At 44.1% G+C, this 251162-nt stretch overlaps 2 protein-coding genes and 1 long non-coding RNA gene across 9 annotated transcripts; 1 reads left to right on the forward strand and 2 right to left on the reverse strand.

Moving 5' to 3' along the window:
- The first annotated feature begins 15188 nt into the window (after positions 1-15188).
- On the forward strand, positions 15189-163843 carry STOX2 (storkhead box 2). Of its 5 annotated transcripts, XM_075091210.1 has the most exons (6): positions 89726-89860; positions 137248-137381; positions 143870-144022; positions 151214-153479; positions 158032-159502; positions 159561-163843. In XM_075091210.1, the coding sequence occupies exons 2-5, from the start codon at positions 137357-137359 to the stop codon at positions 158225-158227; spliced, it is 2640 nt and encodes an 879-aa protein (XP_074947311.1). In that variant the 5' UTR covers positions 89726-89860; positions 137248-137356; the 3' UTR covers positions 158228-159502; positions 159561-163843. The 5 variants fall into 5 exon arrangements, with proteins under 5 accessions (XP_074947309.1, XP_074947310.1, XP_074947311.1 ...); XM_075091208.1 differs by lacking the exons at positions 89726-89860; positions 137248-137381 and adding an exon at positions 15189-15629; XM_075091209.1 differs by lacking the exon at positions 137248-137381 and having other exon boundaries at positions 88840-89860.
- LOC142056451 (uncharacterized) lies at positions 67407-89022 on the reverse strand. Of its 3 annotated transcripts, XR_012660347.1 has the most exons (7): positions 88103-89022; positions 82094-82231; positions 76271-76435; positions 75879-76000; positions 74643-74797; positions 72704-74070; positions 67407-72615 (listed from the first exon to the last, which is right to left on the reverse strand). It is a non-coding gene; the product is annotated as an uncharacterized LOC142056451 (long non-coding RNA). The 3 variants fall into 3 exon arrangements; XR_012660345.1 differs by lacking the exon at positions 75879-76000 and having other exon boundaries at positions 67407-74070; XR_012660346.1 differs by lacking the exons at positions 75879-76000; positions 76271-76435 and having other exon boundaries at positions 67407-74070.
- Positions 163844-177519: 13676 nt separating the features above from the next.
- ENPP6 (ectonucleotide pyrophosphatase/phosphodiesterase 6) lies at positions 177520-213737 on the reverse strand. The gene is made up of 8 exons (XM_075091213.1): positions 213233-213737; positions 201656-201835; positions 193099-193210; positions 188538-188679; positions 187414-187593; positions 184930-185067; positions 181462-181585; positions 177520-180708 (listed from the first exon to the last, which is right to left on the reverse strand). Exons 1-8 carry the CDS (start codon positions 213486-213488, stop codon positions 180485-180487), a joined length of 1356 nt encoding a protein of 451 aa, XP_074947314.1. The 5' UTR covers positions 213489-213737; the 3' UTR covers positions 177520-180484.
- Positions 213738-251162: the final 37425 nt, after the last annotated feature.

Below are 251162 nucleotides of genomic sequence, written 5' to 3' on the forward strand. Positions count from 1 at the left end.
CTTCTACCTTTGTCTATGCATATTTGGTTACACATCTGAGGGGCCTTAATCCTCAGGTTAGAAGTTCACCAACCGTCCTCGCCTTTTACTGCAGAATGCTTCATATTCTTCGCTTTGTTGTCTCATTGCCAGTGAGACTTTACGAAATGCAAGACCATTTCACATTGCAGGGTGTTACATTACGTAGACTTAGGCGTGATAAAATAAATGAAGAAGAATAAACTAGATTCATTTTAATTGTCCTTTGTCTTTGCAAGCCTTACAGAAACAGTTTTAATTTGGGGGGCGGTGAAGAATGTTGCACGTACTAATGAGAATTAATCAGATTTTAGGAAAGCAAAACTCTACATTTCTTGGTGTTGTAATTTTCATTTCCAAAGAGATGGCAAGCGTTGGATAACTAAACCCAGACATTTATGTGTTTAAATAGATTTTAAAAAAAAAGAACAAGCAAATATTTATTCAAGACAGTATAAATTCCCTTACCTGAACAGAATGTAAATATTTTATTCTAGTTTTTTCAATAAAATTATGTCAAATTTCCTTGCCAGATCTTTAGATAATTTGCTGGGAAACACGATATTGTGCAAAGGCAATCAAGTTTGTATAGCCATGCTTATAGGATGTGTTGTAGCAATGCAAAACTATGTTAACTATGCGCACTAGTTACCATAGTCTGAACTTGCCAGTGGGATGGGGAGATCTTGGAGTCAAAAATTTCTCCCTGGAAAGTAAATGAAAACATGTAGCAGGTTTGGTGTAGGGTGGTTTTTTTTTTGTGGTGGGGTTTTCCCCGCCCACACCCCTGCATTTAGGAATCGCTAAAAAGTACCTGATTCCATTGGGATATTCAAGCTGACCTTCAGGCTGAGATTTCAATTATTGTTTCTAAACTGTTTAACTGTTCATCCTCCAACGGTATTTCTACTTTACAGCATGCACATATTTTCTCCCTGTAAACCACATTGTATGCAGATGTTTAGCTTTTCTGTCTTATGTGCACTCTTCAGCAATTACTGTGGGTTTTTTAATATTTTATAGTAGTTAAAGGAAAAGCTAGAACTTTTAAAAAGATTTGGTTTTCCATACTTGCGTAATTTTTTTTGCCAACCAATATTTAGTTCCTAAACTATTTTAATAAGTAATTATATGTAATATATTCAATCCAGGTGGTTCTCATTATGTAGCTTTTAAATATACATGCATATATATGTACACATGCCTATGTATGCCAGTGAAATAAATGAATTCCAGTAAAACAGCAATGAATACCCAAATGAGGATAAACCCCCTTGTATTTCAGTTCCCTGCCCTGCTCAGAAGATACTCCATTAGCTGCAGAATGGGATGAACTTAGCCTGATCTCCCTTCACCATTTGAGTTCATTATGCCATCTTAGAAATCTTGCCACCCACTTTTGCAAGCAGCAGGAGTAGGGTGGCTGCCTTGCAGCCTCAGCAGGGGGGGATTCAAAGTGTCTGCTTCAGTCCTAAAATGTAAGCAAAACCATGGAGCTGCTTCACAGCAGCCAGAACCAGTCCCTCCCAGAGTCACCAGCAATAAGGCTGGCATAGGCATATACATACATACATACATATATATATATATATATATACACACACATCCTCTGGTTTGTTACTGATGTCAGGCAATCCCACCCTAACATCTCCGGGAAGCTTGGTAGCTGGACATACGTGCTGGAATAATGGACTCCTCTTGGCTGTAAGTGCTGTGCTCCCTCAAGATAGTTCAGAAGTGACAAAGCAAACAGCTGTAATAAATATCAAAGTACATATGGTAATTATGGAGGGAGGGAAATTAGCAAGGCACTTGAAAATATTGGAATGCTTACTACTTGGTTTTCTGTATGATGTTTTTTCTGTGGGCCAGCATTAGGAAGTAAAAAGCAAAATAAATACACTTTAGTCCAGTTTTCAACTACCAGCCTCTTTATAAGAATGAAAATTCTTATTTTTTTCTATCTGCTACAAAACAGCCTGTTTATAAGACATTTACCCAGCTAGGAGGTTGCAGAGAGGTCAGGCAAATGTTGTCTTTTAATAAAGTGTCTCTCTCAAGGTCACTGCTCCACTGAAGACTTCCATGTAGGTAACATAGCAATTGCCTACGTTAATTTATGACCTTGAAGATACTCATCACTCAGAGTGGATTTGGATTTGGACTTGAGAATTTTTTAGTTCAAATACTCTTATAGCCCATGAACGAAGGGGATACTGATAAGAATGATTAATGAATTCGGTGAAGGAGCTTTTAGGTGGTGGGAGAGGAATGCTGTTATCCCCCTCAGCCAGGTACTACTGAGTACACGGAGCAATTTAACAGAAATGTGTTTTTGTTTCCTAGGTTAGTTGCATGTCTCTAAGAGGCCGTACTCTTTGCAAGAGTGACCTGATGCTCCCTGACTGACTGGAAAGGAGCTGTGCCCATATGAACCTGGGGGAATCTGGCTCTTTGTGCCAGGGTTGTACTGCGGGACGAAACGTGCACTGCTGAGCAGAGCACCTTGGGCTTACCTGGGATTTTGTTGCTGGGGCAAAACCAGCATCATGTACAAGCACTATCAGTTATGAGCTATCTATGATGGGGAGAGGGCACAGCATTTTCTATAGGGAAATAGAGATGTACAGCTATGCTTAAGCTACATGTTTGTAACTATCATGCAAATCATTGTGGCAAATTTTGGCTTGTGATTGCTGTCCTATTTCTAGTTAAGTTAATTAGATGTTTTATTAATTTCTACCTATGAGGAGATGAACAAATGTTGGCTGTTTGAACCCTGCTGTATGGCTTTACTGCAAGTAAACTGCCTTCTGAGGCTGTAAAGCCAACGGCCATCTCCTGCAAACCAGGATCTGGATCTCCTGGAGCTTTCTTCCCCTATAACCACAGACTGGAAGAAAGCAAGCTGCTAGGCACTCCCCAGGCATGCATTCCCCAGGCAGCTGCAGCCCGTGCTGCAGTTCCTTAAGTACAGTGATTTTTTTCATGGTAAACTCCCTAAAAATAAGGGATGGGCTTTTCCACTTGGACTCCACTAAGCCTCAGAGAAATTATTTTCTAGGAAGCTCTCAGTTCTCTTTGGGTTAATGACTCTTGGTAAATACTTGGTTAAAGCTTCCTTTTCTTGCTTGTAGACTGTCCCAATAGCACCAGTGCACTTGATCTGTGCTCTGGATTTGTATTTGAAGCTACGCCAATCTGCGGCCCACATTGCTAAGACGTGCTTCAAACACCCTGTCCACCTTGTGCTGTTGCTCAGGCGTTGCACTGACCCCCACGTGTTCTGCTGATAACTTGCAAAATAACAAAATTACGTTTTAGTGACCACATGGTATTTCAAAATCAACTGGGTATTTTCCTTGCCCTTGTCTTGGAAAGCCAGCTAGCACCAAGAACAGGAACTGGTCATATGGTGAACAACAGACAGACCCTGCACAGTGAGCTACGCTCTGTGTCCTGGAGCCACAGTTTGCATTGCTGCTGGAAGCAGTGGGTGTGCTGCAGGGATCCCTCTCTTGTAAAGTCTCCTGAGGGTATATGCACACCAGTGATTGATTTTGCAATATATCTTGTATAGCTATTTCCAGAAAGAAACCCCCTCTAACTTACATAAATTGTGAACTGTGATTTTGCTGCTTTTCCATCATGTTCAGTCTCCAGTGTGCTCTGAGCTGTTCGCTCACATGGTCCCCTGCGGCAGGGCTTTCTCAGACCCCTGGAAGAGATTAACCCCAGCTCCTCCTCAATCTGAGCCATGATAGAGTATGAATGTGAGCAGCCTACTTTGGGGCCCGAGAAAGGCTCCTTCAGGGCTGTGCACCCCACCCCCCAGCAGTAGGGATGACCCAGCCATCCCCTCTCTAGTCTGGCCTGTCTGCCATCTCCTTCCTCTCCTTTTCCTCCTCTGGCCCCAGGGAAGGGGGAGATGTTGGACTGGAGGCCCAGCTCTAAGGGCCACCTAAACCAACGCTGGTGGGGCAGCAGGTCTGCCAGGTGCCTCATTACCCCCACATTATCAGCCCAGGTTCTTGCACCCCCAGTTTTCAGGGAGTGCCAGATGCATCCACCCGTTTGTGCTCTACTGTCAGCTGTGCTTTCAGGTTTCCCCCTAAGGGTACCCATGACTGCGGGTGTGGGGCAAAATATAGGACTTGCTGCCAGAGCCCCACAGGTGCCCACAGGCTCCACGGACATTGCAACAAGTGTCAAAAGATCAAGAGTTCAAAAACAGAAGCTGTTGAGGCTCAGATTAGCAGCAATCAGCCCAACTGTTCCCGTTCCTCTCCATCCAGCAGTACCTGCTGAAGCAGGATTGCCACAGCCACCGGCCAGTCAAAGCGGGCTTATATCCAGCTCTGATCTCCCTGGGGGTCTTCCCAGCTGCATGGCCTCAAGTGCTGCAAACGAGGAGGCAGCATGTGCTAAAAGGGAAGTAAGGAAAGCCTGAGGTTTCCTCCTTCCTCCTCCCTTCCAATAAACTCACACCTCCCTCAAGTGTTGGTCTGAACCACCCAAAGCCATACGCCCTTTGAAAACAACAGTAGATTGGACTCAGAAAGGGCCACAAGGTTAAGTATGGGCTGACCATGGTCAATTGCTGCAGCATCTCTCCGTGTGCTCATTCAGCTCCAGGAAGCTGCAAGTTACAGAACCTAACAGCCAGCTTTTGTATTCCTGCATTTCCTACAGCAAAAAGGAAAAACCTAACTAGGTTTTTTTTCTCTAAATCTACCACGTACTCTGACAAAGCTCTCCCCATAACACCCATGGTAAAAAATATTAATTCCCACCTCTTCCTTGCAAAGAAATTACCTGATTATTCTCTGCTATTATTACGCAACTCTCTTCTGCACAAATATGAAGCAGCAATGTCTCAATTTTTTAATAACCAGAAAACCTAATTTCCATTAAAACCAATATAACATTTATTTACAAGAGTCATTTTTGCTACCCTAGCAGGAAATTATGTTTTCTCCTGGGTTTGATATTTGCCAATGAAGTGGGCTCAGATTTAGCTGCTGAAATTTGCACCAGCCCAAGAAATAACCCAGGAGAGCTCAGACTATTCCCTGGTATGTCTTACAGCCCCACAACCAAGCCCTTGAGCTCTTGGTGAACTTTCCATCTGAGGCCACCCTCCGCATCCGGTGGGGCTGGAATTCCCCCAGGAGCCACCGTGGGGTCACAGCCCGAGGCCATCCCCTGCTCTCCTCCACCGCAGCTGAGTTCTGCTGCATGCTGGGGACAGTGGCAAAACACAGGGTGGCATTGCATGGAGATCCCTAGGGAAACCATGAAAATGAGTGAGGGGGAGGATGGGCAACGCTGGATGGGGAGGAAAGGAGAAAAGAGGAGCAGAGTGCAGAGATAGCCACTGCTCACCATGCCTGACATGTTTAAAACAATAATCTGATAATGGCTACTAGAGGAACAAAAGCTAAACTTTCCAGTTTAGCCTGGTGTTGGGTCTGTGGATAATCTTCAAAGAGGAGCTACAAAATTTAAAAGGAATTAAGCTCTGGGAAATGTTAAATCTGGCACACCTGGTTTACAAAGGATTTGATTTTTTTTTTTTCTGGATGCTGCTGTGTTTTCTTTTTTCTGTTGGAGTGCCAAAGGCGATTCTCTCTGTCAAATGTAGGCTCTTGACCTCCTAGTCAGGATGACAAGAGAGTTATCCCAGGGTGTGTCCACACCTTTCAGGCAATATTAGGCACAAAATAGAGCTGTCTGTCTTCTTTAGCTAAAATGGTTTCACAAATACTTCATAAATGCTTGTCTTCACAGAGCAAAGAATCGCCTGTATTATCTCGGCGCATCCAATATTGAGATTGATGACAACTGGGGTCATTGGTTAAACTGTCTAATCCTGACAAGCTGGGGCAAAGAAAGGAGGTAGGAGAGCAGTAGGGTGGCTGCTGAAAATACCTGCGAGAGAGATCAGTCCCCAGAGCAGGCAGGGCTAGTGAGGAAACTGGCAGCTTTTTGCCATGACTCACACACCAAATCCAGCCGTTCAGAGACACTGCCTCATGGACTTGGCTGTACTTGAGGGTTGCCGGTTGTGACACCGGGCAGATTTATCTAGGCTTCCATAAAATAAAGGCAGAGCTTGCATCTGCAATTACGGCTATTATAAAAAAGTCTAATGTAATGGAACCGTGTTCAGGAGATGGGAGCCAAGCTGCCGTTTATGCAAAAGGCTGAGCTATAATGGAGGGCTATTAAACCAGGAATACAATCTCTTACATCCACCCCACCACCCCTTTCACTAGCTCCGTGTTGCCAAAGGGGACCTGAAAGTGAGCATCTAGCCCATCAACCTTTGTATTTTTCTCTCTGCTCTGAGTGAAAGAAAAATGATGGAGGAGTGGAGAAGCTAGCCGGTGGCTGGCAGACACCATAATCTTAATGTGTACCAGTTCTTGGCACTTGCCTGGCAGGTACAAAACCAGTGCTGGAAGAGCTGCAGCCGGTCCTGCTGGAGAAGGTGACTGTTACCTCCCTCCCCACGCACATGAGCATCCTCTGGGCTATTCCACTGCTTCTCACCGCTTAGAAGAGCAATAGGGGATGATTCGCACCACACCATGACTGGTATCAGACTGCTTTTAAAATTGATAATTGCTTATTGTAAGCAGCTGTAAGGTGCCTGTTACTTTCATATTTATAAACCAAGCATGGCCTTGACTGAACTAGCTGATTGCGGGCAAGAAACTTAAGGCCTGAAGTGAAGTGAAAAGAAAGGAGGGTATCAAACAGAGTAAACTGGATAAGAAATTTTTGTGAAAAGGAAGAAGAGGAAGGAAAAAAAAGGGAATTTCCTTTTCAGGGCTATGTTGTTCTTTTTCAGAGGCATTTGTGTCAAGCAAAGAAATGTCAGAAATTAGTATCCTGATCAAGAAAAGGCACAGATGTGTTAAATGCATGCTGGTGGGATGTCAGTGGCTGGAGAAGCAGCAAGTGGGGAGCAGGGAATTAAAAAGCATAGCATCCCACATCTTTTGTTACACCCATCCTTCCCCTAAGCGCAAAGGTGGTGGTAGTGGCTAATTCCCCTTCCCACGGGCATTTTTCCTTGCCTGAGTGCAAAAATCCTTTTCCTGTAAAGTTCTGGGTGCTGGAAAGAGATGCCCTGGGTTTAAAGAAGCCCAGAGGAAGGCTGTAAGTGTGGCTCACATCTTCTGAACTGAGTCGTGGTCAGGGGATCAGCACATATAAAGTGGAAAGATGGCACCAGCTGGTTACAGCGAGCGAGTCCGCTGGCCAGCCTATGTTTTCTGGCAGGAAAAGCAAGAATATCTTGGCACGGGTGGAGCCTCCTTGTATCTTGATTTATTGTATCTCTCTGCTGCATAACAGTATGGGTGCCTGCCTGCCTGAAAGGCAATGAAAAACCTCAAAGGGCTTTTACCCAAAACCGGCAACACCGGTAGCTTTCTCTTTTCCCAGTCAGAAAAGAGGTGTTATCATCTAAAAATTGGCATGTCAAATGACCGTCGAGCCTCCCCATCCTGTGATCTGGGAAAGCCTCCCCAGATCTGTGCCACCAAGGAAGCCTCTGCATCAACTAGTCCTCCGGAACCCCATGCTTCCAGCGCCCCATGCCAGCTCCCCCCATGCCTGGGGGCACCAGTCAAGGTCCCTCACCCCCACCTGCAGGGATGGACTATACGGTTCCTGTCAATGCAGCATTTTATAGCTCCATTTTTGGTTAGAGACAAGTTAGTCCTACCCTTTTTAAGCCCACATCAGAGCTGTTCAGCTGAGACTGACACCCACTCGTCGCCCACAGCTCAGCTGCCAGGGCAGAGTCAAGGCTGCTCACAAACCCTGTGCCCAGCTCTGGTTCCCACACCCTGTGTGCTGATCACCCTGCCTGCAGAGTGGCTTGTCGACAGAATCTCTTTTTTCAAATTATTTTTTTATTTTTTAATTCCCCCCCTCTCCTCCCCAAAGGTGGGTATTGCAGGCCCTGCTTAAATTCTTCTCCTGGAAAGTGAAAGAGTTCACTTAATTGTTCGTTTAGAAGTGGTCAGCTATGCCTACCTCACCTTCTTGCTTAGGCACAGAATATACTTCCCGAATGAAAGCGGAGGGGCAGGGGCCAACATGCTCTCCTTTTGGTCCCCTGTCTAATGGGGTCCCTACAGGACAATTAAGCCAGTACAGGTTGAAGCTCTCAACTATGCATGTCACATGAACAAGGATTTCCCTTTACATTGCTTTGCCTGCGTATGCCATTTACATTCGCCTACTCTTAGGGGCATACGTATTTCACTGTAATTTCGTTCTCCTGAGTGCAACTTTGCACTGCCTGCAGCATTTCTTCACAGAACTTGCCTTGCACTACGTGAGAAGGGGCAGTAGGAGGAAAACACATCTATTCAAAGTAGAGAAATTTCAGATTAAAATGCCAAGGCTGGTGGAGACCTTCTGATCTCCTTGGGCAGACTCTGGAGTCATTAACTTGGCGATGTGAGAACCGCCTGGGATCAGCCACACTCCTTTGCTTGCCAGGGTCAGGAGTCAGCAGAGCCCCCACACTTCAAGCCACGAGCTGTAAAAGGAAATATGAAAAAGGGCAGAGAAATAGATTTTATTGCTTTTTCTTCCAGAGTGCTCATGAAAATTAATGGCCATTTCACCCACAATTTCTTTCCATTACTGGTAGGGGACTCATAAATACAAACCACATTTCTTTGGGTGTACCAGTGTATCAGCTGCCTGAATGCGTTTTCTGCGGTTCTTGCAAGGCAGTGAGACAAGCGGATATTTTAGGCAAACTGGTGTGCCATTTCCATAATTGATACTGCATGTTACCTCCACGTATTGGGTCCTTTATGGCTTCAGTAAAGCAAAACTGCAGAGTTTGAAACAAAATCCCATTTCTGTCAATTATATCATCTAAGCCCCTGCTTCAGTGTCTGGCTGTAATCTGGCCAAAAGCAACCATCAATATCATAGCAGATAAGAGACAGTTATAGGTTGGAAGGCACATAAAAATTTCTCTACACTAGATGTATTTCAAGAATTAACATATAAACATACCCTTCTCTTCCCTCCTTATTAATTTACAGTCAAGGCTTTCCCACACAGGGAATCTATTTTGGCCCCATTTACCTGCCCCACTGTGATGAGCTGTTTACCAGCTTTTTGGCTTCAAAACATATCTAAGTCTTATTTCCCTCTTTGCAGCTTCATAAATATATAAAATTAAAAGGCTTTCCAATCCAGTGGGGCTGGTGTTATTTACCTGCCTAAATGTAGACACCTGGGTTCAAATGCAAGAGACCTGACCCTGTATTATATGTGTCCTATGAGTAAAGTGGGAACTTGCTCTCCGTGTCTCCTAGGAAGTGATTTTTCTCCTGGTCAATGTAAGTTCCCCAGTACGTGTAGGCTATTGTTAAGCAGACAATAGATAATTGTCTACCTACCAGCTCACCTATCCAAGCGGTAGTCACTTCATTGCAAAGATTTAATACGGTTGCCAAAGATTTTCCTGAAGAGGAAGATGGGCACGCCTGCCATAACCAGGGATGTCCTCTCCTCCCTTGGGTCGCATCCTGCCCCCGGGATCCTTCTTGATGCCAGCAAGTCTGAGTCAGGTAAAAGCACAGAGCTTAAAAACGATGCAGTCAGCTGTTTCCTATGCTGCTTATTAATTGCGGGTTGGTTTGGACCTAGCTCATCACTCCTCACGCGGGAAACTCCCATTGACTCCACTGGGAACTCTGCCTGAGCAAGGACTTCTGAGCAGGGCTTCTTGATGGAGGATGGCAGGACAGGACCGAGTACAGAAATACTTGGCTCCTACCAGAGCAGAGGTTGTCAAACAGCCATTCCTGGGATGGTTTTTAATAACAGGTCTCAAAGGACTTTACAAACATGAGAAGTATTTTTATCCCTGTATTACAAAAACTGGTTACCAAAGGGTAACGCTAAATGAGGTGCTGTTTTGGGAATTCTTGGTGGCAAATCAGTGTCTTCATGTGATGCAAACTAGGCAAACACAGAGCTATATTTACCTACAAAACTGCCACACTTCTGGGAAGAGTTTTAAGGAACCACTACTAGCACACCCCTTCCACCATCTTGCTTTTCTTACGTGCAAGTTGCCTCCCCTGTTCATGATCTCCGTTGTTTTAGAGCATTCACTGTTCTGAGATTGCCCCTGATTTTTCTCAGGGTATGACAAAAAGAGCATCTGGCCGGTGTGTTACAGACATAGCTGTTCCTGGCCCTTCTCTTACCTGCACATCTGCAGCGGCAAAGCCAGAAGCCACTGCCTGTTTACATCAACTCCATGTCCAAGCAAGCCTGGCCAGGCTCATGTAGCTCTCTGTGGGGGTAGGAGGAGAGGGCAACTCTTCTCAAAATTTATTATCAAGGTCTGTAAGCTCTGGTCTCGTTAGGGCTGCAGTAAGTGCTCTATTTGATGATGGCAGTCTGTGATGGTTTAACCCCAGCCAGCAACTACACACCACATATCTGCTTGCTCGCTCCCCCCACCCCAGTGGAATGGGGAGAGAATCAGAACAGTAAAAGTCAGAAAACTTGTGGGTTGAGATAAGAACAGTTTAATAATTGAAATAAGATAAACAGAGATAGTAATAATAATATATGAAGATGCATGGTACAATTGCTTACCAGCCGCCGACTGATGCCCAGTTTGTCCCTAAGCTGCAATCACTGCCCCCCCGGCCATCTCCCCCCAGTTTATATAAATTTATATACTGAGCATGACATTATATGGTATGGGATATCCCTTTGGTCAGTTGGGGTCAGCTGTCCCAGCTGTGCCCCCTCCTGGCTTCTTGTGCACCCGGCAGAGCATGAGAAGCTGGAAAGTCCTTGACTAGTGTAAGCACTGCTTAGCAACCACTGAAACATCAGGGTGTCATCAACATTATTCTCATGCTAAATCCAAAACACAGCACTATACCAACCTCGAGGAGGAAAATTAACTCTATCCCAGCTGAAGCCAGGACACAGTCGCACGGAGCTCTGTGTTACTGGGCTGCCAGTGTGAGACTCCAGCTTCAGTCAGCCTTCCACACAGGAATAGATGCAGGTATGTTCAAAAAACCCCTGACAGAAATGTCTTAAAAATCCACCCTGTAGCTGGCAGTTTCTTGCCAAACACTTCAGGCACCCAAACCCCCACATAATGGTAAGAGCAGCTTCTTCCTGGGAATGAGGTGACTTGGCTGGGAAGTGTGCAGACTCCCACCAGGTAACAAAACTGGACGGACAATAAGGAGGGAAGGTATTGTTTCTTCTTGTATAAAACTACTAGAGAGATTTAAAAAATTGTTTTCTGATAAAAAATGCTCTTTCAGAAACCCTCACAAAATAAATCCTGAATAAAGTGCTTGCCTGAAGACTGCATCTGAAGCAGATCACTTGCTGACATACTGTAGGCTGTGAAATTGTATAACTTGTCTTGATACGTACAAATCGAGGACGGACAACCACCGCGAAATATATGTATTTCACCTCAGCCTGCCTTTTCCATTCTGTGGCCCTAGATGAATTCTGGGGGAATACTCTTTTCCCAGAGACTTCTTAATAACGAGGTGTGTACAGCAGAAAGAGGTACCGCACCTGAGCTCCGGATCAGGTGGTACAGTTGGAGAACAGAGCTCCATCAGGTTTGTTTGGCTTTCTGCTCCTACCTAGAATAAATAAGGCAATTTGCTGCAGACCTCCTGCTACTGCTGATGAATTTCAAAGAGATGTGTCTAAATCTTCAGGGGTTTTGCCCCACTAGCAGGGTAAACTTCTGCCTTTCCAAACACTTCAGAGGCACATAGGAGTTCCACTTCACTCGCTCTCATTATGTGGCCATAAGATTGTAGGCTGGCTGCGCGTTTGTATTTCTACAGGGAAATAGCAGATCAGCTTTGGTCTGGCTATAGGTCTTGATTGTTTGGAAGAAGTCCCTTGAAGTGAGGGTGAAAAAAATAGAAGGTGATGCTGTTCAACCCCAAACTGGCAAGCAGCAACGCATAAATATATCAAAAGAAATAAACACACCCAAAATCCTGAGGTAAAAAAAAAATGTTTGAATCAGTAATGAAATGGCAAAAAAATGGGAGTAATAATGAACAGTATTCAGTACATACTTGTCATCCACAGCCTTTCCCAAGGCCCTTGAAACAAGAGGTGTCACTTAACTGGGGCCTTGAGGTCCAGCCCAGGCAATCCTGGCGCTGGTTTTTACGGGGACGGCACCTAGAGCCCAGCGAGTGGCGCATTCTGATTTGTGCCAGAAGCACTGTGCTCCGTCCGATGTGTTTTGGACAAATTACAGTGTACTCTCTTTTGTTACCTTGCCATTACACTTGTGTGTGACATTACATGTGTGCAAGCTGTGGAGAGGGGTAGCGTGCCGATGGAGGGAGGGAGAGCCAGCCTGCCAGTGCAGGGGAGAGGCGTGAAGCAGCGCAAGGGAAGAGGTGATGAAAGCAGGGTGGGAGAGGATTAGCAGGCTGAGGACTAGCCTTTACAGGAGAACAAGCCAGGGACAGGGAAGATGTTGACAGCCTGCAAGTGTTACTGCAAATCCCTTGCAAGGGGAGGAAAACAACTGTGTAGCATGTTTCGTCACACCAACTGCTTCAGAAATTAGTACTGAAAGGAAAAGGAGCTCAGTTAATCTTATCAATGCTTATAAGTATCTGAAGGGTGGGTGTCAAGAGAATGGGACTGGACTCTTTTCAGTGATGCCCAACAACAGGACAAGGGGCAACAGGCACAAGTTGGAACACACAAAGTTCCACATAAACATGAGAAAAACTTCTTTCCTGTGAGGGTGCCAGAGCAGTGGCACAGGCTGCCCAGGGAGGTTGTGCAGTCTGCTTCCCTGGTAACATTCAAAACCTGCCTGGACATGGTCCTGTGCCCCCTGCTCTAGGTGTGCCTGCTCAAGCAGGGGGGGTTGGACAAGATGATCTCCAGAGGCACCTTCCAACCCCTACTATTCTGTGACTCTGTGCAATGGAGAGAGCAGTGCCAATGCTGTGACTGAAGGCTGCCAGGCATGCTGCGCTGAACTCGCACTTTTTCCAGAGGCAGCAGAAGGGTCACAGATTTGGCTAGCACATGGGATCTGGGGGCTGTAGGCAAAATGTGGGCCCCCACATCTAAGCACGTATCTGGTGCAGAAACCTAAAAACAGTCAAATGGCTTAATTTGGCTCCTTTGTTCTTGCAGGTAGGAATAAAAACTGAAAGCCCATCCAAGCCCTTAAGTTACCTGGTGACTCTGATCAGCGGTTGAGATGTCAATATGATGTGCAAAGGCAACACAAAGGTGAGCCCTGCCCAGGAGAACTGAAATGCAGGTGTGATGGGCAAGATAAAAGGCTGATATAATGCAGAGAGGAGGAATGCACAAGGTAAGAATAACACGAGTATGACAAGATCATGACAGTAGTTTCAACACACTAAGACTAGCTCTTTTAACAGGCAATCAATGGCTCAGATGAACTTTGGGAAGCAGTCTGGAGGACAATGAGGATGCCGGGGCGGGTCCTCTTACAAAGCTTGGGGCTGAATGACAATGTGAAAGTGCTCCTTTGAAATATTGATAGCAGCACCATCAAAACTATTGCTGGCTGAGGCGAGGGGCATCTTGAGATCTTGCTGTGCTGGATATTTGGGAAGGGGTTACTGACTTGAGAACCAGTGTTATTAGGCTCTGCTCCTGGCTCAAAATGACTCACTGTGATTCTGGACAATTTATTTTACCTCTAATTTCCCCTTTGGTAGAGTTGGTTTTGTACAGCTTGCCTCCTCGTAAAGCTCTTTGTGATATTGGTAAATGTGACCTTCTTTGGTACAGTGCCTAGGTAGCACTAGATGAAACCCAAAAAGCAGGGAATGGAAATATCAGAGGAGCCTGTCTGTTATACAGTGCCCAGGAAAAGGAAATGGGTGAAACTAGGCGGAATGCCGCAGGATTTGAATGAAGTTAGAACTGAACGGGTGATAGTTTAAGGGGGCCAAAAGTGCCGAGGGGTGTTGCTGTGAGTGAATTCAGGAGCATCAGGTAAGACACCGTAGCTTGTGCACAACGTGGAGTGTGGTGGCTGTAGCTTCCTCAGCTGCAGCTCTTAAACCACTGCCCGGCAGAGTGGCTGCTGCTTCTTCTCTGCTCTCACTCCCCCCTCCTCTGCCTCCACTCTCACCCCTCTTCTCTACAGCACAGTTCTCTTCCTTGTGTCCGTTGCCTTTCTGCTGCACTCCCACACTTTGCTGCCCATTTCCGCAGTGCCGTGGTGCCCCACTCCCCGGGGCAAGGCCAGGGTGCCGCTGGGTGCCACTGCACAGTCCACACAGCACCGAGGCACCCAGCAGCTACAGCCGATTCAGGAACTCAAGCCCTATTTTTCAGAATTGAGACTCAGCTTTGCAGTGGGTTTGAGCGTTTCTATGGAAGATGGGAGTGAGGCTCCTAAATCTGCCTTCTCATGAGTGGAACTCAGCTCAGCAGCCACTGCCACTTTGACACACACACCCCAGGCCAGGCTCTGCCGGGAAGGCCCCCCCCATTCCACTCGCACCTTGCCCGTTTTTGCTGAGCCCTCCCTTGAGCCTCATGGGCAGCTGGTGACCTGGAGCACAGAGGAGGCAAAATATTAAACTGCTGGAAAACAGCCGCAGGAGTTAGGAGTGAACCTTGCACTTGCTCCATCACTAGCAGGTTTCAGTACCCCTAAAAGCGACACCGGATTACTACAGGTGAAGAAGGTGGTTATGGACGTTTGGACGTGGCGGGGTCAGTGCTGCTCGCCAGGTATTTTACCTACAGATGTGTAACCACTGGAAGAAGCAGGAATAAAACGACTGTGAGACTTGCTGGGATCAGCTGGAAGGCGCCGGCGGATGCCCCCGTGCCGGGAAGCCTACACCTCCACGGGCTCCTCTCGTTTCGGGTGATGGTGCCCCCGTGATGGGGCCGGGAGGCGAGTGGCGGGGCGCGGGGGTCGCGGCGGGTGGTCGCGGGCTTCCCGGCCGGGCGGCGGCGGCCGCTGCGCGCTGCGGGGCCGGCAGCCGCGGGATCACTTCCCCGCCTCGCCCGCGGTGCCGGACCGCGCCGCGCCGTGCCGTGGGTGTGCCGGGGGCGGAGCGGCCCGGGCCCCGCCGTGCCGTGGCGGGGGCGGAGCGCGGGCAGCCGGCCGCGGGAGGCAGCGCGGCCGCGGGAAGGCATGCCCGTGGCCGTGACCATGCCCGGCGGCCGGCGGTGAGGGGCCATGCCGCGAAGGGCGGAGCGGTGCCTGCAGATCGCCCCGCACTCCCTGGCCATCGTGCTGGGCGCCGCGCCCGGGGGGCGGCCGGGGGGCGGCGGTGCGGGGCCGGTGGCGGAGCTGGGCCGCCACCGCATCGGCTACGAGATCTTCGCGGACTTCAAGCGGGAGAACATGCAGCACTTCTGGGACCGGCGGGCCACGGCGGCGGTGGCCGAGACCTTCTTCCTGGGCTGGATCGACGAGCAGGTGCTGCTGGTGCAGGGCAAGGAGGAGCACCTGGAGGTGCTGCGGCAGGGCTGGGCGCGCCGCTCCCTCAAGCCCCCCAGCGGCTTCCACATCAAGTGCCTGGGTAGGTGCGGGGTCGGGGGTGTCCCGGTCCCGGGCGGGGGGCGGCGGCGGAGGCGGCCGCGGGGAGCTGCTCCCGGAGCGCCCGCCGCCGGTGCCCGGCGGGGTCAGAGGCTGGGGCGGACGGGACCCTCCTCTCCCCGCCGCGGGATTTGAGCCCCCAAAAGTGGGTGAGCCGGGGCGGGACCGGCGGCGGCAGCGTTGCAAGGATGCGCTGCAAGACATGGGGGTTCGCCAGAAGACCTAGGGGCGGCAGCTGCAGGGTCGGGTTGGAAAGGTGCATTTCCATCCCCCCGCTCCCCCCAGTTTTCTCCGGCGGGCGAGTTTGAACCCGTCAGTTGTAAATTTTGGGATGTACCCCTTGCAGGGTGAAATGCCGGCTCTCCTTCTGCGGGCCAGCTCCCGCGGCTGGCTCCGCGGGCGCCCTCCTCTCCCGCCTTTCTCTACAGGGGGATCCCGCACCTTCCGGGGATCCGACATCTTTCCACAGCTCAGGAACAACTGCTAACGTTTACAAAGAGTGCCAGCTTTTAATTAGAGTTACAACCAGTTCATTAAAAATAATAATTTCTAGCAATAGAAACCTAAAAAGTTCACTAAAAAGAATAATGATTTTAGCACTTCTACCCTTGCTAAACCAGTATTTCACTTTACAGTTGGATGTACTTGGTAGCTTGAACTGGCGTCACAGTATTGCTGTGAAGGTGTCTTCCATTGCAAGAAGTAGTAGCAGGAGATGAGGAATGCATAGTTATTTGCAGTGCGAGGCAGGTGGCTTTTGTAGCAGTAAATGGCAAGTCTGTCATGCCGTGGTGGGCTGAAGATTCAAGTTACGGTGTGATTCCCCCAAGGGAACCCCACCTGTGTGCAGTGTGGCCTAGGAAGGAGAACATCTTGTCCTGAATTCTCTCCAGGAAACAAAAAAATCATAGCACGGAGAGCAAAAATGTTTGCAGGACTTGCTTTGACACACAAAAAAAGCGCCCTCTAAGAAATAAAGCTGTGGCTATTTGGTGTATATACTGGAGAGCTGCGAAGAACAACAGAACTGAAGTTTTCCTTGGGGTTTAAGGTAACTTACAACCTTCACAGCTTGAAACATGCAGCTTCTCGTACGGAGAGAAGGCAAATTGTGAGGATTTGTTTTATTGCTGGGAAGGTCTCGCTGCTTCCCACGGCCACTGCAGAGGTGGTGGTGAGGCGAACTGTCTTTTCCTTATGTACAGCCTCTAGTATCTGTGTCTTAGGCAGTGGGCACCTGGAACAGGTCACAGAGTTAGAGATGCTCTCCCTGCACTGGGAGTTTCAGATCCTTAAAATAGGATGCTCCCATGCATTTCTTTTAAAAAATTTGCTGAGTAAGGTTCCCACAAAGAATGGAGCGTGAATATTCGGTGTTCCTCAGTTTCCTTTTTTAATCTCAGTTTTGAATGTTTTTAGCTGTCGGTGTCCTTCTGGAATAGGCACTGCAGAGTCTGATCCCTTCCCTTTATCGGCAGAGTTCTCTCTCGCACAGTTTTCAGGCATTTCTCTGTCCCTCGCTAGTTCCCTAACAGACTGATCTGAATATTATCATTTCTTCCATGCTGAGAGGGGAGCTCAGGACAAGCTGCCTGTTTAAAAATGAGCTGATGGACCTTTTTTCCTCATTATAGTGAAATTTCCTCTGAACCTCTGATGAGAAAACAGTGTTGGAGAGCAGGTGGTAAATCCTATTCTGGTGATAGAGAAGTTTTCTGATTTCCACCAATATTTAGAAGAGGGTAAAAAGTTGGGTAGTGGACTTGCATTGTGGCAGAGGTTTGGATGGAGTTGCTGTTTGTGGCCAGCAAACACGGGGAAAAAACCTGCACATGCTGCTTTCCACCCAAAGCTGTTAAATCCTTATGCCTTTACTTTTGCAGGAAGGTGCAGCGATAAGTGTAGAGATATGGGCAGTGCTTAGTACTAGCTGCTCCATTAGCTCCTGTGGGCTTTTTGGCTGCACTTAGACCGAGGATGCAGAGCTTTTGAATAGGCACCATCACCTGATGGAGTGCTAGGATCAGTGTTTGAGTTTTGGGGTGTCCCTGGACCCTACCCATGGGGCGACATTCCTCAGCCCACTGTGCAGGAGGGCTGTGGGAGGGTGTGCTCTGACCTTGACGTTATTAAAGTTGGACAAGGAATGTAAACAGGTCTTTGTGGCATGTTTTAAAATATGGAAACGCAACTTTTGCTAGAAGTTCGCGTTAATAAGTAAGCTCACTGCTGTGTAAATAATATGCATTCCTTGGGGGGGGTTATCTTCGCTGCAAATTTACAGAAGACTGGAGCCAAAAGTTTTCATCTGACTTAAGTAGCAAATGCCTCTCAGTATTTGATTAAAGGCTATGAAAGAAGAGCAGGGACCTGCTGGAGTCGTGCCTGTTTTGCAGTGTCCTTAGCTGCGCTGAATGAGATGGGAGCAGCTGAGTGATATTTGTTTTTTTCACTGCCTTTTTTCCACACCCAGACTGATAATTCAGGTCTTGTATCAAAGTAGATTCAACTTGTGCTTGCTGTAAAGTTAGGTAGTTAAAGAATTGTCAAAGTAACGGGCCAGGCCCGTGGGCATGAGCATCTGCTTAAAAGTGTGTAATTGTATTTTCAACATAATTAGATGCCTAATGTGTAAATGGCTGTGACTTATTTAGGAGCTCTCTCACATGTTGTTCTCCACTTTGTAGCATTAAAGCAGCAAACAGTACACCTACAGACAAAAAGAAAAAGTCCCCATGCTTTTAGCTTTTAAAAAAACCTGTGGTGGGTATCGAGGGCTGAGAGGAAAACCTGCCTCTGTGGGGGGTGCGGAACCGTAATATTTTACTACTGTTAATAAATAACTGATGGGGTCAAGGGGAAAAAGTGGCACAGCATTTTTGATGAAGGTGAAGCTGCTGTTTGCTGCTGCTCTGGCCCAGCCGGTAGCCCCCATGCTGTGGTGGAAATAGGGGGTGGCTGTGGCTGGGTGTAGCAGTGAGTGGGTGCATGGTGCTTACCCGGGGGGGTCTTTCTCTGCACCCCAGAGCCATGGGGGTACCTGGGAAATGTGGTGGCAGGCCGTGGCGTCAGTTCATGCTTGTTCTCTTGCCTGTCTGGCTGCATGCAGAAAAGTGGGGGTGGTTTTCTGCCCCACCTGCCCCTGGAGCCTGGCTGGGATGCGGTAGCTGGAGGACGAGCTGCCTGCCCCAACGTGGTCTGGGGAGAATGTCCTGACCTCCCACTGCTGCCTGGCAGGGTGCAAGGGAGAGAAATGCCTCCTCTTCTCAGCTGCATGACCTCCATGCACAGGTACCGGCGAGCCTTGGACAACGCTTCCATTCACATGCATTGTTAAGTGCTAACATGACCCAGAAATTATGACTGCAGCCTGACTTTCAAACCTCTGCTGCTGTTGCTGACGTTTCTTGTTCGTTGCAGTCCAGAGCCTTGACTGGTCTGAGTAATGGATTGTGATGGCCATGGAGATTATAACTGAAGGAAAAAGTAGCTGGTGAGGAGGAGGGAATACTAGACCTCTAATATGCACAGTGAGTTTTCTGCTGCTGGGATTGTAAAATGTAAGCCAGGAGGAGACTCCTCGCTGAATAGTCTTTCCATGTTTAAGTCACCCTGGCTCCATAATGAAACCTTCATGAAAGTGTAATCTGTAGTTAACAGGGACTGGACAGTCCTAGTATGCTTGGTGCAGGTGTAAAGTGATTAAAATCCATGTGAGATTCCAGTGTCCAAAGATTCAACTCTTGAGTTATAAAATTAGACCCTACCATGAAATAGGGCAGGAATATGAAGCATATCAGAGAGTGACTTTCGCATCTCATCTTAGGGTTTGAGGATGCAGGGAATGAAGAGTTTCATGTGTGACTTTAAGAAAACTGCCAGAGAATTAAGTTTTAAACTAAATGATTACACCCTAAAAGCTTGCTCAGCTTTTCTTTTTGCAGTGATCAGAGTATTAGGAAATTGGTGTGTGTATCTAGGTTTTTAAGTTGGCTGAAGGGGAAGCTTTGGGAAACATAAGCTGACTTTGAATAAACAAAACCCCCAAACCTAAATTTGCCGATTTAGAGGGTCAAGGAAACCTCATGCAAACCTACAGGTCCTGTGATAAAATTCATTGTCTTTGGTAAGAGTGATTTGAATCTTTCTTGCGACTTTGCAAAGCTTTTGCAACTTAAGTCTTTAATGAGCGTTATTATTTTAATAAGATTTCTGTCTTTGACACGCCTTCCATTTGCACCCACTATTTGTCATCCTGGAAACTGAATTTTTTTTCCCCCTTCCTTTCAGCCCTTCTATGCACGACGCTGCTGGTGTAGCAGGAGGCTCCACCTCATTTTTGTGTCTTCGTCGCCTTTTGTGTCCCCAGCTGAGACTTCCTTCTGTATCTCTTGCACTTGATTTCTGTGTCTCGGACAATGGGCATCTTTGAGAGGTTTTCATACGCTTTGTGGAAGGGCCATGCCCTTTTGCAACGATTGCTTGAAAAGAAGTGACCAAACTTTATAATAACCCTTCGGTCATGCCCAGAGCAATTTCTCCAATTAGAAGCTGATGTTTCAAATGGGGTTTTCAAGAAATGTATGTGCAATAATTAAACTAACTAGCAGGAGTTATAATTCAGCGAAGTCGGCAAAGCCAGGCTGTTGTCCATTGTTCCTGCTCGGCCAGCCGTAGGGAGGGGAAACTTTTTTTGCTGTGCTGGGAGCTGGAGCTAAGTGCTCCCTTTCTTTTGTCTCCCTGCCGTGTTCTCTCTTGCCACCAAAAATTAAATTAACACCCCAGCAGTTTAGGTTCAGTAATTTTCACAGTGAGTTTTCCAGTCATTAGTGGGTGATTATGGTGCAGTGTAAACTGTTGGACATTAAATGCTATTCGCCTATAGCCAGTCATAAAATATAAATTGTCTTTTTTCTTCCAAATTATCTCCTTTATATCATGAAAATTTCTTTTTGGTGAGGGAGCATTAGGTTTCATAGTAACAAAATCTCTGAGGAGGAGCTTGCCACACACTCATCTACACCTTTTGTATGCCTCATGGTATTACCATGGGAACTTCAGGGGATTTAAACTAGAAATATTTTTTTCCCCTTCTCTCTCATCCCAACTTTAGAGACAGTTAGAGATCCTCTAACCACTGTTTGCATCGTGGAGGTGGTTATTGCAGCCTAAAAAAATAAAAGAAGGTAAACTTGGGTAAACTTAAGCTGATTGCCTGGCTGAGGTACTTGTGAATTTGCTTCCAACTTTGACCAAAGACCTTTACTGCACAGAAGTGTTGGGTTGGGCCTTTAATGTGCTTTGTAAAAGCAGCTTTTAAAGACTGGGGAGAGAGAGGCAAGAGCTAAGTGAGCATGAACTGCATATAATATGCCTGATTTCTCTGTATGTGGTTTGCACTCACATTTTGGTAGTGAAGTCTTGGAGTCAGAAATGTTTTTTGCTCTTTAAAGAAAGCTGTGGATAGTTTGCAAGGCTAATGCAGGTTATCTAAAATGTCTTGTGAAAATAAAAGCACACGGGAAGGAAAGATATGACCTACTTAATCTCATTTCTTTTTATTTTTTTTGTTCCACGCAGCTTATCATGAAGAAGCAGAGTCCAACACACAGACGCGTAGTGTTCATTGTGCAGCTCAAGTGAAGATTTATAAAGTTAATGGCCAGCTAGTACTGTCTCCCCACATCCTTCCTGCCAACAATGACTGCCATTGTATAGTAAAAGAGTCCTTCCCGGTGGCAAATGTGTCATCCAGTCTTTCGAGTTAAGTGTAGGTTCCATGTAAAGAAGCGATGCTGTAAGGGAACTGTGGTTTGCCGAGCGCAGCCCTTGACCGCAGGGCTCTGCAGAAGCAGAAGTGGCAACCAGGCTGCCACCCTCTCCGTCACTTTGTCTGCACATGAGTGTCCGGTCTTTAATTAAACAGTCCTTGTTTCCGTCCTCAAAGGGCCCTTGTCTTTGCCAGGGAGCGGCATGGCGGGTGCCCAGTGAATGAAGCCCTTGTCAGGTGCGATCCCCAGCACTTAAATGGGCTCTTGGGCTGCCAGCATCACATGCCAGCAGGCCACTTGCTAAATCACCTTTCCATCTGTCCTGCTCTTCTTTTGTTCATAGTCATTTTTGGTTTCAGAAAGGCTGAAGTGGATGGGGTGTCTGGGGGCCATGGCAAGGGGTGGCCATGGGGCCACCAGCCACAGGCGCCCTATGCTACCCACTCCTCTGCAGTTTTGCAGCACGAAAACTCAGTAATGCGTTCCCAACATTGTCCTGTCTTTGTAATTTGCTAGTTAGAGGCAAGTTGTTTAATATTTTATTTATCAAATTGTAATGATTTTAGTAGACGAAGTTCAGACTTTCTGCGCATGTTGCCACAGCTTAAAGTTTAGCTTGGAATGGTTTCTCTTGATTCCTGGAGAAATGTGCATTTAGTGCAGAGATGTTATAGGAAGGGTCAGCCACGTATGAAAACACTGCTGTCCTTGGGTTTGAGGGGCAGGTTTTTGATTTGGCTCTTTTGTAAAGGGAATGGTAATGAAGTTGGCGCTCTCTCCCAGCTCTTCTGGTGCTGCTGCCTCAGGCCATTCATCTGAATGGTGAACTGCCCTCCTTTCTGCTGGCCGGGAGGATGACAGCTTGTCCCCCAGACAGGGCGTGCTGAAGCTTTACCACATTCTCATCTGCATTCGAGACATCCATTTAGAGAGAGTAGCAGGAAAGATGCAACCCAGAGGGATCAGGTGTCCTCCAAGATTCTTGGCATCCAAAGCTGCCTTCTGAGCAACATCACTCCTTCCCTTGGCTTCAGCAAACGCGTGATGGCCAGGTTCCTCTTTTCTTGGTAGTCAAGTAAAGGCCAAAGTGTTCACAGAAAATAAAAGCTACAGCCAGGTGATGTTTTCCCCTGCAGAAGCTGTGGCTGTGAAACATGTGGATGGGAGGAACTTCTTAATAATAATTTTTTGCAGTATCAGAAATTTAATGGGGTTCTGAAAATACAAGGTCTCTCCAAACTTCTTTGTTTTAAATACAAAAGCATAAATGTTTTGATTATTTTCTAATGATGGTGACTGCTGGGAATGTTATTGCAGTCTCCAGTTTCCAATATCGAACTGCTCCCTGGGTGGGCCAAATCTGAAAAGGGTTTTAAGGATATTATGTTCTTCTTGGAATAAAATCCCTTCACCTAATATGTAAACATGCTTTCTTCTGTTCGGTGTGCTTGATCCCTCAGTTTATGACCTGGGATTTCACCTGAGACCCGTGACGGGAAATATCTGAATGTTAAGAATGTGCAAACATGTATATTTTGATGAAACAAAGTGCTTTCCCATTGACATTTGAGCAGGTCTTCATGGCCCCCTTTTTAATCGGGCTCCTGTTCTGAGCCACAATAGCAATAAAGCATGCATTCAAAGGTTGATAACTACCCAGGGAGTCTGAAGCGTGGTTCTTCCAGTCACTTTTTTTTGTCTGTAGCAGAAAAGCAATGGTGTGGTATTGCCATCCGCACTTATTAAGCCTATTTTTGGTTTTCTTATAAAAGAAAGTTACTATACTGTGCACTTAAATATGCACAGTATAATGACTTCTCTAGCGTGTTTTCTGGAGCTGGATATACTTCTAACCTATGCAATATGAGACTTTGTTGTTCTTCATCCATGGGGGGATGGGATGGGATGGGACACCAAAGCAGCAGAAGTCTGAGTAAAATACAGCAGCCTTTTAGCTTAACCTTGAATCCCACTATCAGATGGTTAATGAAGTGATATGCAGGTGTATCAAAGATTGCTTTTTTAGAACGGCAAACCAATTCACTTAAACTCTAGGAAACTACTCCAAACTGGTTCTTTACAAAATCTATACACAGAGACAGTGAAAAATGTTTCTACCTGAAGAGCATGGTTTGAGTACATTCATGGAGTTTTAGTTTTAAAGCAGTTTTTTTCAGCTGTTAGTGCTTCAGCAGGTACATATGCTAGCTCATGCTTGCCTTCAGAGGAGCGAGGATGCCGAAGGGCCTATTGCTGGCCTCAATATGGGGAATCCCACCGAAAGAGTGGAGGGGGGCTCTTGGAAGGTGACAAGTCACAGTGGCTTTCCCAATAACGTGGCCTAAAATGCAGTGGCCAGCAGGACTAGGCTGGCCGTGGGGGAGGCTGATTCCTCCTGGTGCAGCAGAAGGGGAAGAAAGGTGTGTTTTGGGAGAGGAAGATCTGGAACTGGGCTGTGGCTGAGCAGTGGCTCCATCCCTGTGTTGGTAGCGGGGCAGTGTATTGCTGTGTCCATCCACACCAGTAACTGCAGCTCCAGTAACTCCTGTTATCCACTGCCTTGAAGTTGTGTGCGCAGTAATGTATGCTCTCTCCGGGTGTTCAGAGGCTCTCAAGAAGGAGAGAGATTGCAAGGCTACTGTTTAACACTGGAGCTGTAAAACTTGCAATGTATTATTAACATTAGAAGAAGCTAGGTGCTGCCAGCATGTTTGAGATTTAGCAGCAGAGTCTTAGGTATTATTGTGGGGCTATAAAATGCGTATTTATTTTTTAAAAATGCGTGCTTTTTTTTGTCCTTTAAAAAAAGCATATACCAAATCTAGTGAAACTTCTAGCTTAAGAAGAGAGACACACTAATATTCACTCTTTCAGACTGTAGTTGTATTTTCCACTTGGTTAATAATATCCATGGATATCTTTCTGTATGCAAACAATATGGAAGAAATAGATAGGTTTTTGGATGCATCAGCCTTTCTCCAGGTCATTGTGAGGAAGACTTCATAGCCTAATACATGTATCACGTCTGCTTACCTTGTCTTACCAGTGTCCTTGGGTCCATGAGCTTGTAGAGCCCTGCAGCTGTGCCAATAGCAATGCATATAGTTCATTACCGATGTCCCTTCCCAAAGAGATCAACCTGACATAAGTGGGATTTATCACTGCCTGTTAATTTATTGTGTTCAAATTCTACAGAGGTAACTGAAGTCCTGTAAGCTTCATGTAATGCTGCACTGAACTTCTATATGTTTGGTGGGGTTTTTTTGTTTTGGGGATGGGGTGTAGTTGTTTGAGGTTGTGTTGTGTGTGTGTCCCCACCTTTTCTTTTAGGGAGGGTGTGTTAATCAAAGGATTCTCAGTGTTACTTGGCTGCCAATAGTGCTTAGCCTGCCCTTCAATCTTCTAGCCACTCCTCAGCCTGTGTGAGAGTGGACTCTGTCCTTGCCTCCTGCTCTGGCAGACTGGCATTAAATGTTTGCTCTCCTGCTAGTGCGTATTGCAGGGTTAGTGCCCAGACAAGTTCCCTTTTCATTGAGAGATGAAATAACAATAGCTGGCATTAGGAGCAAGCTGAGTGTTTTCTTTGGGTTTCCCTGAAGGGCCTCCTTTGTCTCCAGCGTCTCCGCTCAGGGAGACCCGTACGCCTTGCTTAATCCGAGGGTGCTGTCGAGGTGCTCTAGCTTCTGAAGCCAGAAGTAGGTCAGCACCCATGCAGAAGATTTCTACCCGCTCAGCTTGCCTGCTAGCAGGAATGTCTTGGTGAGGCTTTGCAAATGGGGCCTGTCAAGTGGGATGGTCCAGGCTAACGTGGGCAATCTTGAGAGCCTAAAGAGACGGTGAAATGCCAACAGCACCAGGAAGGAGAGTAGCAGAAGGAGGTCCTGGTGGACCGTCTCATACTTGGTGTTTATATGGCTGTTTAAGTCAAAGGAGGAGCCGATTGTGGGTGGTCAGATGAGCCTGAATGGTGTGTTTCAGGTGCTTGGTGTTGCGTTTTTTGTGGCCCTGGTCCTGCTGTGAGAAGTCGGCAACTCGCCTGGGCTGTAGCGATGTCCTAATTAGCTACATGTTCATAAGGTGGTTTAACTAGTTGAAAAACAGTATTTTAAACTCTATTTTAAAGCAAAGACAGTATCTAACATACTAGACACTATTAGGAGGTCAGGTTATTAAAAAATAAATAAAAGGATGTGAATTTTCAGCCTCCCTAGTTTGAGAAAAGAATTTATTTAAAGGGGCACATTCACCCACTGTTTCTGAAGCGGGGCTGAAAAAAAGCTTTGAGGACACTGAGCTTTCCTGCCATCATTGGTAATTTGTCACAATTATTCTTTTGTTTAAAAAGACATACTTTTTTGGTATTACTGACTGAAAAATCCTATGCAATTAAAAAGGAAAACATTAGTTTTGTGAGAAGCTGCGGAGAAGAATAGTCATGAAGGGGTAAACAGTGGGTAAACAGGGAGCAGGAAAATAGTAACTTTAAGTCTCTGCAATCTTAGATGCTCTAGAAACAAGTATATTTTTCAAACAAGCGTCTTCAGACCAGATGTCACCCTTGTAGAGAAGCCTCCTTTAAGAATATGAACATCTGGAAGGAGTGGGAGACCAAAAGAGAGGGGAGGCTGGCCAGGTTTTTAGTGATATGAACAGATAATCTTGGATGTAGTGTTTCATGTGGTAGGGAAGCAATTCTGATAGCTGTCAGGTCTGCTCCGTTTTTATCAAAACTGGATACTTTAATAGTACTTAAAGCGTTTTCTTAGGAGTTCTAGCTACATGGTGTCATCGTCATCTATCAGATGAATAGGAGGTGCCTGCAAGGTAGGGAAGGAAGAGTGTAGGACTTGTAGGGCTGTGAAGCTTTGCAGCATTTCTCAGAGAAATTTTGAGTTCCTTCATATAGATATGCGTGTGAGGGTGTATATAATGTTTTAAGTGCTGTGACAACAGCAGTTGCCCATCACCTTGAGTGGTCTTGGTTCAACAAGATGCAGATGCCCACATGTGCACATAGAAAATTAGGTCTGACTTTGGTGGGAGGGCTCACGTTTTTAAATATAGGCATGTTGTATGTTCTTGTATTTGCCTGACTGTTGTTAAGATGTTCACCTGAGGAGTTAATCTATGTGGTTAATCCCAGAGTGGGTCATCTGCATCTAAGGTGGGAGCCCTTTGGTAATTAAGCTTGCAAAATCAGGACTAGTATTCTTCACATTTTTATTTTTAATGTGTACAATACTCTGAAAAATAAACAGCAGAAGAGTTCTTCCAGGGTCTGTAGGGGCCTTTGGGAGAAGTATAAAGAGGAAGTTGTAATTAATACTTCTATGAAGAGGAGCTCTTAATACTTTGTCAATAAAGAGGAAGTCACAAAAAATAGGCAACTTGACTTACAATCATTCTGGTTTCTTTCCTTGGGCAGGAGTTAGTGGCTATCACCTTGTCATTTTTCATTTATGGCAGTAACTTCTAGCCATGAGTTTATAGAATTCTTATTAATTCAAGTACTTTGCTTTTGTTTCCAAGATATTTTCTGATTGTTAGTTTGTCTTTGTTAGAGGTCTACAGCTAGAACTCCTCAGTGAAGCCAATGCCAAATAGCTGTTGGAAGGTCTGTAGGGACTTGCTTCTTGGCTACCTTTCAAGCACAGCGTGGCTGTGAGATGTTTTAGTGTCAGAATCACTACATCTGTCATTGTTCTGCTTTTCTCTGTCGATAGCTAGTCTCATTCGGTGACATATTTGATCTTAAAGAGGGAAAGCAGATTTATCTGTATGCCAGCACATTAGTCTTTTTAATTTTTCTGCTTGGATAATTGTTGGTCTTCAGGTTTCAGTGGTTACTTAAATTAATCCCAGCGCTGTCTTTCCAATGTCTTCAATGTTTGTATTGAGACAGAGGACAAAACATATCCTGTCTGTTGGGAGCCACTAGACACTAATCATCTTGTGAGATGGAAGAAAAGTGAGCTACAGACTTCAGAGTTGATTTTGGTGGTGAGTGATGGTGTTAAAAAAGGAAATGAATTTGGCAGAATTTTTTTCCCACTAGCTAGGAAAATGTTGAACAACTGGGACCTGCTATTTCAATTTTTTCTTGTTTCCATGCTGGTGAACACTTTGCTCAGTGGCTTGTGCATCCATTTCCAATTCCTGAGGATTTTCCATTGCTTTGAATCATTTACATTGACTCCTGTCCCAGTGAGTAGCGACCTGCCAGTGTAATGGTCCTCAGCTCTCTTCAGTTTGCAGATTGCTGACTTCCCAGTGGAAATACAGCAAATAAAAATGTTGATTTTCACTTTACTTTTCTGTAGACCTTTGGAAGGGAGTTCACAGATCATTTGGGGTTCTGCAGACCCCAAGTTGAAAACCACTGACCTCGCCAAGCCCAGCGTTTAACACCCGAGTGTGCAGGTACCTGTGCAGCCAAAGATTGTGCTGCCTTACCAGTGTGCTGCAGACTTCATAAAACCTTCTCCTTCTCATAGTTCTCAATTCCTGATCCATGGCAGCTACCCTGAACCTCAGTGCTCACTCTGCACCTTTTCCCCTTCTCCCTGCTTCGAGGACACCTGTGGTGGTAATGTCTGGAGCAGCCCACCTAGCCATGTACAGCGATGGCTGGCACTTTGAGGGCTGCTGGGAAGCTTGGTCCAAATGTTGCTCCTTGTCTTGTGTTTGTCAGCACAAGTGCTTGGGGGCAGGGAATTTGGTGGCCCTGTCAGACTGATGCTGCTCTGGGCACTGCTGCAATGACCTGGGGCTGAAGTCTGTAGGTACTCTCACAGTGCAAACCCCTAGATAATTATACTCACTCACAAGGATACTTGTGAATGAGAGGTAATCTGTAAATAGGCAACCGGGCAAAGAATTATTGCTTAAAACCTGTCTGGATTTGCTTTACCTGTTTTCTCACCGCTTGGGCTGTAGTAATTACTTGTTGTGGCACTCCTCAGCCTGCTTCATGAATGAGTTCCATGCATAAGTCTTTTGAAAGCTTTAGTAGAGCTATGGTGAGTTTGCAGTCACAGATACTTAGATATGTATTTGGCTTGAATCTGGAGCCATAAATAATGTAATACTTCATAAATAGCTATCCTTACTTTATTTGTGCTGGTTGTTCGCGCAGAAAATGAGCACAGGGCCCATTGGGTCAGTAGACATAAGAAGAGGTATGTCATACTGTCCCAGCCTGTGGTCTTGCACTCTTGGTATGTCATGAAAACACCAGCAGTGATTGCATAGGGTGTTGCAGAAGGGAACTGGAACCTGTGATGGTTTATATGGTGTTTCTTTCACTAAACTGCAAGATAATGATTGTTGCATGCTGTTACCTATAGATTTTAGTATTGTATATGACTTCTTGCAGGCTTGTTTGTTACTGATTATGGTAAGAAAAGATGAGAGTTGCACCTCAAGGCAATGCTGCATCTTCTACTAAAGCACATTTGTCATACTGTCCAGTTCTCTTCTTTCTGTGGCAACGTGTAGAAGTACATGTGGAGAAGTGACCTACTCTCATCCTGGAAAAGCGAGAGTGGAAAGGGAAGTTGGATTTTGTGGGGTTTTCTTTTTGCTTCCTGAAGCCAAGGTCTTGTCGCTTTTGCAAGATGACCAAGCTTTGTTTCATTGTTAGGAATCCTGTTTTTTTTCCTGCATGCGTTGCAGCTGAACATAAATGTATCTGAGCTAGTTTTGAGCTATCCAGCTCAGGTATGGTTTGCATTCTTCAACTCCAGCAATAATTATGGCTTTCAGCAGTGGCTAACTCTCCTTGCTGCTCAAGCAGCCTGTGATGAGCTGCTGCAGTAGTGACTTAAGTCCCTAGATTAAAGCTATCTCAGGCTTATCAAGACCACACTGCAGCGTTGGGATACTGTAACCTTCCTTTACAAACTGAGCTGTTGCAGTGAATTCCTCAGGGCTTTTTGCTTTCTGCCTTTTGAATTTGTTTTTCTGTGAGCTTAGCAAGTGTGGCTTTTACCTTTACCCGTAACTGACCTTTTCTCAATGCTATCTCTCTGCTTAAAATCTTGCACCAGCATGCAAGCTCTTGTCTTCCTCTCCACCTGTGGCTTTTTGCCAGGATCACACCAGCCTGACGAAGTGTCAATAATTGCCTGTCCCCTCCCAGCCTACCTGCCACCCCACAGCTTGCAGCACTGTTCTCCTGTTGGCTCTGCTCTAGCTGCTTCTAGAGTCTCCACCTTCCTCGGAGACATCTTGTCTCTCCTGATGGCCCCCGAAATGGCTGCATTTGGTGCTAGCTGGGGCAGAGCCTTCAAAAGTTGACTCTTGGAACTGATGGTGCTATTTTATTTTGAAGTCAGACCATGCATTTTGTAAAGGGCGTGTTTTTGACCCCTGAAAACATGAGATGGTTAAGGTAAGGCGTGGTGCTGAACAGTGTGGGAACCACACTGAAACCATTGAGAAACCATCTGCTGGGACCTAATAGAGTAGATATGGAAAGTGCTTGAGTCAATCTTTACCAGTGTTGTCTGTAACTTGCCATTTTTATCTCTGCTTCCCCTTTGGTAAGGAAGGTGCAGGTCCATTTCAGATGTTTGACTACAGGAGTGTAGGCCCTCCTTATCATTTTTAGCAGAAACTGAACTTCTCTCTGTATCTGCACTGCCACAGTGGTTTAAGCTGGTGTGGGTCAGTACCATGAAGGTCTCTCAGTCTTTGCTCTCCCTTTTGCTCCAGCACAGGAGCCCACAGTGAGCCAGATCAAAGGCAAAAAACATAACCTGGGTTGATGGGGAAAGAAGAGAGGTTGGGATAAATTGCTGTGGACCTGCAGCCTTATCTTCTCCGCATTATAGTCTGCAAACAGGTATTTGTGGGATGATAAGGTAATTTGGGTGGGAAGGGGCCTTCAGAGGTCTCTTGTCCAACCTCCTGCTTGCAGGCCTGACGTTGGGCCAGGTTGCTCCCATCATCTAACCCATAATGTCCCGTTGAAGACAGGAGCAGCTAACAGCAGATCTGGTGGATCTCATGGAGGATTTCCACATTTCCTGTGTGTTTTGCTGTGGACACGTCCTTTTGTAACTGTGTCTCCTGCATAACAGGTTCCCCTGGTTGTCCTGCTTCCAGTTGCTCTGGGTAATGGGAGACCTGGGAGCACACATCGGCTGGCTGGCTGGCTCTTCCACCCACGCTGTTTGGACACTGTCTTTTTTTGACGCAGATGGGATACCTTCTTGAACACACAGCTGTGAAGAAGGTTAGGCAGCTGATGCCTTTGGCTGCAATGTGCTCTTTCTTTAAAAGACAAAACAAAACAAAAAAAGCACGAAAAATCCCCACAAAATGTTGGCTTGCATCAGCTGTATTTGTCTATTTTGACAGATGCTTAAGGGGATCGACAGAGCCATAGTTGTCAGCAGCTTTTTATAGGAGGATCTCTTCTTACTGTCCCACCTGTTCTTGGGAAAGACTTATTTTTTGCCAGCCAGTTCTCTCATGGTTAAATTTTTTTTGCCAGAAACCCAGCAGTCACTGCTGTAAGTAATTGTGGTAGACCTTTTGAAATGGCCAGTAAGCCTGACCTTTCCTTAATATTAAATGCTGGGAAATTACATTGTACTGACTTGGTGAATGGAAGTTACAACAAACAAATTAACCGAGTGCTCTTTCTTTTTCTCATAACCTCATTTTTCCACTGCATTTACGATTTTTCTTTCTGCAGTTGACCTGCTGCTTGAGCAACCACAGTCTTTTTCCTCAGCTCATTAAATCATGCTTTCAGTCTGGCTTTAGATTCACAAACTACTCTTGTTAGTTAGCATTTCCTTCTTATCTCCTTCCTTTCATTCTTATCTCAGCCTTTTGGCAGAAAGCACTTAACAGAGGCTGTGGGCCTTGAAGCTGTGCCTTGAATGAGGGGAGAAGGAGACATTGGCCATTCATGCTTTAATTTTAGTGTTTCTGCACCCTGATTGATAATGTTGAGGCTATGAAAATGCTTCAATGACTCGGAGAGAATTAATCATCTGAATAAATGATTAGAGAAAAAAAAAGAACCCTGGTTATGTACTTTAGCATAGACTGTAATGTCACTAAAACCACAAAAACCATACAAAGTTTGCAAGCTTTCTGGCCCATCTACTACAATTCCTGATACAACAGATCTGTTAATCTGCACTTGATGCAGGGCTAGACTGGTTGTGTTCAGTGCGGCTGGTCAACAGATTTGGGGGTCTGCACCGCAGTGGATCTGGGACTAGCTAAAGGAAGAAGCCATCTAGATGGATAACCCTTGTGCATTTAGGAGCTGCTACCAAAATCCTGGTGGGTTGCTGGAGGAGGCAAGTTTGGTAACTATAGAGCTTCCCATCCCATCTTATGCAAAAGATCCAACTTTTATTTGTATCAGTGGGAGTTTTCCAGTGACAGTAGGAGTTAGATTGTGTTTCTAGTGAAATGAGAAATAGAGACGCCTCAAGCTAAGGGGAACACAGGAGAGAAAGAATGTATGGAAGCAGAGACTTCATGATTTGTCTTATTCTTTCTTCTAATATCCAGTTCCTCTCTTCTTGCCCAAGAAAATGTTTTGCTGTTGAATTATTAACAGATCAGGTTCTGAGGCTCCAGCCAGGAAATACTTTCTCTGTCTCCCGAAATGAGAGTGCTCCTTTAGAAACAATTTACAGCTCTCCTCACAGCTGTGAAGATAACACCAATTGTGGCAGTTGGGTAAAACTGTTCTGTAAGTGCTGGAGGCAAACTCACCTTGGACTCAGTAAAGAGGGGAGGTCATGCTTCTTAATGCTGTTCTAGGCTAACTATGAAGGCTGCTGGTAAAGTTGAATATTCATAGTATTTAATTGCTAGCAGGAGTAAATATATTCTTGCATTATCTTCTGGACAAACTATAGCTTTTTTGTAGTGCTGTAACTGGCTTATTTCAGGTGAATTGTCAAAGGTATGGTGGGAAAAAATCAAGTGATTCTCTGCTCATATGTTCCAGTTATTCTGCTTTACATTTAAATAGTTTGTGTGTGTAAGCAAAATTTTACTGCCAGTTAAGCGAGATGATATACTCTTCCTGATGGTATAACTCATACGAAATATACTGCCCAAAGCATTGCTAGAAATAAGATATAGTGGCATTTGCAAGCCCAGGCAATTATATACAAGATTTTCTTTATATAGAATTCAGAGCTGCCTGTCTGACTAATACATTGGTAAGGGCACACCTGAGTTTATTAGATAGGAGTATATTCTTTGATCAAATCACTAAAGCTTTTTTTTATTTTTTTCCTTTCTGACTAGCTAGCAGTGTCTAGGTGAGCTGTCTCATACTGTTAGCTCTTGAATCCTTGAAAGTAAAAGCATTGTCCTGTTTCTTTGGAAGTTTCTGAAATTTATTACTGTAAACAGGGAGGGGAAAAATATAGATGATGTGCTAAAAGGATTATTGTTGATGCTGTTTTTATTTCCTTCTCTCATTTCATCTGCCACTCATGTAAATGAAATTGCTTTTCCTTCCCTGTCCCATGTTTGTGTTGGGTGTTAGCCTGTGTTTATGGTGGTAGCCTTGGGCATCCCATGCTGGCACTGGTGACTGGGAGTTCATGCTGATGACTGGACAATACTGAGAATGCAGATGCACAACAAACACAATTAAAATGTCTTTGTTCCTTTTAAGAGCATGTTGTTAGGTGTGTTTCAATGCAAGGGTGTGAATTGTCTTCCGAACTACAGTTGGGTTGGGGTTTGTTTTTTGAAGGTCTCTGCTTTTCCATTGGAGGAGTTCTGCGTATTTACTCTGGCTGAGATGACAACAGGGCTAAAGGTTTTTGCTCGGCCTTCTTTAGGCAGCATCCCAAGTACTCAGGCACTTCAGTCTAAAGGATAGAAAAACATTTGGGAAACATGCTGAAGTTGATAACAGAAAGGTAAATAGCAAATTGCAGAAAATAAAGCAGGAACTTAGGTTTCCTCTTTGATCTTTTTGAAACTTGGTGTTTTACCAGTTTGTTTCAAACTTAATGTATGATTTTTTTTTTCCTTCTGTATACTTATGGTTTGAGAAATAGAAAAGAAAACTGAAGGTGATAGGATACCAATGTAAGCACTGTGGTGCATAAATATGTTGAATACCATGTGAAGTTTGTTTCCCCAAGTTGGAAACCCCACCCAAAAAAACCCAAACCCAAAGCATGAAAAAAGCCAGAGAACTAGAAAAGATGCAAGGAAAGGTAACAAGAGTGCTCCAAAGCATGGAACAGCTATATTTCAGAAGCTGATTTAATTAGGAATCCTATGGAGAAAATGAGTAGAGCAATGATGTTTTTCTGCCTTTTCTGATGTCAGGATTTGGGAGCATGAAACTGAATTATTAGGAGGTAAGCTTGAAACAAACAAGAGAGTTACTTTTTCAGAAAACATAAAACAAGAAAGTAATCTTTTAAACTTTTAGCATCTTCTGTATCTTATAAGATACAGAAAGATTTCTTTCTAAAAAACAAAACAAAAAACCACCAGCAAGAAAACCCCAACAAAATAACCTTTCCCCCCAAAACCTGAAAGTTTTTCTGTTCAAAAGTAAATAGATACATTCATAGAAGAAAAATCCAGTGTAGACAGGAACTCCTTTTTATGCTGCAAGACCTTGCCTGGCTCACCGTGACTAACATGGAGCCAGTTTCTGTAGTCACAAGTGGCTCTCAAAAGAATTCACAGGAGTCATCATGCATGGAGACGCTCCCTTTTGTGCTCCATGTAGTGCTGGTGGTCACCGAGTCCCAAGGGCCAGGGGAAGTACCTTTGCTGTGGTCTCAGAGCCATGAGGATTGGCCACCTGCGGTTTGACTTGGCCGAGGAGGTGGGCAGTAGGCACTGGAGGCAGGGAGCCCTTCTTGCTGAAAGCCAGAACACGAGATGCATTGAGCCGAAGATCCCAGCCTGGAAATGCTGCATTTGAATTCCCCGTGGTGGGTTGAAGGGGGTCAGCGCACTGGTATGCCTGTCTATTGTATGATCTTCCTTCTACTTTTACAGACACATCATTTTCTTCATCTGACAATTTGTTTCAAGGACCAGAGAAGTGAGTCTGTGGTATGTGCCCCGGTTGCTGAAAGAAAAACCTGGGGACCTCCCAAGAGCTTATATAGAATTGCAAGGACCTATGTGAAGCCAGGGCTTCTTGGTATTAGGGGCTCATTATAAAAGGAGATATTTACTACAGTATTAATTTTAAAATGGACTGTTTTATGTAAAAATGCTGAGCTTGGAACTGGGTACAGCACATTAGTGGCTTTTGGGTCCCGATTTCTGCAAATACTTGAAGAAGAGATTAGATGTTTTTTCACAGGAGTAGTTATAATGACTTTGGTGTGATTACTCATGCAAATATTTTCCATAGCGTGACCATAAAGTACAAACATTTGGAATAACATGTAATCTAGGGAGGTGGGGAGATTTCTTTTGTCACCTCTTTTGAATAGCACCAGCAGAACAAAGGTAACATTGTCCATTAATACCTCCAATAAAAGAAAAAAAGAATTTAATGCTACCTGTGCAATGTGAAACTATTTGACAAGTAACAATATACCTGCTGAACTCTTGTGAAACATAGGGTCTCACACAGGGTCTTGTTTAGGATTTTTGCACATTTCTGATTGTTGCTTAGGGGTTATTTTGTGGTTGTTTTTTTAAATGTTCCTGGTGGAATAACTCAGCACGGCAAATAATGTAGCTTTAAGACAGTTGTAGTGGGCTTTCTTTCTGTTGGTATCACCCCTTAAGGTTGGGTCAACTAATAAGAACTGATTTCCCAATTTTGGTTTGTATTGGGCTATCCATAACAGGTAGTAGGAAGGACAGCAGTAGCTGGCCCCTCTGTAAGTAATGAAGGGAACACCAAGAAGCAAGATGCTCACCTGAAAGAGGCCTTTCTTACACCATCTTATGTGGCAGCTTGAGAAGTTGTTACTTGGAAATCTTTCTCTGCACACATCTTCTCAAGGGATAGTTTCACAGGATGCAGCAAGCTGAATGAAGAGCTCGTCAGTGTGCTCCCGTGATTTATCTTGTCTTGACACAAGCTATTATGGGGTGTCCCCAAGAACTGCTTTGCTTTGCTAGCCCTAAAGAAAACAGCCAAGCCATGCATGTCCCTAACATGGCAAACATGCCAGGAGTGGTGGCGGTGGAGATGGAGGAAGGGGTTGCTCCCATAGATTGGGGCATAAGGCCCAGCCCACATGGGGTTTTGGCAGTTTATCAGGGAAGCTGAGTGTGGTAGGTGCTGTGCCCTTGGCCAGTGTGCTTGTGTGCAAGACAGGCTGATGACAGTGTTAGGAACAAAGCACGCCGATGTTGGTGTGGCAGGCTGAGGAGAAGGAAGAAATTTTTGAATAATTAGTCCTTTGCAATAGCTTTTCCTTGCTGTGGTGGCTTCAGTGTCATTGAGTATTATTCTTGAAATCCTACCCTTGTTTCTTTTCTTGCACCTGCCAGTGTGGCTCAGCCAGGCCACTTTCTACAGTGGCAATGCACCTTGTGAAATGTCGTGTCCTAGGAGAAGGCTTTTATATCAAAGGGGATGCTTTGGGATAACTGCTCCTTTATGCTTCAGTCTGCTGAACTATGCTCAAAACCATAGTTTTGTCAGAGCATTTATTGCACTGATGCAAAAGCAAAGTAGGGTTTTATATTAAGGAGGTTTTATGCCGTAACTGCATGCAAAGGAATCAGGCCTTTGAGGTTAAGAAAATGAAAACTTTCAGAAGCAAATCATAATGGCAGAGCTTAGTTCTTTGTGTGATTCAGCCAGCCAGAGAGGTGGCAGAAAGACAGCATCTCTGTATGGGATGTGTCCAGTGTCAAGTCAGTGCTACGGAGAACAGAGGGAAGAGGGAATGGAAAGAAAGGAATCAGACAGAAATAGTAAAAATGAAGAGAACAGTTGGTATATACATTCATTTGGAGACAAAAGCCAATGTAAGTCATCCTCTGGGTACATGGATCTGTGTATATTGTGCTGTGGCTGCGACTGTATGCCCCGGTGTGGCTGAGGTTTCAATGCTTTGGCCTTCGTGTGAGCAATATGTTGAAAAGACCCTCTGCCTTGAAGATTTAGAAATAATTTGTAAGTTTAATGTAATTTTGAATATAGAGTATTTCATGGTCGAAACTTGAACAGAGTAGGCAAGGATTGGCTTCCTGAGGAGCTGGGTTTTATCACTGGATTTTGGGTTCCCAGTATATCAGTGGGCTCCTTTCCCTCCAAACTATTCTTCCACGTTAAAAAGCTCAGATAAGGTAAGGTGTATTAGCATGGAATCCAGCGGCTTTCCTTGCCGTCGCGTAGGGTTGCTCTGCCACGTACTTGCGCATCTCTCAGAGGATTTATCCCTGTGTGGTTCTGTTGGCGGTATTGGTACTCGGCCTCTGCTTCTGAAACACTGGCAGAACTTTGTACAATAGGGCTGTTATGTTTGCTTTGGGTGAGCTTTTTTATTACAGGGCAGCAGTCTAGCAAAGTGCATCTTCAGTTGCACCAATGTATATAAACAGACTGCTTTCCCCCTCCGTCTTGTTTCTGTCTTTGTCCAGCTTAGTTGCCTTGTGGGAGTGAAGATATGTGCATCTTGCTGGCTGACTGGTAAAACCTAACTCATTTTGCTCTAAGCCATTTCTTGAGTTCACCTTACAAAAGGTAAACCCCTTTGACGCAGTGTAGAGCAGAGGTTCAGCTATTATGGTCATAATTACCTTGGTGAAGAATGCAGGGTGGTTAAGTGCTGCTGTCAAGCTGGGGTGGGTTTTAGACCTATCTGACAAGTAAAGAAGGCTAAAAAAGCACCATCTTTTGCTCCCATGACCTTGTTTAAAGGTGATACAGGACCTTCGTCCTCCTGCTTTTTCTCTTCTGTGAAATACACAACTTTTGGTTAAGAGCTGAGATCCCCACCTCTTCCCCCCTGCAGTCATGTGAGTAGTTTCAGCTCGATGAGGAATGCTTGATGTAATCTTCTGCAATTAGGCACGTAGGTGTGTTGTCATTATTAGCCTGCTAGTGGCTGTTTAGCTATTTTACCTCAGTTATTATTAAAAGCGTGTTACCTGGAAGGGAGTGAGAGGAGGTGAGTCAGGAAGCTGGAGTTGGATCCAAGGCGGGATGTGTTTGGGCCTGCAGATGGGAAGTGTCTGGCAAAGATGGTGCCTGTAAGTGTCTTCTAGCTATCAGACTACCTTTATACTGAAAAAGGAGATTTCTGGTCCCTGAACATCCAATTTACACTGTTACTTGAAGAGGTTTTTTTGCCACTTGGGTGCAGATTTCTGCACAGCTCTCCTCAAATCGCCCCTGTCAACATATGGGGTGTTTCTGTTTAACTGAGATAAAGCATTTTCCTCCTGTAAAACGATGTTATTTTCCCATACAGAAAGGTGAGAAGGTGCAAAGGGAGTTTAAATGTGACCTGCAAACTGCGTCTGTTTGGTTCTAAGAATTTTGTTTTAGGATCCCACACAATCCAAAGCTCTCCCTGTGAACTGTGACCTTGTGAGCTCTTCAGGCCTCAGGGAAATGAACTGTGTCTTCATTTCAACCTCTTTCATCTAAGGAATTAAAACAAAGTTGAAGTCTTTGTGCGTGCCCGTCTATTATTATGGCTTTCCCTTGGAGTGAATTTGAGAGGGACATTGATGGAGAGCTCTTGAAAATGACTGGTGCTGTCTGGCTCCTTGTTTATACATCCCTGGAAGATCTATGGATAGAGGACACTAAGCAAGAGCGAAATCGCATTAAGAGGTTGGGAAATCCCTTCTGTCTAAATTAGTACATTTGAAATAATGGAAATTTTTTTGTAGGGGTAAAATGTAACTGGTAGTGTCATCAAAGGAGTGGTAAATGTTGTAGCACCCTGAAGTGACGAGGAAGCTAAACCAAAGCCTTCCTTGCCAAAGGCATGTAGGACAATGATGCCCTTTGCTTGGCTGAAAAACACCCGACCTTGTGATTACTTGTGATGGGCCAGATGTGGCCTTCGACCAGAAATTAGTAACAATTTAGAGAAGAACCAAAGTTTGCCTCTGAATGGGGCAATAATGGTGTAAATAAGATTTTTGAAGTGTTTCCATAAATTGTTTTACCAAGTGCTAGGTGAATTCTTTTATTGAAATGAAATCGTGTACTGAGTTGTTTCTGGTAGAAAATGAACCCCCATTTCTTTAGTGAGGGGGAAGGGAGCTGGGACAGTAGCAACAAACCCAGAAAGATGCCAAACATCTGCAGGTTTATGGTGAGGAAGGAAACTGGCTGTATCTGTTGTCGAGGAAGGGGTGCTGCTTCTCATAACCCAGAGGAAAGGGTGTGAAACATGTTAATAATTGTAGGAAATAATTGTCGTTTTTGTTCTGGCTGGGACTGTGCCCTACATGGTGTATGGAAATAAACACAGATCTCTCTGAATCTCGTCACTGTGCTGGTTCAGCCTCGTGGTACAACGAGAAAGGAAATAATGAAGTAAAAGAGATCTTGGCAGACTTTGGTTTTCCTCTGCAAAGAGATGGGAAGGCAAGCAGAGTTTAAATGTACCCTGCAAAATGTGTATGTTTAGTTTGAAGTATTTCAGGGTCAGGCAGAAGGCAAAACACCTATATAACTCCTTGACTTCTTGTGCCTGTGGGCTACCTCTGTTTGGGGTTCTGGTATTAACACTGTTCAAAAGTTTGGGATTTTTTGTCTGCCTTCCCTGTATTCTTTTTTCTGGGCATTAGGAAACTTTTCTCCTTGAACTCTGATTTACCCCCATACCTTTTCTGTCTCAAGACCCTTTCTTGGTTAGGTCAGTACCTTTCACCATCTATGTTTGGCAGTGTTGCTTTCAACTCTCCTCTTTTAATGTCACCTGACCTTCTTTGACCTTTCTGGCTGTCCTGCTGGCACCTCCTTGGTTCAGTTCTTGTTGCCCCATTTCTGGGCTGTCCTGCACCATCATGTTGGCTTTGTTATTAGTCAGGCCCCTTGCCTGCTGTGCAGCAGCCTGCTCCAGAGTCTCAGCTACTGTTTCCATGCCGCTTGCCTTTTCTCCCATGTTCATCTCTTTCTGTTTAGCCTTTCATTGCCCTTCTTGTGACATTCCTCTCTCTGAAGCTTACTGGTGGTATGAACCATCACCTCCTTTCCCTCCCTCCCAAACACCCTTTCTTAATCCGTCCATGATTTTTGCCAGTTCTATCCCATTTGGGCACATAATGAGTAGTGCTTCATTCTCTGCCTTTTGCTCATCCCATGAGTCCGGACTACGTGCACAATCTTTGGCTATGAACTTTCGAGGAAATCTAATTCAGTCTTTACGAGCTCAGACCTTTGCAGGCTGTAATTACCTCTTGCCGTCATCGCTGAGACCTCCTTCCTGCTGGCTTACCTGACGCAGGCACGCACGCACACACGTGTACATATACAGCATCCCTATTCCCCCAGGTCTCTTTAGCCTGTGCAACCATCGGATCACCTGTGCTGGACCTTTGCTGTTGCTGCCTCTTGGCATGCCTTCTTCAGCTGCTCTGGGCTCTGCCTAATTTCCCTTCTGTCTGCTGAGCCAGGTATTGTCCCCCTGGTATTGTTACCCTTCCGTGTCAAGCTGGCGAGGAAGGACTCGCTCGTGCGTGTCTGCAGGGTCTTTCTGGGTTGGCCGGGCCTCACTTTTGCCATACTGAAATACCCTTGGTGGTTGCCTTCTCTGAATGCCTTCATAATCTTTGCATGGAGATCTCTTTTATTCAGTATCTCTCACCCCTTGTCAACACTCAGCCTTGCAATAACTGCTCTGGTTTTGTTGTTCCCTTAGTTCTCCTGTGGTCTAAGGCAGGCAGGCACTGTTCTGGGTAAGGGTGCTTTCACATTTCAGTCTGTCCTGGGAAGTGCACAGCATACTACTTGGTACTGAAATATTTATTAACAGATCTGGTGAACTCATCCCTAGTGTGACATTGCCTGTCAGTGAGGTTAGATTCTTATACTGGCCTTTGTAAGAAAATAAAAAAAAAGCCACTTTGGAAATTAATTGTAGGGGTGTCTGTGAATTTATGGAGGGCATAAAAAGAAAGTAGGCTTTCTTGGAGAAACAGCCTTTTGCCAATGTACCTGAGTTTTCCCCCTAATAAACGCACAGTGCACAGGCTGACCTGATGAGCTTTCGGTTTTGTTCTGTCTTGAATGGCTTCGCTTGCTGCTGTTTCTTGGGTTGAATGCTTGAACCATTAAAATACAGAGGAGGAGAAGCCCCTGGATGAGTAGCGTTGCTGCATTCCCTTGGACGTGGTTGTCTGATTCCAGGGTCATTGGAGCAATCGTGGTATCACCCTCTGATTCTCCCTTCTTCTCCTTTGAGGCCCTCTGGCAGGTCTGCAAGGGCAGAGTTTGCAATCCAGCATGAGTTGATCCTAGATTTGAGAGCATAAACACAAGGAAGTGTTATTTTAAACATAAAGATCTCTGCATATCCAAGCCATCAGCACAGGGCACCCAGGTGAAGCCTTCTGTCTCCTGTCCTTGGTCACCCAGTTCATTTCCCCCATTCACAAGAGCTTGGTGTACGTGAGGTCATATACTTCAAGCAGTGGAGCCACAGAACAAAGCCGTTTTCAAAGGAAATAAAGGTAGTTTATAGCTGGTTTTCATATGGGTTTTTTTTTTCTTCTATTTGGTTAGCTGTATAATATTTAATAATAAAAGACTTGCTAGTTCTTGTATCACAGACACTGAATAATTAAATCTCAGAATCTCTGAGTTTGCTGAAGAGTAACTGTGTGTGTAGTATCTTCCCGACACGTGCTGGCGATGTAGTCAGTAACCAAGGTGCTCTTAGCAAAAGCTTTGTTAAAGCATACTTTAACATACCATCTTACCAGGAATGGAAAGAGCCGGTAGTCACATTAAAAAAAAAAAAAAAAAAAAGAAAAAAAAAAAATCTGGGAAGCTGAGAGGTTTGGGACGATGGGATCAGGTACATGTAGAAACTGTGCTTATCTACTGGGTGTACCCTCAGATACATTTTCAGCATAGATCCTCATAATATAGTGTCAGCAGAAACACAGGCAAATATTAAAGGATTACTCTGATTAATATGAGGATGCGAATTTTGGGTTTTGTTTGTTGCATTAGAACTGAAGGAGTCATTTGGGTGCTTAGCTTGGACTCGTGCCCACATCTAACCATATGGTACAGCAGTTGATGGAATGCAGATAATAACTTCATTTTCTTTGCTATTTAGGTTCAAACTTGTGCTAACAGGTCCCCTCCCAAGCTTTGTTTCAACTCACTGTGTGAACCTAGTAGGGAAACTCATCTCTCCATGCCTCAGTTTCCCCATACTGCAAATGGCAAGAATAACACACTTCTTTTAATGTGCTTGGAGCATACAGATGAAAAGCACCAAATATGAGCTTGCTGTTTAATTTTTGGGCCTATTGCTTGTACTCAGTTTGTCTGACCATGCCATGGGAACACCCATGATTGGGAAACCTGGGCTTTCCACTTCTGTCTGGGCAGCACCCAGGCAGTGGTGCTAGCCTGCCCAGCTGGGCTGTGACCTACATCGCTGGCAAATATACCTGGCATTTGCCAGCCGGCCACCTCAAAGGGTGAGGGTGGTGAGAAGGGAGTGAAACCTTATGGGGGAGAAAGCATGCTTCTAACCTGAATAAAGCAACATTTTCCTCTTCTGACCAGGGAGCCTGATTACATTGGTGTTGCTGCCCAGATAATTTGAAGCTGTATTAATATTTCAAAAGAGCAGAGGTGAGCCAAACCAGCTAATCCATGTAAACTGTTGTCATAGGTATGTGGTGAAATCCACGTCTGTCAGCCCTGAGAAGTGGCTTTGTGGGGCTGGGCCAAGGCATATTGGAGTCCCCATTTCCCCAAGTGGTACAGGAGCAATGGGAACAGTAATTTCTCTTTTCCTGACGAATGACTGATGAATGACCCTTCAGATTTGGGGTCCTAAGACACGCTGTGTGAATGCGGCTAGTGTGTCTTTACTGCTTTTTACAGGATTAAACTTAACATGGGAGGAATCTGCTTTGGAAGGGACTTTGAAATTTTTGGAGGCAGGCTAAACTGACTCCTGGAGGGCTGATAGTAATGTGCGCGCTCTCCGGATGTGTCAAGATCTTCTGAGGATAGGTACAAATATTGTATATATATTAGGTATTACATATATATTTTAAATCTTTCAATTTAAAAGTAAATGTTTAAACTGTGCAACTAAACCAGTAATTAGAAAAAATGTAATATGGAGCCACTGTATAAAGGATTGTATTGTGCTGTAGCGTTACACCAACTGTACCCCTATAGGCAAAGGCTTATGCCTTGGATTTAAGGAGTATATGGCATGTCCTGGTGTCATTGCAGAAACTGCATGTAGGAGGAGACAGTTTCAAGATGCAAGGCCTGTTGTTATTAGTGATTCCTCAGTCTCCTGACTCTGAGGCTGCTTGGCCTGAAAGCGGCAGGCAATCAATGAGGTAATTTTGAGCAGTTTGGAGCCGATCTTCAAAGTCACATAATTTTTATGTCTTCAAGGAGAAATATGATCACGGAGCTGCACCTTACTCCATGAAAAGTGTGGGGAGCTGATACTTGTCCAAAAGGTTTGCATAGATATAAACATGAGAGCACAGTTAGGTGAAATGAATATTAAGTATAAATAGCTCAGAGTGCCCCTAGCTTTTAAAAGCCCTAAGGTGCTTTGCCATCCAGCAGCTAATGAAATCTCCACTCTCTCTTTCATGTTATTGTCCTGTTGCCTGGCATCTTTAATTTGATTTCATTGTGTTTATCCAGTTTATGCCAAGAGTGGTATCTTCCAGTAACAAAGTCATGCTCTTCAGATAAAATGGAGAGCCCTGATTTCTCTTTTAGGTAGGTGAAATATAAATTAATTGATGTGGTCTGAAAAAAATCTCAGTATCAGGGTATTCCTGATGTCTGTGAGCTAGTTTCAGTCTAGCCATTTTCTTGCGTAGTGTGACCCACCTGACATATTATTTGCTTCCCCCCAACACACACACTTTTCTCCTTTTCCAGTTTCATTGCTGTTTTGCTTTCCTGTTGTGTGGAGATGATGCTGATGATATTTTCTTTTCTGCATGTGCCCTTATGGCTTTTGTGTGAAATGGAAGTTATTAAACGTAAACCATAGTTCAAGAGGACTTAAAAATTTAAGTACATGTAATGAAATTGTTTTAGTTGTAAAAGAACAAGGGGAAAGTGACCCTGTACTTGGTTTTGATGTGATAAGCAATTGCTTGTTTATCTGAATGGCCTAAATAACTTTGATCTAGATTCTTCTAATGCCTATGGTCTGCAGATACCTAGGTTTGGAGAATGATTTTTGCGCCAAGTAATGCGTGATTATAACAAAGCTTTTGCAGGAATGGTGTTAGAAATTCCTGTAATAACTTTTCAAGCACCTAGCCTACACACAGTGCTTTTATTTTTTTTTCAGTTATGCTTAAAACCCAAACCCAGAACTTGTTTTTAAATGATAGTTAAATATTTTCTTGGTGTGCAAGCTGTCTTACTAATTCAGAGTGAAGTCCCTGTAGCATAAAATCACAGTGCAGAAAGCCAGAAATATGCAGGATCCAGGCCATTAGTTGTACATTGTGAGGGAGGGAAACCTTGTAGCATCCCATACTTAAAAACTGCCATACAGCAAGCTCTCAATTTAATGCCTGATGTCCTCATTTGTGTTGTGTGGGACACAGTGTATATTTCAAGAAAGTGGACAAACTTGCTCCCATCTATTATTTTGATGTTGAAAAGAAAATATCCCATCTGGTTCCTCTGCTTATGTTTCTCCCAATGAAGCAAGGCGTCATAGTCTGGTAGGGTAAGTGAGAAATGGAACTGAAAGCATTGGTCGCTGCATCCCCAGCTGGTAGGCAGCTCCATGCCTTGCTGTCGTCTAGATCAGATTTTTCCTGGCAGATGCTTACTGCTGGTGTTGGCAGTGATGACAGCGAGCGTGTAAGCGAGCCTTACTGATTCCTGCTGTCATTAGTCATGTCACTTAGGTCATTACTGCTGGCCTCAGGAGCCCTCCTTTCTTGGCCCTGCCAGCCACCTCCACCTCATGGGAGATGTATGTTGGGAGGTGCTGAGCTGTAAAATTATAGGGTAGAGGCAGTCTACGCATGTACTTTTTAAAAAATTTCTTTCATTTTTATTTTCTTTCCCTGCTTAATACCTTTTCCAATATTTTCCAAAGGTCATGAGCTGCAGAGTTCTTGCTGTCAGGTTTGCACTTGTTCTGCTTTTGAAATCAGAGCTAATTTTGCCTTCTTCCGTACTTCCTGAATGAATGAAGGTCTTGGAGGTTTGGTGCTTCAGATCACTGAATAACTTACTGCTACTTGTGACATATTATCCTGACTTTTGGGCATGATTCTGCAGGCTTGTTTCAATGTCTGTTCTGTTTCTGAGGGATGTTCGTTTAGGAGGCAGCTTTGGTCCTTCGCCGGTAGGAAACATCTCGTGTGGCTCTTGGCGATGCTGTCACAGGCTCGATGTGGCTGGCTCAGTATTCCTCTGCAGGGAGAGCAAGCAAGGAGGTGAGAATTTGCCTTTTAGCACCTGTAATGGTTTGGAGCTGTTTGAACGCATCCCAAGCTCACCATCTTTTCAGGTCCTGAGATCCTGGTAATGCTGCCGTGGTTGCATGCTGGGAGTCCCACGGCTGCATGGCAAACACTGTAGTCTCTGTGCATCGCATGTAACAATGTTTGCAACTCCTATGTGGTCGGATGGGCACAATGTCTTTACAACTCTGACCAAGCCCTGTGATAGCTCCTGGTTGCAAGAACACCTCTTAACTTGTGGAAGGAAACTCAAATGCCACCGTGAAATGTTCTTGGAGAACATCTGCAGTCTCCTAAGCCTGGTTGTGCCTGGCCTTCTCTGAAAATGTGGCCAGAAAAAGCGTTGGATTGTGAAGGATGTTAGAAAGAGGGTTTCACCTGAACCCAGGAGCTTCCTTGTTTGGGGCTGCCTGGGGCAGCCACTTGGGTTGACCATCAAATGGATGGGCCACCTCTGGGCAGGCTTGGCAAGCTGGTGTTGCCAAATGCCATTTGGCTGATCTGTATGTGAGCCCTCCTTGTTCCCGGCCACAGGAAGGCCGTCCATTGCAGACTGCTTGTGCTGAGGACAGGTTTTGTTGGTACACAGAAAACCAAACCGGGAGTGTGATGGGGTAAAAGCATTCCTGGTGGGAATGGAGCTGGAGTACAGATTTTGCACCAAATTGTATGGGTAGTGCTATCACTGTGACCCTTAAACACTGTTGTTTCCCTGCCACTGCTGGATGTCCTTACCTACCAGGAAACAGGTGGAAAAAGTGTCCCAGAAAATGGACCAGCTTTTTGGGATAGGCAGTTTGGGTTTTGGCAGCTGGGGTGAGCAGGAGTGTTTCCATTCAGCATCTGTTTCTCTGTGCAAAATGGCAGGAAATCTGGTCTTTCAATCCCTTTGACACTTGTCTGTGCATTAACTGAAATGTCCCAAATATTTCACGGCCAAGATAATATCAATAACAAAATAATGTTTCATTTCAATGTTGCAGAAATCTGAAGCAACATCTTTTGACTATTGCTCCCATCCAAAGCGACCATTGCCAAACCAGCACTATGTGTAGCCCTGCATCATGTGAAGTGGTAGCTAGAGGAAGCATTAGCCCCTCTCCTCTACCTGTTAGTCTTTGCCTCCTGCCCCCCTGTTTGGGTTTGGACACCCTTCGCCTTTCCCCATAACAATTCTTCCCAGTTCCATTCATCACAGGAGTGATGCAAGGGAGCCGAAGGGTTGTTAGTGGCAATACTGTCCAACTCCATCTCCCCTGAATTTGTGCCTGCTTAAACGTGTTTTGTGTAACTGGCAGATGTGTGTTCCTGTGGAGTCGGGAATAAAAGGAGCATCAGGAAATTCTTTTGTTATGAAGACTGGTGGAACTTCTCAGGCTCTGCTGTCTACTGCAATCATCCTGATCTACAAGAGCACTAATGTTTTTGCTTAAGGGTCCTTGATCAAGATGAAGGCTAGGACTGTGCAGCTATAAGCCCCATGTCATTTTAGGTATGGAAGAACAAAGCAGGCCCCTGGAGGGCAGGAAGAAGGCTAGTCACAGGCTGCCTTACTTCCATCACTAGAAATATCTTATTGTGTATTTTTTCTTCTACCACCCTGGAAGAATCCCTAGCTGCAAGCCTGTGCATGTGTGAGCTGAGCAGAGTGGTGGGTGTCATGCCACCTAGCTTTGTCCCATCACAAAAGTAGCACCAGCTTCCCCCTACCTTCGTGATCTCCTGCATGAAAGTCCTGGGCCCAGCTAACCCCTCTGCATCCCTGTTGGTTCGGTTTTCCTTTGCAAATCGCTGTGAAATCCTGCTGCAATACAGTACGGATGGCCGTGGAGCTTTTTCTTCCTCAGGACCAACCTGGACAGAATTTTGCCCAAGTGCTGAAAACGTGCAAATGCAACTTTTCTTTTCCTTTAAAAAAAAAAAAAAGGCAACTTTAATTACATAACGGTTATGAAACATTCAAGTTTTCAAAATGCACAGTGTATCACACAGGTGTACTCCCAATTTCAACCCTTTTTTTGAGGCAAGGAGGTCAGAGCTCTCCTGCAGTTATCAGCAGGGCTGTACCTTTCAACTGCTTTGAAAGTGAGCAAATGGTTCTCTGTCTATAGTGCCTTGCTAAATGTTACACTAAAACAGTTTGCATACATTCAACTGCTATTGTGAACTGAAGAGACACCCCCCCCCCCGCACCCTTTTTTTTTTAAAAACCAGTTTGAACTGCCCTGGAGTGGAGATGAAAACTTCTGAAATGGCAACGTGAAAGAAATACTCCACAAGTGAGCCATCTAGGGTTTCTTCCCACCCCCCACCCCCCACCCCCCAACTGACTCATCTGTAAAAACAGCTGGAATGAAAAGTATCCAGCTTCATGCTTGGAGAAAAGAAATCTTTGGGTATTTGGCCGAGTAATTGCAGCAGCTGAGATTCGGAGCTGGCTGCAGGGCTCCATTGCTGTTCCCCTATACCTACTAGTCAGCCTGGATTGACGTCAGTATTTAGCGCTGAAAGAAGAGGCTGATGGCAGAGGCTGCAGGTGCCTTCTAAGCCTTCATCCTCCTCCTCATCCATTGCTGGGTGCTGTGGCTGAGCCTGGCCACAGAGGCGCCCAGCGGCGTGGTGATCTGCATGGCTCACAAGTGAGCGGCCACTCCTCTCCAAAGAATGTACTCAGGAACACTGGTCCTATTAATTTATTTTATTTGGCATTATTAGAAAAAAGCCCAACCCCAAACCCTCCGTTGTCAGGATTTTCTTTAAATAGCCAGTTCTGGAAACAGGAAATTCCTTTACCTCTGGAAACAGGAAACAGATCTGACTATTACATATTTGTTTTGAATCTTTCTTTCAATTATCCACTGTTGCCCCTCACCTCTGACTTTCTTTCTGGTGCTCAGCAAAATTCTTTACTTTTGATAAGCCAGTGTCTGTGGGTATTGTGCAAGACTCAAAGGTATGCTCCCATGGAGTAATTCAATGTATTTTGTTACAAAGCTGGCAAGGCTGATGTTTTCTGTATCCACCATGTTCATTATACGTATGAACACAAGAAATTCTGTTCACTGAGGTTTGATACAGAGGTATGGTCTGATGACTCAATAAAATAATAAAAAAAAGAAGGGAGATGATGAGAATTGGCATCACAGAACTAAATGAAGGATAATTTGGGTTTTTTTTGTGGGGGTTGTTTTTTGTTGCTTTTTTTTTGGTGGTTTTTTTTTTTTTAGGCTCATAGTCAGAGCCTACTGACAAGAAAGGGCATACCAGTGGAACTAGAGTACTTTTAGAAATTCAAGGCCAGAAGGGACTTCAATATATCTTCTAAACCATCTCCTTGCCCCCAAGAAGGATAGATGTTTATCTTCAAAACCTCTGATGAAGGTGATTTCACAACCCATCAGCAAATCCTGTGCCAGGCCTTTACTCCCCATGTAGTTAGAAAGATTTTTCATAATACCCTCAAAACTTACTAGGCGTAGAATAGGGTTTTGTTTTCCTTCATGTGGTAGAACAACTGATGACGTCCTTTTCATACAATTATCTGGTCTCAGGGCTGTGTATTCTCAGGATGTATTCGCCACCTCTGTAACCTTCTTTTAATCTTCAAAGCTTTTACTTATAGATCATGTTTCCAAATGTCTTTTCGTTCTTGTTCCTTGCTTCTTGGACTCTATCCCAAATGTGCCTGCCTTTTTCTGAAAGGGTTATTTCCCAGGCTGGGCAGAGTCTCCATCTGAAGCCTCATGGCTGCTGAGCAGAGAGAAATAGCTGCCTCTCAAGCTGTGCCTGTGATATCCTTGTAAGTCTGTGCTTCGGTGGTCTTTGCTGATGCTGTGTGTCATTTGCAGTCCTCTGTAAGTATAACTTTGGTATTTTGGTGGTGCTGCTGCCTCTCCATTTATTCCACTTTTGTTTCTGTGGAGTTCTCCTTTCTCAGCAGTGTCCTGGGAACGTGCTGGCTCTTAAATAATCACAAGTGGGGCCACTGTGCCAAGTTTTGGTTTGGAGTAACTGTTTTTTCTGCTTCCAGACCTTGATGTAGCTCCAGAAAAATAAAGGTGTTTACAGATGCATTATGAATTAGCACCCTGCTTGCCAGCCCTTTGTAGCTGGGTCCTGGCTCTGGTGGAGTGCTGTGATGCTTCTCACGCTGTGAACGTGCTCGAGCTGGTGGCAGTCTCTCTGTTGATCCTGGGGTTTGTCGCCAGACCCTTTCCCTGCCACGGTGCAGCGGGTGGTTCGCAAAGCCTTTTGGTAACCTCTTGCACACAGGGCGGGACTCATCTTTGCTCTCCTCAGCCCTGCTGCTGCCCTTAACGCTGAATTGGTTACCTCTTGCTCGTTCCCTCCAAGGCTGGCAGGGCATCAGTGCCTTGCGTCCTCCTTCCCAAAGCACCCCAAGATGCGTGGAGCTGCAGCGGTGGCAGTATTAGCATGGCAAATCAGGATTTGCCATCCAACCTGTGTGATGCTGAGCTGCAGAGACCCCTGAGCCAGAGCCGGAGGGAGGAGGGCTCCCTGCTGCTCCCCAGCACTGCAGCTCAGCCCCGCAGTCCCAGGACACAGTGTCAGCATACATCTCATGTGCTCCCTGTTTGTAACCTTGCTTTATGCTTAGCTGACTTCTCCCACAAGGGTCTCAGGAACAGAGAGAGATAGGTAGTGGTTAACCCCAGTTTAACAGTGACCTGCTGCCAATAGGCACGGCTATTAATTGCTGTACAGCACCCTGGGTAGCCAAGCAGAAAGTAGCTACTGCCTTTGAAACCTGGGGCAGCCTATCTTGTTCATTAAGCAACCCCCCAAATAAATCAACTATTTTAATTCACTTCTGGTTAGTACAGAATCTATAGTGTCTCGTTCATCCTTTGAAGAGCACGCCAGTGCTGGGCACATTGTGCTGCGCTGCTCAGCCCTGCAGCTTCCACCTGATCCCTGGCATTGGTCTGGCCCGATCACAACTGCTTTGATGTTAACTTTATTAGCTCTCAGCGAAGGGGAGCTGCTCTCGGCAAAGGATCCTAAAACAGTTGCCACATTAGCAAGGAAATAAACGAGAAATAACTCTTTGTTTTAATTCCAGCGTAACGTGTCGGAGCAGTTCGAGTATGCTTTGGCGTGCTGAGTGCTAATGGAGATTTTTTCTATGTTGGTTAGTTTGAAAAATAGTAATCGATCACTGAAAGAAGAAAGATGTGTGTCTTCCAGATCAGTAGCTTTGTAGCTCACAGAGAGTCTTTGCAGCCCACTGACCATTCTGATACCTCCTTGTTCTGAATTAGTGTGATGCTTTTCCTTTTGAGACATAACCAATGGGAAAAAAACAAGTGATTAGACACTAATTGAAGATAAGCTTCCAAATGATGGCCCCAGATATGTAAGGAAAAAGAACAAGGAAGAACTTCTTTTTTTTCTTTTTTGTGTCCAGAATAGTAGTGGTATTAATTTTCATCAGGTTTCTTTGGAGCCTGTCATGGCATGCGATTGAGTTTACCTGAGGTCGATGGGAGCCTTGCTGGTGATTTCTTCATGTCTCAGTGCAGCTCTGTCATGGTGACAGCTCACCTTTCCAGCTTGCTTGGGGAGCGACTTAGAAATCCTGATTCTGATGCAGAGGAGTGGAATAGCCAGCTAACCAGTCTGGCTGGGTGGTTTTGGTGTCGTCTTCCTGGATTGCAGAAAGTCAGCTGAATCTGTTAGTTTTTGGTCTCCCTGAGCCAGGGTGCTGTGTTTGTGCCTACATTTGGGTGGCAGCGCTTGACAGTGTCCATTCCCAGGATGGGCTGAAGTGATTTTGCACAGAGGCTGAATTTCCTACTTGCACAGCAATGACTTGCCAAGGCACCTGAACGTGTACATGAGCTGGGCTTCGGTGCAGTACTTGCTCTGGCAGGCACTTCTTAGCAGCTCTGCCAAAGGATGTGGCTCGTGGCACTTGCAGAGGAGGAGGGCTGCTGCCAGGGTAACCTCCTAGGCTGACCAGATATGCCTCCTGTGCTTCCTTCACCTGGGAGTTTTATTCAGGCCTTGTAATACTTAATTATTGCCATTCCCCATCAGCATATAGGAAGGTGCTAATCATTCTTCTAGTTTTCCCCAAGTGCTAGGCACTGAGCATGGTCTCTTGGACCGCAGTGTGTATTTTTGCAACATGACATCTGTCTTGCTCTAAATAATTTACCTGCATCAAATGATCATTATGCTCCTGTTTGGTATGTGAATCAGAGGACTCTTTTGGTATAAAGCATGCTAGTGTTTCAGAGCATGACTCATATTGAAGGCATTAGGTTTTCAAGGAGTTAAGTATATTCATGTGTATGTCACAGTGAGGCATGTGAAAAATGGGAAGTAGGTTCCCTCTGCTGCCTTGAAGGAGGTTTGCCCCTTTTTTAAACCATACATGATCCCTACTGTCTGCCTTTCCTTTAAACAACTGCATAGCTGGTAAGTTTGTTGTTGTTTTGTTAGAGAGCTATCCAATACAAAATATGAGTAGCGCATCATGTATCAGTCAAATTACTGGGTTATCTGATGGTCAGGGGCCTGGAGCATGTGCTCTGGAAGAGACTGAGGGACAGGGGCTTGTTCAGCACGGAGAGGAGATGGCTTTGGGGGGGACCTTACAGCAGCCCGCCCCTACTTACGGGGAAGTTAATGAAAAAATGGAGCCAGGCTCCAAGGGACAATGGTTGCAAACTGAAATGGGATTATCTGACAAAAATGTTACAAAAACCCAAAATCTCCATGAGGATAATTAAGCATTGACAAATTGCCCAGAGGAGGTCTACGAGCTGGGAAGAAAAATAAGATAAAAGTAGTCGTCTGCGCTGTCTGGAGCCTGCTCACCCCAAGCCCGCTGGCCCCCCAGTGGTCAGGGCTATCCATGTTGGGGGGTGGCAAGCCCATGGCAAGCAGGCCGTGGAAGAAAGCTGGTGTCCAGTGGTCCTGGGGCCGGTGTCGGCAGCTTGGGAGGCAGCCACGGGGTGATCTGCATCCTCGCCAGCACTGACTGGTTTTGCAGTTGCATTTTCACCAACGCCAGGGGCTGGTTCTGGACAGCAAAGTCTGTGGAGCGCGTGGGGACCTTGTGAATACATTCTCTGTATGGGTGAATATGGATGACGTACGTTGTTCAAAAAGCCAGCAGCAATGGCTCTTATGTCCTTGGCGTTTCGTTGCGGCGTGCTGATGCAGGGAAGGTGACGGCTGGGGGTGATACTGCTTAAAAAGCAGGAATGCAGTGGAGCTGGAGCTGCTGCCATTGGGGTGGGTGGGTTGCAGGGCGCTGGTGGGGAGCCCCTCACTGCGGCAGCGGGGCTGGGTGGTGGTGGGTGCCGCTAGAGGACCCCCCAGGCATGGGGATGGTGGGGGCCGGCATGGCTGTGGGTTCATTGGCATCCCTCCCCATGCTGCAGTCAGATCTGGTGGTTTGTTTTTTTTTTTTTAAGGTGAAAATCGTTTTGGCGGAAGGGGAGAGGGAGGCAGTGTGTCATGGCTCTCTGTTTTAGTGGGATCTTTGACAGCGGTCCCCCAGACAAACCCCACGCAGGTTGAGCTGAGCTGAAGCAGAGGTAATGGGTGCGTGTCCCACCCCAGCAGGGGATGGGAGCAGATCCCTCTCCAAATCTGACCTGTGGCTCAGCCTCAACAGATCCCATGTTTTGCACTGCTCTCTGTCAACACCAGTCTTTCTGCTTACACACAACACAAGATTGCACAAAGTCTAAGTTGAAAGTATTACCTCTGCCTTTTTAGCTCTAGATTATTTGATTCTGCCTCTGCTTGTCACATTCTCCAGGAAATCTGTGTCCCTTTGTGTCACTGGTACATATTCCTTTATTCCCTATTTTCTTCTTTTTTTTGCCCCATCTCTCATACCTGTCTTCTCAGTCATGAGGATTTTAAGGCGGAAATTGCTGGTGGTCTGCAAACCAGCTGCGTAGATTTATCATGCAGATTGTGTTTGGCCATTACAAAGTATATTTGACAGTGCTAAGCTAAGTGGCTAATTCCTTGGTGATTTATAGTCCACTTAGAGCGCAAACATAGCTATTCATTTACCTCATCAAAACAAAGAAGTTCAGTGTTAATGAGGCTAGTTCATCACAACTCAGCTGCCCTGACATGGTTTGAGATGCAGGGGTGGCAGCTGAGCTCTGGGGAGGGCGCAGAGTGGTGCCTGGATGCTCTGTGTGTTCAGGGAAGATGTGGCTGGGCGCTTGTCCTCTCCTTGCAGCCTGCCCCAGCAGGATGTGCAATAATTTCAAATGAAAGAGAAGGGAAATACTTTTTTTCCCCTAATGTGACTACCCTTGGATATATTTTTGTGGTTGTTGGGCATTACCCTGTTACGTGTGGTGTATATAGTATATATAATAGCAAGCATTATGCATTTTAAAACTGTCCAAAGCTGTTTTTCGAATGTAAGGTAAGTCAACAGTATTGAAGTACTCTTTCACATTCAGAAGCTTTATTGAATTTTTGGTGAACACTGTTTTGAAAATTATACCGAGATAATCACTTAAAAACAGTCATATGTGATCAACTGATAAAAAGTACACTTTATAATGTTCTTCCCTTTTTTTACCTCTCCAAAATTGTATATTTTTAATGTTTAGAGACACACCAAATCGTATTTTTCAATATACATACATAATTTTTATAATCACAAGTACGACAGCACTGGGAATGTAGTTTTGAGCTGAAACTTGAGCTCCCAATTTTTCAGGCTCACAGTGAGGCTTTCTATTTGCATTTTTAAGCTTATAAAAACTAGGAAGTTAGAAGTTCTGGCAAATGCGCTTCAGCATGTTGCAATAGCACTCAGGCTGCAGTGCCTGTCTGCACAGCTCACCACCATCTGCCTGTCTCTTCCCCTCTGCTTTTCTTCTTCTTTATATTGTTTAGGTTTGAATGACTGTGTCTAAACACCAGGCTGGCTTCCTATACACAGTATCTTCTGCTGTCTTAAAGTAAAAGTTTACAGAGTGGAGAAACCAGCAGGAAGAATGGTTGCGATGAGAAGAATGGTGAAAGGGAAGCAAAGCCTTCTTGATCCATGACTTTTAAGGGATGAAAGAAAGCTATATTTCTACTAGGTCTGGTTTCTGAGGTTTTTGACACACCCTTTTCCATCTTCTTATGATGGTGAGAGATCTAGGAGAAAAATTGGACTCTCATCCATCAGTTGTAGCCTGGTTGCTTCTTCTCCCATCCTAACTGCTTGGTCTTCAGCAGCTGGGTTGCTCTTCCAGTCTTTTTTGTTCTTTTTCCTTTTTTAGGAGCCAACTTCTGTTTCTACTGTATCTCTTCCTTCAAAGCCGCTCCTTCAGCTTTTCACAGAGCTGTCTGTCCTCATTCTCCATCTTGTCCTGCTCTCCAGCTCTCTCGGACATGCAGTGCCCTGTGACTGGTTCCTACTTGTGTCCCGCAGCTGTGCACCTTGTTCCTGGGAGGGGGAATGATCCCCGGCATCCAGCGAGCCACCTGAAGGAGTCAAACCGGCACACAGCCTCCTACCGACCAGCAGGTGAGCGTGCAGTGTCAAGCCAAGACAGCAGGAATGAAGGGCAGGAGGTGTGATGAGGCGCAGCCTGGTCAGGGAAAAGGACTGATATTGGCCAGGTTCCTGCAGTGGTGCTGCCTCCTTGCCTTCTCCTGTGGTCCCACCCCAGGCTGTGGCACTGATGTCTGTCTGACTCCTCAGAGGCTTGTGTTAGCTTCAGTGTAGTGGGCTTAGACATAAATGTCCTTGTTCTGCAAAGTGTGTGTGGTGGGAAAGACATTTTGGGAAGTTTCTCATTGATTGGCAGCAAGTCAGAGCAGACTTGTGCTGGGACTCAGCTCTGATCACCCAGTGATGTTTACTTTCTAAAGCACTAGGGTAATAAACACAGCAAAATGTGCAAGAGAGAGAAAGACAAAGAAAATCTTCCCTCCTTTGCTATGTCTGTGTCTAGCTGTGCCTTCCTTTGGTCCTGGGAATGTTCCTCTTTGACTGAAGAGGGTATAAATGATGAGATTTCACTTCTGAGCAGCTCATGGAATAGCCCAGCGTGAGCCATTCTGAGAAGATGCTTTCCCCTTCTTAAATGGATCATTAACGTTTGGAGCTAAATACCGCAGCAGGGAAATGAGGGAAACAAATGGGGAAATAGTTTCCCGAAAGGAGGAAAAAAGATCTGTTATTCGTATTCACTCATCTGTTCAGGATATTATTAGATCTGTGTGGGAACAGTGTAACAAAAGGAGGAAGCTTGAGAAAAGCAAGCCAGGTGACAGTGGTATGCATGGGGACAGTCCTGAGGTAGCTGAAGCCATGTCATCCTTGGGCAAAGGCATGGTAATTCTTCCCGAAGGAGGTTTCTTCCCCATTTCCCATCTCTGTCCCCTGCCCCCTGTACAGGGGACTGGAGGGAGGGCAGGTCTTTGAAAAGAAACTAATCAGCTTTGATTGCTGCTGTGCAAGTGTCAGTCATGATGTTGCTGTTACTCTGGTGCAAGGAGCTCAAGGCAGACATTGTGACACAGCTAATCTGAGGTTGCTCTCCTGGAGATCCCCAGGTGCTCACCTGCTGCAATGTGCTCTTCCAGGACAGCGGGATTGAGTGAGTGGAGCCGGGGCAGCTCTTGTCAAAGTGATGGGGGAAAATGCAGCTCACTGGGAGCTGGACAAATGCCCAAAACAAGGAGTCTGTGTTGCCTGCGGGGAGGAGAACAAGCTCCTGTGGTGTCTGCTTTGAGACTTGAGGCAGCTTCAGAGATAGCAAAGCATTCGAGCTTGCCACCTCTCTCTGTCCCCTACTGGCAGATCACTTTTGACCCCCGTCAGATTTAATTACTTTGGATGGGTAATTAACAGACATTCTTATTCAGTAATTAGGGGTGTGTGTGATTATATTCCCGAGGGGGGAAAAAAGTTGTGACTGAAAAGTCCAGCTGGCAGCACTGCCTTCATCTGCCTGCAGCGCCCAGCAGTACAAGGTCCTAATAGCCCTGTAGGTCTTCACTCCCCGTGTCAGCAGCCCTGGGAGGCAGTGCCATAGACCACTGGGAGGTGGTTTTGGTTTTTGTTGGTTTTTTTCCTGGTCACCTGAAATGAAAGAGTGATATAATAGATCTTAAAGGATGATATGCAAGAAGGGCAGTTTATTTGTGGAAATTGTGGAAATACTGCCACAACTCTACCTGGCTGGCAAGGCTAGGGGAGGTGGGAAGGGTTGTGCTGAACTTCCGTGACAAGAAAACATGGGCAGTTTGATGGCCATCTCTCTAAGCTTTCACGAAATACTAGTTCTTGGATTATAGCAGCTGCATGAGGACTTAAATGCCATGTCTATTATGCTGTAGCTAAAATGAGACAAAGTATATTAATGGATAGCAAGGTTTTGCACCCACTTAATCAAGTTATCCTTCCTTGCCATATTTCACTCCTGTAGATGCTTCTAATAGGTGCTGATGGAAATACCGTGGCAGAAGAAAATAACATTTGCATTGCCTGTTCCATTAATTTCTCTGATAAAACGAGGCTACCGGGATGGCCCATCTGACTCCTGTGATATTATTTTAAAGAACAAAATTGAGTACTGTTGTTATGATTAGTGTATTAAAAGTATTAGGTTTGTTGTCTTAGCTGTGCTGTGTTTTCTCAAGCTCTCTCTCATACTGATTGCTAATGACAGGCTTTGGCAGGAGCTAGCCTAGGCAGTCTTTCCTGTGATGGGAACCAGATGGATGGTTTTGCTCTGCCTGCCCCTTCCATTGAACATGAGGAATGGGAGGGGGAGCCCTTTATGGGGGGACATTGGTAGAAAAATAAATGAGTGACAGAGGACCCGGTCTCCTCTATCCCCCATTCCTCTTCCCTTGAAGCTCACGGTTTTGCAACTTTGAGCCTCACCCTTGGCTTTGACTTCTTGGCTTTCAAGGGATTGTGCTGCATGCTATATTTTCATTACTGGTACAATTGATGGAAAATCACATTTTATTATGTGAAAAACGCAATGTTCTTGACTGTCAAATCTCCATTCAGCTGGAAAAAATCTGTGTGAGGCGCTCTTTTATATTTCATGTATTTTGTGCATTGGTTGGAATGAAAAAATAATGAAAGGCTGTATTTTGTCAACTTTTGCATCTGTCTGACTGGCAGTACTGACTGATTTGTTTTTTAAATGTATTTATTTCTTGCACTAAGCACTATTGTTCTCCACCCTTTCACGATAAATGCAAATAATATGTGGAATGTTGGGAAAAGATAGATGCAAATTATTCGGTCCCTCCAGGTAAGTCTGTGAAGGAACTGGAAATGTGACTGCAGTGTGGCAAAGTTCTCTTTAAATGACCTGCAGCAATGATAACATGCTACTGTCTGTGTTTCAGGTTTCTGTGGACACAACTATTTTATTTTTTTAAACTTATTTTTTCTTCTCTTTTTCCCTTTCCTCTCCTGCTGTGAAACTTTAAATGGAATCTGGGGAATTTGGACATCCGAGGTACATCACTCTGTTTATAAATCCCTCTGCCCCTTCTGGGACCACTGCTGCTCAGGCGTGATGTGCCCAAACTGCCAAGGCTATTGGGCTGGGCGCTGGGAAGAAGCTAATTAACCTTGGTGTCAGCGAGAACGGACACATACCTCTCCTGAGATCCAGACTGGTATGCCTTTTAGTATGAATCAAGCTTTTCATTAGGGGAGAAATGTGTCTTCCCTCCTTGCACAGCCATGCGCCAGCTGCGTTGGTACGTGGGCATGAGTCAGGTGGAAGGAAGCCAGACTGACTTGGTGTTGTGAGATTCTGCAACTCCTAGGATGTTTTTGCAGCAGGACTAGTTTTTGTTCCTACCTTGCCATCACCCCTAACCATGCTTCTGCCCAGAAGAAGACATCAAGCCACTCTGCGCTGCTGTGCGGTGGGCTGTGGCCCTGGACATCTCAGCTGTGCTGTCGAGTACTGCATGAGCCTTTAGCCTGCAGAGGACTGTCAGGTGCAGCTGATAGACCCATCCTGGTAGCCGCTGGGGTGTACTCTGTGGTTCAGGCATACCTGTGATTCAGGATCTCCCCCAAACTGAAAACAGAGTTTTCTTTTATTACAACAACTTTTTTTTTTTAATGTCAGAATTGTCTTCATACCCAGATCACCGTAATTGCAATTTCAAGTGAAGAGCCTATGAAAAGAGGTGACAGGGTGCTCCTTCTCAGCATTGTTTCATTATTGCCACTTGCAAAAGTTCACTCCCGATTTCAGTTAAGATTTTAATGTGACACAAATTTTCAGTTATTCTGAATACTTAAAAAGTGATGTCTCTATTCTTGCTAGATTCAAACAGATTTTCTTTCAATGCAAAAAAGTAAACTGAGTGGTAAAAGCTTACAGAGGAATCTAGAAGATCCTTCTTTACAGCTGAGACATTGTTTATCTCTGTGCTTCCTGAGTCCCAACCCTGTATGTGTTAGGAGCTCTCCAGTGGGTGCCATAAGGAGAGCCTTGGTCCGGACACCTTCCTGGCTGGATGAGGGTACCTTGCTGTGCCCTTGTAGTGAATTGGCCCTGAAATCCTTGAGCGGCTGCTGGGCTTGTGAGGACTTGCTGGCCTGGATAGTAAGTGGTCAGCTGTGTGTTGGTTTGAAGTGGTGAAACACTAGATGACCTGGGAGGAGGAGGTGGCCAGAAATGGATGAGAAGGTCAAACAGAAGAGGATCCCAGGAGAAGTCAGGTGGGAAGGGACCTCTGGTCCAGCTTCCTGCTCAGGCCAGAACTAGCTGTGAGATCAGACCATATTGCTCAGGGCTTGATCCAGTCAGGTCTTTGAAAACCTCCAGGGGCATGGGCATGGACAGCACAGCCCTGCCAAGACAGTCTTGATAATTTGCAGTTCATTACCACCTGGCACTTAGAGCAGTCAGAGGTAAACTTGCGCCATGGCTCCCTCACTCTGTAGGTGTTCCTGTGACTCTCTTTGTTCAGGAGATAGTGTAAGCGATGACTCCACAAGTCTGGGACACTTCTTTCTACGTGGTGTTCCCTGCCATGAAGAGGTGGGGGGGATGAGGACCTGCTTTGTCCTCTTCTGAGGCTAGGTGTGGGGCAAGCAAGGCCGTCCTGCCAATCAGGAGGGTGAGAACCAGTCCAATCCCTTCTGTCTCTGGTTTTCACTGAATTTTTTTGCCATCAAAGTGATGGAGTAGGGACTCTGGTGCTCCCAGGTTCTCCTCCTTTCTTCCTGGTAAGCTATACCTCTGACCTAGCTGAAATAGTCTGCCCTGGCTTGGTGACGTGATAGCTGTCACCACAATTAATAGCAGGGCTGAGACCTTGGCAGAAGTTATTCTTACCGTTTGCCTTTGGACACAGGGTTGGGGCATGGGGATGTTGTAAGTCCAGTGGAGAGCTACCAAGATGATCAGGGGACTGGAGCATCTCCCTTATGAGAAAAGGCTGAAAGACCTGGGTTTGTTCAGCCTGGAGAAGACTGAGGGGAGGTCTCATCGATACTTATAAATAAAGGGTGGGTGTCAGGACAATGGGACTAGATGCTTTTCAGTGGTGCCCAACGACAGGACAAGGGGTAACGGTCACAAGTTGGAACACACAAAGTTCTACATAAACATGAGAAAAACTTCTTTCCTGTGAGGGTGACCGAGCGGTGGAACAGGCTGCCCAGGGAGGTTGTGGAGTCTCCTTCCCTGGAGACATTCAAGACCCACCTGGACACATTCCTGTGCCCCCTGCTCTAGGTGTGCCTGATCAAGCAGGGGTGTTGGATGAGATGACCTCCAGAGGCACTTTCCAACCCCTACTATTCTGTGATTCTGTAACACCTCACTGAAGTGCCCGAAATCCCCAGCATAAGCTTTCAGAGAGGTGGGCACCTCCCGAAGCCTCTGTTGGGGATGGAAAGCCAAGCCTCACCGGGGAGGACGCAGCCCAGGATCTGCCTATTGGACTCCCTGTGCATTTGCATTTTCTAATCTGCTGCCTAAAGCATTATCTTGCTTGCTCAGACAAGTCATTTACCACATCAGGAGCGTGTGGGAAAATAACCTAGTCAGTATAACCAGAAGAAAATAGATGATTGTGTGTTGGCCATTTGGAGCTGAACTAGCTTGGTCGATACTTTTTTTTTCTTTCAGCAACACCCTGAAAAAAATGCAGTGTGAATGGGTGTGAAATATAAAGAGAGTTTGCTTCCTTCTCGGGTAGGCATACATGCAAAAAAAGGCAAAAGTAAATACATAGACAGCTACTCCTAAATGGTTTGGTAGGGCTTTAGAGGATCCAAAGTCTCAGTGTATTTGACTGGTAGGACATCGGATCTTCTTCCCTCAAATTAGCTTTGAAGACGAGGGAGGTCTCTGACATGGAAGAGAGGAGAAGCCGCGGTGGTCACCTGGTGTGTTTCACTTGTGCAGCTCAGTCACCCAGAGTCTACTTCTCCTTTTGATTCTCCATTTGTGTTTGAAGAGAGGACCCCAGATGTAATGTAAGTACGGAGGGGCAAACCATGTCCTGTGGTAGAGGCAGCAATAGGAGGCTGCAGTGGGTCAGATCTGAAAAGGGGCTGATGTTTGTTACCGGGGTGGGGAAAGAAGAGAAAATGTGTTGAGACTAAGGCAATTCTGAAAAATGCCCAGTTATTTTGCTTCTGCGAGATGTAAAATGGATTTCACAGCTACCGTTTGCTGTTGCTATTTAGGAGATGGCAGCGGAACAGAACAGGATCGTGTCTTCTGCTACAATAGAAATGCCGGTGTAAATAATTTATTTGCTAATTGGTAGACATTACTGTAATGACAGAGATCTTTAACAACACGTTATTTGTGTCCTATCAAACCCTGTATTCTAGAGGTGGCTCTTTCCCTCTGTTGGGTGTTAATGCAGTTGTGTGGATTAATCACACTGTAATGCCGTCGAACAGCTCTGTCCCTGCTTGACTCAGGGAGCAGAGGCTTTTTGGCTTGATACATGCATGAGAAAAATCACATCCACGTATTACAAAGTATATTTTGGAAATAAAGGTTGAAGTTTAATTAAAAAAAACCAAACAAAACACTTCTCCCCCCCCCCCCCCAGTAAATGAGGCCATGCAGCCTGATTGCCTGGCCCATCTGTTGCCGTTCATAAGTATGTTTTTTTTTTAAAGGGCAGTACTAAATGGTATTATGTAGTTATCTGCTTTTGTATGCCTCTTGGCTTGTCAAGCACTGTCATTATATCGACCGCTGTTCTTAAAACAGGATTTTGGTTAAAATAGTATATACCTGCCATCTGGTTGAAAAATGAAGCTTCCTACACAACTAAGTGGAGTTGTACTGTGGTATTAGGAATAGCTCATGTTCTCTTGAAAATAGCAGCTTATGGCAGATTGCAGAAATCAGCCAGTTATCAGTTGTCATTAAGCTATTTGATAGCTGATAGCTGACACACGTGGAAAACATGCTATTTATAAGTATGCAATTATGATATAGAACTATTCCTCTTTTTTTTCTTTTCTTTTTTTTCGTTCGCTTCGTTTAATGTGTTGGTTTGGCTAGACTGGAAAGCAAAGTCCCCCTTAACATCCACAGAATAGGTGTGTTACAAACTGAAGGTGTGTCAGACAGCATGTAACATTTCTGCCATCAAAAAGTAGTCTGAGAGGGGTGTAGAAATAAATTTGGTATTCCTGTACTATAGAACTATAGGTGTCTAAAGAGAAATGTCAGCTACAAAGAGCCCAGGAAACAGAAGTATGTGGAACCACTCCGTAGAAGATTGCACAACTAGAAATTGTAATGGAAAGTATGCATTTTACTTTAATTTGCATTTGCATTTCTGCTAGGAGAGAAGAACTTGAGTCTTAGGATCAGCTAAAGCAGAAACACTAAAGGTGTAATTATTTGCTAAACCTGGCCAAGGCACTGAAGGCTATTGGAGCTGTAGGCTAGTCACTAACATGAAGGCTTAATATTAACCACTAAGCAAGGATTCATGTACAGTGCAGGGCAGAGGATGCTTATGGAGAAGGCAGTGAGGTGTGGTGATGCTATGAATTGTTCCCTTGTAATACATTTTGAGGTAAATGATGATTACAGAAAAAAAGGCAGAAACAGTCTGCTGAAAAAGAAGTTTAAGTATTAGTTCTATGAGTGGAAACGTGAACAAAAAGAGCAGTCAAAATAGGATGGAGTACTGTAAAGGCTATTCATTTTACTCAGAGATGGTAGGAAGAGGTATTATTTTCATGTGGGCCGGGGTTTAGACCATGATTAATGTTGCTGCAGTGACATTGAAATCTTACGAGCACATCCTGCAAGATTTTTGTCAAAAATGCTATAAATAATGGCTGATTATTCTCACACGATTTCAGTTATATTAAACCAGAAGTGTTTTGAGAACTAGGAGGAGTTTGTTATGCCCAGTGGCAATTCCCACAATCTTTTCTGCTGTATGAGAAAGAGATGATTTTCCAGATGACTGGAAAATTAAGGTCTCTGCTATTTTGGCTTCAGTGTGATCTTGATCAGGTTTTAATCTGTTGGGTTTGGATCTGAATCCTTTTGTCTTTTCAAATGATGGCTGAGATTCTGGCTGTGAAAGGTCTCTAGTCATTCTGCTTTTAAAAGTTACTTTACCCACAACCATCCATCCATGATGAAAATGCATTCAGCTTCATAATTATAACTTTTAGGGTGTTACAGTCATCAGACATATGTTCTAACAGAAAAATGGGTAGCAAAGGTGTAGGTCAGAGGCTGTGGTTTGTTTTTTGTTCTCTAGCTTTTCCTCACCACAGGATTATTTGGAAATTTTGTTATGGAGACTAATCACGTCTGCCTTGCTTCAGGCTTTTGGAGACCTTCTTAGGCCATCAAACCAGATTTGGCAATCCTCAGCATTTTGGCAACATTGGAACTACCTTGACCATAAAAAGACTTGAAGCTGGTGCAGAGAGCACTCCCTGCAGAGGAAGGTTTGCGGGAACGAGTAGCGCCCAGAAGGTTTGCAGAAATTTTGGCTCTCAAGCACTGCTTTCCAGCTGTGCGCACACACGCCAGCTCCCTGTGGTATTCCCAGTGAAAAGCTGCGGCCTGCAGGTGCTGTGGAGAAGCCTTCTGCTGGCACACAGGGAAGGCTGGCAGAGGAGGGGGGACAGAGACCCTTGCAGAGTGAAAAATAGAGATGTTTGACAATTCAGGGAAGTTTGGCAGAAAATATCTCCTGTTCTCCACTTCCCAGACGGTGTACAGTTATTTGCAATTCCGAGCTGCTTATTCTCTAATTTAGTAGCTAACGACTCATCTGCCCCGGTATGCTCCTCCTCCCCTCCCAGCCACCGGCTCTCCCTGCCTGCTTACTTGCTCACCAGCTGACAGGAGCAAATTTGCTGCCTCGTTGGGTCCCCTTTGGCTCGACCTTCACAGGCCATTTCAGCTTCCCCACTCTGGCAAAAGGTTAGTGAAAGCCCATTATATGCCTCTCTTTTTTCTGTTCATAACTTTTTCATGTGTTCGTGTTTATCTGCACTAATACAGGTCCAGCAGACAGCTAATTTAAAAAAAAAAAAGTCAAGTGATCTAAGTTTGTCTTGTGTGGGGGTTCGTAGAGAAAATTGGGAGGGAGAACAAGCATTCATAGGTCAAAAGTAGCTGTGTAGGCAATTTTATTGAAGGACAGAACACAGTATGGTGTTTTACTTCTCACATTTAAGAAGAAAAAAAAGTGTTAAAAACACTGATTATAGTTGAAGAAAGCATTTTTAAGCGTACCAAAAAACCTGTAAGGACCATCAGAAGTGGTGCTTGGTAATTAGGCATCAGTGTGAGAAGCAGGCAGCATCCTAGAAGACAAAGACGTTTCTCAAAGGAACTCCATGGTTTTGTAACCACTTAACAAAGTTTTGCTTTCTCGATACTGGAGGCAGATGCCAATAATACTAGATGTGGCGGTGTGTTACTCCTAGCACCTGCATAAGGAGGGTAAAAAATGTAGCGAAAAGCAGGGTTTTTTTCAGATGGGTTCTGAGGGTATTGCCTGTCCAAATTAATTCATTGTGTCAGGTGTAAATGTGAGAACTTACTCTTGGCAGTCTTGAACCGCTAAACTTTTCCCAGTATAAACTTGTCTTTGAAATGAGCTTTCTGGGACATCGTCCTCGTGCTGTTCTCAGGTTAATTGTTCCAGGACGATTTTTCATTTGGAAGCTTAAGTCATTTTCTCACCTTCTCAAATTCTGACCTCTTTGTGTCAGTGGGGAATCTGGTAACACCCATATTTAGGCCACCAAATGCACTGTGTTATGAATGGTTGGTGGTTTGGGGTTTTTTTTTGTGTGTGTGGGTTTTTTTGTTTTTTAGGGGAAGCAGGGCGTGGGGGAGAGGAACCCTGAAACTGGTTTTGTTTGCAGCAGCGTGTAACTTGCCTTTGGCTTAGGGGAGCATCTTTTCTTTGACTCGGGAAGTTCTGCTCTTACTGAGAGAGAGAGCTAGAAAGTGAAAATTTTCTTACATCCCTTGAGAAAGCTTTAGGTGTGCCATAAAATATGTACTCTGTCTGACCACACAGCCTTCAAAGCAGCAACAACCAGAATGGCTCTGGGATTGCCTATGAAATTGCGAGATGAAGGAGAGCTGCTCAGCACCCAGCATATACCCTGAGTACCTTGCTGAAGGGCACCAGGTGATAAAAGAGTAATCTTCCAGCTGGGAGTCACCCAGGAACACCCTCCAGGCCCTGTGTTTAGAGCTGGGGATGCAGTGCTCTCTTGTTCCTGCTTCCTCCCAGAGTAACCACAGCCTTTCTCTATCATCTGATGTTGCTCAAGAGGAGAACGTGTGTGCTGAAGTTCAGGATCAGGTTCAACAGGCAGGGTCCAGTGTAAACCTGTCTACTATGAAGATTTTTTTGATATAGTTTAAGTTTTTGATGAGTGTCATGTAGTAGTTGCTGGTGCCAACAAGTATCCTGCATAGATATTACTGAGTATATTGTACAGAAAATAAGTGCTTTGGCTTAAGATGGAAAAAAAGAAGAAAGAATAACTTTTAAAGTCTGCATACTTGGCACAAAGTACTGTTGGTGGCAGCAGCGGTAGAGGCAACATGAGATTAGCTATGTGCAAAACTAATGGCTGTGAAGTACTCATTGTGCCCTGCTGAAGAGGATGGTTCTAGCTTTTGGAGTTTCCATGGGCTTGGGAGGCAACGGGCCCACATCTTTGCGATCCTGTACTGTTCTGTGTGAAAGAGAGGTATTTCTGCTGTAGATAATACAAATAATTAACATAGAGCTTTAAAAGAGCTATGTCCTTTGGACTATTTAATCATGAAAATACAACCTAAATTTTTCGTTGACTGCAGGAAAGAGGCAGGCATTTGCACATACAGGTGGTGCATTGCATTACTTTCTCAGGTAGCAAGCAGAAGCCCACGCAGTGCTGTACTCGGGCTGATTTGGGTTGCCCTTGGATCAAGGTCTTGTCTAGATGAAAGGCTCAGACTGAGTTAGGTGAGGTGCTGCAACTGCATACGTATTCTTTGCTCATGACAAATGCAAGGTTATTTGACTTATTTTTACATCTCATATGAAAGCCCTGAGGCTAATAGCGCAGAGATAATATTCAGCTGATGGCTGGTAGCTTCATTATGAATTGGCTATTGAGAAAAAAGCAGCAGTGTCAGTATATATGCTTCTGGGTTGGTTTCATCGTGCTGACTGCTCCCAGCTGAAGTCCCACTTAGTGTGGAAATGCAGGTTAGCTCGTTCTAAACAGGAACAGGCTGAATTCAACCAGCCAACACAGATCTAAAGCAGACCTGCCAAATGCTTGAGGGTTGCTTGATGTGTGATGCTTCTCTGTTCTGCTTTAAATGGGTATTTGGCATCACTGTGCCTTATTGCTGCAGCCCAGCAGAGATGCCGCGTGTTCAGCGGGGCTGCAGGATGAGCTGGCTGGGGCAGCTCGTGTGCATGGAGCAGAGCCCCAAGCAGCTTGTCTCGCTTTGGATTGCCGGGGGGGCTCGTACAAGGAGGACAGAATCGCAGGGGCTTTCCCCCTCCTCCGCCATAGTTCCTACCTCGCTGCTCTTACTTCAGAAAGACCGTACTGGAGCCCATGGATTTCTAGCGAAAAACATATGGAAAACTTAGGACTGGGCTATCTGGCACATTGCCAGCTTAGCTTACGGGCAGAAATGAAAGAAATGGGAAGGACGGCTCCCTCGCTTTTCTCTGGGGGAGGGAAGCCAGCTGCAGCAAGCCAGCTGGCTGTACTTCCCTTTCCTTGCCACTTTATGTAAAGGAAAAGCCTGAAACTTGGCCAGTTACATAGATTCATGGGGCAGAACCAAGCATAGTGATGATATTAGCTGTCTGCCTTATAGTCTGTCTGTGTAAGACTGAAAAAAGGACGTACATTTGAATTCTTTCCTCTTCTCCAGAATATCTCCTTTCATTCCAGGCTAGAGCAGAGATTATCAGTTTGGGAAAACTTCTTTTTTAGAAAGAACTTTTCTACCATAACATCTTCGTGCCAGTTTTTTTGATCGAGAACAGTGCAGAGACCTTGAATGTTTCATGTCTCATGTAAAATAAAATACCTTAATTTTCATGTCTGTGCATGCATGTGGCATGCCTGTTTCATGCAACATGTATGCATGCAAATAACATTTTTTAAATGACCTAACTTCCTTGAACAGGTTTTAATCTTAATCAACTTTGTTGAATTTGATTTTGAGTAGAATGCTAATAAACTAGTTAAAATGCACAAACTTTGCTTCTTGAATATATTCCTGGTTTATGAAATGGATCAAAATTCATATTCTGCTGCAGAAGAATTTCTGTTAATCTTCTTAAAGGCAGCAGATAAGATTTCAGAATCAGATTAAATATTTGTATTCCACATTAAGAGACCCCCTTGGTTCTGTCTGACAATCAATAAATCCTCCTCTGGCTCGCAGTTCCTCCAGTCTGTGTTTACGTCTTTCATGTTGTGTGTGAAGGACCTTTTATAGACTGTTAATGCACATTTATTTGGAAGTTGAAAAAGACATCAGAGTTTTGACCTTCCCTTCTGTTTGTTTTGTTTCTTTTAGCTGAGAGCAGGGAGAGATGGGCACTTCCAGCTCATTTGAGTTTAGAAGGAGTGACAAGGGCAGTGTGTAGACCATGTCCCGCTGAGCTGGTTAGCTGTCATGAGTGTCTCGTGATTAAATCTCATGCTGAAGGTGCTGTACGCTCCCCCCACCCAGCCGCCCAGTGTCTCAGCTCACTCTCAGCAAGAATTTCCCACTGTGTGGATGTGGGAGGTGGGCTGACAGCTTGCTCGCAGGCAGAATGCAGGATATTAGATGGGAAGAGAGAGTGTAAAAAACATCTGTTCTAAGCTGGTATGGAAGGTGTTTGCATAATTTATTAGTATGTTTAGAAAACAAGAGTAATTAAGGAAATAAATATTTGTCATATATACAACATACCGTGTTGTTTAATATAAAATGATGTCATTGTTCAGTGGTGCTTCGCCTATTACCTCTGTATGCAGCAGAGGGCACTACGTGGTGCTTAGCTTTTACAGTACAGCAGAATTCTGCGTTTTTTGTCTTCGTTACCCAGAGAGCTGCCTTAAGAATACTTCCTGTGTGTCACAGTTACGATCTAGTACTCTTTTTGCGTGCCTTTGTCAGATTCTTTCCATTGTGTCTTCATAAACTCTAGAGAGATGGCCCGTTGGTGTTTAAAAAAAAAATAAAAAAATTTACACTCATTTTCTTAGTTCATCTGCAGTCATCCCTGTCACTATGGCTCCTCATAAGTTTCCAGGCACAACTGTGATGAAGCTGGGGAAGACCTAGACAGATCCCTCATCCTGCAATGATGATGTAGGTGAACTCCTGGAGAAACAGGGTTAGAGTTTGAAGAATTTGCCAACCTAAAGCAACCACTGCAAGATTGGAGACTGAAGTACTTTGATGATTTCTGCAGGCAGGATATTTTGCACAATGCCATAACCACTTTTCAACAGAAAAAATAATCTAAAATAACTTTTCTGGAAACTGTCTGATATAAAAACTGTGTGGGATGGTTCATTATAAGTTTCATAACCCTACACTGAAAAGTAGATTGTATCACTACCATCTCTTGAGTACATTCAGCTTGCCTGGTAAAATAAGGCAAGAGTTCATTATTTTCAAATGCAACACATCAGGGATGAAAACATTCCGCATGGTAAGAGATGAGGTGAACTGTTTCTTCTCTGAAGAAAGAGCATATTGTGGTCAGCTTTTGTCATGCATGCTTGTGCATGCAACCTTGGTTATAAATACTGGTATTCAATAATGCCACTGCTGAATTCTTTCTATATTGAGAGTGATGTTATCCTCAAAAAATTAAACTGTTTGGAATGCTCAGTAACCACTGTCCCATCAAATCAGGCAAAGTCAAAAACGTGTATAAATCTGTGCTAGTGTATAAAGATGACATAATCATAAGGTGCAATGATGTGATGCTTCAGCTTCTAGCCATAATGCCTCATGTGACACACTTTAAAGTTGTTGCTCATCCAGGTACTGCTTGTCATGGCCAAAATAATTTTTTTGGGAAATAAAAGTGAAGTGAGCTGGGTTCAAAAGAAAGAGGAGGTGATTCTTCATGCCAGAGGGAGTGACCTGCAGGACTTCTGGCTGGACGATGCTGTGGGTGCAAGAAGTTCACATAGGCTGATGGAGAGACTGGGCAAGCCTTTGGCAGAGAGAGGTCTCACGGAGACTACTCGATAGAGGAATCACAGCAGGCACAGCAAATCCCTTGAGCTGAAAATGGGGGGAGACACAGAGATTATTAGGGGGAGGTATGAATGCTGCCTTATCCTCCCCTCACTGTGCACTGCTGGCCACTTTAGGAGGCTGAATATTGGGCTAAATATGTATTGGAGATTGCTGGAGCCTTTCTTCTATTTTAATGGTCTTATAATCAAAATAAAAAACAATGAAGCCATTGAAAGTAGTTCTTGTGCAAATGAATCATAAATGTGAAGCAGTTTCAGGTGCCTGACAAACTGCATTCATTGCTTGGCTATCAGAATATAAATCATAGTTATAAACTCACACCCGTGGAAGATTTCTTCTGTATTTATTCAGATGGCTTTCAAGCCTCACTTAAGAATGTGTTTCTCTAAATATTTTCAAATGCTGCCTTTTCATATTTTTGGTGAATAGCTTACTAAAATGGTATGAACTGAATAATTGCAATATTAATATTTCCTCCCCCGACCTCCTCTATTCTGTTGGTTCCACTAATAGATCGCCAATTTACAGAATGTTAGAATAGTAAGTTGAATAGTTGCTTTCTTTAATGTCTTTTCCTGAGAGTCAGGGTATTGGAGCAGGTTACAAATGCTATCTGCTGTTCAGATGACTAAAACATAGAATTCTGGACTAAATGAATGTGAGTTTATTGCAGGAGTCTTGTGGTGACAGTAGTACATCTAGGCTTGTCTTCTAGCAGAAAAGCAGCCAGTCCCGTCAGGGAATTACGGCTGCACGTCCTGCACTTGCTGCATCTCCATGCAGCAGAGTATCATCAGGATCAAAGGTATGGCTTGATGTCTTTGAAGGGAGTCTTTCATTTAGTCGCGGTGTAATCCTCCTAACCCTGCACTGATGGGTTTTACTGAGCAGGCAGAGCCCATCTCACCGGGGCTGCGGCTCATGCAGGGTTGTGCGCAGGAAGATGAGGTGCACCAGCCTGCTGGTGGGATATTCCCCTGCCTGAGCAGCGTTTGCTTGTCTTCCCTGTCTCTACCAGGGACAGCCAGGAGCAGAGCAGGGTGTAGAAATGCCAGGGGGTACCAAGATGCTGTGGATGCCCGGAGCATGCAGGCACTGGCTTCTGGCTGGGGGGGGCATGCTGTATTTTTGCCAGCCTCTGGAGAAACAGCTTTTCCTTAGCTGGGTTTTGCAGTGGCTGGCTGGCCTACCCAGGCTTGGAAGAGTGCTCAGAAGTGCATGCTGCAAGGTTTGATCTACATTGCTTTAATCACCCCAGACAAGCCAGTCCTGTCCACACGCAAATGTTCAGTAAGTGTTGAACTGTGTCATCCTTTTGTGTTTCATTTAACAGTTTAGTATTTTTCTTAGTTTGGCAACTGCTGTGTTTTATGAGAACCAGAAACAGCCCTCTTGCTTGGAGTTGGCCCTTTTGCTTATTTGGATATAGGGTTTCAGATAACCATCAGCATTTCAAATGCTTCTGCTTTCCTCCTCTTCCTAGCTCTGAGCAGAAAAGTGCTGGTGGTGGGACTGGTGGGATGGTCTAGAGGCACGCAGGCAGGCCCACTGGGAACTGGGCTGAGGTGGGGCAGAACTGAGCTTTCAGATGTAAGCTGATTGCGGCATGAGCCTGGGGCTGGTGGGGCTTCCCCTTACAGGTGAAAGGTTTTGGTGTAGTAATGAGCCCTGTGAGCAGTCTCTGTTTTTCTTCCTACCCTAAATCACTGCTACATTAAAAGTATGTCCCTTTTTTTTTTTCCTATGCCATTCTTCCCCACGTCAAACAAAACTGTTTTATCATAAGGTTGAGCAAAAAAACCCCCATTAAATTATTTTTTCAGGGGATGTTTTACAGGTAGTTTAGCATTAAAGATAAATGAAAGATTGGGATCATTTGTATCTGTGTCTCAAAAGCCTCTCTGTCCATCTCTCTATGCTTGTCAATGAAGGGAAAGCTGACATGTAACCCACAGATAATCTGTGCATGATGATCATCTTTTTGGTCTCTTGTTAGGATGCAGGGCTGGCACTAGGAGATGTGAGTGCTGTTCCTAACTCTGCTCCCTGCATGGTGCCGGCCGAGGTCCCTGGGATGCTCTGGAGAGCAAGCGGTGCACTGGAATGTTCCCCTTTTAGGACTCTCAGTTGGAGCCTGCTGGGAACCGATTTTCTCCTTGCTTTTTTCTGGGATGTTGAAGCCCAGTGAGAGCCAACAGGTCACATTTGCAGTTGTGGGACTTCAGACTTTGGTGAAAAATAAATTTAAAAACATCACCCTCTTCACTATGAAAGAAGAGGCAAGTGAAATCACTGGCCAGCTTTTAAAAAGGGAAAATATTAGATTGTGTGCCTCTGTCTTAACTAGCTGTCATAGGTCCCAGAACGCTGGGAAGCTATTTCACTTACTTGTATTCCAAGCTACAGAAATGCTGTAAGTAATAGATTCTATAACTAACAGAACACACTGTTGTGTGGGATTAGTAAACCCCTCTGACTTGACAACCCAAGTACTTGGAAATTAATTTTTTCTTTTTTTCTTTTCATTTTAAAATGTGGATATAAACAGGAAAACGATGGGTAGTGATTTCACATATTTAGAAAGAAGAGGTTTTTTTCCTGGTCTAGATTAAAGTTTTCATTGTATTTGCATTAATGTATGAAATTTAATATTCTTTCTTCATAGTAGAATGAATAAAGATGCCCCAAAAAAAGAAGTTGTTTCCTCTGTAGACTTTATGTTCCTGTACAGATGTCAGTATTGTGCATATTTATGCCCATTAATTTTTACTGAAGTAAGAGTTTCTTCTTTTTTTTTTTTTTTTTAAGAGACAGTGCAAGAAAATACAGGTAGAAAACTAAGAGCAATGTTGTGGGAGATGAAAAGTACATTTTAACTTTGTTTTCTCTTCACTACATATAGAAATGGAAAAATGTAGGTTTGTATTACTGTACTTAGACCACCTCAGACTATTATGCTGCTCTGGGATACTAGGATGTACTGGGCTGGGATAGTTAATTTTCCTCCTAGTAGCTGGTATAGTGCTGTGTTTTGGATTTAGTATGAGAATAATGTTGATAACACACTGATGTTTCAGTTGTTGCTAAGCAGTGCTTACACTAGTCAAGGACTTTCCAGCTTCTCATGCTCTGCGGGTGCACAAGAAGCTGGGAGGGGGCACAGCTGGGACAGCTGACCCCAACTGACCAGAGGGATATTCCATACCACATGATGTCATGCTCAGTATATAAACTGGGGGAGTTGGCTGGGGGGCTGCGACTGCTGCTCAGGGACGGGGCTGGGCATTGGTCAGCAGGTGGTGAGCAATTGCACTGTGCATCACCTGCTTTGTATATTCTATTATCATTATTATTATTTTTCCATTATTAAACTGTCTTTATCTCAACCCACGAGTTTTCTCGCTTTTATTCTTCTGATTCTCTCCCACTTCCCACAGGGGTGGGGGGAATGAGTGAGCGGCTGTGTGGTGCTTAGTTGCTGGCTGGGGTTAAACCACGACATAGATGCCAGAGGGATGGAGTCAAACACTAAAGTTGAGCAGATGGTGTTCATGAGTCTGTCTGTGTAACAATTCCTACACCACGGAGTGGGTGGAGGGATGGGGGTAGACTTCTCTACGATGGCACAAAGGCTCACATACTGCACCAGGTGCAGCACCGGGCTGCCTGGTGCCAGGTGTGGATGGGTCAGATGTGGGCATCCCTGCTTGGAGCCCCACTTTCCTGCATCGTAACTGCTTCCTTCTTTTGGGCTTCAGCCTCCAGACTGCTGCTTGTGGGAACTGCTGTACTCCTGGTCCCACCAAAGTCCTTGGAACTGCAGGAGTAATTGTTGCAAGAGGAGTTGTTTGGAGCCGAGTAGTTTATTCAGAGAAGCTCCCCTGTCCATCCCCATGGCAACATACCTGTGAATGTGAAGAGGATCTGATCCATAACTGGCTGATCCATGCAGCCATCCTGCAGGGATCTTTTCAGTGCATACCAGTCTGTGAGGGCACCAATAAGCACATCCTGCATCACATTTACATCCTGGTAATTCAAAGAATCTACTGAAAAATGACTACCTCTACTTTCAGGACTCTTGCCAGTACGTAAAATTACACTGACTACTTTCCATCCTTTACTCACTTCAGGTGCAGTACAGGAACACAGTGAAACTTTTGCTAGTGGGAAAACAATGTAAAAGCTCTGTCCAGAAAACACAGGCTAGGAGGTTGTTGTCAGTCACCTTTACAATTAATTATAAGACTGGTTGTTAACTGTAGCTGAAAGCAGTAGCATTACTGTAACTGCAGATGGAAAATACTTTCTGGTGATTTTTCAGGGGGTTAGATGGTCACACAGTGACCTTTCTTTCCTGATTTTCAGCAGCTAATTTGTCAGCTGAAATACTTTAATTCTTTTCCCAACACTGTATTTATACATAATTGGATATTATGTGCTTGGAACAGCTGCATTATTTTTCTATGCCTAGAAGATAATGAGAACAATTAAAGAGAAGATAATGAGAACAATCCTAAAGAGGGGGTGAGATGATCTAAGAAGAATGTATTTTCAAGAATGGTTCATGTGACAGGGCTTGCTGACACACAAGCAGTGCTTTTTCCTTCCTAACCATATGACGGTGGTTTCATCATGCATCATGCAGGGTTAGCACAGGGGTTGCATCAACGGCGGGTTAGTGAGCAGACAGAGGTAGCAGTTCCTGGGTAGTGTGAAGGGTATAGCCACTAATTACAGGCTCACTTCCCTGCCCTGGAGGACCTGAGCTACTTCTGTCCTGTCTCCAAGGCAGCGAGCGGGGCAGCTGTAACTCTGTGATCCCCTTTTAACCCTTTCTTGAGCTGTGGTGTTAGACATAGCAGTCACTTAACTCCCTGGCCTTGGGAAGGGTCAACTGTGACTTTTGTCACTGCAGAACACAAGGTACTTTGATGTTGTGCGTAGGTAGCAGTATGTACTGTCTATATCATATATACATAATATAGCTGCCACTAACATAAGGAAAGTTCCTTTTTTGCAAATATGTGAGTAAATAAACAAGTTCAGCCCACATAAGTCATCAGACCGAGAGTGATAACTCACTGGCCATCTGCTTCTCTCTGCGACATTGTTTTCCTTGCCTGCTTTTCAGATATGAAAATGTATCACAGAGAGCTTCAGCTTGCCATCTTCAGATAATTCAGTTGCCGCAGTCATCCTTGGGAATGGTGCATGATTGTTTTGTTTCAAGAGCACTTGGACAATGCCCTCAGAGAGATATATGGTGTTTCTGAAGAGGAAAACCATGATACTCAAGAAAAACTTGACTTCCAAAGAAAGTCAAGCAAACCAGGAACTCACAGATGAATTATGAACATGATTTCTCCAGTTTGTCAGAATAACTTTTTTGTTATTGGAGTTATTTATTTTTAATCTAAAACCAGTATTTACCCTTTTGGGTAAATGCGGAACCCTAGCTTGTGCAGGAATAGGTTCAAACACGGCTAAAAATAATTAAGTTTCTTTAGGAGTATTCAGTACCTGATAACTTGCCGCCATCACTTGGGAGATGTTCCTGTAGTATCTGTATCTGTAGTAATTTGTATTCATGTTTCTGGATACATCTCCATATACTGAATAACTGACTCTAAAGCAACACATCCTGTTTTGGAAATTACTTGTGCAGTTCTTTCCATTAGAGGTGTGTAGGGTAACCTTCTTTTTTCTTTGATGGGGCAAAGATAGTCCAAATCTTTTCTGAATTTGTTCTTGGTTTTGACCACTGAATTTTCTCACAGTTGGTAAGCTCAGGTCTCCTTTCTTAAACATTATTTTATGAGTTAGAAAGTTTGAATTTCTTACCTAATTGTGCCAGGGGTGATGGAATATTGTTATTAGAAGATGGATATTGGTGAAATTTGTGTTTCTAGCCATGTCTTCTCTTGGTCCATTTGTTCTGAAATTGCTGGTCTTTGCATTGATTTTCAAGGCATAGCTATCAGGGATAATGCAGTTTTCTGAAGTGGTACAGAGAAATAGGAATCTGTTCAGACACCCTCCGAATCAAGATATTAGCACTTTCAAAGTATCCTGCTCAACATCTCAACTTGCTAAAAGAGGAATATGTTATTGTAGTCGTGTGCTCCAAGATCAGTGTTATTGTTTGGTTTGGATTTTTTTCTTTAAATAGGGAAAAAGTAAAATGTGTTGGAAACTTCTCTAACTGGTTATGCCAAAACAAGAAATAGAACTAAATATTTAAATTAGTTGTTGATCACATACACTTACGAAAAAAAGTCATACTTTTATAATGTTAGTGGTATATGTGTCATTAAAATTGACAAGAAGACTTACTCATCAGAAATATGTGATTTTTAAAAAATACATTAATATTGAATCATCAATGTTCTTTTGCAACTAATGGGTGGTTGGTCACTTTAGTCAAGGACAAAGAGTACTAGTAGTTTTGTTTCATACTGAATTATTTTTTTTTCCTCTTGGACAAACCAGACTGACTGACTGTAGTTGATATTGCAAGCAGTGTGAGTCAAGGCAAGCCTGAACTGTGTCTGTGAATCATTGCTTCTGACTCCTACGAAATTCTGTGGACCTGATCTCCTCTAACAATAAACCACCTACCTACCAGAGTTCCTCTAGGGACACTTTTTTAACTGCACGCTTCGCTGAAGGCTGAAGGTGCAGGTTATAACTACCTCGAGTTTGTTCTCGCTTGTTTTATAGGGATAAGGAGTCCAACAGACAGGCAGATGTATCTTGCATTGATTCCTGCCATGAAGAGTAAGGACTGAATATAAGGAGCATTGTTGCCTGCCAGGGCTACGCCCAGCAGTGCCCGTTCTCCAGCGTACTTCAGCGTCTTTGTACCACTTCACTGGCCTAAAGCAGGGGGTCAGGGCAGCACCTTTGTTTCAGAAGACGCCTGTCTTCTTTCAAACTGTGGAGAGCTAATACTGCCTGTGTGACTGAATTATCGAGGCATGTTCTCTGTGCTAGTTTGGCATGTTATAAAAGACGTCTGTGATCTGTAATCATAGTTGCTCTGTTTAATTACCGAGGAATAGTAATTCTTCTGCTTACCCTCGTTTGCCTTTCATCCTCCTCCATCCCACCTTGCCAAAAGCATGTGATGTTTCTGAGCTTGCTATAACCTTTCAGTTCTTTTCTGTAGCTGGAACATTTCTGTGAACAGGCTCTCCCTCCTGTGAAGGTACCCAAATATTATACTTATGTCTAGAAGCAGAGGACAGCAGCTTGTCAAATGTGCATGTAGTCACAGCAATGGCAGTTTCTGTGGGCTGGACTACACTAATTTGCAAATAACCCAACATTAAACAGCTTGAATAACTTCAAACTGCAGTAGCCTGGTTCTTCAGGATCACCAGTGAATTAACCATGCATTTGCTGCTGGCTGGAGTGCTTACTTCCATTAACCACTTCATTTAATTAAAGGGGTTTTTAACTCTTGGTACCTTTCATGAGACTGAAGTCCAAAGGCTCCTCATCCTGCTGACATCACTGTGGCAACTGGTTATGTCCCTCCTCAGCTACACAATCTGTAAATCTGGACAGGATGTTTCTATGCAAGTCTGGTGGAGCATCTGGCCAGATGCTAGGACAGACTGGGCTCGCAAGACCTTACAAGAGGAGCATACAAAACATAAGTTCTTCAAAATAAATTTAAAACTCATTTTTTGTTGAGTTTAAGATACCCAGATAAGGAAGGAGAAGCATTGAGTGTTCAGGGTGGGGCAAGGGCCAGAAATAAAACTCCTACCACCCTGTTTACCTCCAGGGGAGTGCAAATGGACAGGAAAACTTCACCACCTACCAACAGTTTTGAACCACAAAGCTCATCACTTCCAGCTGGGGCCCATGTCAGTGGCCAGGCACTGTTGTGTTTGCCTGCTCCCCTACCCTGCAAGCAACTCTCTCATAGTTTAAGCTGACAGTATTTCTTGGCAAAGCTGGTATGCTAAACTAACAACTTTTTTTTTTTTAAACCTACCTTGAAAATCCCATCCTCCTACATAATTACCTGTATTTGTTGAGAAAAACTGCAGTGGAGAAAAGGCTTGTTAGTTTATGGGATAAGAGGGGATAAAACAAGTCTCACAATCCTTGTTCCCTTTGTGTGCACTGGAAGGCTCTTGGCAGAAATATAGCTGGATTTCCAGTGCAGCAGGGAACCACACTGGCTTCTGTTGAAATAATTGAGCAGATGCTACAGAAGATTATGCAATAAAACCTAGATGTTACTTTTAAGTGGGTGGGTTTTTGATAATTGCTGTAGGACCATTTATTAGGTAAATAATTAGTCTTTCTAGATAAGAAGTAGGATACAACATACACTGGAGAGATTTATGAGAGCTAAAAGGTAGCACATGCATATATTGGCAGCTGTTTACAGCACTAATTTGTGTGTTTCTTTTCATTCCTGAATTTTATTTCAAAAGCTTCAGACAATGCAGGATTGAGAATATGGTAGCTGAAAGCAAAGCAACTGAGAAATGTATTTGAAAAGCCTGCATATGATATAAATTCCTTTTATAAGGAATATTTCCTTTATGACCTCCTCCTGCTTTGTATTTAATATTTCAAAGAACTTTGGGGGACTGTCTGTAGGCTGTGTCTTCATGAAGCCAGTAGCCAAGGGTTTAAAGTATTGTCATTGCTGGCCTGAAGCTGAAAACTGCAGGCGGTTTTAATCCTGGGGTGGGGGGGTAGGGCTGCTTAAACCCAACCTTTTGTGTTCAGATTAGGAGTGCAGGAGGATAGACTTAAGGGGTGTTAGTGAGAGTTTTTTCATTGGCAGCTCAGTAATAGCATCAGGCTTTGGAAATACTTTTTTCCAATTCTTTGTTATTTCAGGAATTACTACGTGGTGGGCACACACATCGCACCATATCTATGTGGTGCCTACAGAGGGTGGAAGCAAGGACAGGTAGCCTGGGAAGGACGGAGAAATTGTCCAAGCAGCCAGGGATCAGCTTAGGAAAGCTAAAGCTCTGATAGAATTAAATCTGACCAGGGACATCAAGGGCAACAAGAAAAACTTCTATAGGTACGTCAATGATAAAAGGAAGACTAGGGACAATGTGGGCCCTCTCTGGAAGGAAACAGGAGACCTGGTTACCCAGGATATGGAGAAGGCTGAGGTACTCAGCGACTTTTTTGCCTCAGTCTTCACTGGCAAGCGCTCAAGCCACACCGCCCAAGTCGCAGAAAGCAAAGGCTGACACTGAAAGAATGAAGAACTGCCCACTGTAGGAGAAGATACGGTTTGAGGCCATCTAAAGAACCTGAAGGTGCACAAGTCCGTGGGTCCTGATGTGATGCATCCGTGGGTCCTGAGGGAACTGGTGGATGGAGTTGCTAAGCCACTATCCATATTTGAGAAGCTGTGGTAGTCTGGTGAAGTTTCCACTGCTTGGAAAAGGGGACACATAACCCCCATTTTTAAAAAGGGAAAAAAAAGGAAGACCCAGGGAACTACAGACCAGTCAGTCTCACCTCTGTGCCTGGCAAGAGGAGTTTGCATGGAGCAGAAGCTCCTGGAAACTATGCTAAGGCACATGGGAAATAAGGAGGTGGTTCGTGCAGTCAACATGGCTTCACTAAGGGCAAATCGTGCCTGACAAAATCGGTGGCCTTCTCTGACATAGACAGTGGGATTGAGTGCATCCTCAGCAAGTTTGACAACGACACCAAGCTGTGTGGTGCAGTCGACATGCTGGAGGGAAGGGATGCCATCCAAAGGGACCTTGACAGGCTTGAGAGGTGGGCCCGTGCAAACCTCATGAAGGTCATCAAAGCCAACTGCAAGGTCCTGAACATGGGTTGGGGCAATCCCAAGCACAAATACAGGCTGGTGGGAGAATGGATTGAGAGCAGCCCTGAGAAGGACTTGGGGGTACTGGGGGATGAGAAGCTCAACATGATCCAGCAGTGTGTACTTGCAGCCCAGAAGGCCAACCATATCCTGGGCTGCATTGATAGAAGCGTGGCCAGCAGGTCGATGGAGGTGATTCTCCCCACTCTACTCCACTCTGATGAGACCCCAACTGGAGTACTGCATTCAGCTCTGGTGTCCCCAACATAAGAAGTACATGGACCTGCTGGAGCAAGTCCAGAGGAAGGCCACAAAAATTATCAGAAGGCTGGAGCACCTCTCCTATAAAAACAGGCTGAGAGAGTTGGGGTTTTTCAGCCTGGAGAACAGAAGGCTCTGGAGAGACTTTACAGCAGCCTTCCAGTATGTGAAGGGGGCCTACAAGAAAGCTGGAGAGGGACTTTTCACAAGGGCGTGTAATGACAGGCCAAGGGGTAATGGCTTTAAACTGAAAGTGGGTGGATGTAGGTTAGATATAAGGAAGAAATTCTTCACTATGAGGGTGGTGAGGCACTGGAACAGGTTGCCCAGAGAAGCTGTGGATGCCCCCTCCCTGGAAGTGTTCAAGGCTAGGTTGGATGGGGCCTTGAGCAATCTGGTCTAGTGGAAGGTGTCCCAGCCCATGGCAGTGGGGTTGGAACTAGATGATCTTTAAGGTCCCTTCCAACCCAAACCATTCTATGATTCTATGAATTTATGAAATCCATAGGGTTTGTGTTTGTTTAAGTACCATAGCAATGACACGAGGATGCAGGCAATAAAAAGAAGTACTTGTTTTTTACAACCTTTTACTCCTTAGACAACTGAGGGCACTTAAATGCCTTCTTGGTAGTCTGTCATTGTTTCAGTCCTGGATGCCTGTGTTTACTTTGTCTTGGTTCCATCCAGTGGGATAATAGTAAGATCCATCTTTGGAGAGGAAGGGAGAAGAAAACAATTTGGCACTGACATCATGCTCTGACAAATCTGAAATCTGCCAGTTGTGAAGGCAGGTTGCCTGATCTACCTTACACTGTCTGGGAGATGGAAAGGTTACCAAGCATCTCCCCCATCAAGAAAATGATTGCAAATGATTGCCTTTGCAAGTCACTGAGCACTTGCATATGGAGTTTCTTTTACTTTCTATTAGAACCTGAGAAATATTTGTCCTGAGTATTTCTTGGTTCCTGGAATAGCTGGAGGTAAAGAGCATTTGAAATTTTTAGGTATGGAAACATGGTGACTCCTTGCCAGAGTTTCTGAGATGAGCACCATAACTAGTAATATTTACCACAATTGGCTTGGAAGGTATTGAGTTCAGCTCAATAGTGATCAGTTTCAATGAAGGCTTTCTAGCTCTTCTTTTGTACATGGTTCTTTCAAATAGAATTCTAACGCTAGGAAATTTCGCTTTAATGTAAATTGTCTTACTTAAGATGTTTGCTTCTTTTGAAAAAGATCTTTTTAAATTTCCAGAAGTATTAAGTATAAGTTGTTCTCTATGTCTCACAAAAATTAATTATAATATGAAAAGCACTTTGAAAGAAACTTCATCCTATGCCAGTGCCATTCACTTGCTTTAAAGCATGTAGGTATGCTTTTGTGGTGGGAGTGAGGAGTATGCTTTTCAGAACAGGAGAGGAGATTTTTTTCTTTGTTTTTCTAATTTTATTTTAGTTACTTAATTTCACTATTTCAATTTGGCTATTGCAATGATATTTCTTTGTAATAAGGGATGTTTTTCTTCTTAACTTTTACGTTTCACTTGTTCTCAGCCTTGACTGTGGTAGGAAAGTTTTAGGTTGAAAAATTCACACCAGAGATTGCTCTTGTATCCAGTGTGACACTCAAGTGCTATGTTAGAAGCATTTTGCTAAGGTGAGGCTTTGGGTGCTGCTCCTTTCTGCTTAGCTCCACAAAGGAGTTAAAGATATTGCACTGCCCTTCAGAAAATCTGGCAGGTAACAGTGCTCTGCTGGATTTAAGTTCCTTTTCATATTTAAAAAGAAATTAATTAATAACAAAGCAACCAATAGCCACCCAGTAATATAGGAAGATATATAGAAAAAAGTTGTAGAGCTCCCTGCGGTTGCTACACTTGCTTTAACAGATTGCACTGTTATGTAGGTCATCACTTAGTAAGACAAAAATTACTTTTTTGGAGTAGTCCCCAGCTGAAGAATTTAACTTTCTTACAAGGTGCTGGGAGAAGTTTGAGACCCAGTGCTACAAAATGTTTTTTCTTGTTCCTCTACTAGAATAAAAAAAAAATCTCTGCACTCAGGAGAAGTGCTCAGAACAGCTTCTACAGAGGGGCAAATGCAAGTGGTGCCTGCATAAACCTTCATCTGAACAGGGCAATGGGAAATTGTCTCTGGGTGCACACAGGTGGGTAATGTCAGAGCTTCAAAAGCCAAGCAGAGAGTGGCAACAAGGTGTGGTAACCAGGAATAGGCAGGGTAGCTGTCCTAGGAGCGGAGTCTTCCTTCTGATTGGCACTACTGTGGCATCAGAAAAGCTCCAGGGAAGTGGCTCCAGGGTCCCACTGAAGACCAATGACTAGAGAGTACATAAGAACAAACTGACTCTGTGACACTGCGGTCTGATCCAGAGAACATCCAGGCTGATAGTCTTGCATTGATTTTCCAGAAGCCTTTGGGTCAGGCATGTGTCAAGTCACCTAATTTCTGTCTGCGTTTATGACTCCTCTCTAGAGGTTTTTCCTGCCCAAATGAGACAGCCTCTAAATCTAAGACTATAATAAAATGTCCAAGAAGTAATTGAATTACTTTTCTGTGGGGTGATGAATCAGTGCTTTTTCACTCTTGGGTTTGTCTCATGCTTGCATTCTTTTCAAACTGACGGATGGGAACCATACATTTTCAGTACTAAACCACTATTTTGAATGCCTATTTAATATAGGCAGAGCTTCATGCACATATGGAAGTAAATTCATGACAAGAAATTGTTTACAAAGGGTGGAGTAGCCTATTTTCAGGCCTCCCAACTTTTCTATGGTTTTTAAGGTCTCTCCCTATTATACACGCTATATATATACACACATCTATAAAACATACTATATTGCACAGCTGTATAAGCAAGAATTTTGAGAGGGAGCTTAGTGCTGGGTTGTTCAGCAAATGCTCTGTGGAGTTATAGCAGCTGCTGGGATTTAGTTCCCTTGGTACGCTGCGTTAGTTTTTAGGACTGCCCATCAAACATGTTCATTGTCCCATTTGCAAACATGCCTGCAGTGCTTTGTTCAGTTCTGTGTATGGCAAGCAATTCTTCTAGATGAGAATTTAGAGTTTAAAACTAATATCCTGATAAATAATAGCCATGCAACACGCAAACCAGTGCCCAGTTGCTATAGCCAATGGCTTCCTTTTAACTCTCAATGGATTTTTCCTTTAAAGTTACCTACCTGACATGCAGAATCTGCTTGTTGTTTGTGTTGCTGTAGCACCCGGGAGCTTCACCAGAGCCAAAGGCCTGGTCATGCTAGGTGCCGTCCTTGCAATCTCATGAGGTGTTAAACGAGCATAAAGCAGAAAAACAGGCTCTGTGGAGGAATGGGAAGAGGCACAGCGGTGTGTGAATTAGTCTTTAAAAACATAGTGTGTAATGGCTTTTACGGCTGGTAGGCTTTATATTGGATACTTCTTGCTCTCTCATTTTTCAACTCCTAAAGCAGAAGGATAGGCTGTCTTTCTAACTTACAGTACAGCTGGCCCCCATATATCAGTACGTTACTTAAATACCAGAGTACTAATGATATGTGACACCAGTGGAAAACAAGAAAGTTGAGGCCAACATTTTTGGCACATCTTTTACTACTGTATCATTTGGAAGAGCAGCCAGTGAATGAATTGAATTGCTGTAACTCCACTTCTCCAAATTTTTTAATTCTGTTATATGTGAGAGGTTTAATGCTTGCCTGTGTGAAAATCTGTGCAGGATTTGTGGCTTGCCTCCCTCTCCTGTTAGTTTTGTACACCGAGGAGTTACAAGCCCAGCTTCCATCCATTTTAACTAACCCGCTTTGAGTCAGTGATAATAGGAGAGGAAAAACATGCGTCAAAGCGAAGGCTGTGTTCCCTTCAGTAGGCTGGTATGTCTTTAGATAGTCTTGGGTACCCAGATTTAAAAATCTTCTGCATCAATTGTCTTCTGTGCAGAGGAAGCACAAATAAAATCAGAAGGCCTGGCATGAAAAAAAAAACAGGGGAGCCTTTCTTCTCTTAACAGAGGCAGGTTCTTCTTAAAAGTCATGCGAGTTAAGCTAAATACCACAGTGCATAAGCCAGCACACAGAAAAATGAATTGGTGAGCTACAGCATGTGTGCAGCAGCAGTACTGCATTCCTGTCATCACACATTCCCAAAGCATAACAGTGAGAGAAATATGATCTGAAACTGGTTTAAGAGGTGCTGTAATTAAGCCAGGATTACTACTATAGTATAACACAACCTGATAGCATTCTGGAGTTAGACTGAAGACTTGCTTGTGATAAATTCTGAAACATTTTCCTTTTTTTATATTTGGAAGTTTTTTTCACTTGCACCTTTGACTTTGGGATTTTTCATTTTTCTTTTTGATGGAGTCTCTCAAATGTTCTCTCCAAGGAGAGAGGGTTGTCTGAGCAAGCCCAACTTCTTCCTCGCCAATAAATCCATTAAGAGAGACTGCCCTATTTTGTGACCTGGACCGCAAGCATAGATTATGAGTACTTGGCTTCTCTTGTATATCTGAGTAACAACAAGTACTTGTGAGAGGCGACAGATTAATGGTGTTAGTGTCAGAAGTCTAAGGGCTGCTGTGAAAGAAGATGTGCTGCATCATGAGTTTCCGGGTTTGTTCTCGCCAGTGTCTGCTTACAAAGACCTGGAAGGGAAAACTAGTACTTCCTACAGGCAAGGACAGATGCAGCCTGTTGCCAAACCACCTTCAACAGTAAGGGATTGCACAAAAACATATTTTTTAGAGTCTGACTTCTGCACATTCGTTAATAGAGAGACACAAGAATTAACACGTGAAGGTGGTGAGTTTATGCAGTGGACGATTTTCCCCCTTCACAGATTTATTAATATTAGAAATTCTGGTAATGTATTTTCTCAAGAAGGCTACTATGCAGAGATGTAGATTTAATAAAACCATATATTGCCAAGGCCTGTGAAGTTACACCTGAGCTTGGTGTTTTTCTCCAGTTCTTAATTACATTTTTTCCACCTCTTCTCGCACTCAACTTTCCTTCCCCCTCCTCTCCTTTACTGCTTTTCACTGCTTATACTACAGGCTTTCCCCCCCCTCTTTATTTTCTATTTATTCCTTTCTGCTCTCCCTCTTCTACTTTCACAGGCCCTGCGTTTCCTTCCCAGCATCTTGCAGTATCCTGTCTCCACTTTTCTAGAAGTTACAGAATTTAATGGTTTTGTTTTCATAGGCCACATAATGACCCTCTGCTCTCTGTTTTACCTGGCTGCTGGTGACTGTAGCCTTCATCAGGGCAAAGTCTTCCCTGTGTCCCAGTAATACCAGCACTAACTGTAGTCTGTTTCTGAAGCTGGGGGCGGGAAAGCACCCTTATCATAGACCTGCAGAGAGTGAAGCCACAAGGTTTTGGGCTGAGCACTTGGCATCTTGGCAGTGTTGGTTCTTCTGGTGGTGGTGGGTGCTTGACAGACACCAGCTCAGCTGACAGTAATAAAGTGAAGCCCTTTTAATTTCCTCCCTGCGAGGCAGCTAGTTGGCTATGTGCAACAGGCAAGGTAGTGACAGGGTAAGGGAGAGCCCAGGCTTTGAATGCATAGTTTGAGAGATGATGATTTTAGAGGTCTCAGTGAAGAGGGGGATTGCATTCCTACTTGAGTGCCCTATTATTTTGCTGGTTTTATTTTAGTGTTTGGCTTGCATGCTTATTTAATTTGAAAACCTCATGCAGTCAGACCATAAGCCAGTCAAGCTGAGGCGGTGATACCAGCCCACCCTGCTACTGAAGCCTGCTGCTCTTCCCTATGGAAGCTTGTTTGTCATGGGGAGGAAAAAAGAAGTAGCCCTGACTGAAACTTGAAATACCACATTACATGAGAGCAACTACTAATATATGCACATGTGCACAAGCACGCATGCACACAACTATGCAGAGAAAAAAAAAAAAAAAGATACCATATTGTATCTTGTTATATAATTACTATTTTTCAACTGAGGAAAAATAAGCCTATGAAATGGAAGCTGGGACCGTTGGGTTTTAACAGTGTATTTGTCACTGATTTCCTATGCTCTTTTGGGCCAGGTATGCCCTTTTCTTTTTGCCATTTTCCATCAGTAAAATGGGAATGGACCTGCTTAGCAACTAAAAAGTGAGCATTCATGAAGATCAAATCCAATAGATAACCTTATGATATTTGTTCTTTCACTTTTTGAAACATAACACAGGTTTTCAGAAGCTAACACTTTGAATTGCTTCTCCAAAACCCTTCAGGCTCCCTATGAACTTGGACTGTGGTAGGGTTGTGATGAAAAGGTTGAACATGTACGAATCCTTTGCAATGTTGTAAATGTACCTAAGCCTCTTTTTTTTAAGTTCATAATTTTAAGTCAGTGCCTTTGAAACGTCTGTGGTTACGTTGCCAGTTCCTGATAAGAAACTGTTAGGCCAAGGGGGAAGCAGGATGGCTATTTTTGGTTTAGTTCAAACTTTTTTTTCAGGTTCTGTACAGTCTCTTCATCCAAGCCTCACCTCTCCCTCTAGCAATTCAAGAAAAAGATGTTACCTGTTGGACTTTAAATACTTCTGAATCAATGCTTTCCCATAGTTAAGAAAACAGGTGGAGGTGAATGGAAAAAAAAAAGGCAAAAAGCTTTGAAACCATCTGCTTTTCATCACTGATAGCAAGTGATCAGAGTCCCATCGGTCCAGTTCCTGCTTGGGAAAAGTATTTTCCCTTGTTCTTACCAAGCTCTATCAGACTATTTCCACACTTCTTTTTAGAATTAGGCAAGACTTTACCAATGTGTCATAGGAAGGCAAAAATATTTGTAAATTACAGCAGAATTTTCCAGTGGTTTCAGCCAAAGAAAATTGGTCCTCTTGGCTCCTGTTGGAACTGTTGGATTAAACTGCATATTTTTATTTATTTCAAACCGTGCTTATAAGGGTACTGTACTGTTGTTCACCAAGCAGGACAGTCATTTGTAGCTGGGAACTCTTCTTTCCCTACCCTGTTCTAACATTGCCATAAGAATCCAGACATCTATTTTTCCTTATTTAAAAAAAAAAAAAAAGGAATTAAAAATGTATAGGAATAAAATGTCGGGTTTTTTTTTTAAGCCCTCAGATTTTAGCTTTCAGTTCGTATGAAGAAAACAATTTTATTTCAGTTTGGCCACTGAAGCAAAAAAAAATCAATTACACTCACAGTTCTAGCCCTTTTTCCAAAGAAAACAGCCAAAACTTAAACTTGGTCTTTAATTATATTTTTGATTCATCCCAGTAACAACACTGGACTTCAAACAATGCAAGAGCAGGAGGAAACTTGCTCTGAATTCCTCTCTTCAAAGGGAAGAACTCTTTTAGATACCATGTCAGAAAACTTTCAGCTGAAACCAAAAAAGATAACTGTGAGAAGGCTGAATACAAGGAGTTTTAGCTGACCACAGGAATAACGTCTCATTATTGAGAGGAAGCCTCCGAAATTGCTTTTAAGCAAACCTCCCCACATTTAGGAAGGGCTAGTTGGCTTTTCTAGATGGATTACTCTGCCACCCCAGCCCCAATTTTAATATGAAAATAATTTTTCATAGTTGTAGGAACAAATTATTGTTCACTCAGAATTATCACACAATGAAAATGCAGCGTTACCTGTGCTCAAAACCATGAACCAGTTTGATTCCTACTATCAATAAGTAGAAGATACCACATGTTAATCATATGTACTGTATTAGTCTCATGACAGTTCCTGCAAGCGCACAATTACATTGATGAAAACTACTTGAAAGACTTCTGTGCGCTGTTACCAGTTCATTAGTGCACAGCAAATTGCTAAAAAAGAATTGGGGTATGTGTGCTTTATCCAGCAGCTGCAGAGCTATCCCCCAGTTTTTGATTTGATACCTGTTCGACTAGCTCTGAAACTAGACTCAAATATTTTTAGTTGGGAATAATTATGCAGAAAGCCAGCATAAGGATCACTGTGGTCTTGTTTGTTCCCCCCCACCCCGCTTTGTTCTGTCTTTCTACTTCATGACCTCATTTTTCCTCCTCATTGCTTATTCCTATTTGTCTCTTGTCTCAGATTATGCCTCTTGTTCTCATGTCTTTTTTAATGGAACAGATTGATATCTAGGGCTGTGTCTAGACTAGGAGAAAGGTTGAGTTTAGTTCAGATGTAGGTTAAAGTTAGCTGGCCAGCTATATTCAACCACTTCTTGACAGCTGGAAATGCACAGCCATCCTTCGTTCAACTCTCAGACAGTGGAATGAGACTTTACGCTCCTGGCTAGATTTTAATTTGCTTTTGCATCTGGTAAAACGGGTAGGTTTTTTAGGTTTGACTTAGCTAGGTAGTGCTAACCAATCTATCCCAACCTCAGCCTTCGATGAGAAAAGTTGAACAATTCTAGAAGTTTTTTCTGGTCTGAGGGTGAAAACATGGTCTATTATAAGCTTTGCGTAGGTTGAGGAGTAAATTGGTAGATGAGTAAGTTGCATGATGGAAAATATCTTATGTTTTTCTTAGTGGAGCTCTAGGCCTTTTTTTTTTTGCTCATCTTACTTTTTCCTGTTGCTACCAATACGTATCAATGGAAACCAGTCATTCCTGATGGCTTTTCACACATTTAGAAGGAGATGAGGCTGAATGAGAAAGGACCCCATAGTATTTAATTTTCAATGTTCTTGCTGGGTTTCATTCACATAATTTCTACTTGTGTGAAAGGGATGACTGAAAGATTCTTTGGTGCGTGTTGTGCCCACAGCAGCAGAGCCAGGCAAGCTGAAGTGGGTACTGAAGTATTAACCCAAAGCTGTGCAGCGAGGCAGCAAAGGGATAATGTCCCAAGGTCTGTTGGCTTTGATGATCAATTCATTCCCTGACAGCCATCCTTTTACTGGTTCACCACTACTGAAAATTTTCAATTACTGACAAAATTACAGACCTCTGATTTTCCATGCTCTTACAAATGTGACACAACCCACTGTAAGAACAGCAAAATAATTATTAAAATGTAAATATAAGTAATTTGTTGGCAACATTTTCAAACCCCTGCATTGCAGTTGCCTCCTCTGGTAACACTGGCACCAGCCGGCGTGCTCAAAGCCATCTCACGCAGGAGGAACCCATCCCTTTGCAGTTTCGGTTAACCAGAGTTCATAAAACCCGGCTTCCCTGGCGCCCTGGCCCAATTCGAGGTGGTGCCGTAGGTGCAAACTCACATGCCACTGGGGTGAGAGGGTGGGCAACCTCCTTCCCGTTGGCAAGGCGTGTAGGCAGGGTGTCCTGGATACCCTTGCAGGTCGCAATGTTGTTTCAATGTGGCGGTGTGACTGACCAGGCCCTCCTGGGGAGAGCTGGGGGCTCTTCAGGTGCCGAGGAGGAAAGAGGGCACTGCTGGTGGAGGACGCGTGGGTGAACCCCGACGGCTCCACGTAGGGCTGTCCCGGGGATACATCTCTCTCTAGGCCCCACTCCCTCTGTTGTATCCCTTCGCCCCGGGGTTGGCCCGGGGCGGGAGATGTGCCCGGACGGGCCGGGAGACGGGGCCCGGCGGGCCTTGCCGTTATGGCCGCCCTGTCCTTCCCCCGCTTCCCGCCGCTGCCCCCTCCTCATTGCCTGCTGCGGGCAGTACGGGGAACCCGGCGCCCGCCTTCCCCCGGCAGGGCATGGCCCCGGCCCCAGCACTCTCCCGCAAGAGCCACCGCTAGGAAGGAAGGAAAGACGGACGGACGGAAAGGAGGCGGGGCGGGAGGGGGCCGGGCCCCCCGCGGCGCACGGGGCTTCGTAGGCGGGTGCCGCGAGCCGGGCCGAGCTGAGCCCCGGCGGGCGCCGCACGGGGGAGCGCGGAGCCCGGCGGGACCCGCAGGCCGCGACAGGACTAGCATGAGCCCGGGCGGCGCGGCGCCCGGCGCTCCAGCAGCGGCAACTCGCAGCGCGGCGGGGCGGAGAGCGGGCGGTGCGGCCGGCGGCCACTCCGGTGGCCTCGCCCCCCGCGCCGGCCGCCCCTAGCGCGGAGCCGGCAGCGGTCGAGCCCCGGGTACAGGCGGGCGGGGGTCGGGGTCGGCCATGGCGAGGCGCGGCGCTGCTGGGGGCCGCGGGCCGCTGCCGGCCGCCCGAGCGGTGCGGGCCTGAGGGGGGCGGCGGGCGGGTCGCGGCTGCTTCCGCCTGTCCCACGGCCGGGAGAGGCGCTTGCGGGCCCTCCCTCCTTCTCCTCCTCCTTCTCCTCCTCCTTCTCCTCCTCCTGCCGCTGCTCCTCCCGCCGCGCCGGGAGCTGCCGCCTGCCTCCCCAGCGCCGGGCGCGCCGCGGTTGGGGTCGCAACCGGCGGCCTCGGGGTTTTCCTCATTTGTTTGGTCCTTTTGTGTGGCGGCTCACAGTTGGCTAAGCACGGCCGGGCTGAATCGGGCCATTGTTCGGGACCCCCGAGCTCCCACGTTGCACATCTCTCGTCCCCATCCTCCCACCCCCAACCCCCTCCTCCAACCCCCCTCCGCCCCCCCCCCTCCGTTTTTTTGCCTGAGAAGCCACATAACGTGCCTTTCCTCCACGCGAATCTGGGAGCTGTAAGCCGGACCGATTGCAAATGAAGTGTAATGCATTGTGGGACGTGTGTAAAATTGGATCATTCGAGGGGGAAAAAAAAAAAAAAGGAAGGGACCTGCGGCTGGCGCCCTAGAAGAGGTAGCGGCGAGATGCGGGCAGGTTGTGCCCCGGCGGTACCCGCGCTAGGCTGATGCCAGGCAGCGTGCATCCAGCGAGCCGCAAGGCCTGACCCATGCTCCGGCGGGAGGATTAGGCTCGGGCATCCTCATGATGAAGAAGACACGGAGTACGACCTTGCGGCGGGCTTGGCCTAGCTCCGACTTCTCCGACCGGGCCTCAGACCGCATGAGGTCCCGCAGCGAGAAGGACTACCGGCTGCACAAACACTTCCCACCAGCTTTTATTTCCCAGGCATCACGGGGCTACATGACATCAGGTTTGTAACATAATTTGTGGGTGCGAGAGAGGTTTATTGCGAGGCTGGCGCGGGATGTGTGTGCGGCTCTGGGAAGGCTGTGTCGGTGATACGGAGGGGAGCATGCGATCGGGAGCGCAAGTTGTTATGAATAATGCAAAAAAAAAAAAACCATACATCCACCATTTTGTACCTCTGCAAGATTCACAGCAGGGCCCTCGCAATATGGTGTTTATTAGTCGAGTGAAATAAAGGCATGAGAGAAAGGGTCTCATCTCTCTGTTGTGGAAGGGCAGATTAAAATGACTGGGTGCACAGAGCATGGAGCCCTTTGCTCCTTTTGTGCGTAAAAGCATGTGCTGGATATTTACTGCTTCTCCACGCATTCCCCTTTTAATGCGGTTAACTCCAGCTAACTCATCGGGCTTTCGTGTTTTTTCATTTTCGAAAGGAAAAGGGTCACCTGTGGTTGCAAACGCTCTCGCCTTGTTACAGGCTCTCCTGGTTTCAGCTGCATGTTTCTGCAATGGCAAAGCACGCTTTGGTGAAAATGACTGTAAACACATTTGCATTTGTTGTTTGAGGTGTAGAAGGAGACCAGAGCAGTGTATGTGGGGAAGTACGTGCGTGCATGTGTATTCGTCAGTCGATTTCTTTCAAGAGAGACCATAGGGGAATAATGGACACTGCACCAACATGTTTGTGCATGGGAAAGAGAGAGCGCAAACAAAACAAAAAACAGCACAGGGGAAGGCAGGCATCGGGGAGAGGCTTGGCCTCTGACAGTGTTGGTGCGATTTCAGAAAGCCTCGGTACTGTTAATGGAAGCTGCTCCATCCTGAAATGCGCCTTAATGGCCTTGGAATTGAGATATTTCATAAACACCCGAAAGAAGACTTGGGAAAATGCTGATGGGGAGGGAGCCAGGGGCAGAAAAATCCTGGAAACCTCCTTTGTTGTTCTGATGCCTGCTCATTGTGATGATTGGACATAACATTTCATTACTATGATGGCAAATTCCAGTTTATCGTGAAGGCACATATTCCCTCTAAGGCTCAATTTAGATTGAGTAGGCAGATTCCTTTAAAGGAGAAAAAGAGGGAGAGGGCGAAAACGAAGGTGTTATGCATTACTGAAAACGTTTCCAGCCCTGTGCCCCGTTGCGCCCCCCCCCCCCCCCCCCCATTTCTGCTGCAAAGGTTGAGCTAAAGACTGTGGTTGTCAGTTATATGCTCACTTTCCTGTCTCTGGCCCTAATAAATATATCTCTTCAGTCAGCATTGGTTTCTCATGTTTTCAGAATGTCTTGTGACTATTCTTTCTCTAACACTTGAGCACAAGAGAAATAATATGCATTTTATTGAAAAATCTGCCTTTGTAAGAATATTGTGCTATTTTGTCAATAGCTGCTCTGATTTTTCCCTCTCCTGGGAAGCCACATATTGAAAGGAAATGACAAGGATAATTTATGCTTGAACAGCTGAAGAGGAGAATGATGGTGGTGGTGGAGGGGTTGTTTTGTTTTGTTGGTGCTGCAAGACCTGAAAGCAGCTGGAAAGCCAAATCTGTACTGTGAAGATTTTTGTTGTTCTGCATGAATGTCCTGATATTCCCAGTGTAAGATGTGCTGTGTCAGTTCTGTTAGAGTCGGTACTTCAAGGCCTTTCTTTCAGTGTGGAAGCCCGTATTTAGAAGAGAAGGAGCTCACGTGAATGTTTTGTGCCAAGTGGTGTGGTTTTTTGCTTGTTTTTAATTCTTCAGGGAAGCAGTCTGGCTCTGTAAAAGCTTTATCTTGGCAAGATTGGTACAATCCAACCAGGCACTCGAATACCAGTGATCTGCAGAATCAGATATGTCACCTTGCATTTTTTAGGCAGATACCTGTGTCACTGGCGGGGAAGGGGGGCATAGATTTGTAATCTTCTGTAAATGTTTTAAAGTAATCTCCAGACCCCCAGAATACCATGTTTATTAATATACAGCGCGTTGATTTCTACTGCAATAATTAAAGAAGGACAAATGTCATGTTTAGTTTGCTAAAGTTGTTGGAGGGAGAATACATTGAAAATTAAAATCACCAACTGTTTGGGTTTTGGTTTTTTTTGGTGTGTGTGGTTTATTTTTTTTTTTGGTAAACAACAACAACTTCATAGGCTTTTAGCAGGAAATGCAATTGTTCTTTCTTGATGGATAGTTTCCACATTCCTTTATTTTTAAAGGATCCTCATCCACTCGTTTCCAAATATTAGTTTTGGGAGGAATAGCTACTGTATTAATCACCTCTCGCTGTTTGAATGAAACCCTCTTCCTCGCAGGAAATCTATAGGAAGTCCTCTGGCATAAAAGTTGTGGGGATCAGGAATACAAATACGTTCTTTGTCACTCAGAATGTTGTAAGGGACAAAGTGTCCTGAAACACATGGGCTTTTCAGAGATCTGCATTCTGTTTATCCAACCGTTTAACCTCATCACCATTAGCATTGTTGTGGTTCTCTTTTAATTAAATGCTGTGTTGTTTGGTATGGGGATGGAGGGTGGGAAAGAAACCTTGGGAGTTTGCCTCAATTACTCTGCTTAGGGAATTATGAAAAAACAGTCAGTCAGATGGCATTCAGTAAGATGCTAAAAAGCTTGAAATGTTAATATTTGAGTATGCCTGAACGGGGCATAGAGAATTGTATATATGTACATTTCTTTCAGCACAGAGAAATACTGAGTAACGGTGTTGCAGTCAATGCCATGGTGTTTTATCTGGGGAAAATACAGTCTCTAAGCAGAACCCTCTTTATAATGGAAGTGCAAACCTCATGCTAAAGTGGTGGAGCACGCCCAATTTTAAGCAGCCTTTTCAGTAAAACTAAGGACCAGTTTGATATTTGCTTGATCAGAAGCAGCATTGGTGGCTTGTGGTCACATTTTCAATACTTCGGGAACAAACTGCCCACAATTGTAGAAAATTGATGCAGATGCAATTGATCTGAATTGATTTGGATCATCCGGATTTAGCTGAAGATTGTTTGATAGACGAAGGGAGATGGAAGTAAGGAGGGAAAAAAGCAGGGAATTTTAAAAACCACACATTTTTACTGCTGAATAATCTCTTGATACATGCTATTAAATCGTCTGTACTCCAGGGTTTCTTTAGACCTCCTAGCAACCGCTAGGTTCAAAGGCCATGCAAGGAGTTCATTGTTCATGTGGAATATTAATTTCCCAGTGGAGGACTGACTTGGAGAAAAAACACTGGAAAAGAAAACTACAACAGTGTAGAGCTTTGACCTTGCTTGAAAAGAGATGTTGAAAAGTTTGAATCCAATAAAATTTATACATGTTACTGAAGAAGGGGAAATATAGTTGAAGCTTTTGATAGATTGCTGCTTAATTGAAGGGAAAGTAAAGAAATCGGATGAAACTGCCAAGCAGGATAAAACTTACTGAAGCTTCAGAGGGCTCCAAAAAGTCACACAAAATAATATGTATAGCTTTTGAAATGTTGGAAGCTTCTTGCTTTTATTTTGTCTTTCCCCTCCCAAATAACAAAGGCAAATCCTAGATTTTGTTGTAGCAGAGAGAGGAACTGCACCCTGTGGTTGACCCAGCTGTTAAATGTTACCAGAACTGTGTCGCGCTCTGGAAAGAAATACTTTTTTTCTGCAGTCATTCTTGAGCTGGTTTAATTGAAGATCTCGGTGTTGGAGGTAATGTGTCAGTTTGAGATGGGGGTGGTGTAGGGTAACAGTCTAGCACACACAGCATGAAGGAATGTCTGAAGAGCTTTCTACAATGGTAAAAACTAATTCCAGAGCATGCTTATTTGAAGGTTACCTTCTGAAAAGTTTGCCATTGCTTTATTGCTCTTTGCAATAAAATTTCCTTGCAGAGGTTTCAGTGCTCCAAAGTTGAAGGGTAAAAGTCAGTCTCGGTGTTGCTCTACTGTTACTGGAGTTTGATTACTAAGTTGAAGCAGAGGGAAAGGAGAGAAGTATGTAACACTGCTGTCCAACTGATGGTATCTGTGTGGAAATTAAAATTTGCAGGAGGAAAAGATATCCTCATTCTCTGTTTCAAGGCTGTTTGATGGAAGGTCTAGGACTGCCTCTTCAGCCTCCCTGAACAGTAAGAAGGATCTTAGGAGTCATTTGAGCAAATTTGAGCGTCCTATTATTTTTTTTAAGCTTGAATCTCTAACTCTAATAAAAAAAATAATATTCAGAGATAACCATGCTTGATTGAAGAACTCACTTTAATGTTAATTGAGAAATGACAGATACATGCAAAGCCTTGAAACTTGTTCAGTTCTCCTGTCCCTTAATTCAGTTATCTAAATGAATATGTTCTAGCTTGAAAGTAGTTGTTTTTTAATTAGTGTTTAATGGAATAATCAGTATCATATCACCTTTTCCTTTCAGTGTGGTGTTAAGAAACACCTTCAAATTCATCTGCTTAACAGTAGTATGATGTCTTTGCCTCCCTGAATTCTGAGTAGTTTCGTGCTGTCTTAGACCAGACCCATTAATGGGACAGTAAAAGCTGAGAGCGTGTAGGTGTCACTGGCGTGCAGGGCTAGCTTTGCCTATTGGTTTTTGCTCCATCTCCTTTGCTTCAGCCTGTGCTGACCTGGTGAACTACACATGGGTCACTCCGTTCAGTTACTTCAGGGGTTATGCTTGCATTATTGCTTGGGAAGTTGCTCCTGGGATTGCTGTGCCTTCCAGTCGCTTTTGGCCTCTGGGGTGTCCACTTTACCTTGACAGGGAAGTAAGAACCTGCAGCGCATCCTGCTCTGGGGAGGGGATCTAAGTGTGCTCTGTCTTCAGACCACAAACTTTGTCCAAGTCCATTGGACCAGTCATTTTTACACAGTTTCTAGCTTGTTTTGGTTTTCCTCCTCGTTTCTGGCTTAAAAGAATTTAAAAGGCACCCTTCTTTCTCCTCCTGTAGAACCCTGGTTTTCACTTCTGTGGTTGCCTGCGCAGTATGAACTCGCGTACAGCGCTGTGCCCATGCCTGTGTGTTACGCCACTGTCTCCACGCCTTTCCCACCAGATACCAAGATGTTTTCTGCACACCCATGACTTCACTTTTAGATCAAGCTGTGGACAATGTCCTGTGTCCTACTTGTGCATTCCGCTGACCAAACTGCATTTGAGTACCTATTGTTGTTCTTCCTGGCTGCTATGACCTATGAAAGAGGATCCCGTGTGGTTTGGGTTTTTTTTGTTATTTATGGCATTAGAAGTAAATCAAAGATGAATGAATATAAGAAGCAGAAGTCTGTGTGTGTGTCTGTCTTACCTAGACCTGTTCATTTTTTTGTCTCAGTTCAAAGCAGTCATCCCTGCAGGGCTAAGTTTCAGGTTATTTTTCCTCCCCAGCCTCTGTTGCTGCTTGCATATAAAGTCCCTGTGTTCTCGCTGCTGGTTTGCTTGGACCTTTGGCCAGGTCAGCATACACAGAAGTGCTCCAGGATCGGGTCACCAAAGGGTGTCGTCTCATTGGTGTTTGTGCAGAGGTGTCAGTCTGCATCTGCATACATTTCTAGGTGTGTTTTCCAGTAGTCCTGCTGACAAGTAATTTGTTATATGCACACTAGACATTGTGATAGCCTACTGAAGATACAGGAAGCTCCTCTTTCAAGAACAGACAGCGGTTCAGAACAGAGTGCTGTTTCATCACAAATAGCTCCCAGTCTTTCACAGGTGTAGAAGTTATACTCTGCTTTTGTTGGCAACATTTGATAAACCTGAAGGGTGTTAAGTATCTTGCCATTTTGGATTTGAATAGCAGCCACATCTTTGGAAAATTCATTACTTGTTAGAGGGGGCTGAAATGTGAGGATTTTGCAGATCACCTTGGTTTAGCCTAGTGACCTGCTCAGTTGTGAGCAACAATAGGCCTTCATTTGTATGCAGGAGAGTAAACTACCATCTTTGTAACATTCTTTGCACAGTTTAAAGACACATAAGTACAATTGGGTATGAAGACTAAACAGATGGTATTTTGCTAAGCACATTGTAGGAGTCGGGAAAAAATTGGGGGTTTCTTTTCCGTGTTCTGGGAGCTTCTTTAGTGTGACTCTGCTTCATAACCCATAGCAGGTTGTAGAATATTTCTGTGAACAGCATTAAAACCAAATCAACATCTTATCACCTAAACTCTGTGCCATGATTCAAGTAAAGCAGTACTGAAAAAAATTTTCAGATATGATTACTCTTGGCTCCTCCTGAGCATGCTTTTACCTGGTTGGAAGAGGCCAGACAGTATTAAACCATGATCAAAACTTGTCAGCTAATTTAGAGCTCGTGTAAGAATTGTTAAATAATAAAATATTAACTGTGCGTTTTTTTTCCCTTGAAAAGCATGATACATTACATTATTTTAAATTATAAAGCAACTATTAAATTATCAAGACTGGGTATTTGATGGTTTTGGTGGAGTAGATGTAAATCTGAGCCTAGAAATACGGGTTGCCCTTAGTAAGAAGTATGTAATGAATACTTTGTGCAATTCTGCCTAACCATTGGGTTTAATTTTCACCAGAAAAAGGAAAAGAAGTAGTAACCATTGAAACTGAGACCTGAATGCCTGAACTGAACCAGAACACTTTCAGTTATAGGCCTTTTTTTGTAGGTAGATTAAATATGAGGACAGGAAGCAGAAATGAGGGTTAAAAGCTTCTCTGAAAGTCTCAGGAAACTGTGTGCTTCTGTACTTGTCCTTGCAGTAGTTTTTGGTGTTGAGGCCAGTGGGAACCAGAGTAGTCCTATGGAAAATGCTTGAATGTTGAAACTGCAGAACTCTCCCAAACCAGCATTTGTTGCTCCCAAATGACTGTAGCTACGAGGGGGGGGGTATGAAGGTTTTTATAGCTGCTGGCTTGCTTTTTTCAGCACATTTATCAAGTTGGCTGCTCTACCAGTGCTGGTTTGTGTCTCACTCTTGGATGACATATAGGTGCTGGAATTATCTTGCTCAAATAGATGGGGAGGAGGAAGAAGACCTGGCTTTACAGGAAGCGTATTTTGGGATGCAGCGTGATGGAGTGGGTACAGCAGTCTAGTTTAGACAGAGCCCTGGGCTTTATTGGCAGCTTTTAGGCAGTCTGCAAAAGGTAACCGAAACAAGAATACTTTATTTTCAACAGGCTTGAATTCGTTATAAAAAGGGTAGCAAGCTTCCCTTTTGCTTCCTCCAAAGAGAGACGAAAATCACTAGGTTTGAAAGTCAGGAGGTGAGGGAGGTATTCCCAGTTGTGTCAGTGGTCATCTTTGTTTTCCTGGGTACCTTAACTGTTTCTGCAGTTCCCTACCCTTAGACTGTAATATTAGACAAAATAAAGGAGAACTGTCTCCTTTATTTTGTACTGTAATATTGCCAATCACAAGAAAGGTCCTGTATCAACCCAGGCCTTGAATTGGTAATGGTGGGTAAGAAAGTACATGCAAAAATAGGTGTATTCAGTGTGAAAAGAGTAGTCCTCATTCTGCAAGTGAAATCCTGCGTTCAGATCAACCATTGGACACCACAGTGTTTATAAGAATTTTCCATCTCGCCTTCCTGCGAGCTGAAAAAGAAAGCCTGTTTATAATACCAGCAGTAGATGATGTGGAATGATTGTTACTCAGTACTGTTATCACTTCTACCTGTCAACCAAATCGTCACAACCCAAAGATAGTTCTGTTTTCCATCAAATTGTAGATGATGTGATTCATATAATTTTTAAAATACAGGAGTGGTTCTTGTTACTTCAGTGGGAAATGCTATCTGCACGAGATAGCTACAAAAGCACAATTTATTAGAAATTTCAAGTTGTGGTGTTGAAAAAACAGATCTGGATGGTTTTATTGGATCTCATAGGGTATGAAAGCAGAAGACAAAAGAGGAAGAATGAACAATTTATTTGAGGAACTGCTTTTAATTTGTGGACTTTCATGTGGACCTATGATTCTTGAGGGTAGGGATGACCTGTGTATTCCACATGGATTTCAGTTATTGTGAAAAAGAATGAATGAGGAGTTAATTGTATTTATACTATTTCTTTTTATTTAGAGAAAATAGCAAGAAGAGAGACAGCAGGGGCATCTTGGAAGTCTCATTTTGTATCTTGTCTTCTAAAGTTTAGCTTTCAGCTGAAATGATTGAGCAGTAACTACTTCTGTTCAGAAGTTTTTCTTTATAAAGTTTGTCCAGATAGCCTGGATGAACTGTAGCCCTTTCTCTTCCTTACGCCTTACTGACCAGAGATTTTATTTTGAAAAGTGTGTCTAACATTACAGTAAAATAGGCTCCTGGATACTAATTGTTATCTTCCCAAATGTGATGGAGAATGCAGCTGAAGTTTGACTAGGATGCTGGAACTGAAGCAATACGAGAACCTCTTCTTGAGTTTGGGTACTGTCCTCAGTGTGGTATGCGTGTCCTTGAAGCATCTCACACACCCATTCTTGGGGCGTCGACAGCGAGTAGGAATCTGCATTTAGTGATCTCAAAATACCTTTTCCAGCTACTATTTTCTTTCCCAGTTGTATTGTTTAAAGTAAAAGAATGAATGGCCCTTTGTAGTGAATTTGACCTCAACGTTTTGAGGCCTGAAGAGTATAATAGACAATTCAGAAATACTTATTTAATGTGGCCTGGAAAAGGCAAAGTTCAGTGTGAAAGCTGAGTTCATCATAACACAGGAAGCTGTGTTGGGAGAAACCAGATTATATAAACTAGTTTTCTTGCCCATTTGTGTTCTTTTAATTTCCTCCATAATTTCCTATGAATTTCCTGTTGATGACCTGTGACCTAGTTTCAGGAGATGAACTTCTGACCATATGTGGTAACGTTTAAAATACCGTAAATTGGACCGTTTATCTTATAAGTCAGTAAAGATGATGTACTAAATTTCATTGTGGTACTTAACTTTGCCTCTTAAATTTTCACAGTGGTTTAGAGCAAAGTACCATTCTTCATTTTCATAGGATGTTATAAATTCTGTTCTCCTGAGAATTTACATTCTTGGGTCATACAGTGACCTTATTTTACTACACATAAGCCTTAAACTAAATATTTTTTTAAACGGGGTGAAACGGAATTATTTTTTACAAGGGTTTCTTAAGATTTGTGTGCTTTTAGGTGTAAATGCTGCGTGGCTGGCTGGGTGAGCAGAGGGAACAAAATCTTCAGAGGAACTGGCTTTAACATTAAGCTTGAAACAGCTGCAACCCCCATGTGTAAATTGAGCACGTCTGCAGCATATCTATTTTGAGGGACAGAAGGCAGATACCACTGGCCATGGAAGGTTCACCCAAGGCCCAGTGGGTCCCTCGGCCTCCGGTGTTAACCTCAGAGCAGGTTTACTGACACGGAGACAGGATCACAGGTGGGAGCAGTTGCTCTTGGTCCATGCACTGACTCCATCCCTTTGCACTAGTCCAGTCCAAAATTACAAAGGAAATCTACCTTTTGGGGGAATATTTAGTGGTTTGTAAGATATTACTAGGTCTTCAGTCTCTGCTTTCATTGTGGGTGGATGCAGTTACTTTCCTGCTTTAGATACAAATGTTTTCAAGTTGTACTTATTGTATTGGTTTGTGATGGAAATTATGAAAAATCTTGGAAATTATGGGGAGTGATATATATGTATACACTTGGTCAATAAGATCATTGTATGTAAATACTGTGAGATCAGGGCTCAATGAAAATCGTTTGGGTTTCTGTATGGGACCAGTGGCCTTCCATAGGCATTGAGTTTGAGGAGTGAAGTCCTGAAATCATATTTGTGTGGGATATCTGCATAAGAATGGAATATTTTTGCAGAACACAGAAGCAAAAAATGGTTTTTTGCATTTTTTGCCAGACAGCTCTAATGAAGTCTCAGTTTCTGAACAACTTCTTAGAATTTCTCTGGAAAGAGGTATAACTATCTCTAAATGAAACATTCTGCGGATTATTTTTTTTTTCTAAAATCACGAAGCGTCTTCCTTTGAGTGAATATTGGGTTCAGTCTGTATAATTATTTTAATTGCAGAAATATTCTTCAGTAACTATTAGTGTAAAATTAAGGCATCTTTTGGAAACCTCATTTTAAAAACCATGTTCTTAACTACCTCTTTTTCACAAGAGGGTAAAGTGGCTATGTAAGGTACTGTTTATGTTAGAGCCACATGCAATAACTTTTTATCAGGTATATGGTCTGCCATAGCACAATACAGTAAAGCGTAGTTTATGTAAGTTAAATTTTATACATTGCAAACCTGTGCTCTGTGTGTGTATGCTAATGGTTATATGTGAGAATGCACGCTAAGTTCCTAAGGGTCTAATTCTGACCTTTAGTAGGAAAAGTGCACAAGTTTTTGGTTGATTGTTCAGGTAGGAAACCTTAATTCCCAGCAGTGCTGCTTCCGTGAATGATGCACATACCTGTCTCTCTTACATATGTTCTTTGCCTACATCAGGGAATTGGAAAGGCTGAGGACGGCATAGCTGTAGCTGCTGAGTAATGCTCCCTTTTAATTGAAGTGGGCCTCTGAATAAGGGCCATAGATTGAACAGCTAGAGAAACTGGGACAAGCTTACCAGAAACAAGGGGCGGGTGTGATGGCAGTGAACAAAGAGGAGTTGTGGGCAGAGTGGTGGTTCTGCCAGAGCAGCCTTCTGTTCTTGTGCCCTGGCCATAAGAAGTATGCTTCCCCAGCTTGCCATCAGATTTCGATTTAAGTCATTTAGCTCACTGGGTTTAAATCAGGACCATTGCTCCTTCACTTCTGTGTCTCTGAGCTCATTTCAAAGGCTAATAATTGATACAACTCTTTTTTTTTTCTGCCTACCAGATGATAACCTCATTCAGTTTTCATCCCAGTGCTGATTGTTCCAAATAGAGCCATAGGCACGCAGCATTGCAGTGCATTCAGTTTTTCATGGTTATCCCTTTTTATCCTAAGAGCGTTCCCTTTTTCACATCTTCAATAAATGTACTAAAGTAACATGAAGTGTTTCACTGTAGCTTGCATTTAGAGTTAAACCATGAAAAGGTAAGCTAAAAAAGTTGAGGAAAAAAGCTTTACCTGCCTGTGCCATCATAATCCATTCACTAGTTAATGGGGCAGTTGAATAGGATGGTATATTGCAAGCAATGAGAAAGGATACAAAATGATGTTGATGTTGGATTTTACTCATGGGTGGGTGCCACACCAAGCTCTGTCAGTGCTAGGTGTGGCAAAATTGTCCAGCAGCACAGCTGCCCTCAGGAACTGTCATTTTATCTCTGGTAGCAAATTAGCTTCAAACTCAACTTTTCCGATCAGAGCATTTGACCTGTGTTTTGCACTCCTAAATGGGCATGCGTATGTGATTGCTGTGCATAGCACTCGGGGGGCTATTTTGTTATGGGGGACCAGCAAAGAGAAAAACATCTAAAAACTGCTCTGGTATACATTGCCATGCAATGGCAGTTTTTTATGACAGTTTTCCAGCAAGAGCTGGAAGTAGTGAGGAAAACTTTCTTTTTTTTTTTTGCCATAAGTGAGAACCTAAGAGTGGCCATGCCAGATGAGACCCAGGTCTTGTCTTGCCCGCTATGCTGTTCCAGCTATGACCTCAAACAGGTGTCCAGGGAAGAGGAAGAAGAGAGCAAGTGCGTGTGGTACTTCCCTTGCATACTTCCCTGCCTCTAGCTGTTTTGGGCAATACAGTTTGTCTAGTAATCCTCAACAGGTTTCTCTTGCAGGTATACTCTGTGGTACCTGTGGAAATATTAGGGGGGTGACAGCGGCTCACCTTGTATATAAAGGAGCTGCCCAGTGGCAGCCCCGAGTTGTGTGCATGAGGTCTCATCCTGTCCTGTTTTGCACCATTTCTTGCTAATAAGGAATATATGCACGTGCGAAGAAGGTTTTGAGGCTCTTGGTGTTTTTTGGTGGTGGAGGAGCAGCAGGTCAGCTGTTAGGTCAAGAGGCAACATCAATCCCTTCTCTCCAAATGCAACACACACAAATTCCAGATTCTTGTAACTGGGATATTAATAGTATTCATGTCATCACAACCTATCTTATGTAAATAGAGAATGTGTAGTCATGAATGAAGCATTTTTTAATTATTTCTGTACTTCTACTTATTCCTTCTTTCACTTGGTTTTATTCCCTTAGTTCTTCCCTTTCCTTGCCCGCTAAATCCTGGGCATCGTGAGCCGTCTCATCTTGAAGGTGACACATGCCTAGATGGAAGGCTTGCATTAAGCAGGAGTTTTTTGGTATATCAATTCTTAACATTCCAAAAATGTCAACTCCTGATTCACGTTGCAAGCAGGATCTGGTGCCAGGATGTTAGTCGTTTCTAAGACTTCCACTTATTAATCAGGCAGAACTGCTGTTTCAAGACAGTTGTCCTGAGAAAATACTGCAGAAGTAGATCCTAATGTTACATGTCTCCAGGGTATCCCCTTTCCTTACTTTGGAGGCATTGGCTGGCTTGCAAGATTAATCCTCGTTGAGAGGTAATTGTTTGGCTAATAGCTGAGGGCCATAACTCTCCAGCATGGCTTCCTGAGCTTGTGACACGTTGGGTGTTTCAGTGAAAGTGCTGGTTTTCACAGGAGCCAAATGTTCAACATCTATGAAGGCTGGTAAATTTGGCTGTGCAGGTTTCAAAATCCAACATACCTGGATTTGCATCTGGGCCTGAACTGACCCCATCTGTGTGCTCGGCAAATAGACTGCCTTTGAAAATGGTAACAGAACGTAGAGCTGAATACCTGTCTGGTCACCATCACCTGTCTGTAGAGCTGCTTGAAGCATCCATCAAACTGATGTCCCATGCCCTGTCAATTCATAAACCAACATCATAGAAATGTGTTTTCTGAAATAGATTTCAGGTGCGTTGTGTAAGTGTGGGTGGAGGTGACTACATGTGGTGGTGGTTCTGGTGATGCTCTGTGTGTGCACCGCGCATGGTCCGACCCTCCCAAGGGATGCTGTATTCAGTGACGCTCATGGGAGTCATCTTTTCGCTATGTATTTGGAAAATAACTTCACTGCGCATGCTGAGTGCTGTAATATATTTATATAGGTTATATATAATTTTACCTTATGTTCTTTTTAAGACTGCTCTCTTTAATCTCCACCCTTCTACTTAATTTTTTATATTCTACTTGTTAATATAGCACCAGAGTACATCCATTTCATATATTCTATTGTATACCAATGCGAGTGTGTTTTGTGTATGCTTTGTGTACATCTGCAGGTGTTTAATTTAGATGTGGGTGCTGTTAGTAATTGTAATTGATGTTGCCGGTGTGTTTCCTAGCAAGACTAAAATATAAACACTGGAAAAACAATGCAAATGGTAGAAAACGTAGGATGCAAAACAGTAAAAATTATAGAAAAGTGATGAAATTTTAGTAATAGACTTCAGTTGAAAAAAATTTAAGAATTCATTCTTGATAATCTTTGCATTTGTCACTTGTTGTTTCATTTGCGGAAGTATTGTTAAGCGCTGTTGTAGCACTGAGATTCTCACAGGAGACTGTCTAGTGGATGCTTAATCAGAGTAACTCCAAAGTAGATGATTTTACAGTCTGAAGTTACATATTAAAAAAATTAACATTTTAAATTCTAGTGCACAGTAAGAACGTATGAAATGTTCCTTACAGGATCTGAAGCTTTTTTTTGTGAACTTTTGAAAAATGTGTGTACTAATCTGTATTAGCTAATCTAGAAGCAACAGCATAGGTCAAATATTAAATGTTTATTTTGGCTTCTCTAATTGTAGGATTATTGAAAATCACCTGATAGACCATGGGTCAGATTCTTCTTTGTCTGCCAGTGCAATTCTATTGATTTTTAGCTGAGTTATAACTAGTTTATTGTAGTGTGAGAGCAAAAGCAAGGCAACTGCTGGCAAACGTAGAATAAATTCTCTAGACAGAGAGCCAGGCAACAAAATTGAACATCACTTGATGACAGTCAGGGAAGACCAAGGATCATTTGCAGTATCAGATTCAATACTCTCTAGTTCTTCATTCATTAGTGTTGTTGGTTTATTTCTAATTGTCTGATTTAAAGGGGGATATCCACACTCACATTGAGTAATGGCATATCTCTGCAGTAGTGTCGTTGAAGTGAACAGTGTTACTGCTGTGACAGCAGTGAGCTCAGCCTGGCGTTGCATGTGCATGTAGGCTGGTCATCCCTTGCTTGCACAAGGGGTGGAAGGGGACCTGGAGCTCTTGGTGCTCAGGTGGAGGAAATGGAGAAGACCCTGGGGCACTTATGTCAAAAGCGTGTAGGTAAGGGCAGGGGAAGAACTGGAGCCTTAAAGCGGTTATTGCTGAGTATTACTTGCAGGTAATCCTAAAATCAGGGCAAGGGGCCAGATTTTGTGGTAAGATATCCTGTCTTGCTGAAACACGCTATGGTGTGACGCCATAGAGTTTACCTTTCCCTCCTGTGATCCTGAGTTTCACCTTGCTGTAATTACAACATGACAGTCCATCCCCTTGATTTTACTGGTAGTTTGGAGGATAGAGAGTTCAACCAGAGGCTGATATTTAAGTGAAGTAGGAGGTAAACTCATGTTCAAAGGGAGATTTTTCTGAGTGGAGGCTTCAGGGCCTCTCCCCAATAGTTATTCACAACTCACTATTAAAGTAAAGAAAGCCAGGATGTTGTTATGAAAAGTTTCACAGTGAAAGTCTCTGTTTTCCCATTGCTTTCATTCATATGGCTTCTCTCTCTTGTAAGTACTCTGATATCTCCTTGTGTGGCTGAGCTTTGGCTTCAGTCTTTCCTCAGTAGACCTTGTAATGCATCGCCAAAACTTGTGGGGACATAAGACCTTTGAGACTGCTCCCCCTCTGTCAAATTTGTTTGATACTGTCCAAGAGTTACGATCTGGAAGAACTGGTAGTGCAGGGCTAAGAGAGATAGCAGTGTCACACAACATGTTCCATCATAAAACGAGACGAACAAAGTCTATAAACAGGTCTCCAGGAAATATATGGGGGCCCTGACCTCAGAGTATTTAATTTACTTAATACTTAGATTACGGAAAAAACTGCTGTTTAGTAAACCCAAAGCGTTTTATTAAAAGCAAAAGGTTTGTCTTGTTAATCTGAATTTCAGAGCTCTTAATGAACAAATTCTTGTAACATTTCTCCCCTGCTTCTTCAGAAGTGAAAAGGGATAAACTGGGTGACTGCTGGAAACCTGTAGGCTATGCTCTCTGTTGCAAAGCATAACTGCCTCATTGGTACTTTGGAGTAAGATAACTTATTTAATTCATCATCGTGGGGAACCCTGGATGTGTAAATATGAAAGGAACAGGCCACAAATAAAGTTGAACATTCAGCAGCATTTCACAACTCTGAAATAAAATATATGAAGTGCAGTGTTAGCAAATGTTTATATAAAACATGCTACGGTATTACATTTAACAATTATGCCTTTCTTATCTCAGACACTTATCTCTAGCTAAAGCCAAGCGGCTTGAAGTTTAAATTGCTCAGTATTTTTGAAGTCAGTGTGGTAATGAAATATGCTAAGCAGCTGGGTTTTATGTGTGAGTGTTTTGGGTTTTTTTTTTGGCCTGACTACTTTTATCTTTGAAGACACAAAAATAATGTCGTCGGAAGGAAAAGGCCAAAGTCTAATGAGTTTAATTGCAAAGAGCTGATGTTCATCATTGCATTTATAACTTCTTTTTATCATTTGCATCTCAACTTTTTGAAAGTCTTTTATACAGAAATATGTGTATTATATGAGGACAAGTCCTAAGCCCCCTGTCTTGTCACCTCTCTCACAGCCCCAAAGAGCTCTGATGACAGCAGGGTTGCTGTTCCTGTGGTCAGGGGCAGGGTGGTGGGACTCCAAGACCCCTTGCACAATGAGCCGATGGCCTGACACCAGGCCTGTCTGACCAGGCATTTGCGAATGGATGGGAATAGCGTAAGCTAACTTTTTGGATGTCTCATGACTCCTGCTCTGTTGTATACTTGTAAAAGCTGACTGAAACCAGCTCAGAGACTCAGCAAGGATATAATGAGGCATGGCTTGTTTTCAGAGATCCAGAAATCATAGTTACGCCCAGATCTTTCTTGGTCCTTGTGGGTTTGTTGTGGGTTTTGTTCTGTGAAGAGCAAAAGGCGCAACCTGCTTTTGTAGCTTGTGTTCAGATAAGAAGTTCATGTCTGCTGTATAGTTCAAAATGGCAGAGATCTTTTTCTTTTAGTGTGTGAACCACAAAAGTTGGGATCTTACGTTGCTTGTCCTCACTTTTGTGATTATAGAAGATAACATAATCTCTTACTTGCAATGATATCTCTGCTGTGATTGCAGCTATAGTTTACGTGGAGGAATGACATTAGGGAACAAATTAATATTGGATTTATAGCTTCTATTATGACATCAGACAAGACCAGCCAGCTCTTTGTGTGACATTAGGAAATGCTCTGTGGCTCACCAGTAGACCAAACCTCAGAAATAATGTGTTCTGGCTTTGGAGGTCAAAGGTGGGATGTGCTTTTTGGTGGTTCTCAAAGCAATCAGCAGTACGGAACAAGTGGAGGTGGGGTTTTTTTGTTTGTGGTTTTGGTTTGTTTTTTTTTTTAACTATGGTCTTAATGGTAAGCACACATACTTTTAAGTAGTTTCTTTTTGGTTTCAAATCTATCACTGCTGAAATGCCTATGCAGTTGGGAATAAGTAGAAAGTTTAATGTCAGAATTCCTAAATTTGACTCTCTTTTGGGACCAGTGAAGCCAAAGCAGCAGGTACGTCTTTACAGCCAAGAGACAAGGAACCCAGCAACCCAGTGGTATTTAGATGCTCATGTTGGTCTGTAGTCTCTTAAAGTGTTCTTCCATGTCTAGCAGTATTTTACCAGCTTCCATGTTGTGATTTTTACTACCATTCTAGCCTTGCCTCTCCAGGCATTGGTCAAGTGGACGTCAGGTCCAATGTGACATTTTAGAAATTTTGATTGTGTCCCTGACTCTCGAGAGAAACAGCTTAGCATCAGTTTTACAAAGGGGAGTTGAGTCTCCCTGGGTGGAGCTGAGCTGTGGTACTTAAAGGAGCCGGCCATACAAGCGAGAGTGGAGAAATAGCTCAGGAATCCTGATGCCAAGAGACTGATAAGCTGTGGTTTTGCAGGATTTATAGCCACTTTTTCTCCAAATGTCACTGACAAACCCTCCTCACACCAAGAAAACAAATTGTATTTCAAAGATGGTATCACCAAGAGAAAGAAAGTGCATTTTTATTTATTTTCTTTATTGGTATCTTAAGGTGTCCTCTAAAACACCTTCAGACATCTCAGGACTGTCCGTGTCCTGACAGTGAATGGCTCTATTCTGAGTTATTTCCAAAATAAAGCTTTTGCCTCTTCCTGTGCGCTTTGCCAGCAATTTTTTGATGGTTTCCAGTGACATTTGTAGGAAGTTTGACCTGTAAAATGTCAGCAAGTATGAGGACAATTTCAGAAAACCAGATTAAGCCACTGAGCTACCAAGGCATCTGCTTTATTTCTGGCTCTCTCAGGTGAGAGCTCATCTGTACAGCAGTGAGACATTTTTGCTCTTCACTGTCACCCTGAGACCCTCCTCCCTTTACTTCACCCTCACCTTTCTGGGCTTTCTGCCCCCAAGTGGTGACCCTACTTTCTGGAAAGGTCCCTTCCCACAACTTTGCTTTCTGCCATATCATGTAGGCAGAGCATGAAGTACGGGACTTTGAAGGTTTCAGGAAAGCAAGACCAAGTTTGTTTTAATAAGGAATTGAAACAGAGCTCTGACTGATCAACGTAAGCAAGATTTCAGGATGTATTGAATTTTGGGGTACAAGCAATTGCTCTTCAAGTTACTTACTGTGAATGTTAAAATACTGTAACTGGAGAGAGAATATTTATGATTTTTTTAATAATTAAGTGGTGTGTTATACATGCAGTGTCTATATTTGGATACATTTACATGCACTCAGAAGGAGTGGTACTCCTTTTACTCCTAGTCAGGATGTTTTATTGGGATCTGCATGGTGCTTTCAGGCGAAGAGTAATGCAAGTCAGAGCTTTTTATCAGCAAAGATCAACAAGAAGTCATAGTAAGTGGTATATATTTTGAGTTTCTCCTGCTATCTTTTGCTAAAAAAAAAAAAGCTTAATTTAAAAATGAAAACCAGACGTGCACTGATCATCGGCATGGCTTGTTTGTTATTATTGGGTAAGTTGTTTTGTTGTTTTTGCTGTTCTCTGAACCCTTAGTGTTCAGGGGGGAGAAAGGTAATCATGTTTATTTTTTGCACGAGCAGTATGATATTTTGGCTTCCAAGGTGACAGTGTTATGTTGAAGCAACCATTTAAAACTACTTAGAGGCATGTTTGTTATGTAAAAGTCACTAGCTGAAACTGTAGTAAAACGATCTTGAATTTGTTTACCTAACTTTGTATAGCAGGTGGCAAAGAAACTTCATCCCAGATATATGAATTCAGGTGTTAAATTATCTGGGATGCTGCCTTCCCCCATTCTTAAGCCATTCATTAAAAAGACGGAAAAGAAGAAAGAAACTAAGAGTTAAAACTGAAATACTCTGGCTTTCAATCTAGTCATTCTTCTGTGGAAAAAAAAATTTCTTTTTAAATATCATGTGGCTCACTTATGTTGCACTTACGTTCCAGTGGCAAGAGTACTTGTTCTAATTCAGAGCATTCAGGATTTTAAAGTAGTTTAGTCAGACTTTCATATTTAAACTAAAATAAATAGGCATATGGCAAGTGGAAGAACGTATAATCACTCTGCTGCCTCAAAATTCTTTTGAGGTCAAGAATTTGAAAACAGGAACCTACAGTGCAGCTTGTGAACACAATAATAGGAACAGCCGGTGCTCAGCACTTTTGAAAATGAGGTCACTTTATTCCTGGTTGAAATGTGCAAAATGGGTCATCTGGGCATAGGCTTAAGACAAAGGCCAAGCATGTGGCCATTTACAACTAGGTTGTCCACATTGCCAGAACTAGTTGGTTAAAAGGATTTGGTTAAACAAGGAAACACTGGGATAGGTCTGCATTTTTCCTGACTTGTGGAAGCATAGCTCCTACTAGGAAGGATAAATTGCTGCCATATATTTTCAAAGATCTGCTCATCCTGGGGATGACATCATCCATATTTTCTACGCTCACCCCTCCCTCTTGTGCCTTTCTGCTTGTCCTTCACATAACCTACTTTAGAAAACACTGCTGTATTGTACAGTCCTTGGGAACGCGGCCTCTCCACCAGTCTTAGCCCTGGGACTCTCCTGGTCCTGCCAGGAAGACAAAGGAGAAATTCCCAAACATGCACAAAACCTATAGTATCATCAGCAAAATCTAAAGATGCAATAGGAAAGATAATAAGAACTCATATTTGACTGTTGAATTTTTATTACAAATGTTCTGTGCAAAATATACATAACTTGATGGCATTAAGGCCCAGATTCTGCACTTTTGGTTAATTGAACTGTTGTTGCTAACACATTAAAGGTGACGGTCCAAGTCACAGCATACAGGTATTACAGAGTTTGTGAATTTGAGACCCAATATTGATTACTGTTGACTGTTGCATGACATGCATCGGAAGTTTAGCATGAGAACTGATAGGTGTATTCAATACGAGTGTGCAGGTCTTGGATTCCAGGCCCTGCATCCAGTCATCCCAGTAGCCCACACAAATTGGCATCCGATTGAACATCTGCGTACTGGAGGGTCAAGATTATAGGAAAATTCAGGTTGGAAGGGATCTCATGTAATCGTATTCCAACCTCTTTCTCATGAATACAAGCGAATCCTTTCAAGTGGAGTTGAATATTTGCGCACAAACAAAGCTTTTTAAAGTAAATTGCTAATTTAGTTGGGGAATAGTACATGCAAATCACACTGGTCTTAAGTAGAGGCTTGTGGAGCCTGTCCTAAAATAAACTGCAGCCCTAATTCAAGGACCACCCATTTTTGTCATTAATGATCTTTCTTACAAGTGTATTTAATTAATCTGCGCCCATTTTATGCCATTTCTTGCTATAATAGCAAAAATACTGGTTTTGTTGATTACATAATACTTCTGTATCATTGTTCTCACTGTTGCGTGCACTTCTGTATCCAGTTGATGAAATAACCCAAGGAAGTAGAGACATTATCAAGAATAAACAAAGCAGAAGGAAAAAACCCCATGTTCTCAAATCCTATACATTTTGCCCCCTGAGGTGGACCTGTGCTCCAGGGCTGTATCTCGTATTTAGGACCAGGTTTCAGATGTGCCCATGAAAATGGTTCTCATAGTTTTATTTTTATTGTAAATTTATTTTACTGAGACAGGCTTGGTGATTGCCTTCATACAAGTGAGGTCATTTGGCCATCTAAACTGAGCTTACATTTTGGCTAGTTTTTAACAAGAGCTGTCAAAAAGCTTGGAGGAAGAAGGCAAAGTGGTGATAGCAGCAGTGCAATGAATTCCAGACTGGAAAAGCAGAATGTAAGGAGGCAGCTCTGTGGCTGGCAAAGTGCAGCCAGGGCTGAGCTGGGATATCGGCACACATTGTCGCAGAATACAGGGTTGCTTGTACTATGTGTGTGTGGTATGTTTGGTTTTGAAAAGTGTTTCACTTCCACCAAAGAAACTTTCAGTGAACTATATATATGATGTGATAAGTATTCATTGGCAACAAGTAAGTAGTTAATATGATAGTGCTTAATAGTTTGCTGGTTTCGTGCTTGGGGTTTTTTTTAATTATTATTATTTCTCTGCTACAAGGTCTTGGATATCATTCAGCAGAAATACTACCTTGTGATACCACGTAACTTTACTACTTTCAGTTTCACTGGTAGAGGAAAGCACATAAAAAGCAAAGCATAAGATTCCCACCATGTCTTTTTGTTTCCAGGGTTTGCCTTGGATGAATTGCTGTGCTGAAGAGTGATTAATCACTAGCAGGGGGATGGAACGAGGGTGGCTGGCACACCAGACAGAAGCAAAATTGTCTGCTGGATGCCCAGATGAATGGGCTGTGTCTGGAGGAGCAGTGGTGGTGTCTGTCTTGTTTTCATATCATGAATTGTGTCTCCCTTTTGACTTCATCCCAAATTCTAGTAGACAGTTTTCAGGTCACAAGGGAGGCTGCCACAGCTTCTGCAATCACTGTAATTGACTCTTGCTTTGCAGAAGAGGTATTTAAAGGGTAACAGTAATATTTACTAGTCATTCCACAGTGCCTTTTGTATTTCACTTCATCTTCAGTTGAAACTGTTGCTGGACTAATAAATACAACAGTTTGTAAGTTATTTCTCTAGGATTTCACATGTAGTCGTTTCTGTCCTTGCAGGAGTTGCATGCTACAGAAGCTGCATGCAGTGTAGGTTATGTTTAGAAAAGAACCATTTCTGGCATCCCTGCAGTATCTTTTGCATGACCATATTTTTCTTTCTTACTCAGAGCCAAAAGATTTGTGCATGTGTTATAGGAATAAAACTATTTGTGTGCCCTATAATAATGCAGCAGTGATTTTGAAACTTTGTATTGCCTTATGTTTCCCTTGAAGTGGGTAGTTTTCTCCTCAGCTGTCTGCACAGCCAAGACTTGAAAGCAACCCTCCATCAAAGCGTAAATATCAGTACGGGTAGGTTGCAAGCCAGTTGTAGTTGTGCTTTAACTATAGCTGTTGAGAACACTTAAACTGGATGTGGCTCCTTAATGTAGAGCAAGAGGAATAGAGGGGTAGCTCTTTAAGCCCCTGATCTGCTTGGGGGAAAACTGTCCTCACTGCAGAAATCGGAAGACAGTCTTCGGGGTGCCTTTAGAGGGCAGTGCACAAGCCCTAAGTAGGGAGACTGTTGGGGGAAAAAAGAAGGTGTATTCCTGGATGAGACTACTTCATGCTGTGGAGCTTCAGGGAGAAAGTTGTGATCAAACCCTATTGAAATCACAGCACGGGGCAAGGTGGAGGAGCCAAAGGGGATTCAAAGGTGCCTTTGCCAGGCTTGGCGTTCTCTGGGTAGGCAGGAAAGAGAGGAGACCAGAGCGTAATCCAGTGTGCTAGATGTCTGTGCTGCAACAAGAAAAGTGCACTGGATTTTAAATGTATACATTTTAAACATAAATCAAACAACCCCCTGTCCTCCAGCTCTGCCTAAGTCAGACTTAAGGTGCTTCGCTTCCTTACTTGCCCAAGGTAGTGGCTGCATAACAGTTTTCCCCTGTGAAATGCAATATTGCTGCTTGCCATGCTTAGCATTCGATGATGGGTTAAAGCCCTTGATTTAAACAATGCTCAGGGCATAGTTAGCTTTGTCTGCACTATTGTAGTATTAGCTGTTGTAAGAAATGGTACTGAACATTTTACCTGTGCTAAAGTCTTTCTCGCCTACTCTGAACTTCCACGCCAACACTTATATTGTCCGTAGAAGAAAAGTTTATTCAGAAAGTAATGCATGTTTGCATATATGTATATATATGTCACAAATAAACAGACATAATTGATTCTGCACTTTTTTTGGTTTTGGTTTTTTTTTTCCACTTTTCTGTGCTTGTTTTGTTCTGTACCATTTAGTTTATTTCAATGCAGCATACTGTGGTACTGAACACTGTCTGTATCTGCTTTGTTAAGTTTGTGTAGTGTTTTTACATTTTCTAGTGAAAGCTGTGGGAGCCTATATAGGTTCTTTGTCATGCATATGAGCACATTATGCAGGCTTACTTTATTCTGTCTCCCTGAGTCTTGCTTTAAGTGTGTTCTGTCTTTCTTTTGCTTTTCGGGCTGTGGGTTAAATCACATACGTGATGCTTTTGTTTTGATTCTGTGGACGGATGACTCCCAAACTCTGAGACCCTTCATAATTTCCCTGTAAACACTGTAATTATGAATACTCATACGATACACATATTTTCATGAGGATTTACTATGCTTTGTGTCTCTGTGCAAAATTCAGTTGAAGTATTCTTAGGGGTCAAGTACAATGTTTTGTTGTTATTGCTACCATAAATTTTCATTCTTATTTCATTGAATGAATACATTCTTGCCCAATGATAATAATTGAGGTCTTCAAATGTTTGGTGTCAGATACTTTTGTCTCAGCCTTTTTCGAGAGTATTTTGGCCAACAAACTTGAAGCTTTGCTGTTTTAAATAACTTCTCACAGTAGCTTGGAGGTATTAGTCGCATTGTAAAAACGCTTGTTGGTTGATTCTGAGGGGAAACAGTGTGAAGGACCTAAGGAGACAATTTCTTAGGACCCATAATGGTGGTGAAATTTTGGTTTAGTCTGACCTCTGCTGGGTAAGGCTTGGACTTGACCCTTCCTCTGTGCCAACCCAACGCAACCCAGCTCACCCCTTCTATTGACAATGACCTACCTATGACCGGGAATTCAAGTCTTGACTTTGTAAGTATGGACGTTGCCAGATTTGGTTATGAAGCAAAGTTCACATGCCTGGTGTGCAGCTGAAGAGAAGATGCTGACATATTCTTATCATAATTTTTTATTTGTATTGCAGGGTATTAAGAGGTACCCATTGTGCTGGGCACTGAAAATAAAGGATTGTGAATGCCTTGAAGCCTTAGGATCTCAACAATTTAGAGAAGTAGGACGCAAAGTATACATGGAATAAAATATTCTCCTAAATTTTATACTGCCAGTAAATTCTGTCAGTGAAATAGTAACGCAGCAAAGAAGAATCCAGATTATCAAGTACAGTTTGCAAGAGAGACCTCGCTTTGGAATTTGGGGAGTGTGGAATAAATCATCCTTTGGGAGCTTTTATGCCCTTTTTTGCAGCAGAGCCATCCTTGTAGTTATGTGTAAACAGCTGAGTTAAAAACGTCCATAAATGATGCATAAATTTTTGTTTAAAAAATACCAACAAGAAAAAAAAAAAGATACAGGAGTGATTCCTAACCTTCTGTTATTCAGCCATTGTCTGATGATGAGAACCTGTGTGTGCATGTGTGTTTTGGATAGTATGCATACAAATGGTGAAGATGGGGGACATAAACAGAGCCCCTCCATTCTGAAATGAACAGTCCCCTCAGCAGTAAGGATGTAGTATATTTTTTTTTTAGCATTTAGGTAATCTCTCTCTGGTTGATGCTAATCTCTGCTTTCCTAAGACGATGGGAAAGCAAAAAGCAAAATTGGGAATTGTCTGTCTGCATCCAAATCGCTGTGGCTACCAGAATAGCCAGAACCCTCTCACCACAGTGGCTGGTGAAGTCCTCCGTGACGCCTGCAAGGCTAGACTCAGTAATGTTTGCCTTGGGGACACTCAAGACAAGACTGGGTTACAGACATGCTACCTATCATCACTGAGGCTGGGAAAAGGGAAAAAATGGAAATGTGGGGTACTGTATTCTTGCATATTCAGCCTGACTTGACTGAGCAGTGCTGTAAGAGAAATGGTGTGCGTATGCTGTTGTGGCATGTGTTCAATATGGATTACTGTGGTAGGTGATGGGGATGTGATACTTGTTTTATGGGGTTTTGAGAACTCGTTAAAAGCTGTGACTATAACTTGCTGATCTTTTCTTTCTTTTGTGAGCACTGACACCCATAGGCTGTGAAACTAACCCAATTTGTTAGCAAGAAAAAAGAACTGGAAGGGAAAAAAAACGCTTAATAAAACTTCATTCTAGCTGCTTATACTCAGTTGTATTGTGCTTTAAATATGTAAAATAAAGGATGTCGTAGTGCATGGGGAAACAGGGCTTCTTGTTTCTAACTAAGCTTATATTCCTCTTTTGGGGAATACAGGCCCTGGTATGAGGAAAGTAGGGTTCATGGAAGTAAAGCATAATACCTGGTTATGTATTCACAGGAGACGTTATCTGTTGCCTGTGTAACTGAACGTGTAACAAGAAATGGAGATTGGTAACCCATAGAGGCAACCACTGGAAAATTAATCTACCTGGGGTCTTATAAACTGTCTTGAGCTTCTTCTTAATGAAGAGTTCTCAGGTGATACATGCCTAGACTGGGAGAGATTATGGGTGGATATTAACAGGATGTTGAGCTAATCACTGACACAGAGCTGGTTCCCCTTCTTTCTTCGCTTTGAACCTTAATTACATCCTGAGAATGAACCAAGAAAGGAGAAATAAAATGCACCCCAACCCAAAAAACTGTTCTTGGGAATTGATTGCTGGATAGCAAGTCATGGTGATGAAGTGAGGTAGCTGCTGCCTGGGAGGTATTCTGACTTCTGCAGTAACCTGGGTAGAAACCCTTCCTCTGTGCACCAGGTTGTCATGCAGTTGGAAGAGCTGAGCGATATCTGAAGGCTGTGGATTCCTACCATCCCCCAGGCCAGGCCAGCAGCCCAGGCCTATATTCAAATAGACGGTTGGAAAATTTATTCAGGATGCTTAGCCTGTTTAGTGGTGCAGGCCAGCCTAGGACTTCTGCCATGGCTTTCATGCATCATCCCCAAAGGGCCATCCCTTCGTTTCCTGTGATCAAGTAAAGAGCTTGTTAGCTTTGTCTCTTTGGTCTGGCTAGCCAGTGGGACCATTGTGCTGATGTTGTTTACTTGCGTATAGGTCTCCCCCAATCATAGAATTGCCCCATTTTACTTGGGAAGAAAAACATTTTCCACACACCTTCCCCTTCATATGCCAGGATTTCACTGGGAACCCCCTCAGTATCGGTATCTCTCACTTTCTCCTGTAAGTATTTTTTTTTTTTTTGGTCTTGTAGCTTAAATTTTTTAAAAATTACATTCATTTCTGTAATGCTGTAGACTGACTTCCCCTCCCCCCCCCCCCCCCCCCGGAATTTAAAAACTGCCAGCTTGTCTTTTTTTCTTCATAACTCTTTAGATCTCTTCCCCCCTCCCCCCTCTTTCTTCATCTTCCCTCATTCTGGAAAAGTATTTTCCCTTTCTCATTATGTCATGTGTGCTCTTTTGTTCCCCCCCATCACCATCAGCCCTCCCCCCAAGTCCTTTCAGGCAGGATAGAGTACGGGTGATTAGAAGTGTACTTTTTATCTTCTTTCTGAATCTTAAGCAAAGCCTTTCTGATCTCTGTGTGTGTTCTGGAGCAGAACACGCCAGGATCGGGACAGGGTGAGGCTGAAAGCAAAATCACTGAAGCAACGATTGAGAGTTGTCTTGAAAGCAAGAAGTTTACTTTGTGATTCATTATCTTCTTACGAGAGCTAGAAAGTTCTTTCCGTGTTTGTACGTTTAAAGAGCTTGCATTTTGAATGAGCTCAGGAGGTTTATTTGAAGAGATAAGGTACTGGGGTGAGAGTTTTAAGTGCATTGTTCGAGCACATTTACGTGTTCTGGAGTCTGGCATTTGTCACATCAAAACATTTAAATTGTTCTCGGTCTTTGGGGTTATTTTTTGGTTGGTGTTTTTGTGCTTTTTAAAGGGGGTGCAGGGGGAGTAGTCAGAGAATCAGGATAATGGCTTTAACAAACGGAAATAGTTTGTGTGAATAACTCCACAAGCAGCTCCTCATTCAAGCATAATTAGAAACACATTTTAAATCACTTTCACCCATACAGTTTTGTGTGCATCCTTTGGGTTTGTGATAGAAGGTAGCACAAAATTAACTCCCAAGATGAGGGATTCTCTTCTGAAGAGGCTGCGTGGCTTTTTCCATGGATTCCTGAAAGATTGTAATTTTCTCCCTGCACCCCCACTCCGCTGCCTCATGCTCAGAACCTACCTGGATTTTTGTGGCAGCAATCTTCAAGGTATGAGATCCAGTTAGAAGAAGCAGAAGTTCAGGATGAAGCCTCTAGCTAAAATCCTTTTCTGCCTCTTAAAGTTTAGCTGTGTCTTAGTTTACTTCACTTTCAAAAACTTGGTGCTACATTTTAATGGACATTTTGTTTTTTTTTCAGCTAAGAGCTGGTTAATGAACAGCTCTGACTGTTACAAGAATAATGCATCCAAAACAAAAGAGGCATGGGACATTCCCAGGGGTGTGTCTTCCTTGTTTTGTGAGACACTATCCATCATTACATTTCCATTTAAAACAGTTGGTGTCAGGTGTTAATCTTTGTGAGAAGCAATAAGAATGTCATAGGACATTATTGTTTATATCTTGGTAATAGATCATTAATATTAAATGATGTTATGAAGAATCTGGGCTCCAGTAAGAGACAGTAGAAAGACTTGCAAATAATCTGTGTTCTTGACCACAGAGCTCAGGTATAAGATCAGAGAGATGACAGACAAATTCCTGAACATTGTGTCCAGGTTTCAAGAACCTGTCCACCAGTTATATCCTCTCTTCACAATGCTTGTTTGTCATTACTACTTTATATGTTCGCTAGCAGTGAGAAAATGCCAGCTTTCATGGGCTTTGAGTGTAGATGAGCTTTAAGGCAAGGACACAGCAGATCTTTAAAGTAGTTTTTACCATGCAGCAACCAAAACTCGTTTTTCCAGAGTATTTTTGTATGCATTAGAAATTGGTGACACAATGTTTTCTTAGTATAATTTGTTCACTTACAGAAAGGTTACCATTTCTGATCCCTTGAACATCAAAGTAGTGACAGAAGGCTGGGAGTCCCTTCCTACAGAAATGCTTGGTTAGGCACTCCAGATCTTATTCCCAGGAGCAAATTGTCTACTTCTGAGACTGCTACCTCCCTCAAGTTGCTTAATCTGCAGCCTTGTACCAGGTCCCAGCCTGACCTGAAAAACTCTGCTAGCTCCACACTCTTCTAGTGGGATCATGCTCTTCCAGCAGCAAGCCTGGGCTGCGAAGCTTGACAGTGTCCTTCTGAGCTGATAAGCAACTCGTGAGGTGGGGAGGATGAAATCATGCTCTAGACAACATCGCTGAGCTGGTTCCTTTGCTTGGGGCTTCTCTTTATCACTTCAGAATCAAGATTTGAAATTAAAAATAAACATTTCCAAAGCAGTCCTGCTGCCCTGCAGGGGTTTGGCTTGATGCTTCCTCCTTTGTAGCTGGTCTTCCAGGTATTCAGATGCTTCTCCAGCTAACACTGTTCCCACAGCTGCCTTTTGGTAGGGGCCTGAATCTGAAGACGCATGCATTTGGGGAGGTTCTTTGAGTCCCATCTCCTGCTGCTGCAGCAGGTGACTGTTAAGCCTTTTCATAAATGGCTCTAGATCCATTTTAAAACCAGGTTTTGTCCCTACTGTTAGAAGGCTGTGCCGTTACTCTACTGCTGTCATGGCTAGCAATCTTGGTCTCAATTCCTGTCTGAATTTTCTGTTTGCTGAACAGCGCTGTTTTCTATGTGACGCATGGTGAGCATCTGTCCCAGCGCTGGCTGTCTTGGATTCTTACTGTCTGTTCTGCCTAAATGCGTAGCTTAGCGTGAAGAGTGGTAAACTTCTGTGGTGCAAAATGAGGTGTTTTTTAAGGTTTACATTTTAGATTAGAAGAACTATTGTGACAGTCATTTATGTTAGATGCTAACTAAGTCTTTGAAAATAATCTGTTCTGTAGTTTATCAGCTGTTTCCTTTTGGTTTCTTTTCAGTTTGTTTTCTCTGAGAGTGTGACGGTTGAGATCTCTGTCTCAGATTTAAAATATTCCTGCTTTCGTTTTGAAACATTTCTTCAAGCTTTTTTTTTTTTTTTTTTGTTACATGCATGAAGTGCTTAATGCCCTCAATCTGCATGAAAATGTTTTGTATATAACTCTAAAAGCTCCCTTAGGACTGTAGACTTTTTAAAATGGAACAATTTAAACATTTTCCATACAAATTGGCACTTGGGGCAAATGTCATTATAAAAATTATAAGAATATTTGTTAGATATTTTCACTGGTTTGGGGGTTTTTTTCTTTAAGACCTGCCTCTTCAGTAACAGTGGAAATTACAAGTCAAATAGAGTCAGCATGATTTCTGTTATTGGCAGAGAAGTAAAGAGTTTGCAAGGCTGGGAAGTTAGACGTTAATAAGAAAGAGAAACAATAGGCAGTCTTCTCTGTTTCAGTCAACATGGTGCAGGTGTTGAGGCTGATGTAATGGTGTTGCTGCTTTCCTACTCTGAGTTGTACATACATATTTATAAAACACATGCAAATCAATCAAGTATTGCATTCGCAAGATACATTAACAAAACAGGGATTGAGATGCAGAACAAGGCAAAAACGCTTCAAGTTCAAATCCTGCTCAGACTGAATGAAAGTTTTCATTTGGAACTAATGTGTTAAGATTCTCAAGTTTCGCATGAGGAAATACATGATACTGGATATACTTGTAAGGATGTATGTTGAAACTCGTGTTGTAAAACTTGAGGCTTACGTATGGTTGACTAGTAGACAGAAGCTCTACTTTGTGGAGTTTTTTGGATTTGAAGGAAATTGTTTTCTGATTTGAAACAGAGCTCCAACGTAGTCAAATTTCATGTGGAAGAAAATCCCAAACCCAGTATATTCAGATCAGATTAAATACTTAGTTCCAGCAGGATCAGACTGTTTTGTTTCAGTTTGACTATTTAAATCTTTTAAGTATTGCTCTACCTAATGCAGCCTTTCAGAACGAACTAATTTGAGGGGAGAGAAAGAAACATGTCACGTAGGATTGCAGTAACAGGAAGTTCTGACATTTGTCAAAATATTTCTCCCTCTTTCAAAAATTAATATTTCACAATATCAGTATGGTTTTCTAATACGTTTTAATATCAGTGGACTTGTATTTTACACGGTAGGATGTCATTCATGTGAAGCCATTCTTTCTGACTGTGTCTTGTCTGTGTTTTGGAGAGATACTCCAGCAGTGGGTGGACAAATGCATGATTTTGCCTGTCTTCTCCCGAATGTTATTTTCCACTAGAATGGTTTGTATCTGATGTCTAGTAGACCATATTCCTTGGGAAACTTGAGTTATTGCTGATGAAGGTTTTTAACAGATCCTTGGTACTAGTGATGAAAATGGGTACATGCTGTCTCTGTCAGAACAGCGCTATTTTTAAACACATTCTTGGAATGTGCACATGCTACTTATGTCCTTGTTTATTTCAGCTATGCGTCCTTACTTTGTTCCAGTGTCGATGGTCCGTCGGATGTGACAAACTGTGCTTGCTTTTGCAAAACTTGCCCTTTGTTTGACAAAACTGGTGCTGATAGACCTGAACCCAGATGCCATTAAAACAGATGGAGTTTAGTAAGCCTTTTTAAAGCCCTTCGAAAATTCCAGCTGTCACATGGACTTGCTGTCAGGGTGGTGACTGTGTCAGTCATTTTTGTGGTGAGTGGCCATATTACAATGTAGTTTCATGATAACTGAACAGTTCTGACATATAACTAGTGGCCCCCAGAGCAGGAGGCCCTGCTTCTCCATACCTGCATTGCATGTGGGCTACTGCCTCTTACTTCGCTCTGAGACAGGGCCTCCTCTGTCCTAAGAGGGCACCCAGTCAGGGTTTGGCATGAAATATTCAGGTGTGGGTGTTTTTTGGTTTGTTTTTTTGTTTTGGGTGCTTTTTTTTTTTCAGGACTAGCCTTTTGCTGGGTTATCTCCCTAAACTAACTTATGGGGGGGATTCAACCATGAATGCTGGCTGTCCTGGGATAGGTGAGGAGGGCAATGGTTAGCCTTTAGATTGATTAGCTCTATTGTGCAGTTAAGCATCTCTGAATGCTTTGGCAAACGATAACTTGTCTGTGTAAGGGCTTCCAGTTTCCTATGAACAAAGGGGAAATACCATAAAATATCTGCGTGGTGATGGATTTCTCATGCCATCTGAAGTAGCAGTGATGATGTACAGTCAACAGCATTTTCAGTATTAGTCCAGAGGATCCTAGCTGAAATAGTTGTTAGCAATGGCTTTATTTTCTGCTGTAGGTCAGGCTGGGATGGTTTGATTTTTTTTGAGGCTTACCCAGACATTCCCATTGGCAGTGCAGCTGAACAGGGACTGAGTGCTGTGAGCTGGTTTCAAGCATCCAGCTCAGCTTTGGTTTCTCCAGAGCTGTTGAAGGGAGTTTGGTTTGGGTTCACTGCCAGCTGCGGTGTTTTGCCTGTTAAAAGCACCTGATTGCCAAGTAAGGTTTGAAGCATATACAAGAGTATATAATTTCTAGTATATGTGTCTGACATGAGTGTTTCAAGTGCAATTTGTATATGTATGGTTTTTTTATTGCTTGTTTAACCCTATCTCTCTGTTTTAAATGGAAGATTTCTGGCATGGGAGAGACAATTTTGCATAAACAATTCAGTAAGCTTTTCCAGATGCTTAGATTTCAATATTAAAAAAAAAAAAGTCTAAAAGGGCCAAACATATGTCTAGGATATGCTGACTACTAGGGGCTGTAAGCATGAGTTAATTTTATATAGGCAGGCCAGAGCTATCTCTAACCTAGTCAGTTCTGTTAACATAAGCAGTGTAACTGCTGCAGCAGTGTTCAACACAGACTGAAATAACTATTGGAATGGTGAGGGAGTTACCCCACACGGGTGGTGTAAAGCTGGCCCAGGCACATTCCCATCAGTTACAGTCACAGCACAAAATGCACCACAAATGTGTTGGATACCTTTATGTCATCTTGACCACCCCTTGCATTTGAAGGTAAGCTGTCTTCCTGGTGCCATTTAGGGAATCCTGATGATTAGCCTGCAGGAATTAGAGGTGTGCTGGACCTGTCCTGGAGCTTTTCCTGGTGGCTGGAAGAGTCCAGGTGTGCTGTTTGAGGATCTCCTCCTGGAGTTATTACTGGTCAGTGCAGGCCCTCAAATTTGCTTCTTGCTGTAACTAATTTGCTTGATGATCATCTGTTAGTTCAGTTCAGGTTGGCATCTTTGACTTGCATTTTAGAGAGGTGAGAAGTTGGAAGAAACTGAGTGCCTAGGCTTGTTTAATCTTTGCCATAATCTTTCCTTTTTAGAATTGAAGGAGAAAAGAGCAAAAGCGTGCTTTAAGCTTCTAACAGAAGCCCAGAATTTTAGTATCTGGGCGAATCCTGTACGTGGAGGTAGTAGTTAGATTGTTCCAGGCTTCCAGTTAACAGAAACTATGTGGAGAAAGGTAAGGAATCCTTTGCTGTCAGAGACTGCAGAAATATGTGGGCACCAGATTCTTCCTCCTGTTCTTTAAATACAAACAAGAGATGCCAATAGAAATGATGGCTTTTGATTGTAGTAACCTAATAGTCGTGGCACATCTTCTATGGATTATGCAATTTGGTTGAGCAGTTGCTAGTTTAGCTGTAAGCTATTGTCAGTCATCTTGTTCTCCCTGGTTGTTTGCCAGGTTCCTCCTCCTGTACTTGAGGAAGAAGGGAATCATGAATGTTTAATAACTGAAGGTACGTGGTTGGTCCCAAAGCCAAATACCAAAACTGATAAAATCATTATGAGCCTCTCTCCTCTCCTCTCTCTCCTCTCCTCTCTCTCCTCTCCTCTCTCTCCTCTCCTCTCTCTCCTCTCCTCTCTCTCCTCTCCTCTCTCTCCTCTCTCTCCTCTCCTCTCTCTCCTCTCCTCTCTCTCCTCTCCTCTCTCTCCTCTCCCCCCCCCCCCTTTTAAAAAGAAGTAATTCATAAGTACGTAAAGCTGAAGATCACAAGGAGGAAGTGATCTCATGCTTCCATGGCCTCATAGATTTTATCTGAAACGTGTTGGCTCTGTCTGAACTAGGCTGTGAACTCCTTGGGGCAGGGCAGGTCGTCTTCCAACTCTTCTAAAATGCCAGACACTGCTGATGTCACCTAGTAAAGAACCATTTCCTCATACCTGACCTGTAGAGGAAGGGACAGGTTTCAGTGGCATTAGTGAAGGAAAGATGATTGCCAGCATTTAAAGGTCTCAGATTAATGGCAAACAGAGAAGCCAAAGCAATACTATAGGAAATCGATATATAAGCAAGAACATGCTTTGGACACAGTTTAGTGGTATGCCTTTTTAAAAACTTCTGTGCTGTCTTGCCTTGTAGCTTCTATGCTGAGCCTTGGCCTGGGATTTCCTGTATGCCAGAGGTTGCATGATCATAGGAATTACTTGCGTTTGCTTTTTAAATTTATTTTTTTTTTAATACTGCCTGGCATGGAGAAAATGGATTTAAAGAGGTTTGGGTTTTTTGTTTGGTTTGGTGTTTTTTTGTTGTTGTTGTTTTGTTTTCCTCCTCCATTCTTTAAGCTGTTTATTTAGTATGAAAGGGCTGTGCCAGTGATCTCATGGATTATATGTGCATTTCTAGTGCATAGTTGCAGGGCGGAGGAGATCCTAGCACTTGTGCTGCCATGCAGCAGTTCTCAGTCTTGCTTAGAGTGGTGGCATTTGCCTTTCAAAATTGGTATTACTCTGCCATGTTACCTTCTTGATCTTTTTTTTTCCATTGCTCAAGCAGAAGATTTCCACTTTAAAGTTAGCCAGCTCCAGTAATGGGTTGCATGTCAGAGTCTGGAATAAAAGCATTTGTGCGACTTCCTTAGGTAATTCAAACAATGAGTGAGCTCATAAAGGTAAGAACAGTGAAATTCACGCTGAATCAGTGGTTAATTGGTCCATTCTCAGCTTCCCTCCTGCCTGAGCGCTGGAGGAGGATGAGGTCATGGTGCCGATTCTTGACCACAGCATGCCGCAGACCTCCTGTGCCTTACCGGGGCTTGCATCAGCTGCATCCCAAACACAGAATTACTGTGACACAAATACTGCTTTAGCTTTCTTCTAAACATCCATCAGCTTGGTGTGGTTAGGCTGTACGTGTCGCTGGTGCCCGTGGACCATGAGACACACCAGCCCTAAAAACCAAGTGCACATTTATCTTATGAAGAAAGCCTTCAGCCCAAGTTCAGAGCAAAGTTCAAATTCATCCTCATGATCCACAGCAAGGATCCTTTGTTACCCTGTGATTTGCCTTTATAAACTAATTTTCCTGCTTGCTTTTGATGCTTTTTTTTTAAAGACTATGTAGTCAGACATTTTATAAGCAGAACTGATGGACAGGAGAATGTGGTTTGTTTTAGTTTTCTGATTTGCTCTGCAGCTTTTGTTTCCAGCATGTGTGTTGGTCACTGTTTTTACAGAGCGTGTTTGCGTCATAGAAACGCCTGGTCTATTCGAGATAGAGGTAGCGGGTCTTTTTACCATTCTTGTGCAAAAACATTTTCTTTATGGTTGTCTCTTTAGATTATAACTACTTTTTAAGAAGGTGGGAAATCAGCCGAAGTTTCTGTAGAAGAGTAGATTCTACCTCAGTAGTAGCAGCCAGAGGGGAGTATTTTGCTGTGGTCCTTTGTTTTGTTTTTAAAGTTTAAGAAGGTAAAACAATAAAAACCCTGGATCAATTATGAAGCCACGCTAAGTTAAAAAGTTGCATAAAATACTTGAAGGGTTTAACCATTTGAAGAAGGGGGTGGATTTGGTTGCTGCAACTCTTCAGATTTACTTCTGGCGTCAGCAGCATGTGTCCAATCACACCACCGCTCTCAGGGAAGCAAAAGGGGTTTGGTGCCTTGACCACTTTTGGGAGTACCGAGCCCTTGCCACACCCTCACTTCAGGTGGGAAGGTTTCTCATGAGGACAGAGTGCTGATGCAGTAATTGGATGGAAATCTACTTTACTGCCATGTAAAATCCCCAGCCTCCAATGAAAGTGCAAAGAAACCCCACAATCCCAAGTTCAAAGAAACCAATGAACAAAATACTTTTATTTTCATTTCTGAGCTCCACCCAGCTGGGACCCGGCAGTTCCTGAGGCAGCCACAGCACGAAGTAAGGTGCACGTTCTGTGGGAACTGCTCCCGCATCCAAAATGGCGGGGGTGCGGGTGGCCTTGGCTGAAGGAAAACGCTGCCCCTGGTTTTGGGTGGAAATGCGAAAATGGGTAGTGCAAAAGTGGGGGTAATGTCGCATCTTCGAGCTAGGTGAACGTTGCTTTCCCCCCTCGTTTTGGGGGACCTGAAACGTGCCATCTTTCCTTTCAGATTTGGGAAGGGAAGAGGTTGGTGATAGGGCCCTCACGTTGCCACCACGCGTTGCCATGGCGACGGGCGGCCGTGCCCCCGCGCGGGGCATGGCGGGACGGCGGCGGGGCGGGGCGGGCGCGCGCGCTTCAGCACCGCCGGGAGGTGCCGCTGGTGAGGTACCGCCGCGCCGGGCCGCGCGAGCGTTTCTTCCCTGTTTGAGTCGATTTCCCGCTTTGCTGCACAATAAAAGCTGGGCGGGGGCGGCGCGGCGCGGCCCCCTCGCTGGAGCGTGGGTTGATGTGGCGGGCGGGCCCGGGCGGGCCGGTTGTACCGGCGGGGCGGCGGCGGCTCCTCCCCGGCGGGAAGCGTGGATGGCGCCTTGGCGGAACGCGCATTGTGCCGCTGGAGAATGACCGTTCTAGCAAAGGCCGCGTGTTTCTCCTTAGTGCGGGTTTAAGGAGGGCCTCCGGGTCAAACCCGGCCCTGCCGTAAGCACGCGGTTCCCTGGAAGGCGGTACCGCCTCGCAGCACGGCTGAATTCCGCCGTTATTTACGGGCCTCGAAAGGTGTAGAGGTTAGTGGCAAAGCGAGTAGATCTGGTATATCTAAGCACTTCCTTTGAGATTCTTTATTGCTAGTGCTGGAGGAGCAAAGAAACAAATATGTTTTTAAATGGGTTGCAAAACTTTAAAGTGCATTTCAAGCACTGTGAAACATCTCATCAGTCTGTCTGTTATTCTCAATGTTCTTAACAGTTGTACACCTGCAAAATAAACATCTCAATTTTCCAGACTGGTGGGTGAGACTCCAGGTGAAGTTTTGATCAGCTACCGCAAAGTTTTATCCAGTGTTTTCTTCTAGTCCTAGAATGGAAATAGGCATTAGTGCCTATGCTGATAATGCTGGAAACCTCTCCTTCCAGCTCCACTAAGCTGCAATTAGACCTTTACTCAAATTTTTCCTGAAGTGAGAGCATCTTGCAAAGAGTTCACAGTTGCACCATGACTCAGGCTGCAAATTACAAACCAGGCTGTTTTAGACTTGTTAGATCTTAATCTTAAAATCTGGGACAGTCCCTGACAGATAAATTATGCATGCATAGTACACCTGATGCGTTGGACCTGCTGTATATGTGAGATGAGTCTGTATGCATGCAGTAGCTAGTTTCAGGCAGCCTGAGTTGCCAGGCATCTGGAAAAGTGGGCAATTACTTCAAAAATATGGGAAAAGTGTTTTCATGTGCAAGCATGCATGAGGCATAGGATTTCTGTGAATAATGTAGTAGGCCTGTTCTCACCTGATATCATCCATCCTTTCATTCCCCCTTCCTCTGATGGACTGTAACTCCCTTTAAAAGCTGAAACCAAATTAACTTTTACTTTGTGCTCTGGATAGTTGTATAGAAGCCTCAGTTGTTCCTTGAGAGGCCAGGGGTATTTGTGCTATTCTTGATTTGCTCCATGGTGGGGAATTGGGGAGGTAAAGGTTTTGGAATAGTTTCAAACAGGTTCTGGAATTCTGTATTTTACAAAACTTTTAAACAGGGTATTCACTGGGGAGTAAACCAGATACTGTTGAAAAAACCTGAGCCGCTAAGAGTGTAATGAAATTATCTGTACAAGTATTTTATTCTAACAGTAACATTTGTGGTAAAGATTGCCATGACTGCAAGCGTATTTTTCAGGAAAGGTCCTTTTAAATAATCATTGTTTCTTGCATTATAAACAAGTATTTAAAGCTCTGCTACTTATAATGCATCTTTTTTTTGATCTGTCTTAGGAACATAGACTCCCGGTTTGGAATCATCTTCACAAATCCTTGCCTAAACAGTAAAGTGGGCTAAGGCAAGATGTTTCCAGAATTTTTTTTTTTTTTTTTGGTCACTTTCTGGAACTTACTGCCAGCTTTGAACACCCATGAATAAACTAACCAGCAGACAATTTGAGGAGAGTGGTCTGACTGCTGTCTGCACTCGCAAAATCAAATGACTGAGGAGTCAAAAGATATGGAAGTGGTTCCAGGATTCATCTCCCATGTAATAGCTCAAGAGGCAGCCTGCAGTTCACTCAGTTACTTGGGAGCTGTCAAAGAAAGCTATGTCTTATTTTACAGTATTATTGAAAAAAGAGTGCATGGCAGACAAAGACAATTTACAACCCATTTATTTTCGGCATTCTCATAATTCCCATTATTTGAAGTAAAACCCATCTTCCTGACAGACCAGCTTCTGAGTTCCGTTAATCCTGCAGCAAAGTGATAATCCTTTATTTGTGACCTCATAGGCTGTTGCTACGGAGAATGCTTTGATATCACAAAGCCGACAGTGTGACTTCACTGTTGGTGGAAGCCATGGCCTCCAGAGAGGGAGCCATCTCCTTCAGCCTGGGGGAGAATTTATGTAATTCCAGTGTTCTGCAAGCACTTCCTAAGGAGCAGTACCTGGCAAACAGGCTTGCATAATGTCTGTCTGCATAGGTGATGAACGATACAGTCAGAGGCTGCATATGAGGGGAAAATTTGTGGTGATTATGTTTGGCAAGGTTACTCCTGCCCTTGAAATATGTTATCAGGAGGAAAATGTCACTGGGAAGTTACACGTGGCTTTCACATCCTTAGTCTCTAAAGGTATCACGAGGAGATGACTCTGAATATCAGAATTATTTTCTCTAAAACCAAGAACTCCTTATTCTGTATCCTTCTTTTCTTTTTCTTCATCTTAAGAATATAATTTTGCAAACCCCAAACTTTTATTGGAAACACCAATTACTTAGAAACTTCCATTGAAAAAAGTTTGTCAGGACCAGGGCAAAAGACACGTAATGCCATTCAAACCTGTATGCCCTAAAGTAGACTTTTAGACATCTTATTTATAAATGGAAGTATGAAGGAGATGTGTAACTTTAGGCATCGTGCCTGAGACTTTCAGATATTCTCAAATAGCTTACATGCATGGATTCTTTTCATGTTCAAGTCTGAGCTTTTATGCCAGGTTCCAGAAATGAGTGCCTAAAATTAGGCTGCTCAGTAACTCCTGATTTTCAGTAGTACTGAGAGTACAGCAGCACTCAATGGAGGTAAAGGGAAGTGCAAAGCTACGTCAGTTTTGAAACTCAAGCTGTGACTATTAGAAACAACATACGGCAATAGGAATCAAATTTGCCTCCTTTAATATCTCTGCCTTTGACCATAACAGGAAGTTTTTAGAGAACTGATACTTGCAACTCTGAATGTCAGTGGTTATCTACTCTTCAAGAGTGAAGCTACTGGAACCCAGGAAAACATATTAGTGAAAGAAAAGGGTAATACCTCTGTTTTACTTTCTGAATACATTAGGGAGCATATGATTGAACAACAGGAAGGCACATTCTTGCCTCTAATAAAATTAGTATTTTGTTTTTACTATTGATTATTCCATTTTTGATTTTCACTTTTTTATGCATGATACAAAAGGTCACACAGAGGAATTTAGCAGGATTATGCATGTAGAACTGCCCCATTGATATAACTTTTGGAAATTGTATAAGCTAAAGCAGGTTAAAAAAAAATGCACTTATTCCAGAATATACAGGGATTTACATAGGTATAATTACACCAAGATAATTCTGGCAGTAAATTAGCCTTAGACCAAAGCCCTGAGGTCAGTTTCCATCTTATCCCTGTTACCTGGATGTTCCCCAAATTGTGCTCAGAGAGTGTCCCAAACTGAATGCAGTGTAATAAATCTATGTTACAATACCTCAATTAAATGTAGTACCAGAATTTAAATAAAATACCACAATTTAAAGGAAAAAAAAAAAATCACAAGCCTCCTGTAGGGGCTTTGCAGACCACACATGACGTGCAGGTTACACTTTTCATTTCCAAGTTCTTGTGGATTACACCTTCTTGCTATGAAACTACATGTGCGCGTGTGGTTTGAAGAGCTGCTCATAAAGCAGCAGGACACTTCTAAAGATAGTATTGGTGATGACGTGCTTAATTGCTTTCATATGTTTAAGTTCAAACTGCCCAAACTATTAGCATGTTCCCTCAGTGGAGTGATGCTGCATGTGTGCCTTACTAGCATGCACGCTACTAATTTACTCTCAACTTTCTTTACTGTCCTGTAAGCTCCCATCCTTCCCCTAGCTTTGATCTTTCATCATAAAAGCGTAGGCGCAACCCTTTGGAGAGCAAGTTAAATGTTTCTTCTTAGCTGTTCTGCCTGTTGCAGGCACTGTGAGGGCTCATTCAAAGCCACTGGAGGATGCAGGTTCCCTCGCCAGAGTGGGCACTCTGGCTCAAGCCTGAGCTGCTGGTGATGCTCCCTCTGCCGGGTCGTTGGCACTTGGGCTTAGGCTTTGGGCTGCAGCACAAGATACGTTTGTTCTTTCAGGCTTTTAATTGAGGCTTTGAACAGAGGCTTTCATTGAATCCTTTCTGCGTTGAGGGGTGAAGGTCAGCATAGAAAACAAAACAAAGGCAAGCACCAAGTGGATGCAGACCACATGCACATCAGCCTTCACAAAACAACTGTCCGTTTGTTCACTTCTTTCGTGACTGATAGACCCAGCTATTCCTAGTTTGCTTATTCCAGCAATCCTGTAGACCCTTATATTTCCCCAGCCTTTCTACAGCTGGAGGTACTAATTTTATTTCTTACCATTTGGTTATTATTCCTGCTTCCATTTAGTCACGCTAAACATTTGGATTCTTTTAACAAGTCTTCTTTCATCATTAACGTCACATATGCTGCATTGCCTGCTTTAGGAATCAGACAAAAATCATTTCTTTCCTTACAGTTCCTTTTAACCTTTCCTGTGTTTTTTCTTACATTGTTTCTTGGTTTTCTCGCCAATCTATTGCTGCTGCTAATTTAATCTTTATAGCCTAGGCTTTTCTTTAAGTAGCCTCCAAATCTAGGACTAAAATGTAGCTACCAAACAGGCAGGAGGAATGGCAGGGGTTTTAGAAAATGCTTTTAGGGCTGCATACATCCCCTGTAGGCATTTCCAAGGGCTGGTCTGTGCAGCAGTTCCAGCCTCCTAAAGGGGATGGCCAGGTGAGGAGAGGGGCATGCACCATACCCTTCACCGTGTGCAGTGCAGTGTTTACTGATGATCAGAAATGCATTGAAGCAGAGAGCTGTGTCAGTCTCTCTCTCTGACAGAGACACTTTTTAGCCTTGGGCCCATAAGGTCTGGGCGAGTTAAAGTAACTGCCTGTGGGGGTAGCTCATTGAAAGAATATGGCAGTAACTGTAAGCCATTTTTTCTCACAGTCTAGAACAAGGAATGACAACATAATGACAAGATCAGGAAAGACTTTGTTCTTGGTGGTGGTTTAATGTGAGTTAATAAACTATTATCTTGTTATGGTATAAAATGTAGTCATTCAGAGTTTGGATTTATGTATCCCTTATGCTTTGATCTCAAAATTTTGTCAGATATGATTTTCTCTTTGTGTCCAGTGGTTACTTGCCAGATTTGCTCAAGAAATTATCCCAAATCTCTCCTTTCACTAGCCTTTTGGTTTAGTTCAGTGTAAGTTGAGATCATTGTCAGCTCCTGAGATCGTCTCAGGAATCTAGACTAGGTATTCTAGTTTAGGTCTCTCTACACTGAATAAGAGGGCAAAGACACAACTATTTTTATGTGCTCTCATCTTTCGGAAAACTGGGTCAGAGCGACACCTGGGGAGCACAAGGACTCTTCCACGCTCTAGTGCTTTATAAATGCTCTGTGAAAGTCCAAGAGAAAAGTCTTGTCGAGCTCAGTTAAAATACAGAGGAGAAAAAAGAAGAATGGCCAGTTTGGTCCCTGGAAAGGGTTAACAGTGTTCTGTGCAACAGGGATCAATAACAAATGTTTAGATTTTAATAGCTGTATTAGAAATCTGAAAGATGGAATGGATAATGAAGTGGTAACCCTATCTGTCAGCACAGTTGTTCAGGTTCATTAAGACTGCTGAGGAGGACTTCAGAAGGCACTGGCGACAGCTGAGTAAAACAGCTGAGCAATTCTGCAGTGTAGTGACATCAGCAATGTAGTGTAAGGCAATGCAGTGAACACTGGAAGAATAGCGCTCAGATATGTTGGGTTTCACACTTTTTTAGGAGCATGGTCTACATGTTGCTGGAGTCGGTGGTGAACATGTTAGATGAGCGGGGAGGCAGTTATTAGAAGTCTAAATATAAGACTGTAAATTAGGAGATATGTAAGAAGTCACACACAAGAGCTCTGTGAAATTGATAATTTCATCCTTGTTTTGGACACAGTGTTTGGTTTTATGGCTCATGTACAGGGAGGTTTTCACATTCCTGAAATTTCACTTAAAAAAAAAAAGAGTGGGATGTAGGGAGATGTCACTGTTGTACTAGTAGTGAAATGCCTATTGTAGGTTTTGGTTTACAGCTTCCTGTCATAAAATGAGTGTTCAATAAAATTAAGAAGGAAAAACCATGTGAAATGGACAGGAGGAAATATTTAATCTAGTGAGTTGTTTAACTGGGGGAGCCCCTAGTTCCAGGTACTGTCATTTATTTGGGGAGGTAGTTTATGATAGCTGCATTTGCTGATAGTCATACTAATTGGGGGAGAAAATGAAAATCTGTCAGTCTTCGAGGATCTCTGTTTCTGATCTCTGTCTGGAACAAGGGTGTTTCCCTTTAAGACGCAGTATACACTAGTGGCAATGCGTGCAGTTGGTTTTCTAATGCTTCGTCTAAGGTGCTTGACCAGCATGAGAAAGGCAGCAGATTTGGTGAGCTGCTGAACTATTGTGCCATGGGTTCCCATCCTTACAGCTGATCCCCACACAGGAGACCAAAGGACAGAATTTGATAGTATTTTGAGCCATTGTGGGAAACGGGCCACTGCATCTACCCTGCGCAGGTAGAGCATAGGGACAGAATATCTGAGTATAGGTACTTCATGTTTTAGGGTGCAAGATATTTTTATTTCATAAGCATTGAAGTACATCTTCTTAAATGTACTCCAGCTACAGTGAAAACTCTACTTTCCACCACAGGGGAAAAAACTGACCCAGTAAACTCTCAACGGCTAAGTCTTTGGAGTGTCTAACCTTTTCTTTTCAAAACCACTTGGGCACTATTTTCATTGATTCCATGCCTGGCCTTTTCATCAGTTCTCTCCTAGCCAGGAAAAACTGGGCTGTTAAAGGCTGCTGCAGTACCATGGGACTTGTGTTCAGTGTTGCAGGTTGTTATTTTAACCTGAAGTTATCTGCCAGTCATCTCTATTTGTTTGAAAAGCTGTAACCACCGCAGTATCATCTTTGGGATGAAAACCCTTCCATGGTTACAGTGGTCAATATAAATGAGAGAGGGTGCACTATGTTGTTGGGTTGTATTGCTAATCAGCCCTTCACCTTTCAAGAATTTTCACTACTGACTAGACTCTTGCTGAACATTTGCTGCAGCATCCCCAGCCACACTGAAAATGTGTTCTGGCTAAACTGAAGAGGATAGTGAAGAACACATGGCTAGGACAGGGTGATTGTCATGTTCTGTGCTTTCAGGAGCACTTGTAAAGGAATATTTTTCTCTGCCTTTATAAAATTTCCACCGTGAAAGAAAACATCTAGGTTTATCATTGTTTGTTAGTTTTTTTCTTTTGTTTCTCACGTGCTCACTCTCTCTTGTCAAATCTCCTCTAGTGTAAGATTATTTTAGTGCTTCTCTCTTTCCTCGCATTTACTGTTTGCTGCCAGAAAACAGGCAGGCTTTGTTTTTGAGGGGGTGGTGTGGTGGTGTGGTTGTTGACAATATAGCTTTAACATTAATTGAATTAAATTAATAGTAATAGGTTCCTGTGCAGGAAGAAAACCCCAAACCCTCCTCCCCTCCCCTCCCTTCCCCTCCCCTCCCATGGTCCTAGCTACAAAATCTGTTAGAGAATTCTTCTGTGTGGATTAATATATCACATACTTGCCAGTAAGCTATAATTTAAAGATGCCTCTTTTAGTAGTCGAATTCTAAAAAGACAATTATTTTACTTACCAGGCTTTTGGGGGAGGGAGTTTTGTGGGTTGCTTTGTTTTTCCTGTTAAGACATGATGGGTTCGTTCAAATACTGTTTATTTGGGTTGTTTTTATTAGCAAGTGTGGCAAGGGCTATGGTTCTGTCCTGTATTAGATAACATTTAAAGTATTTTTTGTTTTTTATTTCATTTTTTGTGGCTCTCTTTCGCATGTGATAAAGTGCAGATGCTTAAAAAATGGAGAACAAATAGGAAGAATTGGATGGTCAAAGGTTCTAATCATATCCACAGAGTGGGCTGTTAAAGTATGAATGGCAAGATCATGGTCTTGGGAGTCAAACCCAGCAATACTTGCTTCAAACTTATTAGTTGCAGACAGCATAAAAAAGGTATCTGGAACCGGTTGCTCCATTGTGGGGTGACCCACCAATGTAGTACAGCTGTGAAAAAAAAGCAACTTTTTTTCTTATTACGTGTAGGGTAGGGTATTTCCTCTAAAAGTATGGAAATGCCAATTTCCTCATACCTGATGCAGATGAGAGGTTAGCTGGAGCACTAGAATATGATGCAGAATTCTAGCTGTACTTTTTAAAGAAAAGTGATGTAAGTTAGAGTAAATGTAGAAGAGTCCTCTAGAAAAGTGAAAGGGACAGGAGGGGCAGACATATGAAAGATCACTAAAGTGTGCTTTTTTTAAAGCCAGTGGAATGAGATCTGAAGGAGAGGAGGAGGTATGTGTTCTACAAATACATTGGGGTATCAGCAGCAGGAGGGAAAAAAGAAAGATTATTTAAGCTCCTAGACAACATTAGCACAAAAACAGAGGGGCATTACTTGTTGGGGTATTGCTGAATTTAATACCCTGATCATGTTCCTCTTCAGTTTTCTTAAGTCATTTCTTAAAGAACCAGGAGATTTGTTCAGGTAAGCCAAGTGGAACTTATTAGCATACTGCAAGTAAGCTGTCATTAGTGGAGCACTAATATGTCAAAATTTGTGGTATGAAGAGATTTCCTAAAGAAATATAAGTGTAAGTTTGTATCTTTCTGATTTTACTTAGTCTGGTTTCTTCTGAGGCCACAGGGTTCATGGGTTTTGTTCCCAGTCCGGTGTTTGGGTTTTTCCTGCTTTGTGAAGTTGGTTCTTGTAGAAGTAGCCATAATGGTAGATGACCATAGTCTCTGCAGCTGCAGGCTCTGAATGCTGAGTGCTGATGGCTGATTTTAGCCTCCAAAGTTTGGGATCCACTGAAACTGGTACAGGTCAGTCTGAATTTTCTCATGCTCTTGATAACCTTCTAAGCATCTTTTGGTGGTGGGTTGTTGTTTTTTTTTTAACCTTTTTTCTTCTCTGCTCCCCCGTTTGAGCACATTCTTTTTCTCCTCTTGAGTTTCCCTCTGGTGATGGTGAAAGGGTTGTGGCAAAGGAAGGGAATCCCAGGCCCTGGCTCGGGAGGGCTCAAGGATGTATGCAAGCTAATGTGGAGTTTGACAAAGGAGTCTGTGTTCAACTCCAACACAATGTGTGTACAAAGGAAGAAAATGGGATCTTTACCTCATCTGCTTTCACAATGTATGATGGAGATTGATCTCAGGCTAAGCTGTATTCTGTACTGGTCTATTCGGATGCATGTGCATGCATGGAGATGTGCAGAGAGAAATACATGGTGTATTCATGCCGCACACTGTCAGTAAGGCAGCTTTTGTTTCAGTACCAACTTCTGTCATGTGCTGGGGGGGAGATGTGGGATGGAGGAATGGAGTAGCTGCCTTGTTTGGGAAGTGCATGTGGTATTTTGGCTAGGCCTTCCTCCTCTGAGGTCATGCTGCAGTAGCCTCACTGATGATGGCAGCGCTGGTTTATCCATCAGCTTCAGCTCTTCTAAACATTCTCATTTATGTTTTCCCCACTGCTGGTCTCTCCTTTCACTTCTGGTGTCTGCCATGCTTGAGGTATCAGGCACTTCTTGCTGTTCTTAATACTGATTAAAGGGCTGTGTAACTGTGCTGTGAGCTGATGAATTTGAGTAAAGGCCTGTCTAGGGGCATGTGCACGCGAGATGTACATGCACCCTAAGTACATGTGCATGCTTAGTGCATTCTGGGTGTCTTTAGGGCATCACACGTGCAAGAGGAATTGTCTCACTCAAAGAGCTTGCAATTGTATTAGTCTGTTCAGAGTAGTCAAGCTGGTCCCGAGTATATAACTCGGGTTCAAGTGCTAGAGAAATTTGTTAGAGAGAAATGATATTCAGGTCATGGTATTACCTTTACCTCTCTTCCGCCAGTATTTTAACTTCGGCAATAGTAGTGTAACTACTGCTGCAAGACGCATGCATGTATGTGAGAACAATACTGCACACGCAAGCCCAGCTATTTAACTTTGCATGAATATGAATATTGTCTGGTGCAAAGGAAAAGCAGATTGGAGCTCTCGTTTTTTCTTTCAGTAGGTGCCTGTTGTAACTCACTTTTAAGCCCACAGATATTTTTTGTCTTGCAGTGAGTTGTTGCTGTAAAGTGGGTGTGGGCTTAGCAGACAAACAACCCGAGTTTCCGCAGGATGATCCTGAGGGACCCAAACATTGCAGATGCCAAGTTGGATTCATTAGAGGCTTTGCGGCTGATCCTGCAGCCCCAGGGAAGGCAAAACTCCTGTAAAGTTGAAGGAAGATTTCCTGGAATGAGGCCTTTCAGGGAACACAGAAATTGATGACTGTGTGTAGCAAAAGCCCGGCTTTTTATGTTGAGATCTTGGCTACTGTGTAACTACAGGTGTAGCAAGGCTCCCGGCTTACCTTACACTTGTAAATTAGCTTGTTTATAGTACAGCTTTGCTGCATAACAGTCGCCATAGACCTGTAAACAAAAGTGATGTTTGTTAGTTGTGTAACCCAGCTATTTACTTATCCTCTCGAAGCCCATAGACTTACTTTAGTCTGGGTTTGACTCTTTCACTGCCAAGGTGGTTGTAAGGCTCGGGCTCGCAGGGTAGGAAGGTATTTAATTTTTGTATTTAATTCAGTCCTAAACACCTGGTGTGTTCATTTAGGGGAGAACCTGAGGACTGCTTGTGCCAGCACAGCACAGGTGAGTCCTGAAGTGCTGTGTTTCAGGATTTTATGGGTTATGTGCCTACTATGCTTCAAACTATTTCAAAATGCTTGGGATACAGGAACCTGAGGATACAGGAAAGAAGTGTCCTGTGGCAACATTCCCTTTTTTGTTTGCCCCTCTGTTTCTGTGTATCAGTCTTCTCATTTTGATCATGACTAGAAATAGTTCTTTTGCAGTAAAGGCAATTTTAAATGTTTCCTTCTCTTAAAAGAAAATCCCCAAACAACTAAAAATGTTTCTCCAAAACAGCAGCATCTGTGTCTCATCACGCACTATTCCTACCTGCTCTTCTGTGTTTTCCTGATGCTTTAGCTTAGCATATCCTCATGAAGCAAAGGAAAACCTAGGACTTGGAGTGAGATCCTGACACAGTGACCTCGTTCTGAGCATTACCTTCTTTGTCAGTAGCAGCAGAAGCTGAAGCAGCTCTGCTGGCTCTTGGCACTTGGAGCAGTTTGACATTTTCTGTTTGGCATGGTTTCAGGGCTCACTTTGTTTTGAGCCCAAATGGTGAATGGGATGATGAAAATTGAGCTTGCAATAACTTTGATCCAGCGTACAGCAGAGCTGTTTGTTACATGCAGGTTTGCAGCATTCTTCAGGACTGACGAAGGAGAGTAGATCTTTCTTTTTAATAAATACAGTAAAAACTGGTAAGTGTCATGCTAAATAGTGAATAATTTAAGAAAATACTGCTCTGTGTAAGCGTGTGTGCCCACCTATGTCTGTGCATTTGTGGTTTTGTGTATTGGGGGTTATCAGGCAGGTATGTTAGGGGTAAATTTTTTTTCACTTGACTAGAGGGTTAAAGCTTTAACTTGTCTTTGCTAATGCACGTAAATAGCTTTCTTGTCCACTTAATGAGGAGGCTGGCGTGTTATCCTGTACAATGCAGCTGGGCACAGCAGAGGCACTTCATTTCAAAGACAAAGAAGCCAGCGCAAACATAGGGAGAAACCTGGAACGTTGTTGCGCTGTGGATTTTTTCAGAGCGATGACTCATTTCACTTCACAAAGAATTCTGGGCAGGGTAGTGAGAAGTCAGGTTGGCTGATCCATTCCTATGACTTCACTTTGCAGAGAGCCAGGGAGAAGAGGAGTGACACTGCAGAATCCTGAGGCACTGCAGTGGAGAGGTGCTTTGCGAAGACTGTGAGTGCCTTCGGAACAGGGGGTGGTGTCAGAACATGATTCCAGCCGTTCAGTGGAAATAGGGCAAAAGGAGAGAGATGTTTCCAAAACACTGTGTGGGAGTTACATTTGTAGTCCCTTTTAGATTCTCTACCACCACCACCCCTATCATTTCTTAACCATTTATTTCTTGTACTTACGTGAGAATTTTGTGAAATAACATTCCTTTCAGTGGACCTGCATAGCTACTGCATTCTTTTTTATTCTCTGGAAGCCCCTATTTCCTACTTTAAGAGGTGGGTGTTCAGCATATTACTGCCTAAAAGCATGCTTTGTTTTTTCTTCTTTCAGGTCCTGTGGCGCTGACCTATGCTGCAGCCAGCCAGCTTCCACAGTGATATAAAGCCCCAGTATGCACATTGTTGTTACATCACAGCTACTTTGGATACTGTACTGAAGCATGGAACCAAACCATAGGGGTTCAGGTAAGTCGCGCTTTTTTAACATATTGTGTGCCAGGAATACAGACATGGGCATTTATTAAAAGATGCATTTGAAAAATACTGTTTGAGGAAACACATTCTAAAGCACACAATATATTAAAAAAACACAGTCCCACCCTCCTCCTCAGGATAAGCAATGCCACCAAAATGTCCTCAACTGAATCCTCTGGGAAAGTTCCATGCTCCAGCAGAAACTTTTTGTGTTCATAGCTGTAACATGTGCTGGGATATCACTTTGGATCAGGAGGCAGCTGGCCACAGGACATGAACAAAGAAAAGGAAATCTAAATCACAGGAAATACGCAGGATGAATGCATGTAAGACAAGTCCACTGACTGTGGGCATTTTAGCACCTGTTTCTGAAAGTCTGTGCCACTTGGTGAACTTGGAGATCATGCTTCTATCTGGGTCTGAACGATTAAAAAGATAAATTTACATGGTTGAGATTAATCACTGGCAAGGGACTAGAACTTTGTTCAGATGCCAGTGTTTGTCATATGATTGGTCATTATTAAGGTTGCTGTGTTTTCTTAAGACTGGTTAGAATTGGAGTGGTCACATTGCCAGGTCACATTCTTGAAGTGTTCATGATCTGTATCTGAAAGGAAAGGTATGTTTTGGTGTGCATGCATTTCAGAGGTGCAGAAGGAAGGTTGCTGGTTAGCAAATGTGTTGCTGCATTTTTCGAGCCTTTGTTTAAGCTGCTCTTAAACAGGAATAAATGGACAAATCTTTAATGTATTTTTTTCTTACTGTTGTAAGGCCTCTGATACATGTAACTGCCTAGTAAACACAACCTGCAGCTTTGTTCATAAAATATGCCAGGAAATGTGGTTTAAAAGGATGATTTGACTATGGCTGAGAACAGTGCAAGCAACACACCTTCTAATTTTCTTTATTTCATATTTTGCCAGTAAAATGAGTTCTTTCCTGTGTTAGTGTGCTGGTGCAGATCCACGGTATTTTAGAGTGAACGGAGTAACACCACAGAAATCTGTATATTCTTCCTGTTCCCTCCTGTTGTTTAATCAGATGGAAACGTTGTCTGGCTTTAAATGGCGATTATATGTCATTGTTGTGAGTTCACATAAAAAAGGTTTTGTTTGCTACATCTATGCAAGTATTCTATAATTAGAGTGATTCAGTCACATTGGGGTTTGGGGGAAAAGGGGTAATGCGCAACCCAGGCCAGACACGTAACTTCTCCAGCATCTCTACCTTCTTTAAGTAAATCTTAAAATATGCTTTCTGTAGAAAAGGCTTTTCATTTATGGTATTCTTGAAAAAAAAATGGTAATATTCTAGGCTGAAGAGCCCTTTTTTTGCACACTACTGGTAGATTTGGCTTTGTTAGCTTCCTTCTGTTTGAAAAGGACCTTTCTGTAGTTCTTTCCAGAGTGAAATCACGGGTGAGTGTTGACCAGAACAGGCTGTTGGCAAGAAACTTTTTGTAGGGGATTTCTGTTGCAACCACCACTATAATCATGAGGTGCCATGAAGTTACTGTACTCTAGTTTGATGTTTTCTGATTAATAATGTAGTTCTGTAAGCAGCAAAAGCAGTGAAGTCCAGTTTCCCTTGACAAGTGTTTTTTGACTGGGTTCTCCTGTCTAGTGGGAGGTGGCTATGTCTGAAGCTCTGTGCAGATGGAGCGTGCATAGCACACACTTATTTTAGAATCTCTGTTGTCTAGTGAGGCTCAACCTCTTTGGCACATGCACACACGCAGACTGAGATTGTGCAAGACCTCACTTCCTATGGAAACCACACTAAAAATCATGTTTAAAGTTTGGCTTGATCCGTAGGAAACAAAAGTTTAAAAAGGCGTTGAGAGGCTGGATGGAGAAGAGAAACTGGGCTGTGGCTTCCTGTATTTTGCAGGTTGCAGAGTGTAATCAGAGGGTCTCTTCCCCATTTCAGGGAAATAGTGTGTATAAATTGTAATATAGGGTGGCTTGGCACTGTAATTCCCCTAATTTTCCTTCACAGTGGCTGTACTGAATTTGTTCCATTTATAAGTCAAGAGGTGATTTATCAAACAACCTTCCTGAGACAGAGAGTTTGACTTCCAGGTCAATTCTTTCCAGCAGCAGAATCACTAATAAAAATTATGTCATTGGTATGTAGTTGATAGTTTAATTGCTGATACATGGTGTGGAATAGAGTCTACCTCATTTTCTCCCAAGATGGTGGTACCCAGACTTTCACAGAACAGAGACACTAGATAAACTGGCACATGAAAGGTTCTGGCTGGTATGGATGCAGGATATGTGGATTTTCATTCCCAGCTCTGTTACAGACCATCACTTTCTCATCTGTATGTTAAGGATAGTTATGGTTACCCAGTTTTTCAGAATGTTTTGAAATCAACTGAAGAAATGCGCTATGTAAGAGCTAAGTCTTTATTTTATGTGCTACATAATATTTTTGTTCTAAGTAACAATAATTATTTTTTTTCCCCACAGGGTAGCACTACAAATCCCCAAGGCATAAATGAGGACAAATCCCATTCATTCTTTGTTATGTGCTTGACATTTTTGAAAATTAAGTGCCACTTAAAACAAGAAATCTAGAAAACTTTTTTTCCCCTCTAAATTCATTAGAGAGAAGTTTGGAAAGATACTGAGGAAACAGCTAAAACTATATATATAGTTTTAATATATATGCATATTTAAATATATAAATAAGTGTCTTTATATACTATAACAAAACATGCAGTCTGCTGATTAAAACTGCTTTCTGGGGTCCAGTTTTCATTTAGTTAGGAACATAAATGAAAGTTAAGGATAGTAATTTGATTTTAAAAAAAAGCTGCTTGGGACAAGCATCAGTGGGAGCTAACAGGAGGCGTATGCTAGATGTTTTATGTAAGTGATGTGGTCTTCAAAAAAAAGATTAGGAAAAGCATATCTGATTTTTTTTTTTAAAAGCAGATCTTTCCTAAAGAAGTTGTAGTGAACCTGTTCAACAGGCTAGACAGTATTTATGTGCATAATTGATGTTAATATGTTATATAATCGTAGATGCAAGATATTTTCTGTTGTTGTGCATCAAAGAAATGTTCACTGTAAGCACAGAGTGCTTGTAATTTCTCAGAGCCACGGGATAGTTAAGATAAAACTTGGCAAATTAGAGCCTCCCTGAGTGAGGGGGTTTTGGCTTTCTGTCACTACATCTGCTGAAAGTTTTACGGATGTGCACTAGCATTTTCAAACCAAGTGCCACGGATTATCTCCAGCAGACAGTTATGGACAGCAAGCTATGGCAATAATTCTGGCACAACAGAGGTGAAGCAAGAATTCCCTTGTCACAAGGAAGAAGGTTGAAAAGCACTCAGTGGAAAAGAATAAGACTTAACTGGTGATAGTCCCTTACAAAACAAAACGAAAGGCTCTCACATAAACCAATGTCTGTTGGCCATTTCTATTGCATTTAAAGCCATTTGTATTATGATTTTATGGACGATTATGGTCACCTGTATAGTTAATTAAATGGTTGTTAAGCTCCCAAATACCTGCAAGCAGGATGTATGTTACCTTGGCATACTAACTGTAGCATGCTTTGCTAGAGTTTGTGTTAACATTAAGGAACTGATACTGAATGTTTTATATTGATGAGTTATGTGAAGTAGAGTTAGTGTTTTGGTGGAAACTCTTGGCTTGTTCCTATTGACAGGAGACCACCTGGCAGGGGGCAGATGTGCAGACTGAATGTTTTCTGCATGCTAACCTAGAAAAGCAATCCCATGCTGGAGGCCTGCTTTGAAAGGAAAGATTGTGCAAAGTGCATGGTTATCAAAATCCAGATAAACTTTATTAAATTTTCTTAACTTGTACCTAGCCAGTTTTAAGTTAACAAGTCCTGACTGGGAGTGATCCCAGAATTGGATCTCTGCAGACTCTTGGCAGTCCGGGGAGAGGGATGGGCGCTCCTGGGGGCGAGCAGAGTAACTGTTTTGAGTTCTTGTCCAAGCATCCCCGTGGGGGCAGCTGGGAGGCTGCAGAGCAAACCTACAAAAATTAGCAGCACTTGCTAGGCTTCATGTATAACCCTCCTTGAGTCCCCTTCCCACTTCAGGGAAGCTGCTTATGGTATTGAGGCCCATTCCTTACATCCTAAATATCATTCCAGTTAGCAAGGGAAAGAAAGTGGTCTTCCCCCTGCTCTCCTGTCCTGGCAGCTGCGTAGACAGCAGTGTGAGTGCGTGGCTGGGAGCAGGCACAGGGATACTCTTGCCACAGTGCTTTCATTTTAGAAATTGCCAGGTCTTTGATGATCCAGGTAAAAACAATTCAGGAAGTTACTGACCTTTACCTGGATGCCCTTAAAGCTACGCAGGGAGCCCATTTCAATGCCCAGTGAACCTGATACGGTTAAACCTCAGCTGAGGGCAATATATGCCAATCTGTTTGATATCACACTGAATTGAACAAAGCAGTGCTCATAAGGATACCCATGACATAGATAATGTTGATGCTGACTTATCAATCTCTGTGTGAAAGACAGCAATTTCTTAAATTGCTTAGCTAAATCCATATAATTCTTACCATAATTCTGATGCTTTTTAGACATGAAACTAATCATTAAAGAAACATCCCCTACACAAAGAGCATGGTGACTGTTGATCAAAGTTGGTAAACTCAGGTGTCTAGCTGATTATAAAGATTCAAGTTTAAACTGACAGCAGGTATAAGTATTAGTAAATAGTAATAGAACAACTGTGATGTTCTTTATCCACTTTCAGATGATGAGGGGACAAATGGTGTTTGCTCCCAAGTCATGTGAAAGTGAATCTCTCACGTTTCACTGTAAGCTGCCGATGATCTTCTTGACTGTCATTGTCTGTAAAGCATGTGGCAGGAACTTGTATATGAACAAAAAATGTCCAGAAAAGGTTGTATTTTAAGGTCATAATTCTGTGGTCAGATAAGAATGAGGAAGATCTTGGGGTGTACTGTGTTGAAGTTGGAGGATTCTGCTGTGTTGGGATTGCGGCATTGATCCGGTCAGGCCTGATTAAGCAGAAGCAATCAGGAGACAGCATAGCAGAAATGTGTATTTTAAATCATTGTTATGTCTTGGGTAATGTGTATCACTGTTGTACCACAGATAGTACAGCTGGTGTATTGAAAAGTATTGCTCTTAAGTCTCACTGAAGTGGTTATGCAATTTGCTACTCCCACCAATTCTTTTTTTTTTTTTTTTTTTAAGTGCTGAGTATAATGCAAGACTAAATGCATTTTGATAATCAGTTTTAGAAACTGCTATTCCTGTTTAGTAGACATAATAGGAATATAGGATTAATAGGGCGAATATTAGATCATCTGAATTGTGGAGGAAAGTTTGTATTTGAATTAATTTCCAGTAATTTGATTCCTGATTCCACGAGGTATTGCTCCATGACAGCAGAAATAGGGTGATTTTCCTGAGATTTCAAAGCCATTTAGGTAAAACTTAATCCCTGGCTATTGACTGAACTGTGGCCAGAAAAGGATTTGTAGCCAAGCACCCCTTGTTCTGTTTGTTCCTCTTTATTATTTCTTTTCCACTGGGGAAGGAAATCTTTTAGCCTGCTGCTTCTCTCTACTTGAGATCATTGGGGAACTGTTACTGCTTCAAGAGGAGGTTAAGAGCAGAATCTTAAAAATATTTCTGTGTTTATATGACATATGCTAAAATGCACAGGTATATATGTATTTGTGTAGTCACGCTAGTATTACCAAATTGTAATTTCTCCTATAAATTTCATTTTGAAGATCTTTCAGTGATTTTTTTTAAGTATGGGTTAATGAATTATTTTTAAAGAAAGGATGACAAATGTTATTTTCAGGCCATCCTGGAGCCATTAAAACATCTCTCCCAAAAATAGGTAGTCCATACAAAGACATTTGACACATAGATCCAGGAGAGATTTATTTAGGGTACCAATCTTAAGGTGTTTGATGCTTTTGTGCCTCTAGAGAGTGTTCTGCATTTTATCAGCTGAGTGAAAATGTTATTAAGCTAGCAACATTTTTTGTGATCTTTGTTGCTATAAAGAAAAGATATTCTACCAAGTGGAAATAGTAGGTGATCCATATCACTAGCCTTTGAAAGGGGAGTGAAATCTCCCCTTTTATGTCCAGAGAAATACATGCAACTATTTTGTTTGTGCAGTTACCTAGAAAGATATTCAAGCACAAGGTTTTGTAACCATAAGTACTAATCTGTTGGCATTTTTTCTGAACCATTCTTTTGCACCCTTGAAGGAACTATGTCTGCATAGTGTATATCTCCCATTTTCCGAAGATCACCGTGTGTAAGTTTTTAAATAACTGTTGGATGGTTGTCCATTCTAAGTGTTTTATCCCCAACTCGGTACAAAGAATAGAGAGCTGTGTGCATCTTCTCCGATTGCATCTCTACATCCTTGTTCTATGAGCAGATTTTTAAACAAAACGCTTCATTGCACATCTGTCGTCTTTTTACAGGTGATGTATCACCCATCAGCATGTCTCCTATCAGTCAGTCACAGTTTATTCCACTCGGGGAAATCCTTTGCCTGGCCATCTCAGCAATGAACTCTGCCCGAAAACAAGTCACACAAGAAGCACTAATGGAGCACCTAACAACCTGCTTCCCAGGTAACTGGACATTAATAAGTCATCAGTCAGATGGGTGCATGTCTGTTAAAGGGCAGTTAAAGAATCCCCAGCTGCTACCCAAAAGGTTGCTTACCTTTTTTGCTTCCTTAAAAGAGGGAGTTTCAGTGTTTGGTAGTCTGTTTCTCTTTATTCTTCTGGATAGGAATACTGATTAATCCTGAAATGCTACCCAAAAGTAAAAGGAGGCTTTAGGGTTTCCATCTTACCACCTTTTCTTTATTCTTAAACATAGAGAGAATTGAGTTCTCTTTGACAGGGTCATTCATGTGAGATGCATTTTGCAGGGTTAATTCCTGACTTTATATAAATATAAAAATTACTTCAGACACTAAACAACAAAGTGTATTGGCTTGTTTCTTTTTTCAGACTGGTATCAGAATAAGCTTGTTTGTGATTTTTCTCACCAAATAACCTTCTTTACCATCATAGTCAAAAGAGTTCGGGACTTCTTTAGTAGTTACGGAGAACAAAGCATGTGTCATAATCAGAGCAGATTTATTCCACCTTGTGGCTTTCAAGCCAGTTGTCAGCTAACTTATGAGAGCTCTGACATCATTCAACCAGTTCAAGCGTCGTTGTCAATTCTCCACAGAGATAACCTCATGGAGGTCTCTGTGTAGAGCATTCTGTCTGGAAGAGCAGATTTCCCACGTACTGCATGTCTTCCTCCACCTAGGACAGGCTCTCAGAACTGGTGTGGCCTGATGCAAGTAATAGAGTCCAATTACAATGACGTACCAGCTTCAGAGAGAGGTTATATTTAAACTGAAAGGAGGTTATCAGCCTGGTTTCCAGGGGTTTTCAGAGCCCTTTTGGACACAGTTCTGGATTTTGCTTCGGTACTGCCCTTGCTCGAAAGGTCAAGAAGAAAAGATTTAAAACTAACTCTCTCCATGACTAAAAGGTTTGGAGAGCCATAGATACACTCGCTGTGCTTATAAATGGTGGTATACTGCTCAGAAGATATTCTTGTCAGCATCTGATAATATTTATTAAATGGCAAAATGAAAATGTCTTGGATTAAAGATACTGTAACATCCAAAAACCAGAAAAAAACTGAAACCTATACTAAGAATGTACTCTTGAATGTCGCTTCCCTACCAGCAGTCTGTATCTGCAGTTGGTGAATCATGCAAAATGCATCTTGTAGAGACATCTAAAAGTGTGATGTAAAAGCATTGGGAAGCGGTTTACTGCTCAAGAGAGCACAGCTTTGTCACTTGTGCTTTGTATAATCCTGAGAATTATGATGTGCCTGAGTTTACAATTCTCTAAACTAGTTGAGAAACTTCTGTATTGTACCTCTCTTACAGCTATAAAAAGCAGCTAATTAAAAATACTTCAGTAGGAAAACTACTGATGCATCTGCCTCATCTAGGCAGCCTAACCATAGCCATGTTTTGATGTCTTGAATTTGTTTTGCTTACATTTCAGAGAAAGAGTTACTTAAAGCTTTGAAGGTTACATGGCTTTTGCTGTAACGGGTACTAAGTTCTGAGATTTTAAACTATAATTCTGAATTGAGGGCTGTATTTGGAATAAATGATTGTCTGACATTTAATAATTGTACTTTGGAAAAAAATTCTGCAAGTGTATTTTGTAAATACTGGCTCTCTGTCCCAATTTGTGGTTTTGTTTACCAGGGTTTTTTTTCCAGTATACTTGGCTGATTTTGAAAATAGTGGTAAAAGTTGTAAGGGGTAGAATGCAAAGAAGGAAAAGTTCACAATTATAATTCCAGTTTGATTATTTATTCCAAGTCATGTTTTCTGTATAGCTATGTACTGGAAGAGTTCCATAGATTGCAAGTATTTTCCAATGATTCTATCAATATTTTTCTTATAGACATCATTACGTGGTGGGAATTATAATTTATTGGTGGCATCCCTTGGGTTTCCGGGGAGCATGATTATCAGTTGACTTGGTGTGTTGTGCCTTTCTTGCTAGACAGAACCATACATCAAAAATAGTTCAACAGGCTGGATTATTTTGTAGATTCTGCTCAGAAGAAGCCTGACGCAAGTTAGCACACAGTCTCTTGCTACCTCTTTTTTTTCCACTAGCCATGAACATGTGCATTTCTCAAGTCTGAGATTAAAAAAAGGAGAGCCTTGTTTTTCCTACCTCACTTCCCAAAACATAAAGAAAATTATTTGGGGGGGGGAATCCACCCTTTGTCCAGTTTTTCCCCTTCTCTAGAGAAATGCCTTTCTCTCCCAGCCGTGACATGTTTAACGTAGCAAACTTACATGTTTTCTCAGTGTATGAGGATTATCCAAAAGTTTTGTCCTTTCCAATAAACAGAACCGCTTTTTGTGCTGAGTGATATTTTTCACTTGTCTGGCCAAACTCTCTCATAAATCAGCTGTGGCTTTGTGAGCCCTTGTATTCACTGTGGCTATTTTAAAATATCTGATGTCCTCCTATATTCTGATAGTTTATTTTTCCTAATCAGGTGCTGATGCTCAGAAAGAGTGGAGAGCGTTACCGGTGTAGATGTATCTGCCATTGTCACATAGCCTCTCTGTGTCTCACCCTGTAGCAGCACTCGTCTGCCCATGTCGTTTGTGTTTTAACGAACAGATGCTTCACTGCATTTCATGGCGTGTATAAATTTCCTAAGACCCCAGATGCTATTCTCAAACTGCCTAAGAATAATAAACCTCTTTCCTCGGTGCAGGATCTTAGACTTGCAGTCTAGCCTTCTAGTTTGCTGAGCCATTGTGTAGGCATAAATCTGGGCCATGGCTCTAGCTGAAATAAGGTATGCTAATTATTTATAACATCACATAGCAACCACTCCACATCCTTAACTAGTATTTCATGAGCCAATCAGAGTATTTCTTTTATCCCTTGTTAAGCCTTAGCATCAGCTCAGGAGAAAATCATTTTAGGAGATTTAACACCATTTAAATACTACTCCAGATTTATTTTTCATGAATTTATTTTATTGAAAAAGTTTGTAATGATAATGCACATCTTATTTGTGGGTTTTGTTATTTGTCAGGGTTTTAAAAGAGCAAGAGGGCTCCTGCTGCACATGCTCCCATTATTCTAACTTAGAATTAAAACAACGAGATGTTTGTACAGCCCTACTTTATAATTTATTGACCATGGTTTAAATCCCGTACGTTAAATGTAAATCTTTGCAATCCAGTATAAGGAGCTAAGAATGTAACCTCTGTTCCTGTGTTTGGCAGCCAGACCTTCTTGTCTGTATGAACCTGGCTGAAGAAAATATCAAGCCTTAGTCTATGCTGCGTTTAGTAAGGACTCTTTTTTTTTTCTCTCCAATTTTGTCCACGTATTTATTAAACTCATTTTAAGGTGTTCAAAATTTCAGTGTAAAAAATACATGTGTATTGGAATAGGTTGCTTTTGAAGTGAAGAGTTTTCTGAAAGCTGGCAAATTCCTCTGATGTTCACCTTCATAACTGTTCATTCTTTAAATATGTGAAATGTATGTGTAGCACTTAAAATAAGTGTCTTACATTAACTGAGTTCACTCTAGGTCAGCGTTCTTTGTGAGCAGCAAACAAGACATAATCTTCTGTCTGGAAGCTCAGTGGATGGCATAGTAGACTCTCTTGAGATGCAGAAAATGTACATGTCTGATGATTCAGTGTCCAGACAGTTTCTGCTTTTGAATTATTAAACCACTACATAATCTTAAATAACAGCACTGCTGTCATGCAGTATTTTATATGCTAGAGTGTTTAAACTAACCTAAAAAGGAGGGTTTTTTCCTATTGTTCCTATTTAATGGAGGAAGAGAGACCATAAGGACACTTCTGAATGTGGTGGGGTAGGTTACATATAGATATGATATGGGCAGGCTGCTGTAAAGAGAAAAGTCTTGAGAAAGCCAGGAAATCTGTATTTAAAATAGCAACAACAGGAGCCAGAGTAGTGTGGTTGCTCCTGTCCACCATGCAGGAAAGCCTAGTTGGAGTTTGGGTCTGTTTCTGCTTTTGTAAGTACCTGGAAGAGATCTGAAGAAAATGCAGAGCTAGCATTAGCTGGCAGTGCTGAGCTCCAAAGATCTGTGTCTGCCATCGTCTCTGCTGGCTTAGTGAACCACAGGGATGTACTGTATGCTGGGAGTGATAAAAGTGGTAGTCTCCAACTCCAGAGAGAAGGCAACTGACGCGATTAACTTTACAGCATCATTTACTGCCCAGGCACGCTAATTTTTTTATTTCTTGCTGTCTATCTGCACATTCTGTATTCACAGAACTTAGTCAATTAATGTAACTACTGTGCATCCAGTGTTTGGAAACTCATTTACCCAACACATTGTAGTCATTATGGTTTACTGGTTGAAAAATACGTTGTGTTTTTTTCACCATGTATTTGCAGTGCATTTTTGCCTAAGTTAGTGTAAAACAGCAGAAGATCCATTTCAATCTTTTTCCCTAACTTCTCTGTAAACTCCCAGGAGAATATTTTCCTCTCTCTTATTTTTGTTCCAAAGTTTTTGAAACAGTATGTTAAAAAAACTCTTTAAGTAAAACAAGGATGAAGAACCAACTTCTCTCAGACAAAGGTGGGTATGTGTAAGCTCCTGGAAAATGCAATGGATTGGTCAGGTTGTTTAAATAGAGGCAGGGAGAGAGATTGGCTGCTGCTCAGCAAGCGCATCTCAATTGGACCGAGATTGGATCCTGCAGTGCATTTTCAGCACAGGATGGAGAAGCACACGAGCTTGGGTTCGGGGTCATCCACTTCTTGTGGTGATGCATGACGCAAGGCATAATGTGAAAGGGTCGGTTTTACCCAAGCAGACACAGCAGCTCCACCTCAGGAAATAAGAGGTTAGATGATGACTGCTGGTTGTTACGGGAATTGAAATCACTCTTCCCATTCCTGTGCTTTACTGAAAGCTCGTGGGGGGCAGCCTGCTCTCCAGTTGCCAGTGCCTCACAATCCAGAGGAAGCTCAGCATACTGTTTCCTTCAGTCCAGAGAGATTCAGGACTCTGAGGTGGGGAGGGGTAGCCCTTTTTCCCCCTGGCTCTCTGGATTTCAGCTTTTCCCATCTGTTGCTATTTCTGGCATGTTTGCTTATCCTGCAGTTCTGGGGTCTTTGTTACTCTCTTTAGGATTATCACATAAATTGTGGACACTTGTGTGAAAAGGGGTGAAAATGCATGTTCCTGATTCTCCATTTCATTTGCATATTCTTTCAATTTTCAGTCTCATTTGATCTCTCAAATTATAGCCTTTCTTTACCTCTTTTACTTCCTGTGTCTGGACTAGCCCCAGTCTTTTACCTCTGTGGATGGTGCATGAAATATATTTACTGCTCCCTTCTCCCTGGCACCTTCTCTGTTATAGCTGCTTTCACTCATGTGTTCATGTTATTCCTAACACTTTGCTGCTTCCACTGTAAGGATTTTAGTTACAGATATTACTTGATGTGAGCAGTGTGGTCATGTCTCTAAATTCAAACAACATTCAAAGCCAGACATAAGAATACTTACTATGTTGTCTGCAACCCAGTAGCAAGGAAGAGGGTGAGTTAAGGAATTAGTACAACTTTACCTATTTCTTATCACTAATCTTTTGATGGGGTGTTGGTCATAGTGCCAGAGCCCTTGTTGTCATCCTCATGTTTGTTAGCACAAGGAGATCAGTGAGCTTACAGGCTCCAGCCTTTGACATGTGAGAGGAGAGTTGGTGACCAGACACTATGTGCTACTGAAGGTACTGTGTTTGTGGCAGGTACACTTGGTTGAGATTTTTCCATGAAGTATTTTTGTAAAAAGCATATACTTTGTTGAAATGTTTTTGCGTGCGTGATTCCATGGAATTTCTGTTCTTGTCTTCAAGAAAACTTAGTCAGAGTTTGACTTGACACGGACCTGACCAACCTGATATAAGTTGGGCTGGCTATGAGTAGGGGTGTTGACCAGACGACTTCATGAGGTGCCTTCCAACCTAAGTTACTCTCTGATTCTGTTTTTTTTTTTCTAAATCAGTTTTGCTGAAAAGAAAAATAAGACCCAGAGTAAATAATATTAACATTGTTAGTTTATAATAGACCATCCAAACTTTTTGGGGAAAAAAAATTATCTCGTTCTAAAAATATAAACCAGGTCAGTTCCCAGCATTAAGTTAAAATGCACTTTATTTCAACAAAATGTATTGATTGAAGTTAGCTTTTTCCACTGAAAATTTTGAAGGATTTTTATTTCTTATTCAGCATAAACAGATTTTTTTAAACTAGCTTGTGAACTAAATCTCATTTCCTTAGCTTTAGATGGAATTTATTCCTATGCACTGCATGCTAACTTGGTATTTTATCTAATAAAGTATTGTAGTCTTGGTCCAGCACAACTGAACCCAGCAGGAGTACTGGTAGTGGGAAGGACCAGGCTCAGAATGCCGAGTCTACCGTGTGTCTAACATGGCATTGATGCAGGGTTGTCATACTTGTCTCCCTCTCAGTATGTGATGTATGCACTTGACTAGCATCCCTCACATCTGTGAAAGGCAGGGCAAATTTTTAGGAGCTAAATCTGTAACTTCTGGCATAGTGGAAAAGTCTGTTTGGGTAAGATGAACTATATCATTCAATGCGTGTCTTTTGGAGCAGCTGATGTAGTTGAAACATGTTTTAATGGGAGAGCAAGTCAGTTCAATCAAGTTAGTGATAAATGGGCAGTTTAGGGGAATGCTTTGGGGTTTTTGGTGGTGTGGGGTTTTTTCTTTCTCTTTTTTTTTTTTTTTTCTTTTTTCCTGTGTGGTATTCTTCTGTGGAAAAAACAACCGAGGCACCCAAAGTAACAACCACTGTTTTATAGGTGACTGGGCATTATAGTAAATAGTTCTGGTGAACTGGGATATAAATATTTATTTGGAGGAAGTGAAATGTTTCCACCTGCGCAATGGAAGTGACTAAAAGTTCTCTCCTTTTTCTTTTATTTTTCACTCTCCATTAATGGCCTCCTTTCTATTTAATTAATAATTTATATGTCTGAAGTGTAGGAGATAAGTGGAAAAAACAAACAGACAAGAGAATACCTAACAAAGTGCTCTACTGGAGTTGTTTGTTCAGCATATTCGAGCTTGCACATTGGAAAAAAACAGCTTTTTGTTGGGAGGGGGGAGCCAGAGAGTCCTGCACGGTTTTATGCACTGCCTGATATGTGTTTACTGTCATTTCTAGGAGTTCCAACACCCAGTCCAGAAATCCTTCGACATACCTTGAATATGCTTGTGCGGGAGAGGAAAATATACCCAACTCCGGATGGTTATTTCATTGTAACCCCACAGACTTACTTTATAACACCATCTCTCATAAGAACTAACAGTAAATGGTACCATTTGGATGAGAGGATACCTGACAGGTCTCAATGTACCTCTCCGCAACAAGGAACTATAACTCCCTCCACCTCGGGATGCGTCAGGGACCGAACACTACCCAAAAACCACTGCGACTCCTGCCATTGTTGCAGAGAAGACATGCACAGCATGCATGCATCTACCCTACAGAGGAAATCAGCAAAAGACTGTAAAGAGTCATACTGTCCTCCTTCATTATGTCAGGTCCCACCTACTGAGAAAAGTAAAAGTACTGTCAATTTTTCTTATAAAGCAGAGACACTCACAAAGCCTAAGGATGTAGAAAAGCAGTCTAAGAAATTTGGACTCAAATTATTCCGATTAAGTTTTAAGAAGGACAAGACAAAACAGTTGGCAAATTTCTCTGCCCAGTTTCCTCCAGAGGAGTGGCCGCTAAGGGATGAGGACACCCCTACCACTATACCTAGAGAGGTAGAAATGGAGATTATCAGGCGCATTAACCCAGACTTGACTGTGGAAAATGTCATGAGGCACACTGCACTAATGAAGAAACTTGAAGAAGAAAAAGCTCAACGAAGCAAAGCAGGATCTTCAGCTCACCACAGTGGACGAAGTAAAAAGAGCAGGAATCACAGAAAGTCTCATGGGAAATCGAGGTCACACAGCAAGACTCGGGTGTCCAAAGGAGACCCATCAGATGGCTCTCATTTGGATATACCTGCTGAAAGGGAGTATGAATTCTATGATCCCTTGACTCGATCCCCACGGGAAGGCTGTTTTATAATAGAACACAAGGGAGATAATTTTATAATGCACAGCAATCCTAACATGATTGAATCTCACTTTCCCATGACACCAGAGTGGGATGTGTCTGGTGAGCTGGCTAAAAGAAGAACCGAAATGCCTTTCCCTGAACCTTCCAGGGGAAGCTCCCACTCCAAGGTCCATCGGAGCCACAGCCATACACAGGATAGAAGATCAAGGAATGAGCGTTCCAGTAAGGCTAAAGAAAGGTCTAGATCCATGGATAACTCCAAGGGACCTCTGGGCTCAGCTGCTTTAGGCACACCGGAAGATATAGGTGAAGGCTGTAGCCCAGATGACCAAACAACCAGCCAAACTTACATTGATGATAGTACCCTAAGGCCATCTCAGTCGCTCAGTCATCAAAGGGCTCTGATTTCATCTGCAAGCTACAAAGAGACTTGCATCCCTGAAATAGCTAGTGGCAGTGTAGAAACCCCCAGTTCTTGTAGCCTATTGGAACAAAGCAAACCTACAGAGAATTTGCCATCATATAGCGAGCTCAACTCCTGCACAACAAAATCTGCAGTTGATGACTATTTTCAGTGCAACACATCCAGTGAGACTGTGCTTACTGCTCCATCACCACTGGGAAAGAATAAAGAGGATCATGACACACTGACAGGGACAGATGGGCTCAAAAAAATGACTCCCGCAGAAAGACAGTCTCAGCATATTGCTAGGGAGCCTGGGGTGCACAAGGAAGAGTCCCCAAAGGGCCCAAGCAGTGGTTCAGCAGTTGCTGGCCAAACTCCAGAGGTGATCGCAAATGGGCGGCTGATTCAACACCATAGCGCTGAATCCAGTAGCCTTGATAAAAGGAAAGAAATATTTAGCAAGGATACACTCTTTAAGCCTCTGCACAACACTCTTTCTGTGAATAGTTATCATAAGTCTAGCACACCCCTGCTAAAGCCCCATCAAAAGACCCCCTCTGACACATTGCCAGTCAGATGTGAGAAACTTGAACAAGCGATAGTAGCCTCAGTCACACAAGTCATGCCCGTTTCACAGAGACAGCAAGAGACAACTGGGAACCAGGAGGCCTCCTTTGACTACTACAACGTATCTGATGACGATGACTCAGAGGAAGGAACCAACAAAAATGCTGAGGAAGAAAAGAACAGGGATGATGTCGGCACGATGCAGTGGCTCCTAGAGAGAGAAAAGGAGAGGGATCTGCAGCGAAAGTTTGAGAAGAACCTTACTCTTCTCACCCCGAAGGAAACAGAAAATAGCAACAACCAGAGAGCCACCCACTCAGCCCGCCTGGACAGCATGGACAGCAGCAGCATTACTGTGGACAGCGGGTTCAACTCTCCACGGTAGGACTGTTGCATTCGTTGCAGCTTAACAGACTAGAAAGTTCTGGTTTTAGTTATATGTGTGTGTGATATTGGTGACAGACCATAGAGCCATATTAAACAATTTCGCACGTTTTCAGCCAGTGTTTCCAACAGCTCTGGAATCTGCTATTCATATGTGTGGGTTTCCCACCATATCATAAGCAACAATGACCATTTGCGGCATTGACTCTGTATTAGTTCATTTTCTGTTTGCTGAAAACCTCCCTGTGTCCTTCTTTTTTCCTGTATTAAGCTTGTGTTTGTATTTAGAGTAGAAGGGATGAGCTCCTGTATACTTCCCCCATTCTCTTTCCCTATAAGATACCATCAACAAGACTAATTGGAAGACTAGACATGACTAGGAGGCATAATCTTTGAATCAGACAAAAAAAAAACAAAAACCAAACTTGATGGTTGTTTTGGGTTCGGGCTTTTTTGTTTGTTTTCTTCAAAAATTTTGGAAGTGTATCTATCACCATTCCAAACTGGTGAGACTGGAACAGCTGCTCCCCACACACAGCTGAAAGTGATCAGGCAATTTGAACTTCAGAGGTGACCAGCGCTACATCAGCAGAGAGAGGTGCCTTGCCTAAGATACTTGGGAAAAGAGTCCACATGTTTGCGTGTGGTGGTGCTGGTTAGTCACTTGCATTCCAGGGATCTCAGATACCACAGAAATCTCAGTGTGCTAGGAATCTTACAGGTGTAGGGAGGAGAGAGTTGCTGGTGTGTTCCCTGCCTTGAAGATTTTACAAGCTCATTTCCAGGTTAAGAATCCTTCATTCGAGCATTCTTCCTTCTCTCTCTGGCCTCTTGAGAGTCCTAGGTCCCTGCTGGAATGGAGCTTCCTTGGTTTTGTTTGCCCTGGATAGCAACACATCAGAGTTCAGAACAATGACTCTAAGAACACAGAAATAATTTACAATGGTAGTTCTCCTATAGCATCTTACTTAAGTGTAAATTATTTATTGCCTGTGTTTAAAAATAAAACCTCAAAGACTGGATTTGTATTAGGTTAAAGAAAATGGGGGTTTGGGGTTTTTCTTTTGTTGTTTTTTTTTTTACCCCCCCTGTAAAAGGTGTTCTTATTCCTCAGAATTATGTATTTTTTTAAATCTATAGCAAAGGCTATCAGAAAGGCATGTGAAGGATTTTCTGCTTCTACACAGGACTAAATTTTGTTTTCAGTTAAAGTCATGTCATTCTGGAATAAATGCCTTTGGATTTGATGGCTACTCCCACTTGATGTTAATGACAAGGCAGTAATTATTTGGCCAGCTGCAGCATGCAGTGATCATCAAACTAGAGCAGGCTTTTAACATATGTATAATTTTTCTGAGTAAAAAATTTGAAAATAATTTGAGTAAATGGTACCACTTACACTGAGTCCACCTTAAAAAAGAAACTTAAGAAGGTTTTTAATTTGTTCCTGTTATTGATTGTTCTGCAGGTTCTCGGCATCTTTCTCACACACAACTGTTGTATGAGGCTATTTACACTGTTCTTTTTAAAATGTAATCTCTTCTTTTAGTGAAGTGCTATACTCGCAGTCAGTTTTTGCGGGGGAGTATATGGTGGTGTTTGTTTCTTGCCCAGCCTGTTTCAGTCTGCAGCGTGCATTTCACCTCCAGGATAGGATGTTGACTGGATGAAGAACAATTCTTAGACCACTATTTTGCTAGCTGTATGCCAGCTGAATATCAAGGTTGCATTTCTGGTTAATGCAAAAGCAGACATTTCCTTCCCTAATTTACACAAAAGCTAAAATTTCTGTTGATGTTAATCTTAAAGTTAGCTAGGAAGAGAACAGAACGTGGCAAGCATACTGGATTTAGTGCTGCTGTACCCCTTTGTTTAGATCGAAAGGGAAACAGATAAGCAGCTTTTAATAATGATTGTGTTCCACACATCCCTATTTTTAATTTACTGTTTACTTACTAACAAATGTGTTTTCTTTTTTTTTGGCAAGACCACATAAAGTAAGCTTTTTAAAGCAAAAAAAGCAACATTGCCTAGGGTTTTATAAGACCGGTGTATAGTCTGGCTATTTCATTTTATGAGCTTTGCATCAAGATTATTAAATTGGATGATTTTGCTGAGTTTTGGTCACTCATCAGTATAGGTCTATAAAAATAAATTGAGCTGAGGTGATTTCAGCCCTTTGGCTATGATTACCATGCTGTTACTACTTTCTTACCTTATAACAAAAAATGTACTCTGCAGTCCTTTTCCAGGAAATATGAAAAAGCTATCCAGCATCCATCTGGTAAGATTCACCTAGATCTGACAGTGTCCATTAGCAGATGCCTAGGGATGAGTATAAGAACAGAACATGCATGTATTGATATTCCTCAGGTATACTCTTCTAACCTCCACTGATTATGTCATTATTCTCTACTTCCTGAGGTGGGATGGTATCTTTTGTTTTTAAACTGAAGTGTGCAGTGTTGCTTGGGGAATCAAAGTTACCAATTCTACACTGTGAAAGAACAAGTATATTTTTAAAAAGCGTGACAAATTGAAAAAAGGGGCATTTAAAAAAACCCAGGATGTAGTTAAAGAGGTTTGCAGTGGTCATTTGGCTTCAAAAATATTTTGTGTGCAAAATCATGAACCATTGGGAAAACAGCCTCACAGTATTTTGTTCATTGCGTTTATGCAAGTTGTATATAGTATATGTTAGCTGTCGATATGAATTTTATTCCTTTGTTTTTAGAGCTTATGTAATACTGCTGCTCCTTTGTCACCTAAAGAAAAAGCTAATTTTGGCATTACTCTGCATGCAAAATTCTCACTGCAGTCTCTGTGTATACATGTTGTAACGGTCAGTTTGTAGTATCAGAATTGAAGATGTCTGAAGATCAGAATTGGTGGTCCCGTAAAGAATGGTACAATGCTGAATGACCTCTGAAAAACAAAGGTTGCTTCTGTTTTCTTTAAAAACCAGAGGGAGAGAAATCAAAACATGAGCAACAGAAGTGCACTATATGTTATTGCAGCTCACAGAGATCTTTTACTATATGCATCGTCCATCATAGCTGTTTGGAACTACTGACAATAAGGTGATAATGAGCAGAGGATGATTAGTACCATTTTGATCAATTTAAAAGATCTACAGGAGTTTTCGTAAAAGCATCTTTGATTTTCCAGATTCAGTCAGTTTAAGGTTATTTAAATCTGCCCTACAACTAAACAAAGTGTTTCTTCATTCCCCTATGCTGTGCAGTGACACATTTCTCCCCTGCCACATGCAAAGCTGTGCATTCCTACTCTTCCCCTGATGCTGACACTAATCTTTTTTTTTTTTCTTCTTCTTAGGGCTAGTATTTAACTGAGAGCGGTCCCTGATCTGGCTGGCTGTAAGGCTCAGCATCAGGGAAGCAGCAGGAACATGTGGCAGGGTCAGGTCTACACAAGGCAGGCAAGATCTGCCCCTTTCAGTAGGAGGTAAATTTAGGATGACTTCAAACTGACTACTCTGTCGTTAGTATCTCTGTTTCTGGTGCTTGTTTAACAAACCCATTCAGTCTTCTAAATGTACTCTGTAAACATCTCCATAGCAAGTGGTGATGTCATTTTGCAAAAGTAGGGGTGTAGGTGGAGGATACATAACCAGGGATGACACGGCTGTTTGAAAACCAAATCTTTCTCTTCACAGAAACACAATATTTGGAGATCAGAAATTATTTAGAGCAGAAAGAGAACAGAAAGACTAGTAGGGGTAAAACTAGCCTTAGCATATCTTGGATGAGTTTTTTCAAAGCTGTAGACTAACATACAGGCTCGTCTGCATTCGTAATTAGATGTATCATTAAAAGGCTTAGCCTTTAGAAGTGCTAAGTGTCCTATCACTCCCATGGATAAGCAGTGTGTGAGAACTAAATGAGTGTTGTCCATTTTCTGAATGAAATAGCAGCACTAGTTGTTTAGGGCATGATCACAGACCAGGCAGTTAAGATTTCGCAGTGTCTTGTAAGTTGCAGTTGTCTCAGCTGCAAAGCAAAAATGAAGCGTTGTGTTTAGAAGCGTTGTTGGTTTAATATAAAGTAGCCTTTTTAGTTAATATTTTGCGCACAAAGACATAGGTAGAAAAGGAGACAACAGAGGAAGCTGTGTTACATGATTAGTCTCCTAGCTCTGCCTGGTCACAAAGCTGATTTGATGAAGTTACTTTGTGCAAAAATGCACCAGTCAGGAAAGAAAAGTAATATGTTCCACATGCAAGATGGAAGCTATTTCCTTGGGTGAAAAATGCAGATGCTTGATACTGGTTCAACTTACAGTTTGTGCAACAGCTTCAGCTCTGCTTAGTGCTCTGCCGGTGTTACAGAATGGTGACTGCTGAGTACCTCTGGAACCCGTTTTGGAGGAACATATGTGTACCGTCAAAATGAGATGGTTCAGTGATGTGACATTACATACAAACACAGGATGCCTATTATAAAACACTCTATTCTCCTTTCCTGTCTGGTTGATAGATATATAGGCATGTCATATATGAGTGTGTATATATATTTCTTTTCCATTCTAGTACTCGTGAGAGCCTGGCATCCAACACTTCAAGTATTGTTGAAAGCAACAGACGTCAGAACCCCGCTCTGAGCCCTGCACACGGCGGCGCAGGCCCAACGTTCAACTTCCGAGCCACTGCAGACCCGCCACCAAGTGAAGCTGAGAAACTGCAGAAACCTGCTAACTGCTTGCAAGCTTCTGTCACTAGTGTCTGATAGTCATCCTGCCTCAAATCTTCTGTCTCATCCTGTACAGCAAAGTTTACGACACTGGGACTGATGTTTACATCTTTGGGGAAAAATAAAAAAAGCATCTCAACCACAGTTTTAGTGTTTACTTAAACTGTGCTGCTACGTAGACTAGGGGCAACAAAGAAATCTTTATTTCAAGGTATTGCTTTTCACATTTGCGGCTCTGTAGCAACAGAATAGCAGTAGGGATAATATGTACACTTTTTGCTTCACTTAATTGTAACTGAGCACATATATGAAAGTCTAGACACTGTAAGTGTAATCTGCATTTTCAATGTCCATGCAGTTGCCAACTTCATTTTAAAAAAATGCCACAGATGTGTGATGCCCCGGGTCAGAGGCTAAACTCTGCTGCAGAGTTGATCATTTTTTACTTCAAAAACTGAGCCACTGCTGAAAGTAACCAGCCAGGATCACCATGAGGAAAAACAATGCCAAACATGACAAGTGATGACCTCAGCTCTATCTGTGAATTATTGATACTAATCAGTCATTTTCACTGTGCGTTTTTGTGACACAATTTTGCAAATACCCGTTTAAGCGAGTAAAAAGAGGTTTGGGTTTTGTTTTGGTTGGGTTTTTTTTTAAATATGGAGGGTGGGAAGGGAGATGGCTTCTCCTTTTGTGTTTCAAGAGTATGAGAGATGTTTACTTACTGAGACTTGATACTTGACCTTCCATAGTCACAAATGAGGAGGTGGGCCTTTGCATAGAGGAGGGAATGGGGAAGGAAAGGAAGGGAAAGTTATAAACGTCATGGAGCCACAGTGTGGAGTGACACAAAATATAACAAATGTCTTCAGTATAAATCAAGTTATTTTAAAAAGATTATCTAATTCTTGTGTCACTTCTGGTATTGCAACTTGCCATTAATATAGGAATCAGAATAACTAATTTCTTGGAACAAAAATATTCTTTATGATATAAATGACAAGTATGGCCTGAAGAATTGATTTCTTTCTAGTGGAAGGACATAAATCTATTTTATGTAGCATATTAAATAGAGTGCCTAAATTAGGCTATTAAAAATAGCATACATTTTAGTGATTATCAGAGAACAAAATTTAGAGAATTATAAACTTCTGGCCTTTTTATTCAGTGGATGTTATTTGCAATTTAGCATTTTATGGACATGTCTAGTTTCTAGAAATTAAATATGTCCACATGGTTGGCAGTAGAAATCTGGATTCTGTAGGTATGGTACATCCTAATTGCTCTCCCCTAAACTGTTACTCCAAAGTAATTAGTACTGTGCTAGTTACTGCAGAGTAACTTCTAAGGATAGTTAAACTCCAAGAGTAATTTTTAGGTATAGGGTCACGTTCTGCTCTGTTACTCATGCAACCTGGTAGCGCAACAAATTGACTTCAAATTTAACCCTCTTTTTTTTTTTTTTTTTCTATCAGAACGGAATTGGTGGAAGAATAACAAAGATGCTAAAATGTTCAGCAGCCCAAATTGTTGCCTAGAAAAGGGACGTTTACATTGTCTAGCTCTTGTAGTACACAGGTATGAAACCCAACTGTACATATTAAAAAACAGTATCTTCATCAAGTTCTGGTGACATGTATTACTCTGTACGCAAAGTCATTTGAGCTTCACTCATGTTCTATATTGTCATCAGAAGTCTTTACTGACGATTCAGCCTTATGTTACACAGTTGGATATAGTTAATTTACTTATAAAACAGCTTTCTAACTCTGGACGCAGTCGGTTTCCAGTTCTGTCAAGGACACCCGGTCAATGCACAGGTCTGTTTTCCTTGGTTTCAGTGTGTAATTTCCATTTCATAGGAGCAATAAGACCTTTCAGTGCACATAAAGGAAATTATTGTGCTTTTGGTTGGTTATCAGAGTCACTTGGCCTTTAGCCTTCTGCCTTATCATACCTTCCAAGATGTGCTCTAATTACCATATAATGCTTTGCATGATGCATCTTATTATTCAATATGTAACTCCAGCCGTACTTATTCCATGCAAACTGTAGAGTCAGAGTTTTTGTGGGGAATTGTCATATACTATGCAGTGGCTGACTGATTTTGTTTCTGAGACGAGCTCTGACATCAGTAGTATGTATTGGTTCAGTAAATAAAAATGTCGAAACAATAGAAAAATATACAGTGATGATCTGAAGTACTAACAGCAGTATTAAAATGTGAACAGCAAAAACAGATTTCACCTCTGGGGGAAATATGTTTGTCATAAACTAATCAGAATTTATGCAGGCAGCTGGTTGTACAGAAGACATAACTCCAACGAAATACGATAATACATACCTGTAAACTGTATAGTATGTTATCTCCTAAAGTTCCCAGAAACCAGCAGACAACATAAATGTCATATTAATGTTGACATGGCATTGTACGAATATTAATGTGACTCTTGGAATATGGAATGTAAACAGAAGTTTCAAATAGAAACGTTCTAATCTTGAATCCTCTTTTTTTCTCTCTCTCTCCTTTTAAAATCAACAATGGAATATAAGGAAATTCCATCTTGAGGTTCTGGTAACAAAACCACGAGAGTGGAGCTTGAGTGCTTTCTGTCACCCTAATCCTTTGATGAAATCATAGCCTTGTATTACATGGTTGCTTATCTATCATTCTTCTTCTAATGTATCAATTTAAAGGTTTACAGAGTTAGATTAGGTTGAATCTGTGTTGTGTTCAACTGTAAAGGGTCAACACAAATCTGTCGGCATTTTGCACACTTAATATGTATTATTATAATACAACATGTTGATTTTATGGTAATTTTTTTACACATATAACTACCTCCATGAATTTGATGAAATGCAGCAACATGAAAAGTGTATTGTACAAAGCAAGGTTAAAAATTTTGAAGCATTAGGTCATGGCGTTCTCTTGTGTCAATGCTTGCATATGAAGTCATCGTGTTTCCATTGCCACAATTTCCTTCTACAATATTAAAAATCTGGCTTTCAGATGAGTCACTTAAAGACTTTGACAAGGCTGCATAATTGGGATAAGAGTGAAAGGGAGGCTGAAACCTTCCATCCTCTCCCCAGTTACTGCTAAAATCTCTGCCTGGTAGAACTTGAAAATGTATTTGCAATTTAGCAAATTAGGAACATCTACAGTCTGTGAAATATGATTGACAGTTTGGGGTTTAACAGAAGACACTCTGGGTATTTTCTTGGCAGCCTTCAAATACTTCGGGCCCTATTCTGCCTCCATCTTTGTCAACATATCAGGTCATAGTTTCTCTGAGCTGGCAAGGGTGTTAAAACAGCTCTTCCTTTAACAATACGCACACTCTTCTCTAGATTGTGTGCATCTGAAACACTTGCTCCTATAGAAATTACCAACAGCCTTTAATTGACTTGGCTGGGAGCAGTATTAGGGTCCCTACTCAAGGTATGCGCCTATTGTTCAAAGAACGTGGGCGAGTTTCCAAGAAAAACGAAGCTGGCTTTTGAAAAGTAGCCAGCTGCAGCAAGCCACCTTTCAAGAGGGAAGAAAGATTTTTCCAAAAACCAAAGGAAGAAAGTGGCAGTTGAACCTAAGCAGATCACATTTATATACGAGTCCTGATTTACGAACACCTCTTTCAGCAAACCTAGTACCGTTATCCTGATGTAAATTAATATACAATCATCAGTTGAGCTAATTTTGCCAGTTTAAGTATTTCTGTTAAAAATCATAAGAAATCATTTGCCCTTTGACTCTCTGCACCACTGTAAAATGTCCGTAATACGCAAAACAATATTCACTCAACTTTAAAAAGTAAGATGTGTTGGAAAACAAATATTTTAATGAAAACCATGGCCTAACTGCTTGCCAGCAGTAGTTGGTTTTAGAAAGGAGAACAAGCAAACCAGTATTCATTCAGAGGCCATCGTAAAAACAGATAACAAACACTGCACTTAAATCACGTGTTTTTGCCTGAGGGCCTTGAAGCACTGGTACCAACTGAGCCTCCGAGTCTGTGAAGTAGGCAGAGTTCACTGACCCTCTTTTACATCCAGGCACAGTGAAAAAAAAATAACAAAGGCTAAGAGTCTGCGGGCTAATTTATTAACCAGTTTCTTTCTTAAAGTCATTGGAATAAGTTTAATAGTTAACCAAAGTGTTTCGTGTTTCCACTCTGAAATTATTCTTTTGATGCATTCAGTTTGTTTAAGCAAGAGAGAAACTCCTTTGCAGTCCTGCAGAGACTTGGGTTAGCAGTGCCAAAAACAATCAGTTTTCAGACATAGGAGTACTGACAGCGGTGGTTTTAGAAACAGTTATTTTAATTAAAAATTTGTTTTTCAAATACATTTCACAGAGCTTTTTCCAGCACAGTTGTTGTTCAGATTGCTCTGCTGAGAAAGCAAATAGCACTCTTAATCTGGTGTCACACCCACAGTTTACAATTCTCTTTGCTCTTCTGAAGAAAACTGTACAGTATTAGAGAGAAATGTTCTATTTTTTACAAAATTCTTTTAAAAAAGAAAAGGTATATATCTAAAATGTTCCCCCCAGCATAAGTAAAGTGCATCGTTGCTGCATGAGAAGCATGCAGCAGACCCACCGAAAGCCAAGCTGGTGCTAGAAGAAAACGGGACTACCACGCTGCTTTCATAGCGGCGCTCTAAACGTTGGTTTCGGTTACGCGGGTGTAAATCTGGCGTAACTCCCCTGACCTCCCACGGATCCGGCGGAGATGGGAATGGGTCGTTAACTCCATTGAAGCTCAGTTCTGAGCTGAGGGTTTCCGTGTTCCTTCCCCCACCACCCCCCAAGACACTAAATGCAGAGAAGGAGCAGGAGGCCACACGCACGCACCTGGCTCTGGAAGGGCAGCCGGGGTTGAATCCCTGGTGAAACGCACAGCCGCACGGCCGGGATGTGTGACAGCCGCCACGCGTTTCGCGCCTCGGAAGGGTGATTTTCCGTGCGGTACGCTGCCCTCGTGTAGTATAGCAGGTGTTAGAGCCACCCAAAGGATACCCACCCACCCAGCAGTATGAAAGGGCCCTTGGAGTAATTGGCACAGATGTTACTTTTATATGTGGAGGAGACTTTAAGTTTAAAGGGATCGTAATTCTGCAGGTAATTTTCTGTGAGTGACTGAATGTGGCTGTTGCATTAGGTTTAAATGAGTTAATAAATGCAAGTGGGACTTACTGTATGTTAGAAGGGAGTTTTGCAGCCAAGACTGCCTTGTATAAATGTGTTTGCACTGAAAAAAAAATTTAAAAATTACTTGGTCTCTGGTTGCTGTAAAGGTCATCCAAGATGGATGTTCTGTTTATATTGTATAGTATTTCATATGAAATAATTACAGTTCATGAAATGTCTTCCCTAACGTTACTGATTTATAACAGCACATTTGTAACATGGTTTTTATTGTGTCAGTGTACCATATTGTAAATGATGATTACTTGTCATGCTTAGTATAATAATTTAAAGGAAAAAAAAAAAGGACAGGGATTTTTGTAAGTCTATATTTGAAAGTCCCTCCATATGGTAATATTGTGTTCATGTTGTTTATGTAGTGTTGTGTGAAATATCCATTTTGGATTGTGTTACTTTTTAAGATATTAAATAACATTTGGTTATATGTTTTAAGTGGATTCTTTGCACCCATCAGTGGTTTTTAGAGAACGAACATACATTTCCATTTAACATGCTCTTTCCCTCCCTCACTTAGGAAACCTTGCACAACAAACCAGAAGTCTCAGAAAACCAAGGGTTGTTACAGCGTGCTGAGCTCATGTATGCTTCATAAAAGGTCTGTGAGCCATTCTAGTAAGAGAGCGCAGAGGAGCAAGTTCACTGATTTTGAAACATCCCGGTTTGGATTGGACGTAGAGGCGATGGGTGCAGAGGGAGCGTGATCCCCACCGACTGCGTGAGTGCCCAGCTGAGATGCACCCGAGCTCCAGGAAATAAGAAGTCCCTTAGGGCATCCCAATGCCAAGAGCAACAGGTGTCAGGTCCCTCTTCTCTCTTCTCCATCTTCGTGAGCCAAAGGAGGACCTGCCGCACATACCCGAGAGAAGGGGCTCTAGCAAGGAGGTTTTTTCACATTCTTCAAAAAATCATTCAGTCTTTTTTCCATGCTTTGAGAGCAGCTGATTGGAAAGGCCCAAGTGGGCAATGTAACATGCAGGTGACATTTTCTTGCCCTCTGCCACCATCTGGAAGAAGATTTTGAGGCGGTTTAGGGTCCAGGAGCTTTGCCAGAGTTTTGCCTTGAGAATGGCTGTCTGCCAAGGTCAGCTATGAGTATTTACAAGATTTACAAGATAAAAAACAGCAGCATCTGTCAGAAGCAGGTGCTGTCATAAGCACCTTGGCTTGTCACCTGGTATTGGCACATACTACTGCTAAGCTATTTCTAGTCTTTGCTGGTTCCCCTTCATCCATCTCCTCCCTTTGTAATCCATCTCCTTAAAATCGTGTATTTTGAATTATAAGGTGAGAAAAAGCCAAAGTTTGGTTAGGGCTTTATGGTAGCACTGACCTAGTGCCTTGCACAGGCAGAGGCAATTTTGGGTGGTGGTCAGAATCAGGCTTTAAACACCTTTTCAGTATTGCTGGAGAAGTTTGCAAGCACTGTTTCCCCCTCACAGAGATCTGTGTTTCTGTTTCTGTCCTGATGGTGGCTCATATTTTAGGTGATAGATGAGGCCGGTCATTATCTAGAAAGGAGTTGCTCTCGTCCAAACCCATCAAAACTTGAACCTTAAAACTTGCTTAGGAGCTTGGCTTGAATTCTCTTTATACTTTGCTGATAGGAACACTGAAAATCTTAAGCAGGCAACATCTTTTTGGTGAAACGTGGTCTATAACATACTTAAAATGTCTAGGGCCACTGCTTGGCTGAAGAACTATTCTGCTGTTGGATCGTGCCTTTCTGCTGAGAGCACTGAGTCAAAACAGCAGATTTCCATCCCTCTGTATCTACAGACACCTTACATCTGTAAGGTAACATTTTTGGAAGTTGTCCTCCTGACTTCCCATATCCAGACTTTCCCTTTTTCCATCAGCCTCTCAGCTGGTTCTTTAGGGCCTGGTTTTTTCCTCCCAACTTACTTTCTATAATGCCCTTCTTCCATTTTATCTTTGTTTTCCATTGCTCAGAATCCGCTCCTCTTCTGCTCCTTTTTGACATTTATTCTCCTTCAGGTTGGGTTTTTTTTCCCCATGCATTACTTGACATGAGATGTCGGCCCCTTTTCTCACCCTGCCCTCTCAAAATGTCATCTGAATCCTATAGTGTCTTTTCTCCACTTTTCTACTACCTTCTCTCTTTTTTGCTCTCCCCGCTCATCAAAGAAGAAAAGGTTATCAACCACTTCAGGACAGGCACTCCTGTGAGCACTTCCCTTCAAGCCATGCTATTGCAGACTTGTGATCTTAAAGAAGTTTAGAGTATAAATATGCCCCCACTTCTAGTTCCCGTCCTCTCCCTTTCCCTCTCCCTCTCCTCCCCTTCCCTCCCCTCTCATCCCCTCCCCTCCTCCTCTTTTTGATCATGTAGCATCTTTGTGCTTTGGGGGCTCAAAGGGGAGACCCAATACTCAAAACAACCCTAGAGCAACAGGTCACATTTGTCTTCCTCAGGGCACCAAGCAAAGCCCCAGGTAAATGCTTAGAAAAGCAATCATAAAAATACCCAGCTGTGCTTCCCAGGATGGCTACAAGGAAGATGACGCTGACTTACTAGCCTTTCCTAAACTGCAAGGAGGGAGCCCACTGCTCTGGCACTCCTGTTCACTGCAGCTGGTACATGAAGGGTTTTGTAGCAGAGTCAAAAGATGCCGGGACTTTGATAGCTGCCAGTGGTTTTGTGTTGGGATGGCCGAGCTTGCCTTTGTAAGCAACTTCCTCCTATGCCTTTAGGTCCTCAGGTTTAATAAAGGGGTTTTTAGCCCAACTCTGACAGTAGTGATGAATGGGGGGTGGGACCAGGGAATCCCAAGTGTGCTTTTTTAAAATCTTTTTCTCTTATCTCTCATCCTAATAAGCACAGAAAATGTAACCCTATGCTGCCAGCTATTTGAAAGTAAGCAAACACAGTAAATAAATCTACCAGCATGTATATGTCTGTGCGTACACTAAAATAGTTATGTACTCTGTTTCCTTTCTGTCTTTCTTAGGGAAACCTGGAGCCTTTTGTTTTGAGTTCTTTGCCTCTCTCTCGTCCCTCTGCTTGTCCCTGGTAAAATTGGACTGGGAAAATTCTCTAATAAGTGCCAAAGAGGGTCAATCTGGCAGGAAGCTGCAACGGTAGCATGGGGACCACTGCTTCGCTGGGTCTGCCCACGCCCATGGGTGCAAACAGCCATGAATGTGCTCTCCTTGCACTCTGGCGGGTAGCTTGTGAGCCAGCTCTGGTCTGGAAACTGTATGGATAACCAGCCCTGGCAAGTGACATCTTTTAAATGAATTACACTTAATTTGTATGCTACTACCTAGCAGGGGTATTCACAAAGTCTAACTTTAGCCTACAAATCTCCTTGGGTACCTCTGTGGTTAAGAAAGAAAGCAAACCTTACGGAGGGGACAATTCAGAGCAGCCTATAGATGGAAGCTGGGGCCATTGGTGTCCCTAGACTAAGCTTTGGGGATGTCCCCCCTCCTGCCTGCCTGCTGTGTCACTGCATCCACCAAAAGGTGCACAGGCGGGATCTCCCTCCTCCCGGACCCAGCTCAGCCCCATCCCTGAACATCCTTCTGGGTCCTATTAGCTGGATTTTTGGAAAATAAGGACTCAGGCAGTTAATTCTACAGGGCAGCTTGTGCATTGAAGGGATTTGAATGCAAACCATATCCCGTGTCCCACATACCTGGAACCTGCCATCGCTACGTAGCTGTGGTCTCCTCCGCAAGCGCACCACTACACCTCTACCACTGGGCAGTGACTGCCAGGAGCAGCCGTCAAAGTTGCAAACTTGAGGACTCAGAAGTGCAAAGCTCAGAGCTGAGTGTGCCTCAGTGTTGTGGGCAGTGACGGGGACAGCAGGGAAGGGTGTTTGCCTTAATGGCTACGGCGGGTGAATGCTGCCCCTCCACGCTGCTGCTCCGTGCAGCCAGTTGCCCAGCCCACCCGTCACCTTCAACCAAACCCCAGGTCTTGGCTCCCTCCCTGTCGAGCCATGGGGCCCCAGCACGGGGAGGCCACGGGGGGAGAGGCTCTCCTCTGTCCAGTTTAGTGCTTCCCTCTGGCTCGGGCCCAAAGTGAACCTGCCAGAGGAGTCCTATTTAGCATCCAGCTGCCACAGTTTAACGTGCTTCTGCTGGACACAAGCCGGTGATGATTTTCAGATGCTTGCAACCAGGCCAGCTGTAATCCTGATCCAAGGCATGGCCCTGGCAGAGCTTCTCCGTAAAAGAGTAATCACTTTTATTTTACTTATTTTTTTTTTCTTTAAATAGAGACAATAGAACATATTTTTTTCTCTTCTAAAGGAGTGCTAAGGCACCTTGCCTGAAACTTTCCAGGAAACTTCAGGTTGAGGCAGAGGTCTTGCTGTCAGCTGAGGTCTGCAGCAGAAGCATCAGCCGGGGGAGGGACCACGAGGATGAGGGGCGCAGGGGCCACTTTGTCCGTCATGGTGGAAGTGCACCAGCCTGAGAAACAGTGGTGCAAAGCCCACAGTGGGACCCGGATCAGAGCCCGGGCTGCCTGCCTTGTCTCGCGGAGGGGAAGAACATGGTATGAAAGGAAACCTGAAAAGCTCCTCAGCTCTGTTGTTGCTCTGCCATCCCTTGGCTCCCGCACCCGGCAGGCTGGCAGCCCCCTGGGAGCCCTCCACAGCATCATGGGCAGTACTAGCATCCCGTCTTCGCCTTCCCACTTACTTCTGAAAAAAGTAATTTTATCTTCCAACCATAGTGTTTTATTTGTAAGTAGTCACCAGCGGACCCTGGATATTTATTACTCATTCACGATGAAGAAACTCAAGAGTCCACAGACCTAAGGCAGCCAATACATTTATGTTCCTCCTTAAAGGTAGATGCTTCACCTGTTACGGTTTTGTTATTACCTGTAAGCCAGTATGGAGAGACAGTATTTCTCATGCTTCACTGTTATAGAGGAGATACTAGTTTCACCAAATCACAGCTTGTACAGAAAAAAAAAAAAATTAGAAACCCTCTTATTTTTGATTATAGAAGCTAAAACAAAAAACAAAACAACAACAAAAAAACCCAAACCCACCATAAAACAAAAGCCTTACAGAAGGACAAACAGTTTTGAAAAGCTGTTTTGCTGCATTTAAAATGTTCATCTGGAGATGAGTGGATTTTCCTTGAACCAGAGCTAATAAAAGACTATTGCCTTAAAATATTTAGACCATTGCAGATTTCAGAACTGTTTATCTTTCTAAAAATGAATCACTTGGGATGTTGCTGAGGAGGAAGCTGCCTTTTTGACACTGGATTAGTATCTGGGCTAACTAATCATCAGGTCCAGCCGGTCGAGACCACCAGCTTCAGTCTCAAGAGAGAGCAAGGCGACTGAGTTAGTCCCACAGGTCAGGCTAAAAAAGAAGACGGCTGGCATTTATTTTTTGGTAAAAGATAAGAAAATAATCTCTAGACTATACTGACATGTAGTGTGTGAATTCTGTGTCTCATGATTGCTGCCTTGTGCCATGGATTATGCAGACAGTGGTGCAACCCTGGTGTGGGTCTCCATGAACAGAGGGGTCAGCAGGACATCAGCTTCTGCCCAGATTTCTTCTGGATTGGAGCCTCTGCTATTTGAGGGGAAGAGAAGGAGAGTGGGTGTATTTCCCCAGAAGGAGAACAAGGGAATTGGAGTATCAGGGCTTAAAAACTAAAACTTGAGAGATTTCACTAAGACAAGGAGGAAAAATCAAGGAGGGCAGAGGAATATGAGGGTGTACTTCAGTAGCAGGGGAGTCCCTGCTGGGACCAGGAGTTGGACAAGAAAGATGTCAGTTGAAGACAGAAGAAAAAAATCTTCATGTTACATGGAGGTTGAAGGATCCTGTGCTCCCAAAAGCCAGCTGAGGTGGGGAACTACATGTGCCTGCCTTCGTGGTTTTACAGGCCTAAAATAAAGAGCAATCGATACTGGAATATTCTGACCTGTGTCTGTGGTGTGTTGTAAGGATTGGTGTCCCTGGGCGATGCTGAGCCAGGAGCCAGGATGCAGTGCTGCCACTGGCAGCCAGGGCTGGCTCCACTGGGAGGTGCCCCATTCACAGGTGAAGTGGGATTCTGGAAAAAGCGCTGCGGGAAGGGATGGAGAGGGATCCCGGCAGGGCCTGCCTGGCAGCATTGCCACGGGTGCTTCTCCTCTCTGCTGCCCAGATGCAATAGCCCTCCTTTTTTCCGGTAAACTTCTGGCCTGACGAACAACTTGATGCCTTTCACCCTTGAGGTAGGAACAAGTCACAGTTTGCAAAACCAGCAAGGTGCTCCTGGCAGTATTCCCCTCTGCTCAGGCAGCCCCCTAAAACACAATTCTTAATTGCTTGTCTCAACCCATCAGCCTTCCCCCTCCCCGTGTGTGGGAGGTTTCTGCTTGTGAAGGTTTTGCACACCCTCAAGGCTCTCACTTTCGTCTTGGAATAAAACCTTCTCCCTTCTTTCCCTCCATTCCTATCGTACGTGCAATAACTTGCTGTTTGTTCCCTTGTAAAGACTGCAGCGTGCCTCCAAGCTAAGTTTGCATCCAAATAACCGTCTCCTCTCTGCAGCAGGAGAAGGTCCATGATGCATCCCAGATGTTTGCACATGGCAGCAACCTCCAGACACAACAGATTACAGGAGGGAGATGGATAAGCAACAAGCAATTGCTTCTTCCCATGACCCTTCTTGGAGGCAGGAAGTTTTGGTGCTGGTTCTATTTACCACACTGGAATATGAAAACCTTAAACATCACTTGGCAGCATCTCTGTTTCTAGCCGTGGTTGTCATGGGGAATTGGAGGGGGGTTGCAGAACAGTTTCAGGTCATTACATAAGATTCATCTTTTTTCTCCTCTTTGGTTACCTACTGTCAGCTCCAAATTAGACCATTCCCGTCCCTTCAAACAGAAGAAAAGCACTGGCTGAGACCGTCTCTGCCTGCAGCTGCTGTTTGTGTGCTCAGTACAGCCTCAGGCTGTATTCATGGCTCTCTCTGGTTGCCTCCTTCCCACCCTTGCAGGATTTTTGGTGAGAACTGCTTCTTGTGGCTGGGTTTGGCACTGGCCCTCTGAGGCCCTCCTCCCTGACCAAGGCCCTAGATGCTGAACTCATTATAAGATAAATTATTCAGTCTTAGGATGCAGCTTTTTATATGAAAGCTGTTAGGCCAAACAGGGTCTCTGTGCTGCGCTGACTACCTATGCTCAAGCATAAAGCCACTGTCAAAGGGTATTTCCCACGGTGAAGCTACCCACCTGCTTTATTACTTGACATGCTGGCTAGGACAGCACTGTTAGGGCTGTCACTACCCACACTGGTGACAAATAGCAAGGCTAGTGGGGGTTATGCAGCAAGAGAACCCTTTTTACATAAAAATTTCCAATGCTTCATCAACACCATGCTGGAAATAGGGCCAAAAAATAAAGAAAGATTATTTTTTTCAGGAAAGACGTGGCTTAAATACTCAGCTTCACAGAGACAGGCGAGGGGCTGAGCAGCTCATCACTAGAGATTTTTTTCTTTTTATTTAGAGGTTGAAAGTGGTAAAGACCTTGTCCACTCTCCTATGTTATCAGCAGCTTCATATGCAACACTGTTGCATTCAGCTTCCCAGGAGGATTTTGTATGCCAAAGCTTAAGGTTAGCAGAAGCAGTCCTTCCCTATGGACAAGAGGAGAGAAAGACTAAACAAGTCATCTATAGCGATCTGTGTCAACAACTTTTTCTGAGAAAAAGTCCATATAATTCACAGCAGGAAAGAGATTTGTAGCAACAAATTACTCTGAAGAACAGACTTTGGTGAGGCAGCTGGGACCAGTCCCCTAGCCTGCACTTGGGTAGAAGGTAACTTCTGCAAAATGCTACCCTGGTGATACCTCACACCCACTGGATGTGTGGAGAGAGACAGAGTAGGGGTAAATGTGGGAGGAGCAGCATGGAAAAATTGTGATGACAATCATGGTGGTATCCTTTTCCAAATGGGATGATGAGCTCCAGCTTGCACCGATTCATAGTTTGTTTTCATGGCCCTATTTATAAATCTGCTAACACTTCCTAAATGGTAACCCTAACAGCAAATTACAAATCCTTCATAGTTTGACTTGTATCCGAATTATGTGTTTTCAGTGGGAAGAATAACAATTTTCTTGACTGACTCAGAACAGTGAGAGCTGAAGACCATGAACTGATTGGGAATGATGAAGTACCCCATGTGAAACCTGGGTGGAAATTGCCTGTTGGATGATGAGCAGACCTGGTACTCATTGGAGCTGATTTGGGAAAATCCATCCTTGATCTCAGCTGCTTGCCTTTTCCATCATGGGGTACCACTGGCATTTTCAGAGGTGCCCATGCCATCAGATTCAGACATCCCCAAATGCAGCTTTCCTCCTGGTACTGGGGGAAGCTGTGGGATGCATGGGGCAGCAGCTCCTGTGGTTTGTGGGGTCCTTCAGAGGGGGCTTTGTTTGGAGCCTGGCCGTGGCAGTCCCAGGGCAGTTCTCCAGGGCAGCAAGGACACATGGCTCTCACAGCTTTGCCTGTCCTACATGATGAGGCGCTTCACCTGCCACGGAGGAACCCCCTTTGGAGAGTAGGTCCTGTTTCATTTGCCTCAGCTCCTATGCCATTAATTCCTCCATCCTCCTCCTTTGTATTAATTTCTTAAGCTGCTCTAGCTGTCACATCTGCACATTTACCATCTGGTTTCCCATTTTTAATTGCCCTCAGAGGGCTTTGTCAAGAATCACACCTGCTTTTGTATGGGCCTTAATTTGTCACTGTCTAAACTGGAGCAGCGAGCATTTAAAATCCAGCCTCTATGTGTCGTATTTCTTCAAATGCGTGATTAATTGCTGGGCCTTTACAGGCTGCATTCAGCTATTTCTGCATATAACAGTCTTCCTGTTGCTGGGAAGCTCCCCACATCATGGCTATTAAATATCTTCTTCTCAGTGGGACTTGTGTTTGTTCATCCCATTTGTTCTTGCAGGAAGAGGCTGTATGAAATGCAATGAGAAAGCTCAGGACTCTCTCCATTTTAGTCTGTTTAGAGAAAATTAAAAAAAGTTATTTGTCTTTCTCAAAACTGTTCTTTTAAGGAAACATATGAGATTAGGGCAGGAGAGGACCTTCCAGGTCATCCCATCCAGCTCCCACAGCGGTGTAGGCAAGAAGGTTGTATGATCCAGCTCATAAAGTCCTTGAATTCCACTTTAAAAGACATTAAAGCTTTTTTTTTTTTTGTCCTCCTTCACAGCTGCTATGGGAAGGATGTTTTAAAACCTTATTTTTAAGCCCAGAGTGATTTCCTTATTAAATCCATGCTCAGAGCAGCCCTCTATGGCTGGACAAGGGGTGCCTTCCCTCTCTCTTACAGCATCTTCTCAGCTGAGATGTGTGTGGGGCACACAGGATGTGGCTGGCCGAGGTTACCCCTCTCCCACGCCCCCATATGCTCGGGACAATCAGTGAGCTGTGAGCTGAAAACCACAGTGCTACCTACTCTGGCAAACACAGAAACAAAGTCTTGCCCCCAAAAGCCACACCAATATGAGGAAGACATGGAAGAAATAGCAAGGGAGAGAGAGGTTTACAAGGTGGATGGATGGACAGGCAAATAAGCACTTTTTAAAAATTGATTTTGAATTTGTCAGAGCCTCCTTCTGCCCAGGGTTCATGTAGAGAGTGGGAAGCTCCTCTCAGAAATCTGAAACAGGCCCCTCCTGAGTCACTTTTTATGGCCATGGCCTGTGGGGGCAAAGCCAACCTGAATAGGGGAGGACAAAACAGGGGTTGCCAACGTACGGGCTGTTTTTAGCACCATAGGGTGAGCAGCACATTGGACCACTGAAGAAAGGCTGAAACTGCCTGTTATGGACACGTGGCTCTGTTATATACATTTACATGCAGTGGCCAGGAGCCCTCACATGGAGGCAGCCTGGTGTGAGCAGCAGGTCGGCCAGGTGATCGGCAGGGATTGCAGCTGATCCCCCGCAAACCTGCCTGCGTGCCACAGCCTTTGCAATGGCCAGTGCTGCCCCGGCCTCCCGTTTTCTATCTGGCAAAAAAGCAATGCCAGTGTGTCCAGCTGATTTGGAGGCTTAATTAATATTCACGAAACAATATATGTAAGTGCTGAGTAATGTTTTAACATATTATTAATTTCTCGAGAACAACAGAAGGCTGCTCAAGAGCCATTAGTGCCCATTCCCGCAGTCACAGAAAACTGGTCATGCGGGGGATGCCCACATGGTCCTGGCGGAGGATACTGATGTTTGGGGCAGCTGCCTATGACCCCTTGGTACGTGGCCCAGCGGCAGCTCCTGTGCACATGCCGGTGCCCCTCACTCCCAAAGGCTGTTACAATCCTGATATTAAAACGCCTTGTTTGCTGCTGCTCCTCAGAGCTCAGCTCAGCTCAGCCCTGATCGTGCCAGTGTGAGAGGTGAGCACTGCGTCTCCCCCACCTCAGCCCACTCTCCTCAGCCCTCCTCGCTGTTTCCTTGCTGTCTTTTATTGCTTTAATCAGAGCCCCCCTGAGACGACGAAGGCTCAGGGTCCTCCTGAGCAGCACTGCTGGGGCTATCTAGCTGGAGGGTGCCACGGTTAACTGAGAGCGAAGCTGCGAGTGAGAACGAGTAGCAGAGCAAGGAGTTGCGTTGCCCATCCCAGATGCTCTCTGCTCCCTCTTTTGCATACATATTTTTTTCCCACTAGTGGGACCAGGCTTTAATAACAACAAAAGCAGCTCTAGATGCAGCCCAAATCCTCTGTATTTGGAAGTATATCCAGCTGATTCCTGTCAAGGATCATTAAGGGCCACGTAAACACCCACGTGTCTCTGAGGCCACTGATGCTCCTATTGAAATTAGGGCAGAAGCAGGTAGGAGGCTCACTCAGGAAACTGCACGGAGGCAGCAGGTTTTTGGGGGGTCTTGGTGCTGTGGGAGGGAGAATCAGCCATAAACTAAGGTATAACAGAAAGAGCATTAAAGGGGAGAAAGAAAAAAAATTGAGAAACACAGAACGAAAGAGAAGTCCTAATTCTTGCTTTGCTTGCTACAACGCCCCTGTCTAAAATTTACTGATTTCTTCGGGCCCCCCCCCCCCCCCCCCCCCCCCCCAAATCACCCCAGTTTTTTGCGGGAACGCGGCGTTTTTCTCCCCTCCTCTGACAGGAGGGCGGGGGGCGCCCCGGCCCTACGGCTGCCTGTGCCGCGCCGGGCGGCCGCCAGGGGGCGCTGCCGGGCCGGCCCGGGGTCGCCCGGGGGTCCCGCCCACAGACCCCACCCCCCCACCGGGGGCCCCGGCAAGCCCCGCCGGCCGTCCGCGCCGAAAAAAGCGGCAAATAAGGCCACAAAAGCAGCGTGAGGGGAGGTCGCTGTTGACACTCCCGAGGGCAGAGGGCCCCTGCAGCGGGACCTGGACAGACCGGAGATCTGGGCAATCACCAACCGTATCCAGTTTAACAAGGGCAAGTGCCGGATTGTGCACCTGGGGCACGGCAGCCCTGGATGTACAGACATACTGGGGAACGAGAGGCTGGAGAGCAGCTCTGCAGAGAGGGGCCTGGGGGTTCTGGTCGATGGCAAGTTGAACATGAGCCACCAGTGTGCCCTGGCATCCAAGAGGGCCAACCGAGTCCTGGGGGCCATCAAGCACTGCATTGCAGCCGGTCGAGGGAGGGGATTGTCCCACTCTGCTCCGCGCTGGTGCAGCCTCACCTCGAGTGCTGGGTGTGGTTTTGGGTGCCACAGTGCATTAGGGGTACAAAGCTACTCGAGAGTGTCCAGAGGAGGGCCACGAAGTTGGTGAAGGGTTTAGAGGAGAAACTGTATGAGAAGCGGCTAAAGTCACTTGGTTTGTTCAGCCTAGAAAAGAGGAGACTGAGGGGAGACCTCATCGCGGTCTGCAGGTTCCTCACAAGGGGAGGAGGAGGGGCAGGCGCTGATCTCCTCTCTCTGTGACCGATGACAGGACCCGAGAGAATGGCAGGAAGATGTGCCAGGGGAGGGTTAGGCTGGATACTAGGAAAAGGTCCTTCACCGAGAGGGCGGTGGAGCACTGGAACAGGCTCCCCATGGAGGCAGTCATGGCACCAAGCCTGATGATATTCAGAAAGCACTTGGACAGCAGCCTCATAGTTATGGTGTGAATTTTGGGATTGTCCTTTGCAGGGACAGGAGTTGAACTTGATGATCCTTGTGGGTCCCTTCCAACTCAGGACATTCTTGGATTCTGCCATCTCCCCTTCCAGGCCCCACAGTGCCTTTCCCCCAGCGAGGGGCCAGCTGCTGCCTCCTTTCCTCAGCCTGTCAAGCTGACAGAATAAAAACGCTTAGTTCGGTAGTGCTGCTGCTGATTGATGTCTTCTGCCCCAGAGTGAGAGCTTATCTGCACACCCAGTGGGTGACACTCCCCAGCCAGCCAGGAAATGGGTAGAAGCCATGGAAAAAGGTGGTCTTGCGGTGTGGTGGTGTGGTTTCAGTGTGGCAGTGTGGCTTCGAGGCATTTGCCTAGTACCAGGGACAGGGGGGCCACCGAATAGGCTCCAGGCAGGGTTAGGGAGAGACTAGGGCAGGTCTGCCGGCAGCTCGCAGTCATTTTCTGATGGAATCAGGCTGGTAGAGCAGAAACTGTGTCATTGATACAGAGCTGCCAGATTTGGGATAATGTTATACCAGTTTGCAAGTCTCTAGTGACTTCCATATAATTCAAGTTTTATCAGACTAATTTATATGGCAATAAATATCTCTATGAAGACTGAGGACTATGGTGGCCAGTCAACTGAAGTTCTGAAATGTTCTTATTTTTGAGCACGCCACAATAACTTTATCCAACATAAAAGTGTTTCAGCACCTACACAAAAAGCATTTTTCCATATAGGTGAAAGTTGTCCTTCAGAACAGCTCTTAAAGACTCATTATGCTAGAATGGAGGCTTTCAAACTTTTCTCTTCATTAGGCCATGTTTTCTTTAAAAACTCACATTTTATTTGCAGCCACCTGCCCTCTTGCCGCAGCCTTAGAGGGAAAAGGAGGAGGGGGAAATGTTACATGGACCTTTTCCAATGCCTTTCCCTTCATGGTGTCCAGAGTTCATTTGGTCTGCATTTCCTCCTGAGGTGTGGCACTTAATGTCTGACGGCTGTTTTGACTTCTACTGAGCAGTTAGGAAACAAGGAAGGTGGCCAGCACCACAAAAAATCTCTTGATTCACCCCTGAGTTGTAGGTCCAGGTACTTGTGGAGGACTCTGGCCAGCATCCAGGACGATGGGAAAGTGCCTCTGTGAGGCTGCAGTCTGTGTGGGCAAAGCGGGCTGCATCCCCAGGGATGCTGGAGGGCTCGTCCGTCGAGCCCTGGCCAGTTGTACCACTTACCTGGCTGACAAGCTCACTGATATGAAAGGCTTAACTTATTTAGGTGAGAAACTGCCATTTTTGGCACCACTACGGGGAGCTGACTGAGACTGACACCCACGCTGTCCCCATGCAGGCAGTCCCTCAGCACCCTCCTTTTTGTGGGACCCATATTCATGGGACACACGGGGGAGCATCTCTGGGCAGACCTTGGCAGTGTTGCCAGTTCAAAGGTAGTCCTGCTGCGAAATAAAGGACTTGTTGGTACACCTGCGCTGCTTTCCTGGACTTTGCATCTCCTCCGTTGTCCCCTCCCTACCCTGTGGTCAGTTAATGTCAGGAAAACAAGATAAATTCCACTGAGTAGGTTTGGAGACTCACTTCTATTAAATCAGTCTGTTCCATGAACATTGTTTTTGGTTTGTGAAGCTTAAAGCGGGAGTAGGGCCCCTTGCCCTTGAGGCCCTTCCTTTGTGTTGGTTTTTGAGGTCTTGTTGCCATTTGCACTGCCCCATGCCAGGAAGCAGGGTGTGCTGTGGGGGATCCAGCCAAACCCTGGTACCAGTGATGCTGCACCTGACTTCTGTGCAAGCAGCTGATGTGACGGTAACAAGATGGGCTTGGAGAAGTGGGTCTGCAGAGAGCATCCAAGACTCACCTCTCAGGAGAGCAAAATGTTTTGTCATGTCCATTTGCTAGTGTGAATTACATGTCCCTGGATGGGTGTTCAAAAGGTAAAATATTGAAATACGGCTGGAAAAAGGGACTACGTATACAAGTTACAGTATCTCATGTGATGTATTTAAAGTCCCTAATATACATGTTGACAACTTTGCCATTTCTAAACAATGTTATCATTCATCTTTCTGATGATTAATCAGCATGAGCTTCAAACACTGTTTATCACACTTTGCAGCACTCAAACAAGAAAGGCAAGGTGTTACAGGGGTGTTTGAGGTTGGTGTTTTGGTTTTTTTTTTTCCAAAACCTTACAGTATTTACAAAACGATGCATTTTTTTTTTCTAACACCATTCTTAGAATTATTCACTCATTCACAATCAGTCATTGTATAAAAACATCATTCAGAAACAGGTTTTAAAATACACCCACCTCCATTGCAAAGTATACAGAAAAAATAGGTGAGTCAAGACACTTGATTTTTGAATGAGAATGTGAACTGATTCAGCAGTACAACATTTCTGAGGAAGAAAGATGCACTTCTCAAAAAATAATCAGCTGTAGTTCTGAAGCTAATGAGCATCTTGTGTAGGTCTACTGTTAAATTTCCCTTTTACAGATCAAGTATCTTTTGAGGTGTGTTGCCATACAGACAACGCTTGCATTAAGGTCAAATAAATCCTACTGCAATCAGAAGATTTACTCTGCAGTATTTGCACGTGGACACTGACAAAAATGTACACAAGGTACTCCCAGGCATCATCATTGGTTTCGTGTGTCGTAGCCTATTCCTGGAACCACTCAATGGACCCTATTTGTTATTTCCAATTTCTGCTCGTATGACTGAGAACCTGAATTATACTTTTAGGATCTTTTCTTCTGTAAGAGGACCTTGGGTTCTGTTCACTGTAAGAGTTAAAATGGCAGGATATGGAGGGATTAGCAGGTATTGACTGTTATCTATACTGTTGACTTTCAAACAAAACTTGGTAATTTAGTCATTTGGTTATCTTGTATATTGATAATTTTTTCTGCTTTAAAAATATGGTCCAGTGAATTCATTGAGCCTGGTCCATTAAAGAGCAACAGGGAACTCTGAACAATAGGTGCTTGTTTTACAGCTACTTGCAAATGCTTCGAAAGCACTAAATTGCCTGTTATACTCAACAGTCTAATAACAAAGACTGATTTTCTCCTTTCTTTCCCAATTGATTTGATGGTTCACTTGAGCTTCAAAAACACATTACATAAATCTTTACAGCTATTACAGAAGTCTTTTGTCAAGTTTAATTTGGTGTGGGTTTTTTCCCCCACAGTGTAATCATTGACCCTGAAACTCACTGTACTGCACATACCCGGGTGGTGCTTGACTCTGGCTCCACAGGAATAATAAGTCCTAGAGGTTTGTTTTGCATGGGGAGGGACCTAAACCCTTCCAAAGGCACTTTGTCACAGAAAGCTCCTGGTTCAGAGGTATATCAGAAAAAGCGCTGAGCACTCCTGAAGGCATTGCCAAAGGCTACAGCCTCCTGAAGAGGAAAGGACACTTTGCAGGATCAGACCCTTACAGCCCTGTTTTAGACGAGCTCATTTCACAGGAGAAATTTAATGATGTAGAAAGAACACCTCTCTAATGACCCATCATGCCATACATCCATCCAACCTAGTGTGTAACACTAAGGACTGTGACAACTGGATGACTTAACAATTAAGTGAAATTAATCTTTTGAGCTAACAGACCGCAGTGGTGGCTTTGCTGCCAGCCCTGTGTTGAACATTGTCCCAAGGTGGATCCATAGCTGCGCTGGAGTGAATAAGTAGGGGCAAAATCAGGTGTTTCAGGGATTTAATATATCTGCCATGATGATGTTTCAGGATTACATCATCCACTTGATTTAATCTTCAGAGGCATTACCTCCGACAACAGCTCCATCCTCTCCTGCTGTTTAACTTTACTGTTACAACTTTGGGCTTGATAGCCCATGGCAGAAATATTAGCTAGGATTAACTGGGAAGGTGGGAGGTCTATCAGTGTAGACCTTTCTCCCTGCTGCAGAATAAAGGGAATGTGCTGCTCACTGGGCAGAGGTGTGGAGAGCAAGAACCAGTAGAAAAGCAGTAAGGTTTGAAAAACCGTCGGAAATGCAATCAGGTACAAAAACCCAAAACCTGAGCAGATGATATTATCATCTCCACCAGGAGAAGCAGAGATGCTGTTAAATGCCAGGCTTCCTCATCCTACTTTCTCCTGAACTCTGTGTGTCCAGATGCCATTTCACCTTCCTCATGGTTTTGAAGTGGAGGATTTCTATCGTTTTGCCCTTTCCCAGCCCTGCACTGCCCCCCTGCTCCCACCCCCCGCCCCCCAAACCACCGCCACCGGCTGCAGTCCATGAAGAAATCCCAGCCCTGGAGGTGTGCAGGGCGAGGGCTCACTCTGGGGAATATGAAGAGGGAAAGGCTGAGAGAAGTAGGATGCTCTCACTGTACTCCTGCTGATCCACCTCTCTCAGTATTATGATCACTCAGCAAGCGCTTGGCTCTTTGACTAATGGGTCAGTATAGATGGGGCTTGGCTGGCACTGTAAGGAGAAGGTGGAGCTCTGCTGGTGATGAAGCTGGAGGTGAAGGAGTGAATCAGAAAGAACCCAGTTAAATGCACAGAGGAATATCTCTACGCCTGAGCTCCTCAGTACCAGGAGCCGGGGAGAGCCTCTCACTTAAAGATGCTGGGGTAAGATGTGACGGATGTTCAGAGATCCCCACATGCACCCGCCAGAAAATTTTGTGGATATTTGGCCAGGATTCTGCTCTCATCGCCAGTGCTGTAAATCCAAGTAGCAACCCCGACTTTTCTGGCTGTGTTTACAGCAGCACAAAATGTGGCTTCATGTTGTAACTGCTGTAAAAGCAGGATGGGTCAGATTCATGCCTGGTAGAGCATGATGAAGGAGTGGGGGGCACCACTCTATTAATGAAGTCATTATTCAAATAAAGAACTTAAAAAAAAAAAAAAAAAGAGAAGGCTGGAGTTGCTGGTGACACTGACCGACATTGTTCAAGGATCACAGTAAGGAGATCTGCCTAGTGAGCAGGGAGAGCAGAGCTAGCGCCAGGGCGCAGCTGCCGCCCGGGGGGAGCCGTGCCAAGGGGGCTGTGTTTCGGAGCATGCACTCCACCCTGGACCAGGAGCCATTGTTGGGCAGCGGCTGTATGCCTGCCAGCCTGCACATGATGTTGTAAACATCCACGGATCTGATGGGAGGCGCTCGGAAGTTGGGTCGGAAATCTGCAGGGGAGAGAGGCAAAGAGAGGAGTTGGCGTTGTATGGCTTGGGGCTCAACTCCTGAAACACAGGGCACTGTGGGGCAACATAGCTCAGCAAAAACATTTTAAATGGTTTAATTCATTATTTTTACTTCTAGTCCAAATTTATTGTAAAAACTAAAAAAGAAATATTAACTAAATTAAGTAGAGGAGCTACTTTACTGTGCATGGTTGGTAGATTTAATAGCCTGAAATAATTGTATTGCACATTCTGCTTTACTTTTGCTCCTGCCTGCAGTCGCAGCCTGGTGCTCAGCAGTGTTTTCCACTGATGAAATGCAAATCAGGGATTTTGCATCTGCCCATCAGACAGGTAGGTGAGGTACACTGCAAACCTTCCCAAAGAAAGTGCTCCACGCTAGTGAATCTGAATTCTCCAGCAGAAGGAGAATACATGCATTTCAAATAGAATTAAAAATTTAGGCCATTATTGGAAACTAGGGCAAAGGGCTAGAGTTACTGTGCTGGGACATTGGAGAAGGGCTGACCAAATCCCTTCACATCTCTCTGCCCTGTTTCTCCAGCTATAAAACATATAGAGCTAGAAACGTTCCCAGCGTCCCCCTGTAGCAATTAAATCATGCCACCTATTTGTACTTTTTGGGCGTTGCAGAGTGCCACATCAGGGTCCTGACATACCAGGGCTGCAGGGACATTGGGGCAGGGGCCATGGGACTGCAAGGGGAGCAGAACACCAGGGACAGGGACATTGTACCTGGACCATACGCAAGGAAGAAGCCTCTCATGTCCATGAGCTCGTTGTCATAGCCGTGCCAGCCATTCTGCCAGGCCTCTTTCTTCCCCGTCCCGTTCTCCCAGAAAGGCAGCTTGTCCCTGCTCTGGGTGACAAGAGCAGACTGTGGTTAGTGCCTGCCTGCCAGGCTGTGTGGGGTGTGCCGTGGGATACCATGATGTGCCACCCCATCAGGCCCCACACCGTGCCCTGGACTAACCCTCCCTGTGAGTTTCTCTTGTCCCATGCTCCCTAGGGATGGCAGCAGATGTGACACTCCAGATGTCCCCTAAACTATAGCAGGAATTTCACTTAGATGAAGAACATCAGCTGACAGTTCGTTAGACGCCTGGCATTAATTTACCCAGTGTTTACAGAGAAGGAGCTACAGTTCCCTAAAGCAGCCAGGTCTGGGCTTCACACTCCATCAGAGGAGCACAGAAGATGTCCCAACAGAGTCTCCCACATTCCCACCCTGGGTGAGTGGTGCTGCAGCCCCTGCAGACAGTGAAGCAGATTGACCGAGGAGGGCGTTCTTTTTACAAACATTTTGTCCGATTTTTGTTTTCCTCCTCTGCCCAGGAAGAAAATTGACTGTGCGCAGGAGCACTGAGGATGACAATGATTATGTCTATGAGGCATAGCTCTTCTGACTGCTTTCCAGGAGAACCCCAGGAGTAACCCTTGTGTTTCTTCATATATAATAGTCAGCAGATGTACCAGATAATTAAACAATTTTAGCTGACAAATTAAATCTCTTTCCTTGTCCCCATCTATTTCACTAACAGCAATCAGAGCAAGCCAAGGAGAACAGACTCCTTCCCCTCTTCCTACTCTAGCACCTCCTTACACTGTGGCTCTGCTAACCCTGCGGTTCCCAGGGACTAATTGTCGCTGGGCTGCTCACCATTAAACAACCTGTACAGCATTTGTTATCATCAGCTCCAGACAAGCCAAGTCACATCTAATTTGCGGTGTTTCTCTGGCAGTACCATGACATTGCCGAAGCTACACCCCTCCACAGTCCTGTCAGATGTTGTGGACTCAGCTGCTTCCTCAGGAATGTCAAACGCAGAAGGTAGTGTGCCTTTCCATCACGCACCCAGACACCAGGAAATCGAGCTACTCACAGCTAGATGTGTGGTCAAAGGCACAGTCATTGCCATCATTTTTGCTGCTAGTTGGGGCTGAAAGCACACTACTTTCTTTCGCAACTGCAGCTGAAGTGAGAGCTCATGAAACAGAGCTGTTAACAGCAGTAGCTTGAGGGAAAGGGCTGTGCAAGCATCTCAGCACTGCCCTTCTAGAGCATCTGGCTCTGCCTTACAGCGAACCACAAAGACCTGGGGCTTCTTTGGGGCCAGGGTGCTGGCAGCACCCCAACGTGCCTGCCTTGTCAAGCCCAAATGGGACAGAGGACGCAACTGAGACATTCATTTTACATGCTCAGCATAAGCCTGGGCTAGCGCTGCTCCTCAAAGATGAAGCAGGCGTGTCTGGGACTGCTGATGATGGACTTTCCCCTGCATGTGCATGTTAAGCAGCTGTACAGCAATTGTTACCTAAAACTTGGGAAAGTACACTGGGATGGGTATAGGGTGAGTATGCAGCCCTGAGGGCTAATGCTGTTGCACGCTGAGAGCAGCTGGGGGAAATTCTGCTCAAAGGATGGGGACCACTCACTTGTGGAGGGAACAAGATAATATTAGCTGACCAGCTTTGATACAGTTGGAGGTGCGTGAAATCCCTCCTCATCCTGCATTAACCAAAATGTGGACAGGCTTTTGTTCCTATGCTCCCTGCTGGGAAAAAAAAAAAAAAAACAGTTTTCCAGATATATCCCCTTTGTCTCTCAAAAGAAAAAAAAAACCTTTTCAAACACCTTATAGCTATCCATTAGCCAACAGAGAGTTAAAACACCCCATGAGCGTGATAGGGAAGAGCTGAACATCCTCTCTTCAGTGGTTTGGGCAGGAAGTATAATAGAAGGCTCAATTATTGCTTTAAAAATATGACAGGAAACTTTCATTTTCACATCCCATTCACAGATAATGAAAATGTACCAAGGAGAAGGAAAATCTGACAGAATTAATGAGAGGACATTCTTGAAAATCAGAAACAATGGGAAGGAATGGGCAGAGAGACAGAAATAATTACCATAGCAGCAGTGTTTGCTGCACTGTTATTAAGGTTTGTCAGAGTTTCAATGTTTTTTTAAAAGTGCTTTTTTTTTTTACAGAATATATAAAAATGTTCTGTGTTGAACTTCTGTACAAAGGAGTTCAGCTGTAATTTTTAAAAATAATTTTGAATAATTTTGGCAAAAATGTTTCAGATTCCTACTTTACATGTCTGACTCTTAACTCTGGCTTTTTAATTTTTTTTTAAAACTAGAAACGTGGTGCTCACCCGTCCATATTCAAAAGCAATTGCATTTTCTTTTTTTAGAGGTGCATTTTTATTCAGCTGTGGAAATTATTACCCTAAAGTCAGGTTGGCTAGTGAGAAATGTGGTGGTGTGGACAATCTTGAGCAAAGCCTGGTGAACAGTAGCTCTGAGGGTCATGAAAGAAGATGCTCAACTAAGTTACAATAATCTGCAAGGCAATGATTGGCAACGACGATGGTGAGACACTGGAAAAAACAAGGATTCCTTGGTTCTGTCGCCAGTTTACTGACTTAATGCATGGCCTTGGGCAAATCGCTTAGTAATGCTCCTCAGCTTACCCACTTAAAGCATATATAGGTTGCCTCACCCTCTGAACTGTGGTGAGGCGCAGTTGATACCTCTAATGTGGAGATGCTCAGTAGCAATACAAGTACAAAATAACAACAACAACAATATTTTATAGTAACAAAATAAGTTGGTACGAAAAATATCTCCCTGTGCAAGTCTAATTGATTCTCTGCTTAACAAGCTCTCAGATTTCAGTGTGTGCGCTGGCTATCTCTGAGGCGTAAACCCCCAGTTTGACCCTTTTGAGAGTGGAAGGCTTGGGAAAAACCGGGGGTTTTTAGGACAGAGCCTGGTGGGAGGGAAACCAGGCAGAAGGAGAAGCTGCCACAAAGTGCTGCTGAATGGAGGGTTAGTAAGGTCTTGAATTGGAAGCCCTCTTTTTGTGTCTGAGGTGGAGGTAAATGGGCAGAGAAAGAGGAGTAAAGCAGCAGAACTGGAATGGGAAATGCAAAAACACCTTCTGCTTTATGATGATGAACAAAAAAATACCAAATGTCTTGACTATTTACCTTTGTCTACTTTCAGCATAGCTGCCATGCCTTTAGGCTCTTTTAAGCACACAGTAATATTTGACGTTAGTTTTGTAGTCAGCCCAAGTAAATGATGTAACACTTTAACTCAATGCCCAGCCTAGGATTGTACATCTTTCTTGTTGTTTTCATATATTGCACCTTTTCACATTCATGTCTAAGTATTTTGCTTCTATACTTTACCTCTACTATGAACCATCCTTTCTCGGCCACAAGAGTTAGAGGAGACACAAATTTTCCTTTTTTGTAGAAAAACCTGTCTGGAATATCCGGTATGTTATAAACATGCATGTGTTCCACAGCTTTCAATTTCTGATATATCTGCAAAGAAAACAAATGTTAGGACACCATATGGCTGTAAAGAGCATATACACACCTATGGGTACATGGAAACACCTGATTTGTAAAATGGCTAATTCCCTTTAACAGCTAATCATCAGCACTTTCAAACTGGGACTTTGCCAGTCCAAAGATGGCAGCTGTGCAAAACCTCCTTATGTGGTTTAGGAGGTTCTGAAAACTTAGATCATAAACACACAGGAACACATTAATTTATGTATTATATACATTTATAATAGGCACGCTCATAGAGGTATGCACGTGAGTGTATTAACCCACAGCGAGAGACCAGCAGAAGCCAAACCGTCACAGGAGACGGTAAGCCAAGTGATGAAAGGTCCTCAAAGGCATCATGTGAACTGGGTACAGATGCAGAAAAGGGATATTGCCCTTGGCCTCTGCCACTCGTTCCCTCTTTGTGCTCTTGAGCAACCAATTAATGCCACCTTACCTGTGTTTCTTACACTTAACCAGTCAATCCAATCAAAGGGATTGATAGTGCTTAGTTATCTGCTTCATAACGGTGCCATGAGATTTATCAGCCAATGCCAAGTAGTTTATTAATATTAGTCATACTGTCTGGAATATATCACAGAAATGTCATTAAACCCCAAATTATTCAGAAAAATACTTTAAATGCCTAAAGAAGATGTTCATATGCCATAAAGAAGGCAGTTATTGGAGTCCCCAGAGCGTATATCGCTCTTTTGCTTAAATATAAACGATCTTCAGGAAGAAATAGCTTGATTCTGCAAACAATGAAAGGTCCTTCACTAGCCTTTTAGCTAAGTCCTCCTCGTGTGTATATTTGTGCAAGATGTTTGCATTGATAGGCAGTTGCCATAAGGATGGCACCAGGGTGTGATGGTGCAACTCAGCCAGACCCTTCCACCATGACCTGGATTAGAGGGTGGTCCTGGTGGTTCATCAGTACTTCTAGTGCTTCAAAAAGGGATAACTCTTAAAGGTGATAACCACTATGTTATGATCTAATTCCTAAACACGGCTCTTTAAAGTGAATTAAGAATAGAGGAATCTGGCTACTGGGAAACAGAAAATCAACTGTATTTCACTTAAAAATGCAGCACTCCAGTAAGAAGTCCTAAAAAGAAATGGAGGAAGAAAACAAAAACATGGTGTGAGGCATTGTACTTCATTCTCCTTAGGGATATTAGGCTGTTTAATGAGAAAGAAGCATGTGCTTAAGAGCTTTGTTGAATAAAACCCCATGTCTGCTTGAAGTCACAACTTTTACTTGCCCTTGTTTGAAGGTCTGGCCTACAAAAACAGGGATCTCTGAGTTAAGGCTGGGAGAGCATATATAAATGCTGTGATCTGCTGCAGGAACTTTGAGTGAATTGCTTACACACACCCCTAAGACAACTTTCAATTCTGGCACTAATACGAAATGTTCACAGTATCACAGCTATACAATTCCTGGAGAGATTGTTTGAGTGCAAAAATTAGCAAATATTCTCTTAAAAAAAATTTCACAGGCTACAATATACTGGAACTGGATAAAACATAATACAGAAAATAAAATTATTCACAATTATTCATAATACAGAAAATAAAATTATTCAGAAAATAAAATTATATGGGCTGCCTCTTTTGTACATCCACTCATCTATGTTCTGAGGACAGCAATAATGACTTCTCAAGTGTTGGTTTCTGGTTAAAATATAATGTACTAGGCTATTAGTTACAGATGCTGCATTTTCATTCTTTTCAAGTGGTTTCCAAATTTTCTTCTGTATTGTTTTAATTTGCCCCTCAAAATCCTGCAGTTCTAGCCTTGGGCTTTCATGATTGATTCAATCCAACATGCTTATTCGTCAAAATTCTTCAAAGGAGAATATTGTAAAAAACAATATTTTTTGTAATTCTGGTCTAATGGAGTTAATTCCTCAAACTGTATGGGAGTTTACTGGAATATGAATGCCTGACCTGCTCTAGATAATTTGAAAATCCCAGCTAGAGTGTCAATAAATTTACTAACATATATATAAAGTCCTAAAAATTGATTTTTACGTTAAATCTTTTAGCTGTTTATCAGAAGCACATAGGGGTGGGGTTTGAAAGCATGTAGCTGTGCCAAATAATGGTGAAAGTTCATGCCTTTTAATTTGCCTGGTGTGACTTTCCTTCAGAAAGCAACATCACAAGAATGTCACAGGAGCCAAGTCTGACTCCAGGTAAGAGCCTCAGGCTGGTTTTCACCCATATCTCTGAGAGCAGGATTAGGATGATATGAGCAAACAAAAGACACAATTGTCATAAAACCCAAGGAAATATAAAATTAGATACATATGAATAACCTGTACTTACCTCTGCATGCTTCTCTGGAGCCGGCCAGAGGCTCACAACAGGACCTCGGTCTTTCATTTGTATGGTGTCACTCATATTGATATAGTTTTTCAGCTCAATCACTTTGTCCGCCCAAGAGATGTCTGTCATCCCGTGATCGGAGAAGAGGAGGACGTTGACGTCATTTTGAAGGCCCTTGCTCTGTGAAGCAAGTGCATGACAGCCGTTACGTCCGGGTAAGAGCTTTGCACTGTCTCTGTCCACTGGAAAATTTTAATCCCTGTTTGACCTCCACTGACTGGAAGTTGGCCAGAAGGAGCATGGTTGCAAGTGGCCTGCAGTGTGCTTTGCCACCACCCGTAACAGTGGACATCCACTCTCACCTGCTGCCCTGGAAGCGTCTGAGAGGTTAGCGCCAAAGAGAGATTTTCCAAAATAAATCCACCCCCTTGTTAAATAACCAGACGCTACATCCCAGTCCCACAAACCAGTTGCCCCAGCTGGTCTTAGACAGGATTTTATCCACCTGTTCTTCATCTGTAGGCCAAAATGAGTGGGGAAAAGCAACTTTGTCATGGTACCACCTGTGGCAGGGGTGTTTCTCGCTTCCCCTCCCAAACACAAGCACTTGGTGAAATTGGAAATACATATTCCTCTCCTCACTGAAACACATAAAGAACGCCAACGTGCATTAATCATTGTCAGGAATATTAATGGAATTGACATTTACTCAAAAGCTTGGTATCCTTCTTTGCTCACTGATTGGTGCCATAAAAAATGCTATAAAATTAATTGTCTGATTCCACAAACCTTAGGAAGCAAGTGGTTTTGATTCGTTCGCCTGCTATAAAACCCAGCCAGAAACACAGGTTATAAACAGAGCAACAAGTTTATTGGTTTATGGCTTCCCAGTGCTATTGGTATAATAATCCACTAGAAGGATTATAATGCCACTGATGAAAATAAAAGTCAGGGGAATGGACCCTTGACTTCCACATGATCTTGGTAGCCTCTCTTTCTCAGGGAATAAAAGTTTACAGTCAATGCATCCAGTTAACAAGCATTAAACAGGCAGTGCCACAAAAAGCGGTTTTAAATGCCCTTTCCAAATGCACCCAGGAGCCAGGTTTATGGATGCTACTCACCTTGATGAGTGTGATCATGTTGCTCAAGGCTTTGTCCACTTCCTTCAAAGCGTTCTTCCGCTGCTGTGACAAAGGGCCGTAGTGGTGGCCTTCCACATCGATGCGCTCATAGTACACTGCAGCCATCTCAGCACTGCCGTTGCTGGAGGTGGGAGCAGGGGAAGGAGTGAGAGGCTGACGCACATGGAGATCTCCTGACTGCCAGCATTATTGTCCTCACCAGCATGTAAAGCCACAAAAACTGATTTTCTGCTGTGCTTTCCTACCCACTGTCACACTGCTGGGCTAACTGTTCATGCCCAGAGTCTCTCGAGTTTGCTTGAGACTCCCATTGGAAATGCCAGGTAGAAACTGCTATGTGCAAGTACAGCCTGTCCTGGCAGCCCTCTATGGCCTCTTTGAATTAGGAAAGTGGCTTTTCCTTTAATGACAAAGAAAGACCCAGAAGAAATACTAATTTCTGTGCTGAATACCCTTATTAAAAGGATTGTGGGAATTACCAGGCAAATGTACTTTAATTAAAGCTTGGCAGTTCTGGCTTTCTCCTGTGTGAGGTCTTCCAAACCACCAAGATCAACTCAGGACTGGTTCTTCCTTGACCTTGCAAAATCCCAAGTCGTATGAATTGGGGTGAGATTTTAGATGGGTTTTTATTCAGGCATATGACCAAAGGGAAAATAAGTAATCTCAGAGTTGCACAAGTTTAGCTGATCATGTTTCTGCCCTGAATGCTCTCAGCCTAATTAGTGGGGGTTGCGCATACATCAGTGCTTGATTACATTTTCATGACCACTTTATAGTTCAACGTAAAGCTCCCTGAAAGCAGTCGTGTGGATAAAATAGCAAGTCTATGCTAATGAAATTCAAACCCAGTCTTTTTCTACTGTACTTAATGTATGACAGGGTGTGGCATCCATAATACATGCCCTCATCCAGACCAAGATCCCTACAAAATGAGTGTGTGATGTCCTGACAGGTCCAGCTTCTCTGATTAAAGACATCTTAGTAGTCTGGTGTAATGAGTGAAGCAGAATAGAGAAAAATCAGAGGTGAGGGACTGAATGAATGAATTAGGATCTGTCATTTGCATTTGTAGGTTCACTGAAGGCCTCAGGGGAGCAGTCCTGCAGGAAGCTGAAGGTCTCTGCTGTGGTGGGAATTTCTCCACCGGTGGCCCAGCAGAGCAGTGTTCTTTCTCACTCTTCATGATTTTAAAAATCATTCAAATGAAGAAGCTCTTCCCTCTCCCCAGTTTAATTTTAAGCATTACTTTCCATCTGTATGAGGCATAAACTAATTTCTAAAATTTGATCTGTAATTTATATATTGCATACACACTCATTGAACCTGTTGAAACAGTTCTGCTGCAGTGCTTGTATTATTTAGACTCTTTTGTGTCTTCTCACCTGTAACTAAATTATCATTTCAATCAAGATAGAAGCTAAGAAAGATTTATTGCATAAAACAAGTGGTCTTATTTAGGCTGTGGTGAGATTTCTCAGTAAAGGCTCAGTGCTGTAGGATGAATGTTCCACTTTGCGCACGACTTCAATGGGACAAGCTCCAGTTACACAGCATGCTTAGGGGTTTGCAGGATTGGGTACAGCACATCCAGAGCTTGTAAGACTGAGTCTGACTTTATTCCCATTTTTTGCCTTTTTCCTATGAAAACTAGGCATCTCTGATCATGACTTGCTTTCTAACTGTGTTTCAGTCCTGTCTTCTGCCACCACCAGTAACTTTCAAAAGAAATGGCTAAGGAAAGCTTGCTGCAGAAAGCTGGATGGCATCAATAGCAATAGCAAAAAAGGTTTTGTATTTTATCAACACACTTTGCAAGTATCGTGCAAACTTCATGATACCTGTCCAGGAAGGTAGGTAGAGTACAACAGCCCTTAAATTATAGTTTTGGAAAAGACATAAGTGAGGTTTTAGTTCCACTTGCCAAAAATGGGTTCTTGACTTAGTTTTGAATATTTTTGGCCTAGATAATGGTCTTAAAGCATCTGTTGGAAGAAGCTAGAGAATATTCCTTAAGGATAGTTTCCTTTGGTTGCAAAAGAAGCTCAGTGGCTCCCTGATGGTCTAGGTACTCTTGCCCTTTCAAACTCCCTTAAAACTCCCTTTGACCCTGGTGAAATTAAGATGGGTCAGGATGTTCCTGTGCCTAAACTCAAGTTAACCCCTAGGCCACCAAGCCACAATAAAGGGCTTACTCTCTCTACCCTGAAGTCCCTGTAAGGTTTGCTAATGGTGGGAGCATAAGTGCAGTTCATTAACCACTAATACCTGCCATTAGGGCAACTGAGCAAGGCACTGCTCCAGGCAACAGACTGCCCTGGCCACAGGCTGTTTTCCCACATACAGCTAGTGCCAGCCTCAGCTTAATAGGCTTTTTCAATTAGATGGGGTGTGGAAAGAAAACACACTGGATTTGCCAGTCTTTGAACAGCTTCAAGAGTCAGCTGCTCTTGCAAAAGATGTAGATGATGACAAAATGCAGCTCAAGACTCTTGTACCCAGAGATGCTAACTCCTGCTTAAATGAATACGCCTACAATAAAGGCATTTCAGAGGCTTTAATTCTTATGGGCTGGCCCAGCAGTGCTGAAAATTATTTGCTAAAGTTTAAAGGACTAAACAAAGAGGATGAATGGGAGAAAGGATAAGGAAAACCTACTTGATTTTTAACTTGTTCATTCTTCTATTCTCCTTTCTTACTGTAAGTCCCTGCAGTGTTTACACCCGCAACTGATTGTTATTTTTACAGAAGATTGTTCCTTTTTCCTCTTTCCTTCTTTGCTGCAGACAGGGCACTTAGTTTAAAGAAAAGGAACCCAGGCAGAAATTCAAGAGGGATGGTGTGTAAATGGACACCAGAGGCCAGATCTCCTGCAGCTCCAGCATGGTCTGTAGGATTTCAGCAGGCTGTAGCTGGTGTTTATGGCAGCCATCATGGTGGTAGGGATTTGCTCTTTTCTTGAAATCACCAGCTTTCTCTTCTTGCAAGCTGCCCCACCAACACTGTTGTGTCCCAGCCCTTTACTTCATTTCCACTGAAGGCAGCAACAAGCAGCCTTGCAACTCCGGGTGAATTAGCTATTGAAACATTTTCAATGGGCTCCAGCTACCCAAAAGAGCAGCTTGAAGGGCTGGACATTCTAACGGTTTGTGCCTTGCTTTTAATCATGTGCACAATTACAAAGCTGCAAACTGTCTTGAGAAGCCTTATGCACCTTGCTTCATAAAAACCAGGCAGGAAGCTTCAAGTATATCTTGAGCCATCCTCAAAAGATACCTGACCAAAAAGCTTTCTGTGGTAATTCTGCTTCCACCAGAAGTCAGAGCTGGTGTCTGTATTCAGTTTTCCATTTTCTTTTTTATTCACTGAATTAAAAATGATGCAGAGCTCCAGAAAGCCTTCTATGGCACATATAACCTCCTTATGTCACATGCACATAACTTTCTTAAAATCAAAGCTAAATCATTTCAGGATCAAATGTCTCACATGTTCTGAGACAGCTTCTCTCTAAGACGCATGTTGTAAATGACATTGTGATTTGTGAGCATCTGTGCAGCAGGACCCAGTGTGCAACTGGGAGCAAGTGTCCAGCAGTGGTCTCATCATTTTGGAGCCTTTATTTTAAGGACAATCAACACTCAGCATCTGAATATGAAACTTTTCACATTCAAATCACTATGGCAGTTCACAAGCAGTAAAGTAGAAGTATATCCTAGGATTGGATAAATTATGCAGTCAATGAGGTTTTAAAAGAAGGCGCTTAGTTATAACTAAGGTAAGGCATCGACTCTGCACGTGGTGGTGCAATCTTCCCTGATTTTACAACCTATGTGGAATTGTCCCTTGTTAATATTTGGATGAGAGATGGTGGAACTGGAAAGCTGGGTGTGGAGCATATGTTTTTCCTATGAATTGTCTGAGAGATATATTCCCATCATTCCCATCAGTTGGGCTAGATGATCACTGTAGATCCCTTCCAACTGAACTATTCTATTCTATTCTATTCTATTCTATTCTATTCTATTCTATTCTATTCTATTCTATTCTATTCTATTAATATTTGCATAAAATTAATGCCTGCTCCAAAACCATTGTGTCTGAGATGCTCTAAAATGCAGAAGGAGTCAAAGCATTGGTCTTGTAAACAAGTGACCAGAGCTGAATTTCAGAATTTCCAGATTCCCAGGAGCTCTCTTTAAATCCAGGCATTTCAAAGTCTGCTCTTGCAGGTCAGTGAACAGATATTCACAGATTGATCTTGAAGTTTTGAACAGCAAATTAAATATAGTAAGTCAGGATGTCTCCTCTGTATAGTAACCTAAACATGAAAAGAGGAGCACATCTTTTTCTCTGGTCTGAATGTAAGGGCCTATTTCTGTTATGGTCATGTTTCTATGACAGTACTATAAAGCAGTCTCAGCCCCCATCTTCCTACCTGGGAGCCAATCCTGAAAAATGTCCCTAGAGCAAGGCTGATAGTAAACCCAAATGCTCATCCTTGAGAGAGGAAGCCCCACGCTGTAGAAGTCTAGTGACATACCTCAAAGACTCGAGAGCATCTCTGATGGCATCCTCGAAGTTTTTGTCTGTCGGGACGCTGAAGTATTCACGGCAATAACTTGGTCTGACTCCAAGGATTTCAACCTCGCAACCTATGAGTGGAAAATACGGCAAGGTCTGCTGTTTCACCTTGATCACAGCCCCCACACTGTTCAGGTTGGTAAATTCGCTGTGACTTTACTTACCTTACACCCTGCCTGCAGAAAGTCTTGTGATTGGGAAGGGAAAAGGGGAGAGAGGTTGGTTTGATGGGTGGTTGTAGCAAACCATACATTGGATCCTTTTATTTCCCTCTCTAAAAGGAAGGTCTGTGTGACCTTCCCACAATAAAACTCTTGATTCCCTCACAGCAGAGGGTTTCCACTTTAAGTGCTAGCTTGGTTTTGTTTTAACTACTACAGCCACCTAGCCTCATTTCCGGGCTTCCAACATAATAGATGTAGATATTGTTCCCTGAAAGTTCAGCAAATACTTTCCAGTTAGACACGTTGTATCTTAGGCCATAATATCCTCTATAAACTGTATTTTATTATGTGATACTGGCACTCCACTATTAAATCTGTTTCCCAGGAGGTCTTATTAAAACAGTATAAACCAATTAACTCTCTTGGTAACCTGCAGCCTTCCTTGCAATATACACTCTGTTTTGTGGCCCAGAAATTTATGGCAACAAATCCTACAGGAGAACATGGCCCTGAACACAGAAAAACATGTTTTTGTGGGGTTTTTTGCCCTTTTGCTCTCTGGTTACTATGCTGCTGAATAACATTAATATTTAAAAGAAGTGTGCTTTCAGAAACACTGGATTAATGCAAATTATCTTTCAAGAGCCCCAGAGTCCTCCCATCACCGTTAGGTATTTTCTGGTGTATCCTGGGGCACAAGGGAAAAAAAAAATTATTCTGCAAAATGGCCTCTGTACACTGCAATACAGTCAGGTCAAAAAAAGCAACTCTGAGCCATAGCCTGAATCTGCCTACATTTGAGCCCCTTTGCTTCTCCTTTGGGATGAAAAGAAAAGGCATTAAGGACTGACATACGTTGACGAAATGCTTCGGAGGGAAGAAGGTTGCACAGGATGTGTAAGCATAGAGAGGGCACTAGAGCAAACAGAGCTACTTTCGGAGATTATTTACAGTAGTTTACTTACTGGGACACTCAGTAAAGAGAATTTGTCAGTGTCTTGCTTCTCAGCCCACGAGGTCACATCGCTGAGGTGCAGTACTGGGGGACATCACCTGAAGGCTAAGCTGTCTAAGAGACTTCTAATCGTGACTTCTCAGGAGTACCATGAAAAGTTAGAAAACTTAAGTATTTAAGCTTAGGAAATTTTAAAAAATCTTCACTGAATTGCAGAAAGCCAGATAAGTCAGTTGGATGTTACCCTTTCCAAAAGTTAGAGAGCACTAGCACACATGACAGATTCAGTCTCCACACAGTGGTGCATGGTAGTGGCTCCCAGGTCTCCACATTCTTTGTGTGTTTCAAGGGACCCCATCTATCATGATTAATTGTTTGGTTTGTAAGAAGTAATTATTTGCAATAATAAATAAAATGTAGTCAACTAATTGACTTTTCTGTAAAAACATATTTACATAATTTTGAATCTCTATCTAATATTTGTTTTTATAAAAATTGTGGAAGTGTGCGATGGTGCTCACTTTTGTTTCTGCCCCTGTTGCCCGAATCTTATATGACTTAATCCTCCCCTTTCTGCATGGAGATACTTTAGTGTTTATCTCTCCACCATGAAAGGAATCTGCAGCCTGGGTGAACAGCCTGCAGATTACTTGACAAGAACTGACTCTCCAAACTGCCCCACAGTAAAACTTTTATATATCTGTACACAACACCTTCAAGAAATTACGTTGTGTAACAGAGACAGGTCCCAGCTGTTACCTAACCAAATAATCAAAAAAAGTATCTATGAATGACCTGAAGTAATCTCTAGGAATCAGGAGCCCTTGGCCCCTGCCCTGAGGGAGTGCAGCTTCAGTCTTTTGGATGATTTCCTGGGTGCTACCAGTAGCAAAACATGGGCTTTCAGCTTCCTCGGATGCTAGAGGTGATGCAGTAGTCCTCTGTGGTCTTTGCTAGTATTTCAGGACTGAACCGGAACTTCGGAGCCAATTTCTCCTCTGACACTTGAATCTGGGAAAAGATTGGCTTCCAAGTCAGGCAAGAAGTTAAGGACACATTTGGAAATGCATTGGAAATGCCTAGCATTTTAGTTTGGGTGGATGATTGCTCAAGCCAATGACTAATAAGATGATTTTGCCTCTTTTTTCCTCTTCAGATACTGACATCAGATTATAATTTTCTCAGATAATATTCCTCAGAGTTACTCACAAGATAATTTTAACTGGAAGCATTAACCTCTTGGGGATCTGGGATATTTTAGTTGCTCAGATATCTTTGCTATTTCTAGATGGTCAAGTGATGACCATGACATAAAAGACTACAGAGTCAGCAACAATTAGAAATCATTTTGGACACTACATATTGGTCTTCAAGTGTGCAGTTCATTGGCAGTAACACTGAAAATTCAGGCTGCTTAGATACCAAGAGCTTGCTTTTTCTTTTATTTTAGCCTCTGTGATGAACAGAACCTAAAATTGGATTTTCGATATTAAGGCCTGTTACAATTCCAAAATACTGACCATGAAGGCTCTTTAATATTTAAATTTCTCTGTGGTAGAGGCCAGGACAGATAGTAAATATTTCTCATTTAAATATTATGGGAAAGGAAATTAAAAAAGATTCGGAGCCAGACAAAGGGAATGTTAAGTTTTTCTTGGTTAAACTACTAATAGATAAGCTGTAATATTATATGTATATGTATACAAAACTAATTATATGTATAGGTATAAAAACTAAGAGGTAATGTTAGATACCTTTCTGCACAGATTTGTATGATGCTAAACCTTCATATAAAACCTGAATTACTGGAGCAGGAATAAGGACTTCTTTCACAGTGATATATAGGCTCCTCTTTATCTATCTGACATGGAGACCCGAACCTCTGCCAGCTTTAAATTGCATTTCTAAACATCTATTTAACAGACAGACACTTCATGTCATAATAGGTTCTGAAAAATTTCCAGACTAGTTCCATGGTCTGGTAAATGTTGTGTTTAAATTGCAAAAAGTTGGGTTTAGGGTCTTTCTCTCCCCTTTCTCTCATTTCAGTGTTCAGAAAAGATGTCACCGCACTTCAGCTGAAGCAGTTGCATAGGCTGCTGGAAAATTATGCAGTTTGAGGGTCTGGGGTGACATCACCCACTGGGCTGAGCGTGAGGAGCACTATAACGCTTTGACTTCAGTGATACCGCTGGGATGCTCTCGCCTTCCTCTGGGACTTCACCTGCTGGAGCAGCAGTGCTTCCGATAGGCAACCTGGCCATGAGGCGACGCATTTCACCCCATGTGTGGTCTTAGCTGTAGTGTTTTACTTAGCAATCAAACAGTCAAAGGATACATGACTTTTTTTCCCCAGGAATGCCTTGAAGAGCAGAAACTGCCTAATAAACACTGTGAAGAATGAAGAAAAATGTCCCTACAAGCCAAGTGCCTATATTTTGGCAGAAGCAGCAGCTGGGACCCCCTGCACAGTGGTATTTTGGCTCCTCTGCTTCTAGAGGTAAGAAAGCCCAGAAGAATTCTGCCCATGAGTTGTCTTTGCTGTGTTTATGTTGGGCTCACAGATGAAGCTGTGATGGATGGGTGTTGGCATCCAACAGCCCTCCTGCTCTGTGTCTGTTTGCTGGGGTCTGATTTTCTTCCTTTAAGCACTGACTACACATGACAGAGGAACATAGGGAAGAATACAAAGTGGCAGATTTTGACTTCGGACTTTGCAAAGCTTGGAACTGGCACTGAGGAGGAAATGGCAGTGGTGTAAGTTAACCCTGGGAATTAGCTCACTGGCATTCTCAATGTGTTTATGCTACATTTGATCAGTCTTGTTCGTCTTCACTGCTGGCTAGAGAGAAAATAACATCTTCCAGAACAAAGTGTGATGGATTTCGCTGAACATTGCTATTCCTGTTAACAGTTTCCCAAATTTTTCTTGTTCAGATCTTTATCAAATTTGCAAGATTCATTACTAAGCAGCAATATATCCTCAGGCTAGAAAGTTAATCACTAATAGCAAATCATACTCAATACAAATATCTGTGGGACCTTCATGCACCTTCCTTATTAAACCCTTATTTTTTTCTTTCATTTTCATAGAATCATAGAATAGTTTGGGTTGGAAGGGACCTTTAGACATCAACTAGTTCAACTCCCCTGCAGTGAGCAGGGACATCTTCAACTACATCAGGTTGCTCAGAGCCCCAGCCAACCTGACCTTGAACGTCTCTTGGTCTCGGGCCTCCACTACCTCTCTGGGCAACACATTCCAGTGTTTCACCACCCTCACTTAAAAAAAACTCTTTCCTTATATCCAGTCTAAATCTGCCCTCCTTTAGTTTAACACCATTACTCCTTGTCCTGTCACAACAGGCCCTGCTAAAAAGGTTGCCCCCATCTTTCCTATAGTTGCCCTTTAAGTACTGAAAGGCCACAATAAGGTCTCCCTGCAGCCTTCCCTTCTCCAGGCTGAACAACCCCAACTCTCTCAGCCTGTCCTCGTAGGAGAGGTGCTCTGGCCCTTGGATCATTTTTGAGGCCCTCCTCTGGACCTGCTCCAACAGCTCCATGCCCTTCTTGTGCTGAGGGCTCCAGAGCTGGATGCAGCGCTCCAGGTGGGGTCTCACCAGAGCGGAGTAGAGGGGCAGAATCACGTCCCTCAACCTGCTGGCCATGCTTCTTTTGATGCAGCCCAGGATACAGTTGGCCCTCTGGGTTACGAGCGCACATTGTTGGCTCATGTCCAGCTTTTTGTCCACCAGTACCCCAAGTCCTTCTCCGCAGGGCTGCTCTCAATCCCTTCATCCCCCAGCCTGTATTGATACCCTGACCCACGTGCAGGACCTTGCACTCGGCCTTGTTGAACCTCATGAGGTTCTCAAAGGCCAACATCTCCAGTTTGTCCAGGTGCCTCTGGATGACATCTCATTCTTCTGGTGTGTTAACTGCACTGCTCATCTTGGTGTCATCTGCAAACTTGCTGAGGGTCCACTCAATCCCACTGTCTATGTCACTGATGAAGATATTAAATAGTACCAGTCTCAGCATGGACCCCTGAGGGACACCACTTGTCACCAGTCTCCATCTGGACATTGAGCTGTTGACCACTACCTTCTGGATGTGACCATCCAACCAATTCCTTATCCACCGAACAGTCTACCCATCAAATCCATATCCACCCAATTTAGAGGGAAGGATGCTGTGTGGGACTGTGTGAAAGGCTTTGCAAATGTCCAGATAAACTACATCCGTTGCTTCTTCCCTTTTCTACTGATGCAGTCACTCCATCATAGAAGGCCACTGGGTTGGTCAGGCAGGACTTGCCCTTGGTGAAGCCATGCTGGCTGTCTCGAATCACCTCCCTGTCCTCCATATGCTTTAGCATAGTTTCTAGGAGGATCTGTACCATGATCTTCCCTGGCACAGAGGTGAGAGTGACAGGATGGTATTTCCCCAGGTCCTCCTTTCTACCCTTTTTAAAGATGGGCATAATGTTCCCATTCTTCCAGTTCCCAGGGACTTCACCTGACTGCCATGACTCTTCAAATATTATGGGGAGTGGCTTGGCAACTACATCAGCCAATTCCCTTAGGACTCTGGGACGCACCTCATCAGGTCCCATAGACTTGTGTATGTTCAGGTTCCTCAGGTGGTCACAAACCTGATCTTCCCTTTCAATGGGGGGCTTTACCCCCCTGGTCCCCATCTTGCGGTCCATCAACTCAGGAGGGGTGAGGAGAGAGGTTACTAATGAAGACCAAGGCAAAAAGGTTGTTGAGTACCTCAGCCTTCTCGTCTTTTGATACTAGGCCACCTTTCTTGGTCATCAGGGTGGGTATGTTTTCTTTGACTTTCCTTTTCTGGATGACATACCTGTAGAAGTCCTTCTTGTTATTCTTTGCATCCCTTGCCAAATTCACCTCCAGCCATGCCTTGACCCTCCTGACTCCATCCCTACACAACAGGGCATTGTCCCTATACTCTTCCCAGGATACCTGTCCCTGCTTCCACTGCCTGTGCAGTTCCCTCTTGCTCTTTAGTTTGACCAGCATGTCTTGACTCAGCCATGCTGGTCTCTTCCCTTCCTTGCCTGATTTCTTCACTTGGGGACAGAGAGCTCTTGCCCTCTATGGAATGTGTCCTTAAAGATCTGCCAGCTCTCTTCTGTTCCCTTGTCCCTGAGGACTGTTCCCTAGGGGGTCCTGCTGACTAACTCCTTGAAGAGCTGGAAGTCCACTTCCCTAAAATTTAGGGTCCAGACTATACTCCTTGCTTTTCCTGTATTGCTCAGGAGTGTGAGTTCCATTAATGCCAATTTTGTTTGGCATTGCTCCCCAGTCAAATGCCTTTTAAGGAATTAAAGCTTTAAAATAACAAATATAGAAGGATTACATCCCTACTATGGAACTAGAAAACAGTTTAAAAAATAATATAGGGAAAATGTAATAAATACTATTGCATTTGGGGTGACTTCTGTTTACTCTGGTTACACCTGGAGTCCTACTGCAGCTGAAGTGCCCTGTGTTTTAGTTCAATAGTTCTACATCTCACCCCACCTTTTGCCCTGTGCCTGACCCTGTATGGCCAATGTGTCCTCTGAGACCATGAGCACCCTTAAAATAAGCATGTGCTTAACTGTTTGCCAAACTGAGGCACTAATGACTTTGCCAAAGGTCATCTGTCATGGATAAATAGTTAATGATAGACAGATGTACACATCACAGTCTGCAGCTAATATACTAGATCCACACAAAAAATTCCCCCTGTGTCATGAGTCAATGCAAACACTTGGCAACATAAGCACCGGGAAGAGGGAGGCTCTATTGTTCCTTGCAATTTTCCACTGGAAATAGACAGTTAAGTGTGAAGGGTATGCATATGTATACAGGGATCCATACATATACACCTTATATGCCTGCTCCTTGGGAGACACTGCTCAAAGGGTAATGTGTAGGAGCTAGGTAAAGTCCAAAGGCATTTAACAGAAAGCGATACTGTTCTTTTGGATTTCAGTAGCTCTCTGTAGACTGTTACATCTGTTCAGTACATAATTATACATAATCAGTGCAGTTACATTAGTAGTTAAAAATGAATAGCCTATAGAAACAGGTCTTTCTGTAAATCTTTATAAAAGTTTCTACATTCTTGCATAATTTCTGTATCCTACTGTTAGGTCACTTGGGTGAACTCCAGTAAGAAGCAGCTTTTTTCTGAGGGCTGACACAAATCCAGTGTGCAATTTCAGTCCCTCGGACTGCCTTTGAGTCCATAAGGCAATAGGGTCACCCTCAGATCTTTTCGCTCTTCGGTACTGTAGAAACACTCTGGATGGCTTTTCAATGTTTTCCATCTTGTTTCACTCTTTCTTCCCTTCCCTGAGAATTGTGGCCTTTTTTCTGGGATGCCATTAGCCACATTGCATGGAAAGACCATGACCAGGCACACATGCATTGTGATGCAGAAGATGAGCTGGCCGGGCACCCATGGCATGAGTCAGCTGCCACTGTCCTACTCACTGGCACTGTCTGCATTCAGTACAGCTCTTCTAACATGTGGTCCTCTAGCCTGCAGTTACACATATGAGGATATTTGCGTACTTCTTAGGTAGCAGAGTTAGAAGGTCAAAAAGTTGAGAAGCTGGGTACCTTGCAAGGGATTTGGTCTGGCTGCACAGCTGGAGCATTTATTTCCATGTGGGTCCCTAAATAGACTGCCTAAGGGTATACTCCTATTTGTTAAAAAAGACTGGTTATATTGTACATCCCTAGTGATTTCAGTGGTTCAACATCCAACAAATGAGGGACGGAACGGCCAAGTCCCTCCAAATGAATGGCTCAGGCTCAGAGCAACTGGCACCTCGGCTGAGTTAATGATGAAAGAGGACAAGAGTGCGCACTCCGGCTCACCAAAGGATGCTTTGCTTTCAGCTGGATTTTGCTGATCCCACAGAGTAGATCGTCTTCAGCTCTCAGATACTAATTTCCAGGTTAAAACCAAACAAATACTGGGGGAGGGTAGTTACTCTTTAACTTTGATCAGTGGCGTAGTCTTCAGTGTTGCTCCATGAACCACTCATGGAGCAATCATTCAGCACAGCAGAAGCTGCAGGTAGGCAAGAGGAATCAGCAGTTGGTGGACAAGGGGATGCTTTGCAAGCCAGCACCCCCCTGAAAGTAATGTTTGGTGGAAAGCTACCTCCAGTGACACTTCCGTCTTTTCCTTTCTAAACATATGCAAATTGTCACGGCTTAAGAAAAGAGAATTAATTTCTATGAGTGGTTAGTAAAGCTCTCATAATTCTTGTCTGTGTTTCAGAACTGTAATGAAAAGCCATCCTATAGCATATGGAGCACTTAGATATAAAGATGCACCGTTAAGATGATAGCAAATTTTGACATACTAACCTGGCCAGTAGTACATGGAAACGTTCTTTTTTTCTTTCATCATTGTGACCCACAAAGGCTCCGATCCATCCCACCAGAGAGGCAGCAGGCTTTCTTTAGTCATTCCAATATCAAAAGATACATTTTTCTTTTGGTCCCACATGTAGTTTCCAATCATCTGATGGACCTCACAGTGGCGACCTTTGGGTGGAGAAAAAAACCCAGCACAATCAGGTCAGTGTTCTACAGCAGCATGATGCCACCAGCACCACCACTGGATCACCCCACAAATCAGCTGAAAAGCCCTGATTAGAACTCAGGGACCTCTTACCTAGCAACTGCTCATATGATTTCTTGACTCTGTTATCTTTTATTGAGATTCTTTAGGTAGCTCTTTATATCCCCCAGTTCAACCACCTAAAATAGTTACTGCAGCTTGTCAGCCATCTGTGTTCCCTTCACAGTCAAGGGAGAAGAAGAGGCACCTCTGGAAAGAGTTCATGCCATTCTAAGATAGGCATCTAAGGTATCTGGGAGGAGTTATCCTCTGGAGGTTCGTATTGCTCCCTATTAGTTGTAGAGAAAAATCACATCATTTGCTTAGCTTCAGACACCCAAATTCTAGACAGCTGAGGCTGGAAGAAACAAATCCTGCGCCCCATGGCCTGCTCAGAATGCTGTATCCAGTCCACAGACACAGACCATGGCAGCAGCAGCCCACACGGGTGCCACATGTTTGGCTGACAACTGGCTTTTTCAACACATTTAACATCTGTCTAGTCTGAGACCATTTTAAGGTACCCACCAGTGCGCAGACCCAGAGGACTGTGGGGAGCAGTCTGTGAATGGGAAGGGAAAAGCACACGATCTGGAAATGTAGAATAAAATTTGAGAAACCCATATTTCCCCCCTCCTTTATCCATAGGGCACATTTTTCCACAAATAAGCAAAAACTAGGTTGAAACCTTTATACATTACTTTTATTTTCTGTTATTGTTAACTTTTTTTTTAAATGAACTCATTTTGTTCTTGGTTATGGGGACAGCAATCATTTCATCAGACATTTTCAGCCCTCTTACTGCATCTTGGGGACCCTTGGGCAACTTTATATTACAAGAAACTAGTACATAATAGCTGAGAGGTGTCTTCCACTTCTTGTCATAGTCAGAAGAGAAGATATTGTATTTTAAGAGTTAATCTGCAGGTAAATTAACAAAAACAGGAAAATAAATGTTGAAGATTAAGTTGTACTGGGAGTTCATGATTTCCGTATCTTAAAAAGCAATGACTGATGCATGTGTGAGACACTGCCATCATTAGCTGATGAGTCATGATATTGCAAGGATCCAGATAGCCTTTGATTACTGTGAGACTGAGCATGGTAAACAGAACTGAAATAACCTTGGTATGCTTGTTTTGAAAGATGTCATCTTGAGAAGAGGGTGCTGTATACCTTGCGTACATGTGACATTGAAATGGATTTTGAACTCTCCTTCCCTACTATGAATTATTTCAATTATGCAAAACATTTCCCCCTCCCCAGTGGAGGAAAGCAGTCCCAATTTGTGGCAGTGACTATTCACCATATTAAATCAAACAGGTGTACTATAGGAAAACTGGTGAATTGGATGGGCAGTAATATGTCCCCCTTAAGCTGCCAAACACTTTCTTCTCTGTAAGTCTAAAAAGAGTTAGAAGCAACCTTCCTACTTAGAGGACAATCCCATCTCTTCAGCTTCTTGCATTCCATGTAATCCTGAGCATGTATCAACCTGCTAAACTTTGGGCAGGCAACTGGTGCCAGCCTGGGAAACCTGCAGGTCAGTGCTGAAGCTGTTAGGTCGCATACCTGTATGATGTATAGTGTAGTCTTCATACAGAAACAATGAGTTCCAGCTGCTGATGATGTGAGCTCCCTATAGGATTTAAGGTCTGCTGTCAGTTTGCCCACCTCTTTAAGGAACAGAACGGAGATTGTTCTTTGTAGTGTTGTTGGAAAGTTTAATTAACTGTGTCCACTAATACCGAGGGCAGTATTCTTCTGATCACAACATCAGACAAGTTCATTCTTCCATGGAATTCAACTTTCTTTTTTATATTGAAAAAGAGGCCTAGAAGACTATAAGGCATCAGTTTTCATTGCAGACATCCCTGGTTCACAGGGCCAGAAGGGAACATCAGATGAGCAGACAGACAAAAAGACATGACCATTTCATGCTGCCTGGAGTCATTTACATCTGCTTGCCTGAAGCCTATGTCCCAGGAAGACCCCAGACCTCCTTGGAAGACATCAATACCCAACTAATCAATCTCTTCCTTGGATTGCTCATCCTAATATTTATCATCAGTAAACACTGTTAAAAAAGTATGCCTGGTCTCTGATTTTATTTTTGACCTTATTTAATCTTCAACCATGGCTATCCTGTGCCTTGCTCACTAGATCAAAAAGCCCTGTGGTAGATGGCATTTCTCCCCCTCAGAGACACTCGTACAGAGAATTAAGGTCACTTCCCAAATTTCTTTTGAGTCACCTGTACAACCCAAGCTCTTTACAACCCCTGTTGTAAGCTATTTTCTCCATGCTGAGAAAATGACCTTTGGTGATCTCCTTTTTAATGACTATCATAATAGCAATGTGGTGTTAGACAGTCACCATAACATGCTGAATTTATTATTGCTTCCATTACTGCAGCTCTCCTCTGTAATCAAACATTATCTTAAGAGTTACAAAACGGCAAAATGCAATTTCAGCATACAGAGGTCTTTAGTTAAACTCCCTGCAATTGTAGTAGAAAGCACCCCTTCCTCAAGCAACAGAGGAAACCAAAGACGATATAGTTCCCAGGAATACGATAACTGCTGTATCCTTCTGGAAAAGAGCCAGCAAAAGCATTTGCAAGTCTGCGTACTACAGCTAACTTGGACACTACACTTCTTACAGAACTGGCTTTGTCTAAAGCACATTCCTATGTCTCCAGGCACTTTTGTCATCATTCAAATGAATCTATGCAAAACAAAGATGAAATAAAAAAAAATCCAACAAAACACACAGCCACTTGGCCACCCACAACGGCAGCATAGTAATGCTGAGTGCTGTGCACCCTGCATTGACTGTGAGATTTGGAAACCAGAGCATATGCTCCTGTAGCATCTGACCATGAGCCAACAATGTGCCCTTGTGGCCAAGAAGGCCAACAATATCCTGGGCTGCATTAAAAGGAGTGTGGCAAGCAGGGTGAGAGAGGTTATCCTCCCCCTCTACTCAGCCCTAGTGAGGCCACATTTGGAGTACTGTGTCCAGTTTTGGGCCCCCCAATTTAAGAAGGATGTGGAACTCCTTGAGCAAGTCCAACAGAGAGCTACGAAGATGATCAGGGGACTGGAGTATCTCCCTTATGAGGAAAGGCTGAGAGACTTGGGTTTGTTTAGCCTGGAGAAGAGAAGACTGAGGGGGGATTTCATAACTACCTATAAATATTTAAAGGGTGATGTCAGGGTGATGGGACTAGGCTCTTTTCATTAGTGCCCAATGACAGGACAAGGGGCGATGGGCACAAGTTGGAGCACAGGAAGTTCCACCTCAGTATGAGAAAAAACTTCTTTCCTGTGAGGGTGGCAGATCAGTGGCACAGGCTGCCCAGGGAGGTTGTGGAGTCTCCTTCCCTGGAGACATTCAAAACCCACCTGGATGTGTTCCTGTGCCTCCTGCTCTAGGTGTGCCTGCTCAAGCAGGGGGGTTGGACAAGATGGTTTCCAGAGGTTCCTTCCAACCCCTACCATTCTGTGATTCTGTGATTTGCTACAGGAATTACCTTTTCTTTCTTTGGTGGTCTTTCACTGGCTGCAGGGGCAGTGCCTAGGATCACCATTAGGCACAATGTATCATAAAGGGACCACCTGCCTCTAAATCTTCAAGAAAAAATGACCTCTTGAGACACTCAATTATCTTTTTTTTATAACAGAGGCAGCGTGTGGCAGATGTACAATGCCATACCTGGTGCACTGGGCGACAAAACAGAGGTAAACCATCTCTGCACTGAGAAAATCAGGTTTATCAGATAACCCATGGTGTGTGTATTAGCTAACGCACCAAAGGTACAATAATCTATACCCACCTGATGATGAACGTAAGTACCTGCATTTAGCTACATGTACTGTACTATGTAATATTATATGCATGCCTTGCCACTACAGTGAGACCCTTCCTCCCATGTTCCACCATGATGTCCCCACTCCCTGGGAACTGACAAGAGCCAGGAGGGCAGATGCAAGCACAGGCTGCCATGGGGCTATGTAGGCTGGCGAAGAGTTAAGTTCCTCCACACAAACAGCTGCACACACTTAGGGCAGGTATGTTTTAACAGCCGAAGTGAGGCATGCAGTTCCCTTTCTCCCCTTCCTTCCCACCCCACAATGTCTTTCCTCCGCTATTCCTTTGCTTGAAGAGTCACCTAAATGCTGACCCAAACCTGCTCATTTATCAGCTCCTCACCCCACTTCCAACCCCCCTGGAGACCTGCTGGATGACTTGCCCTGAGAAATGCTCTGCTCATGTTGCCTTTGTGAGGAGGAAGAGAGCAGGGCTTTAAAGTCACAAGCACTGTATTCCCACTCTGGAGCAGATATCATGGTGTTGCCATCCCCAAGGACTGAACCCAGTCTGCTGTGAGCAAAGAATCCTGAAGGGCCCAGCTCTGCCCACTTCAATATATGCCCTGATCTGCTCTTCCCCTGCTGGGTTTCATCTGCCCCCCTTTGAAATGGAAGATGTCAGGGGTAAAACAAAACCCATGTGCTAAACCTGAGGTGGCCTGGAGAAGACCAGGGCTCTTGAGAAGCCGGGGTGGGAGCTCTGGTCTGGCAAAGTGGTCCTGCTATCTGCAGGATACAACGGTATCAGGCAACAATGGTACCTGCAAGAAGTTCAGAGACAATTTATGTTCCCAGAAGAGTTTGCTGGCCAAGTCTTCTCATTTTTTTATGACCTCCAATACCAGACAGATCCAAAGCAGAAGCACCTTAGCCTATGGCAGGTGAGACTTTGCAATCCAAGTAGGATCACATCAAAAGGCACAGAAAAATCTCTGCTATACACATTATTTTCTTTTTCCTGAAGGGGATTCATTTAATAAGAGCATGAGACTCTTAATTCAATGCCTTTATAATGGCGCTAGGGCTGGGGTGCACAAAAATTGCTTCCAAAGCATCCAGTTTAGGCTTTGGGTGCTTGCTTGTGTGGGAAGGCAGGTTTTACAGCCCTCAAGAGCAGGTGCTCTGAGCTGTCAGCTGGTCTCCTGAACTGAGCGGCAGAGGTGGGCTGAGGGACCACACACCTGACCACCCACAGCTGGGTACGGCTTGAGGGCACTGCAGCTCCAAGCACTACAGAGGGCCTGAACAAAATGATGTGCAGAGCTGTTGCCTGCACAATTAGAGAGGGTACGAGTCTCTGGCAGTTTTCTGTTCATCAGCTGTGACTTCACCTCTGGGCAAAGAAATACCTTGGTACGTGAATGTCCACTTACTGCTGCTAATAGCTGGTAGCAGGTATACTAGTTGGAGTTGAGGCTGTAGCTAGTAAGAAGGAAAAAACTCTATGCTTCAATTTTTAGCACATGAACTTGTGTTAGAGAAAACTTTTGGTTCTCCACTTTGAAAGTGTTTCCATTTTTTTAACTGGTAGAGAACAAACACAGATTTTTACAACATTTTGTGTATGTGTGAAAGAGAAAAATCTTGGCACTTGGCTTTGCAGGCTTCCTGCAGGCAGCGAGTAAACAAAGTGAGATGAAGAATATGAAAATGGAAAACCCTCCCAGTTCCCACTCTCTTCTCCAGCCTGTCCTTGCTAAGATAGTACCCCTTCCCTGCCAGTTAATAGTATTACCACAGACTTTGTGCTCTTTCGCTTCCCATCACACAGTTTTAGAAATGGAAATCTACTGAATCTAAGAAAAAGAAGAGTCTATTGATTTAAAGCTGCATGTCACAATCAGAACTTTTTACATCTTTGCTGCTGCTGGCATCTGTGGTGGTTAAAAGAGGAGCAAAAAGAACAAATCCTATTCCCTTGTCACTTACCATGCTATTTGTGTCCTTCTGGCTTTTTTCTCAGCTTGGACAGTGAATTTGAGATAGTTTCAATTAATGTGTACTGATAATAAATTTCCCTGTGGTACTTCTATCCCTCCATTTTTTATGCCTCAGACCATATGCAGGTATCGTTTATGTAGTTAAAAACTTGCTTAACTGCTAAACAGAAACTGTCAGCACCCTTTCCTGGGCTAGGCTGGAGCCTAGATACCAGTAACTGGGCAGCAGAAAAGAGGCATCCAGTAGAGCCGTCACAGATGGGGCTTCCTCCGGGTACTGAGTGGACTGAGAGTAGAGATGCTGTGCTGTAAACCAGAAGACCTCTCACAGCAGACAATAAATGTACTAGTACATGTGCACATCAGCCAGAGCCCAGAGGTCCAGTGATGGGAGCCCAAAGGACATTTGCTCCCAGAAAGTGTGGAAGAAACAGGGTGCAGTGTGCACTGAGATTTGCTGTGCTCAAGGGAAAACAGAAGCAGACTGGCTATTTATCAGATCACCGCATCATCCACCAAAGCCCCTCAGCAGTCAAGTATGCCAATGCTGAGGGTGAGGGGTGGAGGAAGGACAGTAGAAGCAGAGGAGATGGGTGAAACCTTCAGTTTGGCAGAGCAGAACTTGACCAACTGGGACCTCTACCATGTTGCCCCTCTCCCACCTGCTGTACGGGGGACAAGGCGATGGCACATGCAGGGTTGAGCTACAGTGGCTGGGGAAACACCACGTACCACCCCTGTATATTAGAGAACCCCAAACATGCCATCGCTGAGTTACAGCAAGTGTGAGACAGTCCTGCAAAGACCACAGGCCTCCCCTTGGTGTTTAGGAGACCTGAAACATCCTCTGTTCAACCTCCTCCTCCCTCCTGAAAGCTTCATGGGACCTTGCAGCCTCTCTGCCAAATATTTAAGATGAGGTCCTGTCCAAAGAGGGACATGGAGGCCCCTTCACTGGCTCCTCTCCAAGCAGCTACCCACCCACTCACCCACCTCTGCTAGCAGAGGCTCCCACCACTTCCCATGGAGGCCAAGACAAATACAGTTCTTGGATGTGGGACTGCACAGCTGACCGGGCAGCTGGCATGTTCTCACAGAGGACCTGCCAGAAAAGACCTAATTTCTTTTTAGGATCTTGGAAAATAAATCCTTCCCGATTTTCCAGCTCAGATGTGATACCGTCCACCCGTGTTTATGCTGGCTGGGGCTGGAAACTGAGGGGTCCCACATGCCCTGAGCTGGGGGGGCTTCAGGGGAGCTATGGTGCAGGGAGTCCCCCAGCAGCCCCACAATGCCTGCAGATTGGCAGGTGAGGGAGATCCAAGCTCCTCAGCGTGAGCAGATTTTCTTGACAGATGTCACGAAGGGCTCTAAAACAATAACTCGTGCTTGCAGTGGTTATGGGGAGACATCAGACTTTCCATTTAGCTTGGCGTGAGAGCTTCCTGCAGAGCCAGGCTGAGGCAGGGAAAGAGAAATATTACAAGCTCCCCAGAGGATAAAAACCCAAGGTTGCTTGTGGTTTTAATTCCTTTCTTTGCAAAACAAACAGCACATGGTGTGATTAAGAGAGCCTTCTGAGATACACGTATTTGGACTCCTCCTTCCCTCCCTTGCCAAGCCCACGTCAAGCCCTTGCAAAGCTCTCTCAAACACACGTGTCAGCAGCAACAGCTCATTTGCCATTTGCTACATCTTTCAGGTCAACAGCTGCAATATCAAAACTGGAGCATGGAGAGCTAGGACACCAAGTAGGATTCAGTGTAGCAGCTCAGAAAACAACCCAGCCACCCAACAACTAGCCTTTTTGCCACTGTGGAAGCCAAAACTGAGAAACATGGCATGAATGAAGTTGTTAGAGAAGATTGTTTTTCAAAGAGTTGGATTTTAAGCCGGTACATTCTTGAGCTACCTTGCAAACCACCAGATTTTTGTAATAAAACAACTCCTCTAGTTGCGTATCAGTGAGATCCCTTTGTTCCAGCAGTGACTTGGCTGTTTGGTGCTTCTTCAAGCAAATAGCCGGTCATGAAGCCATACCCTGGCTCACAGGGAGACTGGAGCTTCTCCCTGAGCTCTGAGTCACTGGGTGACTTTACATGAAGAAGCCAAATAATTAGCATTTGTCTGGTTTCTACAGTCTGGTTTTCTTTCTCATAATTGCAGTAGATGTGGAGGAAGAAAAAAGACCTCTAGGCAGGCCCCAGGCTTTGGGTTGAGGCTTTGTGTGTCACTCAGGGAAGCTCCAGCAAATATCTTCTCATAGGTTAACAGCCACAGCAGATTTAAGTAGGAGGGGGACTCATGGAGAGCTCTGCCATCGTCCTGCAGCACTGCATGACCACAGGCAAGTCACTTCCCTCCCCTGCTTCCCTTCCAAAATTTATTCCTTTTGTTTACCTCAGTTGGCCCCTATTCCGCTCACTGTGTCTGTGCTTCACCTAGCACCTAGTCTCAGCAAAATGGGGTATTTGTCACATTAGCATAAATTAGTTAGTTGTTTTTAGATACATGGCTCTTGGTCAACAGTTATGGTTGCATCTATTTGGTTAAAGCTTTGAAAATCTCACTAAACTTGCTATTTCTCATGAATATTCAATTCAGTTAGGCTGCCCTCCTGAAATCATCAGTAAAGTAAAACATGATGACTAGGAGATCCTGCAGATAATCAGGCAGCTGCGCTGTGTGCTGTTACTTGCTAGTTGCCTGTTGCAGAGGAACGCTACCTCCTGGCAGGGCTGATGGGTGCAGTTTGGCATCTGCACTGAGACACGGTAGGGCAGATGCTGCTGTCCTCCATAGCCTCCGCCTGCAGGCCTAGGCAGGAGACTGACCTGTCCCAACAGTGAAGGTGTCTGAGGAGTAAAGTCTACCATCCCCTTCCAAAGCCACTGAAATGGGGGAGAACTACTCTCTGTAACAACTAAACCTCTTTCACAAAGATTGCATGGATGTGGGGTGAAGGGCAGTATGCAGAAAGGAGAGGCCTTGCTCACATGAGTGTATAGAGGCAAGAGGGAAATACATCCCAACCGCAGCATTTTCATGCACGTGCTGTCCTATACCTGGCAACCATGTATGCTCCTGAATGGACGTGAGGCCACAAGACCTTATGAATGAACAGAGAAAGAAGGGACGGGAGTGTTTATCCAAAAAAGTGGTGGGATATAACTAACAAGGCATGGATGGGAATGTGCAGGTGGGGCCTGAAATTTCTTGAGATGAGTTGGCTGAAAAAAAGCCAATATACTGTGAAACCATATTCATAAATGCTAAAATATGGCAACTTGGAGGTTAAAATGTGAACAGCTCATGAAGCAGCAGTGTAGGACAAAACATGAAGAATAGCTTGTCCTTGTAGTTCCTGATTTCCCAGAAGAAACTGGCAACATTTAAGTCCCACTCATCCCAGTTGCAAACGGAAGCAAAACCTATTACAGTCATGTCCCCCCCCCGCAGAGGAAATGCACGAGTGGTGAGATGCGATATAAGCTTTCCCACGCCCGTACAACAGCAATGAGGAGACAGTAACTTGCCAGTCCCTAAGCAGGTCGCTACAGTACAATGCTCATGTCACCCTGCTACGCTGCATTTTTTCCAAAAGCTGTCCCAGCTTTGCAAATCAAACATGCGCAGACTGAACACAGCTAATGCTACATCTGCCGTGTGCCCCACACTCCTAACCCCACCATCGCCTAAAACATGACATCTCCTTTCTGTGGAGACTGCACCATGGTGCTGGGGGTAAGAGGAGTGCAGCCATGGGATTTATCCTGCTGTCATGCCAGGACATAGCCACAGGATCCAAGGGTTCAAGTGCAGTCTTGGATCTTGCTTTATGCACATTCATCACCTAAACTTGGTCCTTGGTTGGTTCCTGACCTATTTAACGCTGCTGTGACTCATGTGTTAAGAAGGTGAATTGTTATTTGCAGTTAAGTTTTATTCGCATTGAGATCCTCATCATGAAGGCCAGGAGACTTGCAAGGATTGAGTTTGGTCTCATAGATTGTCTCATTTCTTCAAGCTGGGGTGTAGGAACTCTGGTACCCTAAAAATGGGAGAAGTCTAGTAGCGGTGTTTCATCACCTAAAACAAAACTCCTTCTTTGTTTTCGAAACTCCTTGAAAGGCTGATTATAGACTTCACTCTATGCATATACACTTCATAGGAGTGATGAATAAATGTGGTAAGGAAAGAAAGCAGTCACTTTCCCTGTTCTCTTTAACAACTTAATCTGAAGCCTTTTTACACATGATGTGCTAAGCCAGTTTTCCTATGTGCACCTGAAGAACAAGGTCCACGATGGAGTGACACCTCTATTTTCAGTTGTGACTTTTGCTCTGCATTCGTGCATTTGCACCAAGTCATGAAAAATACCTGTGATGGTTTTGTACTCTTGTCTGTTCAGAGATGAGCAAGAGAAAGGCGTTCCTTTCCCAAGAGAGGGAGGAAGGGGTTAAGCGGTTTCAACACAAGCTGGGCACAACTGATGTCAGATTTTTGTCTTACAATGGCATCTATTTGCCTTCCCAGCAAGCAGTATATGGACTGCTGGGCATTGTATTGTTCCAAGGACAGCAGAAGATACCACATCTCTTCAGAGAGAACAGATTTTCTCGCTCTTCCTTAGCTGGAAGGTCTTGTTTGGTAAATCACTCTGGAGAAAAATCCAATCAGAAACTCCAGAAAAACTTTTTTTTTTTTTAAACTTAAATGTTTTTTCCAGGGTGTATTTCACTGATGTGAAGGGCTCGGCTGTACTCTGTGCACCTTCCTAGTGTCACTGTAATCATGTGTTGCTCCACTTAGATTAAAAGGAAATCAGCACAATGAAAATTATGGCTATCCTCCCAATTTTCTGAAAGCCTTTCCTGGGCAGTCAGAAAAAGGGAAAGTATAGGGAGGCAAAAGCAAAAATCTTTAATGTCCTTCTATTTGGCTATTTCATATTATCTTACAGATATAAGGACTTCAGGCAATGTTAAGACAGGGACATGTGAAAGCAGAAAGTCTGTTAGGTTTTAAAAAAACCTTAATGCTGAACTTGCCAAAACAGACGTGTTGGCTAAAAATAACTTTTTCTTTTAGCTAGCCCCAGTTTACATGCCTTTTTAGTAACTGGAAAGTCTGTAAGCAGGCTCTGTATTACTTTTCCGTGCATTTCCCTCTCACTTTTATGTTCTATATGCAGCAGCCCCCATCAGTGTTCCCACCTGGGAGCCCTGGGCAGCTGTGCTGCAGTGGTGACAGCAGGCAGGGACTCAGCAACACCATGGGAGAGCAAAGGGGAACTTAAAAAATCAGCTCCAAGTGACTTTTCCAAGTTCTGAGCAGGTTTCAGACAAGCAATACTAAGCTGTAATGCCTCAGTGCTTTTAAACTCCCAGCTAAAAGCAGGACTTGTGTTATTTTTACATCATCTTTCAAGGAAAAAGTCATCGGGAGCTGCCCTCCACCTTGGCAGCTCTGAGGAGTATCACAGCACAGAAACGCAAGTACTCACCTGTCATCAGTGTGTAGTAATTTGGGTAGGAGAGACTGGGGAAGTCAGGGGTCAGGTAATCCACTTTCACCCCCATGTTCACAATGTCCCGAAAGCCCGGCAGACCCTCCAGCTCGCTGTCATCGATGTAGTCGAAGCGAAAGCCATCGAGCAGGAACAGCAGGAGCTTGCGGTGGGCCGAGGAGGCAGCGGGGAGCAGCAGGAGGGAGGCGAGGACAGCGGTGAGGAGGGTGGCGAGGGGGCTGCGGCTCCCCATGGCAGGCAGTGCTGCCAGGGCTGGGCCAGGCAGGAGCGAGGGATCTGCAACAGCTTCTTGGCTGGACCTGGCACTGCTGTTCTCCCTCCTGCTTCCACCGCCTGTGTTAAAGCTACAGCACTGCCCTGCACCCGCCGTGGGTGTGGGAGGTCACAGGTTAATTGCAAGCAGATGATTAACTTCCATCCAGCCAGTGAGCGGAGAGAAGAGCTTGGTACTTCCCAGATAGAGAAAAAAATGCTTTTCAGCAATGGGGAAAATGCAGCGCAAAGTAACTGGGTCCTGTCAGGACGCTCCACAGAGCTGCCTGAGGGAGGGAGGCTGAGCGAGGGGATGCTGCCCGCTGGCCCACGGCTGCTTGTGGGGAGCAGCGTGGTCTTGCCAGCCAGCCCACCTCCGCGACTGGGCTGTGGCTCGCAGGGGTCTCACAGAGAGGGGCTGCTTTCTATAATAGAGAGCATTACATCTCCAGCCATGCAAACGTGCTTTCTTCTTATCTTTCTGGCAGCACCTTGTGATAGGAACTCAGACTGAGGTTAAGGCAAAGCATCTCCACAGTCTGGGAGGTGGGGTGCGTGAGTGCTCTGATGGTGCAGCTGTACCTAAGAGCTCCAGCTGAGTGAGCTTGCCCCCGCCTGGACCCAGGTCCCCACAAATGACCCTGTCCTCCCCACACTCTCTGTGTTCCATAAGACTAATCCAGCTCCTGATGCACTAGCAGAAAAATCTGGTTTTCAGCATTAGAACAAATTATACATTTACTTTCTCACTGTTGATATTATTAAGTTATTAAGACATTAAGATCTGGGTGGTGCCAAATTTCATATTAAAAATGAAAAATTGTTCACATTTTAGCCACAAGTCACCACCAGCTTCTCCTGCCAGCCACAGGAGCCTAACTATACCTCTAATGCAATGCCAGCACTTGTTGTATGCTGCAATTACATATTAACTCACTTCACTTGAATTGTGTTTGTTTTTCCTAAATAAAAGAAGTTCATAACACTGTATTAACTCTGAAACACTGCAGGTAAGGAGGAGCTACCTGCCAGACAGACCTGGGTAACTTTTTAATTTCTCGGTGCAAGGAGGAAAATACAGCCCCGAGGCGGGGTGTTTCCAGCCTGTGTCTCACTCATCGTGGGAATGGCCCCTCGCAGATGTTTACACCTGGGGAAGGTTGCAATAGCTGGCCGCCACCTTGATGTGGACGTCTGAACCTCTGCTCCTTACAAAGCTCCCAATTGCACACCTAGTGTGTCTAGCCACCTCTTACCAAACACCGGGCTCATGCAAGCTCAGCAAGATGGCCTTCATCTTGCGTCTCAACGCCCTCCCTTGCCCCATTTACACCTGTGCAAATCCCCCTCGTGTCCTGGCCTGCCTCTTGCATGGCTTAGTACTGGCTGCTAGCACCCATGAGTAAGAGCAGCTGTCTGCAGGTCACCGGTCCCAGGACGTGGGCAGAGGTGCTGTCCTTGCCTTCCTCCCACAGGGCTTCCAGCTTAAGAAAGAAAATGCCCTGCCAGCAGAAAGGGTGCTGGGACTTTCTTTAGGAGGGAGTCGTTCAAGGTAGGTGGAAGAGGATGGAGGGGGAGCCTGCGGTCGAGCAGGGCTGCTTAGGCTCTTCAGCTGGCAATGTTCATGCTCCCCTTCCCAGTCAAATTTCTCACGCTTCTTCCCTGCCAGTGGACTAAATGCAGTCATCGTGGACGCCTCCCTCTCTACAACTTGTCCAGCCACTCATTTTCTCCCTTTTATTTTTCACTTTCCTCTTTCTCCATCCCCCATCTCAAAGCCCTGCACTTGAGACATACCCTCACATCAGAGTTAAGCCTGAGCCAAGGGTTTGGGACATTTCTAACCTTCAGTCCAGGGATCTTTAGAGCAATATAGTGACTGAACCGGTCCCTTCAGGGTTTTATCCCTTTTCACGTAACGTTTACTTTCAGAGCCTTGCATGGTTAGCTATTACCATCTTGACAACTTTAATTCTGTGTTTTGACTTTTTTTATCTTGCCTGGCTTTAGCTCATGTATTTTCTCACAGCGCAGCAGCAGTTTTCTCAGCAAAACCAACCCAGGGTCACACAGCTGTGCTGCACCGTGGGTCAGAGACAGCTGAGCCCTGGGGTCATCCATACAGCCCCATGCCCAGGAGAAGGGCAGATGGACTCATAGCAAGGAGTCAGCTGTCCCCAGTCTGCTGGCATGATGACAGGTCCCAGACCCCAGGCCCAGCACCTAGAGCAAATATAGACCAGGAGAGCCAGGCAGTACTGGTGTGCTCTAGCCTGAACTTCAAAGCAAACACCCAAATCCTGCAGCGCATGAGGAAAGCTGCAAGGCTGCATGACCTGGGCAGCCGGGCTGCATTTTGATGGCGTCCCAGCCTGTGCAAGGCTGCTGCTGCCCTGCCCGCCAGAGACAAGGCTGCAGCTGCACGCCAGGCTGGCGGGCGACGTGACGGCCCAGGCAGCAGCATGGGCAGCTGCCTGCCTGCAGGATGGCACGTGCTGTGTGTCATACCTACAGAGACCCACTGCTCTTAGCCATCTCCAGGCTCAGCAGGGTCTCAGCTCTGCCTCTTCACCTGCCTCCCAAAGGGAATATGCACATCCTCCTCCTGCTGCCACTCACTGGGCCTCCAGGATGGGAGGTGGCCCAGCAGAACCTGTGCTCAGAGGCAGCTTTTCTACCAGTGCTTACTGAGAGTTTTCACTATAGCAAAATCCATATGTAATGGGTTGGGAGCCGCCTGTAGTGTCATGTCTTGGCCAAACCCCTGTGATAATTTACTGTGTCCGTATTTAGGTTGAATGAACTCAGAAACATGTCCAGAAGTGGCAAAGGTGATACGATTGTACACCTTTTGGCAAACCTATAAGGACATTCACATTGATGTCTTGGCGTGCCTCTAATGGATGGCCTCTGGGCTTTCCAGCAGGGCTTGGCAGAAGCAGCAGCTGCCGCTCATGAAAAGCTGAGATAATCAAGGAGAGTCAATCAAGTGTTCAAGCTGGACTCTCACCTTGATAGGATGACCAGCTTTTTTAGGTGGTTAGGCCAAGAAGCCAGGCTTCCATCATGAGATGGTGCAAAGATATGTCTTCTTATCATTCCATGACAGTAAGAAATAACACCTTCCTTTCAAGAGGGTTGCAAGCTACTGGTTGACAGATACTAAGGGAAAGCTCTACCTGAATCAACACAGTGGCACAAGGGACAACTGGTGCAAGGCACCAGAGCCTGAGGTTTGCTTTAAGAGTTGGAGATTCACAGGTTTCCAGTCAACAAATAGCAAGAGTGTAAGGCCTGAGAGCGGTTAAAGGAGTAGTGAGCCATGTAACCATGACACCGTACAATACCAAATTGTGTTTTGACAGACAATCCCCCCAAAGAGTGGGACCAGAGCCAAACAGTCTAGCTTGGCAGAGACAGACCCTAGCAATACATTTCATCCCTGCCAAGCAATGTTGATTTGCTTTGGTTCACATTCATTTGTAAGCACCCTGTCTGCACAAAGCCCCAGATGGCCTTGGAGACTCCAGCACAACAATATTTTGATACAAATGCTCTTACAAAAGCTACCAGAGCCTGAGCTGGTGTCCGGGGACAACAGTCCTCATTAGTTAGCTGTAAGACCATGTTTAGGAAGAAGCGTGCATAAAGGAAAGAAAATCCCTCAGCCCAATTTGTGCACAAGGAGATACCCTGCTGATACAAACTTTGTTTGATACAAGATCCTCAACCACTGGGACTGCTCAGGAAATCCTCTTGGCAAAAAGCAGATTTCCATTTTTAGAAAACTCCCTACAGTGTCTTTGAATATATATTTTTTTCTCTTTTTTTTTTTTTTTTTTTTTTTGGTGCTGCAGAAATCACAAACACGACAATAGAAATGACAGAAAATTCTCCAGGCTCACAGCAACGGTTCAGTCTGGCTTGTCAGATGTACCAGTCTCCCCAGCAGTGCAGCTCTATCCATGGCCTTAGGTCCAGAAGCACACGCAAGAACAAAAGCTGTTAAAAGTAAAACACGGTTTCCCTTTTTCCTAGTGAATTAGAGAATCTAAAGGGGAAAGTTGTCCTCTTTTCCTTTCTGGAAGAAAGACAAGGGGCATAACATGGCTTACTGTTGGCTTGTAATTCCTCTTTAGTTCCTGTTCTCCATCACAGACAATGGAGGCTGAACACTTTGGCCAACAGAGCCTGACTGACTTTTTTGGTCATTTCTTTCCTCTCATTAGAGAAGAAGGCATGGCCACCTCCAGACATAAAATCCTTGAGGGGAATAATAAGTTGCTTGCATTCCTTTGAAGAAGGGGAAAAGGATTTGTGCCAGTCTGAAGTTTTAAGGTCAGAACTCTGCTGGATTAAGGTCCTTCCTCCTCTTGTCCTCACCAAACCCAAGATGAAAACACCACAGGTGGTACCAGCCCCTCTGCTGACTTCCACAGAAAACCTCTGCAAATGCATGTATCTGCCTTCTGAGCTGACAGAGGTCTCACCTTGGTAGAAGTCATTGGCTGCAGAAGTTTAATATCCACTTCTTTGCTCCTGCACTGTGCGGTCTCACTGATGCTTCTGCATTGAAGGCACATTAGGCAAGACATCTGCTGCTTCATCGGATCTTCCTAGACAATTTTTAATGTAAAGTCAGTTATTTCTGTGATCTTTTGGTGTGCAGTAGTTCAGTCATGAGGAATTCAAGACATAGGAAATGGGTTGCTCTTGCTGCCAGTCATGTACAGATGTATATGATAAAGTCACACACTTAGCTACAGAGCATTTCAAAGGTAGAAGCTCTAGCTTTCCTGGAGAAAAGCTGTGGTTTTTCACAGCTTCTTGAGACACAGTTTTCCTCTAACCTACCTGGCTGGTATGAGACTTGCCTTACTGGAAGTGTCCACATGTTGGATGATGAGTACATCAAAATGGGATGGTGGTGGCCCTGATGGACAGCCAGGGGCTGTTAAATGTTCTTTGAGGTGTCTCCATCCAGGCGACTGTGATGCTTGGAGAGCAGATCTCCAGATCGTGCACTCCATCCTTCACTGCAACAGTCACAATTCATATTAAAAAGTATTCCATTTGAGAAAAATATATTGGGGATGAAGAAACTTAAAAAACAAGTGGAGTCCCCTCAGTGGCTCCCAGTTTCCTTGCAAGGAGCCATGTGGGCTTTGTGCACCATCGCCAGCACTAGCCTTCCCTGTGAATGCTCCCTGACAATGTTCCCCTTAGGGAACAGGCTGTTCTTCCATAAAATGGAACTAAATCAGGTTCAGAGCAAACAAAGGAGGTGGCTCTTCACATGAAAGCACCTTTCAGGTGTACAATGCCTTGTTCCTGAAGACCATGACTGTTAAAGGCATATGTGGGACAAATTCACAGGAAAAAAGTGCACCTGGGGCTGGAAAACACAAATAGCACCAGCTCCAGCCATCCTAGCACTTTATGTTCTTACAAAGGAGTATTTGTTCAGTGGGAGAATGTTTTAAATGTTTTGCTTAGCACCTCTCTTAACCCAGCTGTTACATGACCAGGACCCAGGCCTCCAAGAGCATCTTCTCTGAACAGTTTTCTTGGGCAGTAATTGCAGCCTATTCTCCTGCCTTCAAAAACACATGAATTATCTGAACTGCTGCAGCAAACATTTATAGTGAAGGAGAGAAGAAAAGGGTCAGAGGGGTGGCAGCAGAGAGTGACATGTCTCCAACGGGACTGAACACGGTCAGTGATGCCCTATCCACCATCTGCTGCTGCCTAGCAGGAGAGGCTGTACATCTGCAGGGCTGAGGTGGGAAGGACGCTGCAAACATCACATGGAATAGAGCCCCAAAAGATGCCCCTAAGGAAAAGCACATTTCATATAGCTAGTGTGGGCTGCAATAACAATTTTAACCTGAACCCTACACAGTCATGGAAGTTTATGAAATAATTCCTAGTGGTCATAAAGGCAATTAAGAAAAATAAGCTGATCACTAGTGAGCTTAAACTCACTACACAGTGAGCCTCTGCCACTGGAAGATATGTAGGAGCTCAGGTCAGGAAAGACTGGGAAGCCTGCACCAGGCGAAGGCATCTCATGGCTGCATGCGGCAGAAGAGCACCTCCTCCCTCACCCCATGCTGTGTTGGCCTGAGCACAGGACCATCCGGCTCAGGGAGAGGGTATCATTGTCTTGGACTGAAATCAGTCTTCACTCCTTCCAAAAGATTTGAGTTTCGCTTGGATATCAACCCATCTCCACTTCCAGTACCTCCCCAACAATTCTAATTCTTGTCCTTGCAACGTTATTACTTGATTAACCCAAGAATGTGCTTGCCTGGACACCCATGTCCTGTAATGCAGGAGTTTTTACCTCATTGAGGAAACCTTGCGCAATGTATATCTCTGTCAAATCACCCTGTCAAGTTTGCTAGATGGCAAAACGAGATAGTCCTAAGTAACTAGATACTGCATTTTCTGCTTCATGTCTGCTGTTTGGTTGTTCCCCTGTATGGTGGGGGACTATGGTAAAGGATTTTACTGCTGTTCAAGAAACGGGTCAACATGCAATGGTGTGGGTGGAGATGGAAACTTGGCAAGCTAAGCAAGTTGATCAAGATTAGTTATTTTTTTTAGTATAAAAAAATAAAACCATAATCAGCAAAATAAAGTAGGTGGAATCCTGCTGTGCTGCAACACTAGCACGTTCCTCAGGACATTAAGCCCAACACATCCATTCATATGCCAGTGACTCCTCCAAGGGAACAACAGCCTGTCTACCAGCACCTTGCACAGCAGTTCCTGCCAGTTTATTACCTTGCTTTGATCTGCAGCCTTAAAAGATGAACATATGATCTTGAAGTCTAACAATCTTGCACAGTCTCACAGTCATCTAGTGCTAGCCAAATGTAGACCTATTTCAGCAAAGTATTAGGATTTCAGATTTTCCCATTAAATGAGGGGTAATTTGGGAGGCTAAATATCTGGTGAATCAGTGCCCATGTGCCTACTTTCCAAGAATAAAATAATATTCTGTTTGATCTTTCTGCTACACTTCTACATGAGGCACAAAAGAGACTTACAACACTGGCTTGAACTTAGTATAGGTACAAAGTAAACTATCCAAGGCTAGCACAAAATGTGATTTTGAAACTCCCAAATATTTTTCATTTGGCATCCTTTATAGCCAGGAGGTTATACAGAGTTCAGCTTTAACTTCTGACACCAGTGCTTAAGGACTGTGGGAGTTGGGCTTGCAGCATGACCTAATGAAGAAAAAGGCCTTTATTCTGACAGTAGTTATTTAAGCTAACCTAAGAATATTTATAATTAGGCCCCAAAGGCTGGCCTCTGCCAGGCTGCCTGCAGTGAGCGTGCCCTGTATTGCAGAGTTTCCAAGTTGCTGCCTATAGTGGCATTGCTTTTGTCATGTGTCACTGCACTTCATTCATTTTGGCTTTCATATTTTTGATGTCATCAGTCCTGGCTTTTAGTTACTGTATCTTATGCTATGCAGAAGGTTGAAGCCCTCACCTGGAGGACACAGATTAAACTCTTGGCTCTGCCCATTGTTAAGAAACATCGTGTCTGGTTCCCATCTCACTGACTGCTGAGTCATCTCTGGAGAATTTGCTCCCACAGAGAAGAGATGGCTGTTTTGAACTCAACCCATGCTCTGGGTAGTGCAACATTTACACAATATCTGTTTCCCACCTTTGGGTGTTTCTCCATCAGCAAGCTACAACTTCTCAAGCAAAGACGGATCTATGTCAGATTTTCTTAGAGGTAAGGTCCCATCCCTGTCTAAATACCATCGGTGACGTCTTTCCTTTTAGGAGGGCAAGGTCATATCTCTACATCAGGGTCAGCATTACTTTCTCTCACTGGCTGAGTGCTCAGGTTAGGAAATCCTAACATATCTCTTATGGCTTGAGGCAGTTTCAGTGACGGCAAGAATCTTTTCTCTGAGGAAAGGAGCTAGGACAGCCCTCAGCCCTCGGGGACCTGATTTGATTTTTCCATCTTCACAGGCCTCTGTCTGAGATAAATTGCATTGATTCCTGTCCCGTTTATCTCTGACTTTATGCAACCCAAAGCAGACTTCAGCAAGACTTCAGTGGCATGCAACCATGGCATAGTGACTTTAGTCTGCTCTGAATTCACTATGCCACATCCACATCCTATTTCTGAGCTGCCTCAACTTAGTGGCTTTAGACCACTGCTCTTCTGCCACAGTCCTGAGATTTGTAATCATCTTCCAATTCCAGTAGTGGAGACAGTCCCTTGTTTGACATCTTGCGCCTCTCTACTCAAGCAGCTTGTCATACACTTGAGTGAAGTCACACCTTTGTTCTCCCTGAAATCTGCCCCCAGGGTCGAGGCTCCTCTTTAATGCTCCAGATTTTGCCAACATAAAAATACTCTTCTCTTCGTATGGACATCCCCAAGTCAATATGTTTGCAACCAACCCACCTTTCCTAGAAATACCTAAAGGTCCCCCTTCCCCTTCGTGTTGCCAGGAGAAGCTGGAAACCTGGAGAGCCGATGCTCTCCTTTTCCCCTTGCTCTGTGAATGGCTCTGGACTGTGAGAGCCATCTCTTGCCGGTGGAGAGATTTTGCTGCCTCCAGCAGAGGGGATCCTGCCTGTGCTGCTGTTTGTCCATCTTCCGGCAGCACAGCTTTTCCTCTAGCCCAGCTCAGCCCATCTGTATGCTGGCAAACAAGCAAAGGGAGAGCACTTGCCAAGCATGACTGTACACGTATGCTGTTGCCCCTTTAGGCTGAGCAGCAGGCCACTGCACTGTGCTGCTCTTGAGTTGTTCCCTTTAGCAGGACTGACTCAGAAGAGTTAAGGATGTAGGTAGTTTTGGGTGGCTCTCGTGTTTTCTTTGAGAAGCAGTTAAAAAAAACTCTGATCACCTGAACCAAAGAGAAATAAGCAGTAGGAAGGCTTGCTCCTTGGGCAACTGTCTTCCCAGCAGGTCCCAGGGCCCACGTTGCTTGCTTTGCTTTCTTTCTGCCTTCAAGACCCTTCCCTCAGGAGGTGCTTTTCTTCTGGGATGCCTCCAACCTTAGCTGCTTGATCAATCACCCTTTCAGGGGGCAAGGAAGGTTGTTATGAACCCAAAACTCAGGGGCTTGTTTTCCCATACTGTCCCCCATAGGTACACCTGGGGACCTGAGGCTGACAGAGGGCAGGGACAAGCAGTGCTGGTGGGCTGGAAGGTACCGCTCTGACCACCAACAGAGAAAGGTAGGTGGAAACATGCCACTGCTCAGGCTAACCAGTAAAAACTTTCCATTTTTATCATTCCTCCTTCAGCATGAAAAAAAAATAGCACATGCATCCTGATCAAATGGGTTGCCATTCATTCCCAGCAGCCACCACAGAAAGGGATGGCGAAGTGGTGGTTATCCTGCACTGAATATGAAACCTCTGCTGCCTGACTGACCAAAAATAAGCTCTGATCCCAGGCCTCGTAGCTGAGGGCTTTGCTCCATAGAGAGGTTAATGCTTCCCCAAATTTCCAGGGAAGCGCAGGCCACACTTGCAAGTGCTGGAGACCACTGCTCTCTCCTCTGATAATACCATGTTGGATGTAGCTGTGGCTCCCCTACATTTTTTTGAGTCCAAACCTATTTGAAAAAATTGCTTCTTATTCGCCCCAGGCCAGGGCTGTCCAGGGCTGCAGTACAAGGCTCTGGACTGCATCTTGTTTGGCATGTCCCCAGCTACCCCACATGAAGCGGGGTAGAAAAGCATGGCTGAGGCCACATAGGCAGAACAGAGGCAGCTGGTGGCCCTGAAGTGGAAAGCATGGACTGTTCCTCCAGCACCAGTCCCCCGGGGCAGCCCGACGCCAGCAAAGCTCTCTGCTTAATCTGTTTTAATAGCATGCGGGTCATATTTTCTATGTTTTCCCTCCCAACATTACGCTGATGTGCTAATCCACTGTATGGCAGAAAAAAAACCCTCTGAAATTTCCTGTGGAGCTGTCAGCTGCTGGAACTGGACACCCTGTAATAATCTCCAGGGCCAATGGCCCGCTGCCTCCAATTCCCAGTAAGGACTTATTTTCCTTGGCATTGCTAACATATGCAAAACCCTGCTCTGATAGTCTTTTAAAAGAGAAAATAGGTGGCAAAGTACTTAGCTCTTTCAAGGAAGTTTGGAAACGATGGAAAGCAACCTCATGCCGTGTGAGCACTGAGTGTGACTGTCCAGCTTCCAGCACAGAGTAGTAAATCATCTCCTGAATGGCTGTCACAGGCACACCAGATCACCACAAAGAAGCTATTTTTCTTTCATTGCGACTGCCCATTTGAGATACAACACTGCTGCTAATCCATTTAGCAGGTGCAAGAAACATTTGAAAATTGATATCTCTTTTTCCAAGAAATAAGGTTAAGAGCTTGTTTGCTTTGCTTGTTTGGAGTTTGGCTTATTTTGTTATACTCCTGCACAGCTGCAGTTTCTTGCACATGCTGGAAATGGTTGCACCCGCTGAGGCAGCAGAGTCTCAGGGCAAACGGGAATATTTCCAGTACTGCAGGCAGGGATTTATGAGGTGCCTTAATGGGGCATCCCAAACTGTGTCCAAATGTCACTGCCTCTGCCCCGGCTGGACTGGAGACATGCCTGGGTGTGAGGCCCAAATCCAGGAGATGGTGCTTTGCTGTGCAAGCACTGCCTGTGCCCAGCCATTCTCCATGCTCTGTTCCCCAGGTGGCGTCTCATGCCCAGCATCTCCAGCATCCTTCACGGCTCTGCCTTCATGGCAGACTGGGAAGGTGAATTTCTCTTCTCACTTGGGAATTAGTATTGCACAAGGGTCCCGCACATCCCTTGGGAGAGCCACAGGGTTGGGCATCCCTTGCTGCTCATTCAGGCCTTGTCAGCAATAACACTGCTGCCACTGTGGAATATGCCACAGGAGTAACTTGTGAGTGGAAAATCAGTCCAATACTTCTTAAAGATGAATTACAAGTGTGTTATTTTAAAACCTAAGAGATGAGCGTCTGTCAGGAAGACACCGGATGAATAATAATTAAATATACATTGCATGAGCCATTAAACACTTTCCTAGTGACAGCACTTTGAGCACATATTAAACCAAAGATGGGAAATGGGAGGGGGAAACATGCTTATACCCCAGTGTGGGATTCTTTCCTTAGAAACTAAACGGGGGCGGGGAGGGGGGGGCTCCCTCCCACAACAGCATTGCTGCCACCAGCTAACAGGCAAGAGTCAAAAGCGCCCTGGGAGCAAGTCACCATCTCCCACCAGCCAAAATGGTGGGCTGAGCAATTTCATCCCTGGGATACCAATCAGAAGAACTCGGGAAAGTTCTTCTGAAGAAGAGAAGGGAAGCAGCAATTTCTGAACCAAGTTTCATTCTAGAGAGTCCATAGGCATAAAGTGAAGATTACTTGTCCAAAGCTGTTGCATTTTATGTGGCCATTGTGCAGCTGTTAGCATCCCTTTCCTCAAAACAAAAGCATTATACGGTTTTAGGAAATATGAAACCAGTAGTGGTTTACAGCAATCACTCTGAAAGCATACATTGTAACAGAGAAGTGCATTTGGTTATCTTTGTTTGAGCCAATGCATCTGGTTTTATAGTTGAGATGTGCTTTCAGAACAATCTTTTCTGCCATGCTTTGCCATGACAGAGGCAGTGTTTGCCCAAGTGGGCACCTCCATCAGCAGCTGCCTCAGGAAGAGGGCTTTTGGAAGAAGACTCTAATCCTTCAAGTGCTAAGATGGCCTTGGTATAATGGAATAGGGTTCTGAAATGCCAAACCTTTGATATTACCCTTGATGTATATTGTTTGTGCCATGTCAGACCCTTTTCTTCCCAGGGGATCCTCTGCCAAAGGAACATACCCCTTAGCATGGCTGCTTTCAGTAACTGGAGTGGTTGGTGTAGGGCTTGTTACTCTTCAGAGGTCTGTTTGCAGTGGCCATTTCTACATGCCAAGATGAACTCTGCTATTTCAGGTTTATGTTGGGGAAGGGCATTGCATGTGATGTGATGGCAGCAAAGAATAATATCGTTAATATGGTCATGAAGAAAAAGAGAGGGACAGTATCAAATATAACCAGTGGCCATAAATGCAAGTATGTATATATTTGAACACTGCATGAAGTAAAATATACTATAACTACAACAATATGAGAATACTTTGTCCTTAAATGGTTCAAAATTATGTAATTCCATGTACTTTCTGGAGTTCAAGTGTGTGTACAGAGCAAATAGTTTCTGGTTGGACAAGGTGCCCTGCACCATCTGATCTGAGCTTAAGTATGAATTCCCTACTTGCCTGAAACATATTTGGTGGGGACTCTGAAAGGAAAGACCAGGTATTTAAATGTTAAAGAGTAGTAGGGAACTCCTTGAGCTCAAAACTTCAATGGCAGGGTGCCTGCTCTTCAGGATGGTAAAATTTGCTTCCTGACTCCATCTGGCCCTTTCAGTAAACATCGGTGTGTAAACATCACTGTCTTTGACCAACAGCACTTAGGGAGCCCCTTTGCACAAGACTCCCTCCCAGTTACATGGGGAGAGTAGACCACGAACACATTTTCCTCTTCCTTCACATATTTGTAAGCCTGAAGCCTGTTTCCGCTTTGGATAAATTGCTTGTTATAACTGGAAGGAAACCTGCTTAGGAAAAAAGAGGGTGAGGAGCAAAGGGTGGCTCTGGGGGACCCCAGGTAGGACGTGGGTAGCATTCTTCTGAAGCTGTCACTGGGACCTTGACCCTGCCATGCCAGGCAGGTAGTGTAACTGTAAGGAAAGCTGATGGCCTTCACCTGTGAAAGAGATAAGGGGGACAGTCGAGGTGGCACTGTTGGGACCATTGCAGAGAAATGAGGCACACAGGGGCGAGGTGACCCCCAAATGGCACACAAGAAGTCAGGCAAAACTGAAGCCAGGTGTTCTGCTGGTGCTCAGGGCAGCGGGCAGGGCACAACTTTCTGTGTGAACTGGTGACTTTCCTGCTAATAACATCAAGACAAAAATAAAAATTAACTTCCAGAGTGCACTCAGAGCAGGTTTGTCCTATGTCCCTCTTCCCTCTTTTTCCCCCTTTTGCCAATATCTGCAGTTGCAAAGACCTATCCAGTTATCAGCATGGTAACATGGGAAAGGGTATAGTTAAGAGACGGCCCAGACTGCTTTTGTTTTGCAAAAGTACTTTTTTCTGCCTGTGCCATGTGGAAGGGTTAGAGCAGACCTAAGTGAAAAATAAAAAACCTACTGATAAATGGTAACACAGGGTGATACCAGTACAGGCCTTCTGGGCCCAACCAAAGGGTCATCCATAGCCCAGCACCCTCCCTCAGACAGAGGCCAAAACCAGATGCCTATGGGCAGTATCAAAACAGGGCAAGCAATTGATGATACTTCTCCCAGATACTTTCCCAACCTGCAACAATTCAGGGACTGTCTGAGCCCCTTTCTGTACTTGATTATCCTCAATTAATGTCTCTTCCTTGAACTTGTTCAGCCATTCCTCCAGCCCTTGTGAACTTGAGCTTTTGGGTGAACTTGAGCACCCAAAGCATCTTTCAGGAAATACTTTCATGTTTGTTTTTCCCAGTTCATCTTTGGATACATGATTTTGAGAGGTATTGAGTATCCATACAAGCAGCTTCTCTTTTCTCCTTGTGCCAGGTGAGCAATGCCTGTCCCTGTCACACTCCACACATCTGTGGAGGGACTGGGTCCACGAATGGCTTCTGAACAGCACTGAAGGCCTTTGAGAAAAGTGTCTCAGGAGTGCGGCAGTATGAAGGTGAACCGACGAACTTGTGTGCTGGCTTTTGTGGTCAAATCTTGCAACAGTTTGGGGAGGATGAAAAGGATCAGCCCGCATGAGGTGTGGCTGGCAAGCAAATAATGACACATCAAGGCAGCAGCAGTGCGGTTTACTGAAGCTCATCATACCAAATACTTTTGATGGGATAAGTCCCTTGAAATCATATCCTACCATTCAAGAGTATGCCATCAAGTGTCTTCCTTCCTATAAACAACCTCTGCCAGCTCAAGAGCAGTTGCTAATCTTTGTGATGCTTCAAAATGAGGAGCAACAGCATACCTAAGCAATTTGATCTGTTTTTATGACTTCCAGGCCTAAAACTACTAATTCACTTATATTTTTTAATGTCTTGTTGTTGTTATTATTATTATCATTATTAATGTCTTTGGTAGTTAATGGAACAAAGGTACCCATGGGTTTATGGGTCAGGTCTCTAACCAAATTAGAAGCACTAAGCCAAAGAAATGTCCTCCTCTTCCTTCTTCCTTGCAGGTCACCACTGACGTGCTGGGAGAAATGAGTCAGCTGGTTTCGCTGGCCTCATCCATGCCGACACTAGATGTCAGCCCAAACACGCGAGTGCTTCTGCTTTTATCTGCAACCAGTTCGTCCAAACCCATGTCGGAGCTGCCTGGGTGAGCCTTTGGCTACGCTGGCAGTCTTCACCCTTGAAGGAGGGGGAGTTGTTGCATTGCAGTGGCAACGGGGAAAAGGAAAGGTAGGCTCATGCGTCTTTGCACAAATCCCTTTTATAATAAACATGTTTTTACACAAGCTGAAAGAAGCCACATTTTACGGGGTGAGAACTCCCACCTGAAGTTCCTGCCCTTGCCTCAGAATATGCTGAAGGGGGTTAATGTCTCACAGGGACCACTAGCAGCAGCATCTCTGCTCCTGGCGTGTGGCTGCAGCTCTTCGGGCAGGCTGAGGCTGTCCCAGTGGACCCTGCCAGGGAAGACTGACAGCTGCAGGGGTTTTATTGTTATTAAAAGAGAAAGAACTTATGAATGTTACCTCCAAGAAGCTACAAGCTGCAGGCAGCTGTCCTGAGCTCAGATGATGGGGCAGAGCAGGGGCTTTTGGTTTTACAGTGAAGTGAAACCAGCGGCAGGGAAACAGGACTGAGCAGGGTACTTTCTGAAATTAATGAAAAGCTCTGCTAGCATGTTTTATCCTCACAGCACTGTTGCCCCACAGCATTTAGCTCACAAACACTGGTAACCAAGGCTTGTGTTGACCAAAATCCCTGCTAAGACAACAGAAACTGCCTGGGAGAAAATAGTGTTTCCTCTTATTTCCACTCTGGCTGGGGACAGAGGCAGTTTTCCCTTCCTTTGTTTAGAAAACAGCATTCCTTCCTCATTTCCCCCTCATTCTCCCAAACTTGCATTGGGGCAGGCCACCCTGTCAAGGGCTCTGGGCTGCAGAGGCAAGGTGCCCTTGTGGAAACCGGAGATTAAAGACTAAAGGTTAGCAGTGAGTGCCTGCTCCTACACCTCTGTTCCTGCATTCTCATGTTCTGATTTTTAAAAAATGAATGGATCAGTTTCTATGTTCAGTCCCTGCCTTGTGCCTTGCTGTGTGACAAGAGGTGGGCAGAGATCGCCCAGCCAAAACCCAACGGGGCTGCAGCTCCACAGGGTGCAGCATATTGCCACCATCTTTGCCTGGGACACCCCTGCCCCAGCAAGGTCTCATCCTGATGAGGATGTGGTTCTTTGGACTGAGCTGCCTGGCAGAGAAGGGGCTCAGGCACCCCTGCACCCAGCCCCCCTGCTTCCTCCGTGACTTTGCCCGTCATGGAGACAAACTTAGAGAGACCTGCAAGGTCTGGCATAAAAAAACCCTCTGTCTTTCAGTGAAGGGATTTTCAGCAAAACAAATGCAAACAGTTCTGTGGCTCAAAATAACAATTCTTTAAGCCGCTCCAGCCTGGCATCCTGCAACATGTAGCCTGTTCTGTCAACCTAGCTGCTTAGTGATATGTGTTTCATTGTCTGAGCTGCTTCCTTAAAGAACAACTAGATGAGCAGTGGATGCAGTTTGTTCTTGTCTACCATGGGGGAGGAAAAAAACAGCAGCACAAACAAGCACATGTGGTTCTCCGGGTGGTGACTCCTCAGATGCTGGGACTGGGGTCAGCTGTGATGAGGCTGGATTGCAGGGGGCCAGTGTTGAAAAGTGCGTGCGATGCCAGGTGGGAGAAGTTCTTGGATTTCGATGGCTTGACATCATGCCTTTCCCCGGTTTGGGTTTTGGGGGTTTTTGTTTGTGGTTTTTTTTTTTTTCTTCCCTTGGCGAAGCTCTGCTCCTGGCCTGGATCCTGCCAATGCTTCATTACACAACGACAGTTGCCATGGCGACGGAAGTGGAAGCAGCAAACAGCGCTGCTGCAGTGCTGGCGGCAGCTGCTGCCACTTCCCGGGCACAGGGATGCATGGGTGCATGAGTGCGTGGGTGTGTGGGTGCACGGGTGTGCAGGTGCATGGGTGCACTGGTGTGTGAACGCATGGGTGTGGGAGTGCATGGGTGTGTGAGCGAGCATCCCACCAGGCGCCCAGCACCTCTCTGCTCACTTGCAGGCATGAGCATCCCACAAACTACCCCCAGCCAGGAACAATCTGTGCATTGCAGAAAAGCTCTGATGTGAATGCGGTAAAATATTTTGCATGGGTTCAGTGTGGGCATCTGCAACTTCATGTCTGCTTTGGAAATGGGGATAAGTGTTAGAAAGGGAGTGGGGCTGCAAGGATGCTCGGCACACTGCCAGCTCTCTGTGCACATGCAGGTCATGAAGGTGATGAGTAAAAGTCAGCACCCAGCAATTCAAGGAGGAGTGGGCTTCCCTGCAGCAGCAGCCCACCCTTCCTGCTGGTCATCTCTCTCCTGCTGTGCACAGGGCTGAGTGGGAGAGATCAGGTGAAGTCATTGGGGCTTACACGGTCTGTCAGCACACTGCTGGTAACAGCTGGAGAAGGAAGCGATGCCCAGCAGCTGCTGGCCAGGCAGCCGTAAGGATAAATCAAAGATTTGCACAGTACATACTGGAGCTAGTTATACCAAAAAGAGGGTTTCTGGTGTGGGCCATCCACCCGAGCACCATGCTTATTCCTGTCGCATCACCTCTATATGGATTTATTGAGGTCCCTGGCAAAGAAGCTGCTACTGGGGGTTACTCATAGCGACAAGAAAATCTTGCTGGAGTAGCTGTGGAAATAGCCACCCACTGTTGCCTTTTTGTCCGTCTGCTGCTGGGGATATTAGGGCAGCAGCAATGGTAGTAGACCTCCACCGGCCACCCGAGCTCATGGTTTGGTGTGCACTTCTAGCCTGGAAGCAGTGAGGATTTAAATCTGCCATGCAGTGGGCTGCCAGTGGAGGGGAGGCTGAACTGCCTGTCTTGCTGCTGCCCTAGATGTAGGGGAGGTGCAAGAAAAAGGACTGGTAAATCATTGCAGAGAGACCAGCTAGTATTAATTTTCCAGAGCCCTAGGTTATACATGGTACGTTCATTTTGTTTATATTCTGTTCTGTAAAACTAAATAGTTCCCCTCTCTTGTGGCTGTATACTCTCTAAATAGCTCTAGCACATTTCCCATCCCTAGTTTTACATTTGCTTGCTTGTTTCTCAAGCCAGTTCTTCCAGTGTCTCTTAAATCATGTCTACTGTTGTTTGAATCCCTTCCAGTTTCTTGCCATCTGTTCAATGCCAAACTGAACAAAATGTTCATAGTTCATAGCAATATCCACTATGACACAGAAATAGGAGCCTTGTGCATCCAAAGTTTTGGGCCTCCTCAGTCAAATAACATCAAGATTAATGCTTTGATCTTTGTGCCTCTAGTGACTGCACCTTTCTCCTATGCTTTTAACTTACAAGAAGTACATAAGATTTCCATGGGTGAGCTTTTAGACCTTCTCTTCTCTTCTCTTCTCTCCTCTCCTCTCCTCTCCTCTCCTCTCCTCTCCTCTCCTCTCCTCTCCTCTCCTCTCCTCTCCTCTCCTCTCCTCTCCTCTCCTCTCCTCTCCCCTCCTCTCCTCTTTCTCTTTCTCTCTCTCCTCTCATCTCAACTTCTCTTCCCAGAATCCAGGGCTTGCAATTGTTTTGGATTAACAACCCACTAAGGCAAAAACTTTAGACCTTAGCTCATTACCTTTTGTGCCATTTATGATCTCTGCAGCATGATCACTTATTTGGATAATGGCATTGTGCATAGGCCCAGAAGTGCCCTGAAATCAATCTCTGACCCTTGTGGCTCAAAAAAACCAGGTGGACCTTTCAGTTGCTCTGGACTCAGCTGGGGTCCTGGTTTGTTGCATCTGATCTTTATTTTGTTTTCAGAGTCCCAAGAGAAGGTGTGCCCTTAAGAAATCCTGAGTGAGCCAGTCTTTTGATGGGTCTTCAAGCATATTTTTCTCTTCCCAGATATTAATAACTTAATGTTCACAAAAATCAAGCCAGCTGATCTTACCATTAATCATTAATTCCTGGAAATTGGGAAAATCATATGTTTTCCTTTAATCCAAGAGAGAGAATTCTCCTCAGGCCCTCTGCCTAGTCACATCTCCCATTACACACTGAGGGACCTTCTTCACACCCAGAGCAACACAGCCTATTATCAGGCTCCTGATCTCTGAAGCACCTTTTCTGGGAGGATGAAACACAAGCATTTAGACGTCACTGCTCTTATCTCAATTACCTAATCTCAGATGTGGATGAAGCTCCTCAACCACACTGACTTTCCCAATGCATAGTCAGCTTTTAGTTAGCCTTGTGGCACGGCAAGGCTGACCCATCACAGACAGCAGATTGGAGCAGTCCCTTCAACACACACCATGCAGAAGCTCCATATTTTGCTCTTCTGATAGTCTTAAGTTTCACAGTTGCTGTAGGGCCAGGCAGAAGTGTCTGAAAATGCTGTTTACCATTACATCTAATTTATTTGACAGCAAAAGAAAACCCAAATTATAGTTATCCTTTCCAAGAGAAGGCAATGTTGATCCTTAAGGCCTTTCCCTCACTTAGCCAAGACTTTTCCCCCTTTGCTGCATGCTACGTGGCATTTTTTCTCTGAGGTAGGTCACGTTACAGCTCTGTTGGCTAACCTTGGTGAAAACCTTTTCCCGGAAAAGTTTCATCATGACTCACTGGCATCATCCAGAGCACAGATTCTCCTTTTTAAGCAGCTCATCCAATGCTGTCAGCAACGTGTCTGAACACCAAAAATTGCTGAGTGATGACAAGCCCGAGAAGGGCTGGTGGGATGTGTTGGCAGGGCAAACGCGTAGTGTTGAGGTTACAGAGACTTTGGTGTATCTGTTCTGGATGCACAGCTGTAGATATCCTTATGAAGCTGCTTTTCTCCCAGGTAAGATCATATTAAAAAGAGGTATCGATCAGAATAACCATGAAAAGGTTAAAGCTATGCTGCAGAGGGAGGCACTGGAATAAGCCTCAAGTGAACATCTATCTGCATTTGTGTTCAGGTGCTGCAGTTTTACGCTTCTGTTTCCTTCTGTCTTCAGCTCTGCAAGTGGAAGTGAGGTTGATGAGGTTCAGTGCAGACATCAGATGCTTTGTTCCAGATATAGCTCCACATGTAGGTGGGGAAGGGGCCAGGGCTGAACTTGTTCTCTCTTAGTCTCTATAAACAACCTGAACATCTTGCAGCTGTCAGGGTGCGGACCACAGCATCTCATAAATCATCTGCAAACCTTTATGTGCGGGTGAATATGGAAGGTACAGAGAACAGGCTGTGCCTGCCAGTTGAACTCATTAAACCCTCTGATAGCCAATGACCTATTCAAACTGCAGTTTTTCCAACTGTATACCTGTTTTGGTGTATGTCAGTGGGTCACTGGGGTAGTCTCACACTTGCATGGCAAAAACAAGTACTTGAAGGTTAGTTTCCCTTGCGGACGCACATTGTAAGGGTGAACTTAACACTCCCTGGCTGCCTGTTAAAAACCCAGCCTACCAGGTTACAGTAAGAAGTCCTTGGACTATGGGCCAGTAACTTGCTTTTCTGCAAAAGCTGAGCATCACAGCCTGAAGTCTTGGAAATGGTAAAAACATTTTGTTGTGCAGGGTGGGATGGAGATGCCCCCACCTCAGGATGGCCATACCTGTCTCCTCCTTACACCTCATCTGAGGACCACTGGAGGGGGGCTGTCACTGCTGGGGCTGTCTCTGCTCATTGCTGTCACACAACCCATTTCTGCATCCCCTGGTTCAGACCATGGCTCATCTGCTTTGCATCCAAATCTACTTTGCCAAGGAGCTCGCAGCAGTGCAGGTCTAGGTGTTTCTTTTTCTCCACACCCTTTTGTTAGAGATAAATTTCAGTTCCAAAATACAGGTAAAGCCAGAGCCTTCACTCCAAAATATCTGCAGAACCTAGTTAGAAACATTTGCTCACTTCACATTCTGCTGGGTGATGCTCTTACCTGGGCACCTGTCACAGGCAGGCTCAGACACACAGACTTTCACAGCACCCTTCATGTGGCAGAGGGATGGGGAGCTTGGGCTCACACCAAGAAACCTATTCTTAAACTGGCTCTGCTGAATAATATAAAATGCAATTAAATTGCATGGTGGTTACTTACTGATTGCTCACAATGAAGCTGCTTCAGGCTGGAGTGGTGGGATTGGGGTGCCCTGCCCACCCACCACCCACCTGGGGCTGCGAGGCAGCTCCATCGCCTCTGAGCTTTCATGGCATGGTGTTAACACCCAGACTTTCAGTGCCTGCCCAGGAGCAGGTTTTTCACTTTCTAAGGCATGCAGTGACTTTTCAGCAAGCTTTTCAGCATGGTTTGTACTTTCTAAGAAGTGAGCTGAAGCGAAGCCTGACAGCCAGCCAGCCAGCCACGCTGCTTACCTGCCCCAGGGACACCGGACGCGATGCATACGCAGGGGAAAAATCCCTGCAGCGCAGGAGGAGATGTAAAAACCCCATCAAACCACTCGAGAGAGGGAGAGAGAAGGTTTTTTTTTACAAGAGCAACTTGGATGAGCTCTCTTTTAAAGTTCATCTGAAATGAAAGAAGGGTGGGGGTTTTTTATTGCTACTAGAAGCATTTTTCAGTCTGACCTAAAAATGACACGAAACTCCAACCTCAAAGTAGGTTTATTTACAGGCTTGGGTCTAAAGAAATTGCTCTGCGAGGGGGGAGAGGGTATTCCTCTGTCAGCAGGCAGAACTGGAGCTGGGAGGATGGAGGGTGCTCCCAGCTCCTTAGCTATAAAGTAGCTGCAGCCAAGAGTAAATATTTGGGGGAGGGAGCCATTTCTATCAAAGAACAAGACATGTCAACTAGCCTACCATAAGCTGGGTCTGGACATCAGAAAATATCAAACTTGAGAGATTTGGGGTCTGTCTTCTCATGAGAGCCAGAGGGATATAACTGCTTTTTAATATGAAGAGATCAGATATATCTGTTTTTTAATATGAACCTTTATAAATTCATAAAAAGTAGAGTGGCAGCATGCTCAGGAAGCTAAGGGAAAGGGTCAGGCAAGGTCTTATCCGGACTTACAGTGGGTATGGGGACCACCAGAAAGACACAAGAGGTTGATGGGGACAGATTACCATGGATTTACCTCTATTCTGATCCTGGCTCCATTGCAGAGAAAGAGCAGGTTATGGAGAAATGACAGTGGACAGCTAGAAACTTTGAGCAAGGAAGGGGAGCAATGGCTGGCCATGGAGCAGCCAGTGGCAGCCCTGGCCCTTGCCAAGGGAGCAGGGGTTGGGAGCAAAAGGTCTAACTTAGCTCCCTCAGTGGCTTCTAGAGCATGTTTCCAACAGGAGTCATGTTCTTTCCAAGGCGGCTTCACCTATGCAAGGTAGAAAGGCCTTGATGTCTTTATGGCCTGATGCCATGAAGCAAAGAGCTCTAAGAGCACGCAGAGCTGTTTTTCAGCCAGCAAGCTTTCATGAGCAATTGAGCAATGGCAGCTAAACCAGTGTCTTTCTGTTGTGTTGCACCAGTATCTTCCCCTTTCTTTTGTTTACATTCAGGTTTGCTTGGGTTTTTTTTTGTTTTAGTTTCTCTTTAGGCAGATGGGGTGAAAGAAGGTAGGACTGCGTGGGAAAGGAAGCTGTTCCTCGCCGGAGATGCATGAAAGAGAGATTGCGAGTTACCCTTGTCCAGCCTCAGCCTGTCACTTCTATAGCTGGATGAAGCACTTTATTTTCATTTCTGCCATGCGCTTTGCTGCGCCATGGCACCATGGTGACACTTCCTGAGACATGGCTATCTGCGGCTATCTGCTCAGTCTAGCTGTGCTCAGAAAGCTACGTTCTGCAAAGGGTATTGGCCTTACCCTCTGCAAACTGAAGCACAGCTCCAAATTCAAGGCTTCACGAATTATTTCTATGGGAAGAAGAAATTTATGATGGAGGCTGGAGTGCCACAGTGCAAACTAGTTGGGTTTTTCTTAAATGCTTGTTGTAAAACCTGTCACCCACAGGTAAGCAGTTGTACTCATCCATAACAGCAGCCTCCGAAGTTAGATTTCCCCCTTCTACATGATGTTTCCCCACCACTGCCACTTTAATTACAGAAAGGGTTTGGCAACTCATAGCCAGCTGCTGCTGTTCTCTGAAATAGAGCAGGACATGAAGTCCCAGTCCTTGTCAGATTTGAAGAAATAATTGTGATAGTGATCAGAGAATTCCTTTAAAAGGTAACCATGCCCCACAAGATTGCACCTTGCTCTGTAAAACAGTTCCATATAGTGTTACATGCCATACCGGGTGGTAAAGCCTCCCTGCACAGCAATGCCTGGACCCCAGGCAGTCCTCTGGGCACCTCTGTGCGTTCCCTCCAAGGCAGCTGTGGCCAGCACTGCAACTTACTGTGACAGCCACATACCAGTATTATGGGCCACGCAAACAGACTTTGTACTGCACACAGACCACTCGTCCGGTTGGATAGCAACCTCTGAATACGAGTAAGTGCATTTCCAGTTAGGGTCCTGGAAATAATGTCACCTTTGACAAGGTCAATTAGTCCTCCTAACGGTTAAATCTCCAGAGTTGTATTACGTGGCAAACTCTGTATTTTTCCCCCCATTTACTACATACTTAGCATAATGCAATTATAGATAACAAGTTGGTTTACTATTATTTGGATGTATTCCAGTCCTTATTTCAGTCCATAGGGGGTAACTCAGGGATTTTAGAAGAAGTTTTACAGGAACCTTTTACAGCACATAAGAAAATACAATGTCTGGTAGGGAATTAAACTTATAACTGTCTCTGGAAGAGAACAGTATTTGACATCCTTACCTGAACCAGCAGCCTCCAAGTCCTGCAGTGCTCGCTCATCAACACCAATGCCACCACCAGTGGCCCACTTGCCATAGTGGTGCTTGTTCTGATAAGCCAATGTCCTTCCAAGCACAAAGGTACATATCTAATACTCGACACAAGTGAATTTCCATCAGTCCAAGGATGTGCTGAAGTGATTTGTTGGACTGCGATGAAGTTTGGTGGAAGGCATATAAAATGCTTTAGTTTAATAGATGCACTTTTGTTCTAGGCAGTTTGGTGATTATATATTATGGCTTAATGCCTCTTCAGTGGTGGGTAGCTAATTTTAAAGCTTTTTTTAAAAAAAAGCTAATTTAAAGCTCTGTTTTTCAGTTTCTTTTTTTTTACATTGGGCAACATAAATGGAGAGATTAAATGGTTTTATTTCCTGTATAAAGATGCTGTAGTTGACCTTGCTTAATACAGAACTATTAATAAATTAGAGGATTTGGATGGACATACTCTAGTGTCTATACTGGCTAAGATGGAAGAGCTCCAGGATAATATCTAGCCCTGACGAAAATAAATTAACACAATTTTTCACACATACTTTCATTTAAACATGAAGAAAATTTTAGTTTATATATATTTATATAATTTGAATTTGTAAAAATCTGTATGTTTATATATATGTATTTAAACCAACCTCAATCTTTGCACTTTTTGGTTGATCGTTTTTCACTCAGTATTAACTTGCATCTTTTCACAATGACTTCTAAAACAGGAAAGTAGACCTATTCTTTATTTCTCTGAAATATCATCCTGGATGCATCACCATCACCTTGCATTTAACAAGCCTAATACTGAAAGCATGAGATTTCAAAGTCTTTCTCGTACTGTCTATTCTGAGACACTCTTGACTGTAGGGTAATCACTTTTTGAAGGATTTGGCTGGGAAGATCTCGGGCCTCCTTATAGTCATTTTCTATGCTGCTGAAGGGGGGGGAATCCTGTGAGGCAGTGCCCCAAAATAAGGGGGCAAGACTGCCATTGCACTCACAGAGGTACCAGCACCCCTGCCATGCTTGGCTACCCAACCCCATAGCTCCCCGTGTTCCTGTGTTTGCACTGCCATTTAAATTGACCTGAAAGCCTGATCTTTCCAGAGTTTTAGCATGTTTGGTTTTAATAGACAATTGCTACGGTCCCATAATGTGTTTTACTCAGAGTTTATTAATCTGCTTCCAGCTGTAATTCCATCTTAGCCTAGTTTTGTCCAAGGAATATGAAATGTTCTCTTATTCCCAGAGCAACAGATGCAAATATTATCCTGAGGAAGGGAAGCTTATCAAATGCCCAATACAATACTTTTCACTGATATTTCAAGAAATGCTTTGTCCTGCATTTGTTTGAGAGGAGATTCTGCTTTCTGACCTTTGGATCACACCAAAGTTTTACCTTATGGAAGCTAAGGGGGAGCATGTCATAGTTTTTATTTATTTTCCTAAACAAATTGTAACTCGGTGCATCTTTTTATGGCTTAGTCATATACACTACAGAACAACATTTGGGTGCATCCCATTTTCCCCCACTTACAATCTGCAAATGAGGTTTCCTTTTTTAATCAAAACTGCGCTTGTCCATGCCTGGGCGATGCAGCGATTAAACCAGGGGAAACCTCAGGACCCTTTTCCCCCCAGAGCAGAGTCAGCAAGTGCCTGGCAATATCCACAAGGCCACAGGTACGTGCTAGGTATTTCCTGGAGCTTTAGTAAGGATTTCAGGCCAGATTTGCACTACAGTTGATGCCAAAAACTGCCTGACTTGCCAATCGGTCTCTACCATCCACCCACCTCTGAAAGTCCTGCTGGGTTTGAGTTCCCACAGTGTCAGCCTTCATAAGTGAAAATCATATGAACTATTCATATGAAAATCAAGCCCATGTTGCTATTATGTAAGGTGTTTTTGAGGGAAATTTCAGTTGCAAAGTGTGATTTCACAACCATGAGTTTGGCATTTATCCTTTTACTTCTTTCTTTCTCTTTTGGCATTGTTTCTTTTTCTGACTTCTAATGCAGACAGAAAAAAATAGTCAAAGTGCTCTTTCTTTTTAAACTAAGAGAAGTATGTGACTTGTCATACTAACCATGGTGGATGTATGAAGCGGCACCTTCTCTCACATAACACTTTACTAATAACTCAGAAATTGATGCTTAAGCAGTTTTCCTTGGCTAAATTTCACTCCAGGGGTAGTCTGAGATTTCCCTGCACATTGGAAGATAACAATTTCATACAATTTCATATGAAATTATATTCATTTCAGATTTCATATAATGCTGGCTGATATTTAATATAGATTAGTGACTGGAAATAAGGAGTTGAAACTGTGGTACATAATCCAGCCATTCCTCCACAGACTGCAGCATGGGAACTGCTCACTGCAATGTTAGAAAGGTCACCACCCTTTATTCAAAACAGTCCTTTTTATTTAAATTTCACTTCTTCTCTCAGTTTTGGGATGATATGATTCCAAAAAGAAGTTCCCATTTCTTTTCTTTTCTCCCTTCCGTTTAGTGGGCCCGTGCAAAGCACCGCTGAGGCGGGAGGGCTGAGCATGCTGCCCCCCTCCCCCTGCTCATGCCCAGGCAGCTCCTGCGTTGAGCAATACCAGACATCTGAAAGGGAACGGAAGCAGCTGCCACAAACAGCTAACACAGAACAGTGGCAATTTTAAAGAGAAAAGTCTTCACGGATTACACACCGAAATACTGCAAGTTGATTGCTTCCTGCTGAATGCACAGGTAACACACAGGATTTGCAGACCAAAACAGATGCTTACTGCTGTGTGCTAGAGCATCTCCTGCTCAAGAACAGAGCAAGCTGTACCAGCATGAACAAGCAAGATGCTCAAGAACTTGCATGACTATTCATTACACAGGGCTTAAGGGAAGTGATAAACCCTCATGGGGTGCAAGTTATCCACTCCTGAAGCATGAAGAAAATACATGCTTCTCCCTTAGATAGGTAAGCCAGGCTTAAAAACAGGTGGTTGCGTGTTATCTCAGATCAAAGACTGCTGTGTGCCAGATTCCTGTCTTAGGACTGTCCTGGTGAAGTGGGAATGACATCTGATGTATGTACCGTATACCATGTTCTGTGGTGTTTGGAAATCGCCTAGAGAAAAAAAAATAAATCAGTTCAGGTCTCAGCATTTGCGCATGAACTCTGGAGTCACGGCACAGCAAAGCAGAAATAAGGGACTACCTTAGGCGACAGAGTCTCGATCCCCAGCACAACACGGAGCTTGGTTCTCCCTTGGCTCAGCTTTGTGCAGGGGACAGGCACTCTCATGTGGGGTGTCAAGATGGAGCCCCTTCTCCTCAGCTCTCCACTGGCCTTGCCCTGGGGTCCCTTGTCACCAGACAGCCAGGAAATCCGCCCATCTCTAGCATGCTCCCTCTCCCTGCTGGTCCCCAAGGCCATGCGGAGCATCCACCTGGGCACAGGTGCTGCAGCTGCGTGCAGGAAAATCACCCTGGCTCAGCACACATGCAAACCGCTGTCAGAGAAGGAAAGTGAGGGTGGCTAGCAGGAACTTTCCCTGGGCTTGTAAATCCTCTGTAATGAAACAACAATTCATCTGCAGTGACTACAAAATGATCGAAATATTGGTGAAGCAATGAGATAAAATAAATCTCGGGTTAAAACTGATTACCTGTGTTTATTTCTTTGAAAAAAAAAAGAAAGTGAATTAGGAGAAAAAATGTCTTGGTTTCAGCTTGGTTTCTGGAGAAGTAGCCATGCCAGCTGCTTCTCTGGCTAGTAAGTCCTGCTCAAAAACTTGTCAGCCTGGTGGCCGTATTCATTCAACTTGAAAAGAAAGGGTAGAAGAAGGCTGCAGACAAAGAAAAGGACAGAGAAACAGTCGGTATCACCTTTCTCTCCTCCCCCTTCCCTTCCCTTTCATCTCTAGGCTTTGTAGCTGAAGTTTGCAAGACTCCCAAAAGTAGAGAGTACTGTATACGGCCCCTGACTGACAGCAACCTGTTTTCGGCTCGATTTTGTCACCTTAGAACAGCGGGGACAGCCTGTGCGTGTGCGTGCAGGCACATGTGTGCACACACATGAACATGCGTGCACCCCGGGTTGCCCCGGGAGGGTTAGGCCGGCTGCAGCCCACCACCCTGCAGGCTGGGCTTTGGAGGGTTGCTCAGCACCAGCATCTCCACTGAGAGTGGGGCTTTCTGAACCAGGCAAAGTGGGGCTGAGCTAAGGCCATGCATCCTGCAGTTTCCCCCCGCTGCAAAAAAAAATCTTTTCTAAGCACCTGCTTCCTCTTCAAAAGAAAGTAACACTCTTCAGTGAAAACCAGACAACTGTGTGAAGGAAGAGCTTTTAAAAAAACTCTCAAAAATAGGTTTTTCATCGCACACAACAGGCTTTTTTCTTTGCACAGTCGGAAGTACCAATGTGCAAGACATTTGCATGCACTGCCTCTTTGAGGGGTGCCGTACCCCCGAGGTCAGGCAGGTAGCGTGATGGCAGGTACCCCCAGAGCACTTTCCGTAGCAGCAGGGACAGGCGATGCACTTGCTCTCATTCAGCTGCTGATGCTTGAAAGCATCACTCACGCCGGCAGGCATCGCAGCGTCAGCAGTGCTTCTTCCAACCCTCCTTTTGTACAAACCCCCACACACTTAGCACAGCACTGATTAGCTAGCTGCTATTTTTAGGCCCTTGGTATGGTTACACTGCTCCAGTCCATGCCACGGGACCCTTAAGCAAAGGTCAGCCCCGGTTCAGGCTGGTGTCCTGGGAAGTCATTGCTGCTGTCGCAGCAGTGCTGTGGGGCCCCTGTACACCCACCCTGCTCCCTTTTGCCCAGGAGCACCCGCCAACAAATGGCACCTCTTGTGCAACCATTTGTCTCCATTTGGTACTCCAGTGACCCAGTAAACCTCATATTTGTAGGGCTCAGCTGGGCTCCTTCAGAGGCAGGACCTGTTACATATACCCAGGGAGCGCTACTGAAGACTTTCACTTCCCAGTGCATTTGTCCAGTTAACTGAGATTTAATGTGTGCCCAAACCATGCCCATGGTTCTGGGAAATCTGAGCACATACAGCACATCTTCACTTCCCTAGCTTGTATATCTGACGAGATCAGAATGCTTGTTTTAAGGTTAAATTATCAGGCAATCGCTCTGAAGCAGTTCAAGAGCAGCACTTTTTCACACAGCATGTAGCTGGAAGGAGAAACTCATTGCCAGGGGATATTGGAGTGCCTAAAGGCATGAGCAGGGTCTTTTTGATACATATGTGCAAGGCATGCCCATCGGGACTATTAAATACAGTCATTCAGATGCAACATCCAGCTCATAAACTCTCCAAAATGCTGATTAGTAAATGCTGGGAGGATTTACCATGGAAAAAATCACTCTAAACTTGCTCTGGCTCCAATGATCTTGTCCAAAATACTTGTCCAAAATCCTGGAGACAGGATACTGGTCCAGTCAGGCCAGTGATCTGACGCACATCCCTGTCCTCCTGTTGTAAAAACTATCGCGTGGCTGTAATAATTAATCAGCTGGAAACAGCCCAAACCCAAAGAACAATGCCATGGCACTACGCACATATTTAGTCAGTCAGGGGAAGCAATGAGAAAAGGAGTTTTGCTCCAAGCAGAGCAGAAACACCTGCCAGAGATATACAAAAGCCGAGTGAAAGTGCAGTCCCTATGGAAGATATGGTCAGACTTCCTCAAAACTGCTGCCCAGTCATAATGAAAATGGAGCCGAGCCCAATGCTGTCAAGCAGTGTTGCCCATGCATCCATATTTGCAGGAGATGCTCTGTTTAGCAAGATTTTAGATAGAAATGGGGCAGAGAGGGATGATCTTTAATTTTTTAAAAAATTATATATTATTTATACTGTTATATTTGTAACCATGAGGGCAGGCAGCTTGGAAACAAGGCAGTCAGGCTTTGCCCTGGATCCTGGAAAGCAGTGATGATGTATGGTGTGGGGTTCCTGGTGGAGAAAGTATCAAGTGTGAGTTTCCAGGGCAGCGCTGCAGCAAAAACAGCTGCTGGTATTTTTTGATGCGTAAGGAGGTGTGCAGACTGTCAGGTGAAGGACACGGCTGACTGACTGACTTTTAACTTTGTGAAAGGTGCTGCTGCTACAATAAGGGACATGTAAAAGATCTTCAAACGAAGCTGAAGGCCAGAGGAAACTCCTAAGAGCAAGGTCTTCACCAGCTTGGTCTCTGCCAAAAATCTAGAAGAACTAGCCTCAGCCAACACAGATAAATGTTACCGTGCATATAAAATTCTGGGCATCAACTTGGGCACAGATTTGGACCCAAGAGCATGATTTACCTTTTCAAAAATGCAACTGGCCCATGAGTTACAGCGGTTCCCACCAGCCTGAGCCCTCTGGATGTCAGGGTACGGCCACGCAGGCCCTGCACTCCTGATGCAGAGGTACCCAGGGCAGCCTCATCCAAGCTGTGGGTAATGGTCCTGAAGGATATTGTTGCCAACTAGCTCTGTCCTAACGAGAAGCCTGAGGGGTTACTTAGTGCAGATTTAGGGATATACCATGAGAACTGTTGTAGCTGTAAGGGGACAAGCCACATTCTTCCCCAGATCAACCAACACCATTGGAAAAAGCAGCGGAGGTGCTAGGCAGGACATCCTTTCCCAGACACCATGGCAGCACTTCTTTAGAAACCCTCAACCCCACTTTCCTCCATCCTTGATCTTCAGCAGTGTTCAGGTGCATTTCCAGGCTTCGTGGCCCAGCCCCATCCCTGATGGCCTTCCCGCCCTCCACTGGAGACAACTGGCTTGGGGCAGGAAGCTTGCTTTGCCTCACGCCACTGATTAAACTGAAGCCTGTCTTTGTAACAACTTCCTTGAAGTCAGCACACGAAGAAACATCCAAAGGATGACAAAAACAAACCAGGCAGCTGCACCCCAGCCGAGCCCAGGCTTTCCTTTGTAAGGCAATCGAGTGGCCCGGCATTGCACATCATTTAGCACAGGAAAAAAAAAAAGGACTCTTGTTTAGAGGGTGCCAGCTGCCACCGCTGATGGACGGCACGCATCTGGCCATGGGTACCAGCTCCCAGTGGGGCACTGGGGCTGTTTGTGCTGCTGCCGAGGGAAGGAAGTCACTGCACATCCTATTGGCTTTACCTGAGGTGACCCAGCTGGGACGTTGTTTTAGCTTGGCGGGTCTGCAGTGTTTACGTGTGTGGAGAGTGAGAGGGGTAATGATCCTAACTAAGCAGCCACGGATACAGCTGTCCTGCCCCTGAACACCCTCCATCCCCTGGAGCAGTGAGAATCTGCTTACACAAGGAGATCATGTTCAGTTAATTAAAGCATCTAAATAAAAATATCATCCCTCTGACCTGCTGGGACAGATGCTCCTTTAGCTAATTCCCTTTTCTTCCCTTTCATCAAGGCTACGTTACCTCAAATTAGCATTTGCTGCAGACAGTCAGAGCGGATCTGTGGGATGGGGTAACTTGTTCACGCAGTTAAGCCTGCAGTAAACTTGATTTAGTATCATCTGTCTGCTTTCAAAGACCTTATTCAGATGGAAACTTAAGAGATTTAAGTAAAACTATTCAGAACGTAGCTAACCAGATTTCGGTGAACAAATGCCTTGCTGTAAATGTAATTCCTCGCTATCTATTGTGCTGCTCTGGTTTCACTTCTCTTCCATCCCATCTGGAACCTGAAACTGTGTAAAACCATAAAATGAACAGGCTGTGGTGATGGCAGCTTCAGCAGAGGTGGCCACACGAGCCATGCAGAGGAAGACTTGCTGTTACATTGTCATGACCTCCCCCAGCTCACATTTACCAGCTGCTGTGCCAGCAGGGAGCACCGCGCTGCTGCTCTCCAGGTGTGGTGGGAGCTGGTTGGGATGCTCAGCTGCATCCCAGTCCCCAAGGGAGGATGTGCTCAGCCTGGCGTGGGGTGCATGGGAGAGTGGAGGGGGCCGGGCATGGCACAGCAGGTTGTTGATCTCTAGGTAACCGATCCTAAATGGATCTTCTGGGGTTTCTGCAGGATGTTCACACTGAAATTTGATTCATTTCGGAAGAACCATTTGAAATGCTCATGAAGAAGTCTTGTATCCGCTTTGTTCATGCTCAGCATTTACACTTTCCCTGTAACTTTTCCTCCACCAATCAAACAAAAATGCCCACGAAGTCTCTCCGTAGTACCAAGAAACTTGTGTCTCCAAACAGCAGTCGCCTGAGACGGAGCAATATTCTCCCAAAATGCACCATGCCATGGCACTGTAAGGCCTTCCAGCAAAACAGGCATCATTTTCTCCAGCAACGTATGGCAAATGCAAAAGGAAGCTGAAAAAAGTGCAAATACAAGGATGAGTCATGCTGCGTGTGATGAGGCAGCGGAAACCTTCAGGGAAACAGCTTTTAGGGAAAGGTGTCTTGAACAGCATTGTCTGCAGAGGTCTCCTTCTTTGTGCCAGCGGCCATTCAGAGCAGGGTACTGCAGCACCCCGTGGGCAGGTGCAGCATCCCGTGAAGGCAGCCAGGCTGCGTGGATGCATACATACCCTCGCCAGCACAGGGCTGCCCAAGCTGTGCCCCCCGCATCAAGTCAGGAGGAGCGAGGCAGTGTTTTGGGGCAGGGGAAAGCCCCCCACTGCTGATTCAGGGCTGCTCTGTGCCATGTTTTATAGAATCCATGTGAATTTAGTTTATCCTTTTCCATCGTGTGACTGTCTGCTGGAAGGAAAAGGCTTGGGCAGTGGAATGGCAATGCTTGTCCCTGCCCCAGGGATAGGGCGGCGTTGGTATGTTCCCTACAGGCACCCAGAGCACTGCTGGAGGCGATTTATGAGGTGGTGAAAGCGCCAAGCCATTTCATTTTCATGGGGAAAATCAGGAGCTGGGGTGGTGGGGGGTCAGTGGGGCTGTGCAGACTGATGGGGGACCAAGCAGGGGAAGGCGACCAGGGAGGAATAAAGGAGGATCAGACTGAAAGGGGTATGAAGCAGGTTCCAGCTGCTGGAGTCACTCTGTGCGCATGTGAAATGGTTAAAACCCAGCCAAAGAAAGCAAGTGGCAAGAGGAAGTGAAATGGAAAACAAAAATGAATGCGGGAGGAGCCAGGGCCAGCACTGCAGCAGCCCTGCAGACAGCCGGGCAGCTGAACGTGAATGCCGCTACCTCCTGCAAGCTTGGGCAGTCACATCTGCCTGTGTTTGTTTCTAAGGTTGGGCAAAGCAGCTGAGAGGGGAGCTCAGCACAGCCTGCCCCAGGTGGTGAGTCTGACCCCACTGACCACAGAGGCATTAAGCAGGTTTTGACATCCATTAGCTCTCGGGGGCTTGCACCAGAAACAAACCCGCACCCCTATTTACGCGTCCATATTTTCTTGCCCTTAAGAGAACTGCGATCAGAAAGGTATCCCCGCTGCTGCACGCAACAGGCCTGCGCCTTGTCACATGCGACCAGAACAAAAAATGGCCTTCAAAATGTTGCAGTGGGTTGAGTGGCATTATTTTTTTTTAGTTCTTTGAAAAACGGAAAAAAAAAAAGAAAAAACACAACAATTTGCCTGAGAGTAAAAATACTACCGAAAACTGAAACTTGACAACATTGACTGTGAAAGATAACATCTTTAAACAGGCCTATGCAAAAGCAAGTGCTACAGCAAACGTCCTCAGCACCCGCCTGGTTTCCTGCTGCTCCCCCACGTTTCAGGGCAGAAACTGTGAGGGGTTAATAACCCCTCAGCACCCAAGCAAATCCCCCGCCTGCCGCCTGGGTTTGGGCACCTTAAAAGTTCACCTTCTGCTAAGAAACAGTCTGGTAAAACATAAGCAAAGGTACTAAGTTTAAAGGGCAAGATGAGGTGTATAAATCAGCTGAGAAATCATACATCAAATGAGCGGAGGGGGCTAAGGCAGCGCTATCAGGTATCCTCCTGAGAGCACTGGGGTCTGAAAGCAGTAGTCCTTACAAAATTAAAATAAAAACAGTAACTCTAATTGCTCTCCACCATCCCTACACGAGCATTAGCCCGTATAAAATATGGAACTGTTTCCACTGACGTTTCACCTCCGTACGCCAGCCCAAAATTAGCTCCGCACAAAATTTGTCGAGGAGGCTGGGCAGCGCTCGGAGCTGCAGCTGTGGGTGCCTCAACAGTGCACCTTTTAGCTGCTGCTGAATTATTTAGCCTACAGGCGTGTAACTGAGAGCAGAACCAGCCCAAAGGAGCTACCTATCATCAGCTACTCATCTAAAAATAACAAACCTAACTTGGATAGGCCTTCCTCTGCCTTTGCTGATTTATTTAAAGCTGCCACACACAGAGAAAAGCTCATTCAAGGAGCTGTAATGTCCAGTAGCCAAATTTTATGCATTCCAAGCCTCACTACAACCATCTTCTCCTCCTCAGAAAATCCAGGGTCCCAGAAGAAGTGCCGTCTGTGGCAGCAGTTGCTGTTGGCCCCCGTGGTTTCCTTCCTCCTCACCACTATTTTCATTATTGTTGACAGAAAAATCCTGCACCTGCTGCTGTTACCGCAGAGGAGGAAACCCTCCTCCAAGCACTCTGAAAAAGGTCATCGGGCTGTTTCTGCTGCCACAGCATCGGCAGGGAGGCAGCGCAGCCTCTCCAGCAGGAGAAACACCACATGCGTGCTGGCAAGTCCCGACCATCGGCCGCTTCTCATGCAATCCAGTCAGCAAAAGTAATTAACAGACAGACAGCAGAAACAACTAACATGAGGCAGCGGGGACAAACCTAATCCGGCCAGACGCCTGTGTTACCAGGTGGGATGCTGCCGTGAGGGGTGCAGGGGCAGGGATTGCTTACCCCAGCCATCTGAGGATGCGAGCCAGGGGTCCCAGCCCCTGGCCGACATGTACACCCTTCCAAGGCCACCATCACACAGCCCCTTGCTGTGGCCACCTCCCAGCTCCCCTACCAGGCAGCCGACCAGAGCCAGAGATGGGGAGGAAGAGGCTGGACAAAGGGTGTATGGCAGAGCCAGTTCTCTGTCTTTGGGGGAAACCCCAGCTGCAAGCGGGCTGGGAGAGAAAGAAAAGAGAAAGAGCTGCCTCTTGGGTGAGAGGAAACGATCTAAATGTGAAGCCAGTTTCTGCTGGCCCAGACTGAAGCCTGGCAGCAAACCCAGTGACTCCAAGGAGCCCTGGGGAAACCCAAAGCGTGGACAGGCATGGGCAGCTTTCACGCTTCCTACAGATGTATCTCTCCCATTTATCCAGGTGCAGAGTGAATGTATTTTCCAGTCCTGTGGCAAAGAGGCGTGCAGGTTACATACAACTACTGCCTCCGAGTTACTTCCAGCCAAAAGCACGGTGTGTCAGGACATAAACCAAGATTCACCACCTGCCCCGATGCTGATCCCACCAAGGGCGCACGCACATGCAAGGCGGGGAATGAGGAGGATGGCCAGGTGGTTACACACAGCCAGGAACCGAGGCCATTGCTACACACTGGGGGAAAAAAATAAGGGCCTGATCCTGGGGAATTTTGAGCTGAGTCACCTATTGTCATTTTGAACAGGATTTGAATATCTCTGTGGGCAAGGATTGTGCCAGGCTCTGGGAGGACATCAGGAGTAGTAGCCCCAGATGCCAGCAGGAACCTGGGTTGTAACATAATGTGACTCATAAAGCACACCTGGATAAATTTATGCTTGGGGCCATTATTTCTTTTTTTTTTTCATGTTCCTCCTCCTTTTTCCATTATTTCAGTTGAGTTACAGAAAGGATGAGCCTGCCTTCGCAGAAGTCCTCCAGCGGCTCTCTTGACCCCTTCCAAATCTGAGAAAAAAAATTGTTTATGTTTGTTTATTAACTCTTGTGCAAAAAATGGACATGCCTGGGCAAGGGAAGAAATCTCCAAACGGATCTAATTCACCTTCCCTTAACTGTCTGTAAATTCATCTCCTACACACAGGTATATATATTCCCTCTATGGAAATACCATCTACCTCGAGGCACCATCCGCTCAGTAAACTCATGTTTGGGATGGGAGCAGAAGAGTGTGTAAAATTACCCTCATGGCATGTGTCCGATTTGTACCTTTTAAACCCCCAAAACCCTGTACTTAACTTCTTTTTTTCCTCAGATGCTACAGAAACATCTGCCCTTCGGTGCCTTCTCTGAATGAGGGTAGGTTGACTCCAGTCAATTTTGAAAAACCCAAGAAACACAAGACCAGGCAATGGATGTCAGCGATAGCTGAGGGCAAAGGCACTGCAAATACAGGAGAAGCCTGTGCTCTGTAATCTCATTTTTGCTAAATACCACTCCTTACTTTCTCTCAGACTTCAAGGCAGCTCTTTCCATGGCTGCAGTATACACAAGGATCTGAGATGTGTGTCATCATGCTGAACCCCATCAGCCTGTGTCCCCTCATACCCTTGGCACAGTGAAACCACTGAGCAGGGGTCCAGAGAGGCAGCAGAGTCTCCATCCATGTGGGTACTCAAAATTTGGCCGACCAAGGCTCTGACGAACCCGACCTGTCTTTGAATTTTGGAGCAGGGGTTGGGCCAGGTAACCTCCAGAGGTCCCTCCTGACCCAAACTGTTCTGCAACTCTGCAGTTACTGTCAGTCATCTCTGAAAGAAGGGGACACATCCTATGGATTAGAAGTTCCTACAAATTTGAGAAAACAGGCACCTGGATAGAAGAGAGAGCTCTCAATAGGTCCTCGTGGAGGAAGACGATGTTGTGTAGGTTAACCCCTCACTAGAAAGTTTGTAAGGAGACCAGGCGGTGGGTGGGAGAGAGGGAGGCTGTGTGAGTGCCATAACCGACAGGAGAACTTCAGCAATAGTCCACACCCCAGGAAACACCTCTGAACACCGCCCAGATCCCAGACAAATCAGTCTTCTCCAGTTCTGCTGCTCCCCAGACGACTCTTCTACCTGAGCCCCGTAGACAGCCATTTCAAGGGGATTAGACTTTGCCAGAGACCTTGGTATCACGACTCCTCATTAGCTGAGCTCCCCCAAAGGGGACTGCTCGAGCTGGCAGAGCATAGGCAGCACCCCAGCCACAGGCAAGGGGAGAGCCTGGCCCCTACCTCCCCCCCGGCCTTCGCTCAGGCTCGCCTGCTGACCACATCACAAAATTGCACGATGAGACTAACTTGGTATTACTCGTAGTGCTAATCAACAGGCATCTGGTTTCCAGTGTTCCAGAACCGATTTGGCAGTTGTGCTATTAAAGGCTGGATGTTTTTTTATGATTTTATGTAGTTTTGCAAGCATGAATAACAAACATAATCAAATATTGCATTTCAGAATAAATGTCTGATGTCCCAGCCTGAAGAAATGCTCCTTTGCATTTACATCACCCCGTGGTTGGCCAACTGCCTTTGGTCTGAGCAAGTTGGAGAGTCACTGCCTTTACGTGGTGGATATTCTCTTTGATGTAATGGTGTTATGGATACATACTGTAACTGCCGTGTTTGGATACCTCTTGGAACAGCTCCAAACATATAAGCCCTGGGAAGAGGGGAATTTACCAAGTATGCACACCATTCCCAGAGGTATGTGTGCGTGTATCCTAATGCGCAGCTACTGGAGCAGGGTTGGGGTTAGCGATTTTGCAGCTCAGCTGCCCTCCTCGCAGGACCAAGGGGAGACCGATCTGAGTTACCTGACCATCAGCATGCTGGTGCCAACTCTTGCGTGGAACAACCAGAGGCAAGATGCAACCAAGTAACTTGCTTTAGGTGCCTGCCTTTCCCCATCGACTACTCATCATTTTCAGATGGCTGAAGCTAAGAGCAGCAAGTCCGTCTCCTGGCAAGCGACAGTTTGCTTTGCAGACAAACATTTATAGATGCAGAAAAACTCAGGCAGCCCTTGGGCAACCAGCTCCTTTCCCCAGTGACCAGCACAGCTTGCTGAAGGCAGGCTCTCACCCAAAGTCATGCAGGACACACATAAAGACAGCTCAGCCCTCACTCCTCTTCAGCAGCCCTGTTGGAGGCCAGGCTCTGTGTAGGCACCTGAGTGAGCCTCAGGGACTGAGAAAGGCAAAATGTTTTGCCATGAAGGGCAAACGTGTTCCCTCTCTGAGATGGACATGCAGGACTGAGGTCAGGGAGTGCTCATGCAAGAAGGTCAGACATAAAAAGGAGCTTTGGAGGAAGCTACAAGGCCTCCGAGATGCTTCCTCAGTGCCATGGGTGAGGGGCAGGGAGCTCAAACCACTGCTATGACCGAGGAAAGCCCACTGCCTCTCACAGTATGTAATTCACAGGGCTCGGCCGCTTGCCTGGAGGCCTGCAGAGAAGTGCCAACATTTAACACCACCAATCTGTGTGGTGAAGAGAGAGCAGGCCATGGCAGAGGTATCTGTAAAGCAAAAGCCTTAAGTCTTCTCTGTTGGTTTTGGAAGGTGCTTTCCAGCCCCCACACAACCCTACCTCTGGGCTTTCTCTCAGCCTCAACTCTTAACACTAAACCCAGACTGAGCCAGAGGTAAGAAGAGCCTTTCTCTGTCCACAGACTAAATACTCATTGGAGGAGATTAGCATCATTTACAT

The sequence above is a fragment of the Phalacrocorax aristotelis genome, chromosome 4 (assembly GCF_949628215.1).
Source record: "Phalacrocorax aristotelis chromosome 4, bGulAri2.1, whole genome shotgun sequence".
NCBI classification, from domain to species: Eukaryota; Metazoa; Chordata; class Aves; order Suliformes; family Phalacrocoracidae; genus Phalacrocorax; species Phalacrocorax aristotelis.

Excerpts from the sequence above, each read along its gene's own strand:
- STOX2 (XM_075091208.1), top strand. The coding sequence starts at position 15,284 with ATGCCGCGAAGGGCGGAGCGGTGCCTGCAGATCGCCCCGCACTCCCTG. Across the intron at positions 144,023-151,213 it reads CCTAACAACCTGCTTCCCAG|GAGTTCCAACACCCAGTCCA; the intron begins GTAACTGGACAT and ends TGTCATTTCTAG. Across the intron at positions 153,480-158,031 it reads AGCGGGTTCAACTCTCCACG|TACTCGTGAGAGCCTGGCAT; the intron begins GTAGGACTGTTG and ends TTTCCATTCTAG.
- ENPP6 (XM_075091213.1), bottom strand. The coding sequence starts at position 213,488 with ATGGGGAGCCGCAGCCCCCTCGCCACCCTCCTCACCGCTGTCCTCGCC. Across the intron at positions 187,594-188,537 it reads ACATGATCACACTCATCAAG|AGCAAGGGCCTTCAAAATGA; the intron begins GTGAGTAGCATC and ends CTTGCTTCACAG. Across the intron at positions 185,068-187,413 it reads CTCCAGAGAAGCATGCAGAG|ATATATCAGAAATTGAAAGC; the intron begins GTAAGTACAGGT and ends TTTTCTTTGCAG.